The 246108-nt window shown below is 33.1% G+C and overlaps 2 protein-coding genes and 1 long non-coding RNA gene across 11 annotated transcripts; 1 reads left to right on the top strand and 2 right to left on the bottom strand.

Annotated features, from left to right (window-relative positions):
• Positions 1-3577: 3577 nt before the first annotated feature.
• LOC114344168 (zinc finger protein 664-like) lies at positions 3578-74373 on the bottom strand. Of its 4 annotated transcripts, XM_050655393.1 has the most exons (5): positions 74097-74373; positions 49063-49315; positions 48382-48498; positions 40368-41005; positions 39782-40283 (listed from the first exon to the last, which is right to left on the bottom strand). In XM_050655393.1, the coding sequence occupies exons 2-5, from the start codon at positions 49190-49192 to the stop codon at positions 39888-39890; spliced, it is 1281 nt and encodes a 426-aa protein (XP_050511350.1). In that variant the 5' UTR covers positions 49193-49315; positions 74097-74373; the 3' UTR covers positions 39782-39887. The 4 variants fall into 4 exon arrangements, with proteins under 4 accessions (XP_050511348.1, XP_050511351.1, XP_050511350.1 ...); XM_050655391.1 differs by lacking the exons at positions 39782-40283; positions 40368-41005 and adding an exon at positions 3578-5735; XM_050655394.1 differs by lacking the exons at positions 39782-40283; positions 40368-41005 and adding an exon at positions 14504-16123.
• Positions 74374-75982: 1609 nt separating this feature from the next.
• Positions 75983-241507, bottom strand: LOC114344106 (glutamine--fructose-6-phosphate aminotransferase [isomerizing] 2). Of its 6 annotated transcripts, XR_007699160.1 has the most exons (15): positions 186223-186391; positions 164090-164197; positions 160030-160119; positions 152641-152954; positions 140396-140537; positions 123078-123104; positions 118346-118363; positions 106779-106933; positions 103456-103671; positions 97190-97460; positions 95775-95971; positions 92813-92968; positions 90078-90230; positions 83317-85402; positions 75983-82965 (listed from the first exon to the last, which is right to left on the bottom strand). XR_007699160.1 is itself a non-coding variant. In XM_050655390.1 (14 exons), exons 1-14 carry the CDS (start codon positions 241369-241371, stop codon positions 85181-85183), a joined length of 2076 nt encoding a protein of 691 aa, XP_050511347.1. In that variant the 5' UTR covers positions 241372-241507; the 3' UTR covers positions 75983-85180. The 6 variants fall into 6 exon arrangements, 5 of the variants coding, with proteins under 5 accessions (XP_050511347.1, XP_050511343.1, XP_050511345.1 ...); XM_050655390.1 differs by lacking the exon at positions 186223-186391 and adding an exon at positions 241365-241507 and having other exon boundaries at positions 75983-85402; XM_050655386.1 differs by having other exon boundaries at positions 75983-85402.
• On the top strand, positions 211807-239307 carry LOC114344148 (uncharacterized). Its single transcript, XR_003654649.2, has 2 exons — positions 211807-212952; positions 239018-239307. It is a non-coding gene; the product is annotated as an uncharacterized LOC114344148 (long non-coding RNA).
• Positions 241508-246108: the final 4601 nt, after the last annotated feature.

A 246108-nucleotide genomic window follows, 5' to 3' on the forward strand; every position in this document is an offset into this window, starting at 1 on the left:
ATGAATCGTACCGCATGGGAAAAGTTATAGCGGACGGACTATACATACATATCCACAAACATTTTCCCTTTTTTAAATAGAAATTGAGTCATATTTCTGATCTCGGTAACTTTTGAATGGTAAAACCGATTTTCAAAATTAGACATACATTGGAAAGGTAATGATCAGTACTATTAGAAGCCGCAAAGGCTGGTCTTAAATTTTCGAAGTTTTTGGGAGTTTTGGGGACGAGAACGAAAAACAGACCCTAAATGGGAATGGCCGTAAAATCCATACCCTTGGACCAAAATTGATGGTTGGCATATGAGTGGGTGAGTCTTATCCTCAGCTTTAAGATGGGAGCTGGCCCAATTTTCAATTCAGTCAGATTTAGAAAATTCAAAATTTCGTGTATATAGTGTCGCATGTAGGAGGGTGTTGGTGTGCGCCACTGGCGAGAACTGCCGTTCTCTGGTAATTTTAATTATAAAATAGGCACGCTGTTGACCTCTCAAAGCTAACTCGAAAGCTCCACAAAACCTTATACAATTTATATTTGATTCAAAACATATCGATTCTTATCCACTTGTTCCTTTTGTTCAATTATACTATCATGATAAGCCGAATTTAACTGGATTTTTAATTATATCAAAATACAATAATTTATAATAAAAAGTTTAATAATTAAAAATTTAATAATTACAATTACAAAAAGGAGTGAGCGAGAGCGTAAAGAAAAGAAATAAATAGATAATATATATCTCATATCTTACCATCCACTATAGTTTATTTTTTAACCAAGAGGAGTAAACTAAAAAGACAAATTCACACTCAAGATAGTCACTAGAAATATCACCAAATACATCTTCTTTTTTGGTTGATCATGTCGTCGGCCCTCAACGGTAATTCATAAATATTATATTATATTAATACGTCGCTAAAGAGTTCTAAAAACAACTGCTTTTTATATTTTTTTTGGCTTAGACTTACCGTCATACTGCCAGACACATAAGGAATACAAGTTACAAAACAGGTTTAAAACAAAGATAACAACTAAAAGGTATTAAGTAACACTAAGCTTAACAGCTAAAACAACTAACTCCCAAAGGTATTAATTAAAAATGTTTAAGGGAATTATAATGATAATTTGCTGTCTTTTAAAAAGTTAATTAAAGAGTTGTATACATCTACAGAACCAAGTGATAATAAATATAGTATATTCCAAGGAGTTGCTACTTTACATTTTAATAAATCAAACTGCTTTTTATATAAAAGCATACTAAAAATCTAAAAATTAACCTATGAAATGCCAATGTGTCAAAATTTTATAAATGTCACTAGTGTCAAAATTTTATAACAGCGGAGTAAACTTGCCTGCGGTTGGACCAATTACAAACAAGCATCACAGCTAGGTAAATTTGAATCACTCCTCTTGGTTTAAAAACAATATTATAGTAAATAGTAGATCCTCCTTCTTGAGCAGGGCACAAATAGTCTCATTTAAACGTATATTAAAAGTGCAATAAGCTCTATCTGTGCCACCTACATAAAATGTCCGTAAAATCTTTCTCTTTTCAGATGAGCCAGTACGATTTTGGCACAAGATTATCCTGTCCGTTGAGGGTGGCGAAGGTTGTATTAGGCTCACAGTTGCCTGATTTTATATAATATATAAATAAAAAAGAAATATACTCAAAAAAGTTAAGTGTATTAAGACGTTTTAAAGATAAAAAAGTACGTTTCTGCATAAAAAACAGAGTGTTTGTAGTTTGCACGCACGTAAGAAATTATACTTCTATTTTTATGATTTCAACGAAACATATTTTTTAAACATTTTAATTGTACCTATTTTTATTTAAATATTAAACTAATTTTAATACTTAAAATAATACCAAAAGTTAAAAATAACGTTAATAATACGTCATATTTTATGAACTGAAGCGTCGTCCCCGCAATTGCTTTTCTCGTGGGGAATCCTATAAACTCTAAAAAACGTCGTTTTTCGACAAAAAATGTATACTATAATTTTGTCATGAGCATAGCCTTTTGACTTACTGCTGTATTTTCGTCAAATTTTAAAATCATTAAAAATGGTAAACTTTCGATAAATAATGTTAATCCGTCATTTTTTGACGAATTGGAGCGTTTCAGTAATTGCTTTTCCCTTGAGAAATCGTAGGAAATCTAAAAAACGTCAGATTTTATACACAATTTTAATAGAAGTATAAGTTCTAACGTGCGTACAAAGTAGACACATTCTTTTTTTTTATACACTGCGCGTCATAGAAAACAGGCACCCTAAAAAATGGGTCATTTTTGATGTCGCATATCTCCTAAACCTCTTGTCCGATTTAAGTGATTTTGTGAATATGTTATAGCCCTATTCTTTGTCAATATCCCTATAATATTATTTTTGCTAAACAGGTAAATTTTCATTGTATACCGGGTGTACGAATTAAACTGTGTTTTTTTCTCAAAGTTCGCAACACCCTGTGGAATATTCTAGCATTTATAAAATACTGAAATTAAAACCCAACTATAGCATCAGGTTTTTTTAACATTCTGTTTTTTGATTTATTCGCTTATCTTGGATAATACAAAAGTTATGTACTTTAACAACTAGGCATGCTCTTTATCAGTACAGGGTGTTTCTAAAGAAGTACGACACACTTTAAGGGGTAATTCTGCATGAAAACATAATGACCGTTTGCTTTATAAACATATGTACGCAAATGCTTTGTTTCCGACATACAGGATGTTGAAGTTTTTCTTACAAACTGACGATTTATTTATTGCCGTAAAACCGGTTGAGATATGCAAATGAAATTTGGTGGTTTTTAAAACGTAGTTATTGAACATTTTTTGACATACAATTAAGAATTTTTTATTCATTATTGGCGTGCATACGAATAATATGATCGGTCATATTACCCGTATCCGCTCCAATGGTGAATATAAATTTTTTAGTTGCATGTCAAAAATGCGCAATAACCATCTGTTAAAACCTACCAAATTTCATTTGCATATCTCAACCGGTTTTACAGAAATAAATAAATCATCAGTTTGTAAGAAAAAATTTAACATCCCGTATCTTGGAAACGAATCATTTGCGGATATATGATTATAAAGCAAACTGTCATTATTTTTTCATGCATAATTACCATATAAAGTTTGTCGAACTCATTTAGTCCTTAACACCCATTAGACTTATAACACCCTGTACTGATGAAGAACATGGCTAGTTGTTAAAGTATCGAACTTTTGTATTATCCAACATAAGCGAATGAATAAAAAAACAGAATGTTAAGAAAACCTGAGGCTATAGTTGGGTTTTAATTTCAGTATTTTATAAATGCTAGAATATTTCACAGGGTGTTGCGAACTTTGAGAAAAAAACACAGTTTGATTCGTACACCCGGTATACAATTAAAATTTACCTGTTTGATGTTTAGCAAAAATATTATTACAGAGATATTGACAAAGAATAGGGCTATAACATATTCAAAAAACTACTTAAATCGGACAACAGGTTTAGGAGATACGCGACATCAAAAATGACCCATTTTTAGGGTGCCCGTTTCCTATGACGCGCAGTTTATTAATAAGTAATATAAACTCACTTTTGTCTCTGTTCTCGCAACTTTTAAAACATAACTTAACAACTATAACCATAATAATAAAAATTACAACACATTCTTTAACCGCAGCCGCCATATTGGATAATTTTTGACATGTCATTGGAATACCCAATCGGAGCTAACGTGTAATGTATCTGCGCGTGGCACCAACAATTTTAATCAATTCTCGCATATTTACCAACGAATATACGAATAGAAACGTACGGCACAGTACCGTTTTAGCATAGGATTTTGCGTTCCAACTGAGTAGATGCCATGGAGGTGCATAGACCTGACAACGACTACGACAGCTTAACCGATTTCATTACCGGCCGCACTGCGGCCGCAACATCCCTCGTCAACAAGCCTGCTTATAAACGTGACCATCTGTTTCATATAAAAGCTTCTTCTAGAAGCATTATATTCTTTGCATTTACATTCACCCCCAATCGCGCCTAAAGAAGTATAACTTCAATAAGGTACTCGTGCCATGGTCCTATGGCACTAACTCACCGGCCGCCACTGCTTGTCTCCAGTGTTAACTTTTATGTCTGTTCAAACTACTTGCTTGACTAAACAGTTTAAAACAAATTCCACACTAAAGTTTTTCTCCAGTGTGCACTCTCAAATGACTTTTCAAATTATGTGCATGACTAAACTGTTTAAAACAAATTCCACACTTATAAGGCTTTTCTCCAGTATGCACTCTCAAATGACGTTTCAACTCGTGTGCTCCAACAAATTGCTTTAAACAAATTTCACACTTGTGAAGTTCTTCTCCAGTGTGTACTCTCAAATGTGCTTTTAAACTACGTGCTTGTTTAAACTGCTTACAACAAATTTCACACTTGTAAGGCTTTTCTTTAGTGTGAAATCTTGTATGTACATTCAAAGAATTTTTACAAGTGTACTGTTTAAAGCAAACTTCACACTTATAAGGCGTTTCTCCAGTGTGCAATCGTAAATGATCGTTTAAATGATGTTTCTGAGTAAACTGTTTTAAACAGATTTCACACTTATAAGGTTTTTCTCCAGTATGCACTCTCAAATGACCTTGCAAACTATGTGCATGACTAAACTGCTTAAAACAAATTTCACACTTGTGAGGTTTTTCTCCAGTGTGCACTCTCAAATGACATTTTAATTGACCTTTTGTAACAACCCGCTTAAAACAAATTTCACACTTGTAAGGCTTTTCTCCAGTGTGAACTTTTATATGCCTGCTTAAATTATTTGATTGAGTAAACTGCTTAAAACAAATTTCACACTTATAAGGCGTATCCACTACTCCAGTGTGAAGTTTCGTATGGTTTTTCAAATGACTTCTTTGTTTAAATTGTTTAAAACACATTTCACACTTGTAAGGCTTTTCTCCAGTGTGAAATCTTAAATGCATTTTTAAATGTTCATTTTTGATAAATTGTTTAAAACAAATTTCACACTTATAAGGTTTTTCACCAGTGTGTCGTCTCAAATGATATTTCAAAGTACGTGAATCGCTAAATTGTTTAAAACAAGTTTCACACTTATAAGGTGTTTCTTCAGTGTGCAATCTTAAATGATCCTTTAAAAGATGTTTCTCAGAAAACTGCTTAGAACAAATTTCACACTTATGAGGCTTTTCTCCAGTGTGAACTTGTATATGTCTGTTCAAATGACTCGTTTGAGTAAACTGCTTAAAACAAATTTCACACTTATAAAGGTTTTCTCCAGTGTGCAATCTTATGTGCCGTTTCAAAGTAACTGCTTCACTAAACTGTTTCAAACAAATTTTGCACTTATAAGGCGTTTCCCCAGTGTGCACTCTCAAATGACTTTTCAAAACATCTGCTCGAGTGAATTGTTTAAAACAAATTTCACACTTATAGGGCGTTTCCCCAGTGTGCAATCTTAAATGAATCTTTAAATTTTGTTTTTGAGAAAACTGCTTTAAACAAATTTCACACTTGTAACGCTTTTCTGCATTGTGCGTTTTTATATGTTGTTTCAAAGAACCTGCCTGACTAAATTGCTTAAAACAAATTTTACATTCACAAATAGAATTTCTTGATGTTGTTTCTTCAGTGTTTGCACTTATTTGTTGTTCTGTAGTGCATGTAAGTTCAGTTTTCACGATTTCCATTCCGTTCTGAGAAAATCCTAAAATATAAATAATAACTATAAATTTTTTTATGCAAAAATTACAGGATTATACAAAATGTAATAAAATTTAAGAAGCATGAATATTATAATAAATTAACGATATGATTTTTTTTATCCAATGACTAGAATCAGAAATATAGATATATCAAGAATTATTACGCTAATTAAAGGGGGGAAAGGGATATTGCCATATATTGCTAATATAATGTGACGATAATTTACTTTTATCGTCTTAGAGTACGCCCTTGTATTAACCCCTTAATGCACAATTTTTTTGAAAAAACCAGCAAAAAAATCAATTTATTTTTAAGGAAAAAAGCGATCCTAGTGCGCAGGTCAGCCCGACTAGTACTTGCACTTATCCGATTACTTAAATAATCGTCACGAAACTGTCACTGGACGATTACAATTTTTGTTAGAATATTGGGAAGAACGATGCGATGAACGATCATTTTTTTGTTGGACCGTATTTTGTTTACTGCGCAGGAGCGTAATATATTTATATTGAAAAATGAGCGAATCAGAATACGCAAATTTGTCAGAAAGCAACTCACGAGGAAGAGATAAGTTGTAAGTAATAAGTAGAAAAAGAATTATATTTTATACTTGAATAAGTGTGTGTTATAGCTTACAATCCCATGTAAATGATTAATATCAATAAAACGATTGTTTTTTTGCTTTCACATTATTATTTTCAATTCTTGATTGCATTCAAGTGTGAAAAATTATAGTAATATAAAGTATAACGCCGCTCGAATTATCTCGAGTGTGAACAGTTTGGACAGTTTAGCGCACTTGAGTTAACTCGAGTGTGCACGTTAAGGGGTTAAACCAAACATGTTCTTATACCGCCTCTGACAGTATAAAAGATCGAACGTCGAACACAACTCCATTAGTTCATTCTCTTTGTGCTGAACGGAGGATAACTAACTATCCGAATAGGTGCGCAGAACCGATTCCGAAATCCACGAATCCCTATCCTTCCCAACGACTATGTGTCTTGAACGTAGTTATCTTTCTTTCCAGCTGGCGCGTTGAGCCTGACATCCCATTCCTTATACAGTTATTGTTATTATGTCATAGAAATAAGAGGTGTGGTAGAAAAGAGCCGTTTTTGGCATAGAATATATATACCTAATATTACAATTATGTTTGAGACATCCTTTAAAAAAAATTTAAACTTTTTGTTACATTGAGCAATTTAAGGGTAGATAATTACCTTCTTTGCTAGATTTTTGAAAATAAATCATTTTTGTGTTTATCTTCTGACTTAGATTTGATCAAATTTTCTAAATTGTAAAAAAAGCTCGTGTAGATTTTAAAAATATCCATTATGGATAACAAAAAAACGAATCTTGTTGCATTACCCCCCCCCCCCACGTATGGTTTGAAATCAATATATCAAGCACATTTTTGTGAATTTTTTCGAAGCTATGGTAGAATTATTTTATTTTTAACCAATGGTGACAAATTTTGACAGGCAGCTAAAAAAATGGATTTTGCGGTGGACATCAGAACTCGTCACTGGATCATACGAAACAAAAAATTCAAAAAGATTTAATTAATTTATGAGTTTCACGAGGTAACAACGTCGAGTTTTTTTTTATTTTTAATGATTTTTGGTATCACTCAGAAGTCAAAAATACGAAATTTTTGGTAAAACTTTTGTGAAAATCAACAGATTATTTATTATTGTTGAACAAAAAATAAGCACAAAACGAAAAATATCGCGACGTTGTTACCTCGTGGAATATCTAAAGAAAATCTATGCAAAATTTCAGGTAGATCGGTCAAGTAGTTTTTCAGTTACAATGTCCACCGCATTTGAAAAGGCAGTTTTGAAAAAAATGCGTATAAAGTTTTGACAACTGCATCGAGCGGCCGTGGAGTAGGGCTTCCAATCCCGCAATACCGAGATCTCGGTATTGCGGGATCCCGCGTCATTTTCCAATCCCGCGTGATGCGGGATCCGCGGTATTAGCGGGACTGAAAAAAGCGTACATTACTGCTGTAGCTACGCTCAAAATGATCAAAAAACTGTCTTTGCGCCGTATTTTACAACGACGTAGAAATGTGACTGCACTACTAATTTATCTCAAGCCTCGTAGTTACCAAGCGTCGTGTGACAATGAAACTTTTCATCTCCCACCGAAAAGTTTATTCAAAAATAAATTAATGATTTTGTAATGGGAATGAACTTCAGATTTTTAAATTCATCTGAGAGCAATGATGACGAAGAGGCTGATCAAGTAAGAAACACGTGAGAAACAATGTAGAGGTTCCATCATGGGGTCCGATCTTGATCTTACATTGCAACAGGAGTTAGAATTTCCTATATATCGTCAGCATGTAATGTAATTACTTTGCCCGACGCCATCTCGAGGTAATACACTTGAGTCCATTATTAAAAATAGAAATGACTCTATGAATCTGGAGAGTCAATGGGAAAATATCTTACATTTACATACATATAAAGCCTAAAAAGAATTTCTGCTGCTGGCTATATTGTGTCTAAAATATGCAGGAGTTTGGCAGATGACAGTTTAGATTTAGATATTGGCTCGTATGAATAAAAATGAGAATGTAGTTTATACTCCAAATTTTGGAGTACATACTCCACGCGGTAGTATCTACTCTTATGTACGTTGAGTAGAAACTCATCACATCAACATATTTTTATTCATATGAAATGTAGTATAAACTTACACTTTATGCTCATACTCATGAGAACGTACTCGGAGTTTATACTCCTTTTTTATTCATACCATCCAATATGTTGTGTTTCCTTTGCAAACATTTTCAATTGAAAGCTTTAGCTAATAATAGTAACTTATAGCTAACTAATATAGCAACTAAATTAATAAACTATATTAATTTTCAGTTAAAAATGGGTTTTTTTGGTTGATTTTTAAAATTTTGTTGGTGTATTTTTGAAGAAGATAGATTTTTTGTTTTTTCAGTATTTTTACTGTTTTTTGTGAAGAAAAAACAGTTTTGATCTCATACTAATAGTAATATGTACTTAAATAAATGTGGAGTTAGTTGATTAATTTATTGTTTTATTTGCCTTATATAAATATGACTATTTTCAATATGCGGGATCCCGCAAATACCGAGATCCCGCGGGATTGAAAATTCGTAGTCCCGCAAATACCGAGATTGAACTCAGACTGCGGGATTGGAAGCCCTACCGTGGAGTAACGGCATAATCGCTGGCCTCATACGCCAGTGCACGTGGGTTCGAGCCCTGCCAAAGACAAACCATTTTCATTTCCAATAGTGACACGAGCCGCCTCACCATGTAATGACGTTAAGCCGTCGGTCCCCATGGGCTAGTGTACATCGGCACTAGTTACTTAAAACAAGGTTAAAGATGTAAATGGCGCCGGAACTGTCCGAAAGGATCTCCCCGGCAATAATGCCATACGATATTATTATTATAACTGCATCTTCATCTTCTTATTCGTCTGCCAAATCGTAAAGTGATGCACATTGGAATATGTTTTTTGAATCGCGTAGTTATCTACAAAAGAGAAGGCGAACAGTTGTTTAACGTTTCTCACTACGCTCAAGCGTGCTGGCGTGAAGCCGCGGCAAAGCGAGTCGAAGGTAGGGATATTCAACACGCTGCCTGTACCTCTGGTAATTTTACTCCGATCAATCTGAAATTTTCAGAGAGTATTCTTGAAAGTATGCACTTTTATTTGAAATAATAACAAAAAATTAAATATTTCAAACCATACACCCCCCTTAAAGTTTATATGACTTTTCAAATAACCTGGTCAGGTAAACTGTTTAAAACAAATTTCACACTTGTAAGACCAGGGCCAGCTTAAGCATACTGTCATACACGGCGCCTGGGAGCAAGACTCATCTTTGCCCCCTCCCCCTTTGTCAGAAGATTATAAAGGTTATAGTTATAACAAGTTATAGGTACCCTAAAATTAAAACTAATTATCGTTACTTTCTTTATTTATACATAAAAAACATGGTTTCAGTTTTCAAAAAGGATCAATTTTATAACACTATAATATAGTTTTATAACACTATAATATTATCAAAGTTAACTTTTCTAGCTTTTAAGTTGGCAAAAGTTTTTATTACTTCGGCGATATTTATTTTTACTTGCTTTGCTATACTTATTAAAGCCAGGTTTGTTAATCTGTCTTGGCCCATTGTTGAGCGCACATAAGTTTTGATCAATTTAAATTTACAAAAAATCCTTTCTCATTCAGCTACCATTACTGGAAGTGTTAAATAACGAAATTAATATACTTAACAGGTTATTTGTATTTTATTTAAATATTAAACTAACTTTCTTACCTACAACTTTTTAAAAAATTTTTATTAAAACGATACCAAAAATAAAAAAAGAATATGAATCGTCCGGGATTTGAACCCGGGACCTCTCGATCTCCGGTCACACGCTCTACTATTGCGCTATGTCCACTTTGCTTTGACAGGTTACAATATTTCTCATACATACTGACAAATTTAATAGACCAAAAGTGAAGTATACAAAAATACTTTATATATACTTACTATTATTATAAAATATCTTATTCCCGAGGAAGACAAATCCAGAGACATAAAAATTATAATAAATAATACATTTACTAAAAACACTAATATATCCTTTTAATGACTTATTTGCCCTGACAGAGCTAATACATACATATTAGCAACGAACTACATACTGTCTGTGTGCGCATGCGCCCGGCATTATAAAATTTCACTCTCGATCGTAAAGAAGTATACCTTCAAAAATATTTTGTAACTCGTAGAATAGACCTTCACCATCTATATCAGATCTATTTCCATACGCTAGTTTTTTTTTTGTAAATTTAAACATTGTGATTTTTAAGTTTTCTTCGGAGTTTCTCCATCTCAATATAATTTCCAGGAAAGGAAAATTATAAATGCTATGTTCGCCCAACATTTCAAATCTTTCACTTAATTTTGCAAAGGCAATGTCCAATAAATAATAATAGAAGTTATCCTTAAAATTTTGTTTTAGGTCTAAAACAGGCTCGTCTGCATCGCAATTGAAATGTCTTTTTCGGGGACGTGGACGAACAATTTCAGAAAATTGAGTTTCGCAATCTAGTTCTTTAGCAATTGATACTGAGTGTCAGTGCGGTTGCAGGAATATAAAATGCACGTCCAAAATTTTTTTTGAATGCCAATATTTGTCCTCTCATATTTCCTCCATTATCATACCCTTGGCCTCGTAAATCATCTAAATTCTAAATCAATATTCAATAATTTCAAAAATTCTAACAAGTAAGTTGCTAATCCTTGTCCGGTAGTATTAGTAATCGGTAAAAACCTAGAATAACTTCGGCCATCATAAACAATTCAACCGCCACCTTTAAAAAATACCGATTTTATATACATAACGTCGCTTTTATATACATAGCTCCGCAAACGACCATTATACTTTTGTCAGCAGAATCGGAAGTTTGCTCCTAATCTAAATGGGTATCATATTTAATTTTCATATCGTAGGTTATTAATGCTTTTGTAAAAAATAGTGCACTTGTATATTTTCGTTATTTGTAGTTTTTGTAAGGACAAGAAGCCGAATACATAGCAAGTGTTCGGCTTGCGCTCCTTGGACTTGGCGCTCGGGTGCACTCACAAATGACTTTTCAAAACGTCTGCTCGAGTAAACTGTTTAAAACAAATTTCACACTTATAAGGGGTCATTCAAGCACATACGCAGATTCTAGAAAAGTCACTAGAATAGAACATAGATCCACATACGCACTATCTCTTCGTCAACTTCAAAGCAACCTATGACAATGTTAAATGAACTGCATTATATACTGCAACGATAGACTTTGGGATGTCACCTAAGTTAGTTAAGTTGACCCAACTAACCATGCAAAACGTAAGCTCGTGCGTTAGAATTGAAGGAGAAAACTCTACGTTCTTTGAGATTAATAAGGGTCTAAGACGGGGGGACGCGCTGGGGTGTCTCTTCTTTAATATTGCCTTGGAAAAGGCAATCAGAAAATTAAATATTAGAATGAATAGAACTATTTTTAATAGATCGACGCAAATTCTCGCATTCGCTGACGATATAGTTATAGTGGACAGAAGTATGAGAGAAATGGTGCAATGTTTTAAAGGCTTGCGGACGCAGCAAGTGAATTAGGACTTGTGGTAAACGAGGAAAAAACCAAATCGCACCCTCAGTAATATAAGGGATCAACTCAAAATTTGTGTTAATTGTGATTTTAAATGATAAGGGCACAAAATTGAATTCTCTACCGATTAGCGTTGATAGAGAGAAAAAGAACATTAATGGTCTGGTAACTATATTTGTGCCTCTCTCTCTCACTCTCCCCGCTCACCTCTCGGTTTTACGGTTACAAGGTAGCAGTCAGTAACATGTCTTTCTATGACGAAAATCCTGGTGAGTTTGTGTTTTAACATTTTGTATTATATAGCACAGTTATTAGTTGAGCGGTTATATTATGCAAAATATAATAAATAAAGGGGTCTGATTCATAATCGATCGCTATTTTGCATAAACAGCGACAGGGCATTAATAATATAAGGGATCAAACTTAAACAGTTCCGTATTTCTGTTATGTTTTTTTTTTGTAGTAATGGTACCAACTTGAAAGTATTTTCTTCCACTACATGTAATTAATGGAATTTATTTATATTATTTTTTTTTCTCCTTGCTATTTATAGTGCAATTATCAAATAACAAATTTGCCAAATTTAACATTTATCACTTAAATAATAAGCATGTTATTTGAAAAAATAGCTGTCAAGTATATTCAAATGGGAAATAAGCCACAATTTTACCTAAAAATGATTTTATTAACGTTTTGACGCCCAAGTCGGGTGTCGTTGTCAAAATACAAAATAATACTAAATAAATAAAAATGTTGCTTAGTAAAAAATTCTTCTAATAATTTATTTAATCTGACCCATTTATATCGGCAATTCAGACACGTATTATACATTTTAAAGTAGACGACTTTAAAATGATATTGCCAATATTGATGAGTTGCGTTCCTGGGACGACTTTACTAAAAGATAGTTCATTCGATTACATGAAATCAATCCCAACTCAAGAATATCCGCCACAAAAAATCATAGCATGTGATCTGTCTTTAAAAAGACAACCAAATGCAACGGTGGCACTGAAATTCTCGCGTTAGAGATTCCATAGTAAATCACGAGGGAAAACCAGGAAAAACCTCGTGATACTATCCCGACATCGTAAGTATTTGGGTTTACATTTAGTTTACTCTCAAAACTAATACCAAATTCTGACTTGATATTTTAAATTTTAAATAATACTAAAATACTAAATATGTACTAACTCGATGTTACTGATTTACTAATTGTGGTATTTTCTTTCTATTGACTTCCTCCTTTAATATGGGTAACCACATCCTACTGCATTCTACCGAGGAATTTGCGACACAATTGGTTTCATTTAGCGTAATTAGAGCCGCTTCTTTGATTTTTCTCTTTTTACTATCTGCTTCTTTTAGGACTATACTTGAATCTCTCCACTGAACTCTATGTTCATTATCCCATGCGTGTTGACATATTTGAGATCTATCAAATTCTCTATTTTTTATATAAGACTGATGTTCATTTACTCTAACGTCTATTGGTCTTGATGTTTCACCTATATAAAATTGTTCGCATTCACAAGGTATTTTATAAATACAATTCTTTGTTCTTTCTTGTTCACTGTTAGATTTAGTTTTAGATAGAATAGATCTCAAAGTGTTTGTTGTTTTGAATGTTGTTGATATGTTGAATTTATTTCCTATTGTTTTAAGTTTCTCGGATAGTCCTTTTATATATGGTGTTGATATTTTCCTCGTATTATTTCTTGTGAATGTTGTAGGATCCCGTTATAAGTTGTTCTGTTCCATTCGATCCAATCTTGACAATTCCTTATTTATAAACGATATGGGATAATCATTTTTTAATAAAACAGATGTTAACAATTGTTTTTCTTCTAAAAATGAATTTTCGTTAGAACAAGTAATTTTGGCTCTATCATATAAGGATTTAATGATTCCCTTTTTAACGTTGATGTTATGATTTGATTTGTAATTGAGATATCTGTTGGTGTGTGTTGGTTTTCTATACACTTGAGTCTCATATCCAGTATCCTTCTTTGAGACCAAAACATCGAGGAAAGGTGGAGTGTTATTGTATTCCTTTTCCATTGTAAACTTTATTGTCTCTTCTTGATCGTTTATAATATTCAGGAACGTATCCAACAATTCCGATCTATGAGGCCATATGGAAAACACATCATCTACATATCTCCACCATACTGTGGGTTTTAAATTTTGTTTAGAAATGATATTAGTTTCGAAATCCTCCATAAATATATTAGCCAATAATGGAGATAAAGAAGAGCCCATTGCGAGACCAAAATTTTGTTTATAGAATTCATTATTTAGTTGAAAATAGGTATTATTAGTACATAATGTCAATAACTCCATTATAGCTGATACATTTAGTCTTGTCCTAGTTGTTAATGTATTATCATTTTCTAATTTCGTTTTGATTAAGTTTAAAGTTTTATCTAATGGCACATTTGTAAATAAACTGTTTATGTCAAAACTTACTAAAATATTATTTGGATTAAATTCAATATTTGATAATTTGTTTAAAAAATGTTGTGTATTTTTTATAAATGTGTCATTATTATTTGCAAATGGTTTTATAATATTTAATAAAAATTTTGATAGTTCACTACAAGGAGAATTGATGGTACTACAAATAGGTCTAAGTGGAATATTTGCTTTGTGAATTTTCGGAACTCCATAAAAATGTGGTGTCTTACTGTAATGAGGTGTCATTAATTTTCTTTGATAGTACGTTAGGTCATTTTTAAATTTGAATAAAGTTCTATAGATTTTGTTTTCCAGTGTCTTCGTTGGATCCTTCGTTAATTTGGTATAAGGTCCATTTGTAATTAGATCTGTAATTTTGTCCTCATATTGTACTTTATCCATTATTACAGTTGCATTTCCTTTATCCGCTGGTAGGATTATTATGGAGTCATCATTTTTTAAAATTTTTAAAGCTTTCATTTCCTCTTTGCTGATGTTCTGTTCAATTTTATTATATATAGCTGTCATGTTGGAAACCAGAATCTTTAAACGAGATTTCCCAAAAATTTACTTTTTTGAATTGTGCCTCTATATTACTAAGCGTGCGAAATATATGTTGGCCCGAAATATCCAACAGAGAATTCAAATCAACAACCATACCTTTGACTAAGTCAAAGAATTCACATATCTTGGATCGCAACAAGCACGACAAGCGATGAAATAAAAAGACGCACAGCAATAGCAAACACAGCTGTTCACGATCTACAGAAACATTTAAACAATAAAAAACGTGCAGTAAAGCTCAATATAAATATAAGACCTTAATAAGACCGGTTTTGATATACGGGGTTGAAACGTGGACCTTATCTCAAAATGATGAAAGACTTCTTGGTACATATTTTTGATAGAAAAATTATTGGAAAGATTTTTGGGGCCGTAAATGAAAATGGGCTATGGCGTCGAAGAGACAACTTTGAACTATATCAGTTACACACCGGTCCAGATATTGTGAAATTCGTTAAAGTGCAGGGACTGGACACATTGCTAGAATGTCAGATCACGAATACACGAAGAGATTAACATTTTCAAAATCAGAGGGCACAAGTAGAGGACGATCACGAAGGTCAAGATCCACAACGGATTGTCGAGTGACTTATGATGATGATGAAGGGGTTTCTCCAGTGTGCAATTTTAAATGATCATTTAAATGATGTTTCTGAGAAAATTGCTTGAAACAAAGTTCGCACTTGTAAGGCTTTTCTCCAGTGTGCACTCGCAAATGTCTTTTCAAATGACCTGATGCCCTAAACTGCTTACAACAAATTTCACATTCATAGGGCTTTTCTCCTGTGTGCACTCTCATATGACCTTTCAAATTATGTGCATGACTAAACTGCTTAAAACAAATTTCACACTTGTAAGGCTTTTCTCCAGTGTGCAGTCTCAAATGTCTTTTCAAATCATTTGCTTTGTTAAACCGCCTACAGCAAATTTCACACTTGTAAGGTTTTTCTCCAGTGTGAACTATCAAATGACTTTTCAAACTATGTGCATGACTAAACTGCTTAAAACAAATTTCACACTTGTAAGGCTTTTCTCCACTATGCGTTTTTATATGTCGTTTCAAAGAACGTGCCTCTTTAAATTGCTTAAAACAAATTTTACATTCACAAATAGAATTTTTTGATGTTGCTTCTTCAGTGTTTGCATTTATTTGTTGTTCTGTAGAGCTTTCAAGTTCAGTTTTCATGATTTCCATTCCGTTCTGAGAAAATCCTAAAATAAAAATTAATAATAACTATAAATTTTTTTTACGCAGAAACTACAGGATTAAACAAAAAGTAATAAAATTTAAGAACAATGAATATAATGGATAACACTAAAACGCTATTAACCCCTTCGGTACGGTGATACACCCGTGTGCATCATGCTTGACTGTCCGGTCAGTACGGTGATGCACACGGGTGCATCATGAGTTTTCGTTCGCCATAAGGCGGTGACACCATCTTCATCATATTTCAGGTATTTTTGTTCCGTCCGAATTACCTTATTCAAATCTAAAAGTGGGGAAACCACGCCCAAAAGTGGGTGATGTCCAAAAGGAGATTAGATTTAGTTAATTTGATTGGTGATAAGGTTGTTTGGATATTTGACTGATGGGATTGTGTGGGAGGTTAAGGTACTGTGCTGCTGTTTACAACTTACCTTGCTATCCCTTGCAAGATAATTCGGATGAAATTTACCAGATTAGGAGACTGGGACGATAGCAAGCACAAAATAATTTAGGGAATTACATCCGAATTATCTTGTTTATCTTTTTTACTAATTTTTGTTTAAAATGGTATTTTATGGATAAAATTTAATTTAACTCACATACTATGTAGAATAATAAATTTAATAAAAATAGTTTTATTTCTAAAATTAGTGTTATTACATTAACTTTAACTTTATAAAAGACGATCGTCTTTTATGAAGACTTTGAAATTTACATTTTCGCGTCCGCTACGGAAAAGATTTCTTCTGTATACCAGAGAAATCTTTTCGTTTAATTCATATAATCGTTTAATTATATATATATATATATATATATATATATATATATATATATATATATATATAAAACAGATGAAATAGAGAATGTGGAAAAATCCCCTTACGAACAATTCACACATCCACCATTTCGGGTTGGGAAAAATTTTTTGAATAGAATCAAAGATCCAAACACCAGTTCTTAGAAATGTGTTTCGCCCTCTTCAACCTCTCTGGGCTTATCAATAAAGATGAGAGGTTGAATATCTTTAGACACATTCCAATCAAAAAACAACATTCGAGACCTAGACATAGAAGGTGCGTAAATCTACGGCAAGTCCGACAATGACAGTCTCAAGTTTTAATTCCCTAATTACTTAAAGTAAGTAAAATATATGTTTAAAAACATGAGATGTAGATCCTTGAAACACACTCAGTGATCAAAAGATCCAAGGTTAATGGTTTGACGACCACTCGTACGAAATCAAACAGATGAAATAGAGAATGTGGAAAAATCCCCTTACGAACAATTCACACATCCACCATTTCGGGTTGGGAAAAATTTTTTGAATAGAATCAAAGATCCAAACACCAGTTCTTAGAAATGTGTTTCGCCCTCTTCAACCTCTCTGGGCTTATCAATAAAGATGAGAGGTTGAATATCTTTAGACACATTCCAATCAAAAAACAACATTCGAGACCTAGACATAGAAGGTGCGTAAATCTACGGCAAGTCCGACAATGACAGTCTCAAGTTTTAATTCCCTAATTACTTAAAGTAAGTAAAATATATGTTTAAAAACATGAGATGTAGATCCTTGAAACACACTCAGTGATCAAAAGATCCAAGGTTAATGGTTTGACGACCACTCGTACGAAATCAAACAGATGAAATAGAGAATGTGGAAAAATCCCCTTACGAACAATTCACACATCCACCATTTCGGGTTGGGAAAAATTTTTTGAATAGAATCAAAGATCCAAACACCAGTTCTTAGAAATGTGTTTCGCCCTCTTCAACCTCTCTGGGCTTATCAATAAAGATGAGAGGTTGAATATCTTTAGACACATTCCAATCAAAAAACAACATTCGAGACCTAGACATAGAAGGTGCGTAAATCTACGGCAAGTCCGACAATGACAGTCTCAAGTTTTAATTCCCTAATTACTTAAAGTAAGTAAAATATATGTTTAAAAACATGAGATGTAGATCCTTGAAACACACTCAGTGATCAAAAGATCCAAGGTTAATGGTTTGACGACCACTCGTACGAAATCAAACAGATGAAATAGAGAATGTGGAAAAATCCCCTTACGAACAATTCACACATCCACCATTTCGGGTTGGGAAAAATTTTTTGAATAGAATCAAAGATCCAAACACCAGTTCTTAGAAATGTGTTTCGCCCTCTTCAACCTCTCTGGGCTTATCAATAAAGATGAGAGGTTGAATATCTTTAGACACATTCCAATCAAAAAACAACATTCGAGACCTAGACATAGAAGGTGCGTAAATCTACGGCAAGTCCCACAATGCAATTTACGCACCTTCTATGTCTAGGTCTCGAATGTTGTTTTTTGATTGGAATGTGTCTAAAGATATTCAACCTCTCATCTTTATTGATAAGCCCAGAGAGGTTGAAGAGGGCGAAACACATTTCTAAGAACTGGTGTTTGGATCTTTGATTCTATTCAAAAAATTTTTCCCAACCCGAAATGGTGGATGTGTGAATTGTTCGTAAGGGGATTTTTCCACATTCTCTATTTCATCTGTTTGATTTCGTACGAGTGGTCGTCAAACCATTAACCTTGGATCTTTTGATCACTGAGTGTGTTTCAAGGATCTACATCTCATGTTTTTAAACATATATATATATATATATATATATATATATATATATATATATATATATATATATCCACAGAGAACGGCAGTTCTCACCAGTGGCGCACAACACCCCTACAAGCGACACTATATATACACGAAATTTTCGATTTTCTAAACCTGACTGAATTGAAAATTGGGCCACATCCCATCTTAAAGAATAGGAAAAGACTCGTCCATCCATATGTCACATCTCCATTTTGGTCCAAGGGTGTGGATTTTACGACCCTTCCCATTTAGAGACTGTTTTTCGTTCTCGTCCCCAAAACTCCCAAAAATTTCAAAAACTTAAGCCCGACCTTTGCGGCTTCTGATAGCAGAGATCATTACCTTTCCAACGCATGTTTAATTTTGAAAATCGGTTATACCATTCAAAAGTTATCGAGCTCAGAAGTATGACTCAATTTTTATTTAAAAAAGGGAAAATGTTTGTGGATATGTATGTATGTATGTATGTATGTGTGTGGAAAAGTTACACCGATCTGAATTTTTTTTTCTGTGTTTCAAGAGGGTGTGAGGGCCGATTCAGAACCGGTCTAATTTTTGACTTCTGACTACCGGTAAGCCAGCTAGAGGACTAGATAGACACAAAATAGCATATTTTTTGGGCGTATATATCTTGGGTTCAAGGAGAGACATCAAAACCGCAAATACACCAAATTAATAGGGATGAGTTAAGCTTTCAAACGATGCTTAAGCGATCAACCTGAGACATACACACTGCTCACCATAGCCGAAAAACTGAAAAATTAAACATTGAAAATTTTGGTTTTTCGACAATTACTCAAAATTTCAACCTACGAATTGCGCCAATAACTGAGCGTTTGTAGGAGGACTCAGGACGCGTCTAACGGTGTATATCTCATATCTGGGAAAATTCGAATTTTTTAGTTATAGGCTTCATAAGTATGATCAAATCTATTTCTTATGGGAAAAACCGTTTTTAAAGCTCAATAATTCCTGTAATACGTTCAGTTATCATACTTGATCTTGGATGCATCAGATACTACTTGTCAATACGTTTTAAACTCATGTTTAGTGATCAACATCAGTTCAGCTGTTCAGAAGTTATAGAGCTTCAAAAGTATAATTAGTCCAGGAACTGAAACTTTTCACTTCGCAATTTTTACAGAATGGATCGATTTGCTTGAAAATTTGAGAATAAGTAGTGGAGAGTCTAAGGATCAAAATCTGTATGATTCCGAAAGACGCTTTTACCATGGGGTGGTTGCCACCCCGTCTCGAGGGTGGAAATTTTTTATTATATTTTGACCGCAAATGTTGGTAAAAACATTAATTTTAAGCAAAAAATGTTTTATATTTTTTTGATAAAATTAATAGTTTTCGATTTATTGGTTATCGAAATTTAGTTTATATCGAAAAAATCAATGTTATTAATCAATCATGGTTTATGTACTTGTAGTGGTTACGATGCTAGTTTGATTGGGCAATCCGAGTTCATTTGCCGGCCATAATTACATAATTATTAGGATGGCTGGGATATGAACTCGGATTGTCTTATCACTGGTGTCGTAAGTACTAGATCATTTGGGAGAGATTGCGACCAAGGTTCTCGTTCTCAAAACTACCAAAAATTTCAAAAATATTAGTTCGACCTTTGCTGCTTCTGCTGGTACTGATCATTACCTTTCCAACGCACATCTAATTTTGAAAATTACCAGAGAACGGCAGTTCTCGCCAGTGGCGCACAACCCCTACATGCGACACTATATATTATATACACGAAATTTTCGATTTTCTAAACCTGACTGAATTGAAAATTGAGCCAAATCCCATCTTAAAGTTTGGGAAAAGACTCGTCCATCCATATATTACTTCTTCATTTTGGTCCAAGGCTGTGAATTTTACGGCTTTTCCTATTTAGGGTCTGTTTTTCGTTCTCGTCCCCAAAACTCCCAAAAATTTCAAAAACTTAAGTTCGGCCTTTGCGGCTTCTGATAGCACAGATCATGACCTTTCGAACGCATGTTTAATTTTGAAAATCGGTTATACCGTTTAAAAGTTAGCGAGCTCAGAATTAGAACTCAATTTTTATTTAAAAAGGGGAAAATGTTTGTGGATATGTACATATGTATGTATGTATGTATGTATGTATGTATGTGGAAAAGTTACACCGATCTGAATTTTTTTCTGTGTTTCAAGAGGGTGTGAGGGCCGATTCAGAACCGGTGTAATTTTTGACTTCTGACTACCCGTAAGCCAGCTATAGGGCTAGGTAGATACAAAATGGCAAATTTTTTGGGCGTATATATCTTAGGTTCAAGGAGAGACAGGAAAATCGCAAATACACCACATCAATAGGGTTGAGTTAGGTTTTCAAACGTTGCCTAAGCGATCAAGCTCAGACGTACACACGGCTCAGTATAGCCAAAAAATTGAAAAACTAAACTTTGAAAATTTTGGTTTTTCGACAATTACTCAAAATTTCAACCTACGAATTGCGCCAATAACTGAGCGTATGTAGAAGGACTCTAGGCTAATCTAACGTTGTTTACCTCATATCCGGGAAAATTAGAAATTTTAAGTTATACGCTTCATAAGTATGATCAAATCTATTTCCTATGGGGAAAAACAGTTCAAGCTCAATAATTTCTGTAACAACTTTAGTTTTCATACTTGAACTCAGATGCATCAGATACTACTTGTCAATAAGTTTCAAACTCACGTTTAGTGATCAAAATCGGTTAAGCCGTTTAGAAGTTATTAAGCTAGAAAAGTATAATCCAATTAACTATTATTCCCGAAATGGTTTATGTAGTTGTAGTGGTTACGACGCTAAATTTTATCTGTAACGGGTAATCTGAGTTCATTTACCGGCCATCCCAATATTTTTATTTATTCTATTTCGACTAGAAAAAAAAATATAGTATACATTCGATGGTCACTATATCATTTGGGAGATAATGCGACAAAGGTGACCATTTATATTGACGTGTAATCGAGAAAAATTGCATTCAACTTCATACATTTATGTGTATATAACTTGAAAAACTCCTGATACAAGAATAAAAAACCGCTAAACGCCGTAAAAATGAGTGGCGCATACAATATTCCAGCTACAAAAGATCTGATATGAAAATTACGTGGAGCGAAAATGTATTTTCATTTTGATGCAAAACAAAATTCTAGTTTTATTTTAAAAGATTTTTCCATAATATTTGCTAAATTTGAAGTAAACGCGCCACAAAAGAGTAAATTTGATACAGTTTGAATTTTGAAACTCTATTATATATATATATATATATATATTGTTATATTTCTATTTGATATAAAAATTAAAATTTGATAATTATAAACAAAATTCACTTTAATATAAAATATTTTCAATTTTCTCAACCACGGGCATATAAATTTAGAACAACCTGTATACAACAAATTGTTATATTTAATTTTAAGAAGTGATTAGAATAAGCGTACGAGACTCGGGACAATGTGCTTAGAATAAACAAAGTGAATGACGCGTACCATTATCGTTCTTCGCGGAAGGTCGATCATTAGCCTATGCTAAATAAAACTCAGTGAAATAGATGATAGTTCATTATCGTTTTTCGCGAAAGGTTTCGATCATTAGCCTATGCTAAATAAGACTCAGTTGAAAGAGATAATAGGTAATTAAATTTTGTAAATAGTAGAAAGTAATTTTAGAATGGGAATTAAATATTTTCTTTTGAAATCCATTAAGCATATTTAGAAAGATTAAAAATTGGTTTTGAGGAATACTGCGAATGAGAGTTGGTGGTGGAAGATTGATTTGTGAATCTGGAAGGGATATTTAGAAAGTAGGTGAATGAATGACAAAAGGAGATCAGAATGTTTTGAGCTGTCGAGAAGTGAAGTCGAGTAGTAGACGGTAGTGTACGGAGAGTGAGAAAGCCGGTGTAGTTCCGTGAGTGTGGAGTATCTAGCGTGGAACGAGAGGTAGGCCAGGTCGAGAGTAAAAGAACCTCCTTGAGCCAAGAGTGTCCCGGTAGCTGATAGCAGTTTCGAAAAAGGTAGAACACAGCATCACGACAGAAGCAGGAACGAGAGCTATTCGAGCTAGTTTTTCAAAGGAGAACATTACTGGAAGCCAGGACGAGGTTTGATCGCAGCCAAGGGTAGCAGGAAACGGGTCTTGTGTGAGGACATTCTCAGTTCACCAGGAAAAGGTCAGTCTCATTTGTTTGGACATGAATGTATGGGTTTTTCGTATTAAATTCCACATAAAAAATTGAATAACATAATCAATAATATCAGAAAAGCTTCATCAAACTTAAATAGAGTTGTTGCTAATAACTCCTAATAGTTAAATGTTAATAAAAACTTTCAATTGAAAACCAAAAGGAAATAAGATTCCCATTTGTAAATGTTATGTTTAAGAATAATAAGAAATAGCCAATATTAAGCATTGATTGCCTTTTAAATAAAATAAAAAAATATTTTGATTATAATTGTAACCCATATGTGTGTATTGTTTTACTCTTTTCTTTTCTATCCCGATTAGGAACCATTAAGAAATATTTAGAAGCCACGAAAGTAAGTAATTAATTTATAATTCGCCCTGAGATTGAAAACATATTGATATGTAATCTGGTTAATTAATTAGATTAGTATTAATACATTGATTAAATTAAGTGACATATAAGAATATTATCTCATATCAATAATCAAGATCACATCAACTGTCGTCCAACGTGGAAAGCATTGAAAAGTATTTCTAGTGGCAAATTTGAAGGATAGAAAGAGTAAAGCCGGTATTTGAAAATTTATATGCCTGTGGTAAAAAGTGAGATACTTACATTTGATAACATAAAATTTTAGATCTCTTTAGGTACAAATTTTACATAACTGATTTAATATTTTATTTTTACGATTTTTAAATTTGATATATTTATTGACAATTTATAATATTTGGGTAAAAAAAAGTCGTCTTGGTAACATACTAGTAAAATTTCATATTTGACGGGGATAATACTTCTTGAAAACAAATGTCTGTGACAAGAAGCCAAAGCAAGGACAACAAAAAACAAAAAGAACATTCAGACCAAGAAGATATTTTAGACACGACAATCATGGCATCAGAACAGCAAGAATTATCAGGAATAGATAAACTATTACAACTGATGCAACTCCAGTCACAAAAACTGGATGACAATCAAAGAGAAACAAAACAAGCAATGGATGAAGCAAAAAGGACAATGGATAAAAATCAGGAAGAAACATCAAAGAAAATGGATCAAGTGGATCAAAAAATGGATGAAACACAACAAAAAATGGATCTCTCTCCTGTCGTTTCCCCATTACTGAGGATCGTGATTTCTTCCAATATTCCTAACAATGTTTCTCCATTGGTCTCTATCTTCAGCTGCTCTAAGAGCTGCGCAGAATGAGTTTCCAGCTGAATGCTTTATTTGGTCAGACCATCTAGTTGGTGATCGTCCTCTTGATCTTCTCCCCGGAACGTTTCCAGAAACAATTAATCTCTCCAAACTGTCGTCACCTCTGCGAACTACGTGACCAAAGAATTGCAGAATTCGTTGCAGACATATTGTGGACAGCCTTTTTTTAATATTGAGTTGGTTTAGAATGGAAACGTTTGTCCTATGAGCTGTCCAAGGTATGCGCAGCATTCTTCTCCAGCACCACATCTCAAAGGCATCAATTTTTTGGCGCTCGCATGCGCGAAGAGTCCAAGTCTCTGCTCCGTATAGAAATATTGAGAATACAAGGGCATTCACCAGTCTCATCTTGATATTTTGAGAGATAGATCTGTCTTTCCAAACTTTAGTTAGGCGACTCATCGCACTTTTTGCCATACCAATACGTCTCCGAACTTCTGCTTCACAGTTACCATCGTTAGTTATACTAGACCCGAGATAGACAAAGGTGTTTACTATCTGGTATTCCTGTAATATGTTAGTCAGTTGAATAGTGTCAAATCTGTCGACCACCATTATTTTTGTCTTAGCTTTATTGATTTTCAGACCAACTCTATTGCTTTCGTACTCAACTCTTCGCAGAAGATCAAACATTTCTTGCTCATTTGCTGCTATAAGTGTAGTGTCATCAGCAAATCTTAAATTGGAGATTTTCTTACCAGCTACTGTTACTCCACCGGCCCATCCTTCTAAAACCATCCTCATGACATGTTCACCATAAATGTTAAATAAGTCAGGTGACAACACGCATCCTTGTCTAACACCTCTCTCGGTCTTGAATTGGTTTGAGAACTTCTGATCTAGTCGTACTGTCGCTATATTAGACTGGTATAGATTTTTAATAAGTGTCACCAGGTGCATTGGTGCGCCCATTTCTATTAAAATTGACCACAGATTTATCCAGCTTACACAATCAAATGCCTTTTGGTAGTCAACGAAGCATATAATCATAGGTACTTGAAATTCTCTAGACTTTTCAATGAGTTGTCTCAGGTTCAGGATTTGTTCCCTTGTACCTTTACCCTTTACAAACCCCGCTTGTTCCTGAGGTATTTGGTAATGTAGATAGGTTTTTAATCTGTTTTTGATGATATGCAACAAGATTTTACTAGCATGTGTTATTAGTGACAGTGTGCGGTAGTTTTCACATCTGGTAGTAGTTCCTTTTTTGTGTAGTGGGATATAAATTGAGGTACACCAATCAGATGGCCATTTTCCTGAATTCCAAACAGCGACACAGATAGAATGGATGATATGTAATCCTTTGTCACCTAGTAACTGTAGTATTTCACATGGTATTGAATCAATGCCTGGGGATTTATTTCCCTTCAGTGATTTAATTGCATCTTTGACTTCAGCGAGTAAGACAGTAGGTTCTCTAGGGTAGTCAGAAGGCCACTGATTTTCTGCTGATACCTCGTTATTTTTATATAGCTCTCCACAGTAGTTTCGCCATGTTTCCAATATTTCATCAGTATCGGTCTTTAAATTACCTTCCTTATCTATTACAGACCACGTTTGAGGTTTAAACTCTCTGGTAAGGAGTTTGATCTTCTGGAATAAGTCACTCGGTTCATTTCGACAGCCATGTTCCTCTATCTCTCTGCATATTTGAGAGATGTAATCAGCTTTATCTTTGCGGCACTGTTTTCTGATTTCTCTCGATAACGCTCTGTATTCATCGTTTGTTCCGTATCTAGTTTTATGTGCTTTTCTGCGTTGAATCACAGTCCACGTATTATCGGATATCCATGGCTTACGGCCAGTGGAAACCGCTGCCTCACAGTCTTTTGCAGCCTCGATTACCTTATCTTTGAGATAGATCCAAGTGCTCTCAGGGTCATTATCTACTTGGTCTAAAGAAAGAGCATCTTCTAGGTTTTGTCGGAAGTCATTGATTTTTGATGGACTTAGAAACATGACTTTTCTCTGGGGTCTTCTTTTGGGGACTTTAAAACGAAGTCGAACGTTCAATACCAAGAGTTGATGATCGCTTCCACAGTCTGCGCCAGGATATGTTTTACAGTTGATGGACGACGATTTCCATCTTGATCTTATTAGGATGTAGTCTATTTGATTCCTTGTTCGTCCATCTGGGCTGCGCCATGTGTATAATCTCCGTGGATGATGTTGGTATAATGTGTTTGTAATTGTAAGATGTTGTTCTACACAGAACTCCACTAGACGGTCACCATTCTCATTTCTCTGTCCTAGTCCATTTTTGCCCAGCACTCCTTCAATATTTTCATTAGATGACCCCACTTTGGCGTTAAAATCTCCTAAAATTATGACGAGTTCACGATTCGGAATAGCGCGAACAGTTTCTTCTAAACAACCATAGAACCTGTTGATGTCTTCTTCTTGTGCAGCTGTTGTAGGAGCGTATACCTGGACAAGGTGTAGGGTATTGGTGGATATTCTCATTTTAACGGATATTATCCTGTCATCAATAGTATTATATCCAATTACGCAGTCAAAAAATGGATGAAACACAACAAAAAATGGATGAAACACAACAAAAAATGGATGAAACACAACAAAAATTGGATCAAAAAATGGATGAAACAAAAAGAATAATGCAAGAAAATCAGAAGGAAACAAAACAAGCCATAGAAGAGAACAACAAGAAAATGGAGGAACGCATAGAAAAGTATGAAATGAAAATTCAAGATAAAATAAAGGAGTTAACGAATGGCCAGAAAAAGGAACTAGAAAATTTGGAAAATAAGTTGGAAAATGCTATTCAAGTAGACAGAGAAGAAGTGGAAAAAAGAATCACAGAAATAGAAAAACAAGTCACCGAAAACCGGACGCAACAAAATGTCGGAGAAAGAAGAGAAATGGTTATACATAGCACAGATGACGTGAAGATAAGGTTTGGCGGGGATGTAAGAAGATTACACCCAGTGCCGTTCATAAATAGCCTGAAAAAGAAAATACAACACATCGGAAATTTCGATACAGCAAAAGAAACTATCAGAAACCATCTCAAATATGAAGCAAGCCTATGGTTCGATAGTAAAGAAGAAGAATTCGGCAATTGGCAACAATTTGAACAAAAATTTTTGAATTATTTCTGGGGAAAGGTCCAACAATTGGAAATTAACAAGGAATTGCAAAATGGGAAATACAATGATAGGATGGGTGTATCAGAAAGGACATATGCTTTGCAAATTTACAATAATGCAAAACATTTACAATATAATAATTACTCATCGGAACAATTAGTCGAACTGATTGCAAGACATTTCGAGGAAACGCTGGAAGACCATATCACATTGCAAAATTACAAAGACATAGATAGTTTATGCCAATTCCTACAAATAAGAGAATCACGTCTAAGAGAAAGAAAATCAAGAAGGTCGCGAGAAGATTACAGGCCCCGAGAAACACAAGATTACAGAGGTAGAAATCAAAATAGGAGGGACTATACAAGACGAGATTTTAATCCCAGAAGGGAAACGAAAATAGAGACAACGGAAGAGGAAATTATGAACAAAGAAATAGGCAATGGAATGAGGACAGAAATCGAGAATACCAGAATAGAAACACCACACGCTCAAATCAAGAAAACAGAAATAATGGTAGACAAAATGAACAGGGATATCGAGAAAACCGAAACAGATCCGACAGACCAAGAGAAAATAGAAGGGAAGTAAATAATACCCAGACAGATGAATATGACGGAGAGAGACATTATGACGAAAATATAAACAACGATGAGCAACCGGCGTCTTTTCACGACGGCGCTCACTAAAAACCAAAAATCAAACAGGAATCTTTTGTCACCCCAAGGAGTTTATTAAATTGGCAGGAAACAACGAAAAGAAAAATGGAGTTAATTTAAAATTTGTGGATGGATTTATCAACGAGAAACCAATTAAAATTATGATAGACACTGGATCTGAAATAACATTGGTCAACAGAAAACTAATAGAAGAAGTTAACTTAACAAATTTAATTTATAAAATACCTAGGGTAAATTTAGTGGGCGCAAACAAACGGACATTGGCAACTATAAATGAAGGCATACGAGTAATGGTACGACTGGGCAAGAATATGTATGCACTACAATGTGTAATAATGCCAAACATGTCACATGACATGATAGTAGGAGTGGACGAATTGGCAGAAAAACATGTAGTGATAGATTTTAAAAATAATACGATGAAACTAACAGAAGAAAAAGAACAGGACAAGGAACATGAGAAACAAAATACGGACGAATCAGGTAAAGAACAAACAGTGGAAATGAATTTGGCAGCGAAGCAAGGACAAAGAAAAAAAAGGAGAAAAGGTCAGAAAAAGATAAAAGAAAATGAAACCTGTGGCTCCTCAAAAGAAGAGTTGAGCCCAGAAGAAGAAAATTTGAGAGTATCAGAAACAAAGGAAACCTGGGATTCCTCAAAAGAAGAGACGGGCTCAGGAGAAGAAGAAATAAAGCTAAAAAATGAAAGTGAAAAGAATATGATTGAAACAGTGGTATTTGAAGAGGAGGTATATGCAAACGAGGATGCAGAATGCACGGTAAACATGTGTGAAGAATCTGAGAAAAAAGACAGAAAATTGATATGTGGAGAAGGGAAAGAAAAAGAATTGCGGTTGATGTTAAGAAACTACGAAAATTTGATCAATGAGGAAAACAGAGTGGCTAAAAAGTACGAACATTCATTTGAGGTGAAAAACTTGGGAAATTTTCGATCAAAGACTTACCCGATTCCATACAAGTATCGACAAGAGGTGAAAGAAGAAATAAATAAAATGTTGGAAGATCAAATCATCGAAAGATGTGATTCACCGTATGTTAACCCGATTGTGATAGTAAAGAAAAGCAGTGGAGAATTGAGATTATGTTTAGATGCCAGGAATATCAACCAGCACACTGTATCACAATATGAATCACCTCTAAACATCGAGGCCATTTTTGGAAGAATCACGGGGTCACACATATTTTCGAAAATTGACTTAAAACACAGTTTTTGGTTGATACCGTTAGCTGAAAAGTGTAGAAACTACACCGCTTTTTCTATTGATGGTATTGTCTACCGGTTTAAGGTAGTGCCGTTTGGATTGCAGAGTGCTTGTGCTGCACTCGTCCGAGATCTACATACCATTTTGAATCGCCACGAAGATTTCATAGTTCATTATATCGATGATTTATTAATTTTTTCACAAGATACTCAGAGTCATCTGAAACACATAGAAATAATTCTGGAAGAATTGGACACAGCGGGATTGAAATTAAACATTGAAAAATGTCAATTTTTTCAAAAAGAAGTCATTTATTTGGGTTTTCAATTGGACACCAAAACAGTAAGATTAGCCGAAGACAGAGTCAAGCTCATAGATGAATACCCAAGACCAACGAATTTGAAAACATTGAGAGGTTTTCTTGGCACGATTAATTATTTTAAAAAACTGATTCCCGATTTGAGCCAAAAGGAAATCCCTCTGATAAAGTTGCTTAAAAAAGGAATAAAATGGAATTGGAAAGAAGAACAGGAGGAAGCTTTCGAAACATTAAAACGAGAATTCGCAAAAGGAACGAAAATATACCACCCCATTTACAATTTACCTTTTATACTCCGAACTGATGCGTCCATACAAAAATTTGCAGGAGTTCTGTCTCAAATACAAAACGACCAAGAAGTGCCGATATGTTTTATATCGCGAGTGACTAAAACACATGAGAGAAAATATAGTGTTACAGAATTGGAGTTTGCCAGTGTACTATATTGCGTAAACAAATTGAGGTTTTACTTATTGGGAGCAAAATTCACAATCGAAACAGACCATGCAGCTTTAGTACATATCATGAAGAATAGATTAGTAAATAATAGAATACATAGAGGCATTCTATTATTACAGGAGTATGATTTTGAGTTCCGATATATAAAAGGAAAAGACAACATAATAGCCGACGTTCTAACACGGGATGAGGACACGGGAAAAAAGGAAACAATTACTCTACAGGTGGGACTAAATAGATTAATACAAGAAGAAGGGATATATTCGTTAAATGAGATAAGGACAAACCAAGAAGACCTAGAGGAAAGAGAGAAAAGAAGAGCGGAAGTAGAAAATTACATATATTTTAAGAGAATAGACGGAAAGGAACTATATTTAGTGACACAGACATTGGCCGAAAAGATAATAAAGAAATTACATGAGGACAATGGGCATATCGGTAGCAGAAAAGTTTGGCTCGTTTTTAGGGAAAATTACATCAGCCGACAGGATTACCGCATTGCAAAGGAAATTACCCAGAAGTGCGATGTATGTCAAAAATATAAGAGTCGGAATTTCAAAAACGAAAATGTTGCCAAAAATATTGAAGCCCGAAACAAACTAGACATTGTAGCAATCGATATGTTAAGCGATCTAATTATGACCACTAAAAGGAACAAACATATTCTGGTAATGGTGGATGTGTTTTCAAAATACGTAAAATTATATAGTTGCCGCACCACAAAGGGGGAGGAAATATTAAGAAAAATCGACAATTTTATAGCCATAGTAGGAACACCAAAAAAGATCCTACTGGACAATGCAACGTATTTCCGAAATGATCGTTTCAAAGGACAACTTCGAGAACGAGGAATAGAGACAAATTTTGTCAGCATCAGGCATCCACAGAGTAATCCTTCGGAACGATTCATACAGGAAGTGACGAAATTTCTTCGCATTGCAACAGATGGTCAACATCGCCACTGGGACAGGAAAATGGCGGAAATAGAAAGGTATCTAAATACAATTCCGAGCACAGTAACAAAAGAGACCCCAGAATACATCATGAAGGGTGTACTGCCGATAAGGCCATGGGAAGACCAAGAGCCAAAAGAATATCAACAGGTGATTGAAACCGTACAGAGAAGATTACGGCGAAGCAACGAAAAATATATCCAAAGACAGGAACAAAATAGAAAAAGAAGACCAGTGACTTTCCAAAAGGGTGAAAAAGTACTCGTGAGGGCATTAAGAGTATCAAATCTTCCTGGTGGCATTTGCGCAAAGTTGATGCCTGTTTTCGAAGGCCCGTACATCGTGAATAATGAAAATGGGATAAATAGTTATGAGTTGAGGCACAGGAACTCGGAAAAGATCCGAGGAATTTATAATATTCACGATGTATACAAATATCACGAATAAAAGACAGAATTACATGAAGTAGATAGTAAGTTAGGGTATAAGACATAGATTAAAGTAAGGAAATATACAGGGAGTTGGTTTTGCCTCGAGAAAATTTATTTAAAAATGCAGATAAATTTTATCGAATACAAGGCGGGGATTTGTTATATTTCTATTTGATATAAAAATTAAAATTTGATAATTATAAACAAAATTCACTTTAATATAAAATATTTTCAATTTTCTCAACCACGGGCATATAAATTTAGAACAACCTGTATACAACAAATTGTTATATTTAATTTTAAGAAGTGATTAGAATAAGCGTACGAGACTCGGGACAATGTGCTTAGAATAAACAAAGTGAATGACGCGTACCATTATCGTTCTTCGCGGAAGGTCGATCATTATCCTATGCTAAATAAAACTCAGTGAAATAGATGATAGTTCATTATCGTTTTTCGCGGAAGGTTTCGATCATTAATAATAATAATAATAATAATAAAATTTATTACACTTAAATACATAAACTTTACAAGAAAGAAATGTAAAAAGCCAGTCGAAGATACAAGTTTCAAATTATGACATACATAAAAGTAAAAAACAATAATTAGCAAGTGCACTACTTACATAAGTTTATATAGGTACATTTAGATATGTTAGTTCCATGTACTATTCATAAAATCGTTTATTGTATACGGTTCTAATTTGCACAAAAAGCTTACAATTTCCCTTTTTATCATGGAGATGTCATCAGATATCTTCAAGTGTAGAGGCAGGTGGTTGTAGAATTGTATACCTGCATATAAAGCTCCTTTTTCCAGTAATGTGAGCCTATGGTAAGGAATATTGTAGTTGAACTTGTTTCTGGTATCAAAGTTGTGAGATATGTTAAATGGCTGAAAGTACTGCTTGTTGGTATATACAAGTTTGAGACACTCGTATATATATAGAGCTGGTATAGTTAGTAACTTTAGCGATTTGAAATGGCTCCTACATGATTCAGAGTATTTTAACTGCTTCATGACGCGTACTGCTTTTTTTTGTATTATAAAAACTTCGTTAAAAGAACTACTACCTCCCCATACTATGATATTATATCGAGCTCTCGAATAAAAATTAGAAAAATAAAATGACTTTACTACATTGATGTTAACATTTTTTACAAGAATTCTCAAACCATAGCAAGCTCGGCTTAGTTCTTTGCATAGATTCTCGATATGATATGTGAAATCTAAGTTTTGGTCAATCCAAACCCCTAAGCATTTGACATACTCAGAAAAGGGTATCAAATGTTGATTTAGGTTAATATTGTCAGGTGTGTCTGGACCTCGGTTTGTTTTAAAGAATACAGCTTTAGTCTTATCAGGATTTAAAACTAGTCTTGAATTCAAAAACCAGTTTTCTACTTCTGACATCAAATAGTTACCTGCCAGAACTAGTTCAGGTAAATTTCGGGCAGAAACCAACAGTGTACTGTCATCTGCATAGTTAATAATTAATTCCTTAGTTTTAGCAACTGATGCCAAATCATTTAAGTAGATAATAAATATTAGCGGTCCCAAAACACTTCCCTGTGGAACACCCCTAGACACTGCCAGAGGCTCTGACCGCACATATTGCATTGTTTTGTCCTTAATTTTTAGTGCATGTGCACGTCCAGTAATGTAGCTCTTTAACCAATTTAACTCCACACCTCTAACCCCGTAGTGTTCAAGCTTCACAAATAAAACATCAAAATCAACGCAGTCAAAGGCCCTGCTTAAATCCAGAAAAATCCCACATGAGACATTCCCAGCATCCAAACAATTATATATCTCATTAGTTAATTCAAATAGAGCAGTCTCGGTGCACCTACCTTTAAAGAAACCGTGCTGGCTATGGCTGAATAATTCTTCTTTAAGGAAAAACTGAAACAGTTGATCATGGACAACCAATTCAAAAAATTTTGAAAATGAGCTAAGCAGACTAATTGGTCTATAATTATCAAAATAATCGATATCACCCTTTTTTAGGCAGGGTTTAATAATCGCAAATTTCAGGTTGGTAGGAAAGCTCCCAGTTTGAAGCGAAAAATTTATTATATGTCTAAGAGGTTTACAAATATGAGGAAAACATTTTTTTAGCAAGTACATGGATACTTCATCATATCCTGAACTCTTTTTCGATTCAATTTTTTGCATTATTTCTGAAAGTAATTCATAAGTTATTTGCTTAAAAATAAAGGTGTTTTTATTGTGCGGAATGTCGCATTTATACGTATCTTGATGTGGAAGTTCATTAGCTATTAATGTACAAGCTTTTTCATTAAAGTAACGATTAAATAAATTTGCACCTATAAGAGTATTCTCAAAATATGGCTGATCATTTTTTGTTTTTTTATGTTGTGTAAGTTCATTTATGATTTGCCAAGAAGTTTTACTTTTATTTTTTACATTAGCCTATGCTAAATAAGACTCAGTTGAAAGAGATAATAGGTAATTAAATTTTGTAAATAGTAGAAAGTAATTTTAGAATGGGAATTAAATATTTTCTTTTGAAATCCATTAAGCATATTTAGAAAGATTAAAAATTGGTTTTGAGGAATACTGCGAATGAGAGTTGGTGGTGGAAGATTGATTTGTGAATCTGGAAGGGATATTTAGAAAGTAGGTGAATGAATGACAAAAGGAGATCAGAATGTTTTGAGCTGTCGAGAAGTGAAGTCGAGTAGTAGACGGTAGTGTACGGAGAGTGAGAAAGCCGGTGTAGTTCCGTGAGTGTGGAGTATCTAGCGTGGAACGAGAGGTAGGCCAGGTCGAGAGTAAAAGAACCTCCTTGAGCCAAGAGTGTCCCGGTAGCTGATAGCAGTTTCGAAAAAGGTAGAACACAGCATCACGACAGAAGCAGGAACGAGAGCTATTTTTTCAAAGGAGAACATTACTGGAAGCCAGGACGAGGTTTGATCGCAGCCAAGGATAGCAGGAAACGGGTCTTGTGTGAGGACATTCTCAGTTCACCAGGAAAAGGTCAGTCTCATTTGTTTGGACATGAATGTATGGGTTTTTCGTATTAAATTCCACATAAAAAATTGAATAACATAATCAATAATATCAGAAAAGCTTCATCAAACTTAAATAGAGTTGTTGCTAATAACTCCTAATAGTTAAATGTTAATAAAAACTTTAAATTGAAAACCAAAAGGAAATAAGATTCCCATTTGTAAATGTTATGTTTAAGAATAATAAGAAATAGCAAATATTAAGCATTGATTGCCTTTTAAATAAAATAAAAAAATATTTTGATTATAATTGTAACCCATATGTGTGTATTGTTTTACTCTTTTCTTTTCTATCCCGATTAGGAACCATTAAGAAATATTTAGAAGCCACGAAAGTAAGTAATTAATTTATAATTCGCCCTGAGATTGAAAACATATTGATATGTGATCTGGTTAATTAATTAGATTAGTATTAATACATTGATTAAATTAAGTGACATATAAGAATATTATCTCATATCAATAATCAAGATCACATCAATATATATATATATATATATATATATATATATATATATATATATATATATATATATATATAAATAGAAACTTTTTAATTCCTGGGTTTTCGGTCTGATAAAAATAAAACACTTTGTTATGGCTTAAACGTTTCGGCTAATTGCCATTTTCAATAAGCACTTTAATGAATAATTATAAACATTACATAAAACAAAACAAAAGACTAAAATTTACATTGCACTTGTTGGCTTGGCGTTTTGTTGTGGAATGCGAGCTTGACTCTTGAAACCATATGACAGAATTGACGTCCGTTAAGGGCCGTATTTAAAATATTTGCCAAATTGCACATTTATAAAAATTAAATCGATTTATTAAATTATGATATACATTGGAGAGATCCTTGATGTCAGTTTTATTATTTATGCAATTTTGGTCTTTCTTTACATGAATCATCTCCAATATACATCTTTTGTTGTAGTTTTGTTCTTTTTCTAAAATTTGTACATTTTCAAAATCAAAAGCATGGTTATTTTCTATGGAATGCTTGGCTAATGCTGTAGTGTTTACTTTGTTGGTTTGTACACTATGTTTGTGTGCAACCATCCTTCTATGTATATATTGATGTGTTTGCCCAATGTATGTTTTGCTACCTCTTTATCTTGGAGTCGCTCTAATTGACATTTTTTCCGTTGTGTTCCTTTTCTTGGTAGCTTGGGAATTTCTTGCTTAAGTTTGACTATTGTCAATATATGATCGCTATCCGCGTCTGCTCCTCTGTAACTTCTACAATCAGTCACAGATCTGTTGAGTTTTCTTTCAATGAGGATATGGTCTATTTGGTTTCTCGTTTTCCCATCAGGAGAGATCCAGGTTATTTTGTGTATATCTTTATGATCAAATTGTGTACTTACTATCTTAAGGTTATGTTCCATTGAAAGTTCTATTAGTTTTTTGCCATTGTCATTACTTTCTTTATGTAGGCTTTTACCTCCTGTTATATTCATATAAATTTCTTCTCTTCCTACTTTCGCATTCATATTTCCCACAATCATTTTTATATCATAATTTGGTATTTTCCCAATTAGCTCTCCGAGTTGTTCATAGAACTCATTTTTTGTTTCCATGTCTTTCTCTTCTGTAGGAACATGTGCATTTATTATGCTAATTTTTCTATACTTCTCGCGAAATCTTAAATAGCACAGTCTTTCTGATATTGCTTGGAAGTCAGTTACTACTTGTCTTAGTAGTATAATATTGTGAAGATATAACATCAGTAGGAGCCTTACTTTTATTTCCAGATTAAGGTTATGCCTTGTAAAGAGTGTGGCTATGTTGTTGAATGCACTCTTAGCCTTGTCTATTCTACATTTTACTTCTTGTGAGTGAACCCATCGTTCATTTACTATTGGTCAAAGATAGGTATACTATTTTACTCGGTCCACTGGTGTATTTTTGATAAGCAGTTGGACATCTCTAATATACAGTATGTATGTATATTAGTTGTATCCATAAGGAAAACTTCTTTATTATTAATTTTACGAAAAAATGTTATTCTTCATAAAAAGCTCTGCATGGTCCAAAACCTACGATTCAACAATCAGATATTAAATTTTATGAATATTATACGAGGAGTGTCAAAAAATATGAATTTTGCTCAATAGTAAAGTAGCTTTATTTTTCACAATATTGAAAATTGCTATTATGAAAAGTTGTTTGGAATTAAGGACTATATTCTAATATGCAATTACACCCTTTTAATTGAAAATTTTTTTTTTGAAAAATTATGGAAAATCAACATTTTCAGTTATTTCAATTCTGATAACTCTTTTATTTTTAATTTTACGAAAAAAGTGATTCTTATTATTAAGTTATTATTATCCAGATTTAGCCATACGGCTCACACTCCCTCTAAGGGGAAAATTGACTCATCCCAGATACCTACGGTATCAAAAGGATTGAGCTCTGGTGGGACTATTTCCGTGTTATCGAGCCCTAGGTAACTTGGTATGCAGGTGTATCTCCCAAAAATGTTCGTACACATCTGGCCGTTGCGAGTAGTACTGCTTTCTGCATGGTCTTATAAAGATGTTCATTAAGACCCAGCTTTTTTATGCTTTCGAGGAGGGTCTTCGGAATGACTCCAGTAGTAGACATAATAATCGGTATCGTCTGGGTACTTTGCATTCTCCATTGTCTCCGTATGTGAATTTCCAGATCTCTGTACTTGGCGATCTTTTCAGTAAATTTAGTACGTAGATTATTGTTGTTAGGAATCGCCATATCAATGAGGGTTGTTTGTCTCGTTAATTTATTGACTAATACGAGGTCTGGTCTATTATGCGCCACTGTTTGGTCTGTGAGCACAGTGCGGTCCCAGTATAGCTTATAGGTGCCATCCTCAAGCATACTCTCAGGGACGTATTGATAAAATGGGAGATGGTCGGTTTGGAGAAGTCCCAGCTTGACAGCTATCTCCTGATGAAGGATTTTTCCCACTGCGTCATGCCGTTCCTTGTACTCAGTTGCAGCAAATGCCTGGCAGCCCCCTGTAAGATGTTGGATGGTTTCTTGGGCTTGACATCCATATCGGCATCTGTCGTTTTGAACATGAGGGTCTTTGATGATATATTTCAGGTAATTTCTGGTTGGTATAACCTGATCCTGAATGGGCAGTAATGAACCCTCCGTTTCAGAGAACATCTTTCCTGATGTCAACCAGTAGTTCGACGCTATATTGTCGACATAATCTTGGCTGACCTCATTGGGATGTCGCCCGTGCAGAGGTTTACCCATCCAGGCGCGCACTTTTTCGTCCTTAGTAAGGTGGTTTATGCGCATTTCTGGTTCCCTCAGTTTGATCGGTGTTGTGTCATCTACTGCGCAGATAGCGCGATGTAGAGTAGATGTCTCAGCCTGCATCTGAAAATAAGTTCTTAAATTAGCAATTTGTTTATCTAATTGCTCACCTATATCCATAAGTCCTCTTCCTCCTAGATTCCGTGGTAATTTTGTTCTTTCTACTGCACTTTTAGGATGGTGTTTTTGTGCCTTTGTGAGGTGTGTTCGTACTTTTCGCTGTAGAGTTTCTATATCTGTTTTTGTCCACTTAACAATACCAAATGAGTAGCTAAGCGCGGAACATGCGTAGGTGTTTAGTGCCTTAAACAAATTTCTACTGTTAAGGTGTGAGCGAAGCAGCTGTTTTACCCTTCGTATAAACTCAGTAGTTATCTCTGTTTTCATTTGTTTATGGTCAATTTTCCGCGCTTGCTTTACTCCAAGATATTTATACATATCGTTTTCACCCATGGCCTCGATGTTCTGGCCATTTTGCATATCGAATCCTCCAGTCTGTACTTTTCCTCTGACTATATTTAAAATATATACTATACTATGACTATATTTTCCTCTGACTATATTTATTATTATCCAGATTTAGCCATACGGCCCACACTCCCTCTAACGGGGAAAATTCACTCATCCCAGATACCTAGGGTATCAAAAGGATTGAGCTCTGGTGGGACTCTTTCCGTGTTATCGAGCCCTAGGTGACTTGGTATGCCGGAGTATCTCCCAAAAATTTTCGTACGCATCTGGAAGTCGAGAGTAGCACAGCTTTCTGCATAGTCTTGTAAAGATGTTCATTTAGACCCAGCTTTTTGATATTTTCTATGAGGTTCTTCGGAATGACTCCAGTAGTAGAAAGAATAATAGGTATTGTCTGGGTACTTTCCATTCTCCATTGTCTCCTTATTTGTATTTCGAGATCTCTATACTTGGCGATCTTTTCGTTGTGCTTAACACGCAGATTATTGTTGTTAGGTATCGCCACCTCTATTAATGTTGTTTGCCTAGTAAGTTTATTAACTAGTATGAGATCCGGTCTATTGTGTGCCACTGTTTGGTCTGTGAGCACAGTGCGATCCCAGTATAGCTTGTAGTTGTCATTTTCAAGCATTCTATCAGGGACGTATTGATAATAAGGGAGATGGTCGGTTTGGAGAAATCCAAGTTTGCTAGCTAGTTCTTGGTGAAGAATCTTTCCTACTGAGTCGTGGCGTTCTTTATAATCAGTTCCGACAAACGCCTGGCAGCCCCCGGTAAGATGTTGGATGGATTCCTGGGCTTGACATCCATATCGGCATTTGTCGTTTTGGACTTGAGGATCTTTCACAATGTACTTCAGGTAATTTCTAGTTGGAATAACCTGATCCTGAATGGCAAGTAGGAAACCTTCTGTCTCGGGAAACATCTTTCCTGATACCAACCAATAGTTCGACGCTCTACTGTCGACATATTCTTGATTGACCTCATTGAGATGCCGTCCATGCAGTGGTTTACCCATCCAGGTGCGCATTTTTTCGTCCTTAGATAGGTGGTTTATGCGCATTTCTTGTTCCCTCAGTTTAAGCGGCGTTGAGTCATCTACTGCGCAGATTGCACGATGTAAAGTACATGAATCAGCCTGTGCCTGAAAATAAGTTCTTAAGTTAGCCAATTGTTTATCCAATTGCTCACCTATGTCCATGAGTCCTCTTCCTCCTAGATACCGCGGTAATGTTGTTCTCTCTACTGCACTGCGAGGATGATGGTTGTGTGCCTTTGTGAGAAGTGTTCTTACTTTCCGCTGAAGACTTTCTATATCGGTTTTTGACCATTTGATAATACCAAATGAGTAGCTAAGCGCGGAAAAGGCGTACGTATTTAATGCCTTAAACAAATTTTTACTATTGAGATATGACCGATTAAGCTGTCTTACCCTTCGTACAAATTCAGAAGTTAGTTCGGTTTTCATTTGTTTATGGTCAATTTTCCGCGCTTGCTTTACACCGAGATATTTATACATATCATTTTCACCCATGGCCTCGATGTTCTGGCCATTTTGCATATCGAAACCACCGGGCTGAACCTGTCCTCTGACTATATTTAAGATACGGCACTTGTCTAGACCGAAGTGCATACTAATATCATTAGAGAAGGTTTCTATTATTATTATTATTAACTTATTATTAAGTTCTGCATAGTCTAAAACCCAAAATACAACCATCAAAAAATTCCACACTAAGGCGTTTCTGCAGTGTGCACTTTTAAATGATCATTTAAATGATGTTTCTGAGAAAACTGCTTAGAACAAATTACGCACTTGTAAGGCTTTTCTCCAGTGTGCACTCTCAAATGACGTTTCAATTCGTCTGCTCGAGCAAAGTGCTTTAAACAAATTTCACACTTGAAAGGCTTTTCTCCAGTGTGCACTCTCAAATGACTTTTCAAACTTTGTGCGTGACTAAACTGCTTAAAACAAATTTCACACTTGTGACGTTTTTCTTCAGTATGCACCCTCAAATGACCTTTCAAATTATGTGCATGTCTAAACTGCTTAAAACAAATTTCACACTTGTAAGGCTTCTCTCCAGTGTGCACCATCAAATGACATTTTAATTGACCTTTTGTAGCAACCTGCTTAAAACAAATTTCACACTTGTGAGGTTTTTCTTCAGTATGCACCCTCAAATGACATTCCAATTGATCTTTTGTAGTAACCTGCTTAAAACAAATTTCACACTTGTAAGGCTTTTCTCCAGTGTGTACTCTCAAATGTATTTTCAAATTACTTGTTTGAGTAAACTGTTTAAAACAGATTTCACACTTATAAGGCTTTTCTCCAGTATGCACTCTCAAATGTATTTTCAAACTACGTGAATCACTAAATTGTTTAAAACAAATTTCACACTTATAAGGCGTTTCTCCAGTGTGCACTTTCGAATGGCGTTTCAAATCTTGTGCCCAAGTAAACTTCTTAAAACAAATTTCACACTTATAAGGCGTTTCTCCAGTGTGCACTCTCAAATGGCGTTCCAAATCTTGTGGCCGAGTGAAGTGCTTCAAACAAATTTCACACTTGTAAGGCGTTTCACCACTGTGCAATTTCAAATGACGTTTCAAATCGTGTGCCCGTGTAAACTGCTTCAAACAAATTTCACACTTGTAGTAATGCTTTTCTGCACTGTGCATCTTTATATGTCGTTTCAAAGAACCTGCCTGGTTAAATTGTTCAAAACAAAATTTACATTTATAAATAAAATTTTGTAACGTTGTTTTTTCAGTGTTTACACCTATTTGTTGTTTGGTAGTGCACGGAAGTTCAGTTTTCATGATGTTCATTCCGGTCTGGGGAAACCCTAAAATAAAATAACAACTTATTGGGATTTATTTGTCAACGGTCAACTGAGCTAAATCTATTGACATTCACTGATTTTATTTTGGAATCTTTGGAGGAAAGTACTGAGTTCATTCTGTATATACGGACTTTACAAAGGCGTTTGATCGTGTAAACCATCAAGTTTTAAGGCCGGCGCCCACTTATACCGAACAGCCCGCTACGGAACGGACCACGACGATCGGAATTTTAATATTTTCGTGTATTCAAATGACTCAGCGCGTACTTTACGAGCACGTCGCACGTCGCTTCACACCGCAACGCGCCGATATCTCGGAAGAGAATTCTTTTGCCGTTCGTCGTAGTGCAGTGTAGCGATTCGATACCCAGTGTAATAGTTAGTGCTTCCACAATGGACGGAACAAACTGAAAAATATTGACGTGGGCCGTCCAAAAAGGTTGTCTTTATTTTAATGTAAGCAGATGTTAGTAGATGCTGAATTCAATGTGTTGCTGTCAGAAATCATAATAAATAATGGTATTAGTTTTCAAAGAAAGCATAGCATGTTGTACTTTGTGTTGTTAGATCAGTTTTTATAATAGATAAGAGTTCTTGATATTTTTCGTAACTCATTCTGAAATATCGGTAAAATTTGTTTTGATGATCGATTAACCTTTAACTACCCGCGCATCAAGTTAGAACATCACTACACGCGTGGCGTACTTTATACGCCACAAGAAAATACCGAAATAATAAAATAATAAAATCGAAACGTTAATAAAATCATTTTTAGGTAAAATTGTGGCTTATTTCCCATTTGAATATACTTGATTAAGAAAATACCCTTTAAAAAAACGGATTTGTTTATTTTTCTTTTGAAAAAATACACTTAGTTGTTTGTTATAAACCTTATTCGGCATCAGTGAATACTTGGAGTTCCTTCTCAATAAGCCAATTGGGATTTATAACTGGAATCATGGAATGACTGGAATCCATGATAAATAAAATTAATAATAATTTTTTTTTGAAATGTGATTTTTTACAGGAGAAAAAGTATTGTTTATAAAGAAAAATATATTTTGTGCCATAATGACTAAAAAAACAATTGAAATATGCATTTATATTACTACTTATATTAATAAAATCGTGGGGTATATTGTCCACCACCGGAAACAACTGTAAATTACGATCTTCCCAGAACGCCGATTATAACGAAACTAAAACCAAATTGTAAAGCACATTCCAGTGATAGGTTAGAGAGATAAACAAGGTCAAAAATTAAATTTTTAAATATATTTTTTGCAGTAGAATTCTTATATCTGGCGTACAAAATACGCCAGCGCGTGTAGTGAAAGGTTAAATCGAAATTCGTTTTGAATATTGGCGATCATTCTGGCTATAGTTATTTTATTAACTGGTGCTTTAAATAGATTAGTTGTTTTGGAGAACCATTTCCTCAGGTTGTTTAACCATATTTTTCTTCTCCCAATTCCTCTCTTTTCGAATACTTTGCCTTGATAGATCCTTTGCCGTCAGTAATCTGTATTTAATGCCGTTTCTCAGTATGTGTCCGAGATATTCTAACTCTCCTTTTAATTGTATACATCACCTCTCTTTTTTTCCCCATTCTTCATAGTACTGTTTCATTGGTTATCTTGTCCGTCCATGATATCGTTAGGATTCGCCTGTATAGTCACATCTCGAAGGCTTTAAGTTTTGTATCCATCGCTTCAGTGAGTGTCCAGGATTCAAATCTGTAGTATAATATTGTGAAGATATAACATCGGTGGGAGCCTTACTTTTATTTCCAGATTAAGGTTGTGCCTTGCAAAGAGTGTGGCTATGTTGTTGAATGCACTCTTAGTCTTGTCTATTCTACATTTTACTTCTTGTGAGTGATCCCATTGTTCATTTACTATTGTTCCAAGATAGGTATACTATTTTACTCGGTCCACTGGTGTATTTTTGATAAGCAGTTGGACATCTCTAATATACAGTATGTATATTAGTTGTATCCATAAGGAAAACTTTATTATTAATTTTACGAAAAAAAATTATTCTTCATAAAAAGCTCTGCATGGTCCAAAACCATCAAATTCACAAGATTCAACCATCAGATATTAAATTTTATGAATATTATACGAGGAGTGTCAAAAAATATGAATTTTGCTCAAGAGTAAAGTAGCTTTATTTTTCACAATATTGAAAATTGCTATTATGAAAAATTGTTTGGAATTAAGGACTATATTATAATATGCAATTACACCCTTCTAATTGAAAAAAAATGTTTTTGAAAAATTATGGAAAACCAACATTATTTTCAGTTATTTCAATTCTGATAACTCTTTTATTATTAATTTTACGAAAAAAAAAAGGATTCTTAATAATAAGTTCTGCATAGGCTAAAACCTAAAATACAACCATCTTATATCAAATTTTATCAACTTTATACGAGGTATGTCAAAAAAGATAAATAAGATCAAAGGTAAAGTACCTTTATAGTTCAGAATATTTCGATTAGAAGGATGTAATTACATATTAAAACATAATTTTTAATTCTAAACAGCTTATCATAATAACGATTTTCGATATTGTGAAAAATAAATTATTTTACTCTTGAGCGAAATTCATATTTTTTGACATACCTCCTATAAAATTGATAAAATTTGATATAAGGTGGGTATTTCTTAGGTTTTCGACAATGAAGAACACTTTATAAAGAATAACTTTTTTCGTAAAATTAGTAATAAAAGATTTATTTTAATTGAAATAACTGAATATACAGTTGAGTCCGCGAGTCTTTACCCGTGCGTCATTAATACCTGGCGAGATAGAACACAAACTTTTTATCTAGCATCATTCTCTTCCACGCATGAAACTCATGACAAACCAGCTGCCGTTTGTTATTAAGTAAAAACACATGTTATTTTTATGAACCATCTAGACTCAGTGCATTGAAAAGAGATAGGTACAAAAAAAAGACGATTCGGTATGTTTTCATATTTTAAGCAAAATTTGTTTGACGTTTCTGCTTTGTTTATTTTTGTGGCTGTCAGTCAGTTGAATTTTTTGCGGTTTTTGTCTAATTTTTGCGTTTTGAAGTTTCTTTATATTACACAAACAGTTGTTTTCACAACTAATTTTATATTGGGCTCTGAAATTTTAAGGTAAATGATTATATATTGGCAATTAATATTTAAAACATACAAAGCTAACGTCATTCACACAGTAAAGAAATGATTGTGTTTAGATTTCCGTCAAAGTGAATAAAATAAGAAAAATAAAATATGTTATTAAATTTTTTTATAAATTGTTTATATATCTATTAATCAATAATAATAAAAGAATTTATTAAGCTACTTCAAATGTAGCTGTAATTCTGCACAAAAATTTTGAAGCAAAACTAACATTTGACATTCTATATATTTGATAACGTCAAATTTTAAAATAAAACCCGTAATCGGAACAGTAGCCACTTTCTGTCAGTTGTTGTTACGTGAAATAGATTTCCGACTTATTTCGTATGCTTTAAATTATGACGCACGGGTAAAGACTCGCGGACTCAACTGTAATGTTGGTTATCCATAGTGTGACTCCAATTCAGTCGAATTCGGGACAAGGTTGAAAAAATACCTGAAATCCGGGACTTCTCAATGAAAATCGGGTAATTTTTTTTAATATAGAACCGTTGATTGATGTATATTAATATTTCAATCAACGATAGAACTTTAATAAATATCATCATTTTATTGATTATGTATTTAACATTTTTATGTTGCCCATGATATTTTTGATGGAATTAAGCCACAATTGGTTTTTTTCGTCCCACCAATTCAAATCATGTGAGTTCCTAGACGAATAACATATTCAAAATTTCAAAATAGAATTTTAGCAAAACGTTGAAAATTCGGATGGCCCGGAAGCCTTATCCGGGACGCCTAGACACGACTTCGGAATTCGGGCCATGTCCCGGATTTTTCGGACTAGTTGGTCACACTAGTTATCCATAATAATTTTAAAAAAAATTTCAATACTTTTTTTTTATTTGAAAAATGTAGTTGCATACTAGAATATAGATCTTGACTCCAAACAACTTTTCTTAATAACAATTTTCAATATTGTGAAAAATAAAGCTACTTTACTCTTGAGCAAAATTCATATTTTTTGACACACCTCGTATAATATTTATAAAGTTTTCCATATGGATACAACTTACAGGGACATACTGTATATCATTATTTGCGGTGATACACAAAACGCAAAAACAACCAAAATCAGCACCACTATTCCAGTTAATTTGATTACATAGCTATAGTCCGCCCGCTATAACTTTTCCCATGCGGTACGATTCATTTTCAATCAAATTAAGTCAAAACATAAATTGAAACGAACGTCGATGTGTATATACATTTTGTATACTGTATACTACACACATCGGCGTACGTTTCACTTTCTGTTTTGACTTAATTTGATTGAAAATGAATCGTACCGCATGGGAACAGTTATAGCGGATGGACTATAAGTATTTCAGCTAGGTGGTACCAAAAATAATAAAAAGAATTTTGAGGTACATGGATCAATGAGATTGAGTAGGTACTACTGATCTAGAGTCTTATTTTAGTCAATTCAGTTTTTCTATTAAAATGTTTTTCAAAATATCTTATAAATATATAAATATCACATTTTGGATATATATTGGATATATTTCATATACAGTGAGCACGTAAAAGTTGGAATAAATTCATTTTCTCATGAATGGACGATTTTGGAAAAAAATCCCGAAACAGGTAAATTTTTATTTTTAAATTACGACTTTTTGGCATATTTGTTGTACTAGTGACGTCACCCATCTGAGCGTGATGACGTCATCGATGATTTTTTTAAATGAGAATAGGGGTCGTGTGGTAGGTCATTTGAAAGCTAATTCAATTGTCTATTCAGTAGTATAAACATTAACATAATTATTTATACAGGGTGTCCAAAAACAAATTTTTTTAATTAATTTTATTGACATAAATAGAAGAATGTATGTAATTTATTTAATTCAAAATCCATTATACTGCTATCAGAAAACAGGAAAAAAATGTTTATTTGACAAATAAATATTGTTTTTTGCTTTTAAATTCAATATTAAGGCAGCCACCCATCTGCCTCTTGACAATTTGAACATTTAATTTAAGCGAAATGCAATGATTATTTTTCAAATAAACATTTTTTTTTGTTTTCTGAGAGGAGTAAAATGTATTTTGAATTAAATAAATTACACACATTCTTCTTTTAAAGTCAATAAATTTAATTCAAAAATTTTTTTTAGACACCCTGTATAAATTATTATGTTAATGTTTATATTGCTGAATAGAGAATTGAATTACCTTTCAAATAAGCTATCACACGACCCCTATTCTCGTTTAAAAATATCATCGATGACGTCATCACGCCCAGATGGATGACGTCTCTCATATGATATATATGTCAAAAAGTCGTAATTTAAAAATTTACATGTTTCGGGATTTTTTTCCAAAATCGTCCATTCTTGAGAAAATGAATTTATTCCAACCTTTACGTGCTCACTGTATTGGGACCGTGCAAGTTCGGCAAAGCGACCTCTATTTCTACGCTCTGTACTTTTATTCGCACTTTTAATTATATTGGCCAATTATATTAGTCCTGGTTGCTGGATAATTGTCAAGCCCATAGTCCAAAAAAATAATAAGAAGAAAAAATAAGATGCAGGTTATGCTATGCAAACGTAAACAATTGTATGTAGTAAATAAAATTAGTTATTAAAATGCAGTACTGCAAGCAAAATACAATTAATTAAATTTACCTTTATATAATAATTGCATATCATATCAATATTGTGGAGCAATATATAATTTTTCTGCCTCAATGACAGAAGGTATGAAATATACGTCAATTTGACAATTTCAATTGTCAATATGAATTATTTAAGATAGTTGCAATATTCTCCACGACTCGCGCACGGTCGTTTCTCGTTTCCCTTCCAAGTACTTGCACACCGCGAATACAGTATGTCCCTGTAAGTTGTATCCATATGGAAAACTTTTTTTATTGTTAATTTTACGAAAAAAAGTTATTCTTTATAAAAAGTTCTGCATGGTCCAAAACCCGAGATTCAACCATCAGATATCAAATTTTATGAATGTTATACGAGGTATGTCAAAAACTTTGAATTTCACTCAAGAGTAAAGTAGCTTTATTTTTCACAATATTGAAAATTGCCAATATGAAAAGTTGTTTGGAATTAAAAACTATATTCTAGTATGCAATTACATACTTCTAATTGAAAATTTTTTTTTCCAAAAATTATGGATAACTAACATTTTCAGTTATTTCAATTCTGATAACTCTTTTATTTTTAATTTTACGAAAAAATGATTCTGAATAAAAAGTTCTGGATGGTCTAAAACCTAAAATTACAACGATCTTATCAAATTTTATCAATTTTATACGAGGTATGTCAAAAAAGATAAATTTAGATCAAAATTAAAGTACCTTTATAGTTCAGATTATTTCAATTAGAAGGATGTAATTAGATACTGAAACATAGTTTTTAATTCTAAATAACTTTTCACAATAACAATTTTCGATATTGTGAAAAATAAACGTATTTTACTCTTCAGCGAAATTCATATTTTTTGACATCTCGTATAAAATTGATAAAATTTGACATAAGATGGTTGTATTTTCGGTTTTAGACCATGCAGAACTTTTTATTAAGAATTACTTTTTTTCGTAAAATTAATAATAAAAGAGTTATCTGAATTGAAATAACTGAAAATAATGTTAGTTATCAATAATTTTTCAAAAAAAAATTTCAATTAGAAGGATGTAATTGCATACTAGAATATAGTTTTTAATTCCAAACAACTTTTCATAATAGCAATTTTCAATATTGTGAAAAATAAAGCTACTTTACCCTTGAGTGAAATTCAAACTTTTTGACATATCTCGTATAATATTCCAAAAATGATATTTGATGGTTAAATCTTAGGTCTTGAACCATGCAGAGTTTTTTATAAAGAATAATTTTTTTTCGTAAAATTAATAATACAACAAGTTTTCCATATGGATACAACTTACAGGGACATATTACAGGGTATATATTTGATATTTTGATATTTATAAAAATATCACGGATATTTTGTGCCCTGATTATGGAAATGAAATCTATAAAAATAAGTTCTCCCTACATATTTAAATTAAAGGGAAAGTCCCAGTAATTGGCTGTATACCATATGGCATATACCATAGGTAAAAAACTTACATAGAAGTAAAAACTTCGGCTTTTATATATTCTTTGTATGGTATATACTATACCATTATACAAACCGAAGTTTTTACTTCTATGTAAATATTTTTATTAATTCTCTCACCTGAGTTATTTTCATCGGCTTTAACCAAGTCTTTAAGATCTGGGGATGTAAATAGCTGATCATCTATCTGATAACCGTCTGAAAACTCTTCCTTGATTTCAGCTTTTAGTCCCATTTCTAATAAATATAAATACATTACATTATTTATAAATAACGATTATACTGCAGAAATAAGAGTGAGAATTGAAAAAGCATGTGCCAACTTCATGAAAATGAAGAAGATTTTATGCAGCAAAAATTTGACATTGGTCCTCAGAATAAGACTAATTAAATGTAATGTACACAGCGTGCTTTACTATGGAGCTGAATCATGGACATTCAATCGAAACGCAATAAATCAACTTAACACATTTGAAATGTGGACATTTAGAAGTCAAGACAGGGAATTCGAAAACACAATAAAAGAAAGAAAGTTGCAATATCTCGAATATGTGATGAGAGGTGCAAGATATATAATCTTCACACTTATAATTCAAGGAAAAATAGAGGGTAGGAAAAGCGTAGAAAGGAGACATGATTCCTGGTTGAAGAACCTAAGAGAATGGCTTGGTTGCTGCTCAAGGCAACTGTTCAGAGCAGCTGCCTTGAAGGTCAAAATAGCCATGATGATTGCCAACCTTAGTAGCGGAGATGGAAAAGAAGAAGATTTAACACTAAGTTTTACTTTACTTCTTGTCTCACCTGATTTATCTTCTTTTTCATTTTTGAAGTTTTCCAGATCTATGGATGTGGATAGCTGGCTCTCTGTATCCTTTTGGATATATTCGACAGGCTCATCCTTAATTTCAACTTTAAAATCCATAGCTGACATATAAACTGAATGAATATATTGGAAATTTACAAAATCATTTAGTACATTGATTCAATGGTAATAAAACATGTGGTAGTGGTCCCAGTACAATACAGTGTTTATTTGAAATCCAAGATGATGATCCTACAATTAATAATAATTAGGTATTATTACATGCCTACATGCAGTGGTGGATCCAAACATTTGCCTTGGGCAATGTGTTTTATTTCCAATAAAACACCAACCAAAAGACAAAAAAAAGGTAAACCCAAACTACATAAAAGACATAAATAATAGGTACATTCCATGGCAAATCACTCAGGCAAAAAATTTTGGATCTCCGATTTGTCTGGGACGTAAAAATAAGATATTTAAGGTCAAAAAATCTTCTTTTTTTCTCAAAATGTTATTTTATGCGATTTTACAGTGATTTGGTGTTTATTTAAACAAATATGTATTTTCTGTCGTAAAGTATCAATGAAAAACATAATATTTTAATAGAAAGGACTCAAAAATGTCATTATATGGAATTATAACAAGTTATTTTAAATCAAAACAAGTTTTTGATCAAATTTTATAGTGTAAAAACGTTAAAATACCGTTTTTTACATTTTCCTCCATTCCCAAAATACATCATCATCAATTTGACTGAAAATTTGCCCACAGATAACCAAAATAGAAGGATTTCAATTATATTATAATACCAAAAAAGTTACATGCAGTAATATCAGACTCAAAAGTATATATTAGTCCAGTCGGGATAGCATTTGACCTTGAATGCCGAGCTGCCCAAAATTTTATTTTTCTGATCTTTAGGGGAGTCAACAGTAGCCTAAAGTTAAAATCACGAATGAATTCCTCCGTTACGTTAGCCGCCATCTTGATTTTAAAGGAGAACCTGTTTTGCTCAATATCTCCGCCATTTTTAACTTTTCGACAAAAATGGTAGGAACTGAAATTGTTCCAGATAAATCGTATTTACAATTATTACCACAAACCATACATACTCATAGACGTTTCACGACCATGTTAATCTTTCGGATCGAATTAACGCCATCTCTTGATTGGAATGGGAACTAAATTGACAAATTTTAGTTACGTGGGAATTTCAAATTATAAATTTTGGGGGATTTTTGATGAAATTTCGAAGGAAATTAAAACAACAGAAAGACCATTCAATGTTTTATTCAATATTTTCCTGAAAACTTCAAATATTCCAATTTGTTTTCAAAATGCTAAACACTACTGCCATGTGTCACGTGAAAGCACTGATGTGTAATATTGAGTTGAATGAAAATTTTTGAAAGAATATTGTAGGATGATTGTTTAGATAAATATTACCTTAATAAATATTATCTTTTACAAACTTCCAAAAATATATAGGCCCGAAATGTTGATGACACACTTGTCTATTAAAATAAACTGTTTCAGGATCTATTATATTGTTTTTTTAAATGTGGAGAAACACAACACGGGATGATCAATGTAAACTAAAAATTCTACTCATTAAAACGGAGAGGAGGTTAATACAATTGATTATTGATTAAAATTGTTATTAAATATAATTAAAAACGTAACACCACTATAATAAAATAATTAAGCCACAAACTGTAAAATTAAAAGTAAATACCAAATTAATTTAATTGTCAACTGTCAGTTGTTAAATATGACAAGAGAATTGACTGACAGCGACATCTATTGATTGGAATGATAACTAATTTGCTGTCTTGACCTTGACAATTTACGTGAAACGTCTATGAGTATGTATGGTTTGTGATTATTACAATTTCTTTTTAACAATTTTTGTCGTGAGGTCGATATTTTCGAGTTAATTGTACTTACAGTAGACGCCTATATTTTTGACTATAATATTGCATGTAACTTTTTTGGTATTGTAATATAATTCAAATCCTTCTCACCACTTAAAGTCCTATGTTTTGTCTATCTGTGGGTAAATTTTCAGCCAAATCGATTACGATGTATTTTGAGAATGGAGAAAAATGTAAAAAACAGTATTTTAACGTTTTCTACACTATAAAATTTGATCAAAAGCTTGTTTTGAATCAAAGTAACTTGTTATAATGCCATATAATGACATTTTTGAGTCCCTTCTATTAAAATATTATGTTTTCTATTGATACTTTACGATAGAAAATGCAAATTTTTATAAATAAACACCAAATCACTGTAAAATCGCATAAAATAACATTTTGAGAAAAAAAAAGAAGATTTTTTGACCTTAAATATCTTATTTTTACGTCCCGCAGAAGCTATATACCAAAATTTTCAGACAAATCGGAGGTCCAAAATTTTTTTTGCTCCCAAATTGGAGTGATTTGAAATGGAATGACCCAATAACTTATATGGATTGTGACTTGCGATATTTACACCTGCTTTATGGAGTACTAAAAAGTATTTAACAACTTCACTGTCCAATGGATCATATATGATTCAAACAGCGTGTTTATAACCCTAATCCGTATATCCATGAATCAAATGTGATTCAAGAGGACGTCGTATTTTGTAGGCATTTTTAAAATATAATGTAATGATAATCATCACACACTTAGCGTGTTGTAATAATCATCAACTTTGAAGTGTGAAAAAAAATTGGTAAAATATTACATAGTACTCTTAGTTTTATATTATATTGTACCAGTAGGGTACAATAACAATACAAAAATGTTACATAATTAAGTATATTACAAAATAATTGCCTTTTACATGGAAATAAAAATACAAAACAATTTATTACGCATAATATGAAATAATTCTTCTTCTTCTTTTTGGCATACACCTTTACCCCTCAGTATCCTTCTTTCCATCTCATTATAATTTTTTGTTTCTCTGTTAGTAGTTCTCCGTCCTTGTCTTTGCATATCGTCAATTTTGGTCTAAATGACTGTCTGCTTTCTTTTATAGAATTTCCTGCTTTAGTGTCGTTCTTCTGCATACTATAGTCGCTTGTATCCTCTTTTCCTTATAAATTTTCCTACTATTTCTTGTTTTCTTTGAAGCTGGTTAAACTCAGCATGTCTTTTTTACTCTAGTGCAGTTCTGCATTCATCATACCATTCCACATTTCTTTGCCTTTTGGTTTTTCTGACAGTTTCCTCTTCAAATTCAAAGCACATTCAATGTATGACAATAATTTGCTTTTATATGATCCAATGAATGTGGGAGTATGTGTTTAATTATGAAACGCTGATCTGACTTTTGGATATATTTATTAGTGATAATAAAAATCAATATTTACTGCAGGTACATGATATTTAATATTAAACTAGCATTGGACATGGGAGACTTTTTGTATGTATTCTAACACATAAAGTAAATAAATGGATGGTAAAGACGGCGTCTAAAACAAAAATTTAACCTGGAACCAATCCGCCACAATAAGAACAACTCTTGGAGATGAACTGACGGAAGCTATCCAGATTCTGCGAGGCGTTAGACAAGGATGTATACTTTCACCTATATTATTTAATCTATATTCATAGGAAATATTTAGTAAAACCTTGGAAAACTGCAAACATGGAACACTCCTAAATGGAGAACATCTAAACAACATCTGCTATGCAGACAGTTTGAACAGTTTACAGCTACTAACAAAGTAAATGAAAGATTTGGACTACAAGTAAACATATCAAAAGCTTAATTTGTGGTCATCAGCAAAAATAAAATTAATGTCCAACTGCTTATCAAGAATACACCAGTGGACCAAATAAAATAGTATAGTATCCTATCTTGAAACAATATTAAACGAACAATGGGATCACTCACAAGAAGTAAAATGTAGAATAGAGAAGGTTAGGAGTGCATTCAACAACATAGCCAAACTCTTTACAAGGCTCAACCTTAATCTGGAAATAAAAGTAAGGCTCCTACGATACTAGATCTTCTCAATATTATACTACAGATTTGAATCCTGGAGACTCACTGAAGTGATGGAGAAAAAACTTGAAGCTTTCGAGATGTGACTACACAGGTGAATCCCAACGATATCATGGACGGACAAGATAACCAATGAGACAGTACTATGAAGAATGGGGAAAGAAAGAGAGGTGATGTGTACAATTAAAAGGAGAAAGTTAGAATATCTTACGACACATAATGAAAAACGGCACTAAATACAGATTACTGAAGGCAAAGGATCCTTCAAGGCAAAGTATTCGAAAAGAGAGGAATTGGGAGAGGAAAAATATCATGGTTAAAAAACCTGAGGAAATGGTTCTCCAAAACAGCAACTAATCTATTTAAAGCACCAGTTAATAAAATAATTATAGCCAGAATGATCGCCAATATTCAAAACAAATAGGCACCAAAAGAAGACATCCATTAATTACTAAAATTTTAGTATTCAGTATTACTAAAAAATTTTCGTTTATCATTAAGTACTGGAACTTTTACAGAAGAGTGGAAAAAAGTTATATTTCTCCTATTTTTAAGAATGGTAGTAAAACATGTATAGAAAATTACAGACCCATTTCAAAAATTTCTATTTTTGCAAAGATTTTTGAGTCAATTATTGCTTCAAAAATATTTTTTCAATTAAAAGTTTAATTATTCCTGAACAACATGGCTTTATACCAGGTAGGTCTACAACCACAAATCTAGTAATCCTAGAAGAATTCATTTTGGATGCCTTTGGGAAGGGGGCTCAGGTCTATGTGATCTATACCGACTTCTTAAAGGCATTCGATCAGGTTAATATCAAGATTCTTATAAAAAAACTAGAAGCACTAGGAATTCATGGATCCCTACTTGAGTGGTTGGAGAGCTACCTGACAGACAGGCTTTAGGTTGTCAAAGTCAAGAACTGTCTTTCTGAAGAGATTTTGGTTAGGTCTGGCGTCCCACAGGGTGGTCATTTATCGACTATTCTTTTTATTTGTTTCATAAATGACATTTTAGAAATCTTTGAAAATTGTGTTATTTTGTTGTATGCTGATGATTTGAAAATTTTTAGAATTATTAAGGATGTTAGAGACTGTGTAAAAATGCAAAAAGATGTAAACAATTTCTCACAATGGTGTACAAAGAATGACCTTTCACTTAATACCGATAAATGTAAAATAATGTGCTTTTTTAGAAACTCGCAACCTATCTGTTTTAATTACTCTATAAATAATATATTTCTGGAACCAACAAACACTTTCAAAGATTTAGGTGTATTTTTTGATCCCACTTTATGTTTCAAAAATCACTATAATTTTATTTGTAATAAAGCTTTTAAATTACTTCGATTTTTGAAAAGAACCTTGTCAGAATTCAATAATGTGGATTGTTTTAAAAGTGTGTATTGTTCTATGGTTAGATCAGTTCTGGAATATTCCAGCACTATTTGGTCTCCTTTATATAAATGTCATATTGAAAGCATTGAGAAAGTTCAGAAAAAATTTCTACGCTTTGTAGGCTATAAATTAGGGATTTCTTCAGAAGATTATAGTGTATTTTGACATTTTAAAATTATTTAATATACCAACATTAGAAAATCGTCGTTTAATGCTAGATTTGGTTTTTCTTTTCAAGATTGTAAACGGAATGATAGATTCGCCTCAAATTTTGCAGAGAATAGGTCTTAGCGTTCCTCAAAGGTGCACAAGATCTAAGGACGTTTTTCACATAGAATTCCAATAAACAAACTATTGTCTAAATAGACCTATAAGACGAATGTGTCAATCTGGAAATGGTTTAGATGTAGATTTTTTTTCTAGCCCTCTAAATAGTTTTCGAAAAAAGCTGGAAAAATCTTTTTAAAATACAATGTAGGCTGTCACTGTAAACTGTCATTTAGGTATTTATTCTATTTATTTGTCTTGTGTAAATTGTACAGTCCATCTAATTTACTTACCATTGCATGTCATTATCTACGCCAGAGATCTAAGTTGACATAGTTGCCAAAGTATAAAAAAAAATCCTGAATCCATTTTAAATCAAATGGATCATATATAGTGTGACCAATTCCAATTCAGCCGAATTCGGGACAAGGCTACAAAAAATACCTAAAATCCGGGACTTTTGGACGAAAATCGGGCTATTTTTATTAATATAGAATTTTAATATAATTTTATTGATTAGTTAACATTTTTATGTTAATAATTTTTTTTTGATGGATGGATTGTAATATTAATTACATTTTTGTTAGTTTTTGACGTTCTGACATTCATTCCGGAAATCGTTCTCAAAAAACGAAAAATTAGAAAATCAACGATGTCGATTTCCATGTAAAGTGAAAGGTTAATATAAAAATATACGTATCATTGCTATCATTATTTAATATCCATGCTTTTGAATTGTCTTTTCAGAAGACGATAATTAAAATATAGAAACGGGAAAAGTTCAGAGTTTGAGTTCTCGTAGAATTATAATACAACTATATAAAATGCATGCGTTTTGGATGTAGTATTAGTACTAACACTCTAGAAATTGTCGACTTTTTTTCGTCCAGCCAATTCAATTTGGTGTGAATTTTTAGAACAACGTATTTAAAATAGAATTTTATCAAAACATTGAAAATTCGGATGGAGCCTTATCTGGGACGCCGGGACACGACTTCGTAATTCGGACCATGTCCCGTATTTTTCGGGCTAGTTGGTCACACTAAATATATAATTATTGTAAACGTTGATTATACAACAAAACAAATTAATATTCAATGTAAATAAGTAAAAACTTAAGAAATGGAGAACAAGAATTAAGTTATAATCTTTTAAGATTTGCAGTGCAAGCGTTTTTGCACTGCATTGTTAATAATTAAAAAACGGCTCCGAACTCTTGGCAGAAACCGGCAGGTTTCTTTGTATATGTCTACAATAACAACTAAAAAAGTTATCAGATACCTCGATTATTATTCCAAGTCGTGATAAAATTAGGTGAAATTTATATTTTACAGTAGAGGATCTTTTTATAGTAAAGTAAATAATAAAAACAGTAGATAGATATAATAAAACAGATACTTATAGTAAAGAATATAAACAAATATGAAGTGTCATCACCGCAACTGTCAAATAAATGTTACCAATTAGGCATTCCAATGAAACATCAAACATGGCCGGGTGTGGGCAAAATCCATGGACGTATAAATAAAGAGGAACGTCCATGGCAAAATCTAACCTTACATCGACATTAATTTGTAAAGAAAATCCTAGATTGCGCCCTGCGATCTTAAAATGGGTGACCGTTGCGACAGAGATAAATGAGCCTATTTGGTCGGTAGTCTCTTTTTAATTTAAGGGGAATATCGACGACGTGACTATCCCACTTTATCGAGTAATATGTGTTGACAGTTGGACCGGGTGGTGACGAGAAATGGTCTTAGGTCTTCGGACGTGGATAATCGTGGTTCGAATCCGGTACCAACTTTACCTTTTTTATTTTTATTTAATCAATATTGCGTTTATTAGATATTTTTACATCTGAAAAATGGACCTAAGTAAATCTAGCAGATAATAAATGTACCTAAGTATAGTAAGTTAATATTGGAATACATAATTTGTGAACTGCATAGTAAAATAAAAGTCATTCGTTATTAAGAGGATCGGTACGTATTTTCGGCTGCAATGCTATTCAAATGGGGATTCATTTTTTTCGAATCCTGAGAAAACTAATGAGTATTTTTGAAAAATTTAAACGCGGAATGAAAGATTACGTTATTAGCGAGGGCCGAAAGTCCCTGAGAACTTCTATAATGTTTATTTTAATAAGTTACAGGGGTGAAAAAACTAAGAGAAAATTTAGTGTGATTTTTAATTTCAAATATCTCATTCAAAATAAACTTTTTATTTATTCTAAGGGACTTTCGGCCCTCGGTAATAATTTAGTCTTTCATTCTGCGTTTAAATTTTTCAAAAATATTTATTGGTTTTTTCAGGATTTGAAAAAAATGAACACAATGCCGTGGTAATATTTTCCAAATCTGTCTTTGTCTTACAACGCACTCAACCGAATATAATATTGTCAGCATATATTGTCAGTCAGACACTGACAATCAGTGACAATTTTAAATATTTGACATTGCATCGGGAATATTTTGAGAAATTGATTAAATATTATTGATATATAGTGTATTTGATAAATAATTGATTTAAGACGTGAACTTAATAAAAAGTTATTTATTGTGTATTATTTGTGGAAGATCCAAGCAGAGAACACATCAGATCACAAACCATACATACTCATAGACGTTTCACGTAAATTGTCAAGGTCAAGACAGCAAATTAGTTACCATTCCAATCCAGAGATGTCGCTGTCAGTCAATTCTCTTGTCATATTTAACAACTGACAGTTGACAATTAAATTAATTTATTTACTTTTTATTTTACAGATTGTGGCTTAATTATTTTATTATAGTGGTGTTACGTTTTTAATTAGATTTAATCACAATTTTAATCAAGTGTATTAACCTCTTCTCCGTTTTTATGAGTAGAATTTTTAGTTTACATTGATTATCCCATGTTGTGTTTCTCCACATTAAAAAACAATATAATGGATCCTGAAACAGTTTATTCCAATAGACAAGTATGTCGTCAACATTTCGGACCTATATATTTTTGGAAGTTTGTAAAAGATTATAAGGTAATATTTATCTAAACAATCATCCTACAAGATTCTTTCAAAAATTTTCATTCAACTCGATACACATCAGTGCTTTCACGTGACACATAGCAGTAGTGTTTAGCATTTTGAAAACAAATTGGAATATTTAAAGTTTTCAGTAAAATATGGAATAAAACATTGAATTGTCTTTCTGTTGTTTTAATTTCCTGCGAAATTTCATCAAAAATCCAGCAAAATTTATAATTTGAAATTCTCACGTAACTAAAATTTGTCAATTTAGTTCCCATTCCAATCAAGAGATGGCGTTAATTCGATCCGAAAGATTAACATGGTCGTGAAACGTCTATGAGTATGTATGGTTTGTGCATCAGATATGTCCAGTGATCCAAGTATTTTGTTGTTAGAGATGTTCAAAATTGTAAGCGTTCCAAAATAACAACATATTATTAAAAAACCACTTTAACACTTTTCCTCTTTTCTCGATTGATTATTAGTTTTTGTTGTACAAATAAATTATTACAATCACTGAAAACATAGTTAGTGAAAAAATTATCACATTTATTAACTGAATTAATAATTTGCAATTATAAAAATAACAGTTATCCAAGAACATTCAAAAGCCATCTCTTTAAATTAATTATGACATTATCAAGTAGAATGACATTCTAGTAATGTTTACATATCCACACCAGTGTGAATTTTACTACACGTAATTTGCCGTGTAAAAGACAGAAAAAATAGGGATACACGTAAAATATTTGCGAATTATGTACCCATAGCCTTAATATAAATTCGTCCTTATTCGAATGATGTGAATAATATTTGTTTTGCTTCTACTTTTTTAAAAAATTGTAACAATAGTTTCATAAATAAAAATAATGTCTAATTACTTATAATTGAATCGGTCATTTCAAAAACAGCAAAGTCCACAATTTTGAGAAACTAACTTTTTGAGAGGAATAGACTCCTTTAAGATAAACGTTGTGTGCAAAAACGACACCAGTCCAGTAAAAACATTAGGAACAAAACTACAATATAACTCTGAATTTTGATGTCATCCATTTCATCCATCTTTCGACTATAGTTAAGTTTTCTTTGCTCTTCTGTAAAATTAGGAATAGGTATGTGACTCGTGTTGTTTTTGAAATGACCGATTCAATTAATAAATCGATGGTACATTATGTTGATATTCATTATTGGTAATTTTTTACGAATATTTTTAATTACTTTATACTATTCTACCATTAACTTATTAAAAAAAATAACATTGGCTTTTATATTTTTAAAAATCTATAGGTACCTACACAGTTTTTCTTATTTGTTATATATTTCTTTGCATAGATTTATTTTAGAGATGTAATAATATCTAATAAACGCAATATTGATTAAATAAAAAATAAAAAAAGTAAAGATTGGTATGGGATTCGAACCAGGATTATCCACGTCCGAAGACAAACGACCAGTTCTCGTCGCCATGCGCTCGAACTGTCAAACCATCTAAAATACTCGACGACAGAGTAGGATAGTGACGTCGTCGATACTCCCCTTGAATTAGAAAGAGACTACCGACCAACCAAATAGGCTCATTTATCTCTGTCGCAACCTTCACCCATTTTAAGATCGTAAGGCGCAATCTAGAGTATTATAAATCTATGAGAAAATCCTGTTTGGTTGTTTTTTTATGTTAATTGTGTAGGGAAATCTGCGAAATTGTGATAACAAATTAAATATGAAGTGGTTTATCGCCTACAGAACTGAATTATCCCATATTAGTTACCAGTTTGTGTCAATAACTACTATGGGATAATTCAGTTATGTAGGCGATCAACTAGTTTATATTTATTTGCTATCACAATTTCGGTGCACAATTAACAATAAAAACAAAACCAAACAGGATATTCTTTACAAAAACTGATATAAACCCTATATTATTAAATTTTTGCCCACTGCCGGCCATATTATATCACGTGATTTGGAATGGTCAATTTATTCTAAAATGTCACCTTCGTTCAATTACAGGTACAGTGCGTGCCGAACAAATGTGCTTCATAAAAACGCTTTATAATCCATTTATACAAATGAAATGCAACATATTATTGTGTATTTCTTTAGGTTAACATTAACAGGTCGACTGCCCATTTACAGGGTGTTTCATTAATAATTGTCCATATTCGCAAGCGCTCAAAATTTCAAAGATGGACGACAAATCTAGGAAAACAATTCATTTTGTCATTTGAATTCACAGTTCTAAAACGTTAAATTAAAATCATTTACAGGAGTGTTTTGCCAAAGTAACCACTAAGTTTTGCAACTAAGACATCTTATAAGTTAAAGACGACTCAAAATTATGTTTAATCTGCATGCATTCATTAAAATTTGATGGTAACTACTGATTTGTTTTTACCTTTTTTTCATAAAAAAATCTGCCCCCCCCCCCATAATCACACAGCGTTCTAAAAATTATTAATCTATCTTAGGATTTTTAGTTTTGTTTTTAATTTAATTAATAGGTTCACTACAGTTTATTTTACACCAACATATAACAATTTTTAATTAAATAAAAACTGGAAACTTGGAAACTAAGTAGGTGAATTTATTTTATAATAATTGTGTTCTGGAAATTACGAGGTGGTCGGGATATTTTCCAAAACAATGTACATTCTATGTACAGAATATAATATACTATATTTTATTTATTTATTTAATTTTGCAGTCGCTTAAACATTAAAAAATACTACGTTTAATCCAAACGTTAAATTGACAAAATGTGTGATTTGGCATTGGTTAATTTAGGTCATTACGTAGAGTATAATAAGGATGAATACTGAGGAACACTGCAATAGTTTTTTTAAGTCGAAATTATTGTTAATTACAACATAAACTGATCGCAAATATGTACACAAATTAATGGCAAAGTCAATGTTTTCCTTGAGTTGATGCTTTTCAAATTAGCCACCAGGCGTCGCCCACTTTGCGGTTCCTCGCCAATTAGGCAATCCATCGACCTGTCAAAGATAAACCATGTGATCTTTGGTTGGCACACAAAACTGTTCTTAACCTAAACTCAATGTAATTATTGATTTTTCTTATTTGTTTTTTTGTCGTGATTTTGAGGTAGTATAGTATTTAAAGACATTCATTAGATTAATTATTTTATAAACTTTACGTTTTTGGTGATTTTGAGTGCTGACAACATGCCTGTGACTTGTATAGTAGTGAACTGTGGAAGTCCAACTGATTAGAATGTTAATTTTAATTTGTTTTTTGTCGTGATTTTGAGCTTAATATAGTATTTAAAGACATTCATTAGATTGATTATTTTATAAACTTTTCGTTTTTGGTGATTTTAAGTGCTGAAAACATGCCTGTAACTTGTATAGTAGTGAACTGTGGAAGTCGAGCTGATCAGATAATGTAAATTTTTTTCGTGTTCCCTCTATAGGGCTTTTCATTTAGTCATTTGTTCTAAGCTTCTGTCATATGTCGTATAATCCGTGTATAGTAATATTATACACGGATTATACAACATCTAACAGAAGCTCGAAACAAATGACAATCGATGAAAAGCCCTATCAGAAACTCATTTGTTTCCTCGCCTAACTAAATTATCAAAAAACAGGACGCACTCATGCTAGGAATTATAGTTTTTATTAATATTATTACAATTATTTATATGTGACACTAACGTAACTAGTGACATTAATTTTTAGGCCAATGTGACGAACTTTATTAATACTAAATTTTAACATGTATCCCCTATTTTGTTAAAACAATATTGTTTTGTTTTTCATTCCATTCAAAATAAATGCAGTTTTGACAGGGAATTTGTTTTGTTATTTATTTATTCCATATAGACCTGGATCCCGCGTACCAAAAAAAAGTTGATTAATAGCAAGCTGAAAATTTATTAATAACTTAACGGTGTCTAGTCCGACAAACTTTGATGTACGGGAACACTGGAAGTTTTAACTGTGGAACAGGTTAAAAATTTGGAACGTCAAACTACGAAAATGCTTATGTAATTTGTCAGATAAAACTTCCAATTGATTTGCTACCAATTCATTAAACTCTCATGCAAAAACCAGACTGGTGAAAAAATCACCATCTGGGCATTTTAATGAGCAGAACACGAAGACCATGTCAAACTACAGGAATCATGTTGGTTAGTAATAGCAGTCTGATTTTTGCATGAGAATTTAATGAAAGGATAACAGATCAATTGGATGTTCTGTCCGACAAAATATATGGGATGTTTTTGTAATCTGATGTTCCAAATTGATTTTCCAAACTGTTTCACAATTAAAACTACCCCTGTTCCAGTGTCACAATACATCAAAGTTTGTCCAACTGGACAAACAAAATAAGCTATTAACAAATTTTCAGCTTGCTATTAATCAATTTTTTTGGTACACGGGATCCAGACCTAATAGGTTTGTTCATAGTACGACACAAACAATTAGCAACTGCTGCCAACCATCAGATGCATGAGCAGTTAACAGTTAGCGTTGTGCAGTTAATAGTTAGCATTCATAGACTACGAATGCGCATGTGTCTGATGGTTGGCAAGAGTTGCTGATCGTTCTACGAAAAAACCTATCAGTAAGCACAATTTGTGATATCCATGGGTAGTTACTAACAGAAAGAGGCAGGATTCGATTTTTAAAACATTTATTTTAGAGTCAAAACATAGTCATACCTTAAACGATAAATGTATATTATCATTACAAGTTGATACTAATTACAAAAATAAATACACATTTAAAAGACCAATACATAATTACTCATGATGAAGAAGTACATTATAATTAAAAACGAATAAACATTTTCATATCGCTGCAACACAATGCCAAAGCGATCTTATATTTCAGTTCGTTTAGTGAGCGCAACAAGCACTCTGACCGAACAGTTTCAAAACTCATTAGTTTTTCATCAGAGAATGCATATGTTGCTATCTCCAAACCATGTAGCTGTAACATATGTACAGGCATTGGGTTCTTCTTCGTCTGTCTTGCCCTGGGCATACTCAGCTAAAAATAGGATTGCTGCAATATGGCTGCAGACTTCACTATTACCTGCCATACGCATACAATGTGCATTTGCTATGTCATCAGAACTGGCTATCACCCCACCCAAGCATTTAGTCGTTTAGCATTAGATTTTTGGAAATGCTTCACCTAAAAAAAATATTTTATTTTTTTGGAAATTCTTCAACTACAAAAATTTATTTTTATTAGAGTATTTGCGTTCTTTACAATGATTGAGAATATTTTATTTAAAACCAGACATTCATATAATATAATTTTAGAACAATCATGACAGTAATTCAAATAGATGGCAGTAATAAATCATTTTCAGAGAATTATGGAGTTCGCAGTTTACAGATTAGGATGACGATATGTCTGGTTTCATACAGATATATAAACGTAAATAAAATCTAATATTTAGAACCAATTTATCCAAAAGACACTAATACTGTTATCCATATATTTCTTAATGGTGAATAAATAAAATAAAGGCATACCTTTCCAACAATAATATGGAAATCAGGAAATCATTAACAATTTTTACTCCATTCAAAACAAATCCAGCTGTAAAATATTTATGTGCCTGAAGGCTTTTGTATGCTTTCATCTGCTGCTTAGAGTAGCAACTGTGAGACTCCACGATATGTATAAATATCTATAATAGTAACTTGATGGACTGCACTTTACTGTAAAATCCAATTCTGACTGAATTGCGTATGGATCTAAATCTCCAATTATTTTCAGCTTCAATAAATATCTAAAACAATAAAAGAAATAATGTTATTGCTTGCAAAATTCATCATTATTGAAAAATATCGGGGCAAAATGAACAGTAAATCAAAATTGTTTCGCCTACCTTTCTCGCAACATCTGGAGTTTCCAATAATAATTTCCTTAAATAATCAGTTTGCATTGTGGTAAAGTTTATAAAGTTCACAAAAACAGGAAACGAAATCCAAATGAATCCAAAATAGACAAAATACGACGATAAACAATGAAAAATCATTGAAAAATAGATACAAATATAACCTCTTTGTTAGTTTGTGTGCCAACCAGAGGTCACGTGGTTTGGATTGCCTAATAGTAACTGGAGAAACCTTAGCACAAAATACGAAGATTTAACCTAAAACACTTAAATAAAATGTGGTTTCTTACTGAGTTTTTATCTAAAAATTTAAAAATTATTTTTGCTCAGCATTTTAAAACTATTTGACGTATCCTTTTCGTATTTGGCAGGAAGTATAGGTACTGTACAAAATACTAAATTATGTTAAAAAAACGTTTCTGTCTATTACCAGAGGCGTACTACGGGGGAAAGTGAATGGTTGACCCTTTCCAAATTCTACGCCACTGGCGAAATTGCTATTTTAGTTCAATTTTTGGATTCTCCAATACTTCATATGAAAATAATATACTCTTCGTTTGTAACGATAAAGTTATTAGTTTTCGAGATCTTTGAAGTTAAAAATGAAACGACACAGTTATTTTGATTAATGTATTGTGTCGCTTCATTTTTAGTTTCAAATATCTCAAAAACTAATCATTTTATCGTTACTAATGAAGAGTATATTATTTACATAAAAAGTATCGAGAAATCAAAAAATTACACTAAAATAGCAATTTCGTCAGTGGCGTAGGATTTGGGAAGGGTCAACCAGCCACTATCCCCCGTCGTACGCCTCTGGTAGTAGCTAGAAACGTTTATTTATCTTAATTTAGTAGGGTGTACAGTACCTACACTTTCTGCCAAGTATGATAAGGATACGCCAAATAGTTTTAAAGTACTGGGTACAAATAATTTTTAAATTTTAATCATATGAATCATATCATAAATTAATCAAAATAACTGTGCCGTTTCATATTTAACTTCAAATATCTCGAAAACTAATGACTTATCGTTACCAATGAGGAGTATATTATTTACGTAGAAAGTATTGGAGAATCTAAAAATGGCACTAAAATAGTAATTGCACCAGTGGCGTAGAATTTGAGAAGGGTCAACCATTCACTATCCCCTGTCGTACGCCTCTGGTAGTAGCTAGAAACGTTTATTTATCATAATTTAGTAGGGTGTATACTAGTCGCACTTTCTGCCAAGTATGAAAAGGATAAGTCGAATAGTTTTAAAATGCGGAGCAAAAATAGTTTTTAAATTTTTAGATAAAACATCCTGTAATTCAGTAAGGAACCACATTTTATTTAAGTGTTTTGGGTTAAATCTTCGTATTTTATTTATTTATTTATTTTACTAAGTATTATATATATTTTATTAAGTAAAAGAACATTGGCTCATTGAAAGCTGTTAGCAGCGAGTTATCGTCAGCAATGATTCCAGTGGCGTATCAACCGAGCAGGTAACATGAACAACTTTTCAACAGGCTTTTATTCCCAACCAAATTATGAACAAAATGTAAAAACCATGGCTCCAATGATCCAAAATCCTATACAAATTCCCACTTGTTCCCAACAACCTAATGATTCACTACAAATAAACCAAACAAATGAACAAACAGCCAGTATTGAAGAACAGCAATGGAATGAGGTTACCGGAAAAAGATTAAGAAGCAGTCCAGAAATGCCTAGAAGTAACAAAAGACAAACAAAACTTGGTGAGTACTGGTTAAGTAAACCTATAACAACACAAAATCAATTTGAAGCACTAAGTTCAATAGATGAAAGTGACAATTTGGAAGACACAGTTAAAAATACAGATGCAAAACCAAAACTACCTCCAATATTTGTATCAGGCGTGCAGATCTGCAAGCCTCTTATCGATCTATTGCAACAAGTAGCAGAAAATGATTTTATCACTAAAGCTATCAACAGCGAACAAATAAAAATTCAACCAAAATCAGACAAAGCATACACCGCCATAATAAATGCTCTAAAAACAAAAAACACGGACTTCCACACTTATAAACCTAAAAGTGAAAGACACTACCGAGTGGTTCTTAAAGGCATGCACCCCACGACAAATTTAGAAGAGATAAAAGAAGATCTTAAAACCAAAAACCATAATGTTATAAATATATGGAATATACTACACAACCAAACTAAAAAATCGCTGCCTATGTTCTACATTGATCTAGAAACAAAAGATAATAACAAGGACATCTATAACATTAAACAAGTAATGCATTCCATAGTAGAATTCGAAGCACCGCATGTCAAGAGAATAATTCCGCAATGTAGTAGATGTCAAAAATACAACCACACAAAAAACTTCTGCAATAAACAACCGTGCTGTGTCAAATGCGCAGAACCTCATTACACTAAAGAATGTCCAAGGAAAACCAGAGACAGTAATGTTACATGTGCTAACTGTGGTGAAAATCACCCCGCAAATTATAGAGGGTGTGAAGTTCACAAACAATTACAAAAACTTAAATTCCCTAACTTGAGACGACACAACGCGAGGACAAACCAAGATAGAACTACAACAGTCAACTATGTGCAACCTGGAATAACATACGCACAAGCAACGCAAGCAGTTAACCAGCAAGCCTCCAACCAAACTACTACACAACATATACCAAATCAAACTAATAACCACACAGACATGTCAGAACTGAAAGACATGTTAAAAAAACTGACGGAACAAATGAGCACTATGCTCAACCTCCTGACCATGATTCTCAACCAGAAATGACTCAGTTACTAAAGCTAGTATTATGGAACGCCAATGGCTTAAGTCAACATGTAGAAGAATTAAAACTATTTATTAACACACAAAAAATTGACATAATGCTGATTACAGAAACTCATTTTACATCCAAAAACCACATCAATATTCCACGATTTACAACTTATCATACGCAACATCCCAACGAAAAAGCACATGGAGGCACTGCAATAATAGTTAGTAATAAACTAAAGCACTACGAAATACAAAAACATGAATGCGACTATCTACAGGCCACCAGCATTGTTGTGGAAGATCAACTAGGCCCACTAACAGTATCAGCTATATACTGTCCGCCAAAGCACAATAACAAAACGGAACAGTTTGAAAATTTCTTTAAAACATTAGGAAATAGATTTATAGCAGGAGGAGATTTTAATTCTAAGCATACTACCTGGGGATCCAGAATTATTACCACAAAAGGCAGAGAACTTCTTAAAGCTATAAATGCGACCAATGCAAATTACCTCACCACAAGGGAACCAACTTACTGGCCTACCGACAATGCAAAAATACCTGATCTACTCGACTTTTACATTGTTAAAGGAATTAATGTTAAATTGGCAAAAGTAGAATCTTGTTACGATCTACCCTCTGACCACTCTAGCGTAATCGCGACATGGTATGCACAAATAACAAACAGTACTAAACAACCATCACTATACAGTAACAAAACAGACTGGAGCATTTTCAAGACTAAACTAGATGAACTAATTGACATAAACATCCCATTGAAAACAGAAAGTGACATCTACGCAGCAGTAGAAAATCTTCAGAAATCTATACAAGAAGCTGCTTGGTATGCTACCCCTGACTGCTACCAAACAGAATTGAAAGAGAATTGCCCAACTGTAATAAAGGAAATGATTGCTAGAAAGAGAAAAATAAAGGAAGAGTGGCGAAGAAAAAGAACACATGAGAACAAGGCGAAATTAAATAAAATCACCAAGGAAATTAAACTACAATTGCATAATATCAAAAATAACAAAATACAAGAATATCTTACAGGTTTATCAGCAAACGCAGATAGTGAATATACCCTTTGGAAGGCCACGAGAAAAATCAAACACCCGAAACAACAAATACCACCAATACGAAACCAAGAGGGAAACTGGTGTAGAAATAATAAAGAAAAAGCCGAAGCATTTGCAAATCACCTCACTAATGTATTCCAGCCACATCCCATGGAAGATGGTGACACAGAGGAAGAAATAAATGACTTCCTGGAATCGCCCTACCAGATGGATTTACCTATACAAAAAATCACCACTAAAGAAGTTAGAAATATGATCCAGCATGAAATCAGTCCAAAAAAAGCTCCAGGGTATGACCTGATCAACGGGAAAGTACTGCAGCAATTGACAGGCAAAGGTCTGAAAATGATAACGCAAGTATTTAATGCAATATTTAGGCTAGGTTACTACCCAGAACAATGGAAAGTTGCTCAAATTATTCTCATACCTAAGCCAGGGAAAAATAAAACTCAGGTGACTTCATACAGACCAATAAGCCTGCTACCTGTTCTATCAAAAATTTTGGAAAAACTTCTCCTTAAACAATTATCCCCAGTTATAGAAGAAAGGAAACTAATTCCCCAACACCAATTTGGGTTCAGAACACAACACGGAACGATAGAACAGGTACATAGACTGGTAAAACACATCAGAAGTGATCTAGAAAATAAAAGGTATTGTTCTGCTGCATTCCTGGACATTGGTCAGGCCTTCGACAAGGTATGGCATGCTGGTATGCTCTTTAAACTAAAGAAAAACCTTCCTCATCCTTTTTATCAAATCCTAAAAAGCTATATTTCCAACCGACATTTCCTAGTCAAGCAGGATAATGAATACACAAGCCTAAGACCAATAAAAGCCGGAGTGCCACAAGGAAGTGTCTTGGGACCGATATTGTACTTGCTCTACACTGCTGACCTACCCACAAGTAACAAAACAACGTGTGCAACTTTTGCTGATGACACTGCTGTACTAGCCTCTCACCATGATCCAAATACAGCATCCAGAACCCTTCAGAAAGACCTTAATAATATACAAATATGGCTTAAAAAATGGAAGATAAAGGCGAATGAGAGTAAATCCATCCACGTAACCTTCACCATGAGAAGACAAACATGTCCATCTGTAACACTAAATGAAACTCAACTCCCACAAACCGATACTGTCAAGTACCTAGGAATCCATCTTGATAGGAGATTAACTTGGCAAAAACACATTTTTACAAAAAGAAAACAACTAGGAATAAAATTTCGAGAAATGTACTGGATCATCGGTCGTAAATCTCAACTATCACTTGAAAACAAACTGCTGATATATAAAACTATATTAAAACCAGTGTGGACCTATGGTATCCAACTTTGGGGGACAGCCAGTCAAACTAACCTAGAAATATTGGAGAGATTCCAGAACAAAGTCCTTAGAACAATGCTGAATGCCCCTTGGTACGTGCCAAACTATGTGATAGAGCAAGACCTCAATGTGCCATCCATAAAAACAGTAATAACGGAATATTACAAAAAATATTCCAAGAGACTAGAATCTCATCCAAATGAGTTAGCCAGCAACCTTACTGATGACCACAATGATGTACGACGCCTGAAGAGATTCAAAGTAGTGGATCTAGCAAGAAGATTCGAATAATCTGTGATAACTAAACTTATTTTAATTTGTTTTAATTTAATTTATGTAAAGAGGGTGATCACTGGATCTCCCTCTACAGGTCAAAATTTTCAATTTTTGTCAAATAATTTACCTATTGTTCTCAGATGAGGACAGATTGTAAATATTACAACATTAAATAAAAAAAAAAAAAAAAAAAAATTTACGGGCAAGCCCAATTCTACAAAAATGCATAGTGTACAGAAAAAAAACAATAACATAATATAATATAAAAAACAGACATACAGAAATATAAATATAATATTAGAAGTAAATATGTACTATGAAATAATATCATAAAACCAAGTTAACAAATTACAAAACCAAGTTAACAAATTACAGACGCTTCACTCAAATATTGATCCCATCTAAATTTCTTTTAAAACGACTGATGGAGTTGTCGAACAGTTGTAAATTGCAAAGGGAGTTTGCTAAATTCAAGACTCTGGGTACGAATGAAAAAAGTGAATAATTAAACCTGTGGAATGGTACATAAAATGTTCGCACTTGTCTAGTGGTGCGAGGTGGTACAAACAGTGCGATCTTATTAAGTAGTTGAGAACAACTGCATATACCATTTAAGATCTTGAATAATAGCAAAAGGTCCCTTTGTTTTCTCCTGCTTGCAAGAGAAGGGACCTGCAGTTGATGCTGCCATACAGCGTAATCTTGATAGGTATGAAGCTTAAAAGCAATGTAACGGAAGAAACTATTTTGGACTTGTTCAAGTTTCCTAATGTAGACCAAGTAGTGTGGGGACCACACTGAAGAGCAATACTCAAGGTGAGACCTGACCAAAGAGAAGTAAAGAACTCTAATACTGGATATGTTTGTAAAATCACGAGTTGTTCTTTTTACAAAACCCAGCATTTTCATAGATGTTTGAATGACATTGATGATGTGAGAATTGAAACAAAGAGAGTTTTCCAGTGTAATCCCCAAGTCCTTGATTCTATTAACAGTGTTGAGCAATTGGCCATCAATGTAATAGTTTGATAATATTGGGTGGTGAGTACGGTTAAAGTTAATTACATGACATTTGATTGAATTAAGGTTCATACCGTTAAGTGAACACCATGCAGAGAGGTTATTCAGTTCTGATTGCAATATGGCAGCATCATAATGATTTTTTATAACTTTAAAGCACTTCAAGTCATCAGCAAATAGCAAGGCGTTACAATCGTGAAAACAGTTGGTAATATCATTAATAAATATATTAAAGAGTAATGGACCCAAATGGGACCCCTGTGGTACACCTGACTTAACTGGAAAGGTTTGTGAGTAAAAGTGGTTTACTCGAACTTGTTGAAATCTTTCGGTTAAATAACTCTGTAACCACTGCAACAAAGGTCCACTTATGCCGTAGGAGCTAAGCTTTTGAATCAGGAGTTCATGATTTACTCTGTCAAAGGCCTTGGAAAAGTCAGTATAAATTGAATCAACTTGAAGTCCCTCCTCCAAGGCTTCAGACAGAAAATCAACATAGGTCAAAAAACTCAGTTCAGCAGACTTACCTGTAGTAAAACCAAATTGCTGAGAGTTTAGGATCCCGGAGCTATCGAAGGTGAGGAAATCAGTTATAATACTCTCAAACACCTTTGGTATAACACTAAGAATAGATATAGGGCGGTAATTACTAATATTAGATTTATTACCAGATTTATATATTGGTGTGACATAAGAAAGTTTCCAAAAGTCTGGAAACTGACCTACATCCAAAGATTTATTAAATATATGAAACAAAGGTCGCGATAGTACAAAACTGAATTCCTTAAGAAAATTAGGTGGTATACCATCAGGCCCAGGACCCTTGTTGACACTTAATGATGAAAGCTTTTCGTAAATTTTGGAAATCTGGATACGATATGATGAGATATTGAGTTGAGACTGAATATGGTCAACATTGCAATTTAAAGTAATATCACTATAAACTGATGAAAAGTGATCTACAAATAAGTTGGCAATATCATTGCCACATGAAGCTACAGAGTCATTCAGGGTCATTGAGTCAGGTATACAATTGTTTTCACGCTTGCTACCTACAAATTTCCAAAAATGCCTTGCGTTATTTTGTATAGAAAATTCGGTGAAACGTATGTAATTGTCATAACAGCATTTAGATAGATTTTTACAATTTGTTCTCAGATGACAAAAATCAGCATAGCTTTCAGGAGTCTTTAAGGTTTTATAAATTTTATGAGCTTTTATTTTATCCTTTAACAATTGCTTAAGCTCAGAAGAATACCAACAAGGAAATTTCTTAGTACTAAAATATTTAACTGGAGTGAAATGTTCAATGAGAGAATAAATAATGTCATAAAACATAGCGATCATGTCGGAAAGATCTCTACCACGAAACAGGTTATCCCATTCTATATATTCTAGACATTGGTGAATTGCTGGAAAGTTTGCATTACGGAAATCATAATAATATTCGTTACCAGAAATTGACCTATCAAAAACATTAAGCTGCAATGATGTTAACAGAGGAGGATGATGAGAGTCAGGTGAAACCAGAGCATCGTCAGCTTCAGAAATGACAAGCTCTTCTGGGGCCAGGATAAGATCCAGAATAACACCCCTGCTATTAAATATAAAGTTACATTGAAAAAGATTATGATAAGCACACATATTTGAAACAACCTCAATGGCATCAACTACAGCTAGAGGTGATGAAGTTTGTGAGGTTGCAGAAGAGCAATAATCTTCAACTCTCCACCTAGCTGAGGGGAGATTATAGTCACCAAATAAGTGAAATTTCAGGGATGAAAACTGTTCACTTAGAAGCATCAGTTGGTCAGCATGAACTTGATAGGTGTAGGCTGGAGATTGAGGTGGAATGTATAGAGCTCCCAGAATAAGTTTGCCGTGGAACCGTACAAACAGCTGTTCAATAGAAGGATCAGATTGGATTCGTAATGATGAATATTTCTTTAAAATAGCTATTAATACTCCACCCCCTCTAAGAGATGAACTAGAGGTAGGTGTACGATCCTGTCTATAGATATTGTAATTGACAAGACCAATTTCAGCATCAGCAATGTCACTATTGAGCCAAGTTTCTGTAAGAATGATAATATCATAGGTACAATTTAAAACATTGAGGCTTAATTCAGTAAGTTTTGTTCTGAGACCCCGGACATTTTGGTAATAGACTGTAAACTTGCCCAAGTCAGTAGAGTTTAAAGGTTTTTTTGAATGATTTTAGGTATGTTATTGAAATACTTAATCGTGAGATTAACCTCTCCAGCATTTTGTCTCTCTGAAAGCTCGGACCTAAGACTATCTAAAAGCTTTCTTTGGTTAGGGGTTTGATCTAAAATAAAATATATCTTTTTTTCACGACTAACTGTTTGTTTGTTTTTAATAACATGAAGAGCATCACTTGCTGAAGAAAAAATTACTTTAATGGGACGATGTCCATTCTTGTTCACATTTCCAAAGCGTAAGATTTTGACTTCATTTGTGTTGATGGAGGCATGGGCCTTTGATAAAATAGATTTTACTTGAGAAGCATCTTCAGAAGTGTTACTTAATTCAGGAAGATTAAAAATGAGGATGTTTTTAGATCTTTTTTCCCGTTCATGAAGCTCGTTTACCACATCATCAACAGAAAATGAATTAGCACCTTTTTCAGCCTTAAGTTTTAACATGTCCTGTTTCAAAGCACTAAGTTCATTTTTAAAATTGTCAATTTCCCTAATAAGTTTGGGTACACTTTTAAAAGATAAACGACAATCAGCACAAAAATACATTAAGGTTCTTTTTTGGATAACAACAGCGCGTAGTTCAGAGGCGCATAAACCAGTACAGTGTTCAGACTGGTGCACAGTAACATGGCAGCTATCACATGCGACAAACTTGTCAAGAAGATCATCATTACAACTGGAACATTTCGATGGCATTTTAAAGTTGAATTGGAGATATTAAGTTCACTAATGAAGCAAAATCAAATTAACACCTGGCCTATAATGAGTAAAGGTTCTGCTTGCTTAAATTAAATCCATATACAAGCCAAACTCATTAACTGGCCTATCTTCAAATTACCTTATCAGAACTAGTTTTTTGTAGAATTAAAATTTTTAGTATTTTATTTTTAGCAGTATATTGCAAATTACACAAATACCTCAAAAATAGGACAAAAACGGATACAGCCACTGTATAACTCACAACTTTGTCCACAAAATGATATTATTTTCAAAATAAAAGACTCACTTTAAACTATGAAATTCAAAGAATTTTTAGGAGCAGATGTTTTGTGTCTGTTGTTGACAATTAGTTTTTTGTGACTTTCATTTTGTGCTAAGGTTTCTCCAGTTACTATATGGACAATAAATTATTAATGAAACACCCTGTATAAATAAAAAAAATTGGCCCATATGCCAAGCACACAATTAGTCAAGGGCATAGCGGGCGTATACGCCTGCCGGGGCATATTGGAAGAATTAGGTAGCGGGTGCCAGGGCAGTCAACCTGTTAATGGAAATCTTCAAATATTATTTCTATGCGTATATAATAAAATATATCTAGTGGCTGTAATTCCAGTGGACTCAGCAAAGTGATTCTAAAAAAGAACACACCTACCGCCTAAATATTTCGTGTTAGTATCATGTGAGGTCACAGGCTATGACGCGGATGACGTGCAACAGTTAGTAAATTAGAAAACTGTTAATATGATATGAATTATTTAATGATTGTAATTATTGTCATTGGTATAAGCGTCAATAGACTATTTATTTATTTATTAACTTCTTTTAATTTTCCTAACTAGCCTGTTTATTGGGTTAAATTTGTCTCTGTGGTTTAAGTGGCATGTCAGCTAATAATATATCAATAATATTTTTCCTTAATTTGACATTCGTAGGGGGGAAGTTTTCCTATTTTCCCTCCCAGCAGATCCGCCACTGCTTACATATTTTTAAATAATATAGAGAATGTTTTCTTGAGAGTCATAATGGCTATAAGAAAATAATTTTTTCAAAACTCACCGTTTTACATAATATTGTGTATTGTGTAAAATATAAACAATAATTATTATTTTAACTGCTTTGAATGTTCTTCACTTTTCCACCTTAACATTCCCAATTCCTACAGTAATTACAATCACAGATAAATAATTAATCTGGGGGAATGTGCACGAACGTGCATGTGCTGTGTTTACAATGTTGTAGGTATAAAAAATACAAAATATGAACAATAAACTAATAAATTAATGATTATGATTAATGAACAAGAATGCCGGCAAAAAAACTACAAAACAATGAAACTAGTTTCAAAATGGCGGCTGCGCAGTGCGCGTGCGCTAAATTAAATTAGCGCTCAATAAATTTATTCGAATGAATTCATTCGATGGTTTAGTTTAAATTATTCGATAGTTCCCTGCCTATGTATAGGGGAGACCGGGGATAGCTTTGACACTTTTTAGTTTTTATTTTTTGTTTATTTATCTAAATAGGTTACTTTTGGTTGTTAGGTTCAAGTTAAGAGCAGCCCTTTAGGTTTATTTATTCATAATATGTATAAACTTTTAGGAGTCATATTTTTCAAAAAATACCCGGAAAATAGAGACACTCAATCTGTCCGCTCCTATCTATACCGCTCCAAGCTATCTGCTAAGTGCGTTATTGGAGCATTGTCTAGCGACTCGATCTTCGATACTTTCATCCATGATCGCTGTGTCATCTGCATTATCTGATGTTAATATAGCTTCTCCCCAATTCGAACTCCACATTGCCCTTACAAGGCTTCGTTAAATATTATTTCTGAGTAAACGTTCAACAAAGTTGGGGATAACACACAACCCTGTCGGACACCTCTTTGAATTCAAATTTTGCCTGTTTCCTTGTCGTCTACCAGAATAGAAGCTCTTGATTCCAATATAGATGTTCTAAAAGTCTCAGATATTTATCATCTATTCAAATCATTTCTAGATATCCAAACAGCCTATTATGTTGAACCCTATCAAACGCCTTCTCAAAATCTATAAAGCAGACGTAAATTGGTTTCTGTACTTCCCATGATCGTTGAAGTAATGTTAGCATTGAGAACAAAGCTTCCCTTGTTCCTGATTCTTCCCTGAAACCGAATTGTTTGTTTCCCATTGTTTCTTCACATTTCTGCTTAATTTTATTAAGAATTCTCTTAAGTAGTTTGAGAGAGTGACTCATGAGACTAATTAGTCTAAAGTCTTTACTTGATGATGTATTATTTAGGTATTTTTTAAAGTGAGATAAATGTAAACTCCACCACATCTGTGGCATTATTCCAGTTTCGTAGGTGTGGTTATAAATTTTGGTAGTTCTGAGACATTGTCGTCATCTAGAAATTTGAGACAGTCATGGTATTTGGTGAGGGTCTGGAGATTTCCCATTTTTTGCTTTGTTTGATGGCTTTCTTTACTTTCGCTTTTAAAATACTAGAACCAGTATTCGTATACTTTGTGGTGTTAAGTGGTGGCCTCGTATCCAGGAAGAGCTCTTTCATGTACTTAGTCCATTCTTCCTTTTTTCATTGAAGTTGAGTATTATTGCAAGTTAGGAGTTTCTCATAAAATGATGAGTTAATTTTCTCTAAGTGTAGGTAATTTCTTTAAGTTTATTGTGTATATTAAACTCGTTATGTTTTCTTTGTAGTTGTTCCTTTTCACCACATCTTTGTTTCATCCAAGCCTTTTTTGCTCTTATTTGTCTTTATCGAGTCTCGTTTTTATTTTTCCTGGATCAGGATTGTTTACATCGTATTCAGTACTCCCATCATCGTTTTAAGCAGGATGATTATTTTACATTTCTTGATTTTGGAGTGTCAGATCTTGAGGCTTATATATTGCTTTAGGTACTTTGTTTTATGACATATAAAAATAAATAAAGCCATAATATAAGAATAGAATATTTTATTAAAGTCATGAGTATCAAATATACCCGCAATTTACAAACACATTTTTTTATAGAAGATAATAAATAACAACACATAATAAAAAATATAACAATTTGCGTAAATAAGTACCATATTTCCTTTATAATTCTTATAATGTATAAGCAGAGTTTATTATATAAGTAGCCTGTAGGTTTATATACGGTTTATATACAGAGCGTTTACTTTTTAATTAGATAGACCACATTGAAGGAAGCGCTAGAAAAAGGCAACATTGCTTTACTTTAAGTTCTGAAATTACTAATTTACAATGAGTAGGTAACATAATACGATTGTTAAATTACCGGCAAGTGGTTATCTATAAAGCGGCTTCTCAAATTCCTTACAACATTTATTACCAAACATTTAAAATTGTATGTTAACTGTTAAAGATGTTCAAATATTATCAATAACAGTATGTTATTAAAATCACTTCATCAATTTTTCTCTTTTCTCGATTATTAGTTTTTATTGCATAGTATATAAATTATTGTAATGACTGAATAGATAGTTAGTTCAAAATAATCCTATTAATTTAATAAATGAATATTTAAAGCAATTAACAAGTAAGGATTTTTAAAAGAATATTAAAAAACTAAAGAAATAGTCACCTCTATTTTGAAGATGAAATTGAGACTCTATGACTTGATGCCGTCTACTCTCTTAATGTTTATAAAGACATGTCTATAAATTATAATAATATTACATACCTTATTGAATGTGGGAAGCCGGCAGTGTTGCCATTCTAAGTGCGTATATCTAATTGAAAACTAAACGCAGTGTATTTTAATCAACATTTCTACCGTAAAAAAGATTTGAATCATCTTAAAATCATCTGAAACAATTAAGTGTCCTAGCTAGATGATGCAGTTTACTACGATTTTCCCAAAATAAATAAAGTTTTCGTCATTTAATATCTATTTTAACGGTTTTCTGTGAAAAAGACTGACAACTACCATTTGACGTTTGCTTTATAGACATAGGTCCACACATGCTTCGTTTCCGAGATACGGGATGTTGAATTTTTTCTTACAAACTGGCGATTTATTTATTGCTCTAAAACCTGTCGAGATGTGCAAATGAAATTTGATAGGTTTTAAGAGATAGTTATCGTGCATTTTTTGACAGGCAATTAAGAATTTTATATGCTCCATTGGCGCGTATACGGGTAATAGTTTAATCAACAATATTAATCTAGATACTAAATGATGATTGTTTGAGTATGTCGAACGTTAAAAAATATTATTCTCGTTAAATTAGTTATTATCATAACCATAAAAACAACTAAAATTGTTGTGTCTGGTTAGCCCTAAGTTTTTACATAACCAACCCCTTTTTCATTTCACAATAAATTAACTGAAATGTCTCCAAACGCATTCCGAAATAAGTTTTCTCTCTTGTTTTCTTTTTATCTCACGGTTAATGTCCACTTTGCAACTGAAAATATAAAACTGCGCTAATGTCCACACTGGATGAAATATTTACCAGATTTCACAAGAAATTATCAATAAGCATAATGCGAAACATTGCAACATGATTTATACAAGCCAGTATTATTGCACATCAATTATTGTGCTATATATTAATTAACATTAACTATGTATTGTGAAATATATTGATGATAATATTGATTCAGTTGAGGTTCCATTAAATCAAACCAGTACAAAGACGTAGAATAGAATATTATCTTTAGTTTTACTCTATATATTTGCGATCTAACTATTAAAGGAATTATTACCAGTAAGTCATCATTATTGCACAATATATCGGTGAGAACATTGATCCTTAATATTCCTTTCCCTCCGTGCCTCGGAGAGCACGTTAAGCCGTCGGTCCCCCTGGGCTAGTGTACATCGATACCAGTTACTTCAAACAGGGTTAAAGATGTAAATGGCGCCGGAACAATCCGAAAGGATCTCCCCGGCAAAAATGCCATAAGATATTATGATTATTATTATTCTTTTCCCTATAATTGATTCCTGCTGATGATAGGGCAAATGTCCGTGGTATTTTTGATATGATCGTTAGCGTCTAAAGCACTAAGTAATAAATTAATAATGGAAAGTAGAAAAATAAGCAAACATTCTTTAGTTTATACACAGAATTTAGAGCTTGACGCAATTTTTGTGCTTCATGGATACACTATAACGTTTCAATCGACCGATTGATCGTTACATCTGCCTGTTACTTTGGCTCCATATTATGATATTAACCACTAAATTTCCTTCTTGAGCCACTAGACTAACATCGGTGTAATTGTTTCCGATCTTATATACTTTTTAGTACCCTGGTCATACTACGACTGTCTTACAAAGTGGCGCCCAACCTGGAGCATTTCTGTTGAACATCCTTCCAAAGAATTCCTTGCCTCATTCCCCTCAGGAGCATGATATTGCTTAACAACCATAGTCGTACCACGACTTGAACGTTACAATACCAGACAATAAAAATTTCGGTACGGTATATGAAAGAGAAGAATCTAAGTACTGTGATAATATATCAACATAAATTTAATCACATTTAACCCTTAGTAGGCCAATGTTAACTACCAATTATACTATATTGGCAGCAAATACAGTAACCGCCACCCTACTAGATACATAGGAACATTGAGCTATTACAGTCCTGAACCTTTCACTTGTTGCAATGTTATTTTTATGGCTAGTGACGTTTAGAACGTCAAAAAATGTATAGCAACTGAATATTAACAAACAATAGATCAGCTGTATTTGACGTTTAAAGTTGCCATTTTGTTAAAATTGTAAAAGTTTTAAAGTATTGTAATATTCTTGGTGTTTAAATAGAGTTATTTTAAAGCAGAGTAACAATACTATTCATTAATGTATTTCTTGTATGCAAAAACAATTTTGAATAGTTTCTTGACAGTAACATGACAAGGATGAAAGTCACATCTGAGAACGGATCGGATTAGCCCATAAGCATATCAATTAGGTACCTACCCATGTATCTAGTAGTGTTGCGCTTACTGTATATGAAAAATTCCAATATTTTAAAGTTTAGTGAACAAAAAATAATTGGTTATGGGAATATAAAACAGTTGTATTAATTACACTATTATGTATTAATAAAAAATTTAAACAGTAGCAAATTGAACATCAATAAATTAAAATAAATTTTAAAAGTGTAAATTAATGAATAAATATTGATGAATATGAATATGAATAAAATAAATTTTAAAAGTGATTTTCCGTCACATACTTAAAATGAATTTGTCGAACGGAAAACAGATTGTATAAAGATAATTGAAAAAACGTTTAACACAGTTGCTGTAAGTTTATGCCGATCTAATCTTTACAAATATAACATCCAACATTTATAACTAATCTCATTTTGGGAACTATTATTATAGACCTGGATCCCGCGTACCAAAAAAATGTTGATTAATAGCAAGCTGAAAATTTGTTAATAGCTTAACGGTGTCTAGTCGGACAAACTTTGATGTATGGGAACACTGGAAGTTTTAATTGTGGAACGGGTTAGAAATTTGGAACGTCAGACTACGAAAACGTCCCATTTATTTTGTCGGACAGAACTACCAATTGATTTGTTACGCTTTCATTAAACTCTCATGCAAAAATCAGACCGCTATTTATCACCTGTCATAATTGCTGTCATTTGACATGTTCTACGTGTCGGACTTATTAAAATGCCCGGTTGGTGATAAATACCAGTCTAATTTTTGCATGAGAGTTTAATGAAAGGGTAACATATCAATTGGAAGTTCTGTCTGACAAAATACACAGGACGTTTTCGTAGTCTGAAAACTTCCCCTGTTCAAGTGTTCCCATACATCAAACTTGTCCGACTAGACACCGTTAAGCTATTAACAAATTTTCAGCTTGGTACTAATCAACTTTTTTTTGTACGCGGGTTGCAGGCCTATTATAAAAATGTATTGTTTAAATCTAAATTTACAATATACTTTTTAGATTAGTTGGGGTAACTGTTATTAACATGGTTTTCTAATTATTTGGAACGATTGTAAATATACTGATGGCCAAAAAAATGCAACACTTTGTATAAAGTTATTTATTTGGATCAAAAGTATTTCTTTGTAAGTCTTATCTAAAAATATATATGTGATAAAGTTTTTACTTCGCTATCTTTTCTTTAACTGATTATTTTTTTTCTTTTTGTTTTTCGTGAAAACAAAAAAGATTATTTCTGTGTATTTAATTTTAGTTTATTTGCAATTTTTAGTCATTTGCAATCATGTAATATTACTCGCGTAATATTTACAACATTCATGTTACTTATAATAATTTTATTCAATGTTTCCATGACTATAACTGTAAAGGGTTTTTACCCAAATATTTTCAATTTTGGTGGCTTAGCATGTGAGCATCCTGTTCAGCACTGATGATGATATGTAATTAAACAAAAACGTTCTGCATAATATGTGATGTAGCACTTTTTAGGGAATTTTAATAAAACATATAGCTTTTTATAAAGGATTTTACTTAAATTTTTTGTTTTTGATTTATCCAAAAAAATTGAAATGCCTAAAGGCTGTATAAAACTATGCATTTTCTTGTATCATTTCTAATATCGTTTCTGATATCGTTTCTTGTATACATTTTCTTGTATCATTTATTGTACGTACATTTGTGCCCTGTGTGACACTATGCAAGTTCTTGTATCGAAAACTGTATGAAATTCGGCACGTGATTGGTCGAAACTTTGTTTGTCACCCTGTCACGTTACATTGGTATGGTAGTACTGCGTCTACAGCTGATTTTAAGGATTTTATAAAATTTATAAACTTTTAAAAACAAATATTTTAATGTTATAATAACTAGAATTTTTACGTTGACTGTTGATTATTTGTGTTTTTTATTTTGTTTTGATATTTGTGCTAAAATATCTGCATTATAATTATCTTCAGTTTGATCCAAATTGGAACTATTGTATTTTCCTCTATTAAAAAATTATGCAATATGAAACCCAAAGTTATTATACTTGGTTATACATAGTTTAAACTTTATTAGGAGCTAAATATATGGTTATTAGTAGAACAGTAGTCCATACCAAACGGTATATTAAGTATCAATAAAAGATTTATAAATAATACCTACAAAACACAAATAAATTCATCAAGACATAAATCATATGATCTCATTTTCAGCCGCCATTATGACATTAGAAGTTTTACCAGCAGGTTTTACGTTTTTGCTCTTTGGGCAGAAATTGGCGCAGTTCTTGTACAAGAATCTGTGCCTGACACAAATTCTTGTATCGTTTCTGATATCGTTTCTTGTATCTGTGTATGACACTATACATTTTTTTGACATATCAGAAACGATATTAGAAATGATACAAGAAAATGCATAGTGTCATACAGCCTTAAGTCCGCGGTTTTTGGCAATTTCGTCATTTAAACGACTTCGAAAATGGACGAATTGTAGGCATGAAAGATGCAGGTTTTGGTTTACGGGAAATTTAACAAAAAGTTTAAGCTAATCCATCAACGATGTTAAGAGTTTGGAGGAGGTGATCCAATAACGAGACTTATCGGCGTCATGGAGGGTCTGGACATTCTAGAATATAGCAAAGCCGTGCTTTCAGAAATAGATGGGACAGTGTACATCAAGTAAGAGATGATTTAGTTAAAGCTACAGGAAGGTTAGTCTCAAGAAGAAAATTTAATCAAAGACCACTTGGAATGGGGCCGAGAGCTTACCGTCAGCTTTTGGTGTTACCTTTGACACTGTTAGATTTTCTAACATAAAGCTAATTATCATTTCTACTTATATAAGAATCTTAATCAAATTCGTCGAATCCTTGATTATTTGAAAACGAACATATCTGCCCTTTGTAGCTTCCTAATTAACTAATTCCGAGAAAACACTGCTTCTCGAGGGTGGCTTCCCGTTTAGTCGGCGATACAAGCACCCTTGTTTGCACTATGAAAACACTCGATTTTAAGATACATCCTGTTTCCCAGGGTTTCGGTCGAAATTAAGAACAATTTCTATATCTTTAACTCAACCATGTGTGATTTAAACTGTCTCGCTGTTCAGATTTATGTTTCCTAAAATCAATAAGGAGCTTTGTCCCTGTCGGACAAAATTAAAGCTTCTGTTTCTTTCTGAAACGTAAATTAGACACGCATAGGACTTTGATAAATGAGTTCCCCTTCTTTTTGCTTTTTGAACCCGAAGGAAAAAGGAATCCTTATGCTTCGGTCGGTTTTTAGTCTCCCCCCAGTAACTTGTGAGCCATCCTGATGACTAGACGCTCGTGTTTATAACTCTACTCAGAATTTCTTTCGAATGATGACTTCTCACTTCACGGCTCGCATTTTCTCATTATCATTACTCGGTTTTTCACGCGAATTAATTCTCTCACTCTTTATTAATCACATACTCGGCTCTTAAATCGCGGTTTACTTTACTATCAATTCTAAGTACATAGCAAATGTATGTATGTTGTATGTTTTTTGTTGTAGTAAACCCAATAATAATTATATTGGATAGAACTTGTAAATAATAGTGATTGTATTAAATCAAATAATTATCCCACACGTTTTTGAATCATTTCAACACCGATTTACACCTTGCTTCGACTCGACAAAGAATATCAGAGTTTAATTATTATATCAACCACTATAGAAGCTGGTTCCCCTCTTGTGTGAAGGACAAGAGATATTCACCAGGTCCTTTTACCATTGGTGAAGCGTCGTCCTGCACAGACATCACAGCATAATATTCGGCGCTTAGAATGGTACAGAGCTCGGCAAAACTGGAATGGTCAATGGAATCTTGTCTGCTTCAGTGATTGATCTAGTGTCGTTTGGGTGGCTCTGATGGGCGCATAAGGTTAAGACGTTTTAGAGGTGAGAAACGAAATATAGACTTGGCTGTTAAACAATATACAGCAAAACAACCAAACATGGTATGGGGTGCTATATGTTTGGAAGCAGATCACCTCTAGTTCCTACTAACGGCACTCTGACAGCTCGATGAGATATTGAAGAAAATTTAATCAAAGACCACTTGGAATGGGGCCGAGAGCTTACCATCAGCTTTTGGTGTTACCTTTGACACCATAGCATAAGGGTCGGCGTTTAGAATGGTGCAGAGCTCGGCAAAACTGGAATGGTCAATGGAATCTTGTCTGCTTCAGTGATTGATCTGGTGTCGTTTGGGTGGCTCTGATGGGCGCATAAGGTTAAGACGTTTTAGAGGTGAGAAACGAAATATAGACTTGGCTGTTAAACGACATACAGCAAAACAACCAAACATGGTATGGGGTGCTATATGTTTGGAAGCAGATCACCTCTAGTTCCTACTAACGGCACTCTGACAGCTCGATGAGATATTGGTAAGTACTGCAACCGGTTTTACATTCCAAAGGCGATTTTTCGACAGGATAACGCAAAATCTCATATTGCTCGTGAAATCATGGAGTTCATACAAGAATCTGGTACAGAGACTGGAGTGACCACCCTTCGAACATGTGTGGGATATGATATGGTAGGTCTAAACCTAAATCGACTGCCACGTCAGCCAACAAACTTAGAAGACCTGTGGCAGGCCATATTAAGAATATAGATTAGTATTTCGCAATATGATATAATAGACCGCTTAATTCGACCAATGCCCAATACAGTAACTGACTGTATTGGGACCGTGCAAGTTCGGAAAAGCGACACCTGGTTTCATACGTCTGCATTCGTCTGCAACTTTTTTTGCACTTTTAATTATATTGGCCAATTATATTAGTCCTGGTTGCTGGACAATTGTCAGGCCGTAGCCCAAAAAAAATTATATGAAGAAAAAGTAAGATGAGGTTATGTTATTAAAACGTAAACAATTGTATATAGTAAATAAAATTAGTTATTAAAATGTAGTACCTACTGCAAGCAAAATACAATTAATTAAATTTACCTTTATATAATAATTACATATCATATCAATATTGTGGAGCAACATATAATTTTTCTTCTTCAATTTAGACAGTAGGTATGAAATATACGTCAATTTGACATTTTCAATTGACAATATGAATTATTTAAGAAAGTTGCAATATTTCTCCGCTATTCACGCACGATCGTTTCTCGCATCCCCTCCAAGTACTTGCACACCGCGAATAGAAAATCAAGGAAAAGCCACTCATTGAAAATGACGTTGCAAATTTGTTTATAATGTTATCAAATAATAAGAATATTATAATGTATACTTCCGTACATGAATATTAAAAAAAATTTGTCCTTTTAGGTGGTTGCGTTTTCTTTTGGCCATCAGTACAAAATTTCAACTACAAAACGCTGCATTTACACACAAAAAATCAACATTTGCGTTTGACGCCTAAATTTTTGTAAAAAGGTAAAAAATAGTGATGTTGAAAAAGTAACTATTCCTTACAAAGTACTCGTTACTTACGAATACCTAAAGTAATGATTACTATACAGAGAGGAAAATCGTTACTTTGATTACTCTGATTACTTCATACTTCATGAAGGTCGTTATTATATCGGTATACCTATACAAAATACCTACCTACTGAGAAATACGATTCTCGATATGATTACCGGTACTCAAATACAAAAGTAATCATAGTAATCAAATCATTTTTATCTCTTAAACAGGTTGGTGAAGGTCTTTGTTACATCGGAATACCTATACAAAATACCTACCTACTGAGAAATACGATTCTCGATATGATTGTTGGTACTCAAATAAAAAAGTAACAAAAGTAATCATATTAATCAAATCATTTTTATCCCTTAAACAGATCTGTGAAGGTCGTTGTTATATCGAATACTTATACAAAATATCTACCTACTGAGAAATACGATTCTCGATATGATTACCGGTACTCAAATACAAAAGTAATCATAGTAATCAAAGTAACGAATACTGTAAATGATTACTTTATACAAAATACCTACCTACTGCGAAATACGATTTTCGATATGATTACCGGTACTCAATACAAAAGTAACAAAAGTAATCATAGTAATGAAAGTAACGAATACTATAAATGATTACTTTATACAAAAGTAACGATTTGTAACGAATACTCGAAAGTAACTATAATCAACATCACTAGTAAAAAATGCCGAACCTAAATGTACAATACTTTTAATTCTGGTCCCATCAGAACTATATGATTTGATCTTAAAAATAATATAAAAGCACTATTCAACAGTAACACTCTTGGCTAAATTTCGGGGGCAGTCTACGTTGCATCCTTTAAGTACGGCGATGTGGAAAGAAAGAAGTTGCATTGGAATAACGGTGAGGATTCCTTGGAGGCAGTCCACTGTTTTCGGAATTTCGAGGTATTTTTGGCTGAAGGCCATTGTTTCCTTGTCTCCTTCTTGGCAGATTAAAATTGGTTTACCCTCGCGAGCAGTAACCTGTAAAAAATTGAATTTAGTGAGCAGAAGTCTGGATTTGTGAGAAATTTATACAAGTGTTGCTACGCCACCAGTGGCGGCTCGTGGCTTTAGGGACATGGTCGGCAAGGTTTTGTCTCCTCAGATAGGTATGCCATCTAATTAAAAGGCTTCAATTTCATAGGAGATTTTTGGTTTTTGTTTTTTTTTATTTTTTTGTTGTTTTTTCCTGTAAATTTGGAACCTAAACCTGTTTATAAATTAAGTCTATGTTGTTTCGAAGTAGCAAAATGGGTTATAACGTCATTGTAAAATTTATTATTGCTTTGGGGAGATTTTAAAAGTTTTTTTCTATTGACATTTGAAATTTGAGACAAGTTTGACATTCTCTCTTGTTTCATGGTGTTTCGACAATACGTTTTGACTCTTTTGAGACAAGAGAAATCCCGTTCATTTGAGGCAGAATTTGCCCACATTTGAGTACAATAATTTATTAATTTCGGGAACAGTTTGTTGTACCTATTGAATAGCAGTATATAAAATTATACATATTTTGTAACTTATCCCACCTTCCGAAAATATTTGGATCAGCATATAAACCTGTTAATCCATTTTTTTACTTTATTTGATTAAATAATGATGGATAATTTTTAATGAACTTGTCTAATAGATATTTTGAAAATTCTTTGGAGTAACTTTTAAATTTTGAATCGTCAAAGAGGTCAATAACTTATAACAGTGAGCAAATAATAGTTTTGCCTGGTGCAATAGTTTTAGCTTTTGCCTGGAGACCATACAATTCACCGGACATCAAGGAAGCGCCGTCATAAATTTGCCTTACCAACAAAAAATTTTAATATGTCCTTTAAAACACCAAAATATATTCTGTCTTATGGCTTCTACTCACGTCTGAAAACCTAAAAACCTCTCATAAATATTAGACGTAACGCGTATCGAAGAACAATTGATACTTGTGAATGACATGTTACCTCTATCAGTAGTTTCGTCTACTTCTACCGAAAAGCATCAAAATGTAACTACTAATTGATTCTTTCATTCTGTGCTGCTTTAGGTACGCCGCTAAATGTCTTCGAGTCAGAAAGTAAATTAGAAAATTTGTTAAACAATTTTATTTGTTTTCTATAATTAACTTGATGTAACGAATCCTCCGATTCATCCTGTCACCTAAATGGTAATTCCTAACAACTTAAAAAAATTACAATATCAATCATTAAACGACGTAAAACTACTTACTTACCTATTTCATAATTTTATCCCGGACGCGATAGCAAGGTACGTGGCTGTACGTGCTTTGCTACCGTTTGCAGATCACCGCTCGGCAGATTGGTTTCTGTCGTACTTGCCATTCAAATAGTAAGGGAAATGTATAATTGGTTGCCTATCGGCTAATATTCCATAGCTTCTCATTACAAGCAAATCTTCAATCTGGGGACGGCTTGCCGAGCCGGGCTTCATAATAAGAATTCACACAATCGCAATCGGGTGCATGGCTATAGGATCATTTTTGAAAAGTCTCTTATGCACAGCGCACAGGGATCACTTAACGTATGGGATCGATCGAATTCTTTTAAAAACAATGAATAAAATTTAGTCTGTATTACCTCACCGATATTTTTTTTATTTCACAGAAACGAATATCATCAATTCTGATTAAATTAAATATTTAAAAAAATCTATAATGTGTCCATAAATGTGTGGGTCGGCACTGCCGACCCTGACCGGCCGCCACTGTATGCCACTGGTAGCAAAATAATTTCTACCTTCATAAAACCTTTGATTTAAAACTAAAATAATTTAATAACTAATATCTAATTACCTAAAATAATTTAATAAATAATACCTAATTTTAACTTTAATCTGACGATTTAAAACTAAAATAATATACGGGCCACCCATAAAATGGGTCATTTTTAATGTCTCGAATTTCCTAAACCTGTTGTCCGATTTAAGTGATTTTTTAATATGTTATAGCTTGATTCTTTAACAATATCGCTGTAATAATATTGTTGCTAGACAGGTAAATTGTCATTGTATACCGGGTTAACCAATAAAACTGTGTTTTTTTTCTCAAAGTTCACCACACCCTGTGAAATATTGTAGCATTTATAAAATACTGAAATTAAAACCCAACTATAGCCTTCTTCTTCTTCTTTGAGTGCCTCTCCTATCGGAGATTGGATATCATTAGGGCGATTCTAATTTTATTTACTGCTGTTTTGAACAATTCGTTAGTGGTACAGCCAAACCACTCTCTCAAATTTCTCATCCAGGACATTCTTCTACGGCCTGGATTTCTTTGTCCTTGGATTTTTCCTTGCATTATATTTTGTAGGAATGTGTACTTTTGTCCCCTCATCAGGTGGCCTAAGTATTCAAGTTTTCTCTTTTTTATATTCAGTAGAACTTCTGGCTCGTTATTTATTCTGCGTATTACTTCTTCATTTGTAATTTTATCCACCCAACTTATTCTTAGTATACGGCGGTAGCACCACATCTCAAAGCTTTCAAGATTTTTAATATTCCTCTGTTTAAGAGTCCATGACTCAACACCGTAGAGCAAAGTACTGAATACATAGCATTTTAACATTCTAGTTCGTAGATGAATACTAATATCACGATTACAAAATAATTTTTTCATTTTTATAAAAGTAGACCTGGCAATTTCAATACGTCTTTTTATCTCGTGATTTTGGTCACCTGTTTCACTGATAAGGGTTCCCAAGTATTTGTATTCGTTTACTTTTTCAAGCCTATAGCCTAAGGTTTTCTTAATATTCTGTTTTTTATGTTGGATAATAAAAAAGTTAGGTACTTTAACAACCAGCCATGTTCTTCAACAATACAGGGTGTTTCAAAATAAGTGCAACAAACTTTAAGGACTAATTCTGCATGAAAAAATAATGATTGTTTGCTTGGTAAACATATGTCCGCAAATGCTTCGTTTTCGTGATACGGGATGTTGATTTTTTTCTTACGAACTAACGATTTATTTATTCCTGTAAACCGGTTGAGATATGCAAATGAAATTTGGTGGGTTTTAAGAGGTTGCAGTATAATATGAACACTCTGTATAAAACATATTTTAAGTTTAATTCTAATAAGATGTTATTAACCCTTAAGGCATTGAACAGAAAATCCAACGATATAAAAACAAAATCAGTTTATAGTTTTGTATCACATGTTTAATATGCGTTAAACTTGAACTCTAGTTGTTATTATTTAGATTGGTATAAAATATGCCGAGGAATCAGTATTGTGATAGATAGATAGGATAGTAACTACGTATGTGTAAGCCGATGCGTTATGAATCATTGTTGTTAATAGGTTTGTTCTAGCAAACAGTCAAACTATGTAGTCAGAAACCGTCAGCAAACAGTTGGTCAGTAAGAGAACATAATACAGTGACCAGTGCTATCCCCTCTACTCGCTATGGTCCGCTATTCGCTGATGGTTTCAAACCGTGTGAAACTAATGCTAGAACAAACGTATTATTTACATTTGTCCGTTACTCGTTGAATAAAGTATAATGTATTGAAGACGTATTTATTCTATTTAATTAATTTGGACCAGAAAAGCGATACAACACAGTTATTTATCTCAAAGTAGTTATTCAGCATTTTTGACATACAATTGAATCAAATGAATCAAAAACAGAATGTTAAGAAAACTTGAGGCTATAGTTGGGTTTTAATTTCAGTATTTTGTAAATGCTAAAATTTTATTGAAAAAATCCTTTGTCATAGGTATAAAAACTTTTATTAAAATCCCTTTAAGGGCTACATCACAACAGAACGTTTTCGATTTACTTACAAAATCATCATCAGTGTTATAATAAACCTAAAGATAAGTATAACCGTTTTAATGAATACAAAGTTAAAATTTAAATTTTGACTAGGGTTAAAGCAAGATGACTAAACTTACAGGTTGAATGCTAGCTAAACCACCAAAGAAATACCAAGGTGTGAACTCTTTAAATGGTATGTAGTTATATTACAAATGCATATTTGTTTAAAATTTCATAGGGTGGATATAATTAATAAAGAATTATGCCCTTAGTTAAAGTATGAACCTTCTCATCACGTGGGATGTAAATTGAGTTGTTGTCTTTACATTACGATAATTTGATGGAAACTGAATGAAAGTTAAGTGCTGTCTCTGAAAGGTGTCAAAAACAAACTGACAATGTGACATTCAGGTTTTGTATAATTTACCTAGTATTACTGCAGCCAACCCATTGTAATAAAGATTTATTAAAATTTTAAACAGTAATAACAAACATCAACAAAGTTGTGGATTTAATTACATTTACCTTAAATGCTAAAATATTCCACAGCGTGTGGTGAATTTTTAAGAAAAAAACACGGTTTGAGTGGTGCACCCGGTATACAATGGAAATTTATGTGCTTAGCAACAATATTATTACAGCGATATTGTTAAAGAATAAGGATAATAACAAGAATAATATTACATATTAAAAAATCACTTAAATCGGACAAAAGATTTGTAATTCGAGACATCAAAAATGAACAATTTTGTGGGTGGCCTGACTCGCAATGTAGTTAGGCCAAGAGAATATAAATAGGCCAAGAGAATACAACTAGGCCAAACAACGAGATGAAGAGTTTTCCGCAAAATAATTTATTATACATATACCGTAAGTACACATTGTTCTTACCTGTTGCAGAGCATTCATGCATTTAGTATAAACATGATCTCTCATCATGATCATCATTACGGGCATGGTTTCATCGACAAGAGCCAGAGGTCCATGCTTCAATTCGCCGGCCATAATACCCTCACTGTGCATGTAAGTTAATTCTTTTACTTTCTAAAATAAAAACATTTGGTGTAATTATATCGTAAAGAGTTAGTCTATTTTTAAAAACAACATAAAATTAGCAATACATATAAAGGACTAAATCGGAGAAGACCAGGGGCTAGATTCCGTGCACTGTAGATATCTACACGTCGCTTTCTAGAGATGTCAATTGTCGTGAAAATATTTGAATTTTTAGCTTTAATTGAATTATTTTTCTAGTTTTGCTAGGTTATACTTTAATTGATTCTGAAGTGACACTTAGTAAAATAAGAAAATATTTGAATTAAAACTAAAAATTCAAATATATTGACATTGATAGAAAGCGATCGGTGTTAGCGATTGTACACAGAATCCTACCCCAGGCAGGGTTCACAGAGGGAAAAGCATGCTTATAGACGGAGAGCTAGAGCCGAAAAATCATCGTCATAAGTAATATGGAGTTTTTCCTGTGAAATGTGTCAATTGTATATTGACAATTATGATCCCTTTCAGACTGACACCTCAGTGGATACAGGAAGTAGCAATAATTGATGAAAGGAGAAAGTTCGTGCAGTCATTAAAGGTTTTCACCTCCTAATTTGTTAAACCTTCATCGATTTGAATGAAAATTGGTGACTAGTTAGAGCATACCTCAAGAAACAAAAGGGATTTGGTGCCAACTTGCACTATTACCCTGGTGGTGGATACCACCCCTTCCCGGGGGTGAAAACTATTTTATTAAAGATAAAGAGGGACAAATTTTAAGTAAAATTTGTTATATCATGTTATTAAAATACATCAATACTTTTTGAGTTATTAAAGATCAAAGATTTGTCTATTTAAGATCATAATGCGTGAAGTTACGGATGATAAAAAGAACATACATATTAATTAATTGTATGTTAGTAAAATATTATTTTTATATTATTTCGATATTTAATTGAATTCTTTCTATCAATATAAACTGAATATGTCCAGAAACTGGGGGTGTCCAATAATAGGTACATTTGACATATTCGAATACATTTTTGCTAAATTTATAATATCGAAATAATATAAAAATAATATTTTACTGACATATAATTAATTAATATGTTATTTTTATCGTCCGTAACTTCACGCATGTGCTCTTAAATAGAGAAATCTTTGATCTTTAATAACTCAAAAAGTATTGATTTATTTTAATAAAATAGTTTTCACTCCCGAGAAGGGGTGGTATCCGCCCCAGGGTAAAGTGCAAATTTGCATCAAATCAGTTTTATTTCTTGAGATATGCTCTAACTAGTCACCAATTTTCATGCAAATCGATGGAGGCTTAACAAAATAGGAGGTGAAAACCTTTAATGACTACACTGACTTTTCCCTTTCATCCCTTATTGCTACTTCCTGTATCCATTGAGGTGTCAGCCTGAAAGGGGTCATAATTATCAATATACAATAGACACACTTCACATGCCAAACTCCATATTACTTATGACGATGATTTTTCGGCTCCAGACTATTAGATCACATTTACACAGTCTAACAACCAATAGAAAAAAGAATGGCCAAAAATAGATCCGTCCATCTGGCTTTTGCAGATTTTAATAAGAGCTATGACTCGATACCCAGAAACAAGCCATGAGAAGCAATGGAAGCTATCCAAGATCGACGTTCCACGAATATTAATAGAAGCAGTAAAAGTACTCTACAAAAATAACAAAGTAGATATCAAAACGGGCAAAAGAATATGCAGTCCATTTAAGAGGATAAAGGACTGCTGCAGGGCTGCTCCACACCCGCTAACCTGTTCAAAATATTCCTGGAAAAAAACCTGAAACCATGAAAAAGAAAGTGCGAAGGAATGGGTATACCATTTAGAAACGAATACCTATATAACCTAAGTTTTGCTGACGACCAAATAGTGATCGCAAAAGACCAGGAAAACCTTAGTTTTATGATGAGAAAACTGGAACAGGATACTATACTATGCAAAGAATGGGATGGAAATATGTAAATCTAAAAAAAACTGAATACTTAACAAGGGAGAATACAGAAATAAAACAGTTGGAAATAGACGAAAACAGACAAGTACAAGTACTTGGTTTTTATGATATCAAACAACAAATAGACTAGGACCAAACAAGAGACTGCATACAAAAATTAAACCCGGTACGATGGGATAAGAACATCAGTGTAAAACAAATAGAGGAATATAATATAACACCATGACAAGAAGTATCCTCACTTATGGGTGTGAAAATTGGATAATAAATAAGACAACCAAAAACAAAATAAGAACAACAGAGATGGAATACCTAAGGAGAAGCTGCAGAGTAACAGGAAGAGACAAAATAAATAACACAGAGATTAAGAAAAGAATGGGAATGAACTGAGACATAATAGACTACATGGAACAGAAGAGACTTATCTGGTACGGGCATGTCAGAAGAACGAACCAAAAACTTTGGATAAACAGAATAACAGAGTGGAGCCAGATAGGGAGAAGGCAGACCCCGAAGATCTTACAGAGATGAAGTGGACGAAGCAATGGAAAGAAGAAATTTGCAGAAGTGAAGGAATACACAGCGAATACTGTGGAAATCCTTAGTATTTATAAACAATATACTTACCAAAGCTCCCTCCAGACAAGTAGCGAAGTTAAATCCACGACCCATAATAAGCAGAGATTTCTTTTTGTACAAGTCTTCAGCGAGTCTTTTCACTTTGTCGTCCAATTTAAGTACTTCACGGATTTGACTCTGCAAATTTCTTAAGCCATCGATTATCTGAAACAGTAAAATCTTTATAAGTGCCTTCCCAAATGACGGGACCTCTAACTTGTGGCAAGTAATCTGCCCGATTTAGGCTACACCTACATTGGATCTGTATTTCTTCGATCCGACGTCGGATGAAAGAACAAACTCATGGTATTAAATGGCTGCACCTACATTGGATCCGTATTTCTCCGATCCGATATCGACCGACGTCGAACTGCTTCTCTACTATAGCTTCTCCTATAAATCGTCCGATATCGGATCGGTGAAACACGGATCCAATGTATAGCCCTAACAACACAAAACATTCCAGGAATGTACTATCAAAGTTCTATTAATGTTTGAATGTCCTGGACATTCAAGAAACATTCGGTGAACATCTGATTAAATTATTGGTGGAATGTTACCACAAGACATTCTATGAACATACTACCAATGTCCTATATTTTAAGAGAGGCCATTTACTATTCAATTTGCGTGTACCTATGTATCAGGCAATTCAAACCACGTGACTTCTGGTTGGTATGCATTGGCAGGCATACAAAAAGTTACAGAGGTTATGTTATGTTTGTAATATATATTTTTCATTGTTTATCGCATGTTTATCGTCGTATTTTGTCTATTTTGGATTCATTTGGATTTCGTTTGCTGTATTTTGTGAACTTTATAAACTTTACCACAATGCAAAGTGATTATTTAAGGAAATTATTATTGGAAACTCCAGATGTTGGACATTGTTGGAGAAACGTAGGGGAAACAATTTTTATCTACTGTTAATTTTTCCCTGATATTTATCAATATTGATGCATTTTGCAAGCAATAACATTATTTATTTTATTGTTTTAGATATTTATTGAAGCTGAAAATAATTGGGGATTTAGATCCATATACAATTCAGTCAGAATTGGATTTTACAGTAAAGTACATTCCACCAAATTAGTACCTACAAGAACATTGAGGAAATCCAGCTCCTCGATACTACTGGGTAAACTAGAAGATTGAAGAGGACAAAGCCTTTTGAACTAGTTTGAGTGATAGATGATAGTGAAAAGCAGAGCATAGTGCTTGTGTGCCTGCGTATGTTAGATTAGATAAGAGACGCTATGGGGTAAGCTCTTCATTTTAAGGAACAGTAGTAATTTAGGTTAAATTAAAATTGCTCATTGGTCAGTTATGACCAGATTGTAATTGTAATGTACAATTCAATACAATGAATCATCATCGTAGTGATGATTATGGAAAAAAATATATGATAAGATTTTGTGCAATAAAAATGTTTAAATTTATCAAGGATGTATTATTTGGTATGGCCACATATACTTCTGGTATACCGTCGGTGATGTGACAATACGTTCTATCTGCTTTTTCATGAATTTTGTAGGAGACGAAAAACCATTTTTAGGGTCATCTCCTGTTTTCACATATAAATTTTGACATGTTTTGTAGTAAATAGATAGTTGAATTTACTACAAATCATGTGAAAAAATATCATATGAAAATAGGAGGTGACTGTAAAAAAAAGTTTTTAGTCCCTCTTACAAAACTCATGAAAAAACAAATCGGAGGTATTATGTCACATCAGCGACTAGATCCAGGGAATGTATAAAAAATATACTGTGAATGTCCAAAGAACATTCGTAGACATTCATGGAATGTTCCAACAAGACATTCAAGGAATGTTTAAAATGCTGAAGAGGACTTTCCTGGGACATTTAGGGGACATTCTTGTGCTTTTGAGGACAATCCAGGAATGTTTTCAATATCCTGTGTGTACATTCTAGGAACATACATGGAATGTTTGGTGTTATTAGGGAGGGTGGCCAGAAAGTCCCTTAACATTAATGAATTGCTGTTGTACTACAGATGGAAAAGATAATAACACAATCTTGTTTGTAAGTTATTTGTTACTTATTTATTTATCTAAAACATCGATGTGCATACCTTCATTATCGCAACACAACTTAATACGACGCCATGTTCGTATGCTTATCCGTCTCAGCATGTCCGGAGTTACTGACATAAAAGCTTGGCGAACTCCGGTTCACAAGTCCTTATTTTGAAATATATCTGCGTTTTCTAATCTCCTCTTTAATGAAACCCCAAAGTGTATTGTCCGACGTTGTCAAATCTGGACTTTTTAGAGGCAGTGGAATTGGAGAACCTCGCCCAATTCATCGGTCTGAGAAGATTTCATTCAGGTGATTGCGAACACGTGCCATCTTGTTGAAAATAAACAAGGTCTTCACTTGTAAATCCTCTCGCACGTGGTCTTGCATTGTTGACCGTGCAATACCAAACTCTGCAGAGCATTTCCGCGTTGACTTCATCGGTAAACGTTCAATGCAATCCTTAATACCGGCACAAGTTTTAGCTCGAGCGCTTGGTCTTCCACTTCTTGGTGCGTCAAGAACGGTTCCCAATGAAAAAGTCTTCTTTTCCCACGACATCAAAGTTTGTCTGGATGGTGATTGTTATTCAAAACGAAACACAAGCTCATTCATAACGTCGGCCATTGTTTTATTGTTATGACGACGTTTGTGTATCCACACTGCAGCCACCAACCCTCTTCAATTCTATATTCACTTGTGTCCGCCATTACGTTTTAATAGCAACTATTGTTGTCTGCCTGCGTGACCAGACAGGTGTCCTTGACGATGCGCATGCGCCGGAACGCCAACAAACATTGGTGCGGTGTTGAAACATTATTATTTTTTTTTATTGTAAAGGGACTTTCCAGCCAACCTATAGGTGCAGCCTTACTTGGTTTCTTACTGGCTTCATGTGTATACCTACCGGCCTTTAATAACGTAACACTTACCTCTTCTCTTCTTTGTCTAAGAGATAATCTATCTTCGCTCATGACTAGTGCGAACATAACCAATGAAATAAACTGACTTGTGTATGCTTTAGTGGAAGCCACACCGATTTCGGGTCCTGCATTAATGTGGACACCGCAGTGTGATTCTCTGCAAATGGAACTACCGACAGTGTTGGTAATACCGACAATTAAGGCACCTGCAATAATAAACTACATCAGTTTTGTTGTTTGTAAGTGTAAACATTTTAAAGGGGCTTTTAATTTCTAAATTAAAAACAAATATATTTTACTACTTGAGCCTACCTGGGCTAAAACTCATTTTTGTATACAACAACGCGCGCGACTCCTCTCCTGTGCAGCTGCATGTTATGGAAATTTATCAAAAATTGTTCGAGAAAAGCCGAGAACAAACAAAAATCTTACATACCCTTCTATAGGACAATGTCCGGTCGTCACTTATAGTACAGATAGTTATCTTTGTTTCACACTCTTAAAGACAAAGAGAAACAGTGTAGCCGGTAGCTGACAGCGCTTTGCTGTTAAACTTGACGGTAGCGAAAAAACTAATATATGAGGAAATTTTTGTTAAATTTGTTTGCTGTCAAGTCTGTACCAGTGGGTTATGATGTCATTAAATCTATGACGTGCATTCCTAATAGGGCTTTTCATCGATTGTCATTTGTTTCGAGCTTCTGTCAGGTGTCACATAATATTAATATATCTACGTCATACGTCTTTGGTTTATATCATTGGCAATACCAATAACGTATGACGTAGATATATTAATATTAAATGACACATGACAGAAGCTCGAAACAAATGACTGTGAATGAAAAGCCCTATTGTTTGACTTTTAGTTTATAACTATATAATAGATTTTTATTTAAATATATTAAAAAAAAATCTTTTTTTTTTTCAATTTAGAAAGTAAAAATCCCCTTAATAGAAAATCACTCAATTAAAAACAATTTGAATTCAAAGTTCATTAAATGAAGCTATTGTCCTTTTCATGCGCATTTTTCAGTGCGTAACAAATGGTATAAAAAAAGGGTAAGTCCGTGATAATACACATTTATGACATTTATTCTAACATGACATTTTAGTTAAATCTGACAGTTGTCACATTTTATTTGCAATTTGGAATAAAAACAAATCAAATGTGTTTCTTGCATTTATATAATGGTATTTTCTTTGATTTGTATAGTCATAAATTATACAGATTATATTTGTAATATTATTACCTAATTAAAAAAAATTATTTTTTTTATTATGGCGCCATCTATCGACAACTAGAATAACTAGAATAAATGTTGTAAATGTCTGTAATCACGGACGTGCCTTTTTTTCTGTCACGCACTGTCACGCAAACTGTGACGCACTGAAAGACGATCACGAGAAAAAGAATACCTACATACCTCTTTGTTTACAGTATCTCAAGGCCATGAGTGTATCTGCCGTTTCCCCAGATTGTGAAATAAAGAAGCAAACGTCATCTCTGAACACAGGTGTGGTACGATCTAAAAAGTCACTCGCCAATTCCACCATGACGGGTAATTCAGTCAATTCTTCCAGCAACTGCCTTGTGGCGATGGCACTGTGGTAACTGGTTCCGCAACCGATCAACATTAGTCTTCTACATCTTTTTACTTCTGGAATGTAGTCTTTTATTCCACCCAGAGTTACAGTCTAAAAAAATTGGGTTAGATAGTTCAAATGCATGGAGTCAAGGTGAATGGCGTAAATATCGACAGCATCAGATACGCCGATAATACGGTGTTGAGTGCGGATTCCGACTTGGGTCTACAACGACTCATCGACAAGACCAACTCGACCTGTGAGCAATTTGGTATGAAAATAAACATTAACATTAAAAAAACAAAATTGATATCAAACCGAAAAACCCAAGACATACCTACCTCAACCTTGCACAATAAATGGGCACATTTTAGAACAGGTCAATTCATTTAAGTACCTGGGACACAGGCGTAGCCAGGTTTTAGTTTCGGAGGGGGTTCAAAAAAGTAAAACGACTAAAACTACATAAAATAACCTTTATATTCATAATAAAAATTTGAAATATGTTAATATCTTAACTTTTCGGGGAGGGTTTGAACCCCCAAAACCCCCCCCCCTGGCTACGCCCGTGACCTGGGATGTTGGATCGATAGCATAGCAGCCTATATCATAATCTAGAAATAAGATTGAAAATAGAACAGGCCAGAAAATCTTTCGAAAAATCAAAAAACTGGTTTATATTCTCGAATAAAACTCGAAATTCGACTATATTTATCAAAATGCTCCGTCTTATCGACTCTTCTCTATACAGGGTGAGGCAAATAAAGGGCCTATTAGATATATCTCGAGAACTAAAGGCAACAGAATCATGAAAATTGGAATAAAGGGGTTTTGAAGGATGATCTATTAAATGAAAATATTTTCATCTCTTTGCAACTTCCGGTTATACCGGAAGTTGCTTATAACTTCGTTTTTTTTAAATGGGACACCCTGTATATTTTTACATTTTTGGATTCTCTTTGATGTCTTCTTTCTTAAAATATCAGGTTTTGTAATATTATACAGGGTATTTTAAAAGATAATTACGTTTTTTTATTAAATTCGTAGCAAAATGAACACCCTGTAGAAATGTAGTAGTTTGACATCTAAAACTCTACTTACGTTCAAATGATTTTTAATATACTCTACTATTGTTAAGAATCATTAGTATAGCTAAATTTTTAATTTTAGTATACAGGGTTGGTCGAAACTCGGAATGAGTATTTTCTGAGTTTTCTTAAATGAGTATTTTAGTATTGTAATGAAATGATATTTTATGGTACTCTTTTATTTCTAGCATTCCCTATACCTAACTGCTTTAATTTGTGCTTAATTGTTAATCGCACCAACAATCTTAACTACGTAGGTATTTTGATAGCTAAACCATTATTGGCAATTTTAAGGACCAGTCTGGATTAATATGTATTTATTTCTGAAAAATTATTTGGGATTGAGTATTTTCACGGCCAACCTAATAAAATTTTACGTATTTTTTGTTGCAATTAATGTTTAGCTTGAATCACCAATAACTCACAAATTAAAGCAGTTAGCTATAGGGAATGGTTAAGAAATAAAAAAGTACTATAAAATATCATTTCACTACAATACAAAAATACAGGGTGTTCTATTTAAGAAAACTCAGAAAATACTCGAAAAAACTTCCGAGTTTCGACCAACCCTGTATACTAAAATTAAAAATTTAGCTATACTAATGATTCTTAACAATAGTAGAGTATATTAAAAATCATTTGAACCTAAGTAGAGTTTTAGATGTCAAACTACTACAATTCTACAGGGTGTGAATATTGCTACGATATTAATAAAAAAAACGTAATTATCTTTTAAAATACCCTGTATAATATTACAAAACCTTATATTTTAAGAAAGAAGACATCGAGGAGAATCCAAAAATGAAAAAATATACAGGGTGTCCCATTTAAAAAAACGAAGTTATAAGCAACTTCCGGTTAAGAGATGAAAATATTTTCATTTAATAGATCATCTTTCAAAACCCCTTTATTCCAATTTTCATGATTCTGTTGCCTTTAGTTCTCGAGATATTTCTAATAGGCCAGTTATCTGCCTCACCCTATACAGACGAGACATGGACCCTTAAAACATCAACCGTAAATAAATTGGAGGCCTTTGAAATGTGAATCTAACGGAGAATCCTCAAAATTTCATGGACATACAGTCGGAAAAATGAAAGAATAGCCATTAACGATCACATCAATCACATATTTTGTATTTGCTGTTCTTTTTTCATAAATAACAAACGAGAGAGATAGATTATTAATAATCTGAATAATATGTGATTGATGTGATCGTTCATGGGTATTCTTTCATTTTTCCGACTGTAGCATACCTCAAAGGAAGAAGTGCAGCATAGCTGCAGCTTTAGAATAATAGTTCTTCAAACCTAGGTCCGATGGACCTTTTTAATCTACACACTGAGAACTATCATTGACCGACCTTTCGTTAAATTTGACCGGGGCCACTTTTCCCTAAGGAGTGTTGCAGGGTCCTTTTTGTTGTTCAGAAACGCCGGATATACGCCAGCCAATGGGAGCAAGAATAGGATATTACCTCCGAATTCTATCCTACTGCATGGATTTTAATGAAATTTTGGGACTAGCCTCTACTTATCTCCTAATTCAAATTCTACCCTATGCCGATGTGTGCTTTTATCTTGGGGGTGGTTCCCGTCCCTTCTTAGGGGTGGAAAAAAATTTTTTGGTTAAAATTACCACGGAATTCGCTAGAGAACCTAATTCTAAGCAAAACTGTTCAATTTTTTTTTGAAAATTCAATACTTTTTGAGATATTCGTGGTTGAAAATTGGTCATTTTCATTGAATCATAATACCTTTTCGAACGGTTTTTTGCGAATACCTTAAAAACTATGCACCTAACTAAAAAAACTACATTAAACATTTTTGTAGATTATAAAAAAACAAAGAGACACTAGCCTTCATAAATCTTCTAGTTATAATACAAAAAGAGATATGGTAGGTAAAAATAATTTCTTTTTTGGTACATTCTCAAATTAATGTATTCAACTTGAAATAACAGAGAAACGGTCGATTTTAGGTGTATAATGGTACTAATACCGTTTGTAGTGCTTGAAAAGACCTTTAAAATGAGCTGTATGAAAAGTCTATTACATTAAAACTAAGCGAGATATGTTGCAAACAAAATTGATAACTAATGTATTTTAAGAAAAAATGAGAAGTAATTTTAACCCCCACCCACCAAAATGTAAATGCATCGTTTTCCTTCTACAATACCTTTTATTATAGTGTTATTTCTATGTTCAAAAAGTTGGACGGGTTTAAAATGAATGGTTTTAAAAAAAAAAGATCAAATTATAGAGCGCATTTTTAAATTTTCTTAAAAATCTTCCTTTTTCTCCATGTAACTTGAAAATGATAAGAGATGGAGTAATGAAAAATAAGAAGAAAATTTTTGTCTAAAAAAACCCTTCATTTTTGTGTGGTATCTTTTTTTCGTATCTGTTATCTTTTTCGAGTTACATGGAGGAAAAGGAAGATTTTTAAGAAAATTTAAAAATGCGCTCTATAATTTGATCTTATTTTTTCCAAACCCATTCATTTTAATCCAGTCAACTTTTTGAACATAGAAATAACACTATAATAAAAAGTATTGTAGAAGAAAAACGATGTATTTAAATTCTGATGGATGAGGGGTTAAATACATTTCTCATTTCTTCTTAAAATACATTAGTCATCAACTTTTTTGCAGAATATCTCGCTTAGTTTGAATGTAATCGAATTTAATATTGCTAATTTTAAAGGTCTGTTCAAGCGCTACAAAAGTTATTAGTATCATTATACACCTAAAATCGACAGTTTCTCTGTTATTTCAAGTTAAATACACCGATTTGAGCATGCAGCAAAAAAACAAACTCTTCTTACCTACCATATCCCTCTTTGTATTTTAACTAGACGATTTATGAAGGAACGAATCTCTTTGTATTTTTATAACCTACAGAAATATTTTATAGTTTTTTTGTTAGATGCATAGTTTTTAAGGTATTCGCAAAAATCCGTCCGAAAAGGTGTCATTTTTCAATGAAAATGGCCAATTTTCAACCACGAATAACTCAAAAAGTATTGAGTTTTAAAAAAATAATTATAGAACAGTTTTTGCTTAAAATTAGGTTCTCTAGCCTCTTCCGTGGCTATTTTAACCAAACATTTTTCACTCCCGAGAAGGGGTGGGAACCACCCCCAAGATAAAAGCGCACATCGGCATAGGGTAGACTTTGTTTCTGGAACTACTCCCTACTTACTGTGAAAATATTAAGTAAATCGATGTAGTAGGATGGAATTCGGAGCCAAATACCCTCATTGACTGCCCTAATAATAGTATTTTTGAACTTTTGTTTGTTGTTTTATGAGTGTCCCAAAGTATAAATAACTAAAACTATGGGAGAAGTTAAAAACGATTGGAGAAAGAGTATGGGAGAAAGAGAGAAATAACGGTCTTTTAAAGACAAGAGACATGACTCCACACTTGCTACAGCACGTTATAGTAAGTTAATGGAGAACACTAAAGTGTTATGTGTGGTCTCTATTACTATATGGCTGTGAGACCTGGACATTAAAACAGTATGACGTCAACAAACTGAATTCATTCTAAATGTGGATGTACCGCCGAATGCTAAGAACATGCTGGACCAGCAGAACTTCGAATGAAGAAGTACTGGAAATAATTAACACACATCCTCATCTGGTCAATAAAATCAAAATTAGAAAGAGGCCATATCTAGGACACAATGCGCCATAAAGAATTTGAACAGTTCCAGGTAATATTAGGGTAAGAACAGAACAAGTGGGTCGAGGTGGAGGTGTAGGTCGCGGTGGATGCTACTAGTTAAGTCGCGGTCGATGTCGATAGCACATAGCAAGGAGGTCACCTGCGCTGTCAGTCGAGCTAGAACCACTATCAAGTGAAGAGTACAGGGGAAAAACAAGGAATGTCACTTTTTCATGAATTTTGGCTTTTCTCGCCATGTGGTAGCAAAAACTGAGTACTATCGACTAGACTATCGATTTAGAACAATATCCAAAAAGATCAGTCTATATAAATTTTTTAAGAATTTGTATCCAGGCGATGGACCAGGATTGTCCGCACGCCAATGGACAAAAATAAGGAATGTTAGTAGTTTTTTGGTGCATTATTAAATTAATAAGTTAATATAGATTAATGTTACATTAAGATTATAGACTAATAATTGCTAGAATTCTGCTAAGAATCTCCTAAGTAGCTTTTAGATATCATAAGAATTAAACTTTTATTGGTGTTTATCTCAATATGTATAAAATGTGACATTCCTTGTTTTTCCACTGTACTCTTCAAGTGAAGTAGTTTAATGAAATTTGAATGACAAAAAGACTGTGCTTTTGCGATGTTGTGTCAGTCAAGTGATAATAGTGATGAAATGTCAGCTGTAAATAATCAGATCCTCCTTCATATTTCAAAAATTTACTGAATTTAATTAGTTTAGAAATTCAAAAATAAACTGAATACAAAAAAGGGATTATATAAAAAGTATCAACTCAGATAGCGCAGGTAATGACAACTTGGCTTCGAACGGATCAATCACAGGGAAGCATCCTTGTAGGCCGCGCAGTAGACATCCATGTAAAACAAACTCATTTTATTTTCAAAAGCATCGATGTAAACCTCCTGGATAGCATCGCGCTAAACCTCCATCGCTACTTACCTGCTCTGTTCGCTTCCATTCATTACAATGTGTTTGTTTTACATAGATGTCGACACCGACCGCGACCGACACCCCCACCTCCACCGCGACCCACTTGTTCTGTTCTTACCCTTAGAAGGCAAAATCGAAGGTAAAAGGGGTATAGGAAGAAAGAAAAAATCCTGGCTCCGTAACATCAGAGATTGGACCCCCACAACAGGAAATGATTTAATTAATCATCAAGCCCAGAACAGAGAGAAATTTGCCATATTGATCGCCAACCTCAATAGAGAAGGCACTTAGTAGAAGGAGGAATGGTGTCTTAATTAATTTTAATCCTGTCATTAGCTTATTGAAATTGATTTTTATTTACACTATATTTTATTTTTTAGAGACTTACCCCGTTTTCAAAGTTTACACGTCCTCTCATAGTGTTGATGACAGATTCGGGTTGTTCAAAAATTTCTTTCTGCATGAAGAAATCATAATTTCCTTTCATTATCTGTTGCAACTCCATCTTTAAAGTGGTAATTTCTCGTTTTTGTGGATCATCTCCCGCTCTTCGGATTCTGTGGATGCTAAGGGAACCGTTTTTAACAGCTGCCACATCGTCATCCTAAAAATATTTGAACATGATTAGATTTTAGCACTGTAATGAGATGAGTAGATGGATTTTTTTTGGAAGAATAGTACTAATATTAGCCTTAGACGTGGTTTCCTGCATTGCTATGCGTGGTCAATACTTTTGTATGGAACGGAGGCCTGGACACTCAACATAAAACTGATGAATAAGTTAGAAGCCTGTGAATTCTGGTTTTATAGAAAAATCTTGAAAATACCTTGGACAACCCACACCACCAACGAAAATGTTCTGTGGAGAATAGCTAACAGATAGGGAGCTGCTGAAAATCATAAAAGTCAGAAAAGTTAGCTACCTGGGACACATAATGAGAAACGAAAAATACCGCCTTGCGCAACTGATCATCCAGGGTGGGATTGAAGGAAAACGGGGTCCCGGTAGGCGCCAGATTTCATGGTTTAGAAATATCCGAGACTGGACCGGCCTTGATTCAACATCCTTGTTTACTGCCGCATTGGGCAGAGACAGATTTGCCAGTGTAGTCGCTATCCTCCACTAAAGGAGAAAGCACCACAAGAAGAAGAAGAATGAGATGAGTTTCGGGACAAAAAGACAAAATATACCTTATGGCAGTCATCAGAAAATACAAGACAACTATAAGAATAGGATTTATAGAGAGACGAAAATTTGACGAATGTTCAAACCAACAGACACATAGAAATCCGTACAAAATCAACAAAAAGATAATTTTATACAGAACTATATAGAGAAAAAGATAAGAAAGACAAAAGACAATAATCGAACAGGTAATGGATGGTAGATACCTGGGTGTGGAAATATCTAGCGACAGGCATCTGTGGCAAGAAACAAAACAGAAGGCAACGAAAGCAACGAGAATATCTGGTTTCCGGAGGGATATCGTCTGGCGGAATAAATATAAGAGCACGGAAAACAAAGTCCGCATTTATAAGACCGCATATGTGTCCATCTACTTCTGTCCCTACTGACATACGCAGATGAGGCAAGGGCCGAGTCAACAAAGACCAAACAAATAATGAGAACAGCAGAGATGAAAACTTTAAGATCCATAAGAGGTATCACACTCAAAGATAGGATACGAAACGAAGACACATTTCAAGACGTAGTGAGATGGACAAGAGCACGACGACGCATGTGGAGAGACCACGTAGATCGGATGGACCATGAACGTATAGCGAAATGGGCGAAGACACACAAGCCCAACACCAAGAGACCCATAGGAAGACCCAAAAAACGATGGTATTAGAGCTGGAGCTCCGGATCGCAGCCGAGACTGTAACAGAAGAAACAGAACATAGCCGTATTAAAAGAAGAAGAAGAAGAAGAAGAAGAAGAAAAGAAAGTTGAGAAAAGTCCAGATTGTGGGTTCAGAGGACATCCTAGAAATCACAAATGAAGAAGTCTCAAAGTCATTAAATCAAATGAAAAACAATAAACAGGTGATGACCAAATCGTTATTGAGGCAGTTAAACCAGGAGGAAAGACAGTATTAAAAGCATTGACACAATTATATAACTCATGTCTTACAAAAGAAGTTACACCGTCTTAATGGAATAAAGTTTTTATAGTAGTCATGCACAAAAAGGAAGATATAACTAGAATTTAGAACCATAGACCTATTAGCTCGTTACCTCACATTTATAAATTGTTTAAAAAGATAATAACTAATAGGTTGACATCAAAACTAGATTTCTATCAATCTTGTGAGCAAGCATGATTTAGAGCGGGATACGGAACAAATGATCATTTGCAAACCATCAAGTGGTTCTTTCAGTCATGTTGGGTACAATTGTACCCATTAATTTGAATGCATATATAATTCTACAGGAATCTGTAACTTAAACCAATTTAAAGAAATTTATATTCTATAAGCACTATACTTCTGCGTTTTGTACCCAGATAGCGCATGGATCGTTCTATTCTAAAAGAAAATTAATGTTTAAAAGCAAGATGGCGGCAATTGCATTGTTGGTAAGAGGTAAGTGCACTTGTTTCTTGAAATATAAGTTTGGATAAAAGTCAATCGCGGTTTATATTTCAGTGCAATGTTGAAAGTAATGTTACTTCTTACTAATTGTGAATGTATTTTATTGAAATTTTACTTTTTCAAATAGAGAAGTGTACCTCAAATTCGATGGGCACAATTTTACCCAAAATGACTAAGTGTTATTTTTATTTTCAGAGCTCCCAAAAAAATATTTAACGGAGAAGGACATGCTAGAAGAGCTAGAAAAACTGTCCGACAGAAGGATGTGTTAGTGATGACAGTGCTTGCGAAGAAGACATACAAGAAGACAGAGAATTGGACAAATGATAGATGATGTCTCAGAAAATCAAAATGAAGGGGAGGATGACGAAGAGGATAATGAGGAAGAAATGGAGAATGATAATGAACAGGGCGACAACGATTATAACTATGATAACTTCATTATTCTGAAAAAGATTTTTTTACTGAGGTGCAATTTGATAATATGGAACATTTTCCAGAGTACCCACACTGAACCTTCAAGGTGCAAAACCCTGATTGTACAGGAAAATCAAGATGGAAATGCCAGAGGGGCAATGTCCATTTGTGCCTTCAAAAGGAAAGAAATTGCCTTCTTATGTTTCATATGCGCTAGGTTTTTAGATTTGTTAGGGACTTTTGGGTAAAAATGAACCCATAATAATTTTTTTATCTATACATGCTATATTTTTACAAATGGCAAAAAAGTGTTATAGGAACTGTTTTACGTACATTTTAGGCAAAAAATATTTTTTCGTTTGCTAAAAAAATGGCACTGAGAGGGTTAATAATTGAAAAAAACCACTGAATTTAATAGACCTCTGTTACAGTGGGAAAAATGAAAGAATACCCATGAACGAATATATAAAACACGCTGTATTTTCCTGTCACCGTGTCATACACAAAATTGGCCAGCGCAAGTACATGTAATAATTATTATTACATGTACTTGCGCTGGGCAATTTTTTTTGTGACACGGTGACAGGAAAATACAGCGTGTTTTATATGTTCGTTCATGGGTATTCTTTCATTTTTCCGACTGTACTTGTCTTTGTCGACTTTGAAAACGAAAAATATTGTGATAGTTTTGTATACTCACTTCAAAATAAATCACCCTGTTGGTATGCTCAATAATTGCGGAAGCATCTGAAGCAAAGAAATATTCGACTTGTTTGTCTTCAAGAGGTTCGAATTCGGATGTTGACCCTGTTCTTGGTAACGTAGGGTATTCTCCTCGTCCATGAGGCCTGAATTCTAAAAATCAAGTCAACAAAGTGGTTATAATCTCAGTAGAAAATGATTGACAGCTGATACCCTCCATTTGTAAGCACATCTTAGAATTTAAACAAGAATTTGGTGTAAATTGTTACAACGTGTATGTATATATAATATGTTTGTTTGCAGAGTAATCTCTATATAATTGACGTCAAAGTAAAAAGTACTGAATAAATAAAAAAATTTAAAAACTCTTTTTAGTTTGTCTGCAATGTAATAACTGTCAATTATTTATGTAAGGATTTATTTATATTTTATCCAAGCAGCCAGCAAATATTTTGTCAAGAGTTTTTTGAAAAAATCAAAAAACTGCTTTTTTATTCTCGAATAAAATTCGAAATTCGACTACGTTTATCAAAATGCTTGGGTTGACTCTTCTCTATTCAGTTGAGACATGGACCATTAAAACATAAACCGTAAATAAACTGGGGGCATTTGAAATGTGAATCGACCGGAGAATCCTCAAAATTGCATGGACATCACATACAGGACCCCCGTAAGGGGTACTGGCGCCTGTGTACAAAAAAGGATTTTGGTGCCCCTTAAGGCATTTTGGATCATGTTTTTTATTTATTTTTTGAAGGTATGTAGGTGCTTGAAATAAACCAGAAAATTGTACTTTAGAATATGAGTTTTACCCCTTCTCGGGGGTGAAAAAACATACGTTCAAAAAAGACCGGAATTGGATAAAATGAATAATTTTAAATAACTTTTCTTCTATAAAGATTTTTCTCTGTCAATACTTTTCAATAGTCTTCGTTAGTTTCGTTCTCAATAGTTATTTGCGAGTAAATTTATGTTCATTTTTCAACAAAAAAAAAAAACAAGTTTTTAGACGGATTTTCGCAAAGTAAGTATTTTATCAAAAAAATATAGCTTATAAAAAAGTGAAAATAAATGGTGTAAGTACCTATATGAAGTCTGCAGACCCAATAGAAGCAGAGTTGTAGCTGATGAAAAGGAGGTTCTTATTCGTCAAATTACAAATCAAATATTTCATAAAATAACCAAAAAATCAAGCACTTATCCGGGAAAACTCATTACAACTTTTTTAAAGTGTTTAAAAGAAGCTATATTTTTTAACATCAAAAATAAGTAAGTTAAAAATAATGTTGGTCCCTTTTTTTGGTAAAAAAAATCATGAAAACCACCACCTAATTAGCATCCCAAATGAAATTAATCGTTACAGCTTCACCACAAGTTACTTTACTTATGTATTGTTTATATGATCTGAAGTTTCATCGGTTCAAAGTGCTTATTTTTGAAAAGGCTGTATTTAAAAGGGAGAAAGGGCTGAACGAGTCACTAATCATGAGTGTATGCAAAATTTGAACAGCCATATCTTCCATTTTTTGTCTTACAGGAAAGAAACCTCCAAAATATTCAGAAAAGCAAAATCAACGTTTTTTTACTGCTTGAGATTTTTGGTATCACTAATTAATTTTAAAGTTATTTGGAAAAAGAAATTTTTTCAAGATTGAAAAAAAATACTTTAAAACCAAATTATTTCAAAAATGAGCACTTTAAACCGATGAAACTTACAGATCATAATATAAATAAAGCTTTTCTTAAACATTTTAAAGAAGTTGTAATGAGTTTGACAAATAAGAACCTACTTTTCATTAGCTACAACTCTGCTTTCTACTGGGTTTTGCAGACTTCATATATAAATTATTTTTTTCACTTTCTTCTAAGCTATATTTTTGCTAAGAGTATTTTTTCGATAAAATAATTAGTTGTTAATTACGAAAAACCGTCTAAAAACGGTTTTTTTTTTGTTGAAAAATGAACGTACTCACTCGCAAATAACTCGAAAAGAATTGACTTAGTGAAAATCTCTATATAACAAAAGTTGCTTAGAATTAGTCAGTTTATCCAATTCCGGACTTATTTTGAACGAATGTTTTCTCACCTCGAGAATACCCCCAGGTATTCTCGGGCGTATACCCCTGAGAATACCCCTTTTACCCCCAGAGTAAAAGCACACATCGGCACAGTAGGTATCACTTCTTTTCTTGTTAGCTATGTGTATGACAAATTTTTATGTCAATATAATGGTAGGGGAGCAAAGTATGCTAAATGTGCAGTCACTCGAGCGCTTTGGGGACCTATTGGGTTGTGATTATTAGGTCCTAAAACCAAAAAAAGTTAAGTAAAATTTTCCATTTTAGCGGGCGCTTGCCATTTTTTAATTTAATTTTCCATTTCCATTAATGGTTTTTTCCGAATATAGCGCCATCTATCCATAATTCGAAAAAATGTTTCGAATAAAAGTTGCTTATTTTTATGCAGAGAATTCAAATCTGCAATAAAAAATGGGGGCTCCTATTTAAGATTTTAAAGTAACCCCCCACCCCACCTCCGTGGGGGGTCGCGTTTGATACCATTCGATATATTTTTCAAAAATATTAAATAAGTGTATTTTGCAGTTTTTCGATCTGATGTTTATTTTACTAAATATCGCGGGATTTGTATTTAAAATTTAAAATTTACCCCCCACCCCTCTCTGCCAGGGGTCGTGTTTGGTATCTATCGACAGATTTTTGAAAAATATTGAACGTGTAGTTTTTAGTTTTTCGATCTGACTTTCATTTCGCGAAATATTCGCCTTTTTCTTGTGAAACTTTGTGACTCACCAATTCCCTTACGCCCCGCTCAAATCGTCAGATTTTTTAAATATACACTGTTTTGCATGTACTTAACTTACCTTATCTTAATCTGACAATTTCGAGTATTTTTAAGGATAGATTTTTTTTTCGGTCCCCCCTAAACGAACTCCCCTGTGTTAAGAGCCAATATATGGCAGAGGTACATCTGCAGGGTACCACGTTTCTCCCCATATGATAATCTGACGCGCTCGAGTAACTGCAAAAATCCCCGCTTGGGCTCCCCTACCATAAGCGGTTCTTTAAAATTTACAACAAAAACTGTGAGTAAATGGACTATTATTAGTAGGCTAAAATATCAAAATGAAACAAACAGAATAAAAGCACAGCAAAATAAATTAAAATGCCTGACTTCTGACATGTTCTCGCAAATGAGAATCGGCAGTAACTGGATGATATACTAATCAAATTTAGTGTGTGTTTAAACTGAATCCTAAACAGGGCTAAAGAACAGCTGAAGACAGGTATTTTGCAATTGTAGTAGCCAACCTCCATTGAGGAGGGCACTTTAAGAAGAATATTAAGAAGATAAAAGGATCAGCAAGTTGAGCCTCGAATCGTCGCAGGGGCAGGTTGGACTTCTATGTGTAAGTATAAAAGCATCAGTGCTTAATCCTTACTTATTCTAATTAGTGTTGGATCACATACCAAGGGAAACTACAGGGTAATATTCGCTGGTCTTAATGTATGCTGATGATATAGTGATAGTAGAATATACTAAAAGCGATTTAGAGCAAAAACTGGAACAGTGGAGAAAAGCTCTGGAGGAAAAAAAGTTTAAAAATTAGTAGAACAAAAAACAGATAAAGACAAAGAGAATAATAAGAATGATATAGTTTTTTACTGCTAAAGTGGTAAAGGGACACATAAGTAGAGATGCTAAAGTTAATAGAGTAGAAAGGAATAAAAAATATGGGAAAGTCCATCAAATGTTGAAAAGACAGAAAAAAAAAGACACTTGTTTTTCTTCGGTTATTTTACGATCCTTAACAAACTTAAGTAGCCTATAGACATAACATAATAGCAAAATTCTTCTTCCTCTTTATAAAAAATTATGCGTGTTCATTGGCGCATTGATACCTCTATGGAAGGTTGTCACTGAATCTTTTGCTCGGTCTGCCGATACTTCTTCTACCGATTGGTGATTTATCTCTTGTTATTTTGACCACACGTGTCTCCCCCATTCCGCTTATGTGGTTATTCCATTATTTTTCTATTTAGTGTCCATTCGCTTATACACTGCACGTTACATTGTCTTCTGATATCTTCACTTCTCTTTCGAACTCTCAGTATATTTCCTGTAATTCTTCTCAGTACTCTCATCTCTGCCGTTTCCAGTAGTCTTTGTGTTGTAGCTGTATTGGGTCTTGTTTCTGATGTATATGTCATTATTGATCTTACACTGGCTTTATAAATTCTTGACTTCATCTCAGTTAATATGTCGGTTTCGCCATATAGTTTAAGACAGTCTGCCAGTCTATTTGCTTTTTGTACTTGATTTCTCACTTCTCTGACCAGGTCTCCGTAGCTTGACAATGTAATTACAAGGTATTTTATTTTCATTACTTGTTTAATACTGATACCATCAATTTCTACTTTACATATGATTGGATCTTTCTATCTATCTATCTATCAGCCTTGCGACATCCATGGCTCTATCCTGAGCCATGTGCATCCATTTTGAGCCGGCTTGGTGTTTTAGGTCATCTACCCATCTCATCTGTGGTCTCCCTCTCTTTCGCTTGTATGTCCATGGCCTCCACTCTGTAATAATTTTATTCCATATTTCGTCTTTTTGTCTAATAGTATGGCCAGCGAATTTCCATTTTAGTTTAGCTGTTTGACGAGTAGCATCCTTATCTTTTGTGACATTTCTTACCCAGGAATTCCTTTTTCTATCTGACAGTCTTATGTTTGATCATTAATTTGTCTTTCCATTGCTCTTCGTGTTTTCGCAATTCTGTCAATATTCGCTTTTGTGAACGTCCATGTTTGACATCCATATGTAAGGACCGGAAGAATACATTGGTCGTAGAGTTTCGTTTTTAGATATTGAGGGTATTTTTAATTCTTCAATATGAAGCTGAGCTTACCAAAAGAGACCCACGCTAACTTAGTTCGTCTCTTTATTTCTCCTGTTTGGTTGTCTCTATTTAATTTTATTATTTGTCCCAAGTATATGTATTCATTCACTTCTTCTATTTGGTTTTGTTTAACTACGATTCTTAACTCATCTTCTTGATTTTTTCACTTTTGTTTTGCTGTAATTCATATTTAATCCAACTTTACTGGCTTCTTGGTCTAGTTGTTGTATCATTATTTGTAGTTGTTCCTTGCCTGTAGTGATAAGGAAGATATCGTCAGCGTATCTTAGGTGATTTAAGTAACGGCCGTTAATGATTGGATCTTTACTGATTACTACTGTTTTAGTTTTCTGAGATAAAATTATCATATTGAATTCTTTTGCTCTTATGTTAAATCTGTGGACCAATCTTTGCACGACTATCTTCATCTATCTTCAGCAAAGCAAAATTAATAGCTGAAATCCTTGTGAAATGCAAATAATTTATTATCGTAATTTTAAAGCAATAAAAATATAGTTTCTACATTTTATTTGCCGCAAACCTTTGCAAGTTGATTAATAGCAAGCTGAAAATTTGTTAATAGATTAAGGGTGTCTAGTCGGATAAACTTTGATATATGGGAACACTGGAACAGGGGCAGTTTTAATTATGGAACAGGTTAAAAATTTGGAACGGTCAGACCACGAAAACGGCACATTTATTTTGTCCGACAGAATAGACTTAAACTCTCCGAACAGAGATTAAACTCTCATGCAAAAATCAGACTGCTATTTATCACCTGTCATAATTCCTGTCATTTGACATATTCTACATGTTCCACTCATTAAAACGCCCATTTGGTGATAAATAGCAGTCTGATTTTTGCATGAGAGTTTAATCTCTGTTCGGAGAGTTTAAGTCTGTTCTGTCGGACAAAATACATGTGCCGTTTTCGTGGTCTGACCGTTCCAAATTTTTAACCTGTTCCACAATTAAAACTTCCCCTGTTCCAGTGTTCCCATATATCAAAGTCTGTCCGACTAGACACCCTTAAGCTATTAAAAAATTTTCAGCTTGCTATTGATCAACTTTTTTTTCATAGGCGGGATCCAGACTTAGTATAAAAATTAGCAGTAATAGTTATTTATGATATAAGTGTTAAAAGTACAATTTTAAGGCACGCATGTGCAAGTTTTCAGAATGAGCGAAGCGAATTCTGCAATTCACATGAGTGATTTAAAAATGTACTTTTTAACACGTATATCATACAATATTTTTTCTACAAACGTCTTATATATCAACAATTATAATTTATTCATTCTGAATTACAGGACAATATCTACAAAAACTTTTACTTGAACTTGAATGGACTGACATTCCATTTTTATATTTTTGTTAACATTACATCAAAACTGCCTATACTCTCAATACGTAATAGGTCTGGATCCCGCGTATGAAAAAAAAGTTGATTAATAGCAAACTGAAAATTTGTTAATAGCTTAAGGGTGTGTAGTCGGACAACTTTGATATATGGGAACACTGTAACAGGGGAAGTTTTAATTGTGGAACAGGTTAAAAATTTGGAACGGTTTGACCACGAAAACGGCACATGTATTTTGTCCGACAGAACAGACTTAAACTCTCCGAACGTAGATTAAACTCTCATGCAAAAATCAGACTGCTATTTATCACCAAATGGGCGTCTTAATGAGTGGAACATGTAGAATATATCAAATGACAGGAATTATGACAGCTGATAAATAGCAGTCTGATTTTTGCATGAGAGTTTAATCTCTGTTCGGAGAGTTTAAGTCTGTTCTGTCGGACAAAATAAATGTGCCGTTTTCGTGGTCTGACCGTTCCAAATTTTTAACCTGTTTCACAATTAAAACTGCCCCTGTTCCAGTGTTCCCATATATCAAAGTTTATCCGACTAGACACCCTTAAGCTATTAACGAATTTTCAGCTTGCTATTAATCAACTTTTTTTCATACGCGGGATCCAGACATATAAATCATAACAACTATAGAATAACATCTTACTTTTATTGTTGTATATTCTAACAAATTTTAATAGTTTTTTTCTACAAACATGTTAAAAATGCAATAATACAGTTTAAATTACATTTTAAAAAATCTTTTAAACCACCTTTTTCAAATTGCGCAAGTTGTACTATTAATATTAATGTTAGTAAATGAAATATAAATATTTTGACGTTTCACAATTTGACAATTCACTTTTAACTGCAGTGCTTTAAATTAAAGCACTAGTGCTTTAAAGTAGCATTTTTAACGCTCCTATGGAGTGCTAAAAATTGCATTTTTAACACGGTTGTAGAAAAAATCTTTTTATTGTTCGTTCATATCTTTATTCCATAGTAAATGATGCAATTTCAAGTTTAATTTACAGTTATTTTTAATATACTTTCGCTTTCATTGACGACGTAAAGTTCAACGGCAGAGATAAAAGTAAAAAATAATAAATTGTTTAACAATAAAAATGAACTTCCATCAAGTAACGGTCGAATCCATCAATTATTTAATAAATTGTTTTATGAATCTGGATGATCAGAGATTACAAATCAACATTTTTGTTATTACATGTAAATAGGCCTGGATCCCACGTACCAAAAAAAGTTTATTCATAATAAGCTGAAAATTTGTTTGAACGGTGTCTAGTTGGACACACTTTGATGTATGGGAACACTGGAACATAGGAAGTTTTAATTGTGGAACGTGATTTTAATTGTGGAACGTGTCATCTTCACAAGTTTATGATTGTGAAAATCAGCAGCTTGTTTATTCAATAGAAACTTTATATAATACATATATGAAAAAATGTTTGTCCGACAAATATGTTGGACATTTTAATAAGTCCGACAAATAGAACATGTCAAATGACAGGAATTATGTTGGTGGTAAATAGCAGTCTGATTTTTGCATGAGAGTTTAATGAAAGGGTAACAAATCAATTGAAAGTGCTGTCCGACAAAATACATGGGACGTTTTCGTAGTCTGACGTTCGAAACCTGTAACCTGTTCCACAATTAAAATTTCCCCTGTTCCCGTACGCCAAAGTTTGTCCGAGTAGACACCGTTAAGCTATTAACAAATTTTTAGCTTGCTAAGAGACGATACTGCAAGGAGAAGAATGTATTGCCGCAGACAACAAACTGCACTGAAGGCTGTGAAGTCCACAACTTAAGAATCAGTAAAGCTTGGAACTGCCAACAGTCTCTTAAGCAACTGACAGACAGGGCACAACAAAGTCACTCTGCTGTGGGTGCCAGGACAACCATAAATATGCATATTAAACATACAGGTTATCAGGTGGGAAAACATACGCAAAAATACTTTTAAAACTTCAAAAGACTGTTCTCACAATAATCACACAGTAATCATTGTTCATACTGAAAAATTGTGACTCTGTGTGGTACTGAAAACATCGTCAGACATACAAAAACTAACAGGATCAGATGTGCAGATCATATGGTAAGATCAGAGGAAGGCAGAGTGTTGTTAAAGACAGTGTTCTTTGAGAGACCAGACGCTTTAAGATAAGTAGGCTGTCCCAGAAAAAAATGGAAGGATGATGGATGAAGGGAAATGGAAGCGCAATATCGTATAAGATGTAGAGCTATAGTGGATATGACAAAGAATCACCCCGAGATGTAAAGCCAGTCAAGAAGAAGGACATTGTTTCTATAAGTTGTGTGATGTCCACGAGTAAAGCGAAAATTCTTAAAAATAGATATATTATGAAACTTTTAATAAAGTTTTAAGAAATTTTGGATTAGTCACTACGTACTCCTACCGAATAATATTTTTCTTAACTTGTCTATGAAAAGTATCATTGACTTCGACTTACTTTGTTTTGGTGAAGACCAATCCTTACATAAAATACTTAAGTATTTTGTAGAAGCCGTCAAACATACCATCTTATCTTACATAAAAAGGTAAATGGTATATTCTGCTACTTAAATTGCACATATTTACACCAATCTTGTTTAAAACTGTTAGAGAATATTGTTGAATATGAATTAATATTTTCAAAATGGGATGATAACAAAATTTTACATGTATTTCCACAAACCACCCTTAAGCGAAAAAATATAAAAAATTTAACAATTCACGGCAAATAACAGGTATTCACGTGTTACATGATTTCAAACCGGCTACATGGGAGAATTGTGGAAAAAATTGTGAAGCAGTTATCATCAGGTGTTACGATTTATTATTATACCGTAAGCACCATGCTAGTAGACACACGAATACCTAATTGCTAGGCTTGGGCTAATCCAACCCGTTCTCACCTGTGACTTTCATCTCCGTCATGTCATGTGACTGTCATGAAACTATTCAAAATAATTGTTTTTCCATACAAAAAATTACATTAATTAATAGTATTCTTACTCTGCTTTAAAAAAACTTTATTCAAACACCAACAATATTCCAGTACTTTATAACTTTTACAACTTAAACACAATGACAACTACAACCTTCAACTACAACTGTTATATAAACTGTCAACCTTCTATGTTTACATTATATTTCTATACATTTTCTGACGTTCTTCATAGTGACTAGACGTCACTAGACATAAAGTAAACAGTGCAACAAGTGAAGGGCCCAGGACTGTATTATCCCAATGCTAATTAGTGTCTAGTAGCGTGGCGGTTACTTAGCATGGAAGTAGTACAGGGAACGCTCGTGGTCGGTATAAGATATCTTCAAAATTCGACGATAAAGCAATATTTTGAAAGCCTCCATTTTCTTGTAGGTGGCATCTGTGAGAGTCCACGACTCAACTCCGTACAACAGTATAGGAAAGATATAACATCCGAGTAATATGATGTTTATTTATGGGTATTGATAAATCCTGACATTTGAATAGCTTAGCCATTTTTTTTATTTCTAGGGAATGGTCACAATTTTTATTGACGTTCGTACCAAGGTAGGTGCATGTTTTTACACTTTCTATTTGTTGATAGTTCACACGGATTCGTCAAAATTTCTGTTCCTTCTTAGAGATCATCATACATTTTGTTTTAGATATTTCTGCTAAAGAAAATTACAAGAGCTAAAATTTTCTTAATATGCCCTTTTAAAATATACATTGATTAGTGAAGTGTTTAGATATTTTCATTCAAAGATAAAACTTCCTTTTTTTTTTGGTTAATTTTTACGTTACCCAAAAAAGCGCCCAACTTTTGGGCCTATTCATAACCTAATCTGGATAAAATTTTATTAATTTTCACAAGTTTTTCCACATCTCTAAAATGACTCAAACAGAATAAAAATAAATAAATGCAATGTCTGCCGCAATATGGATCAAAACGAAAATGAAATCAAAAGTTGATTCCAGAATACCATATTATGTTTTCTTACCTCTATTGCGGAAGTTTAATTTTATGTTTTGAAGTAAAAAACAAACTAAATTTTGTTATAATCACCTGTCACAACATGTAGTGGATGAAATATATTTATGATATAAGTGTTAAAAGTACAAGTTTAAGGCACGCATGTGAAAGTTTGCAGAATGAGCGATAGCGAGTTTATGAGCTTGAGTGCCTTAAAAATGTACTTTTTAACACGCATATCATACAATATTTTTTCTACAAACGTAATTACAGAACAATATCTACAAAAATTTTTACTTGAACTTGACTGACATTCCATTTTTATATTTTTTTGACATTACATCGAAATTGTCTATACGGTCAATACGAACTGCAGTGCCTTAAAAATATTTTAAAGCACTAGTGCCTTAAAGTAGCATTTTTAACGCTCATATGGAGTGCTAAAAATTGCATTTTTAACACGGTTGTAGAAAAAAATATTTTTTAGATTAGGTATACATAATGATTATAACATAAATTTGTTTCGATTTATAAATAATCTATAAAGGGACAAAACACTGTACAGCTATTTAAAACTAGTATTAGAAATATTAGAAAAAAAGTCATACTTACTGAAAGAGCCAACACCAGTAACCAGATCCCACAAAAAATAATGCAGTTAGATGTTTAGGTTAAAGCACAATGTCAAATACAGGCTTTCTTTTTTAAGTCTTATTTCAAATAAACAAATTAAACTAATTAATATTATAATAATGATTTTAAACATTCTGATTCTCTTTAGAAGGGGGTTTCGTGTTTCGAGAGACAACAGATGGCACTAGCATTACTCTTCAACTTTGTTAAATATTAATAAATTGTGTAGTTTCTAGACTATTTCATAATTTTTTACACTGATACTGAGGCCATCTTCATTGATTAAAAAGCGTAATGTCCATTTATTTCAATCATTTGCCCTCCTCCTGATCTCTATTCTTTATTTTGTTTTCTACTCTTACTGGCTAGATTTATTCAATACTAGCTATACTAATAGCTAATACTAAACTACCCTATTTTCTTATTTTAGCCTCTTTCGCATACTTAATTTATACTTGTGTATAAATAACAGTGTATAGTTATTTATTTTCCACTTTTGGCAATTTGATTCTTTTGCATTTCTTTACTTAGTACAGTAAAATTTGTTGCCCTATTTTCTGTTTACTAAATTTTTTTTTCATTTACCATCGATTAATTTAGAAACTTTACAGAAAAAAAAATGAAAACCTGTATTAGAGAACATAAAGAGAAAAACAACAAAAGGTACTACCTGGATTGGAATCCGCCTCTGTAGGAGAAGCCCATAAATAAAACAAAGGACAAAACAAACAACATTAAAAACAGAACATAAATTAAAAACAAAAATTGATAGCAAAATAAGAACTTCAACAGGTATATAATATCATAATATTGTATTGTGTACTAGATTATGTACCTATGTATAATTATTTTATTTATTATTATGTGCCTATGTATATTATAATTTACTTATATTAGTTGTTTGAAATTTTTTCTGTAAAACTTTATTTCTTTCGGTTCAAATTAGATTGCGCCAAAAAAAAAACAAAAAATATGGATAAAGTTTTTCTAGTATGAGCGACAAGCACTATAAGTTCTTTTATTATACTAGCGACAACTTGTTTTTTAAAAATATCCTGTTGAAGTCTTGCTAAAAGCAGTGCTGCTGGGCGCTTGCGTATGGGTGCTTGATATGATATATAAGCGGTAAAAGATAAAAGAATATTTGACTATAATGTAATACATATAATGTCTTACGTATATAATGTATATGGTCAAATATACACCGATGGTCGCGCCAATAACCGGCAAAATAACACAAAATATGGAAAGCATAATGCATTGTGAAATAAAAAAGATGAAACTAATAGAGGTGGAAATTATCGATATAAACGTATCAAGTAACATTACATTACACGGTTTCCCACCTTTAGACGTCTGTGACACGAGTATTTTATATTTTATAAAATTCTCCTGTCATAAAGACAGCTCTCATACTCCTCCGATAGGTCTAAAGGTGGGAAACTATGTAATGCAATGTCAATTTATAGGTTCATATCGATAATTTCCACCTCTACAAGTTTCATCTCTTTTTACTTCACAATGTATTATGTTTTCCATCTTTTGCGTTATTTTGCCGGGTATTAGCGCGGTCATCACTGTATAATGGTGGTAAATCGTCAAACAGGCCATAGAAAACTCAATAGAAAATTCGAAATTGTTGAATTCTGCAACTACCTTAAGTTACGATTCCGACAACGACTGCAGACGTCAGTTGCAGTTCAGTTGTCGCCGTGACAGACGTCACTACTTTGAATTATTAATTTGTATGAGACTGATTCCGACATCTGACTGCAACTGCTGTCCGGCAGAACGTCAATTGCTAATAATTATAGGTACAAATTAATAGTGCAAAGTAACGACGTCTATAGCAAAGTCTATAGTAGCAACTGTAACTGCCGTCTGCAGTCGTTGTCGGGCTCTCTCGCGGTTTGAAACTTTTCTTCTAAAAGTGGTGTATGTCATATACTTATTACAAAACGAGAAAAATAGATATTTATCTAGACAGTCACAAATTATTAACTGAAATATTATTGTAAACTGATTACTGAACGAATACACAGAATTAATAGTAAAAATAATTATGCTTTTTTTATTTTATTCATTACACTAATTACAATATTAGACCAGGGCTCATCTGTAAAAATATTCCTACATTTGGACGTTGAGAGGTGACTCAAATTTTTTTGCAGAAATTGCTTGAAAATAACTCAAATAATAATATTTGAGTTATCCTCCATCTCAAAAAGGTCCGGAACATTGTTTAAATAATCAAAATGTCAAAAAATGAAGGGAAAATTCGATTTTTTTCTTCGTTTTTTGATTATAACTTTAACAGTATTCATTTCCGAGAAAAGTTGTACTGATATAAAAGTTGCGTAATTAAATTTGCTACAATATAGAATTGGTTAAAAATTTGAAAAATAGTCACCCTTGTTGCAAAATAGCAATAATTGCGAAAAAACCATACAAAAACAAGTATTTGCATTTTACGTTTTTCAACAATTTGTGCTACACTTAGGACCTTCATATTTCACCCAGAAAAACTTTATGATACAGTAAAACAACACTGTAAATTTTATTAAGATCGGTTTAATAGATTTTGCAAAATAAATTTTGCAATCCAGCTTTCGCAAAAAAAAATTAATTTTTTCAAAATGTTACAGGACTGAAAATAAAGCAGATAGTAAGATGAAATTTTTTTTACATATAGAAGTGTACTGTACCTTTCATTTTCAATTGTCACAATTAAAATCGATTAACTATCACGGTGTCAGGAATTTTTTTAAATAAACATTAATTATTGGTGCTACGCGCAGGACAGCGGATAGTTTGCTCTGATTGGGCATTCCAATGACCATTGATAATGATTGATACATTTTAATTTTTATTAAATTTCGATATAAATAAATAAATTTGTTTATTGCAAAATAAAATCACATACTCTATCCTTTGAAATAACACTTTTTTTAGCAAAAACTTTCTTTGTTCATATATTTTAACTTAGAGAATAAAAGTTTATTATTTTTAAACATAAGCAGTTGTTTAAACAATATTTCACGAACAATAATAAAATTAGTTTGATTTTTGTGGAATTAAAATATTAAAATACAACAAAATATAGAGTAAGAAAATAATATATTAGATAACGATTGGAAGAAATTTTGGTGGAAATCAATTTGTGTGAATCGAACACCGCTGTCCTGCGCGTAGAACCAAAAATTAATGTTTATTTAAAAAATTTCCTGACGCTATGGTAATTAATCGATTTTAATTTTGCAAATTGCAAATGAAAGGTACAGTACACTTCTATAAGCAAAAAAAATTCAACTTGCTATCTGCTTTATTTTCAGTCCTGCAACATTTTAAAAAAATGATTTTTCTTGCGAAAGCTGGATTGCAAAATTTATTTTGCAAAATCTATTAAACCGATCTTAATTAAATTTACAGTGTTATTTTAATATATTATAAAGTTTTTCTGGGTAAAATATGAAGGTCCTAAGTTTAGCATAAATGGTTGAAAAACGTAAAATGCGAATACTTGTTGTTGTATGGTTTTTTTCGCAATTATTGCTATTTTGCAACAAGGGTGACTGTTTCTTAAATTTTTAGCCAATTCTATATTGTAGGAAATTTAATTACGCAACTTTTATGTTGGTACAACTTTTCTCAGAAATGAACAGTTTTAAAGTTATAATCAAAAAACCAATAAAAAAATCGAATTTTTCCTTCATATTTTGACATTTTGATTATCTAAACAATGTTCCGGACCATTTTGAGTGGGAGGATAACTCAAATATTATTATTTGAGTTATTTTCAAGCAATTTCTGCAAAAACATTTGAGTCACCTCTCAACGTCCATCTCAAAACAGATGCGCCCTGGACTATATATATAAATTGAACTGCCACTAACAGAGCTGGTGAAAACAATTTAATCCCCTCTACTCATCGGCTCACAGCGAATAGACCAATTTTATGTTTTACTACCCGTTATACACATTCTGTACTACGCGTGGCCTAACTTTTATAACAATACTCTGGCAAATGTATATTTTTGCAAAAGTTTTGCAACAATTTACGTTTATTATATTTTCGCAACAATTTTTAAATTTGTTTTCGATACAGATTGCAGTCCTTTACCAATAGTATCTCATGACTTTTCATGTAAAATAATCAGATATGGAGGAATTCGACAGTTTAAAATTTCCCATTGAGTTTCCTAGGGTCTGTTTGACGATTCACCACACCTGGTATAACTTATCCAAAGGAAATAAATATGTGTATAGAAGAAAAGCACTTTATATATTAAAATGATCAATATTTAGTAGCATTTTTTTTTATGAAATATAAGAATAAATCTGTAAATCAATAAATAATTATATTGTTTATTCCAATTATTTTATTTTCGGTATATGGTAGAAAAATTTAGAAAATATTTGTATATACATTTAATGGTGCACAAAAACCATGGTGATAAGGAATGAAGTAACTGACTATATCTTTACTTCATACATAATGTCTTAATACCAAATTATTTCCATTGCCTAATAGAGAAGGCAATGAAGCAATAAACCTACCAATTTTTTGAAGTTGGATGGATCACAATGACAATGACCATCCGGTCATATGCCTTCGATTCGTAAGAGCGTTAGGCAATTTTGTGAACTAAAGTAATGATGTCAAAATGATAATAATTGCATTATTGAACAAGAAAAATGCATTTTTCGAAGTGTATTTCGAGGTGACGAACATAATGGATTTGTAATTTGGAAATAATTGACGGAAATGAGTTCAATATTACCATTTGGGGTTTTTGGGGTCGCTGAATACGAATATCATGACGGGGATGAGGGGGATGACATCTCCAAGGTACCTGATGCCGAGGACGGGCCTGTTCTGAGGTTTTATGGAATTCCATACAAAATCAGTGCAAACTTATTTTTCGGGGGGTTTTTGGGGTCCTTGATCACAAATATCATAACGGCAATAGTCTACAAGGCACTTGGTGCTCAGGACATATCTCGTCTCCTGGAATTTTGTGGAAATTTGATACAAAATCACTGCAAACTCGTTCCTTGGAGGTTTTTGGATCGCTGAACACTAATATCATGTAGGCAATGGTCTCCGGGGCACCTGGCCAAGTGGCCTAAAATGCCAAGATGGCGCGTTAAATATTTGTTTAAATGTGACATTCGTTTGATATCTAGGCACTATATAAAAATAGAGAATAGTCTGATACATATCTATGAAATATATAAAGCAAGAACACTGCAAAGAATTTATGTAGAGTATTATTATTACTACATAGGTTTTCTTTTAAAACATATAAATTCTTTGCAAATGATAAAAATGAGAAATGCGTTAACGACAAGCCATGTGTACAAAAAGACATTTGTTAGACTAAAGGATGTGTATTATCTACCTTTCTGAGTTGGTGACGATGGATCTTCTACAGTGTACCAAATCCATAGAGTAACAAGGAAAACGACATAAAATAAACAATTGTTAATAAAAAACGGTGCATGATATTATCATTCGTTTTGTTACGTGTCAAAAACTTTCTCCGATTATTTTTGTGTTAGCATAAAGATTAAAATATTAGTAAAGCTGTAGATTTATGTATTGGATTTCACAATGTTTTATTACGTGGTAATAAAGAATGGGTGTAGTTATTGTAAAATTACTTAAAAACAACTTGATATTTTCGCTAATGTTTTTGGTTATACATACGCAACCCTCAAACCAATATAATCTATGATAAAATCTTAATACCGGATTGCCTCATTTCCTCTTCCATTTTCTCAAACATAAACTAATTCATATAAATGGTAATAAATATTATAATAAGTATTTTTAAGATAACGTGAATTTGTTTGTAATGGTAACTATTAACTCTGTACATTTTATGGCGATATTGGTAGATTAGCTAAAAGAGTATTGCTCAATCAAATGTTTAAATTAATAATAATAAGATTTAGAAAGAGTTCAGTATGTATAGTTTAATGATTCGATTTCTATCAAAGAATAGCTGAAACAAATATTGAATGACTGAATGACCCAGAAAACATCTTGGAAATAAACAAGAAGACGCCAACACATACATAGATGGGTTTGACATTCACATGAAGTGGTGTGAGAACCATAGACATAATAATGATAGACAAGACATACTAAGCAAAATTACGTAACGCGCGGGCAGTCGATCGGTGGTCTATCTATCTCTTTTAACCAAGCGATCCCGCGCATGTCACAAAGATGGCTAGACCACTCAAAGCGAATACTGACATGACCAATGACGTCCTTCATATTGGCGTTACACCTCGATGCACAGAGCGGCCCATGCCTTACCTTATCTATTCGTATTATATCTATAAAAGTACATCAGTACAATCCAAAGAGCGATGGAGAGGGCCATGCTAGGGATTAGTTTGAGAGACAGGATTTTAAATATCGACATTCGTGACAGAACAAAGATTACTAATGTCGCAGAACGTAGGTACCTATCTATAGCTAGGCTCAAGTGGCAAAGAGTCGGACATGTTGCCCGAGATAATCCCGAAAAATGGACACAGAGATTAACAAACTGGAGACGACCAAGAGAGAACATGTGAGAAGTAGGCGGACCGCAGAAAAGGTGGACAGATGATATCAAACAAGTCGCGGGAAAGCAGTAGATCAGAATTGCCAAGAGTAGAAATTGATGAAAGCGAATGGAAGAGGCCCATGTCCAGCAGTGGATGAACACAGGCTGAAGAAGAAGATTATATCTATGGTGAGAATTGGCCGTGGGTCATATGTCATACAACGCTTGACGTCTGTCAAAATTTCAATCAAAACAATAAACATTCGGTTAAGAATCGTGAAAAGTCGTGGAAGATTGTTCAGTTATTACATACTTTTACTGAAAGGAAAAAGCTAAAAGAAGAAGAAGAAAGAAGACCACCAGTTTTGATTTGGTGGATGGGTTCTCAACAACGAACTGTCAACACTGATGGAATCGCCATGAAGCAAATTTAATGGCGCCAGGATGAGATAGAAGATAATCAGGTAAAGGAGGGAAGATAATCGCCATCTTTCGTAAACAAACACTAGTCAGGTACGTTGTAGTTGTAGCAAATTTTACCTGACAAATTCTCTGTCTCTCTCATGTCTCTCTAGAAGTGCTAGAACCTATCTCTTGTATGTTGGCGCCTATCTCGCTTCACTGTTGGAATGGGACGAGGCCATTCCATCAGTGCTGACAGTTCGTTGGTTCTCAACTGCCACAATAGCTGCTTGGATATAAAGTATAAATGTCTCTTTTCTTTGAGGCCTTCTTTTGTTGGTAAAACCAGACAAGCATTATTATTATTTAATCATAATCAAAATATTTATCAAACGAATGATCAAGCACTTATTTTTTAAATGTTACTAATGGAAGATAAAGTATTTACAAAATATCTTAGACTCATCAATCACAGCAACAGGAAAGATGATTTAAATTAAAATATTATGAAGGATTTCCAAATAGACTATAGACCCTCTTCAGTTGTTTTTATTTAGTTAAGATTGTTACGATAACGTGATAACGATGTTTCGATGATAATTCTGCTTGTTCATTGGCGGATTAATACCTCCATGGCAGGTTATCACTCCACCTTTTGCGCGGTCGGCCGATATTTCTACCGATTTCTTGCTATTTTGACTGCACGGGTCCTCCACATTCAAAATTTTCATATACAGGGTGTAACAAAAATACAGGTCATAAATTAAATCACCTATTCTGGGACCAAAAATAGTTCGAATGAACCTAACTTACCTTAGTACAAATATGCACATAAAAAAAGTTACAGCTCTTTAAAGTTACAAAATGAAAATCGATCTTTTCCAATATATCGAAAACTATTAGAGATTTTTTATTGAAAATGGACATGTGGCATTTTTATGGCAGGAATATCTTAAAGAAAAATTATAGTGAAATTTGTGCACCCCATAAAAATGTTATGGGGGTTTTGTTCCCTTAAACCCAACCAAACTTTTGTGTACGTTCCAATTAAATTATTATTGTGATACTATTAGTTAAATTCAATATTTTTAAAACTTTTTTGGTTCTTAGTATTTTTTCGACAAGGCAGTTTTTATCGAGTTGCGGCTTCTTTTCTAATATGTTTACATAGAGATTTTATGGGGGTTTTGTTCCTTTAAACCGCCCAAATGGTTGTGTACGTTCCAATTAAACTATTACTGCGATACCATTAGTTAAACACAGTGTTTTTAAAACTTTTTTGCTTCTTTGTATTTTTTGTTTAAGGCACCTTTTATCGAAATGTGGCGTCTTTTTTAATATGGTTCAAAATATACCTAAAAATGTAAATCATGAATAAATTTTCCTATTATTATCAAGTCTCCACAATCGTACTTAGCCATATATAAAATATGTGGTGGACTTGACAAATATGCAAAATATCTCGATAAATACTGACTTTTCGAAAAAGTACTAAGAGGCAAAGAAGTTTTTAAAGCATTGTGTTTAACCAATGGTACTACAATAATAATTAAATTGGAGCGTACAGAAAAGTTTGGGGGGGTTAAAGGAACAAAACCCCCATATAATTTTTATGGGGTGTCTAAATTTCACTATAATTTTTTCTTAAGATACTACTGCCATAAGAATGCCACATGTTCATTTTCAATAAAAAATCTCCAATAGTTTCCGATATACATATTGGAAAAAATCGATTTTCATTTTGTAACTTCAAAGGGCTGTAACTTTTTTTATGTGCACATTTGTACTAAGGTAAGTTAGGTTCAATCGAGCTATTTTTGGTCCCAGAATATGTGATTAAATTTATGACCTGTATTTTTGTTACACCCTGTATTATAGTGTGTCTGCGTAACTTGGAACCATATGGGAAACTTTTTTAATATCAATTTTACGAAAAAAAGTTTTTCTTCATAAAGTGCTCTGCATAGTCTAAAACCTAAGCTGCAATCATCAGATATCAAATTTTATCAAAATATACGAGGTATGTCAAAAAATATGAATTTCGCTCAAGAGTAAACTACCTTTATAGTTCACAATATTTCAACTAGAAGGATGCAATTGCATATTGAAACATAGTTTTTAATTCTGAACAACTTTTTATAATAACAAATTTCAATATTGTGAAAAATAAAGGTACTTTACTCTTCAGCGAAATTCATATTTTTTGACATACCTCGTATAGAATTAACAAAATTTAATTTAAAGGTGAGCGGTCGTGGAGTAACGGCAATTCCGCTGGCCTCATACGCCAGTGCACGTGGGTTCGAGCCCTGTCAAAGACAAACCATTTTCATTTCCAATAATGACACGAGCCGTCTCACTGTGCCTCGGAGAGCACATTAAGCCATCGGTCTTCTTGGGCTAGTGTACATCGGCACTAGTTACTTGAAACAGGGTTAAAGATGTAAATGGTGCCGGAACTGTCCGAAAGGATATCCCCGGCAAAAATGCCATACGATATTATTATTATTAACAAAATTTAATATCTTATAATTGTATCTTGGTTGTTAGACTATGCAGAACGTTTTATAAAGGCGATAATTTTCGATATTGTGAAATGTAAAGGCACTTACTCTTGAGCGAAATTCACATTTTTTGACATACCTCGTATACTGTTGATAAAATTTGATATCTGATGATTGCGTCTTAGGTTTTAGACTATGCAGAGCACTTTATAAAGAATGACTTTTTTTCGTAAAATTGATATTAAAAGAGTATCCCATATGATTCCAAGTTATGCAGACACACTGTAGAACAGAAAAGCAAAAATGTAGCTAAAGCATAAGTAATCAAAAAAATACAAAGAATAAGACATTGACATGGTATCCCTCCCGTGGAAGCTGTAGAGGTTTTCTGAAAATTATGTTTATTCAAGTAATCAGCTCATTTCTGGTCTGCTCTCTGTCACTCTGTCATTTTTTTCCACGTTTCTAATCTCAATATTTCTTGTCTTCTCCACTTGTTCTCTATTGACCTTGAAGCTTTTGGCTTTATTGCTATAAGTCACAATCTTCTTTTGATTAACTCGACCTTTCTTCTTCATGCTCTAACATCGTTTATTTTTATGTGTTTTACAAATATGTCAGATCTGTTCGGTCGAAGCTCGTTGTGATAGTAGTATCTTTGTGTAGTCTTATTAAAAACCACACTCATCTATACCGAGTCACTTTAATAAGTCTTCCAGCGCTATAATGCTCTTCTTCTTCTTAAGGTGCCTATCCGTTCCGGATGTTGGCGATCAGCATGGCTATCCTAACTTTGCTTGCTGCTATTCTGAATAGTCCGGTTGTCGATGTATTAAACCACTTTCTCAGGTTTTGAAGCCAAGATATTCTTCTTCTCCCTGGCTCACTATTTCCAAATACCTTGCCTTGAAGAATGAGTTGCAACAAGCCATATCTCTGTTCATTCCTCATAACATGGCCAAGATATTCTAGTTTGCGCTCTTTGATTGTGTTAATAATCTCGCATTCCTTGCCTATTCTACGTAGAACCTCAACATTAGTCACACGATCCACCCACGAAATTCTCAAAATGCGCCTGTAACACCACATCTCGCATGCCTCGAATTTTCTCAAAGAAGCCTCGGAAAGTGTCCAGGCCTCTACTCCGTATAATAACATAGAAAATACATAGCATCTGATGATAGAGATTTTGGTAGCAAGAGGTAAATCGTGGCTTCCGAAAAGAGACTTTATCATTATGAACGCTGATCTTGCTTTTCCTATGCGTTGTTTTATTTCACTTGAGTGGTCCCACTGGCTGCTTATGTTGGTACCAAGGTATGTGTAGCTGTCGACCCTGTCAATTAGCTGTTGGTTAACCACAAGGTGTGTATTTAATGTTTCGCGCTTACTGACTACCATGTACTTTGTTTTTTTTCGTATTGAGAGTCCGTATTCTCTACTTATATCTGATATGCGCGACATTATTCTTTGCAAACCATCTAGACTGTCTGCAAAAACTACAGCGTCATCGGCATATCTAATGTTGTTCAGATGCACTCCGTTGACTAATACGCCTTCCTGTAGTTCTCCCAGCGCTTGCTCGAAGATACATTCAGAGTATATATTAAACAGCACCGGGGACAGGATGCATCCTTGCCTCACTCCTCTATCTATGGAGACTGCCTCTGTCAATTGGTCATCCACTTTAATATTGGCAGTTTGGTTGTAATACAAATTATATATGATTCTCAAGTCTCATCAACTCCCGCTTCTTTCAAGATGTTTATGAGTTTATCATGTTTTACTCTATCAAACTCCTTTTTGTAGTCGATAAAACAAATATACACGTCACAGTCAACATCCCTGAATCTTTGCATAAGCACTTGGACAGCGAATAGAGCCTCTCGGGTGCCTAAGACATCGCGGAATCCAAACTGCGTCCATGATATCTGTTTTTCGCATTTTTTATATATTCTGCCGTGTACCACTTTCAGAAACGTTTTGAGTAAGTGGCTCATTAGGCTAATTGTTCTGTAGTCTTCACATGTTTATAATGCTCAAAAACTTTAATACGACTAATATGACCACTGACGAATTAAAAGCCGTGAGATAATGAGCTGATTCATCCTTCCAAAATGTGAAGATTATATATATTCCGGTATATTAGGCATCAACGCCTCAGTATTACCAATCCGCAAGAACTTATCCTTTGGCATACTGCTCCCCACAGACCGACCAGACACCGGCGTATTCCAGTCTAAGCCATATATTCGTTTTAGAATTTTAAACTACTGCGTTAGCCTTTTAATTTTTCTGTGAATGTGAAGATTAAAAAAAATCTAAACATATAGAAGCAGATTTGGAATGCTATAATAGTTTTTATCTTAGTTATATACACGGTTCGCATAATAACGACAATATCAAGTTATTTTTATACAATATACGACACACTGGCTTTAAGAGTTGGCATTTGGTAGCAAAAATGAGATTTTTAGTTGATTAAATCACAGCCAATAAGGGGTTATAACTATTTTTTAGGTACATATCTACTAAAAGCAATAAAATGGACATACTAAATAATAAATATATTTTCTTTAAAATGTATTAACCTATAGGGCTTTTCATCGACTGCCATTTGTTTCGAGCTTCTGTCATATGTTGTATAGTCTGTGTATAATATTGATACACACGGATTATACGACATTTGACAGAAGCTCGAAACAAATGACTGTGAATGAAAAGCCCTATTAATGTAGTACAAATACAAACTGTATTATCACAACAAATTCGAATGAAATGTTACAAAATGTATCCAGAACTCTATTAATTTTGGTTTCTAATAAAATTTTCGAACGATCATCAAGTGTAAAGATTCTTTTTGATATTTTTGTAGTTTGTACTCATGAATTTTCCCTACACTTGCTATACGTAAGAAGCTTTTAACTGCTATTAAATCAATATAAATACTAAGATTATACATAACTGGAGTACAGTAAGTCTAGTTTCATAAAAAGTATTTTCATTAAGAATTAAATTCATATTTTTCATATTTTATTTCATTCAATATATTAGTGATAAGAAAGATTATAGGATTTGTTAAACAGTGTATTTACAGTGTATGAATCGCTGTTCCTATTTGGTTACTATTTACATAAACGCTTGTAAGTTTTCCTTGTATGATTTCCACACCTTTAATCATACTTTTTATGCTTTTATAAACTTCTTAGTTTAATTTTTTCCTTCTTACTTTAATTCTTAGTTTAATTTCCATTTTTCAGCTTTCCTGCCTGGTTTCACTTTCTTCATGGTTTTCTCTTTCGCTCTTTACCATCTTTGATCAGATTTAATTCCTCTTGCGGGTGTTAACAGATAGGTAAAACATGCTAAAGTAATTTTCCCTGCCATGTATAGCAAAAAATTAGTCAAACTTATATAAGTGACCTTGGAAACTTCCAACCATAGATATAATAAGCATAGACAAGGCATATTGAGCAAAATAGGGTAACGCGCGGACGCCATGGTCTATCTATCTCTTTTTACTAAGCGATCCCGCTCATATGACAGACAAAGATGACTAGACCACTCAAAGTGAATATTGACCAATCACATCTTTGATATGGGTAGACAATGATACCCATTGACATATTAAGGGTAGACAAGGCACAAGGCATACTCACCAAAAAAGCGTAACGCGGAAACAGCATGGAAACAGTCGATCCTATCTATTTCTGTTAACCAAGCGATCCCGCGCATGTGACAGACAAAGATGGCTAGACCACTCAATCCTATGTCGGCGTTACACCTCGATGCATTGAGTGGCATATGACTAGCCCGGTCTATCCTTAATATGTCTCTGGTTACACCTCGATGCACAGAGCGGCCGATACCTTACCTTGTCTATTCTTATTATGTCTATGGTTCCAAGTCAGTGGTTCGCAGTAGGCCTCAGTAGGCAAGGTGATGCCTTGTTAATAGTAGTTTTTAATCTAGCTTTGGGAGTTATTATTAGAAAATAAGACATCAATAGCTATATGACTACAAGATCGAGGCCAAAGTAATCCGTCAAATTTGAAATAACATAACCTTAAACAACTTTCGGTTATAAAAAACCACATTTCACTATTTTTGAAATAATATTTTTGAGAAAGATTTCTGGAGTGGAAATCGAAACGTCAAACATTATTTAAAAATGTAATTTTTATTACAATCAACTGTGGTTTATTAACATATAAAGATATCTAATATTTAACTTTCATTTTCTAATACCTCTTTCCCGATATCCTTTCTAGTTTTTTTTTATTTAGATATGATTTTCTTTTTATGTCTATCTAATTTCACACCCTTGATCACCTAAACTTTCAATCTAAAAACAAGACTAAGTTTTCAATCTAATAGAACATAAAATCACATTAAAAATATTACTCTACATCCCACCAGATTGAAAACAATGGGAACCTTCTCTGGTTACACCTCCGAGGCTTCTAAAATTTGCAAGCCATAACGGATGTTGAGACTAAAGATGAGGGAATTTTACAATTTATAATTTACGTCCCATCTGCTCAGCGCAGTAAAGTTCCAACGAGAATGGATATTATTTTGTGATTAAATTGATCTTTTTATTAATTTCAAAAAATATGTGTCCCATAAATAACAATTTCATTCGAATTTTTTAACATTTCTATTTGAGAAAAAAGCAAAACATATTTGATTATTAATAAATATTAAGGAATTAAAACTAGAACATCTGGTGATAGAAATACTTGCTTTCTATTTTTGTATAATATATTTTATATAACTAGAGATGAATATAAATTGTATTTAAAATATACAAAAATAGAAAGAATATTAATTCAAGGTTTCAATGGTATAAATGTCAAAGCTGCATTATAGAGGGATTAAACAAAAAGTATGTCTTGTAAACTACCAAATATTAAAATTTTAAAACAAAAATTAGATCGAAGTTATCAAGTTTTGGGAACTGAAAATAAATTAGAAATTTTTAACACGTTCTTAGAAATTTGGGAAGAAAAAATCTGATATATCTGAAAGTAGTACTGAGATAGCAGAAAGAATCGATGAAATTGTAACATGAATTTATATTGTTGGCCCACATGCCCTTTTTTCATACTTATGGAACACTCATACTTATGGAATACTTATGGAACTTATGGTTTCATACACTTTTTCTATGGAAACTATAAAGTATCGTGTACTTCAAAACGGTGGTGATAATTGGTTAAGCATTTTATGCCTCAATAATTCTTAGAGTCCTCCTGTAATAATCATCTAACAATTGACTGGAACTTGCTAAATTCTATTGAGACTTAGTAGAGAGTGGAAGAACTAAGAATAAGAACGTATGATGAAGGGAGATGTGTGGTAAAGTTCGATTGAAGAGGTTTTCCACTATGCTCTCCTCAAAAGATGGAGGTTTATGGCGGATAGAAATATCACACTATCATCCGACACTACATAGTCCGTTGATGTCTTCTAAAGATTTCTTAGATCAGCCATAAAAAAATATGAAAGTGCTGCTTCTTTATAAAAAAAACATTCCTCTTCTTCTTCTTCTACGGCACTACAGCCCAAATTGAGAATTTTTTGCCTCCACCCATGTTTGCCTGTGGCTGCTTTTCTCCATACACGGACTCCTAAAAGGGCTTCTGCGTCGCTGTTTACTGTGTCTTCCCAGCGCTTTCTTGGGTTTCCAACCGGTCTCTTTCCCTGCATTCTACCATTCAGTGCTCTTTTTGGTAGCCTATCCTCTCCCATTCTTATCACATGTTCGGCCCATTGCATTCTTTGTATTCTAATGAAGTCTGACAGGGGTGTTAAGTTATAAAGTTGATAAAGCTCGCTGTTGTATCGACTTCTGAAGATTCCGTTTTCCCTCACAGGTCCTAGTACTCTCCTCAGTACTTTCTTTTAGAATGTGTCGAGTTTGTTTTTGGATGTTTCTTGCAGGACACATGATTCACTGCCATAGCATGCTATTGATCGAATGAAGGTTGTATAGATTCTCGTCTTTGTATTTCGGTGGACACTTGTTATACCGACATATATGGAAGAGGGCAAAATAAGCTCTGTTTGCCACGTTATTTTCTTCCGTGTTTCTCCATCTTCTGATGCGTCGGCATATATTTCTACTCCCAGGTATGTAAACTTTCCAACCGTTTTAATGTCACCTTCATGACAAAAAAACATTGGGGAGTGGTAGTACGTAAATATCAACAAATAGAAGGAAAACCGAGTAATGAAAGAAAGAAAATATGAGAATTTAAATATGGAGAAAGCTAAACTAGGGGAGGAAAATAGTGTTTTCCTTTAAATCTTATAACCTATACATCGTAATCTTTAATTTTACTATTCATTTGTATTTGGTTTTCAGTTTTAAGAAGAATACATATGTTACAAATAAAATATCTAGTATATCCATTTTAAGTTTGTTAATGTTATTATTAGGTTTAAAACTACATCACTAACTCAACTCAATAATTAGTAAATAAAGCCATTCAAAGTTATGTACAATTCTACAGCATTAAATTATAGCATGCAGATAAACCTACCACCATTTCAGAATTTGGAAAATGTACAGGGTTCCGACTGAGATTTCTGTCTAGATTTAGGCTGTGCTAGTATCAATAGGTTGAAAAATGCTGTACCACAAAAATGATCTATACGCTCTAATTCAAAGATCATGAAATAATTTTTTTTTAGAGTACGTTATATTTGAAAAGAAAAGCGTTAAACAAACAAATGAAGAACAGGGAGCACAAGCGTACCGATAGTTAAGAGGTTTTTACGAGAAAAAGCGGCAAATAAAATAAAAAAAACAAAAAAAAAAACATACGGCAAAACATGGCGGATACGGTTCGTATCGAGTGTTCGTTATCTCACTGCAGGTGTCGCTTTTCCGAACTTGCACGGTCCCAATCATAGATATAATAACAAGTAGATGAGGCCAGTTCCGAAAAATAGCGTAACGCGGAGCAGTTCGGGTCAGTGGTCTATCTATCTCTACCGGCGCTTAGATTTCTCTCTCTAGCATATGATGGCCGCCGCCTCTGTGTTTGTGTCGTTCCATTACTTCCACCTCTTGGTAGATACACTCACACTCGCACGACAAAGATAACTAAACCACCGTACTTGATATTAGCGTTACACCCCGATGCATTGAGTGGCATATAACTAGCCCGGTCTATTGTTAACATGTCTCTGGTCCCAAATACGCTCTAATTCAAAGATCATGAAATACATTTTTTTAGAGTACGTTATATTTGAAAAGAAAACCGTTAAACAAACCAATGAAGAATAGAGAGCAGAAGTGTACCGATATTTAAAAGATTTTTACGAGAAAAAGCGGCAAATAAAATAACAAAAGAAGAAAAACATACAGGAAAGACTATAAGAAGTTTACATCGTAATTGAATAAATCTAGAAGTAGTGTGAATCAGAATCTTATCTAGAAATTTACTTTTATTTATTTTTTTATTTAGCGTATGGCAATTTGATACACAACATTATCGCACATATGTTATAGTCTAACATCTAATGCATTAATATATTCAATCGACGCTGGTGTTGCAGAGGCGAAGTCCAGAGGATCTCCATCATACTTTCTCCGAGGGCATTCGGCAATCATATGCTGGATGGTCTGTTTCTCGGCGCCGCAGTCGCACTCAGCAGAGGTTCTCATTTTCCATTTATAAAGGGAATCTGCGCAGACTCCATGACCCGTTCTTATCCTGTTAAGAGTTGACCATGATTTTTGGGGGAGGTCAAAACCTGGTGGAGTTTCTGTGATGCATGGTGTGTTTCTCATTATTAGGTTCGGTCTGTCGCTCTGCATGTTCATCCACTGGGAGTTCATTTGGAAATTGTTGGAACTCAAGTTTATTGCATCTCTAGTCGGAGGTTTTCTGGAGCGCAATCGATGTGAGTTAGCGTCGGCGACATATGAGTGTATAGGTAACTGCGGGTTGTTAAGCAGCTTTTGGAATTCTCTAAGCAGAGCATGCTGACGACGAAGGTTAGGTGGAGGTATGTGGCTCAGTAGTGGAAGCCACTCCACAGGTGTAGACTTGATCGTTCCAGATATGAGACGCATGGCGACATTGAGCTGAGTATCTATAATTTTTGTGTGAACGCTGTTCAGCCAAACAGGGGAGCAGTATTCAGCTGCGGAGTATACGAGTCCAAGGGCTGAATACCGAAGTGTACTTGCTGTTGAGCCCCATGTAGTCCCGCAAAGCTTCTGTATGATGTTGTTACGGGTTCTCAGCTTTGCTGCGGTGTTCTCAAGATGTTTCTTAAAGGAGAGTGTTCTGTCCAGGGTGACGCCGAGGTACTTGGGATTATAGTTGTGCGTGAGCAGTTGGTTAGCAATGTACACTTTAAGTTTTGTGTGGGCCATATTGTTGTTCAGGTGAAAACAGCTAACCTCGGTTTTTTTGGGGTTAGGTTTAAGTCTCCATTGTTTAAAGTACTTAACCAGGCGTTCCAGATCTTCCGTTAGGATTGCCTCGGAGTTTTGTATTAAGGAGTTTTGAGTTGCAAGTGCCCAGTCGTCTGCATATCCAAATTTTTTAGATCTGGTAGGGGGCATATCAGCTATATACATACTAAATAGCAGCGGTGCAAGTACGGAGCCCTGGGGGAGGCCGTTGTTAAGCGTGCTCTGTTTGCTCACTGTAGTTCCCATGGTTACACGAAAGTTTCTACTGCTCAACATAGTATTTATGAGTCGGGCGGTTGCTTTGCAGGGGATTATTTTCAGGAGCTTATAGATGAGGCCATCTTTCCAAACCGTGTCATTTGCAGCCGATAAATCGATGAATGCCACAGACGTCTTCAGTTTTCTTTGGTAACCTGCCTCTATGTAGGTAGTTATAGAGAGCACTTGGTCAGTGGTGCTTCGTTGAGGCCTGAATCCTGCTTGTTCAATTGGTATTTTTTGAAGTAGCTTTGGGCCGATTCTGTTCAGGACCAGTCTTTCGAGGAGCTTGTAAGCTGAACTGAGTAAAGCGATGGGGCGGTAACTCGCTGGGTTGTCTGTTGGTTTTCCAGGTTTTAGAATGGCTATGATTTTTGTTTGTTTAAAGATGTTTGGTAGGTTACCTGTTTTGAGTATATCTGTATAGAATTTAGACAACCAGGTTTTTGCAAATTTCCCACAATGGATCAGGAATTCGGGAGGTATACCATCTGTACCAGGAGCTTTGTTAGGTTTAATATCTTTGATGGCGTTTGAGACTTCTTCTGGAGTGAACGGTGCGGAGTACTCTGTATCTGATGGACAGGCAGCTTTTAGATGTTTAAGCTCCCTTTTTATAGTAGTGGTAAACTTTTTATCACATGCTCCTCTGGAGGTGGCAACTATATGTGATGCAATTTTATTAGGGTTGAAGTCGTGGATTTGTCGTGTTGCCAGTTTGTCACTTCCGAGTTTTCTTAGGAGCGACCACGCTTTACGGCTAGACTTTTTGAAATCTAACGATTCGACTTCATTTGTCCATTTCTTCCTTCTTGCTACATCAAGGCTCAGGAGAAGTTCGTCCGCAATGTCACTTTCACCGGTTTCAAGATATTCTTCGTAGAGGTTTTGGCTTTCCTCACTCCATCCTGGTATGTATTGCTTACGATGGCCCCTGGGAATGTGTTTGTAGAAATTTACTAAAGACCTGACACCAAAGACAAAATTGGATGTAAGATTTATTTTGAAAAAACTTGAGCACTCCTATGTTTGAACGTATGTTTAAAAATAAAAAAAGTTTAAATGAAAAAGATCGCACTCTAATTATACATTAGAATAATAACATCATCACCAACGAAGTATTTTAATGAAAAATTGAAAGAAAGAAATATCCTTTTAGTAGAAAGTAGTTTAACCTTTTTTCTTAGTGTGCAACATCCTTTAAGAACACTGGCGATCATCATGGCCCATTTTATTCTGAAGAGTTCTATTGTTGTTTTTCCACTCCACTGGTTTAAATTTTCAATTAGGGTGTGCTTAGTCTCCCAGTCCTCCTTTTCCTTTCACCTTTCCTTCCATTTCTTTGCATTTCTTTTTCTGTTTTTCATCTTTCTTAAGGTTTCCGTGTTTGTTGCGTATTGTATCCACGCTATTTTCCATATCCTTCTGGCAATTCTATAGGGCTTTTCATTCACAGTCATTTGTTTCGAGCTTCTGTCATGTGTCACATAATATCAATATATCTACGACATATGTTATTGGTATATACAATAATACAAACCAAAGACGTACGACGTAGACATATTAATATTATGTGACACATGACAGAAGATCGAAACAAATAACAATCGATGAAAAGCTCTATTGAAAGCGCTTCTGATGATCTCAATGCGTCACGTTATTTCAAGGTTACGACCCCATTGTTCATTTAGATCACATTCCAATTAATTCTATCTGGGATCTTCTCTAAAGTTTTTCCATTAACGTAAATTCTTTCGTCTTCAACATTGTTCCAAATGACAAACATGATTTTTGTTTTTTTTTTGTTTTCAGAGCCATTACACACCTCTCGCAGTGTTTAGTAATACGTCAACCAAAATTTGCAGTCTTTATCTGCTGGTCACAATGAGTATTGTATCGTCTGCATATATGAGATTACTAATCACTAGTGATGTTGATTATAGTTACTTTCGAGTATTCGATACAAATTGTTACTTTTGTATAAAGTAATCATTTACAGTATTCGTTACTTCGATTACTATGATTACTTTTGTATTTGAGTACCGGTAATCATATCGAGAATCGAGAGTCGTATTTTTCAGTAGGTAGGTATTTTGTATAGGTATAGATATAGATCTAGATAAAAATATTGGGTTCTCGCATTCGATTTTTGTTAATGATATACATTATATATTTTACCTCCATTATACCCCCCTCTGTTTCATCTTCTATCTTCTCCTCACCCTCACAGTGTGAGGCTCTGAGGCTCACACCCTTAAAACGATAACGATATTCGATAACACTCGTAAAATACCGGTCCCGACCGTTACTCGATGGGTTACGATTGGTAGAAAGTAATCAAGTGTACTGGTTGTAGATACAATAGCCGTTACTCGCTCTGATACGATTGGTAAGAATTAACAAAGTAATCAGAGTAATCAAAGCAATCAAAGTAATCAAAGTAGATACAATAGTCGTTACTCGCTCTGATACGATTGGTACGAAGTAATCAGAGTAATCAAAGTAACGATTTGCCTCTCTGTATAGTAATCGTTACTTTCGGTATTCGTAAATAACGAGTACTTTGTAACGAATAGATACTTTTTCAACATCTCTACTAATCACTAGTACTCCGTTAATTGACATGCTTTTATTCACGCCTTCTAGTGCTTCTTTATAGTGTAAGAGCTAGAGCCGAAACATCATCGTCATAAGTAATATGGAGTTTGGCATGTGAAACGTGTCTATTGTATATTGATAATTATGACTCCTTTCAGACTGACACCTCAGTGGATACAGGAAGTAGCAATAAGGGATGAAAGGGGAAAGTTAGTGTAGTCTTTAAAGGTTTTCACCTCCTATTTTGTTAAACCTCCATCGATTTGCATGAAAATTGGTGACTAGTTAGAGCATTAGAGCATACTCCAAGAAATAAAAATGATTTGGTGCCAATTTGCACTTTTACCCTGGGGAGTGGATACCACCCCTTCTCGGAGGTGAAAACTATTTTATTAAAAATAACCCCACAAATCGATAGAGGGAAAAATTATAAGTAAAATTTGTATATCATGTTATTAATATAAATCCATACTTTTTGAGTTATTAAAGATCAAAGATTTGTCCGTTTAAGAGCACATGCGTGAAGTTACGGACGATAAAAAGAGCATATTAATTAATTGAATGTTACTAAAATATTATTTTTATATCATTTCGATATTATAAATTTAGCAAAAGTGTATTCGAATATGTCAAATGTACCCATTATTGGACACCCCCATTTTCTGGACAGATTCAGTTTATATTGATAGAAAAATTTCAATTAAATATCGAAATAATATAAAAATATTTTACTAACATACCTACAATTAATTAATATATTCTTTTTATCATCCGTAACTTCACGCATATGCTCTTAAATAGACAAATCTTTGATCTTTAATAACTCAAAAAGTATTGATTTATTTTAATAACATGATATAACAAATTTTACTTAAAATTTGTCCCTCTATCGATTTGTGGGGTTATTTTTAATAAAGTTGTTTTCACCCGCGGGAAGGGGTGGTATTCACAACCAGGGTAAAAGTGCAAGTTGGCACCAAATCAGTTTTATTTCTTGAGGTATGCTCTAACTAATCACCAATTTTCATGCAAATCGATGGAGGTTTAGCAAAATAGGAGGTGAAAACCTTTAATGACTGCACGAATTTTCTGCTTTCATCCCTTATTGCTACTTCCTGTATCCACTGATGTGTCAGCATGAAAGGGGTCATAATTGTCAATATACAATGGACACATTTCACAGGAAAAACTCCATATTACTTATGACGATGATTTTTCGGCTCTAGCTCTCCGTCTATTAAACATCTCTTCTGGGCACATATTAAAAAGTAAAGGGGACAGTACACATCATTGTCGTACTCCTTGTCTTAATCTCTTTATATTTTTATTGGTCTACTCGTATTATGGCTTTCTGATATCGGTATAGAATGGCAATGATTCTCACATCCTGATGCTATTGCTGTATTCCATAATCAAAGTCAACTAGACATATGATTACGTTATAAATGACGTTTCCACACAGTTCAATGCGTGTTTGTATAGTAAACAATGATTCTTTAGTGCCAAAGCCGAATTTCCAGTTGATTTTCTGTCATTTTATCATCTAGTTTTTGGTAGACACGTTCATGTACCTATCACTCGCAAGATGAATTTTAAAACATGATTCATCAAGGTGATCGTTCTATGTTCTTCACATTTCATTGCAATGTATTTTTGGGATAGAGGATGTATGTAATATAATGAAAAATATAGGATAAAACACAAATAAAAAAATTAAGAGTAATCAAGCAAAGAAAACGTGTAATATAATAAATTGTAATGAATGAATGAAAGTAGAATAAGTGCGTAAAAATTGAGTAAAAAAAGTAACATGTTTTCAGTTTTCAAAAACTAATGAAAACCCATAATACAAAATTATTAGTGAAACTTGACACCTTTGTGATACAGCATTTTCAGGACTCTTTACCTTACTATTGGCTTTCTTATACCGGCAGTTATACAAAAGCAAAACATCTTACCTTTTCCGTATAAAATAGGTACATGGTCGGTGGCTAAACGAGTGGCGGTTTTGATGCCAACTAGAAGAGGAGAACCTCTTCTTGTAGCCACGCATTCTCCGGGAAAGAACTTTGATTTGAAACAAAGAGCGAAAGCGCCTTCCTGAAAGTACCAAATAAAGCTGATTAAATTTAAGATTCTACAATAAGAGGTTTATATTCTAATCTTATAAAAGCCTAGGAAGACATGTCAAGCTTAAATGCTGTTTGTCCGGGACACTAACTCCCGGATAATTTTATTATTTATAGTTTAATAGTATATTACGCAACGAGCACTTAATGATGGCCATTATGAAGCGAGTATGAGGTTTACGAAACGAGCCGCCTAGCGGCGAGTAGAGTACGAGCGTATAGAGTACGAGCTTCATAATGACAATTAAATGCAAGTTGTATACACGATTTGTTCTATGATCATTTACAACAAAAAATATATTCAAATTTATTAATTTTGTACCGCAAACAAATTAAAAGCGTGGTGGACAGATTGAGTAACATTCAAACAGTCAAACACATAAACCACATTGAATTGAATATTCTTAAAACTCTGTTTGAAATTATACAATTAGGAGTAAATGTAACAATTGCTTGGATTAAGGGTCATTCGGGAATAAAAGGCAATGAAATAGTTGACAATTTTGCTAAATCAGCTTATGTGATCGGAGAAAAAATAAACAAAAATTTAATTCCAGCTTCAGATATTGATACTTTTAGCAGACAAAAACTTAAAAATAATTGGCAATTGCATTACAGAGAATGTAATACTGGCTCAAATTTTGCTCATTGTAACCCTAGGATATTCTCAAAAAGATGGTTTTACACAGAATATAACAGACATTTTATAAAGACCATTAATCGGTTGAGAGCCAATCATGCTCTTACGCCATCTTACATGCATAGAATCGGCTTGGCAGATACTCCCAATTGTACTTGTGGCAAAATCGGAGATCTAACACATGTCATATTAGAATGTCATTTAAACATAAATAACATAAACGACCTTTATAAGGAATTAAAAGATTTAAAATGTTTTCTCCCAATAAACCTAAATACTTTAATATTTACAAATGATATGGAAATTCTTCATCTCATTTATAAACATGTTAAATTATGTAAATACAAGTTGTAAACGTAATATGTAATAAATAGGCATAATTTGTTAATGTGGTTTGAAAAAATTAAAAAAAAATAATATTAAAAAAAAACAAAATAAAATAATAACAAAAAAAATAATAAACAAAAAAAAAAAAAGAAAAAAAAGGAACAAAAATAAAAAAGAATAGAAAAAAAAAGAAGTAAAAAAAAGTGTTTCGCACAAATTAAAATATATATTATGCTAATATAAAATATATATTAGCGCCAGATGGCGCTAGCCACCTATTATCATCCATTTGGTTGCGATGTGTGGGAGAACCTCTCGATGCAATTTAGTTGGATTATGGAGAACAGTGCCTACGTTTCTTCTGATGAAGCTCCAATAAGAGCAGAAAATCGCGGTTAAAGGAACTGGACTGCACTCCGTATTCTAATTAAAGAGTAAGATTGGTTTGCCTTCGCATCGCAACCGAATAAAAATGGTACACATTTTTATTTTATTTTCGTATTACTCCGTAGAGTAACCAGGTGCATCTTTCAGTTGGAATTTTGCCGGCTGCAGACGGGGGATGTGAATTGCAAAGTGTAGAATTCCTTCCCTCTCGTCTTCACTGCAGCATCCATATGACTTGCAAATTATAGAAGTCTTGGAGGTGTTACCATGAAAATGTACCAATAAGTTTTCAATTTAAAAATCTTTTAGTGATTTTTAATATTTTTCAATATTATTAATTTACTATTAGGATTGAAAACTTGCTTCGTCTTTCAATTGCCAGATGGCGCTAGCCACCTATTATCATCCATTTGGTTGCGATGTGTGGGAGAACCTCTCGATGCAATTTAGTTGGATTATGGAGAACAGTGCCTACGTTTCTTCTGATGAAGCTCCAATAAGAGCAGAAAATCGCGGTTAAAGGAACTGGACTGCACTCCGTATTCTAATTAAAGAGTAAGATTGGTTTGCCTTCGCATCGCAACCGAATAAAAATGGTACACATTTTTATTTTATTTTAAAATATATATATAAAAAAAAACACAGTAAAATAATAAAAAAAAACAAAATAAAAAAAAGCTACACAATGTACCAATGTGTCTATAAAAATAAAATTGTAGAATGTACTTATGTTATAAGAAATTTATGACTATGAATCTGCAATCAATCAGAAACAAGTCTGGCTAATTGGCTCTGCCAAAGCCATTTTTCAAAAAAAAAAGTAGTTTGTCAGTTTGACAGTTTGTTTACATATTGAGAACTGTCAAAGCGTATGTATTTGACTCGCCATTGGTCACTGCGCGTGCGCCACCTTTATCGCGAATGGCATATCGCTATTCTATTGGTTAAAAATCTGTATCATAATGAAGTTCATTATGATACAGGTAGTGAAATCATAATTGATATATAGGACTTTTCATCGATTGTCATTTGTTTCGAGCTTCTGTCATGTGCATGTGTCACATAATATTAATATATCTACGTCATACGTCTCTAGTTTGTATCAATGGTATATACCAATAACGTATGACGTACATATATTAATATTATGTGACACATGACAGCTCGAAACAAATGACTGTGAATGAAAAGCTCTATTATAGTGGGAGAATAGAAAAACAAATTATATACGTACGTTATATTAAAATTATATTTATCGCCAACCGTCACTAAAGTCATTCATTATTGTACTCATTTGACGCCATTTGCGGCAGTAAAGTAGCACTTTATTGTACTGAAAGATGAATTTTACTTTACCTGCCGCGATTAATCAAATTAACCGAGATTGAATATAAGTGGTCGATTGCAGTAATCCAATGGGGAGTATTTGAGTGAACTTAAAATTTATTTACTTTAATTATTAAAAATATTGTACACAATTTGCGATATTATCAATTAAAATGTCAAAAAGTGAAATTCTGTAGTATTTTGTAATTATATTCATATAAAATAAATTAAAACTTTACCGATTTAGTAATTATTCAATACTGATAACTAGGGAGCGGATTTTATGCTAAATGCATATTGCATGCATATTTCGCATATTTGGGAACTTTACTAAATTTTGCATATTTCTAAAGAACTATGCATATTTTGTGCCTATTTAAAATCATTTAAGTCCAAAAAATTTTTTTTTTGGACACAAAATTTTAAATTTTTTAATTCGACACAAAATATTTCCCTGCACAGGCTGTCGTATCTATTAATTCGAGATCTACCTGAAGAGAGACGGCTCATTCACTGCCTTTTCATTTTTTTCTTAAGAAAATACCCGATCTTTACACAAAGTACTTATAATGCTGATTGTAGGATGTTAAAATGATGAAGGACGGTTTACCGGGAAATCCGAATTTTATTTACTTTTATTATATTTAGTACAATTTGTATCCCAATTTACTAGGTAGGTACCTATAATTCTGGTGATTCTTTTAAATCCCCTATTGTTAAGAGAATTTACACCTTTAACCATAGGTTTACGATTTTCTAACGAAAATTGAAATATTCATGCTTTAGATCAGATCCCGTCTTTAAAACTTTGGAGGAAATATGCGAAATTTTTAAAGGAAATTTTGAAATTGATTTTGGTGCAGAATTTTCGGCTTTAATAAGTTATTTTAAATACGCCCGAATTACTTCTGTTGATGTTAAAAGGAGTTTTTCAAGTTATAAAAATATTTTATCTGATCAAAGAAAATGTTTGCTCGTAAAAAATTTGGAAAAACACATTGTAGTGAATTATAATCGAAGATAATATATATTGTTTTATTTTAAATAGGTAACTATTGGTATCAGTTTTTGTAAAAAATGTGAATAAATTGCTTATATAAAAAATAATGATTTTATTTGAAGGATAATAAATAAGATTGCCGCCCACCTCCTATAAAGGAACCCCCCAGGAATAGAATAGAACAGAAAATTTGTGGTTTCTCCAAATGCGCATTTTTTGAATTTTTGTGCATATCTTGCGCATATTTCTTAATTTTTTACTGCATATATATGCGCATATTTCATCAAAATTGATCGCATATAAATCCGCTCCCTACTGATAACTATCGATTAAAAATCAAAAGCAGCCATCTTGCAAAAGTTATCTGTCATCACTGTCATGAAATTATTATGACGTCTAAAATTTAAAAAGTTCTTAAATTATAAATTGCAAGTAAGTGTTAAAACCAATATCCAATTATTGCAGAAAGTAAAATTGTAGATATTATATTTTGGCATTGTCATACTGTCAAACTTTCAGTACATACTTCATTCTTCAGTTTTTCATTCGGGGATTATTAAAATTAAATATGATTAATTTTATGAAATAATGAATATAAACAAATTAAAAAAAGTTTGCAGTGTTATAATGAGATTTTAAAGAAGTTAAATGAACGACAGATTTTTATTCAATTTTTTTTATAAATTTTATATTATTTTTAAATAATTACACAGCCCAAACTCTTACGTAGTCAACTTTAAGGTGCGAATCATCGGAATTCAAATTCCAAGTTGGATTCCAATCAAATTATGTCGGCGATAAAATTTTGTATGCACCACGTCAGTAAAGAACTCGTCTGTTACTCGGCTCGCTCGCTACGCTCGCTCTTCTCGTAATATCAGACTCGTTCGATAAAGAGTCACTTTACTGACTTGGTACATAAATAACTATTTTAAAAATGTATAAACATTCTCAATTTCTTTGCAACACGAAAATGAAAATGCAGCAGCTGCATAATACTCTGGTTAACGATCTGGTTAACTTCGATTGATAACTTACGTTATTTAACTATTTTAAAATTGAATAAAGGAATTTTTATTTATAATTTAGATTTTAAACAAATTATGTTATATTAATATTTAGTTTGACTTTGACGGTTCTGTCAAAAGTAAACAACGTATGCTTTGTTGATACGTTAGCAGGTGGCGCTAGGAGCAAACATAATAATTTATTGAATTATTTTAAATTATTAATAAAATATTAATAAAATATAAATATCATATGATGATAAATTGAAATATTATGTAGAATAAATAAGACGTTTAAAATAGAATTTGAGAATAGTTTGAAAGGAATTTATTAAGGACTAACGTTAAAAGGTTAGTAGAAATATATTGATTTTATAATTACAAATGAAATGTTTACATTTGTATAACGGACTCACCTTGAACGGGAGTAAATTGACTCTTCCGTCTATTTTACGTGTCTTTTTACGTTGACGATTAAAATATCCTTATTCGAAATATTTACTACTTCATTAGTAATTAAATTTTTGATTACCTACATATATCATTATATATAAGTGAAACATGGACGACGAGCAAATCCGAGTAAGTCATGCTGAAAGTGTGGGAAAGGAAAGTCCTCAGGAAAATATTTGAAGGAAAGATATGAAATGGAATGTGCATAAAAAGACCAAATGTAGAACTGGAGAAGATGTATTGAGAACCGAATATAGTAGGAATCATAAAATTACAACGACTGAGATGGTTGGGACATATACAAAGGATGCAAAACACGAGACTTCCTAAAAGAATACTAACGGGAGGAATAGAAGGAAAAAAGAAGACAGGTAGACCGAAAACCAGATGGAAGAAAGATGTTTGAAAGAGACATAGAAGAACTTAATATCACAAATTGAAAAAATAAAGCAGCAAGCAGAAAAGAATAGTAAACCAAGCCATGGTTAATATTTACTTGGTTCACATGCAAGATGATTATTATTTTAATAATTTAATTTTTAATTCTTTTGAAAGTTTCTTGATTCTAAAATTGTGTCAGTTGTGTTGAATGGAGTGACTGTAGATGGCAATTGATTGGATCCTCCGTCGATAACAGGAAAGTGGAGACGAAGGCATAACCAGGAACTCCAAGCACTCTATACAGATGAAAACATAGTACGATAATCAAGGCAAATGGTATAAGATGGCCAGAATATATACCGAGAGCGAATGATCAAAGACTACTAATAGGCTATTGATTATGTATTTTAGAAAGGTAAATTGCCTTTACAATGGTCTATTGCAGAAGGCTGTACGACTATTTTTAAGCCAGATGTGGTTGTTCAAAGTTTTATACTTTAATGATTTTTGATATATTTTAAGATTATTTTTAATTTTTCATAATAACTTTTTTTATTGTATATTTTAGGTATATGCATTGTACAATAAAAAAAGCTTATAATGTTTACTTTAAAATGGTGTATTGTAAAAAATTCTAGGACTATTTAAAACAAAATATGCTTTTTCAAAATGTGATATACACATGCGATAGGTCCCACTAAGTTGGAACCATATGGAAAACTTTTTTATTATTAACTTTATGAAAAAAAAAATTCTTTACAAAATGCTCTGCATAGTCTAAAACCTAAGATGCAATCATCAGATATAAAATTTTATCAATAGTGTACGAGGTATGTTAAAAAATACGAATTTCTCTCAAGAGTAAAGTACCTTTATATTCCACAATATCGAAAAGTGTTATTAAGGCTATGGGTACAAAATTCGCAAATATTTTACGGCTATCCCTACCTTTTCTGTCTTTATATGGCAAATTACGTGTAGTAAAATTCACACTGGTATGGATATGTACAAATTACTAGAATGTCATTCTACTTGACAATGTCATAACTAGCTTAAAGAGATGGCTTTTGAATGTTCTTGGATAATTGTTATTTTTTGTATAATTGGAAATTATTAATTCAGTTAATAAATGTGATAATTTTTTCACTAGCTATGTATTCAGTGATTGTAATAATTTATATGTACCTACAACAAAAACTAATACTCAATCAAGAAAAGAGGAAAAGTGTTAAAGTGACTTTTTAATAATATATTGTTACCTACTATGGAACGCTTACAATTTTGAATATCTTTAACAACAAAATACTTGGATCACAGACTATATCTTGATTTATTCTCTGCTTCTATCTTCCATAAATAATACACGATAAATAACTTTTTATAAAGTTCACCTCTTAAATCAATTATTTATCAAATCAATTATTTATCAATATTATTTAATCAACAACTAAAAATATTTCCGATTCATGTCAAATAATTATTTAAAATTGTCACTGATTGTCAGTGTCTGACTGACAATATTCTATTCGACTAAGATAGATTTGGAAAATAATAAGTGCGTTGTATGACAAAGATAGATTTGGAAAATATTACCACGGACATTGTGTTCATTTTTTTCAAATCCTGAAAAAACCACTAAATATTTTTGAAAAATCTAAACGCAGAATGAAAGACTAAATTATTACCGAGGGCCGAAAGTCCCTCACAATAAATAAAAAGTTTATTTTGAATGAGATATTTGAAATTAAAAATAACACTAAATTTTCTCTTAGTTTTTCACCCCTGTAACTTATTAAAATAAACATTATAGCTAAATTATTACCGAGGGCCGAAAGTCCCTTACAATAAATAAAAAGTTTATTTTGAATGAGATATTTGAAATTAAAAATAACACTAAATTTTCTCTAGTTTTTCACCCCTGTAACTTATTAAAATAAACATTATAGAAGTTCTCAGGGACTTTCGACCCTCGCTAATAACGTAATCTTTCATTCTGCGTTTAAATTTTTTCAAAATACTTATTAGTTTTCTCAAGATTCGAATAGCATTGCAGCCGAAAAAACGTACCGATCCTCTTAAGAAAAGTTATTTGGAATTAAAAAGTATGTTATAATATGTACCTAATTATTATATTCTTCTAATTGAAAAAAAAAAAATTTCAAAATTTTTCTCAAATTACGGATACCCTTGGATAATCCTACGGATATCGTGTTTAAAAATAGTCCTAGACTTTTTTGCAATACACCATTTTAAAGTAAAGAAAATAAGCTTTTTTTTATTCCACAATGTAAATGTACAAGAAAAAAAGTCATCATGAGAAATTTCAAAAATAATCATGAAACTCTTCATGAGAATCATGAGAAATCATTTCGGAAACTCTACATCCTAGAGACTTTTGCCAAACTTCATTTTAAAGAGGAAGGATGGAAGTTATTTTCCACTGAAGCAATGCCTATACCTATATCCCTGTGGAAAAAAGTTATGGGGCAAAAAACAAAATTGCTTTCTTTCGTGTTTCTTTCTTGCTTTTCTTTTGAATATATTTTTGTAACAAAAAAATATTTTTGACTTTACAATGTAATATTTCGATAGTAAATTTAACCTGGAACAATTTTTCTGTAGACTTGTTTGTACGAAAAGTGCATAGAACTCACCCCAATGCACCCTGTGTCTAGGGACTAATTCACCCCTTTCCCAAAAACGCACCCATTTAAATGGTAGCACTCCGCGGTTTTTTTCAAATTTAGATGTCCATTGACCATATGAGACAATAAAATTCTGTTAATGTTGTAGTTCCTTTTATCTCTCTTATTTTGAACATAATCAATAGCCTATAAATACAACCTTCTGGGAAATGCCCGTTGGCAGAAGGTCAGTTGATTGCCCAAGAAAAAGATGGAAGAATGCAGACAACGAGTCATCCATGTAAGATCAACATTGGGGGGTGCAACAATTGGAGATTACTAGTGGAGAATAATAGTAAAAGCGGTCAAGAGACTCTTCTAGAGTTCTAGATCCAAGAGAGAACAAGAAGTATATCTGATGTGGCGATTTAATAACCACCTCAATAGGGAACTTACATATATTTTTAAATATTAAAATAATATTAAAAAATATAAGGTAACATGATCTTAAAACGCATGTATGCAAAAAAATCAAATATTTTTAACTTATACGCTTATTACGCAGGTTTGAAAATGCTATAAAATTCAAATTTCTTCAGAGACGCGTAAACGGGTCTGACGTCACGACCCACTGTCTACCTGCCATCGACAACAAAACCGCTAGGATATTTCGAAAATATTATTTACAAAAATTCATTCACATTCACTTAAAACTTTTACGTAGAAGTCGATTGTATAAATAAAAGTTCAAAAGAAATAAAGGTTGTTTTGGGGGTTGTATTAACTCCATTTAATCGTATTTAATTGGAAATTCCAAGGTATTATTTGTGTTCTTGTAGGTATAGTTCATAATCAGTTTATTAATTTCAAACTGAAATTGATCAGGTGTTGAAATAGATATTGTAAATAGGTGTTGAAATAGATATTGTATTGTTTATTTTTAAGCTTTTTTTTTCTTCTTTGTTATGAATCTAAAATATTTATAAATGATAGGTTTTAGTTTTGTTTATTACAAAATATTACGACTGAAATATATGTATTCGGAAATTTAATTATAATAAGGGACAAACGTTTTGGATTGAAAAAGTTGTGTTGGTAGAAAATCGAGACCGAGAGCCAAAATCTAATCTATCAACCAAATAACCAATGCAAAAGTACAGTAGTTGCAAATGTTTCTATTTAAAAAAATAAGTGTTTTTTTGCGTAGCAGATACATACTTTGAAAGTAATTTAAAATTTACTTATAAATATTTGGATAGAATATGACGCATGTCTTATTGACAGTTTGATTAGTATAGCACAAGACTTTTGAACTGTAAATATTTTCCCCCATCTATTTGGTTCTGCTAATTATTAAAAATAAATGGAATAAAACTTTGATAAAATAAAGTTTTATCCATAAAATATTTTTATTTCTTTATGTGAGAATGAAATTCAAATTTGAAACTAAATTTATGCCTATTCATATACTTTATTAAAACATCCTTTCTTGTTATACGTAATTTTTTAGTAGTATCTACAGTTGAGTCCGCGAGTCTTTACCCGTGCGTCATTAATACCTGGCGAGATAAAACACATACTTTTTATCTAGCATCATTCTCTTCCACGCATGAAACTCATGACAAACCAGCTGCCGTTTGTTATTAATTAAAAACACATGTTATTTTTATGAACCATCTAGACTAAGTGCATTGAAAAGAGATAGGTACAAAAAAAGACGATTCGGTATGTTTTCATATTTTAAGCACAATTTGTTGGACGTTTCTGCTTTGTTTACATTTGTGGCTGTCAGTCAGTTGAATTTTTTGCGGTTTTTGTCGAATTTTTGCGTTTTGAAGTTTCTTTATATTACACCAACAGTTGTTTTCACAACTAATTTTATATTGGGCTCTGAAATTTTAAGGTAAATAATTATATTTTGGCAATTAATATTTAAAAGATACAAAGCTAACGTCATTCACACAGTAAAGAAATGATTGTGTTTAAATTTCCGTCAAAGTGAATAAAATAACAAAAATATAATATGTTATTGAATTTTTTTATAAATTGTTTATTTATTTATTAATCAATAATAATAAAATAATTTATTAAGCTACTTCAAATGTAGCTGTAATTCTGCACAAAAATTTTGAAGCAAAACTTACATTTGACATTCTATATATTTGATAACGTCAAATTTTATAATAAAACCCGTAATCGGAACAGTAGCCACTTTCTGTCAGTTGTTGTTGCGTGAAATAGATTTCCGACTTATTTCGTATGCTTTAAATGATGACGCACGGGTAAAGACTCGCGGACTCAACTGTATGTATGTACTTACATAACTTTATAATGTAATTTGGCATTTGAGATACATAAATTGTAAAATAAAAATGTATTTCCGTAAACTAAAAACAATATTATAAATAAATGATCTTTAAAATTTCAAATATTGTCTTCAGAGTGCACGTCTAGCACTAGCCAAACGAGAGCAATAGCAAACATCATGGTTGGTGACGTCAGACTCCAGCCCGCGCTTTTGAAGTTGTTTGAAATGGTAAATTTGGGAGCGCAACTATTTTATCTAGCATCATTCTCTTCCACGCATGAAACTCATGACAAACCAGCTGCCGTTTGTTATTAATTAAAAACACATGTTATTTTTATGAACCATCTAGACTAAGTGCATTGAAAAGAGATAGGTACAAGAAAAGCCGATTCGGTATGTTTTCATATTTTAAGCACAATTTGTTGGACGTTTCTGCTTTGTTTAAGGGTCGTTTAAACACAGCGATAAATCAAACAACTTATCAAGGTCAATCTAGTTGTTGCAACTTATCATTGTGTGTAAACGGTGCATCGCACAACTTATCAAAGTTGGAGTTGGGTTGAAGGTGGTATCGCATTGAATCTCAGCGTCTAAACAGCGTTTCAACTTGTCATCACAACTAGTTGCTGTGACTTATCGTTGTGTTTAAACGACGCTTTACATTTGTGGCTGTCAGTCAGTTGAATTTTTTGCGGTTTTTGTCGAATTTTTGCGTTTTTAAGTTTCTTTATATTACACCAACAGTTGTTTTCACAACTAATTTTATATTGGGCTCTGAAATTTTAAGGTAAATAATTATATTTTGGCAATTAATATTTAAAAGATACAAAGCTAACGTCATTCACACAGTAAAGAAATGATTGTGTTTAAATTTCCGTCAAAGTGAATAAAATAACAAAAATATAATATGTTATTGAATTTTTTTATAAATTGTTTATTTATTTATTAATCAATAATAATAAAATAATTTATTAAGCTACTTCAAATGTAGCTGTAATTCTGCACAAAAATTTTGAAGCAAAACTTACATTTGACATTCTATATATTTGATAACGTCAAATTTTATAATAAAACCCGTAATCGGAACAGTAGCCACTTTATGTCAGTTGTTGTTGCGTGAAATAGATTTCCGACTTATTTCGTATGCTTTAAATGATGACGCACGGGTAAAGACTCGCGGACTCAACTGTATGTATGTACTCACATAACTTTATAATGTAATTTGGCATTTGAGATACATAAATTGTAAAATAAAAATGTATTTCCGTAAACTAAAAACAATATTATAAATAAATGATCTTTAAAATTTCAAATATTGTCTTCAGAGTGCACGTCTAGCACTAGCCAAACGAGAGCAATAGCAAACATCATGGTTGGTGACGTCAGACCCCAGCCCGCGCTTTTGAAGTTGTTTGAAATGGTAAATTTGGGAGCGCAACTATTATCAGCTATTGTATAGTATATAAACTATTAATTATTAAGACGTAATATTTTAAACATAATATTTTTAAACATAAATTAACAATTTTATGCAAAAATATTTTTATGTGCAAGTTCCCTATTCTGACATTGTTTGTTTTGGCAAATATTCTAATAAATAAAAAACAAAAATTATACCTACCAACTGCTGCACAACGTTCTCCACGAGTTCTCTAAACGAATAAGTAGGATGCAGCTTGTAAAAATGATAAATCAATTTTGCGATTATCTCGGTATCAGTGTCACTCTCGAATTTGTGTCCTTTCTTCTCAAGGAAAACCTTGACTTCTTTGTAGTTCGTGATGATACCATTGTGGACGACTACGAACCCATTTTCGACATCTGATCTTTGTGGATGGCTGTTTACCTCACTGGGGACACCATGAGTGGCCCAACGGGTGTGAGCAATACCGCAATGGATGTCCATCGACTTTTGCATGTCTAAGACATCACTTTCTGAAAGAATAAGTATATATTTAGTAAGAATTTTTACAAAAGTCAACAGTAATATGCATCAAATGAGCATTAAGTATAGTATAATTAAATAGCTAATTGATCACAGTACATTTACCTAATTCAAAGAAATGCGTTAACGTTGTTAATGTTGTTCTTAATGGTTTGTAAATATTTCCGGCTTTCGTTTTTCTTTAAAACTGACACATCCAGCTACATGCTGTACTACAGAAACAAAGTTTTTCTTGAGGTACATATTTCTTTAAAATTTTTATCTACATTTTCACAAACGGCTCAATGTCTCTTTCATCATTATTTTTTTTATGTAGAGTCCCGCTAATCCCAACTTCGGTAATCCGAAAATCCGCTTAATCCGAAACAAAACTTGGCAATAGATTTGGGAAAATAAATATGCAGTTACTCTAAGAACCACTACTTTATACAGGGTGTCCAGAAACTCTACCGACAAACGAAAACAGGAGATTCGTCATTCCATTAACCCAATTCATCTAGTCCGAAAATGCTTCCTTAGGGAACTAGAGCTCCTTGAAGATGGCGTCTTGTAATTAGTTTTTCTTAAACAGCTCCAAAACGCTTCTATTTAGAAAAACGAAAATTGGTATGCTTACCGGTAGTACCGGTCATAGGCGTCCCTTTGGGTAGGGCAACGGTTATTTTATCGCATAACTTTTTTGTCTTTAATTTATAAGCATTTTTGACTCCGGATTATTAAATTGTGAGGTATTCTAGTACTAAAACGTACTCTTGATTTAAGTCGATAGGATACACCGTTTTCTAGAAAAATAGATATAAAAATTTGTCATTTATTTAATTAAAAAAAAAAAATCAAGTTTAATTATATTCTAGAGATGAATCGATTTCATCAATTATTGCGAATTTCTAGTACCGGTCATATGCGCCCGTTTTGGGTATGTCAACGGTTATTTCACCGCATAACATTTTTGTCTTTATTTTTTAAGCATTTTTTATTCTAGATTATTAAATTATGAGGTATTCTAGTACTAAAAGTTACTCTTGCTTTAAGGCCATCGATACATAATTCGCAAATATTTTACGGGTATCCCTACTTTTTCTGTCTTTACACGGCAAATTACGTGTAGTAAAATTCACACTGGTATGGATATGTTAACATTATTAGAATGTCATTCTACTTGAAAATGTCATCATTAATTTAAAGAGATGGCTTTTGAGGTTTCACCCCTATTCAGCGGTCCCCATAAGCGCGGTCCCCGATTGAGCGGTCTCAATACAGCGGTCCCCGTTTAAGCGGTACCCCGATTCAGCGGTGCCCGATTCAGCGGTCCCCATAAACTAACTCTAACTATAAACGGTCACTCTAACTATAAACAGCCGTTTTAAGTGCAACAAACCGGTGTAATATTAGGAACTTTAACAATGGGGCGTAAAAAAAGCTCTTTTTGAGTAGTGGTTGTAAAAGAATGGATTTTACTCACTGTTTTTTTGGTGCGGAAAATGTGATTTTCCGCATGCTAGTAGAAAAATTTTTTTTTTTACTTCTAACAAATTGATTTGATAAACTCTCCCTCTTTCGATAGGTACCCGCAGAATCATCCTAAGTAAATTGGTTTATGTAGAATAATGTTATAAATATTTAGCCTCTAGGATAAACTTTTACAATTTTACAAAAACTATTGCATGAATTAATCTAAAAATTTTTTTGCAAATTATTTACTATATTACCCTACTTTTTATGCAATTGCAAAGCTATATATAGGGTGATTTTGGGACAATTTATTGTTTATTTTATAAAATTCATTTTTTATTGTTAAAACTACTGTCCCCAAGAGGGTCCTGTTTTTACTCATTTTCCTGAACGATGCCTCTTAAACGGCATGCTGCAGAACCAAACGCCGCTGAAACGGGTATCGGTGGAATCGAGAACCGCCGAAACGGGGACTGCTGAAATGGGTACCGCTGAACCGGGGACTGCTGAAAAGGGTCGGTGGAATCGAGAACCGCTGAAACGGGGACTGTTAAAATGGGGTCTTACCGGCTTTTGAATGTTCTTGGATAAGTGTTATTTTTATAATTGAAAATTATTAATTCAGTTAATAAATGTGATTATTTCATTCATAGGAGATTCTGACCAATAGAAAGCTACAGAAATCTGAATTAAATCGATAATTTTTGATAATCTCCCGTCGTTAAGTATATTACGTCAGATGCCCTTCGTTACTACGAAAAAATACATTCAGTGACATTAATGACAATTAATGTTTTAAAAATTATAAAAGTAATGACTTTCAATCGTCAAATATTTATAAAAACTGTGTGTCTAATGGTACTTACATAAATAAATTACAATAAAATTTCGGTTGTGAACAGTTTTATTCATGAAATAATCGCAACAAATTGCACTCGACCTCTGAAATTAATATAGAATTTTTGCTCTCGTGACACTTTGACATAATTTCACTCGCCTTCGGCTCGTGAAATTAAAACTGTCAAAGTGTCACTCGGGAAAAATTCAATAATTTCAGAGCTCTTACTTTCAGTGCAATTACTACTGATAATTTTTTCACTAAACTATGTATTCAGTGATTGTAATAATTTATATGTACAACAAAAACTAATACTCATTCGAGGAAAGAGGAAAAGTGGTTAAGTGATTTTTTAATAATATATTGTTACTATGGAACACTTACAATTTTGAACATCTTTAACAACAAAATACTTGGATCACAGAATATATTATCCTGATGTATTCTCTGCTTGGATCTTCAAAAAATAATACACAATAAATAACTGTTTATTAAATTCACGTCTTAAATCAAATATTTATCAAATACACTATTATTATATCAATATTATTTAATCAACAACTCAAAATATTCCCGATGCCATGTCAAATATTTAAAATTGTCACTGATTGTCACTGGCTGACTGACAGTATGCTGACAATATTCTATTCGACTGATTGCGTTGTATGACAAAGATAGATTTGGAAATATTACCACTGACATTGTGTTTATTTTTTTCGAATCCTGAAAAAACCAATAAACATTTTTGAAAAATTTAAACGCAGAATGAAAGACTATATTATTGCCGAGGGCCGAAAGTCCCTTAGAATAAATAAAAAGTTTCTTTTGACTGAGATATTTGAAATTCAAAATCACACCACATTTTCTCTTAGTTTTTCACTCCTGTAACTTATTAAAATAAACATTACAGAAGTTCTCAGGGACTTTCGGCCCTAGCTAATAACGTAATCTTTCATTCTGCGTTTAAATTTTTCAAAAATATTTATTAGTTTTCTCAGGATTCGAAAAAAATAAATCCCCGTTTGAATAGCATTGCAGCCGAAAATACGTACCCATCCTCTTAAGTTGGTAAAATACGTTTTTTTGAAAATTCTTTTTTTCAAATTCAAGAAACGAAAAATTTTCAAATCGATTTTTCTCGACAACGGTGTGTCCTACCGACTTAAAGCAAGAGTACCTTTTAGTACTATAATACCTCACAATTTAATAATCCAGAGTCAAAAATGCTTAAAATTTAAGATAAAAAAGTTTTGTGATAAAATAACCGTTGCCCTACCCAAAACGGATACCTATGACCAATACTAGAAATTCGTAATGGATGGAATCGATTTAGCTCTGAAAGATAAATATGCATACAAATTTTCGTTTTTCTAACTAAAAGCATCCTGGAGGTATTTAAGAAAAACTAATTACAAGACGCCATCTTCAAAGAGCTCTAGCTCCCTTAGGAAGCATTTTCGGATTAGGTAAATTTAGTTAAATTGTCTTAAAATTATCTGAGGAATCTCCTGTCTTCGTCTGTCGGTAGAGTTTCTGGACACCCTGTATATCTAAAAATTACAATAAAATATTATTTCAAGTACTTAAACTGTAGTAAACCTTTCAAATTTTACTTATTTTTTTGAAAAATTCAGTTGAATTTCTTAGCTTGAATGAAGAATTCCTCTCCCTCGAAGCTAAATTACGCCAGCAGCGTCTCAAAAACATGTATCCACTGGCGTGGAGGCGGGGTGTAGCTCCACGTAGCGTAGCGTCAAATCAAACGCAGCCACAGCGTCTGTGTGGGTTACCCGCTGTTCGTTGTTTGATATCTTCTTTCCCATCACTCTCATCAGATGGTTTTGAAAGATCTTCTGTAACCATTTCAATGATTTGCTGATCATCCATATATCTCGTGACCGTGACCATCATCATCAGCTTGCACCCATTCTTCTACAGCACTGTTCTTTGCCTCTTCACAGCCAGGAATATTTTGCACAAGGTCCCTTAACAAATTGGCTCCTTCAGCCTGTAGATCTGGCATTTCTTCATAAGTAAGACTTACCTAATTTTTTTCCAGGAGTTCTTAGGAGTCCAGAAGTTCCAGGAGTCTTGTAACTTTCTCATTCACAGATTCCCAAGCCTCCGCTACCCAGTAAATGATGTCTTTTGTATTTATTTCTTGCGATTTTCTAATAGTGACAGTAATTTATCTTCATCATTGATTATTAGTAACCTCAACAGCTGTTTCAAATGCTGCAAAACGTGCTGTCCCATTGTCTGCATAATCGGGGTAACGTTTGGTGGTAGGAAAATAGCTTTTATATATCCACAAATTAATTTAACACTAGAAACACCAACATTTTTACATACCTAGAAACACCGGAGCGGTCAAGATGACGGGTATTAGAATTTTCTATCGCCAGTCGTTTTCGTATCCTTTTTACTCGAAAAAAAACTATATTGAATTAATACCAACTAATAAACGACATATTTAGTTAATTTAAATAAATTATTTAATTATTTAAGCACAATTTATGTAGTAGCAAAATTTTTTAATTTTGCTTGTACAAGACCTACACACAAATTTTTTACATAGGTATATGACAAATTTCACATGTTTTATTTTTGATGCCGTTCCCTGTTTGCCACTTCTTCTTCTTCTTCAGGTGCTATCTCCGCTACGGATGTTGGCTATCATCATAGCTATTTTAATTTTTGGGTCAGTAACTCTAAATAGTTGTTTTGAGCTGCATCCAAACCATTCTCTCAGGTTCCTCAGCCATGAAATTTGTCTTCTTCAGATGCTTCTTCTGCCATCTACTTCTCCTTGCATTATGAGTCGCAGGATGCCATACTTCTCGCTCCGCATCACATGTACGAGATATTGTAGCTTTTGTCACTGCCTACGTTTATTTTGTGATTGAGGTGTTGTATCTCTGATTTTTATCCGTTGGTGTTGTCCTGCCCTTAGTCCTATGATCTTGTCGCAATTCTTGTGCTAACTGAAGTAGGAAAGTTTGCCTAGATATTTGACAACCAGTAACTTCCTTATATAGAATCCAAGCATTTATTCTTACCATATTATCTAAGATATTAAAAAAAAGTCTGCAACGGCCATCTTCTTGAAGCTGACTTGGTTGAACACTGTATGGCCATCTGATCTACAACGTCTATTCCGTATTTTGTGTGGTTGTAGTAGGTAATGGCTTCAGGTTTTTCTTTTTATATATGCCCATTTCAATATTGTTTGAGTATAGAGAACTCAGCGCTAGAAAATTTTTGATCATTTTTCTCTGGTACACCTGGTTTCCCTTGTTAGCTCAAGTCTTCGTGTATGAAAATTTTTGATTTGTACAATTCCATCTTTTCTTTTTTTTTGACGGAGAAATGTCCTTTCTTGCTCGGTTTATTGTTCCAGTACTGCTGGTAGCCTTCTTTCGTAATTCTTTTTATGTGTCGTGACATTTCTTCCTTTATTCATAAATGGGCCCATTAGCCGTCTAATTACATGTTCCCCTAGAAGTTGATTGTCTGGTAAATCTTTCCGTAGGTAAGGAAATCCGCGCAATAAATATTTGGACCACTCATTAGCTGTAAGCCATAATTTGATTCTAAACTTATCGGGTTTATACGCCATGTACCTACTGGGTGAAGTGACATCTTGCCTTTGTGGGAAAAACTGTTCGTCGATAGATATATTTTAGTTAGTTGTAGGTATAGCAAAATATACAATTACGCAAGTGCAAATTTATCTGTTGATCATCGCTCTGATCTGGTACTTCTCCTCCGTAAGAAGGACCGCATTTTTTCTAGGTAGACATCAACATATTCAAAAAGTAATTAGGTACACTAAGTACCTACCTGTAAATGTAATCCTTAAATAGATGTAGCAAAGTCCTAAATTATTAAGTTTCTACAATAACCATGAATAAGTAGTAATACAGAGGGTCAAAAATAGAAAGCAGTCAAAATGACCGCCCTGGTGCTTCTAGGTATATACTAATACATACATCTCAAAAAATAATTACTACACTAAAAGTACCTGTAAAGGAGGAATTATAATCCTCAAATAGCTCTAGGAAAAGTCCTAAATTATCAACTTCCTAAAACAACTAGGAATAAGTAATACAGAGGGTCAAAAATAGAAAGCAGTCAAAATGGCCGCTCTGGTGCTTCTAGTGTTAAAGGCTTCATTACTTCTATCTTAGGCTCTTATTGCGTTCAAAGCGAAAGTACTATACTTAATGATAGGTATATTATTTATGTTATTTTTTATTAAATGTGTTTTAAGAAAATCTGTTTAATCCGAAGAATTTGGTAATATGAAATGGGTTCGGTCCCAATTCTTTCAGAGTACCGGGACTTCACTGATTTTGAAATGATCCAAACGAGAAATGTTTAATATTTGACGGTACTTGCAGAATGTACATTGAAGAGGCCCTTTACCTGGAGTATCGGTTATTTTTACATAAGATAAACTATTTCTTATGTAAAAATGTCCACCCCTAAACATATCCCATCTGGACTTAATAGTTCCTTGAGTGTACTCAAATACTTAATTTGTGTAGTATTGTTCAGATAGTTTTTAGTTCAGATAGTATTGTTCAATAGATAATTCAAAAAACGAAGCATATTATTCTTGGTAACATTGTATCAATATTGTATAATTTCTAAGAAATATGCATGTACTGCAATTATTCCGAATGTGCTAAAACGATAATCGACCGGAAATTATAACATAAATCTACTTAATGAATAAATTAATCTAATCTCAAGAAAGTAAAACTACTTACTATTTTTTATTTCTTCGGCGAGCAGAGCGACCTTGCCGGTTTTTTTAATTATGAAGATATCCTTGGTTTCGGGGGAGTCGACAGCTACACCTATTTCAACAAAAAAAAAAAACGGTTCATGCAAGTATTTCACTAACCAACTCCAAATGTTCACCAAAAATAAAGCGATTTATTATTATATTTTGCATTGTTTATCGTTAAACCATAAAAATTTTATTTACTTCTAAGCAATGATACGTGTAATCATCGTAAGTGTCAAGGGCGAGTGATTATACAAAATGAAAAAAAAAAAGATAAAAAAGTTAGACAAACTATTTGTTTTCAATTAAGAATAACTGTTTATATAGACATAAGCAAATTAATAACAAATGAAATGAAGTTAGACTTGTTCAGTAACGTTTTTGACGATGCTTATGGAGAAAATTCTACACATACACATACTCCCTGTGACAACCAGTTAGACAGAAGTCCCAGTATACTAGAATTATAAGTGAGAAAAGCAATGCAGCAAGCCAAAAATAATAAAACACCTGGGCAAGATCAAATCCCTGCTGAATCTGAAGTACTTAAACTTTTGGACGAAGAAAACATTACCACTTAACTAACCACTTTCTTTAACAAAATTTACAACCAAAGAAAATACCAAATGATTGGTTGGAGTCACTGTTTATAACATTACCAAATAAAAGCAGGCCCACCACCTGCAGCGATTTTAGACTAAGCAGTTTGATGAGCCACACACTATGATATAAAACTGACACACACTATGATATAAGACTGCTACAATACTTATATTACAATCAAGTAGTCTCTATCCAAATTGGAGATAGTCGTATTGAAAAACTACCCATCAGACTTACGAGTACGATAGGGTTGTGTCTTGTCACTCAGTTTTTTTAATCTATACTCTGAAAAAATCATTAGGGGGGCTTTGGATAACAGGCAAGAGGGAGTAAGACTGGGCGGAGAAATCAAAAATATCAAATACGCTGACGATACAGCCATTCTTGCAGAAAATTTACAAGATCTCCAAACTCCAGATATTAGTAAATCTAGTCACTGGAGTACGTTATCGGAGAGACCTTAAAATCAACATTTCAAAATCAACAAAGGACAAAGTGCTTTCTCCTAATAGGCTATTGATTATATTCAAAATAAGATAGCTAAAAGGAACTACAAACGTTAACGGGGTTTTATTATTTCATATGGTCAATGGACATCTATATATGAAAAAACCGCGGAGTGCTACCATTTAAAGGGGTGCGTTTTAGAGAAATGGGTGAATTAGTCCCTGGGCACAGGTTACATTAGGGTGAGTTCTATGCTATGGTACAAACATACCAACATAAAAATTGTTCCTGGCTAAATTTCCTATCTAAATATCACTTTTTAAAGTCAATGATACTTTTTTTTACAAAAAAATATTCAAAAGAAAAAGCACAAAGAAACCCAAAAGAAAGAAATTTTGTTTTTTGTCCCATAACTTTTGTCCACGAGGATATAGGTATTAGGTATAGACATTGCTTTAAAAAAAAACCTAGATATTTCTTCTTTAAAATGTTGTTTAGTAGAGGTAATTAGGATTTATAGTTTTCGAAATATGATTTTTCAAAAGTTCGCCACTCACAGCAATTTTGGGCAATTTTCCTTGTTATTTCGCAAATATTGTTCTGTAACTTTTTTCTACGTAACTTTAGGTATATGCAATGGTACACGTAATAGGAATAGAAATCAATTATCTTTAAAATGGTCTACTGTATAACGTTGTACGACTTTTTTTAAATGGATTATGGTTGTTCAAGGTTTTATACTTTTAACGATTTTTTATAATATAATATAAAAATAAAATAATATTATTATATAATATATTATATATTATATAATATTATATTATATATTATATAATACCTAATATAAAAAAAATATTATTTTTTACATTTTTTACGATTATTTTTGAAATTTCTCATTATAAATTTTTTTTTTCTTCTACTACATGAATATACTATATATTGCTCAATAAAGAGGGCTTACTTTCTGTTCTTTAAAATGGTGTATCATCTATATTTAAATATGTAATGGAAACCGAGTGATTCTTTGATATTTTTTACCTGTATTATTTAAAATTATTTCTTTTACAAAAATTACATAAACATTAGTCTTATAAAACATCACTTTAGTTAAAATTATTTAAACGTTGACATTTAAAAATTTTTTAAAATCAAAATTTATCTCTTCGTTAGCATTAGCTTCAATATCTTCCTCTGATATCTCAGTTATCTTAGAGTTCCCACAATTAGTACCCATGCACATACAACCGCAGTTTTTTGTACATCCTTTGGTACATTTACATGCTATTTTTTCAAGCAAAGCTTGTGGTGCAGGAGCTTTCACAGTAAATATTGGAATTAATCCATATTTTGAAGTTTGCCCAGCCGAGTCAAGTAGATCCAAAGTATTACCTATAAAAAATAAGATTCAATCATAACACACAATCACATAAAAAAGTTATAATGAGGAATTATAATCCTACAATCAAATATCGTTGCAAGTACTTATTACATTTTGAAAAAGCATATCTTATTCAAAAATAATCCTAGAATTTTTTATAATACACCATTTTAAAATAAACAGAAAAAGCTTTCTTTTTTATTATATAATATATACATAATATATATAATATATACATTATGTACATATATACATAATATATACATATAATATTTATATTATATAATATAATATATAAAGTTATAATGGGAAATTAAAAAAATAATCGTAAAAAATATAAAAACTCGTTAAAAGTATAAAGTCTTGAAAAAGATAACCTCTTTAAAAGAAGTCGTACAACAAACATTATACAGTAGAACATTTTAGAGTTAATTGATTTCTATTCCTCTTACATGTACCATTGCATATGCCTAAAGTTACGTAGAAAAAAGTTACAGAACAATATTTGAGAAATAACAAGGAAAATTACCCAAAATTGCTGTGAGTGGCGAACTTTGAAAAATCATATTTCGAAAACTGTAAATCCTAATGACCTCTACCAAACATCATTTTAAAGACAAAATATGTATGTTTTTTTTCTGTGAAGCAATGTCTATACCTATATCCCCGTGGACAAAAGTTATGGGACAAAAACAAAATTTCTTTTTTTGGGTTTCTTTGTGCTTTTTCTTTTGAATATATTTTTGTAAAAAAAGTATCTTTGACTTTAAAAAGTTATATTTAGATAGGAAATTTAACCAGGAACAATTTTTATGTAGACGTGTTTTTACCAAAAGTGCATAGAACTCACCCTAATGTAACCTGTGCCCAGGGACTAATTCACCCATTTCTCAAAAACGCACTCCTTTAAATGGTAGCACTCCGCGGTTGTTTCATATATAGATATTCATTGACCATATGAAATAATAAAACCCCGTTAACGTTGTAGTTCCTTTCTATAGTTATAGTACATAATCAATAGCCTATAATGGAGAGTAATTACGTGCATATCATTTTAAATACATTGGCAGCTGGTTAAATGTAAATTGTGACTTGAATGAAGAGATCATCGCCATGATCGAAATATCACGTAAGGTTTTTATGACCTGGAAACCAGTTTTAGGTAACAGAAACCTGTCAATGCATATTCGCAAGAAGGTACTGAAATGTTATGTGTGGTCTATCCCATTGTATGGTTGTGAGATATGGACGTTAAAAACCAAAATGCTAAACACACCAGAAGCGCTCCAATTGTGGTGCTATTGACGGATTATAAAAATATTGTGGGTTTCGCACACTTCCAATGAAGACGTTCTTAAAATGATGAATTTAGAGCGTCTGTTCATAAACATCGTAAAGAGGAGAAAAACAGAATACTTCGGTCATGTAATATAATTAGAGAACCTATACTAAAGTCACAATAAAGATGCAGTAGAAATAAAAAAATCAAGACACGTTGAATGTTACAAGGAACACTCCCAAATCATGATTTACAATGTATAAACTTTGTAAATTATGATTTGGGATTTACAATGTATTATAAATTGTAGTGAGTTGTATGAAAAATACATACCAGCTGAGTCATATCCCCGGTATTCCATTCGTTTGATACCATTTACCAATAATTCTAAAATTTCTTCCCTCTTCTTGGGGGTCAAGTAGTTTAAATAACCGAAAATTCCTGCAAAAATAAAAAAAATATATAATACATGTAGTATCACGGTATGTAGTATGTAGTAATAGTACTAAATAGTAGTAGGTAATCATAATCATAATGAGTGCATATTTATGTGTTAGATTTTTTTCTGAGGTATACTAATTAATTACATAATATATTTTTTAACAATTTTGAAATAAAATTAGTAATAAAAGGTAATTAATGTAATACTAATTCTTTGCCTTAAACTTAGCGGTTCTAAAATCGTTTTTTAATCTGTATCAAAACAAATAAATTCTTTGAACCGGTTATAGTCGGAACATTAAAATATTTTTAACATAATTATTATCGGTTAGTTTTCTATTTTTAAACCTAGTTTTTATCGTAACTATCGGCCGTATCTCTTATTTAACAGGAAATGTTTTGTTATTTTGTTACGATGAAGATTTAAAGCCTTTTTTGATATACTTCATATTTCTAACAAACATAATAAAGATCTTTATACAAGGTGGAACAAAAAGGTAAGTAATAATTTAAATCACAAATTCTGGGATCAAAAATAGTTGGATTGAACCTAACTTACCTTAGTACAAAGGTGCACATCGAAAAAGTTATACTCGTGCCCCCTTGAAGTTACGAAATGAAAACTGATTTTCCCCAATATATCGAAAAGGATTAGAGATTTTTTATTTAAAAGGGACATGTGGCATTCTTATAGCAGGAACATCTTAAATAAAAATGAAATTATTTCGACCCATACAAAATTTATGGGCGTTTTGTTTTTTGTTCCCTTAAACACCCCAAATATTTGTGGACGTTCCAATTATTAAATTATTGTTGTGGTACCATTAGTTAAACAGTTAAACGTTTTACACAGAATTTTAAAGACGTTGTGTTTAGCTAATGGTAAATACCACAATAATAGTTTAATTGGAACGTACACAAATACTTACTTAGGGGATTTAAGGGAACAAAACTCCCCTAAAATTTCATGGGGGCACAAATTTCACTGTTATTTTTTTTAAGATGTTCCTGTCACAAGAATGCCACCTGTCCATTTTCAATAAAAATCTCATAATAGTTTTCGATATATGTATTGTATAATTTTTATGGGAAAATTTAGAAAATAAATTTATATCAGAGACCACGAGATCATAGATTTTCATCGTCCTGTATATGACCAAAAATTGTAAATATTATAATTTAGTTAGTAAACAGTGTTTTCGCGGAAAGTGAAATCGTTAAGTGATTTGTTAATGATTCTTTGAACGGACATACAATTATGCGGTAAATTAGAAAGTACATTTATTTCGCTTTGGAATTAACAATGACGTTTTATAAATGTTTCTTAGAAGGATAGGCAGTAAACAATTTTATTGAGTTTAGAATATAAGGCTTTTTGTTTAGCATTTTGAAACAACGAAAGTAATTTGGTGTCTCCTAGTATTTAACAAAATGGAAAAGTTGTATACAAAATAGATTGGTTCTTAAGAAATGAAAATATGCATGTAGTGGGTAGAGAGGATGTTTGTGATTGGCGGAGAAAGATAGATGGTGGGGATAAGAGTGTTGAGTCTGATTTTGAGGAGAGAAAAAATGGTCACTGTGTAATGAATATCTGGAGAGTACAGTCCATGTATAAAAACGAATATAAAGAAGAAATAAATATAACGAAAGCGAGAAGTTGGGAAGCTTTTGTTTCAAGACATTTAGAATTAGATATGTGGGGTATCCCATACAAAATTGTATCTAAAAAACTTAAATGTCCAACAATGCTTTCTACTTTACAAAAAGCAGATGGTTCATATACAAAAAGTTGGGAGGATTCAGCTGATATACTACTAGATGTATTACTACCTCCTGACGACTTAGAAAATGAAACAATAGAACAAAAAAATATTAGAACACTGATGATACAAGAGTATGAGATACCAAAAGAAAGACAGTTAGAAGAATTTACTGAAGAAGAAATATATGAATGTATGAAATACATGAAAAGAAAAAAGGCTCCTGGGCCAGATAATATTCATGTAGAAATTCTTCAGGCACTTTCAGAGTACTTAATACCTATACTCACTTCTTTATATAATGAATGTCTAAGACAACAAAAGTTTCCCAACAACTTTAAACAAGCTGAAGTTATAATTATAAGTAAAGGAGAAGATAAAGATCCAACTTTACCTAAATCTTATAGACCAATATGCTTACTAAACACAATGGGGAAATTACATGAAAAATTACTTTGTAAAAGACTAAATCAAATAAGACACGAAACTGGACTTCATCCAAATCAATATGGCTTTAGGGAAGGAAAATCAACAGAAGATGCTATTAATAAAGTTTTTAATATAATTGGGGGGAGCACAAAGAAGTATGTTTTGATGATCTTTATAGATGTTTCTGGAGCTTTTGACAATTTATGGTGGCCGGCATTATTCGAAAGACTTCGACAGATGCATTGCCCCAGAAAATTGTACGGAAATTTCAGAAACTATTGTCAAGACCGATATGCCAGCTTAAGTTGTCCAATGGATAAAAAGATGAGACATATAACTAAAGGTTGTCCACAAGGTTCAGTGTGTGGACCTATTTTTTGGGACATAATGTTAGAAGAACTTCTGGAACGGTTAGCTGTGGATCCTGAAGTTCTAGGGAGCATAGCGTATGCGGATGATTTGCTGCTTATCATAGATGCTAATTCAAGAAGAGAACTAGAAATAAAATCAAATGGAGTACTTGAAAATATAAATGAATGGATGAAAAAAGTTAAACTAACTATATCAGAAACAAAAACAACATATAGCCTTATAAAAGGAAGACTTGAAAGAAATCCAAGTATACAAATAAGGGGGAAAGCAATAAAAAGAACAAAAATAACTAGATATCTTGGTATCATAATCGATGAACCAAGACTCTTTACAAACCATATAAATAGCGTCTGTGAGAAGGCAGCGAAACTCATACATTGCATTGCAAGCCTAGCACAAAGGGAGTATAGAATTCCGTTCCAGCATATGCGCGTATACCTGAGTACGATACTTGCCTCAATTGTAGGGTACGGTGCAAGTGTATGGGCACACAGACTAACAAATAATACAAATATTGAAAAACTGAATAAAGCACAAAGAGGTTTCCTTGTTAGAATGACAGGAGCCTTCAGTACTACAGCAACATCAGCTTTAACAGTATTGACTGGTGTAATGCCCATGCACTTGGAAGCACAAAAACGTGCATGTAGATATTGGCAAAGAAAAGAAAATTATGAAAAAATAATACAATTAATGGGAATAGAAATCAGAACAAAAAGAGAATTAGAAGAAATATTAAATAGAAAATGGCAAAACGAATGGGATAATTCCCCTAAAGCAAGACGTCTCTATAATTTTATTCCAAATTTAAATAATATACCAAATTATTTTAACCCAAAAAAAGGATTAATCCATTTTCTTACAGGGCACGGTCCGTACCCTACATACCTACATAGATTTAACTTAAAAGACAATGAATATTGTGAATGTGGAGAAATAGGCACACCAGAACACATAGTATCTATTTGCGAAAGGCAAACAAATACACAAGAACTACAAAGAATGAGAAGAGACCTTGTTGGCATAAATATAGAAAATATAATACAAAATGAAGAATTATTTAATACACTAAATAATTTAGCGGACATAATATCAAAGAAACAATTAGAATTATATAATATTAGACGAAGAAGAAATCAAGTAAATAATATCCAACCTCTATGAATTTGAATAAGAAATTATACAGAAAAAAAATTAAAATTACATATAAAAATATAAAATAAAATATTGGAATAATTAAATAAATATTTATATAATAAAAAATTAAAAATTAATATCAAATATAAAATAAAATAAAATAAATCAAAAATCAAAAAATTATTAATCAAACAAAAAAAAATTAAACTAAAAACCTGAAATTTTAAAACTCAATGGTCTGAGGCTCACCGAAATACCATTGAGAATATCATAAAGTCGATTAGACCTGCACTTAAAATCATTCGTGACTATTTTTAGATGAATAGTGCTGGCATTTCTCATCTGAGAATGAGAAATGGGAGCACTTTTATAAAAATTATATGTTCAAAAAAAAAGTAATAATTTATCTTTTGTTTATTAGTTTTTGTTTATTTGTTCATTAGAATTGTTTACAATTTGTAGTTTTCATAATTAGTAGTAGATTAGGGCTATTCTTAATTAGTCAAATAGAAAAAATTCTTAAAGTAATAATATTGTAATAAACTACTGTAATCCCATCAGGAAACGACCTGGATTAGTCACAAGAGGCCAGGTCATTTGTATAGTACTATAAATAAATAAATAAAAATAAATAGTACAGTTCAGTTTTTAGAAAGTGAGAAGTCGGTGTAAAGTGGTGAAATTGGCCTTTGCGAGCAGAATCGTGGTGAAACGAAATCGTTGACCGAGTTAAGAAGTTAATTTTCCTTGTGTCCGAGGAGATTCCTTTGTTCTGTCTAGAACGAGTAGCCGGTTGGTATCAATTTGCACAAGATATCGAGCAGAGAGAAAACTGAATAGAGATTTTGAGCGAGTCCCGTTGTTTGTTTGTTGGTGAAGCAGTTTGGACGAGAAGGACCTTTCGCTACGTCCTAGGAGCACGTGTGGGAGAATCTAGGACTACGCAATTCAGGAAGACGAAGTAAAGAAGAAACAAAAGGTTAGTCAGAATTTTTGTGAAACGGAGAGAGTTGTCTTATAGCCACACCATATTTGTTTATTTTTGTATTGAGCAGTTCTATAGCATAATTTAGTCATTCCAAAATTTAAAGAAGAATTAAGTAATCAATTTCAAAGGAGAAAAGTAAATTTTAGTATTTTTTGTAAGAATACTCTAACAAATTATTTAAATAAAAATTTTGTTAAAACAAAGGAGATATCAGAATTAAAACTTAATTTATTAGATGAGAAAGAGTTGCAACAGAATTGAATTTTAGTATAATTTTTAAATCTTATTTTTATGGTATATTGGATAAATAAAAAATATTTATAACATTTATATGACATCGAATATGTTTAATTTCCCTGTTTTGTCCCTGGATGAAGTAAGCAACTAGAGATACTAGAAGCCACAAACCGAAGATACCATTAATAGCCCAATAAATGACCGTTTTGGAGTGTAATTTCCAGGGGCAACTCCGAATTGCATGAAAATTTGGATTTAGATAAAGCGTAGAGTAACAACACAAAATATCTGGTTTCTAAACATGTGCGTGAAAAACAACGTGTTCCCGAAATACATAAAGTTAAAAACCACCAACCGCAGTGCCGCTGCCATAGCAGGTATCCACCAGGGTCAAACCAGATGGCTGAAATGGGATAGGAGCACCCAATACAGAAAACGAGATATTATAGCTGTTTATCTTAAGGTATGTCATTCAGAATTACATTATAGATTAGATAATATAGAATTTGACATCCTAGATTCTAAAGTAAGAACTGAAGTAGATAATTTAATAGACAAAAAATTTAATACACAATGTAAAAAACTAAATAATCTAATTTGCAATAGCAAAAAACTCAATACTCATACAACAAATTTTTCAAATCATAGTTTTTTCAATAGATTTATAAACTTAACAGATACTAAATTCAATAATAGTGAAATAGAACTTTTAGAGAAAGGATTCAAACACAACTTGCCTCAACATAATAATCAAAAAAATTTAGAGTATTTAGGTGTAGAGTGTGAAGTAGCGTTAAACAAAACTGCCAAAAACATAGAAAAAAGCATCATTGCAAAATATATTACTGATGTATGTAGTGAAACTAATAATTCCTGTTTCAAAGAAAACCAAATAGCCGTTTCAATTAAAAATAAATCAATAAAACATGACATAATATTTACAAAAGCAGACAAAGGTAACACTACTATTGCTATCGACAAACGAGACTATAATAACAAAACAATAGAATTTTTAACTAACCAAAACAGTATAAAACTAAACAAAGACCCCACAGAAAAATACCGAAAACAAATTAAACTAGCCATTGAAAATTCAAAATCAATACTAAATCCAACAGAACAGAAATACCTTAATATTATGAACCCACAACCTCCTAAATTATACTCTTTTATTAAACTACACAAACCTGACCACCCAATAAGACCTGTAGTTTCTTTTTATACAGCTCCGTCATATAAAATTTCAAAAAAACTGTCAGATATTATTACAGAATACACTAAATTTTCACCTAAATTCACCGTAAAAAATACACTAGAACTAGTTAATAAAATACAACATTTTCAATTGCCCAAAAACTCCAGACTAATTTCATTTGACGTAAAAAATCTTTTTCCTAGTGTTCCTCCTACAGAAACTTTTGTTTTAGTTAAGAATCTTTTAGACCATAATAGTACAAATCCGATCATTGCATCTGAAATCTTACACCTTCTTGAAATTTGCATAAATCAAGACTATTTTGAATTCAATAATCAAATATACACAAACAACAGTGCAGGACTTATTATGGGTAATCCTCTAAGCCCATTGCTATCAGATATATTTATGAACCAACTTGAAACAACAATTTCTAAACATCCCGTATTTAAACAGTTCTTATATTGGTGGATGACGTGGATGATAAACTAGTATGCTTTACAGGAACTAACAGACAACTTGACCAATTTCTATCATATATTAATTCACTTCATAATAATATTGAGTTTACAGTAGAAACAGAACAGAATAACTCTATAAACTTTCTAGATGTAACGATTTCCAGACTACACAACAAACATGAGTTCTCCATATATCATAAACCTACCCATACTGACACAACTATACACAATTCATCATCCCATCCTACACAACACAAATTAGCAGCCTACCATAGCATGATACATAGACTGACAGAAATTCCCATGACAAAAAATAACTTCGAAATAGAACTAAACATCATTAAACAAATAGCAGTAAACAACGGCTATAACGAACAAACAGTTAACAAAATTTTAAACCAAAAACTCCATAAGAAAGCCCTGAAATTAGTGTATCCACCACCACAGAAAGAACCCAGTACCTTCTGCTCTCTCACATATACTGGCAAGATAACAACAACAATAGCCAGATACATAAAAAAGAAAGGAATAACACCAGCTTTCAGAACTAACAACAACTTAAGCAAATATATTAAGAACAATAAAAGCCGAAAGAGAAAGCAACTACAGAGTGGTGTGTACAAACTAACTTGTGGTGATAATTGATGGATTCGACCGTTACTTGATGGAAGTTCATTTTATCTAACAATAAAAAACTGAAAACGTTTGTTTTCTATACTTCCACAAAATTTATTATATCTAAGTGACTACAGCTGTTTCGGCGGAGTGCCTTTCTCAAGTAATATAGTTACTTGCGGCTAGAGAAAACCAAATACTTTGCTTCGGAGCTTCTAGACAATTGAGAGTTCTCTGGATTTGGCGGGCAATTTGAAAAGCATATATATATTGTATACTTATACATATCATTGAGTTTAAGACATTAAATGAAAGACCTCACTTCGCTTGGTTGATTATCTATATTTCTATATAAATGAAATTCAAAATATATTTTTATTAATCTAATTATATAGTATTGGCAATATTTTAAATAAAAAAACATCGTTATGTATATACCTACCTATTATATAGTATACCTACCTATTATATAGGATACCTATGTTATAGGTTATAGTTATTGGGGACTTGCCATTTTACACCAATATTTTGAATTTCTCTAATAGAAGGTTTGTTTAAACATTAATTGCCCCTTTTAGGTTTTTTATTATTAACTGAAAACATATCACTTTTGTTTAAGACAGTTTTTATTTCTTTATATCTTGTGGAATATTTCTATTTTCATTTGTTAGTAGGTGGTAATAATACAACTTTACATAATTTTATCTTCTTTAATGTGAAAATTATAACTTTCCTATGGTGAATTATTGTACAGAGAAATTAAAAATACTGGTTTAAAATTGTTGTAAAATTCAAAATATACTTATTAACCTAATTATACAGTACATATTAGCAATATTTGAAATAAAAAAATTTTGTCATGTACCTTATAATAATATGTAGGTACCTATATGTATAGGATATGTTAGGTACTACTTATAGTTCGGTACCTATTGGGGACTTAGCAATTTTACCAGTATTTTGAATGTCTATAAAATAATTAACCATAGGAAAGTTATAAATTACAGTCAAATAATTAACCATATAAAAGTTATATTATTACCACATCAAAAAAGAGTAGGTACCTTCTACTACCACAGAATAACATAAATATTTCACATAATATAAATATTCTTAAACAAAAATGATTGTTTTCAATTAATAAGAAAAAACCTTAAAAGAAAATTTAGGGTTTAAACAAACCATCTATTAGAGAAATTCAAAATACGGGTGTAAAATTTCTAAGTCCCAATAACTATAACTGTCAATTGTCTAGAAGCTCCGAAGCCAAAGTATTTGGTTTTCGCTAACCGCAAGTAATATAGTTTACAATGTGTTTGCCTTTTTAATCTTCAACTGAAGAGGTTGAGGAGTGGGGAGCTGTTTGTCTCGAGTTGGTCATTCAGAATTATATCTGTATTTTTCAGTTTATTAATTTCCATAGATTCCAAAAAAGATAGCTTAAGGCCTTTATTTTGAATATGCAGAATTTGAAACTCTTCATTGAAAGAATGATTATGATCTAGAAGGTGAAGTGCGTATGTAGAAGTGTCTGTTTTTCTATTGTTGAATGCCCTTTTGTGTTCTGCTATCCGTTTGTCAAAAGTTCTGCCAGTTTGACCGATGTACGTTTTCGGACAGTCACCACAAGTTAGTTTGTACACACCACTCTGTAGTTGCTTTCTCTTTCGGCTTTTATTGTTCTTAATATATTTGCTTAAGTTAGTTGTTAGGAATAACACCAGCTTTCAGAACTAACAACAACTTAAGCAAATATATTAAGAACAATAAAAGCCGAAAGAGAAAGCAACTACAGAGTGGTGTGTACAAACTAACTTGTGGTGACTGTCCGAAAACGTACATCGGTCAAACTGGCAGAACTTTTGACAAACGGATAGCAGAACACAAAAGGGCATTCAACAATAGAAAAACAGACACTTCTACATACGCACTTCACCTTCTAGATCATAATCATTCTTTCAATGAAGAGTTTAAAATTCTACATATTCAAAATAAAGGCCTTAAGCTATCTTTTTTAGAATCTATGGAAATTAATAAACTGAAAAATACAGATATAATTCTGAATGACCAACTCGAGACAAACAGCTCCCCACTCCTCAACCTCTTCAGTTGAAGATTAAAAAGGCAAACACATTGTAAACTATATTACTTGAGAAAGGCACTCCGCCGAAACAGCTGTAGTCACTTAGATATAATAAATTTTGTGGAAGTATAGAAAACAAACGTTTTCAGTTTTTTATTGTTAGATAACTTGTGGTGACTGTCCGAAAACGTACATCGGTCAAACTGGCAGAACTTTTGACAAACGGATAGCAGAACACAAAAGGGCATTCAACAATAGAAAAACAGACACTTCTACATACGCACTTCACCTTCTAGATCATAATCATTCTTTCAATGAAGAGTTTAAAATTCTACATATTCAAAATAAAGGCCTTAAGCTATCTTTTTTAGAATCTATGGAAATTAATAAACTGAAAAATACAGATATAATTCTGAATGACCAACTCGAGACAAACAGCTCCCCACTCCTCAACCTCTTCAGTTGAAGATTAAAAAGGCAAACACATTGTAAACTATATTACTTGAGAAAGGCACTCCGCCGAAACAGCTGTAGTCACTTAGATATAATAAATTTTGTGGAAGTATAGAAAACAAACGTTTTCAGTTTTTTATTGTTAGATTTAGATTCTACTTACCCTCCACTTCAAAGTTGAATTTGTGCCGTTGGTTGCTTTTACTTGGGGGTGACATTTACCCCTTCTCGGGGGTGAAAAACGCGTGTTTAAAATAAGGCCGGAAATGGATAGATTTACTTATTTTAAGCACCTTTTGTTCTATAAAGTTTTTTACGTAAGTCAATACTTTTCGAGTTATTCGTGATTTAAAATGTTGATTTTTCGACAAAAAAACTACGTTTTCAGACAGTTTTTCCCAAATAACTCAAAAAGTAGATATTTTATCGAAATAAATATATTTAGCAAAAGTGTAGCCTATAAAAAAGTGAAAAAAATGATGTACCAGTAAAGTCTACAAATTGAGCAGGAGCAAAGTTGTAGCTCATGAAAAATACGTTATTATTCGTCTAATTCCAAATCAAATAATTCAACGTGAAATCACCGAAGAAAGAAGCGTTTTTCAGGAAAACCTTATTAACATTTTTAAAGGATCGAAAAAAAGCTTATTATTTGTTTTTTACAAAAGTATTCAGCAGAGTTTCCCAAACTTATTTTTCCGTGGCCCGGTTATTTTTGTGCTTGTCCTTCGTGACCCACTAATTTTTTGCATACCCTGGTGTGTGTGTGTACAAGGGAACATATTTAAATACTTATTATAGTTTTATTTTAATAAAGAATCGTTAGCTCAAACAAAAATGTAATAACATACATATTACATACATACATAATCGATTGCCTCTTTTACCATTAGGTGTCTTTATTATTGAGAAGTGTGCAGTTGTTTCTGGTTAACTAAAAATTTCACGTATGGAGGAAAATATGTTAATTTTATTCTCAGGTCCGGTTCGACTTCCAAACAGTTCCAAAATTTATTTTTGAAGAAAACCAGTGTTGAAAACCCTGCCTCACACTTATAGGTCGTAACAAAAGCAATTAGAAACTTTATTTATCGTTTCTAAAAATATATATGTTTTATAAAGACAGCCAAAAATCTATCAGTGGTATTTTGTCAAATATGTATTTAAGTGCCCTATCACACGATAGTTCAATTACTGACTCAATATCTAAATCCGGAAGTCCTGTCTCGGATTCTACGTCCATTGTAAATGGATTCCTTATCTATACTTTGTTGCTGTGGATGGGGGAAAATATTGTTCAAGAAGTCAAAAATGTCACAAAGATAGGCTACCTTGATTAACCAATAGACATCATGAAATCTGTCTTTAAATTGGAACATTGCATCCCTAGCCGTTGGTGGATGTTGTTCTAAGAACATTGAAATTCCTTCCTTCAATTCAATATGTCTTTTTAAAATATTCCCTTTTGATAGCCAACGCACTTCGCAGTGTAAAAGGAGATGTTCATGTTCACTCCCCATTTCTTTGCACAAAGCAGAGAATACTCTTGAGTTCAGTGGGCGAGATTTTATGAAGTTTATAAATTTTACACACTCTTTCATAGATTCGGTTAAAACAGTGGCATTTTTTGACAGCTAATGCCTTTCTGTGGATTCTACAATGCACCCAAACACATTCTGGTGCTACAGCTTTGATCGGCGGAAAAGCCTGGCGTCAGTCAGAGCGCGGCCTTAAATAGCAAAACGGCGAGGCGACCCGGCATTTTGCTTTCGTGGCCCGGTACCGGGTCGCGACCCACCATTTGGGAAACGCTGGTATACAGCATCAAAAATAAGCGAGTTACACTGAAAAAAAAGTTGGCCCTTTTTTTGGTAAAAAAATCGTGAAAACCTCCCTCTATTTAGCACCCTAAATGAAATTAATCGTTTGGCTTTACCATCTATTTTAACTGTATGTGTATTGTTTATATGATCTGTAAGTTTGATTGGTTTGAAGTGCTTATTTTTAAAAACATTTTGTTTTATAGTAAAAAAAAATTTTTCTAAAAATTTTTAAAAAATTTCATTTTTTCAAAATAACTTAAAAAGTATTAGTGATAAGAAAAATCTTAAAGAGTAAAAAATGTAGGTTTTGCTATTATAAATATGCTAGTTTCATTTTGTTTCTCTGTAAGACAAAAATTGGTTAAGATATGGCTGTTCAAAATTTGCATACACTCGTGATTAGTAACCCATTCAAGCTTTCTCAATTATGACCCTTTCAAAAATAAACACTTTAAACCGGTGAGACTGACAGATCATATAAAAAATAGATAGGTAAGTAAATTGTTTGTAAAGCGGTAGCGATTAATTTCATTTGGGGAGCTAAACACGGCGAGCTTTTCATGATTTTTTGCAAAAAAAAGAGGGCCAACTTTATTTTGAGCGTAACTCGCTTATTTTTAATGCTAAAACTTTTGTTAACAATTAAAATAAAGATTTTTATAAACACTTTAAAAAAGTTTAAATGGGTTTTTCCCGAAAAGTGCTTAATTTTTCGGTGATTTCACCTTAAAATATTCGATTTGGAATTAGACGAATATGAACGTATTTTTCATGAGCTAAAACTTTGTTTTTATTTGATTAATAGACTTTACTGATACACCATTTTTTTGGGTTTTTTATAAGCTACACTTTTGCTAAGGATATTTTTTTCGATAAAATGTTTACCTTTTGAGTTATTTGCGAAAAACCGTCTGAAAACGTAGTTTTTTTTGTCGAAAAATCAACATTTTCAATGGCAAATAACTCGAAAAGTATTGACTTACTTAAAAAACTCTATAGAACAAAAGTTGCTTAAAATCAGTCAATTTATCCATTTACGGTCTTATCTTGAACGTATGTTTTTTCACCCCCCGAGAAGGGGTGACTGTCACCCCCCAAGTAAAAGCAACCAACGGCACAATTTCAACTTTGAAGTGGAGGGTAAGTAGAACCTAAATTCAAATTTACATGCAATTCGGAGTTGCCCCTGAAAATTACACGGTATTGCCGAATTTCCCTTTCATTTACTGGGCTATAAAATAGCCCTGAGAATAAAATTTATTAGAAAATTTAAATTAATTTTGGTTTTGTTTTACATAAGTAATAATTAAAATAATTAAGTAATTAATCAAAGTAAGAATTTGCTGATCAATCTCATAAAAGAGAAAAATACAGAGCATAACATGTATGTATTGGAAAAAATCGATTTTCATTTTGTAATTTCAAAGGGCTGTAACTTTTTATGTGCACATTTGCACTCGTTTTCCTTGTCAAACATTTAGTAAACTAGACAACTATAGACATTTTTTATATATGTATTTCCATTTCGAGAACAGTTATGTTTACTTTGTGGGGTCAGTAACCAAGTGTCTGTCTATGTACATGATTGAAATGTAAATAGTTATTTGGTGAATGAATATTTGTTTATATTTGAAGTGTGCATTTGTGCACAACCGATCTACTCAATCACACAATATAGTGCAAATATTAGAACGTTAAAAAACGCATACATTTTAAGAACATATTTGCGTAAATAAGCATAAATAAATATTTGAATTTTATCTATAAATTTCCCTTTCGGTATCTAAATAAAATATTATTTTTCGTATAAGGTGGCCCAGATAGACTATCGGATTCAATCCAAAGATGAAAATTTAATTTTTACACAGATTTTCCTAGGAAACCTCACGTTTTTCACATATTTTACTCTTCTTGATTTCATCTTTCAGTATTCTCAAAGACATAATAAGGGATTCAAATGGGGTAGTGAAGCGCAATACAAGATGCTGTTTCCAGTTAGCATCTCTAGCCTCTCCTACTCAATTCCTATCCTCACCTCCACGAAGTGCGGCTTGGGCTGCACGGGTGAACCCTGGAGAACCTGAGCAATCTTACCGGAGATTGGGTAACCAACCCCAGTGGAAAGTAGGGTCAGGGCTGACGAGGAAGGGAGAAATGGTCCTCCGAAAAGGGGGTTGGGCGATAGGCCAGTAACCTATTCTTGTAAAAAAGTACTACTACGAAACCTTCAATAGGCCTCGGAATGGACGGATATCAAGACGACGACTTTGGCAACGGAATATGGAATTTATGCTGGTAACATGGAATGTCAGAACGCTAAATAGACCAGGAGCACAGAGGATCCTTCTACACGAACTGAAAAGATATAAAATAGGAATCACTGCAGTACAAGAAACTAAATGGTCGGGAAAAGGTATCCGGGACACTAAAACACACACTATACTGTATAGCGGTAAAGATAAAGGAAATAAAGAATTTGGAGTAGCCTTTATCGTAGATAATAAAATGAAGCACCTGATAACAGATTTTCAAGCCATCAATGAAAGAATCTGCAAGCTTAGGATAAAAACGCATTTCTTTAACATAACCCTTATAAATGTACACTGCCCCACAAATGAACAGGAAGAAGACACTAAGGTAGCCTTTTATCAAGATCTAGAACGAATCTATGACTCAATACCAAGAAACGACATTAAAATGGTGATAGGCGACACAAACGCCAAGATCGGAAAAGAAGAAGAGTACATAGGGGTAATAGGGAAACATAGTTTGCATAGAGACACAAATGAGAATGGTCAGTTTCTAATAGATTTCGCAGCTGGAAAGAATATGATTATCAGTTCGACATGCTTCCCACATCGGGACATACATAAGGGCACTTGGATATCACCTGACGGAAACACAATAAATCAAATAGACCATATACTGACTGAAAAAAGAATGGCGACGAGTATATTAGATGTAAAAAGCAGACGTGGCGCAAGCTGTGACTCAGACCATCTACTAGTGCAGACACGGTTTAGATGCAAAATCAGTCGACAGGTAAAGGAAAAATATCCAAAACAAGAAAAACTAAACTTAGATAACCTAAAAGTCCCTGAGATACAAGAAAGATTTGAGAGAACAGTGGATGAAAAATTAGTAGAAGAAAACAGAGCAGACTCCACAATAGAAAATCAATGGAACACCATAAGCAGTATCATACTAAACACAGCGAAAGAAGTCCTAGGAACAAAGACACAACGAAGAGAAGAAACATGGTTCGATGAAGAATGCAAACAAGCTATACAGGAAAGAAATGAAGCACATAAGAATTACATACTCAGACGTACTAGAGAGAGAAAAACAGAATTTGAGAACAAAAGACGAAGAGCAGATAAACTGTGCAGGCAGAAAAAGAGAAAGTACGAAAACCAACGGATACTAAACATAGAGAGGGAGTTTAAGGAAAACGAAACACGTAGTGCATACCAACTTATTAAACATTTAAGACAGGGATACAAATCGAAGACTAGCCTCTGCAAAAATAAGAAGGGTGAAATCATTAGCGATATGGACGAAATTAAGATAACCTGGATGACATATTTTAAGGAAGTATTAAACAAAGGGGCACAACCACCATTACAACAGCAGAGGCAGCAGCAGGCACGGCAGGAGATACAACAACAAGAGCTGGGGGAAGATGGAGAAGAAAATGAATTAACTAGACCCCCAGCGCTAGAGGAGGTCCAAACGGCAATCCACATACAAAAAAGCCATAAATCACCGGGAACAGATAAAATACCGGCAGAACTACTCAAGCAAGGAGGAAGGAATTTGACACAACAGATGTACCAGCTAATACGAGAGATATGGATAGAAGAAGAAATCCCCCAACAATGGAAGAAAAGTATAATCTGCCCTATTCATAAAAAAAGAGACACACTGTTGTGTCAGAATTATAGAGCCATCTCTTTACTTTGTTCGGGATACAAAATATTCACAAACATCCTTAATCGAAGACTTCAATTAACCTCTCACGGAAAAAATCATCGGGGAATATCAAGCAGGGTTTAGGCAAAATAGATCTACCATTGACCAACTATTTACAGTTAAACAAATACTAGCCAAAGCATGGGAATATGACATGGACGTTTACAATCTCTTAGTAGATTTTAAACAAGCCTATGATTCAACAGATAGAACAATTCTACCTAATATATTGGAAGAATTTGGCATACCATCAAAATTAATACGACTAGTGCAAATGACAATGACAGAAACAGAAGCACAGGTATGTATTCAAGGACAGATCACTGATGCGTTTACGTTAACGCAAGGACTGAAACAAGGCGACGGACTGGCTCCAACGCTTTTTAATCTTGTTCTTGAATATGTAATTAGACGGTTGACGGTGAGCGGAAATAACATACTTACAAACAAATCTACCCAATTAGCAGCATACGCAGATGATATAAACATAATGAGCAGAACAATGAATGCAGCGGAAGAAACCTACGTTGAGTTGAAACAGAGTGCAGAAGCAGTAGGGCTAGCAATAAATACAAATAAAACAAAACTACTCATACAAACCAGATCAAATAGACCGGCGCAACAACACTTTATTGACGATATACAACATGTGAATAGATTCACGTACCTAGGAATGGATCTGGTTGCAAGCAATGAAGAAGAACCGGAAATAAATAGAAGGCTTGTGCTGGCAAATAAAGCCTATTTCGCGATGGGCCACATATTCAAATCGCGAGACGTACACCGGAAAACAAAACTCCGGGTATATAAAACAATAATCAGGCCCATAGTAAGTTATGGCTGCGAAACATGGGTGGTGACACAGAAATCTGCCAATGCATTAGATGTGTTTGAAAGAAAAGTGTTACGTAGGAAACTGGGCCCAATAAGTGAAAATAACAACTGGCGAATTAGGTATAATAGAGAAATATACGAGCAATATAGCGAACCAACTCTAGCACAATACACTAAACTGCAGAGATTACGGTGGGCAGGGCACGTGGTCCGCATGCATGAGAATAGAATTCCCAGAAAATTGCTGAATGCAAGAATGCAGGGAAGAAGACTGTTGGAAGACCTAAAAAGAGATGGGAAGACGAAGTCGATGAGGATGCCAGGAACTTCCTGGGAACGCGTTCATGGAAAAGAACAGCGGTAAATCGAAATGATTGGAGAAGCTTGTTGAAGGAGGCCAAGGCTCGATTTGGGCTGTAGTGCCATTGGATGGATGGATGGATAATAAGGGATAAAATCGTGGCTATTAAAATACGATAACCAACCTTCGAAGGAAGACGGTACCTTAAGAAGAAGAAGATATTTGGGATATTGTATTAAATGTTATTGGATATTATGGAATATTTTTTGAATATTTAAGAATAGAGGTTAAGGATATGATTATATACAATACCTAAACTGCGCGCTGCAATCTAAAACTGTTCCCCCAGTGCGACAGAGAAAAGTGTTTGTATATGCATCTCTTTCTATTCGGCGGAGTTTATTTTCTGCACATATCTTCGTTCAAGGTCCATGACTTAACGCCACAAAAAAGGAGAGAGAAGACGTAGCATCTCAGCATGTCGAGAGAAAGGTTGAAGCTCTGGAAGAAGGCCCCATCCGGTTGAAGCGGCATCTAGCTTTCCGATGCGCACTCTTATCTCTTAGTCTAGTCGCAACATAGGGGATCCCGTGGGCACTTTTAGCTCGCCGCGATTTGATGGTGGTATTATAGGTTTTTTTGGGTCGCTGAATCTAATGGAAGTGGTCTGGAAGCCCAGATGTGGTGCGTTTAATTGTTATTAACAAAATATGGTAAAATTAGGTGTTTTTCAGGAATTATTAGAAGCCCTGTAAATAAATTGATAGTACTAAGGTCTTCTCTGGTGTATTTTTGGTCGATGAATCGAATGCGACTAGTCGCGATTACTCAAAATATGTTCTTATTTTGTTAATAACAAAATAATTGTTTATTCGCCGAAAAGCTCGAAATGCGCTATCTACAGCAAGTTTGTAGTCTTTTTCATAGTATTTTTATACGATAAATCGATTTCCACTAGTCGTGATAGCTTAAACCACGTTCCGACTTTGTTATTAATAAATTATTGCAAAAATAACCGTTTATAGTACGTTCACTCACGGTTTTTGCTCTAAATTTTAAAAAACCACTTGGATTGACATGAAATTTGGCATGCACGTAGCTAACATGTCAAACAAAACAAGTGATATTGTGCCGATGTCTGCTTTTACCCTGGGGGTGAGTTTCCCCTCTTTTCGGTGGTGAAAAAAGAAACCTTTAAAATAAGTCCGGAAGTGGATAAACCGATTAATTCTAAGCAACTTTTGTTCTATACAGTTTTTTCACTATGTCAATACTTTTCGAGTTATGTATTTGGTTTTTTTGTTGAAAAATGAACATATTCACTCGCAAATAACTCGAAAAGTATTGACTTAGTGAAAAAACTGTATAGAACAAAAGTTGCTTAGAATTAATCAGTTTATCCACTTCCGGACTTATTTTAAAGGTTACTTTTTTCACCCTCGAAAAGGGGTGAAACTCACCCCAGGGTAAAATCAGACATCGTCACAATATCACTTGTTTTGTTTGACATGTTAGCTACGTGTATGCCAAATTTCATGTCAATCCAAGTGGTTTTTTTAAATTTAGAGCCAAAATGAGTAAACGTATTATAAACAATTATTTTTGCAATAATTTATTAATAACAAAGTCGGAACGTGGTTTAAGCTATCACGACTAGTGACAATCGATTTAGCGTATAAAGATACTATGAAAAAAGACTACAAACTTGCTGTAAATAGCGCATTATTTCGATCTTTTTGGAGAATAAACAATTATTTTGTTATTAATAAAATAAGAACATATTTTGAGTAATCGCGACTAGTCGCATTCGATTCAGCGACCAAAAATACACCAGGGAAGACCTTAACACTATCAATTTATTTACAGGGCTTTGAATAATTCCTGAAAAACACCTAATTTTACCATAATTTGTTAATGCCAATTAAACGCACCACATTTGGGCTTCCAGACCACTTCCATTGGATTCAGCGACCCAAAAAACCTATAATACCACCATCAAATCGCGGCGAGCTAAAAGTGCCCACGAGACCCCCTACGTTGCGACTAGACTAACTTGGTTGTTGGTCCATTCTTCACTTATTATGGTGCCGAGGTAGTTGTAAGTAAGAATTGAGGTAGTTGTAAGTAAGTAGTTGATGTAAGAATTGATCTCCTATTATCTTTTTGTAACCAATCATAAGCTTTGTCTCTTTTACATTTAAATTGAGTCCATATTGTTAACTGTACATAATACGTGATTTTATTCATAAGAATTTATAGGTTTTCTAGATTGTCCGCAAATACTATGGTGTCATCTGCATACCTGATGTTCAGTCGTTACCCGTTTAGTAGAATACCTTTTTCAGTTTCGTGCAAAGCTTCTATAAATCTTCTTTCAAAGTAGAGGTTGAATATTAGAGGAGACAAAATACAGCCTTGACTCATTCCACGCATGATTTTTACATATTCGGTGTGTTCACCTTCACCTCTGAAGTTTGCGATCTGATTCCAGTAAAGTTTTCTAATTATTTTTAGATCCTGGTTGTTAATTCCTAGTTATATTAATATTTACATCATCTTTCAGTGGTATACTATACTCGATCAAACACTTTCTCGTAATCAAGCAGACATGCGTATACGTCACAATTAACAGTAGACCAGGGCGCATCTGTAAAAATATTAGTACATTTGGACGTTGAGAGGTGACTCAAATTTTTTTGGAGAAATTGTTTGAAAATAACTCAAATAATAATATTTGAGTTATCCTCCCTCTCAAAAAGGTCCGGAACATTGTTTAAATAATCAAAATGTCAAAAAATTAACGAAAAATTCGATTTTTTTCTTCGTTTTTTGATTATAACTTTAAAAGTATTCATTTTCGAGAAAACTTGTACTGAAATAAAAGTTGCGTAATAAAATTTCCTACAATATAGAATTGGTTAATAATTTAAAAAATAGTCACCCTTGTTGCAAAATAGCAATAATTGCGAAACAACCATACAAAAACAAGTATTCGCATTTTACGTTTTTCGACCATTTATGCTACACTGAGGACCTTTATATTTCACCCAGAAAAACATTATGATACAGTAAAACAATACTGTAAATTTTATTAAGATCGGTTCAATAGATTTTGCAAAATAAATTTTGCAATCCAGCTTTCGCAAAAAAAATTCATTTTTTCAAAATGTTACAGGACTGAAAATAAAGCAGATAGCAAGTTGAAATGTTTTTGCTTATAGAAGTGTAGTGTACCTTTTATTTGCAATTTGCAAAACTAAAATGGATTAACTACCACGGCGTCAGGAATTTTTTTAAATAAACATTAATTATTGGTGCTACGCGCAGGACAGCGGATAGTTTGCTCTGATTGGGCATTCCAATGACCTTTGATAATGATTGATACATTTTAATTTTTATTACATTTCGATATAAATAAATAAATTTGTTTATTGCAAAATAAAAACACATACTCTATCCTTTGAAATAACACTTTTTTAGCAAAAACTTTCTTTGTTTTTATGTTTTAACTTAGAGAATAAAAGTTTATTATTTTTAAACATATGCAATTGTTTAAACAATATTTCACAAACAATAATAAAATTAGTTTGATTTTTGTGGAATTAAAATATTAAAATACAACAAAATATAGAGTAAGAAAATAATATATTAGATAAAGATTGGAAGGAATTTTGGTGGAAATCAACTTGTGTGAATCGAATACCGCTGTCCTGCGCGTAGCACCAAAAATTAATGTTTATTTAAAAAATTTACTGATGCCGTGGTAATTAATCGATTTTAATTTTGCAAATTGCAAATGAAAGGTAAAGTACACTTCTATAAGCAAAAAAAATTCAACTTGCTATCTGCTTTATTTTCAGTCCTGCAACATTTTAAAAAAATGAATTTTTTTTGCGAAAGCTAGATTGCAAAATCTATTAAACCGATCTTAATGAAATTTACCAGAGTTGTTTTACTATATCGTAAAATTTTTCTGGGTAAAATATGAAGGTCCTAAGTGTAGCATAAATGGTTGAAAAACGTAAAATGCAAATACTTGTTTTTGTATGGTTTTTTTCGCAATTATTGCTATTTTGCAACAAGGGTGACTATTTTTTAGATTTTTAACTAATTCTATATTGTAGGAAATTTAATTACGCAACTTTTATGTCAGTACCACTTTTCTCAGAAATGAATAGTTTTAAAGTTATAATCAAAAAACCAATAAAAAAATCGAATTTTTCCTTCATATTTTGACATTTTGATTATTTAAACAATGTTCCGGACCATTTTGAGTGGGAGGATAACTCAAATATTATTATTTAAGATATTTTCAAGCAATTTCTGCAAAAAAATTTGAGTCACCTCTCAACGTCCATCTCAAAACAGATGCGCCCTGGACTACAGGTCTGCATCTCTGGAATAAGACTTGTATTGAGAACAAAACATCTCTCGTACCATCAGCATTTATGAACCCAAACAGAGGGGGAACAGTTTTAGATTGCAGTGCGCAGATAATATGTCTATACTCTATACCAATGATATTCAACCTGCAGCCCGCGGGCCGCATGCGGCCCTTTTACGTTTTTTATGTGGCCCGAAGGCTAACTAAAAGGCCCTGTAAACGGTCAAATTATTTTGAACTTGAGTAAGATAGTTGGTGATGGCTTTTAGCATTTATTTGAGACATAACAGGAAGACTTGGCGAACTAAACAGTTATTTGCTTTCGAGGACAAGCTAAAGATTTACATCGAGGAAATTAGTATAAAAAATCTGCATAACTTTTCGACATTGGTAAAAGGTCAACAAGATGGAATTGATGTATCTCCAGAAAACTGTGCTATTTCCAATTACTTAGTTTCCTTGAGCTATGAATTTCAGCAAATATTTAATGATTTGCGAAAAAGTAGGAAATGTCTTCTGTTAGTGGAAAATCCCTGGCACTTAGAAGTAGCCGTAGCCGTTACTACACAACTTGTGGCATTGGGATTTAACAGCGCAAAGTTGTCAGATCATCTAATTTATTTTAAAGATAATACAAATCTGGGTGCAATTTTTAAAGAGAAAAGAGAGGCAAATCAATATGAAGAATTCTGGAAATTAGTACCGAATAACTACAAAACTCTCAAAAGTTGCGCTTACTTGCTCCTCACGTTATTGTTTGCTTCATCATACCTGTGCGAATCCTCATATTCAAAAATAAAATATGCAAAAAATGTTTATATTACTGAATAGAGCATTGAATGTCCTGTCAAATGAGCTAGCACATGAACCCTATTCTCATTTTAAAAAATAATCTATTTACGTCATCACACTCAATAGATGACGTCACTAGTATAACATAAGTATAATATGTCAAAAAATCATAATATAAAAATCTACCTATTTCAGGATTTTTCCTTAAAGTCGCCGGTTTACAAAATAACGAATTTATTCCTTTCATTTGCACCATCCTGTATATTACTTCAACTAGATTGTGGCCCGCAAGCTGTGGCAATAGCTACTATGTGGCCCAGGGACAAAAAAGGTTGAGTATCGCTGCTCTATACTATAATTACTTTGATATGACAATGTAATTTGTGCACACATCGTGTATACGTATGTATACAGCATGTGCTTTCTCATGATTATTTTACTTTTAACTGTCTTTTTCTAAGAACCCTTATATGGAATTGCCTTCAATGTCATTATTTATAAATTTCTCTAATCTTATCGATTGTGTTGAGAAACATTGCTAAACATTTAATTATAGTATTTGTGAAATCTAGTAAATTTATCATTTTAGTCAGATTTGATTTCGAGATCAATTACAATTATCTTGGTCTGTATTGTGTTATCTTAAAAGGTTTACACGCTAAATTTAGGTGCGAATTAAAAAAATTATATTTTGCAATACGTTGTAAATAATAATAGTAATCGATCTTTGTCTTTTGCAAAGTTCAAAAACTATGTTTTGGTTATCTTTTAAGGGCATAGACGCAAAATGTCGTTCCAATGTATTTTAAATGCATTAATTTTTTTCGAATCCTGAGAAAACTAATAAGTATTTTTGAAAAATTTAAACGCAGAATGAAAGATTGCATTATTACCGAGAGCCGAAAGTCCCTGAAAACTTCTATGGTATATTCCACGAATATACGACTGTTTTCGATTATCGCGACAAAGAAATATTTTTGTGTGCAACATAAGAAGTACGAAAGTATTTTGCTCTAATAATTACTCCAATAAACAACGATATAATTTGCAATTTACTCTCGTTCTTCATATTGTAATAAAACGAGCGATTTCGTATTTATATACGACTTTATTTATATAACTGTACAGACGAATTTATATTATACACTGAACTCATTTACAAAAACAGTTCCAATTTATAGCCCATCGTTATTTCTCGAAAATTCTGCCTATCTCTAGTTATCGTCCAGACGTTCTTAGAATTGCTCGTCTTTCCGTCCCGCTACATCGCGTCATATCTAGAAACATCGTCGTGGAATGCCTGCGTGGAGATGGGACCTGTTATACGACGGTCGGTCAAAAGTAATATTTTGTTACACTGCTCCCCTCTTAAGATCTGAGCGTCCCGATCAGCAACTCTAGATGGCCCAGGATGGCGGAACCTACAGGATTCTCTAGCTCTGCATACACCCCTAGAAAAGAAGTAACAGTCTACTGTCTTTGAAGGGTATGACATCTTCGGGTTCATGCAACACACAGTAATTCGTACGCCAGTTTCTCTGAAGATCACTTCAAGCATGCTTCTCACAATCTTCCAATCCAGATTTTCTACTGCATGGCCTATTTTTGGTAAAGCCAAATCTTTGATGTCATAATTACACACGATTTTCTTCAAATTAGTTAGAGCACGCCATATGTTCTCGTAGCTTGGCGTGTCCGTATAAGACTTCCTGGTCACTATATACAGCAAAGATCGAGGACCATCTTCCAATCGCAATACTCTTCCAATTTTAGGTTGTTGATTCCTTAACTCGTCCAGGCGGCCGAACTTTCTATTGAATACGGACGAGATTCCTTTAGTCATCTCGAGGTCTTGGGCAACACAGTGGGCTAGAGAGACGTTTTCTGGAACACCAAACAGATCTTGCTGAACTTCTGTGGTCACGCCGAATCTAGCACTCTTTCTTTCTGCGTAATTTGACATAAATTCCTTAAAACTTGGCTGTGGTGCATCTTTCATCTCCTGTTGGAGGACTCGGGCTTCCTCTGTTTCATTTGAGCCAGCATATGGTGCAAGACGATTTATGTGAATAACTTTTGGTTTACCGTTTGGTAACTTCTTAATTCTGTATATTACGTCATTTATTTTCTTCTTAACTTCATACCGACCTTCCCATTGTCTTTGCAGTTTAGGACACAGGCCTCGACGACGTTGTGGATTATAAAGCCAGACAAGATCACCTACTTCGAAGCTTTCATTCTTGCAGCGAGAATCATATTGATCTTTCATTCTGTCACTGGCTATCTGGATGTGTTGTCGGGCAAGTTCATGAATGTTGTTCATTCGTAACTTCAGGCGGTCTACGTATTCTTCGCCTGCAACATATTCCTCGGAAGGTCTGCAGCCAAACTCTAGGTCGCAGGGCAAACGAACTTCACGACCCAACATCAGGCAGGTTGGTGTTTGACCTGTAGTTTCATTCACGGCCGAGCGGTAGGCCATCAGGAATAAATGAATGTGTTGGTCCCAATCTCGCTGATGTTCAGATACAACTTTGGACAAGTGTTTACCCATGGTTCGGTTCATCCTCTCGACCATTCCATCTGATTGAGGATGCAGGGGTGTTGTTCTGGTCTTATTGGCACCAATCAATTTACAAACGTTTTGGAAAAGAGCTGACTCAAAGTTTCGCCCTTGGTCGGAGTGGATCTCCAAGGGAACACCAAATCGGCTGAAGAATTCTTTAACAAGTACCTCTGCAACGGTAGCAGCTTCTTGATTCGGTAATGCATAGGCCTCGGTCCATTTCGTAAAATAGTCCATGGCTACCAGAATGTATTTATTTCCAGCATCGGTTTCTGGAAATGGACCTGCAATGTCGATTGCTACTCTTTCCATAAGACTTCCAACATTGTACTGTCTCATGGGTGCTCTCTTTTTACCAACTGGACCATTACCGGATGCACACAGTTCACATTTCCGGCACCATCTTCTTACATCATCTTTACAGTTCACCCAATAGAACCGTTCTCGAACCTTTTGCAGAGTCTTCGTAATACCAAAGTGTCCACCTGATGTACCGTCATGCAACTGACGCAATACTTCTGACACTTTACTTTTAGGTACAATCAACTGCAGCTTAGATTCTGTACCATCATCGTTCTCAAAGGTTCTGTACAGAAGATCATCTTTTAGTACCAGGCAATTCCATTGGCTCCAGTAGGCCTTGACTTCTGGACTACATGCACTAATGTTCTGCCAACTAGGTCTCTCACCTTGCTGCATCCAATCCAATACTCTTTTTATACATGGATCATCTTCTTGGGCGTGTTGTAGCTGTTGGGGCTGCCATTGTTCATTAACTACGGTAGTTCGTCTCACAGGGCAACGCTGTTCCTCTACTTTAAGCCGGTGATTACAACTTTCACCGCATGGCCGTATCGAGGAAGCATCTGTATTTGAACGAACTCTTCCAGTCCTCTTCACGCGTCTCTTCGGCATCGTGTCACGAATCACCCTCCGTACCATTTCCACCAAACGTTCATCTTTTCTCTTATCGCCTTTTTCCACGGCTATTACTCGATTGTTTCGTGAAGCTTGGCTAGCTGCTTCGTGTTCCAAGGCAATACCAAGTGCTTCATCTAAAACTTTCGGTCTTGCTAGTCGTAAAGCTTTCTGTAGTTCACTATCTTTCAGCCCATTGACGAAGGTATCTACTGCAATTTCTTCTAAAACGCTGTCTGGAACCTCTGGATAAGCCAACCGCACCACACGAGCCACATCTGCTTCAAATTCTTGCAGATTCTCACTTGCTCGTTGACTTCTACTTCGCAGTTGTGCTTTGTATACTTGTTGTAGATGGGCATCCCCATAGCGTTTTTCTAGACGAGTGAACAAGGTCTGGTAACAATTTTCTTGACCCTTAGGAATTGATCTTAATATATCTGCAGCATCACCTCGCAAAGCAGCAGTCAAGGAAACAGCCTTTTCCTGTTCGGTCCAATGATTGGCGGTCGCAACAGCTTCGAATTGTCTAAGGTATATGGACCAAGAGGACTTACCATCAAATGGTGGTAATTTGAATCTCATATTATGCGACATTTCGTCTCTCGGTAGTTCATCTTTCACTACAGGATCTAAAGCTACTGCATTAACTGACGGTTGCACTTTTGTATCGGTTATCATGCTTTCTAATTCTTTGATCTTCTCTTCTACGGCCAAAACTACTGCATTAACTGAAGGTAGAACTTTCGTATTGGTTACCATAGTCTCTAGTTGTTTGATCTTCTCTTCTAACATTTCTTTATTGTCGTCTACACTTTTCTGTATCTTATCGAATGTTCTAGAAACTTCTTCAAATTTCTCATTGTTCTGTTTACAAACTTCTTCAAGTTTTTCGTTGTTTTGTCTACAAACCTCTTTAAAAGTTTCATCAATCTTTTGAGAAGTCTCGTCGAATCTTTTAGCAACGTTTTCGAATTTCTCGTCGCTTTTTCTACTAACTTCTTCAAGTTTCTCGTCGCTTTTTCTAGAAGTTTCGTCGATCTTTTGAGAAACACTTTCAAATTTCTCGTCGCTTTTTCTAGAAGTTTCATCGATCGTTTCAGAAACAGTTTTTAATTTCGATAAGATTACTTGTTCTGCTGACTGGAAGTGGAACGTCTCTGGGTCATCTCCGTTCTTCGTGAGGACATCCTTGAGTCGTGCTTGTAGGACTATCTTGCACCCACTGCTGTCTAATTCGTACTCTTCTAATTGTTCACGGAGCTGTTTTATGGTCAGTTCTTGTAGCAACATCTTTGGTCGGCACACACGTACTTTTCAAAATGTCTTAAGTCTTTCCGAATACCGAACAATCAACGCACTTCAATTATTCCCGACGAATAAAGTTCAAAAGTCTTTTAAAGTCTTTCCGAATTCACTTATTTATATCGCACTAAGTTTACTGTATTTTACCGAACACCGGACACCATTGTAATAAAACGAGCGATTTCGTATTTATATACGACTTTATTTATATAACTGTACAGACGAATTTATATTATACACTGAACTCATTTACAAAAACAGTTCCAATTTATAGCCCATCGTTATTTCTCGAAAATTCTGCCTATCTCTAGTTATCGTCCAGACGTTCTTAGAATTGCTCGTCTTTCCGTCCCGCTACATCGCGTCATATCTAGAAACATCGTCGTGGAATGCCTGCGTGGAGATGGGACCTGTTATACGACGGTCGGTCAAAAGTAATATTTTGTTACAATATTTTGCACAGTAAAATATTCGTTGTCGTGATAATCCAAGAGGGTCGTATATTCGTGGAATGGGGTATATGTTTATTTTAATAAAAAAAGGGGTGAAAAAAAAAAGAGAAAATTAAGTGTGATTTTTAATTTCAAATATATCTCATTCAAAACAAACTTTTTGATTATACTAAGGAACATTCGGCCCTCGGTAATAATGTAATCTTTCATTCTGCGTCTAAATTTTTCAAAAATACATATTAGTTTTTTTCAGGATTCGAAAAAGAAATGAATGCATTTAAAACACACGGGAGCGACATTTTGCGCCTATGCCCTTAAGCAGATTTTTTCTAAATACGAACTGATCATTGCCAAAATAATGCTTTTCGAATTTAGGATATCGAATATAATAATTGATACCTAGTTTTTATTTTTGTTGACTTCCACAAAGTTTTTGACAAAGTGGAAACAGTCGCTATCTTAAAAGCACTATCAGAATGCAGAATAATAGACCGCAGGTATGCGAATATTATTCGAAATATATACGAAAATGCAAAAACAGCTGTAAACCTTCATTGTGAAGGTAAAAATTGCCAGAGGGGTGCGGCAGGGAGGTAATTTGTTGCTAAAACTATTCATAACAGTCATGGAGTTCGTATTTAAACGATTAGAGTGAGACTCAAAGGGTATTAACATCGATGGAAAGAAACTATATATCATTTCCGGGGCGGAGGTAAATTCCTCACCAACCAGTAAAAACATATAATCCAAGAGGTATTTTCCTCACCAAATTTAAAGGTTCCTATTAATCCGGTAGGTATTTTCCTCACCAACACACTCAGGTAATAAAATAAGGTTTAATTTAAGAATGTCTATTATGAAAGCATCCGAAATCCGAATACAAGACATTAATTTCCTTACATTATAATAATAGTTTATAATATAGATAATATGCAAGACGTATAAATTATTATTTAATATTTACTATAATAAGACAGACACTTTACAAAATCCATTCTAGTCATTTGATTAGACTGATATTAATAAATTTACTACATTTTTCAATTTCAGTTAAACTTGTTTATCTTTGATAGGTTTTGCAATATGCAAACTTTAAATTTTAACATACGTAACTACCTGAAATTCTTTAATTTTTTCAAAGAAAATATATATGGATGGATGCGTATTACAAAACGATAAATTAAAATGCGAATGAAAAGATTCGCAAGCATTCGTAATACGAATAACAGAAGAATTTGCCTCTGTCCACAAATATGGGGAGAATATGGCATTTTCGTCTATATAAGTTTCAACTAAATAATCAACATATCTATCTTAAATTTCATTTCCTGGTTTGCATGACATTAAATCAAACACAAAACAATCTGATACGTCTTCTGGTTTTATATGTAAGGTCAAAAGTATGTTTGAGCCACTTGCCTCTTTCAGAATCATTTTTATATTCTGATATTAAATCAAGAGACCAAGATATTTCTATAAGTGTCAAGCTTAGTGTAGGTGAAATTTACAACCATGTATTTTAGTGTTCGGACACATTTCAATGATTGCATTCCTTTTCAAAATCTTCAAAAATTTTACTAACATTAAACTCAATTTTGAGAGCTTTAAAAATTTCTGATTTTAACAAATAAAAAATATTGTTGTAAATTTCTGTTTTTTTGTTTGGCAGTAAACAGTACAATAAAGAAATATAATGCCCATTAATTAGCCCATGAATAATGAATAATTGCAATGTGCCATCCATATAATAAAATTCAGTGTGGCTAAAAGTCTTGACACAGTTTATAAAGAGAAAATTTTCCCTCTTGGTTGTTTTTTGAGCACACCCCGTCACAAATTCTTGAACCTCATCAATATTGGAAGGAAGTCGACCAGGCATCATTTTTTGTCGATAATTATATATTTTTTCTTATGTAATTGACAACAATCGTAGTAATTGTTTCAGACAAATTAGCTGCAAGTACTTGGCGTATAATTTTTGCTGGTTTTTCAATTCTCTTCTGCTTTACGTTTACAATAGCTAGAAACAATTTTTCGATCTAACTTCTGACAATCTGGTTCATGATTATGTTGTCGGCTACTTCTAGATATTGTAAAAGTTGCACCAATAGTAAAAAATTTCGCACTACAAGTTGTTTTATCCTCCAGAACACTTCTTCACTTTTTAAAACTTTCACTTTATAAAAAATAAAATTTTCAAATACCAATACCGCGTAAGGTTTACCGCGATCACTTTTTATTAAACATGCCATTTTTGTCAAAATTCCAATTGTGACTAAAAATAAAATACTATAATTAATTAATTAATTATTATAATTATAGGTACCTACTGTAATTTAATAATAGATAAATAATTCAATTGAATGCCTTTTAGTAAAATCTACCTGAAATAACTGAAATAACCATTTTGGTCTTGGTGAGGAAAATACCTGTGGGATCATGACATACCCTTATAAACGCAGGCAAAAGATTATTTTGGTGAGGAAATTACACCCGCCGCATTTCCGATATGCCGATGACATTGGGTGGAATGCAGAAAACGTAGTACCTGCTAATGCTTCAAGTATGTACTACATTTTTGAAGATTTTACTACACTTACAAAGCATTACTACACTTACCAATGCTTTATATGTGTTTTACTAGACTTACAAACATTTAATGCTTTGTAAGCGTAGTAAAATCTTCAAAAATGTAGTACATACTTGAAGCATTAGCAGGTTCTACGTTTTATGCATTCCACCCATTGTCTCATAACATGTGACTGCAACAATAACTACAGCAAGTAACACAGAGAGTCATTTTAAAGAAAACTATCTTTTTTTCTTGATGTGCCTATCTGAGGCCTGTTCTGAGGTTCTCTAACCAGGAGGTTTTTCTTCTTCTTGGACCTCGCTTTCCAAATATTTTCCTTGCAGGATGGCCTGTAGGAAGGCATATCTGGATTCATTTCGTATACTATGTGTCCAAAGTATTCCAACTTTTGAGATTTGATGGTGGTTAGTACCTCTCGGTTCTTCCCCATTCTTCTAAGGACCTCCTCATTTATGACCTGACCAGTCCATGGGATTTTAAGAATTCTCCGATATATCCACATCTCAAATGCTTCAAAGAAAATTATGGGAAAACTAAAATGATCTTGTCCCCAATGAACTAATAGAAATCGAGAAATCACCCATAGAAGTTCTGGAAAGATGTGTAAGATAGTGTCGCCAAATAAGGCCAGTGTCTTAATTAGGCCAATTGCAAATATTTTCTTAAATATAGATATTATATATTAGAGGTCACCGTAAATGTCTTTCTCAGTCAAAATCGTCTACGCCATTCAGTCGGTAGTATCACATAGCAGCGCCAAGTAGACTAGACACGTGTTTGTTACGGTGCGGAAGTTCGTTTATAAATTTTAGGTAAGTTATAAAATTACTAAAATGGTACTTAATGAATATAAGTCAATTATTTTTTCTTTGTAAAGCGATAGTAAATTAATACATTTTAAGGAATTGGAACTGTCTTTTCTCTATATTGCTTTTTATTATTTTTTTTTATGTTAAACAAAAAAAGTAGACAGTGTCCTAATAAAGCCAATTGTCCTAGACGTGTGTAAATGTGCGATATGTATAATATGTGTGCTTAATGTATTGACAAATTTTTGTTTTTAATATGAATAAAAGTTTCTTTCACTAAATTTTGTATTTGTTCTTTAATTCTTAGGTTTAAAATTTATTATCCACCTCAATTTGCGAAAAAAATGAAACTGGCCTTATTAAGCTACCAGTTCTTAATAAGGCCAAATATTCCAGATTTATTCAATGTTAAAATTTTATATATTTCTTTATTTATTTAGTAAGTATTTTATCCTGAAATTCGATAGCTAAAATGTTAGGCAATACGTATACAAGAGTTTTCCCCCATATTGTTCCTGAATAAAATATTACAGATATTTAAACCTTAAGGTGGCCTTAATTGGTGACCTTACCTTATTTGGGCCACGAAATAAGATTAACCCGAGATAACCAAACAGTTGAACTACTAAGTAGAGTAGGTTTAGGTTGGACTGCATTCGGAAAAATGAAAGACTTCTTTAAAACAAATGTCCAAATCCATTTCATAGGGAAAGCTTTCAACCAGTGCGTTCTACCAGTCCTCACACATGGAGCAGAAACCAACTCTCTACAGATAACGTGAAATGGAGAGATCAATTAATCGAGGAAATGAAGCATTTTGGCTCGCAATTTTTTCGTCCAGCATGGATTTACTTGATATTATATTATATAGATTTACTTGATTTACTTTATCTACAGACGGCATTGGATACAATAGAAGAATGGAGTATCCAATGGAAAATAGCAATAAATCCAGATAAGACCCAAGCGGTTATCTTCAAAAAGAGAAGAGATAACCCAGAAGAACAGCTAACATTGCAAGACAGACCCATCGAATGGCAAAACGAAGTTAAATATTTAGGAGTCACAATGGACCAAGGTCTTACATTCACATCACATGTCAACGCAACAGTCCAGAAAACAGCAGCGGCCAGATCGGCAATAAGAGGACTCACAGGAAGAAGAAGCAAATTAGCTATGAAAACAAAATTAAGACTGATAAATAGCATTATACTGCCAATAATTACATACGCATCTCTTGCATGGGGTCACATAAATCAAAGTAACAAAAAGAAGATACAAGCGGCACACAACAACTGCCTCAGAGAAGCTGCAAACGTGCCCAGATACGTCGCCGAACGGTTCTTATTTAGAGACCTAAAACAAATAAGAGTACTGGATATTATGGAGGAAAAAGCCAGAACAAAATTTGCTGAGCTAGAAGACCACCCAAACCGGATATTGCAAGAGATATTAAGGTATGATGTGTACCATAGATGGAAACATAGGAGACCCAAACAACAAATATTAGTAAATATATAATAAAGGCTAGATAATCGTAGCTCTATCAAAAGAAGACAACCTGCTCACCTTTGGCATCTCATTATATTTATTAATGTTGATTTTTATAATTTTCAGACATCCCTCAAAAAAAAATATACAAAAAACTTCAAAACGGCTTCAGCCACTAAACAAATCAATAAAATATTAACAATAGGCGAAAGCCACAAAAAAAAATATTAGTAACAAAACCCAAAAAAGGGCATGAGAGGCCCACATCCTCGAGCGCCGAGTCGCCGAACTGGACATAGCCCAGAGCGGGGACTCGGCGCCCGAGCAAGCAAAACAGATCGAAGATAAGTCACTAGAGATAGCGGGAATAGAGCGCCTCACGCTGGCCTGCATTGATCGGGGTAGGATTTCATATGGGAGTCCGTGTACCCAAGACTCCCATATAATAAGCACTTTGCTGATTGAGAGCCCCTATAGCGCATCAGAGTGCTATCGGGGGGTAAGTGGATGGTCTGGAGCATTGAAGCGGGGTGGAGTGATTCCTGCTTACGGGAGTTAATCCTCCTCGCCCCAATGAATTGTATCACCCGAATGTCATTCTTTAGGGGTGAGCAAGTCTCTCAGGCTGGGTTAAATCACTATGCTTGCTTGCTTATGGATTTACTTGAAACTTTCACAGAAGGTAGGGAATAGTCCAAGGATCATTTTCTATATCATGCCGCTGTACGCTAAAACCTTGGGGTTGGTTGCCACCCCATCTCGGGGGCGGGAATTTTTTATTACATTTTAACCAAGTAAATCGATGTAAAAAGTAATTCTAAAAAAAATGTTTTTTACATTTTCCTCGTAAAACTAATATTTTTCAAGTGATTCGCGCTTGAAAGTAACAGTTTTTCGACGAAAAAATATACTTTTTAGATGGTTTTTTGAGAATACCTCGAAAAATATGCATTTAATCAAAAAAACTGTAGATATCAAAATTGTATCTTTTAGTAACATAAACCAAATTCTTTTTCTGTAATATCTTTAAGACTAATACAAACCGAGATACGGCATGTTAAAAGTTAGCTTTTTTCGTCAAATGTATTATTTGAAATATTCAAAGCCAAATAACGGAAAATTTTTGCATTTTTCGAGGAAAACTTAAATAATCTTTTTTTAAGTATACAGTTAGATCTTTCAAAAAATAATAATAATATAAATCTTGTAGCATGAAAATTAATCGACTTATGATCAAAAAAAGGTCGGTACCTGCTTTTCTTTATGAAAAAATCAGTAAAAACAACCCCCTAACTACCCTCCTAATTAAAAATTGGTCTTCACCTTTCTGTAATTCCTTTTATATGTGTATTATCACACCCAAGAATTTTGACCTATTTAAAAGGTCTAATTTTAGAAAAATTGGAGTTTAAAGAAAAACTGATTTTTTGCAATTTCCTATTTTCACCTTTTACTTCAAAATATCTCCGAAAATACTGGAGATACGAAAAAATCTTGGACTACTAAATTGTAGCTTTTTTTAATAAGTCAAATTCCCTTGTGCATAGATTTTCATTAGAGTGAACAGTTAGCGAGACATAGCTGTTTAAAACCTCTAATTACGAGCAAACACCCCCTTATTCGAGCCTTTTAAACCCAGCCCATTGAGGGATCTAAAGGAATTTAGTTTACACAGTCTTATAACTCTTCAAAAATCCTACAAAATCATTTTTGAAAAAACTTTTTATCGGCAGAAATGAAGGATCTATGTTCATAAAACGATTTTTTTTCGAAAAATTCGAATAGTCCGCTTGTGGATCATTTTCAATGTATGTATAATACCACAGAACCGCTTCGTATACTGGAAGATGACTAAAAAACTATTTGTATTTATATTTGTACATATTTGTAAATTCGTATTTTTGAGTAAATAAATGTTTTTGTAATTCTATAATTCTATGATTAATTATTTATATGGGAAATAAGCCACAATTAAAATGAAAAAAATAATTTTATTAACTGAGTCAGATTAAATAAATTATTAGAAGAATTTTTTTGCTTAGCAACAACATTTTTGTTTATTTAGTAATATTTTGTATTTTGACAACGGCACCCGATTTGGGCGTCGAAACGTTAATAAAATTATTTTTTTCATTTTAATTGTGGCTTATTTCCCATATAAATAATTAATCATAAAAATGCCACAAGGAAATAGCGTCAGAACAACATCTATAATTCTACTTTTTTTTCTGTATAGATCTATTAAATTATCTTCTTATAAAAATTGTAATGTTATAAGGGTGGTTTTTAAGGGTTGAAATATTATGATATTATATCCTAAAGTATAAAACAATCATTTTTTAACCAATGAAAACCAAATTTTACCAATATTAAAGTTTACAATGTTTTTGTAAAATTTTTGACAATAAGAGGTAGGTTACACCCCTAAAAATAATCAACGCCCTTAAGCATGATATAGAATATGAAGTACAGGGTGAGATGATCCTAATCCCAAATTTTTATGTAAATCGATGCAAGGCGAAATTATTCTTTTAGGATAAGTAAATTTTTTATATATAGCTCCAACAAGGGTGGTTTTAAGGGTTGAAATATTATAATAGTATATTTTAAAGCATAAAACAATCATTATGTACAGTCGGAAAAATGAAAGAATACCCATGGACGAACATATAAAACACGCTGTATTTTCCTGTTACCGTGTCACAAAGAAAATTGTCCAGTGCAAGTACATGTAACAATAATTATTACATGTACTTGCGCTGGCCAATTTTTTGTGTGACACGGTGACAGGAAAATACAGCGTGTTTTATATGTTCGTTCATGGGTATTCTTTCATTTTTCCTACTGTACCTAATAAGGACCAATTGACAATATTAAAGTTTAAAATGTTATTTCATAATTTTTTACAATTAGGGGTAGTGCTCACCCTTAAAAAAAAGCGTACAATTTTTGTACAAATCGATGCTGGACGAAAAAACTGCGAGGTTTTGCCATTTTTGTCAGTTTTATTTCCTCGACTAAATACTTGGAAGAAGCTTGAGAAATAGAACAAGAAACGAGGAAATTCGAAGACGAACCGAATGGAAGACATTATCGAACGTATTACAAAAAATTTGTAAGGCAAAAACGGAGATAGGCGGGACATTTTGCAAGAATGAATGATGATAGGTGGACAAAAAAATTGCTTGAGTAGAGACCACGGGCAGACAAGCGAAGCCGAGGAAGAATCTTTAACGTTACAATGTTTCATCTCCTTTCTATAGTTTCTCCTACTGTCTTCCTTTGTGTTTTACTTCTCATATATAGATTTTCTCTTCATTTTGTTTCTTTGACATCTGAGTTAATTTTCGTTCCCAGCCTTTTCGTTTTAGTTTACATTTCATTCTGTAGTCTTTCCTTTCAAATTAAGACCCCATTCGCTATTCAAAAACTAAATTCAGCACTTCAATTGTTCTAGCTTCCTGTCCTATTCCTCTAAAGTACTTCAAATAATAATTTTCTAAAACCCGAACTATTTATTGTAATTAGCGACCATCAAATAAATTCGTTAGTACTAGTTTTTCTCCAATATGTTAACCACTTAAAAATGAGTGCCTTCATATAATTTGTTTTTCTTCCGAATAAAACTTGAAACAAGTAAAACATATGAAATAATATCTACAACAAGAAGTTTTCCCAACTTATTTGGGTCGCTGGGGAGAGCCTATTCCCATGCTGTATGCATAAAGTACAATCTAGCCGCCGTTCTGCACCGGTGCCGACGCAATGCAGGCCCTTATTGTAGTTGCGTCGGCACCGGTGCAGAACGACGGCTAGATTGTACTTTATGCATACAGCATGGGAATAGGCTCTCCCCAGCGACCCAAATAAGTTGGGAAAAACTTCTTGTTGTAGATATTATGCCTGCATCCGAACACTTCCAGTCAACAGAGGCTACGTGGAGCCGAAGTCCCTCCAAGACCTGAAGACGGCAACGGAGATCCCTCGACGGACGCAAAAGATAAGTAGCCCTCTCGCAGTCAGGCGTAACAAAGTGCTACTGAACAAATTAGTTTCCTTGACAATAAATTTATTTTGTTAATAATCTTCAATTTCCTTTCTTTAGTATATTAAATAGCAATAATGTGTATCTGATTGATTTACCAGGGTCAATAAATGAATATGTGAAGTTACTTTTGAATTTTGATTTAATTGATTCATTGTTGCACAGCACAGGGGCGCATACGAAATGCCTCCCGAAGAAGGGTTTCTTACCTGTCGCAAAAAAGGTCACATACGAATTGCCTCCCAAGCTCAAAATAACTTACATGCGTCTAATCGTTATGTGAAGGTGAGACGTTGCCACATCTTCGTCCTTTTATACATTTTTGGTAAAATTGGTATTTTGTTATTTAATTTATTTTATTTTCAACATTTATGTATTAAACATTATTGACACTAGGCAGTATTTATAAATTTCAACTAACTTATACATATATAATTAGTTTTATAACCATTATAATATAATAGCCATTATTTTTTGTTATTAATAATTTGATAAAAAATATAAAAACATAAAAAGTATTTTATAAATTTATTAAAAATAACATCACAAAAAACTTATTTGGAAAATATTACAAAATGTGTATAGAAATATAAAGTTACAAAATATTTTTCCTAAATTTATATGATAGGTACTATTTTGACAAATTCTAATCTATTTATTTTACATTCTCTTAATTCTAAAATTTTTTCATTTGGAAAATTTATTTTTGCTGTACTTTCTGCAACAATTTTTGTTGGTGTCGAAACAGAATTCATTTTAATGTAGGTATTTATTTGAAATTGTAAAATTATATCAATAAAATTATTAATGTTAGGATGAGGGCACCAGAAAGAAGAATTATACTTGCAATGAAAACTTTCGCATGGGTTTGTGGTTCTTTGTAAGGATGAAGAGTGCTCAGCCCAAAGATGTGGAGGAAATGTCGAATTTTCAGATATGTAATTATCAACAAGCTAATCACAAAACTGGGTGACTCTTCCATCGACTGGTTTAATTTCTGCCAAATCTATAGCAAAAAAATCGCTCACAACTTCATGATGTAAGAATGAAACACAAATTTCAGTTAAGTCAACACCTTTTTTCTGGTATTATGGAGGTAAGCCCAGTGCTTGAACCTTTCTATACCATGCCTGACCCAAATGAAAACGACATGCACGAAGATCTGCTGCTTCAGGAAATGCCATACGGATACTATTATGAATGGAAATTTCAAAGTCTGAAGATATTACTTTAGGGGATACAGGACAATTAATTTTAAAACATTCGTCTATATATTTAAAAGCAAGATAATAATATATTATGAAAATGACTTTTTATCTTGAAGTAAAAAAATATTTAGATAGGTAGTACCTATTTAAATTATGATCTGGCAACATTTTCTCATTATACAGAGATTAAATAGACAAAATATCAGCCTAAATGATTAACGAAACTGAGGCATTTCGATTGTACCTGGGAGGCATTTCATGTATGAAAATATTTACCTGAAAAAGTGGGAGGCATTTCGATAATGCCGCAGCACAGGACCTACGCCAGGCTGAGCTAGCCAATAACCTTTGTAAGGGTTACAACTACTACACGATGGAGACTAAACATCTCAAAAAAAAATGATTAAATTTCTTGGCTATAATTTTTTCCTCCCTAACTTCTTGCAGATTCAAACCATAGTGATTAGAGTGTATTTCGAATAACATATTTTAATCGTTCTCAAAGGCATTTTTATCATTTAATATGTACATTCTTTTACAGCATTTTTTTTATCTTAGAATCTCAATTTAAAAATGTACCGAAAGACGGGATATGTAGGTATACTCTATGTGTACAATGTACACTCTACGGAAATATAAAAGTTCAAGTACAATTCTAGAGAAATCTGAGAAGTAATTTGATATACATGATAAATTGTTTCAATAAATTCAATTTCCTGTAATCCTAGAATTGAAAATATTATCTTTATTAATTAGACAAATCAATCATCAAGTCACAGATCTATAACCGTTTTTTATAAAATAACAACTAGGTAATCTAATTTTATAATCAAAGGTACAAGATTGCATACCTACTCTTTAGTATAGCATTCTGTTGTTTTTTTAGAAATATTTATTCTCGGAAATGTTTAAGTACTTTAGGACGAGATTACTACTCCAAACAGGATATGAGTAGATGATGAAATTAATGATCTCCAAAGATTAGGTAAACAGTAACGGAGAAATATGAAGGTGAACATGAGATGTGGGCAGTAGAGTCAAAGTAGAATGGACGAAATGAAACTAAGCAAGTGGGGTATTATGACAAAAAATGACAATAAAACTAAGAAATAAATTCGGTAAGACTATTGTAAGACCAGCAATGAGTATGTCACTGTAGCTAATGAATTATTTAATATGTAGAAAGAAAAAACAGCATTCTATCATAAAAAATGAGAATAAGTGGTAGATTCGACGGTTACTTGCTGGAAGTTCATTTTTAGCCATTTTATGTTCTGCTATACTTTTGTTAAAGGTTCTACCAGTTTGAGCGATATAAGTTTTTTGTGTATTCACCACATAGAAGTTACACTCCTGTGCAAGTGCTTTTTCTTTTGGCTGTTCCAATGTTTGGCTAAGATCCAAGAAATCAATACATCAAGAAATCGATTTTCCACAACTGACCACAAAAAGGAAAAAGATACTATGGAATCTGAAGTTGGCCAGAAAACTTGCTCGAGCCTAGCTCGAAAGAATGCAAAAACTGCACAGTGCGATCTCGAATAGAATTCCGAGAAATTGCTAAAGGGGAACATTGTGGTAAATGAACATTAAAAGAATTCCAAGATGCTCTGAACGAATTACAGCCTCATGTCAGCTATAAATTCAGGTCATGTCAGCTAAAGAGATATTGAGGGGAAATAACTGGAAGAGACTAGCCAAGGAATGGCATGCTAGCAGGCGGATGCTAGGGAAGACCAGGGACCGACTTGGGCTGTAGCGCCATAGAGTAGAGAGGGAGGGAGAGAGAGAAAGAGAGACAGCGAAGGAGAGCCAGTGTTAGCTTGAAGAACGTAACCGAAAAAATAAGTCATAAATAAAGAGTCAAAAGAAGGATAATAGACCAGGGCCCATCTGTAAAAATATTAGTACATTTGGACGTTGAGAGGGGACTCAAATTTTTTTGCAGAAATTGCTTGAAAATAACTCAAATAATAATATTTGAGTTAAACTCCCACTCAAAATGGTCCGGAACATTGTTTAAATAATCAAAATGTCAAAATATGAAGTAAAAATTCGATTATTTTCTTCGTTTTTTGATTATAACTTTAAAAAGTATACATTTCTGAGAAAAGTTGTAGTGACATAAAAGTTGCGTAATTAAATTTCCTGCAATACAGAATTGGTTAAGAATTTAAAAAATAGTCACGCTTGTTGCAAAATAGCAATCATTCCAAAAAAACCATACAAAAACAAGTATTTGCATTTTACGTTTTTCAACCATTTATGGTACTCTTAGGACCTTTATATTTCACCCAGGAAAACCTTATGATACAGCAAAACAACACTGTAAATTTCGTTAAGATCAGTTCAATAGATGTTGCAAAATAAATTTTGCATTCCAGCTTTCGCAAATAAAATTCATTTTTTCAAAATGTTACAGGACTGAAAATAAAGCAGATAGCAAGTTGAAATGTTTTTTGCGTCTAGAAGTGTACTGTACCTTTCATTTGCAATTTGCAAAATTAAAATCGATTAACTACCACCGCGTCAGGAATTTTTTTAAATAAACATTAATTATTGGTGCTTCGCGCAGGACAGCGGATAGTTTGCTCTGATTGGGCATTCCAATGACCTTTGATAATGATTGATACATTTTAATTTTTATTACATTTCGATATAAATAAATAAATTTTTTTATTGCAAAATAAAAACACATACTCTTCTATCCTTTGAAATAACACTTTTTTAGCAAAAACTTTCTTTGTTCATATATTTTAACTTAGAGAATAAAAGTTTATTATTTTTAAACATATGCAATTATTTAAACAATATTTCACAAACAATAATAAAATTAGTTTGATGTTTGTGGAATTAAAATATTAAAATACAACAAAATATAGAGTAAGAAAATAATATATTAGATAAAGATTGGAAGAAATTTTGGTGGAAATCAACTTGTGTGAATCGAACACCGCTGTCCTGCGCGTAGCACCAAAAATTAATGTTTATTTAAAAAATTTCCTGACGCCGTGGTAATTAATCGATTTTAATTTTGCAAATTGCAAATGAAAGGTACGGTACACTTCTATAAGCAAAAAAAATTCAACTTGCTATCTGCTTTATTTTCAGTCCTGCAACATTAAAAAAAATGAATTTTTGTTGCGAAAGCTGGATTGCAAAATATATTTTGCAAAATCTATTAAACCGATCTTAATGAAATTTACAGTGTTGTTTTAATATATCATAAAGTTTTTCTGGGTAAAATATGAAGGTCCTAAGTATAGCATAAATGGTTGAAAAACGTAAAATGCGAATACTTGTTTTTGTATGGTTTTTTTTCGCAATTATTGCTATTTTGCAACAAGGGTGACTATTTTTTAAATTTTTAACCAATTCTATATTGTAGGAAATTTAATTACGCAACTTTTATGTTAGTACAACTTTTCTTAGAAATGAATAGTTTTAAAGTTATAATCAAAAAGCCAATAAAAAATCGAATTTTTCCTTCATATTTTGACATTTTGATTATTTAAACAATGTTCCGGACCATTTTGAGTGGGAGGATAACCCAAATATTATTATTTGAGTTATTTTCAAGCAATTTCTGCAAAAAAAATTGAGTCACCTCTCAACGTCCATCTCAAAACAGATCCGCCCTGGACTATAATGTCTTAACAGTCAGAGAATGACTTAAAAATGGAGTAAGACCTATTTGGCAGGAAATAACCAAATACAGTGGAACTATGTATAAAAGGGTACTGGGCTCAATATGAATCTCTGTATCTTTCCAATGGTCTATTATATCGGAAGTGAGAAAGTCTTTTGAACGACTTGCATTGGATATACCTTCAAACAATATATTGCTTTTCTTGGTGTCTTTGCACTAAAAATACAAAGTAGAATACAAATATTCTGATCCATATAGTAAAGCAAGAAACCCATTATGAACAGCCAGCACGGCACAGCCCGGCACAGCCCGGCACGGCACAGGACAGTCCAAATTCATTTGTATAGTTTTAAATGCAACGTAACCCATTATGAACAGCCAGCCCGGCCCGGCACAGGCCAGCACGCAAACGGAACGGCCGAAATTCTCCGAGTAGAATAAAATCCGTTGGAGTCGAACGGCCAGGAACGGCCAGTCGGCGCCAGTGTGTCATAATTGTTATAAAATATTATATTGTTGATTTTTTAATTGAAAGCGCGTTGTTTCTTTTGAAATAATACGGACGAACTTTTAATTGAGAGTGTCAGAGAATACCCATTTTTGTATGATGCATCGGACCCAGGTTATCACGATAGCAAGAAAAAGGACAATGCATAGGTACAAATATCCGAACATTCTGATCAATGGACAGGTACGTACATTATCTTTTAACCATGAATTCGTTTTTTTAACATGATATATTCATTAAAATTGTGTAGTTTATGTCTTTTAAAAACTTTTATTTTACGATAGTTTTTAAAATATATCATAGATGACATGATGCGTTTCTAAAATAAAATTAAAACAATACATAACATTTTTCTCCTACATATTATAGAGATGGGCTAAATTATGGAATAAATTCATTTTCTCTAAAATGGACGGCTTTGGAGAAAAATCCCGAAACACGTCGATTTTTATTTTTAAATTACAATTTTTTGGCATATATTTCATACTAGTGACGTTATCCATCTGAGCGTGATGACGTAATCTATGATTATTTTAAATGGGAATATGGGTCGTGTGGCATCTCATTTGTGGCCAAAAAATACTTTTTTAATTAAATTAATTGACGAAAAAAGAAGAATGTATGCAATTTATTTAACTCAAAATACTTTCTAATGATGTCAGAAAATAGAAAAAAATGTTTATTTGGCAAAAAACATTGCTTTTCGCTTAAATTAAATGTTCAAACTGTCAAGAGGTAGGTGGGAGGCTGTTTGTGATTTAATTTAAGTGAAACGAAATGTTTATTTGTGAAATAAACATTTTTTTCTATTTACTGACAGCAGTACAATGTATTTTGAGTTAAATAAATTACATACATTCTTCTTTTTGCGTCAATTAATGTAATTTAAAAATTATTGTTTTGGCCACCCTGTATAAATAATGATATTATTGTTTATATTACTGAATAGAGGATTGAACACCCTTTCAAATGAGATGCCACACAACCCCTATTCCCATTTAAAAAAATCATCGATTACATCATTAAGCTCAGATGAATGACGTCTCTAGTATGAAATACAGTGGAACCTCGATTATCCGTCAGGGCACCGGACCAAGGGTATGACGGATAATCGAGAAGACGGTTAACAGAACATTAAAAAAATAAAAATCATACTGTTATGGTGACACACAGATATTAACTAATAATTTGTGTGATGTACATTTTTATTTTCGGCTTGCGATTCTAAAAATAGAACTCTAAAAGTATGGTATCATTTATCATTACCTATTTAAATTGAAATTTAATCCAGAGCCCTGAATAAGAACAAAAATTATTTACATAAAAAAATGCGGTGTTGGCATAACTGCACGTGTACATTTCAATGAATTTCGTTTGGCTTATCGCAATGCTCAAACAAAATGAATTGATGACTCAATTTTTACTTGTGTATACAATATAACTTAATGGACCCTGACGGTTAACAGAGGTGACGGATAATCGAGGTTCCACTGTATATGCCAAAAAATTGTAATTTAAAAGTAAAAATAGACCTGTTTTGGTATTTTCTTCCAAAGCCGTCCATTTTAGAGAAAATGAATTTATTCGATAATTTAGCCCCTCTCTGTATATATTTTATTAATAAAAATACATTATCATTTATGGCAAATGATCATTTTTCCGGTGCCGTGCCGCGCTGGCCGTTACAAATGGGTTTTTGGACGGGCCGGCCTGTGCTGTGCCGTGCCGGGCTGTGCCGTGCTGGCCGTTCATAATGGGTTTCTTGCTTAATAATGAACTTATGAGACATAACAGAAAAACTAGAAACTGGATCAATTTCCTCTAACTTCAACTTGGATGAATTCTTTGGATCCCACGACCAGATTCCTCGAAATCAGTATGTCGACATTCAAATTTGTAAAAAATATCTAAGTGTTGTTAATCAGATCAATGATTTTTCAATTCGAAGAGGTCAGGTATAAAACCAGATGATTGTACCGATAACAAGTAGACACATAACCATAAAATATTTACATTATATTGTTGACTTTTGAATCAACTTCCAATTACTTTTTTACCGGTTTTTTTTGTATAAATTTTTTTTGTACAAATAATTGTCTAATTTTTTATCTTTAGATAAAAATTAATCTTGGAAATTCAGAAGCTAAATTAAGAACGTCTTTTATTTTACGTGTAATAGCAAATTGATTATAAATAATTTCTATATAAATTTTTTGTGATAAAATGTGATGCTCATTAAACAATTGTGGTTTCGTTTCATGTAAATATGTACTATATTCAGTTTGTTTTAGCCTTTGTCGATTCAACAAAATGTATGTTTTTAAGACATGAGTTTTAAATGCCAATGGCCTTAGTTGTCGAGGCATTTAAGCTAAATTTAAAAAAAGATATGAGTTGGGAGCTTTTTTCTAATTTTATAAATGGTTGATACTACTTATTTGACCTGACATCCTTCGGGTTTTTTTAATGTACAAAAAGTTCGAGATGCGTGATCAACTTAAGAAACAAAAATAAACTAAGATAAAGACCCCAAACTCGTTTGCAATATTTAATGCTATCATTTTTAAAATGCAGTAAACTTGGGAAATCGAAACAGGGTTACTCATACCTGCTGCAGGTTTATTTTTTCTTATTTCAAACAAATTGCAAAACAAAATTCAGGGTGTGAAAGACCTCTGTCTAACTTATCTAAATAGTTAACAAGGAAGTTAAGACTATTTGGAGGTCTAACTCAAGAATGTTTTGATTTTAAATGATCAGATTTAGTGCATTTATTTATACTAAAAGAATAATAGACGGAGAGGCAGCGCTGAAAAATCTATTTGAATTTACTAAAGCTAGATTTTTCACAGTTGATTACTGTGAGTGTATAGAGAAACATACTGCAGTCGGTCAAGCTAAACGTAGAACAGGGGTTACTGAGAGGGTATCAAAGTTGCTTTCCTACGAAGGTAATTATTTCCATTTACTAAGGCTGAAAATCAGTACACACATTCTAAATTAAATATAAATAAAAGTTATTGTAGTCGGTCAACTGTATGACGGGACAGAGCCGGTCGGTCGGCTCCAATAGTCGATTGAGGAAATGAAGCATTTTGGCTCGCAATTTTTTCGTCCAGCATGGATTTACTTGAAATTTTCACAGAAGGTAGGGAATAGTCCAAGGATCATTTTCTATATCATGCCGCTATTATACGCTAAAACCTTGGGAGTGGTTGCCACCCCATCTTGGGGGTGGGAATTTTTTATTACATTTTAACCATGTAATTCGATGGAAAAAGTGATTCTAAGAAAATAATGTTTTTTACATTTTCTTCGTAAAACTAAGATTTTTCGAGTTATTCGCGCTTGAAAATAACAGTTTTTCGACGAAAAAATCGACTTTTTTAGAGGGTTTTTAAGAATACCTCGAAAAATATGCATTTAATCAAAAAAACTGATATCAAAATTGTATCTTTTAGTAACACAAACCAAATTCTTTTCCAATAATATCTTTAAGTCCAATACAAACCGAGATAGGGCATGTTAAAGGTTAGCTTTTTTCGTCAAATGCATAATTTGAAATATTCAAAGCCAAATAGTAGGAAAAATTTGCATTTTTCGAGGAAAACTTAAATAATCTTTTTTCAAGTATACAATTAGACCTTAAAAATCAAAATAATAAAAAGTTTCTAGCATGAAAATTAAGCGACTTATAATCAAAAAAATTTCGGTACCTGCTTTTCTCTACGAAAAAATCAGTGAAAACAACCCCCTAACTACCTTCCTAATTTAAAATTGGTCTTCACCTTTCTGTAGTTCCTTTTATATTTATATTATTAATATACTTAAGGAGTTTGACCTATTTAAAATGCCTAATTGTGGAAAAATATTATATCTCACTGTGTACTGATTTTCAGCCTTAGTAAATGGATTTAATTACCTTCGTAGGAAAGCAACTTTGATACCCTCTCAGTAATGAGACCCCTCAAAAATGATTTTGTAGGATTTTTAAAGAGCTATAAGACTGTGTAAATAAAATTCCGTAAGATGCCTTAGTTTTTAATTGGGGCGGGTTTAAAGGGTTCGAATAAGGAGGTGTTTGTAATGAAAATATATGCACAGGGTAATTTTATTCATTAAAAAGCTACAATTTAGTAGTTTATAATTTTGTTCATATCTTCAGTATTTTCGGAGATATTTTGAAGTAAAAGGTGAAAAATACCAAATTGCAAAAAATCAATTTTTCTTTAAACTCCAATTTTTCCAAAATTAGGCATTTTGAATAGGTCAAACTCCTTGAGTGTATTGATAATATAAATATAAAATGAACTACAGAAAGGTGAAGACCAATTTTGAATTAGGAAGGTAGTTAGGGGGTTGTTTTCACTGATTTTTTCGTAGAGAAAAGCAGGTGACTACATTTTTTTGTAAGTCGCTTAATTTTCATGCTAGAAAGTTTTTATTACTTTTTTTTTGAAAGGTCTAATTGTACCTATACTTGAAAAAAGATTATTTAAGTTTTCCTCGAAAAATGCAAATTTTTCCCATTATGTATTTGGCTTTGAATATTTCAAATTATGCATTTGACGAAAAAAGTTAACCTTTAACATGCCGTATCTCGGTTTGTATTGGTTTTAATGATATAGGAAAAGAATTTGGTTTGTGTTACTAAAAGATACAATTTTGATATCTACAGTTTTTTTGATTAAATGCATATTTTTCGAGGTATTCTCAAAAAACCCTCTAAAAAAGTCGATTTTTTCGTCGAAAAACTGAAAAATATTAGTTTTACGAAGAAAATGTAAAAAACATTTCTTTCTTAGAATCACTTTTTCCATCGAATTACATGGTTAAAATGTAATAAAAAATTCCCACGCCCGAGATGGGGTTGCAACCACCCCAAGGTTTTAGCGTATGATAGCGGCATGATATAGAAAATGATCCTTGGACTATTCCCTACCTTCTATGAAAATTTCAAGTAAATCCATGCTGGACGAAAAAATTGCGAGCCAAAATGCTTCATTTCCTCAATCGACTATTGAGGCCGACCGACCGGCTCTGTCCCGTCATACAGCTGACCGACTATATTAAATTTTATTTATATTTAATTTAGAATGTGTGTACTGATTTTCATGCTTAGTAAATGGAAATAATTACCTTCGTAGGAAAGCAACTTTGATACCCTCTCAGTAACCCCTGCTCTACGTTTCGCTTGACCGACCATAGTATGTTTCTCTACACACTCACAGTAATCAACTGTGAAAAATCTAGCTTTAGTAAATTCAAAGAGATTTTTCAGCGCTGCCTCTTGGTCTATAATTAGTAATCCTACAGAACAAGTACGCTACCACTACACGGAGAAAAAAACCAAAGCGATGAAAAACTACCATTAACTCACACTTCCTGAGAAGTCAACAGAATAATTAAATAAGTACCTAAAAGCAAAAAAGCATCAGGACTAGATAGGGTCACGAACAGGGCACTCAAACCATAAATGCGATACTCAGACTAAGAAGATTTCCTAAGAAATGGAAAGAAGCACAAGTGACAGTGTTCGGAAAGCAGGAAAAATCAACATCAATAAGCAAGGTTGCAGAGAGGAGTAATACTAGCTAGGTTAAAAGAAGAGTCTGAAGCAATAGATAGGCATGATACCGAAAGCACAATTTTATTTCAGAACTGAACACTCCGACGAGCTATAAGTGTTAAGGTTTACCGAATACATCACAGAAGGAATCAACCAGAAGAAATACACTACTACTGCATTCCTAGACGTTAGTAAGGTATTTGACAATGAGCCAACATGGATACAGCAAGGCAATGACATGCATTCTCTCGTTCTACCTAATTAATAGAAAGTTCAGGATTAAGACGGGGCACATCCTGTCTGAAGTATCCAGGAATTACGGTGAAACAGTCTCAAAGTCACCGTCTAAATGTTGCCGGGTCCGACCCTGTCGTGATGGGTGAAAGTGAAACGTATTTTGCACACGAAATGTTTTTCAATAAGTCTCACGCTAAGGAGGACTTATCTCTCACCATGCGTCGAAATTCAAGTACCTAGAACAGGACACATGCTGTCGCTGTCGGCTGCAGTATAAAGAGTTTTTATGGCATTTTCAGACAGAGGTCTGGAGAATGTTTATTTTGGAACAGGAAATGCCAACATAAATAAGTCAATGGTACTGATAAATCGCTCAAATATTGAATTCTCAAAACTGGCCTGAGATTACGACGCAGCAGGTTTCGTGGGAACTCATGGATTTGTTATTGCAAAGATAGCGAGTTCGTATTGGTCGAAAGAAAAAATCATGGTTTTTGTAGGATGTCCTGAGTATGATTTTCTAGCTAACCCGATTGGTAGAGAAATGTTTCGAATGATCATTATTGGACAAAGTAGGTGATGGCTGTTAGAATGGGAGGTAACTTCTTTTTTTTTTAAAGGGGGAACCCAAGTTTGAGGAGATCGAGTAGGCAGTTCCATCTGGGCCATCATCAAGTTAAGTTCTGTTGAATCCGTCACCAAGTACAGTTCCATTTGAGAGTTCTGTCAGGTCTTTCATCAAGAAGTTTATTTTTAAGTTGAGTTAGCCTGGGAGGGTCCGTTGCTTGCAGCGGTACCTGAAGGGTTGAGTTAAAAGTTTAGTTTGAAGTTGCAGACAGTTTAAAGTGACGTTAAAATTCAGTTACCAGTTCTTCGCGGCTAAGAAATCAGCGCGGCAATGCAGTGTGGTGGATAAATGGAACTCCGGCAATTTTCGTTGCTGTCAAACGAATTGTCGATAATTTATAAATAGCATTTTTGGTATTCTTTTTTTTATGCAGTCAGATCCAGGAATTATGCAGAATAAGTTTTCTTTTTTCTGTTAGTAGTTTCAACCCCCTAGGATTCCTAAGGTTGCTAGTAAATTTTGATCCCATTTAATGAACTTTTAATATTTTTGTTCGAGTAGTAGTAAATTTTGATCCCGTTTAATGAACTTTAAAATATTTTTGTTCGAGTACAAAGCTGAATTTTTCTATGATAATTTTTTTTATAAACTACGGATACTCTTATGTACCTGTAAATATTGTGAAGTGACTTTCGCGTAGTGAAATAGCGTCTGGGACTTACAAACCAACCAACAACCAGAAGAAACCAGGACAATGATTGTAAAGGTATCATTTTTATGTTTGTAGAACCTTTTGTTTCATTTTTTTTTTTATTTGGTAATCTGGATCTCAATCTGTAACACCGAGAGATCAGAAATTCATTTTCTTTGCTATTTTTTAATAAATAATGTTTTGATTTGCAAAATACAAATCTTATTATTTCCTTTCCTTTTCTCTTGCATCATAAGAACAATAAAGAATTGGCTGAGTATAGAATATTGAGTATAGAGTAAATAAGGTAAGTTACGTTATAGTATTTTGTATTTTACTTATATTTGCTGAGTGACTTTTTATTTTATTTTTTTATTTAGCGAACTATCTATTTTTCTTTTTATATTTCCATTTTCTGAAATTTTGGTTCCCTTTAAAGGTAACCAGTGGCGCCCAATATTTTATTTTTGTATTTTTTTATTTTTTATTTTACATCCTTATTTCGATTTTTCTATCTTTTTAATTTTTCTAAGCTAATAAGAGTATATCATAACACCTTTTAAGAATCCACCCCTTTTTAAAGCTCTGAGACAGTAGCGACCGTGGCCATGTTCTTCATTATGTAACATCCCCCTATATGACATATCAACATCTTGTCAAATTTCAAAAATGACACCCTTTCGTGGGACGGTTACAAAGTGCCGCCCACCGTTTAGGCTTTTGTTTTCATTTAATGTTACAACGGTGACCAGCTATGGAGACGTAGTAAAAGAAATAGGAGATCAAGTAAAAAGAGCAAATAGATTAGCAGGATGCCTTAACAATATTTGGTGTAACCGACACATTAACTGTGAGATGAAATCAAGAATCTGTATGGCCAGTATAAGGCAAAACACAGAGAATGTAGGAAACTGCAAAAATGAGAATACTCAGAAGAATTACAGGAAACACACGAGAGATCGAATAAGGAGTGACGAGATCAGAACAAAATGTCATGTACAAAATATAAACGAGTGAAGACTAATACAGTATCTAAAAGCGAAAAAGATGGAGTGACAATGTTCCATAAAGGCAACAACTCGCCAATGAACAAGCAAAATTGCTTAGATAAAGGAAGGAGAAGAAGAAACAGTAACTGACTCACGTATAATGTTTTTTAAGTGGCAAAATTGTAATCTTAAAAAAATTTAATTTCGTGACGAAAATTTTTAAAATGTTTTACACACTTCAAAATAAATACATTATTTTCTTTACCTTCCTTAAGCTCTCATAAGTGTATATGTTACAGTTCAAGTTGATTCTCAGTTAGAGTTGACTCCAACTAGTTGGAGTCAACTCCAACTGAAACGAGCAGTCCAAGTTGATTTTAAAAATTTAAATCAACTTTTACTAGTTGGAGTTGACTCTTCCTGGATCGTTTCAGTAAATGTTGATTATACGAGAATCTCAAGTGCATTTTGATGAGTGTGTTTTCTTTATTTTGACCGTTTCAACTATTTATTAGTATAGTCTGTAACGTTGCCCCCGTTAGGTAAATTATTCTGATTCGATTTTTTGCACAAACTTACTCAAAGAAATATATCCGTATAACAATCCTTATAACAAATACACAGGGTGTCACGAGGTACCGCTGTCGAAAAATTGTTTAACCAATTTTTGTTAACCAAATTCACAAAAATATTTTTTATCTACTCTATCTCATATTATGTAAAGCAGCGGTTCTCAATCTGTGGTACATGTACCACTGGTGGTACATATCATTATTTGCGGTGGCACACAAAACACACAAAACTTAAAATAGTAGTACATAGTAAGTCTTGATTATACAATCTAAAAATATAGATGGTAAAACTTTAGATGGTACATGACTCAAAAAGATTGAGAACCGCTGATGTAAAGGTTTTATTGTGTGAAAATTGTAAATATAGATAGCAGTACATGAAGGGTTTAAAGTGTGTCTGAAGTAACAATGTATTTTAAATCGGTTTTACTTTTTTGCACTGTTTTTTAGCACACTTTCATATAATTAAACATCCTTAACTTTCGCCTTCGGGAGGAAATCAGACACGCCCTTGCAACGGCAACTGAAATGCTCACAAAACAGCGACCACGGAAGCAAAGATGGATGACAGAGGAAATATTGGATTTAATGGACGTCAACTAAAAACAACAAATCTGTAGGAAAAGATGAAATACCAGCTGAGCTATTGAAGTTAATCAACGAGGAAAACTTAGACCTTCTTCTTGGACTATTTAATAATGTTTACAATATAGGGACTATCTCTAAAATATGGCTTGAATCAGTCTTCATACCACTGCCTAAAAAGAAGAACGCCAAATTATGCCAGGACTTCCGCCTTATAAGTCTATTAAATAACATTCTGAAGCTTTTCTTGCGTATCATACAGAACAGAATATATTATAAAAAATGTGATGAGGTCACCGGTCAAGAACAATTTGGCTTCAGGAAAGGTATGAGGACACGAGAAGCAATATTCTGTCTTCAAACTCTGGCACAAAGATACAAAGATCAGCAAGCAGACCTTTTTATCTGTTTCACAGATTTTGAGGAAGCGTTCGATAGGGTGAAGCACAAGACCTTGATAGAAAGATTGAACGACATCGGAGTCGACAAAAGAGATTCTAAAATTATAGAGGCTATTTATTGGAATCAGACAGCAATCATAAAGACCAATGGTAATACGTCAAGGCCAATTGAAATACAACGAGGTATTAGACAGGGTTGTGTGCTATCACCCATACTTTTAACGTCTACTCTGAGGTAATATTTGCGAACTCTTTATCGCACTCTTCAGAAGGAATCAGGTTAAACGGGCAGAGTAAATAACATCCGGTATGCAGATGACACAGTATTAATGACTGATTCGGACCATAGTCTGCAGATACTGTTGGATAGGGTTACTGAGAGTTGTGAAAAAATGGGGATGAAGATCAATACTGCGAAAACCAAAGTTATAAAAATATCAAGGAACAAAAATTTACCTCTTCCAATAAATATGTGAAACACCAACAGCTTGAATACGTAAACCAGTACAAATATCTTTGTTGCTGGTTCAACAATCAACTTGATTATAAACAAGAAGTCAAGAGCGAGAATAGAGGTAGCCCGACAGGGGTTTATCAAAATGAAAAGCTTATTTTGTAACAGTAGCATTAATATCAGCCTTAGATGTCGTTTTCTGCATTGCTATGTGTGGTCAATACTTTTGTATGGAACGGAGGCCTGGACACAACACAACACTGATGAACAAGTTGGACGCCTTTGAACTCTGGCTTTATAGAAGGGACTTGAAAATACCTTGGACAACCCACACCACCAACGAATATGTTCTGAGGAGAATAGGTACAGATAGGGAACTGCTAAAAATCATTAGTCAGAAAAGTTAGCTACCTGGGACACATAATGAGAAAAAAAAGTACCGTCTCACGCAACTGATCATCCAGGGTAAGATTGAAGGAAAACGGGGTCCCGGTAGGCGCCAGATTTCATGGCTTAGAAATATCAGAGACTGGACCGGCCTTGATTCAACATCTTTGTTTAGAGCCGCATTGGACAGAGACAGATTTGCCAGTGTAGTCGCTAACCTCCACTAAAGGAGAAAGCACCACAAGAAGAAGAACTTTCGCCTTGTCATGGTGATGACGTGAGCAATAAATTACAAAAAAATTTTGACAGTTTTGTGGTTTGACAGAAGTTTGAATTTGTAAATGTCAAAATGGTGCAATGTGCATCTCACTCGCACTCACATTGATAGCTGCGTCAATACGCTCCTAGCGCTCATTGTTAATAATTAAAAATAACCGCTTAGTAATAAAATAATAACAAAAATTTCTTCAGTATCTTGTAGGGGGGTCGTTAAAATTCGTATGACAGTAATGACAGATGACTTTTGCATATTGTATACCTACCTAATTACTAAATCTGTAAAGTTTTGATTTATTTTGTATAAATATAATTATATACTACAGAATTTTACTTTTTGACATAAATTTTATTAATAATAAAATAAATTTTGTACAATATTTTTAATAATTAAAGTAAATAAATTTTAATTTCACTCAAATAAATAATCGATTGCTGCTATTGACCACTTACATCACAAACCATACATACTCATAGACGTTTCACGTAAATTGTCAAGGTCAAGACAGCAAGTTAGTTACCATTCCAATCCAGAGATGTCGCTGTCAGTCAATTCTCTTGTCATATTTAACAACTGACAGTTGACAATTAAATTAATTTGTTATTTACTTTTAATTTTACAGTTTGTGGCTTAATTATTTTATTATAGTGGTGTTACGTTTTTAATTAGGTTTAATCAAAATTTTAATCAATTGTATTAATCTCCTCTCTGTTTTAATGAGTAGAATTTTTAGTTTACATTGATCATCCCGTGTTGTGTTTCTCCATATTTAAAAAAACAATATAATAGATCCTGAAACAGTTTATTTTAATAGACAAGTGTGTCATCGACATTTGGGGCCTATATATTTTTGGAGGTTTGTAAAAGATTATAAGGTAATATTCATCTAAACAATCATCCTACAAGATTCTTTCAAAAATTTTCATTCAACTCAATATTACACATCAGTGCTTTCACGTGACACATGGCAGTAGTGTTTAGCATTTTGAAAACAAATTGGAATATTTGAAGTTTTCAGTAAAATATTGAATAAAACATTGAATTGTCTTTCTGTTGTTTTAATTTTCTGCGAAATTTCATAAAAAATCCCGCAAAATTTATAATTTGAAATTCCTACGTAACTAAAATTTGTCAATTTAGTTCCCATTCCAATCAAGAGATGGCGTTAATTCGATCCGAAAGATTAACATGGTCGTGAAACGTCTATGAGTATGTATGGTTTGTGACTTACATTCAATCTCGGTTAATTTGATTAATAATCGCGGCAGGTAAAGTAACATTCTTCTTTCAATACAACAAAGTGTTACTTTACTGCCGAAAATGCGGGCAAATGAGTACAATAATGGATGATTTTAGTGACGTTTGGCGATAAACAATGATTTTAAACAAATTCGCAAAAATAATTTTTTCACTTCGTACAAATTTTTTTTAGATCCTTTGGGCCTTTTTTCTCTAAAATTGACTGTTGTCGAGTTATTAGCGACTTAAATTTTGAAAAACGCCAAAATAACCATTTTTAAGGTTTAATAACTCGGTTAAAGATAATTATTGTGAAAGTCGAGCGAGCGGCCGTAGAGTAACGCCATAATCGCTGGCCTCATACGCCAGTGTACGTGGGTTCGAGCCCTGCCAAAGACAAACCATTTTCATTTCCAATAATGACACGAGCCATCTCACCGTGCCTCGGAGAGCACGTTAAGCCGTCGGTCCCCCTGGGCTAGTGTACATCGACACTAGTTACTTGAAACAGGGTTAAAGATGTAATTGGCGCCAGAACTGTCCGAAAGGCAAAAATGCCATACGATATTATAATATTATCAAAGTCAGAAACTAAAAAAATCAAAGATTAAAGCTACCTCTATAAGATCCTGAAGAAATTTTTGTCATTATTTCATTAATAAGATATTATTTTTAATTATCAACAATGAGCGCTAAGCGTGTATTGAGGCGGCCGTCAATGTGAGTGCGAGTGAGATTCACCATTGGACGGCCGGAATGGTGCATCTCTTTAGCACTCACCATTGACGGCCGCTTAATACGCACTTAGCGCTCATTGTTAATAATTAAAGATAAAGCTTAGTAATAAAATAGATACAAAAATTTCTGCTGGATCTTATAGAGGGGGCTATAAACTTTGATTTGGTCACTTTCTGACTTTCATAATAATGGATTTTAACCGAGTTATTAAGCCTTGAAAATGGCTATTTTCGCATTTTTCAAATTTTAAATCGCGTATAACTTGACAACAATCAATTTTAGAGAAAAATCACAAAATACCTTTTTCTGCTCAGAATAACCCAAATGATCTAAAAAAAATTGTTCGAAGTGAAAAAATTATTTTTGTGAATTTGTCTAAAAAAAATTGTTTAAACAATTTATCGATCAAGGTACTGCCCGACACCCAGTAGATTTGTTATAAGGACCTCTTTTTGAATAAGTTTGTAATAACGCGGGCGACGATACAGGCTAGACTAATTTGAACATATTCAGTAACATTTAATTTCTAGAATCGGCTGTTTATGTGAATCAGAATCAACTTTTACTAAATGGCATTGGGAAGAGTATACTTTTCCTATTTGGAGTCTACTTTTACTAGTAAATGTTGAATATAAATCTTCATTTTATATTTATAATCAACTTTTACTGAAACCAGCCGTTAGAGTTGACTCCAACTAGTTGGAGTCAACTCCAACTGGATAATCAACTTGAACTGTAACATATACAACATAAATCAGTGTTTTTCAGTTATTTTTATCGGTTACTGCAGAGATTATTATATCAAAAAATCGTCAAACCACTATCAAGATCACCTTATGTTAAATAATGTGAAATTAAAAAAAATACTTATGATTTAATAATTATTATCTATTATCTTTGTACTTTCGGTTAAGGGTGCAGACGCAAAATTTCGCGCCAATGTGTTTTAAATACATTAATTTTTTTCGAATCCTGAGAAAGCTAATAGGCATTTTTGAAAAATTTAAACGCAGAATGAAAGATTACATTACCAAGGGCGAAAGTCCCTTAGAATAACCAAAAAGTTTCTTTTGAATGAAATATATAAAATTAAAAATCACACTAAATTTTCTTTTTGAAGTTATACTTTTTTACGCGCGATATGAGGGTGAATTTTAATAGGATTAAAACCTTTGATCCCGGCGCAGTCGCATTACAACTTTGTTCTGATTGGATGTTCAAATGACATGACAAAAATTATCCAACACGGCAGCTGTGGGACTGTGGTTTGGTTATGTAGTCGTTATACCGGCTCTGATTGGGTGTTGAAATGATCTGTCAATAATAAATAATTGTTCCATATGAAGGTAAACAAATGTATAATATATTAGTTTTATTGTTGTGAGGACAGAAACAAAAAAGTTTATAATTGTAGTGATTTTTAAATAGTTTTTAAAGCAGCAGGTACGTAATAATTGTAAATGTATCATAGGTACCTATTTGAACCTACCAAAATACATAGTATGTAATACTTTTATTTACATAATTTGATTACCATCAAAATTTCTATCAATATTCACCTAATATATTGTTTTCTTACTCTATGTTTTGTTGTATTTTTTCAATTCTAAATCATTTCAATTCAAAATCAAAATAATTTGATTTACATAATTCAAAAATGTCAAAAGTTTAATCCGTTTAGTTAGTCGATATTCGCACATAATGACACACCTTCTCCGTGGCGAAGCGTTTAATGCGAGTGAACCCCAATACAACGCCAATACCAGCCGCGCTGGTAAGTCGGTTCGAATCCCAATAGAAACTTTTATTTTTTTATTTTTTTTATACATTTTATGATTGTAAGTATATTTATTATATCATTTTATTTTCAGAAAATACGTATTTAGTTAAAAAAATTTCCGACAATTAATGTTCAAAAATCATTTGTGGCATTTTTAATGTGTTTGTGTGTAACTGTATGGCCAGTATAAGGTAAGTATATATATTATTCTTTTATTATTTTAATTTTTGCCACTGTTTTAATAAAAATGTTTGAGACGTAGTAAGTATAAATTAGTTTAATATTTAAATAAAATATAAATAAAAAGTATATTAATTTCGTTTATAATCATATAATCATATAATAGAAGTATAACTTCTTACGTGCGTACAAAGTACACACACATTCTTTTTTTTTTCTTCACCCCTGTAACTTATTAAAATGAATATTATAGGGACCTCCGGTCCTCGGTAATAATTCAATATTTCATTCTGCGTTAACATTTTTTAAAAATACTTCGTTTTCTCAGAATTCGAAAAAAATTAAGGCATTTATAGCTACGCCCTTAATAGAAAAAAAAACAAGGAAAAGTTTGTTAGCAGATATTAGTGATGTAACGAATGTCATTTTTTTAACATTCGCGAATACGAATGCGAATATCTGCTACTGACATTCGCGAATGCGGATGCGAATGTCCAGTTTTTTTTTTAATTTGTTTCTATTTTTGTAATGTTTCCTAAATTTTTAATGAAAAGTTAATTGATATTTAGTGTAAATCAATCTGAATCTTAAGCTTTATTACATAATACCAAATAATAAAAAAAGTGAAGGCTGATAATGTGATTATACAAGGTGCTATTTTATTTATTAACAAATTAGCGCTCCGAAATCTTGTTTTTTTTTAATTATTGCTCTGTAACTCCGAAGATTTTAACTTAAAACCAAAACACTCGACTTAAAATTCACCTTAATTTAATTCTACACAAAGATATTTTTTCCGATTTCCTTCGACGAAAATTTTCCTCGGAAAATCCGGGTTTTCTAAACAAAATCTTTTATCAAATACGAATAACCATTTTCAATTTCGTTGCAACACGAAACTACAGCCGCACCATTATTCCAGTTCAATCAGAGAGTGCAGCAAGCACCTCTACCGGTTTCGAAACTTATTAGTCTCTCATCAGGAGGCACATATGCAGCTCTCTCTGACCCAATCAGGACAAACCTCGGCGTGCAGTCAAGGATTGCAACGAACGAAATGGCAGGGATGCCCTAGCGGCAACTGCTAGCAAAAGACTAAGTTTTCAATCTAATAGCACATAAAACAACACCAAAAATATCACTCTACATCCCACCAGAATGAAAACAATGGGAACCTTCTCTGGTTAGAAGCCTCGGAGGTGTAGAATTATTTTTTCATGCAGAATTACCCCTTAAGGTGATACAGTAGCGATCAACAGGTAGCAAAAACGCGTTTCAAGATTGCGGCTGTAATTTTGAATATTTTTTCGAGATCTTTGGCACACGTATTCGTAATATAATAAAGAATGGCGGTACAGAGCCCAATTTGAAAAATATATTAATATGTGGAAATTACTCTGTAATTAAATACAATATTAAAAAAACGGGCCTGTACCGCCATTAAGAACAAAAAAATACACTTTCTTCAAATAAACTTTTTTATCCGATGCCTAGATTTTGTGTCATTTTGGAACTACTAAAATTTTTTATTTCATTAGTAGTTCCAAAATGACACAAAATCTAGACATCGGATAAAAAAGTTTATTTGAAGAAAGTGTATTTTTTGTTCTTCTTAATGGCGGTACAGGCTCGTTTTTTTAATATAGTATTTAATTACACAGTAATTTCCACATACTAACATATTTCTCAAATTGGGCTCTGTACCGCCATTCTTTATTATATTAGGAATATGTGTGCCAAATATCTCGAAAAAATATTCAAAATTACAGCCGCAATCTTGGAACGCGTTTTCGCTACTTGTTGATCGCTACTGTTTCCTCTTAAAGTTTGTCTCGCTTATTTAGAAAAACCCTGTATTGATGAAGAACATGGGTAGTTGTTAAAGTACCTAACATTTTTATTATCCAACATAAGCAAATGAACCAAAACAGAAAATGTTAAGAAAGCCTAAGGCTACAATTGAATTTTAATTTCAATATTTTATCTATGCAATAATATTCCACAGAGTGTTTCGAACTTTAAGGAAAAAACACAGTATGATTGTTACACCCGGTGTAAAATGACATTTACCTGTCTAGCAACAATAACAATATTGTTACATTTATATTCTTAAATAATAAGGCTATAACACACTAAAAAAATCACTCAAATCGAACAACAGGTTTAGGAAATTCGAGACATCAAACGTGTATAATTCATCGAGTGACCCAATTTTTTTGCTCGCGAGTATACAAATAAAAACGATCGGTATTAAGCATTAAAAATATCAAAATTACCAAAAAAACTAGGTTGAAGAACAATTTTCTTCATTTTATTAGTTTTTGTAGCTTTATTTTGTAATAAACAAATTTATTTATTATACCAGAACTAAAGCATCTTTATATTAATCTTTGTAATATTATTTATTCTAGCGCTGTCGCCGATTAGACATTTAAATGATGCAGGATACCGTTGGCAGCATTGAAAAGGCCAAGTTGCATTTCTTGGAGTGGCAACGTTTTTGCAAGAATTCCAAATCAAAGGGGTCTCCTTTAGAATGCCAAGGTTAACTTCTTTCGTTGCTTGACAAAGCGAAAGTAATATTTAATCGGATATGGATATTAGACGACAATAATCGTAAATATTTCGCTGCAAAGGTGAATATCTAAAAAAAAAAAACGAAATGGTTTCGGTGTTTAATAATGCGACGAAAAAGAAATGTTCGCGATAATTTTGAAAGTCGGGTTTTGGTTTTTCAAAATTTAAATCAAAACTAGGTCTGGATCCCGCGTATGAAAAAAAAATTGATTAATAGCCAGCTGAAAATTTGTTAATAGCTTAAGGGTGTCTAGTCGGATAAACTTTGATATATGGGAACACTGGAACAGAAACAGGGGCAGTTTTAATTGTGGAACAGGTTAAAAATTTGGAACGGTCAGGCCACGAAAACGGCACATTTATTTTGTCCGACAGAACAGACTTAAACTCTCCGAACAGAGATTAAACTCTCATGCAAAAATCAGACTGCTATTTATCACCTGTCATAATTCCTGTTATTTGACATATTCTACATGTTCCACTCATTAAAACGCCCATTTGGTGATAAATAGCAGTCTGATTTTTGCATGAGAGATTAATCTCTGTTCGAAGAGTTTAAGTCTGTTCTGTCGGACAAAATACATGTGCCGCTTTCGTGGTCTGACCGTTCCAAATTTTTAACCTGTTCCACAATTGAAACTTCCCCTGTTCCAGTGTTACCATATATCAAAGTTTGTCCGACTAGACACCCTTAAGCTATTAACAAATTTTCAGCTTGCTATTAATCAACTTTTTTTTCATACGCGGGATCCAGACCTAAACGGCAAGGAAACGAAGCAATATTTCTACCAAATTTTTGCACTTAAAAGCAGAGCTTTGAAAAACTTTGTGAACAAAAATGATGATGATGATGAAATGAAAATTTAATAAATATTTTAATTCAGAATTAATTGAGGGAAATGAGTTTAATTTTGCTAAGACGGGAATTTTGGCTCGCTGAACATGAATATCACATAGGCCAGGCCTGTCCAACATACGGCCCCCGGGCCACAATGCGGCCCGCGTAGGCCCTTCATCCGGCCCGCGAGTCCCTTCTCACCGAACCCACACCCACGCAGAGCCACAGAGCTCACGCACATCCAGTGATGCCACTGCTACCGATTTTTCGGTAGATCTACCTGAAATGTCCGAAAACCTGTAAAATCTACCGTTCTACCGAAATCTCCTTTTTTCTACCGCAAAAACAAAATTATTACAAAAATTCTTTAGCGGATAGATTTGGCAACAGAGTTTGGTTAATTTTCAAGAATTTTTGAATCACTTTACTTAAATAGCTTGTAACACGTGCGAGCCAGGCAGCAGATATCAGATACGGATTTACTAATACTTTTATGACCACTGACCAGTCCTTTTTGCTTTTATAAATACGATTTTGGGGGTAAAATGTATCTACCTGAATGAGTGAACAGTGAAGGATTGTGGCTTATTTTGATATAGAAGATAATTCCAAACTAAAAATAGTATTTACTATTAAAACCTTAAACAGGAAAAACTTCTGTACCTGTACCTTTTAACTTTATTATTTATACTCGCGTATAAATACGGCTAACGGTAAACGTGCAGATAGAGTTCCAGTTCGGAAACAAAGCGAAGATTAGCGAATACTTAAGGGCGATACAAGCAATTATAACGGACTTAGTGAAGATTCTTTTGGCGATTTGGTTCATTTCTGTTGCAGAGTTGATTTGTGTTTGTTGCAGAACATGATGTCATCAGAAAAAAACGTAAAGTTGACAAAGAATGTCGAATATTTAAAAACAGTTGGACTGGCACCTTTTTTGTCATAGAACAAAATGGTAACATACTGTGCCTCATATGTCATGAAAAAATATCAGTTTGCAAGGAGTACAATATAAAGCGGCATTATTTCACAAAACACGCTTCTAAATACGATGAATACCAAGGTCAAATTGGAATCGATCGAGTAAATTCGTTGAAAAAAAATATGATCGGTCAACAGGCGATGTTCAGAATACCAACAGAAAACTCCGAGACAGCCACAAAAATTAGCTTCATGATAGCAGAAGCCATTGCCAAGCGAAGCAAACCCCTATCAGACGGAGAATTTGTCAAGGAATGCTTGGAGATGTTTGCATCGGTAGCGTGTCCGGAGCAAGAAGCATTAGTTAAAAATATAAGCTTGTCACATCAAACCATAGCAAGAAGAATTGATGACATGACCAAAGATATTGAATCGTCTTTAAAAACGCAATTGAAGAAATGTGTTTTTTACAGTTTCGCACTCGACGAAAGTACTGATGTATCAGATACCGCACAGTTGGCAGTTTTTGTAAGAGGGGTAACAGAAGACTATACCGTGATCGAGGAATTGCTTGATTTGCGTTCAATGAAAGATACAACCACCGGAAAAGATATCTACGAAGAAGTAAAGAGTTGCATAGAAAAATATTAACTATGAATCGAAAATCTTTGCGGATTGACTACAGACGGTGCGCCAGCAATGACAGGAAGAACAAGTGGTTTTGCAGCTTTAATGCGCAAGAACGTCACACATACAATCATACAGCATCATTGTATTATTCATCAAGAACAGCTGTGTGCAAAAGTACTTGAATTGAAACACGTGATGGATAAAGTAGTGCAGACAGTTAATTTTATACGTGCAAGAGGACTGAATCACAGACAGTTCCAGGCTTTTCTGTCTGATGTCGGTTCAGATCACGAAGACATCGTGTACTTCAGTAGCGTTCGCTGGCTCAGTAGAGCATCCACACTTAAACGATTATATTCGTTGCTCGACGAAGTAAAGATTTTTCTTGAAAACAAAGGTCAAGAAATTGATTTCCTAACTGATGAGCAGTGGTTGGCTGATCTGGCCTTCCTGGTTGACATTACTAAGTACCTCTCTGATCTTAACTTAAAACTGCAAGGAAAAGATCAATTATGCACGCAGTTATATGAACACATTCAAGCTTTCACAAAGAAGCTCATATTGTTAGAAAAACAACTGGAACAAAAACAGTTGGTTCATTGGGAGACTCTATCTGCCAGAAATCAAGAAATGTTGGACTTAGCCAAGTACGTGTCATTGTTGCAAAGATTGAGGAATGAGTTTGAAGAGAGATTCGTAGACTTCAAATTACAAATTCCTAACATGAAAGTGTTCCAAAATCAGTTTGAAATTGAAATTGATGGTGCTGTGCTGAACTTACAGATGGAATTGATTGAACTGCAAAGTGACTCTCTTCTAAAAACGGCATATCAAAGTTGCTTTCCGAACGGATTAATTGAGTTTTATAAAAAATATATTAATCGGAACCAATACCCAAACTTTACCAAATTAGCTCTTCAGCAAATATCTTTATTTGGTAGTACATATATTTGCGAGCAGCTTTTTTCTCGCATGAAATATAATAAATCGAAAACGAGATCATCTTTATCAGACAATCATCTGACAGGCATTCTGCGCATAGCTACTTCTAAAATACCAGCTGACATAGATACACTGTGCAAACAGAAAAAATGTCAAACATCTCATTAGTAATAAGGTTTTTAGAGTGATAAGTAAAACTAAGGTTTTCTTCCTTAATAACGTATGGACGTAGAAAATATTCTTGTATATTTTTATTAACTGTTGTTTTTTTGTTAAATATTTCATTGATTTCAATTTGTTATTGATTGATTTTCTTTTGTTTGTATATAAAAAATACCTAGGTATTTGAAATAAAGATATCCAACTTATTTACTATTTTTTTCTAGGTACTTATATTATAAGTACCTACTTCCTATTTAACCTACTTATCTACTTAAGTTACTGTTTTTTACTAAAAAAAGGTAGTTTATCTTTCAATACTTGCTGCCCATACTTAAAGTATCACTTTTTTGCAATGTAATAGCAAAAAAAGCAAAAAATAAAGACTACCGAAATTTGACGATTTCTACCTAAAAAAATCTACCGCAATTTGATGGATTCTACCTGAAAATTAGCAGCAGCCTACCGAAATTTTGTCCAAGACCTGTGGCAACACTGCGCACATCCATCCATCCAATAGTCAGTCGGCCCGCTACAGTTACAAAATTACAAATCCGGCCCTCCACAAAATTATGTTGGACAGGCCTGACATAGGCGATGGTCTCTGACGCACCTGGGGCCTGATTCTAATTCATTTCGATGTCGCAATTTAATTTCGACTCCACCATGGCACGCATGCAATTTATAGCGATTCCTATTCATTTCGATATTAGTTCCAACTGGGGATATTAACGTTATCATTTTGACACTGCTCAGAATTTGGGTTGGTCCTCCTGTTTATTGGATTTATTGGCTATGCAACCACCGCAACGTTTGTTGATAGTTTGGGCAAATTATAGAAAAAATGTCATTTTGGGAAAAGTTATTTACCAGCTATTTTATTGCTAAAATCGAATCTTCAGTTTGAATATATCATATATTAGTAATATGGGGTACCTATGACAAGTCCGCAGAAAGTGTGTTATTTTATTTATAATCAAATTAGCACTCCTAAATCTCTTTTTTTTTCAATTAGTGTTCTGTAACTCCTAAGATTCTTCCTTTACACCAAAAACACTCAAATAAAAATTCCCCGCAGTGTGGAATATTCTAGCACTAGCATCTATAGAATACTGAAATTGAAACCCAACTATAAACCCATGTTTTCTTAACATTCTGTTTTTTTATTCATTCGCTTATGTTGGATAATAAAAAAGTTAGGTACTTTAACACCTAGCCACGTTCTTCATCAATACAGGGTGTTTCTAAATAAGTGCGGCAAACTTTAAGGGGTAATTCTGCATGAAAAAATAATGACAGTTTTCTTTATAACAGCTGTCCGCAAATGTTCGTTTCTGAGATACGACATAATGAATTTTTTCTTAACAACTGATGATTTATTTATTGCTCTAAAATCGGTTGAGATATGCAATTGAAATTTGGTAGGTTTTAAGAGGTAGTTATTTCGCATTGTTTGACATACAATTAAGAATTTTATATTCTCCATTGGCGCGCATACGGGTAATATTACCCGTATGAGTGTAATTACATTACATGAAAAATAATCAGTATTTCTCAGGGACGTCAAAACGCAAAAAATATACAGGGTGTTCCATTTGAAATAAGAAACTTCATTAGATTTACACAAAAACGGAAGATCTGACAACAATGGAAATACCAATATACATATCGGTCGCAATAAAAAACCCTTACCCACCAAAATCTATAAAAATCGTGCAAGCCGTTTCCGAGCTAACTGAGGCGTTTCATACATAAAACTCACTCTGTATATTTATATACATAATCATAATATATAAATAAACAGGAGAGATTTTTGCGAAGTGTATATTTGTATATTCTTGTTCTAAGGTATTATTAGGTGACGTTTTTCACCATATTTACTTATCTTAAGTAGTTACCTACATGGTAGTTTTACGTTGTGTTTATTACAATGTCAATGTCTGTTATCTTTATAGTAGATATCCACCATTTTAATTAATGATAAATATGCATAACTGATAATGGTGATATTTGTAGATTAGTTTAAAATGTGGGTGTTTAGTATACCTAAATGTACCTATTAAAAGTCCATGTTAATGCATTTGTTAACGCTATTGTTTATGGGAGTTTTATTGTATTTTTTATGTTGTTTTTATTAAATTAAAAATGAATCGATGTGTCAATATTGGACTACACTTTATTTGGTATTGAGACAGTAATAAATCAAGCACAAAATAAAAAAGATTTTATGCAGCAAAGATTTGACATTGGCCCTCATAATAAGACTAATTAAATGTTATGTACACAGTGTGCTTTACTAAGGAGCTGAATCATGGACATTAAATCGAAATGCAATAAATCGACTTAACGCGTTTGAAATCTGGACATTTAGAAGAATATTAAGGATTTCATGGGTAGATAGAGTTACGTTGTTAAGGAGAAGATAATCCTGAGAAAATTAATAACTATTTTTGAAAAATTTAAACGCAGAATGAAAGATTTCGTTATTTCCGAGGGCCGAAAGTACCTGAAAACTTCTATAATGTTTATTTTAATAAGTTACAGGGGTGAAAAAACAAGAGATAATTTAGTGTGATTCTTAATTTCAAATATTTCATTCAAAAGAGACTTTTTGTTTATTTTAAGGGACTTTCGGCCATCGATAATAATGTAATCTTTCATTCTGCTTTTAAATTTTTTAAAAATACTTATTAGTTTTCTCAGGATTCAAAAAAAATGAATGCATTTAAAAATCATTGGGGCCAAAATTTTGTACATATGTTATGGCGAGCACGCCACTGTGTGTGTTTATATTTCAATATTTAGACTACGTGACATGATAAACACCAACGCTTGTAATTTCGCGGTGTCAGCGAAATGTTCATGGACTATGAAAGGTTTTAAGAAATATGTAGTTTGTATTCATTAATTTAGGCAGTATCGTTTTGTATCTCTAACTGTTAACATCTCAATAAATTTGTGCATTTCCTTCAGTAGTTACGTTACTCAATTCTCCAACGAACACACCACATTTTATAAAGAATAAGACTGGCGCAGTTAGTAGAAATTTCCAATTAGAAAAAGTAAAGCCTTTTTTCTAATCGATTTTAATCGTTAATTGGGAAATTGGAGAATTAGTGACTTAGTAGTTGAGTTCCGAGTGTAAGGCCACGAGGAAGGAAAACTGAAGGAACTCGTAAGCAACTTGAAGAATTCCAAGTGTAAGGCCACTTGTTGTGTAAAGCCACAAAGCAATTCGGAAGTTCTGGAGAGGCGCAACTAGTAACTTCGTGAAATCTTCTCAACCACCAGCTTCAGTGAAAAGCCACTCGACCCTGGAAACGGTGAAGCATTTCCACAGAAGAAGCAACTACATACAGTTTAGAATTTCGACCAGTTCCAGTGTACAGCCACTTGATCCAGAAGGTACAACGTTCTCCACCCGTTCTCTTCCCGTTCCAGTGTAAATCCACCTGATCTGAGACGCTACAACGTTCTCGACCCGTTCCGGTGTAAGGCCACGTTCTCACGGAAGTACTTGAGGTTAGTCGAATTATATTAATTTTGTATTTGTTTTCATTTTTTTATTTACTCTGTTTCGCTATTTTCAAACTTTCAAGATATCATATCTAGTATTTGCATTTTTTTTATTTTTTTATTTGTTTAACTTATTTTTTGTTAATATAATGGCAACTAACGACGTAACAGCAAATACGTCCATAATTTCCGCCAACACTTCTAATAATTATATTAATAGTGACAAAGCTATCAAGCTTAAAAATGTTTTTGATGGGTCTTCTTCAAAATTACACTATTTTATAGATTCTGTTGATTTCATTTTTGCAAAATTTGACCCAGCGGATTTACAAATTTTTCCTTTTATTGTAAAAAGCAGGTTAGAGGGAAAGGCTCTTGATTTCATTGGCTCGAAAGAATTTTCGACATGGCAAGAGATAAAAAATGCTCTCCTTTCTCAGTTTGGTGAAAATTTGGATTTGCAGTGTCTAAATTTTGAGTTATGCCATTTTAAGCAACGTTCTAATGAAAAACCGGTAAATTTCGTTGATAGAATTGAAAAACAATTGATAAGAATCAGTAAAGTTATCAAATACGATTCAAGTTTGAACAATGTTGAAAAAAAATGTTTAAATAATTTTCACAGTAAGACTGCAATTCTGACCGCTATTACGGGCATAAAAGAACCTTTGTGTCAAATGCTTCGTTCTTTAAATCCCAGTTCGTTGATTCAAATTAAGCAAATTTTAAACGATTATGAAAACCAACAATATTTCAAACAAACAAATGACAATTTTTCTAAATTAAATATAAATAATGACAATACAATTTCTTCAAGTAATGCAGGTACGCAAAAAACATTTTCTGCGCCCGGTTCAACAAATCAATCGATAAATCCAAATCCACCAATTAAATTAACCATTCCAAAGTGCACTTTTTGCCATAAATATGGACATAAAGCAGAAAAATGTTATCGTAAACCACAATCTCACAATGTTGTTCATAATACCTATTGCGACAACGACAGTTCAGAAAACGAAAAAGACATAGAAATCGAAGTTGATCAGGATTTTTTAGAGCAAATTCCGCTGACAACTTTACAATTTACCAAGTAGCAAATAAACCGCTTCTTTACGCGCATATTAAAAATTTAAATTTAAAGTTATTAATCGATTCAGGGGCAGCTATATCAATATTGAAACCAAGTAAAATTTTAGACTCTTATCAGTTTAATCATGAAAATTTTAAAATATTTGGTATTAGTAACGAACCAATTCAAGTTACAAAGAGCGTAAACTTTAAATTATTTTCGAGTGTTGAAAAATTCTATATAGTAGACATAAATTCACCTTTTGATGGAATACTTGGTTATGATTTTTTAGAAAAGAATAAATGTGTTATTGACTTTGGTTTGAATACTTTATTTGCTAATCATGAGGAAATCCCATTGTTTTCGTCTGATCGGGAACATAATATATTTAGTCTAAATAATATACACGAAAATCAAGTCCGAAGTAATGTTATCGACTCAACTGAAAAAATTGATACTATTATAAGTAAACTAAAATTAGACCATCTTGATGAAAGATTACAAACTAAGATAAAAGATATTAATGTGAAGTTCCAAAATATATTCTCGTTACCTAACGAACATCTAACTTTTAGCAGTCGAATAAAACATAATATCCGTACTAACCCTGAAAATGCCAGTCCGATTTATACTAGAAATTATCGGCACCCTCACGTTCATAAAAAAGAGGTCAATAAACAAATAACAAAATTATTAGAGCAGGGAATAATTCGCGATTCTGTCAGTCCTTGGAATTCGCCATTTTTTATTGTCCCCAAAAAACCTGACGAAAATAATGTTCAAAAATGGAGGATAGTAATTGATTTTAGAAAATTAAATCTTATCACGGTTGACGATAGATTTCCTATCCCGAATATTAGCGATATTTTCGACCTTCTCCATACCTCTAAATTTTTTTCTACAATCGATCTGGCGTCGGGTTTTCACCAAATTCCCATGAATCCCGAAGATATCGAAAAAACAGCTTTTTCCACAGAAAACGGGCACTTTGAATTTACTAGAATGCCGTTTGGGCTTAAAAACGCTCCTAGTACCTTTGCTAGAGTGATGAATGACATATTTCGAGAGCACATAGGCAAAACATGTTTCATTTATATGGACGATATTTTAATTTTTAGTAATACAGTCGAAGATCATCTTAAAAATATCGAAATAATTTTTGAATTAATACAAAAAAATAATTTAAAGATCGAACCTGATAAATGTAAGTTTTTAACGGATGAAATAACTTTCTTAGGTCATTTATTGACACCGGAAGGTATTAAACCAGACCCGAAAAAGATTCAAGCTACATATTTTAGATTTTCCAGTCCCGCAAAATCAAACTGAATGTAAATCATTTCTCGGCTTATTTGGCTATTATAGGAAATTTGTAAATAATTTTGCTGATTTAACTAAACCTCTAACGGGTTTGTTGAAAAAAAAATATAAAGTTTCATGTTACACCCGAAGTAGTGGAATGCTTTGACAAATGTAAACAATTTTTGACCTCGGAAAAAATTCTGGTTTATCCTAATTTCTTTAAGGAATTTATTTTGACGACCGATGCATCGAATGTCGCTGTCGGTGCGGTTTTGTCACAGATGTCCGATAACGGTGAGGATCGACCTATCGCTTTTGCATCGAGAACATTAAATGAAACTGAAATGAAATATTCCACTACAGAAAAGGAATTACTGTCTGTTGTACACTTTACAAATTACTTCCGTCCATATCTATTTGGAGTTAAATTTCGATTAGTCACAGACCATAGACCACTTATATGGCTTTTAAATTTAAAAGATCCTAATTCTAAATTATCACGATGGAGACTGAAATTAAGTGAATATAATTTTGATATTCAGCATATTTCGGGCAAAGCAAACAGAGTTGCAGACGCTCTGTCAAGAATTCGATTAAACCATGTGCATCAAAAACAAAATGAATATACCGAATTTGAGAATGTTAAAACTAACTTAGTTTTAAATAATTTTTCCTACTCTAATGAGCAAATCTTAGACGTTAACAATAAGAGTATTTTATATCTATACGATGAGAATGACAGAAATATAAATCATTTCGAAACTATCAATGATAATTTTCCCACAGTTGGTGACTCGGATTTTGAAAAAATTTTAAAGTTATATATCGAAAATCGTAGTAGAGCGATTAATATAGTTAAAATTAAGCCACACCATTGCCTTGAGAATTTTAATACTTTGAAAAAACTAGTATTAGTCCGAAATAAAACTTATAGCATACCTTATTTTGAAAGCAATATTTATTATAAAATGCTCAGTTTCCTTTATCCAGACGTTAACTTTGTAATTTGTAAAAATATCGTTACTATGCCGCCTGTAGAAGATAGGCAAAGGATAATTTTCGAATATCACAACGACCCGAGTAATTATCACAAAGGAATTAATGAAACTGCAGACAAAATTCGACAACTTTATAAATGGAAAAATATGTATAGAGAAATAACCGAATTTATTACTTTATGCCCTACTTGTCAACTCTCAAAATTTGATCGTAGGAATCGTACGGTTTAAATGTAAGGCATTCTCCGGAGAAACCATTTGAGGCTTTATCTGTAGACCTGTTCTTTTTTGATAAACAGAAAATGCTCACCGTTATAGATAATCTAACAAAATTTGCGCAAGCGTATATTTTAACTGATAAAAAACCAGAAACGATAATTAGTAAGTTAAAAAATTATTTTTCGCTTTTTGGCCTTCCTAAGATGATTATGTCAGATCACGGGGGCGAATTTAATAATAAAAAGATACAAAGTTTTGTTAATTCGTTGAATATCGAATGGCACCTTACTTCGTCTGAGTACCATGCCTCTAACGGTATAATTGAGCGTTTCCATGCTACCATAACAGATACTTTGCGAAGCTATCTTTTAGAACATAACCAGTGCGACTTAGAAGATGCACTTTTAGTCGCTATATACTCATATAATTCTAGTAAACATCATTCAACATCCACTACCCCCTACAGTTTAGTATTTCCATATAAAAATGATAGGGAATTTGATGAAATTTCGTATAATAATCAGTTAGAAAATATAAGGGAAAAACAATGCGATCAAAGGAAAAAGCAAAAGAACCGTTTTGATAACTTAAGAACGAGTAACTTGGAAGTAAAGTATAAAGTTGGAGATAATATTCTCTTAAAAAGACCAAGAAATCCAAATACACCAAAATCGATATTAAATACAGGACCATATGTTGTTCTGGAAGTCAATGAAACCAATAAAACTCTAAAAATTAAGTTAGATAACGAGGTTATTCGAAAATTTCATTTCAATGTAAAACCATTTTATGAGGTTATTAACTAAACGAAGTTGAAGTGTAACACGGCAAGTAGTAGATATGAACTTTCATTTTCCATATTATAAATGAATTTAATCAGTAATAATTGCAACATATAATTCGATTACCTTGTGGTACACTTCATCTACGGCCTTCTCACAACAACAAAAATAGAATGAGTTATTGCCGGTGGGTTTCTTTGTTTCATGTGGCCCTACCTGCCCTGTTCGGAGCATATCCAGAGAGGCTCTACACTACAAGCCCAAAACTTCGAAGCTGCAAAGAGGCCCTTCTTGGACACCCCAGCTTCGGTTTTCAGGAGGGAGGTGTTATGGCGAGCACGCCACTGTGTGTGTTTATATTTCAATATTTAGACTACGTGACATGATAAACACCAACGCTTGTAATTTCGCGGTGTCAGCGAAATGTTCATGGACTATGAAAGGTTTTAAGAAATATGTAGTTTGTATTCATTAATTTAGGCAGTATCGTTTTGTATCTCTAACTGTTAACATCTCAATAAATTTGTGCATTTCCTTCAGTAGTTACGTTACTCAATTCTCCAACGAACACACCACATTTTATAAAGAATAAGACTCATATGTCTTTAAGTTGTAGAAAACAAGAAAGAGCAGAAATCTTATTTTAAGAAAATAAGATTGCTGATAGTGGCATATTCCATATTCCACTACATAAGTATATTTAATCAATAAAAAATAGTTGATTTTCTCTTAAACGATATTAAGTATACTGTAAATTGGTAAAATTAAAGTTAAAAAAGTAGTATTTATTGATTGTCTAGATTTACCACCAAATTTGGCAATGATCTAGATCTAGATAATTTGTCTAATGCTCTGGAAAAAATGAAATGCATCAGCACTCTTCATTTCTATTGCGCAATATTAGTAGGTAGGTACATAATTGCAAAATATGCATACAAGTAAAAATGTTAAACACAAAATCAAACAAACACAATCAAAAGTCCAGGAATGAGGCAAGGGTAATAAATTTTTTCAAATCCTTCCAAAATACTGCTTGTAAAATGGTTCATAGCAAGTGTTGTCTTCTTTTTTCTGAGACCAAATTGAGTTATAGCAAAAATACTATTAGATTCAAAATAGTCATTAATTTGGTTCTTTAAAATTCTCTCAAATACTTTGGAAATAATTGGTAAAAGAGAAATTGGACGGAAGTTATTGTGATTTCAGCGAACTCTTACCTTTAAATAGAAGTATGACTTTTGCGGTTTTGAACACTGAAGGAAAAATGCAAGATGAAATTGAGTAGTTTTTGTTAAAGGCAAAGGTAATACGATAATGTTGTGATTATTTGCTTAGATTATTTTTGTGTTTATTCTATCAGGGTCCTTACTGTGGCTATTTTTTTAATTCCTTAATTGCTTGTGCAACTTCATTCACATTTGTTGGTTTAAACCTGAAAGAAGGTTTAGACCAGGGCGCATCTGTAAAAATATTAGTACATTTGGACGTTGAGAGGTGACTCAATTTTTTTTGCAGAAATTGCTTGAAAATAACTCAAATAATAATATTTGAGTTATCCTCTCTCTCAAAAAGGTCAGGAACATTGTTTAAATAATCAAAATGTCAAAAAATTAAGGAAAAATTCGATTTTTTTCTTCGTTTTTTGATTATAATTTTAAAAGTATTCATTTCCGAGAAAAGTTGTACCTACTGATATAAAAGTTGCGTAATTAAATTTTCTACAATATAGCATTAGTTAGAAATTTAAAAAATAGTCACCCTTGTTGCAAAATAGCAATAATTGCGAAAAAAAAACCATACCAAAACAAGTATTCGCATTTTACGTTTTTCAACCATTTATGCTACACATAGGACCTTCATATTTCAATTAAAAAAACTTTATGATACAGTAAAACAATACTATATATTTCATTAAGATCGGTTAAATATATTTTGCAAAATAAATTTTGCAATCCAGCTTTCGCAAAAAAAATTCATTTTTTCAAAATAAAGCAGATAGCAAGTTGAATTTTTTTTTTGCTTATACGCTCAGCTTCGCTGGTGTCGCTCCTAGCGGTTACTAATTCAACTTTCACCGGTAATTTTTAAATTTATTATTTAATTTTTGTCGCTTAATATTTACAACGCTAAAAAGTAATTAAATTGTAATAGATTTTTTTAAGATTTTGCTAATCATTTTGACGTTCTATTGATGAAATATTAATTTCTTACTTCGGATACTTTCACAATTATCATGTAGATGGCGCCAAGATTAATTTATAATTACATATTACAGAACATCAAAAAACGCAAATTCAGTATTTAAAACGTAAGTATATTTAAGGTAAAAATATATACCACAGCTTTGATCAACTAATATTTTTTATAATTAATGTTTTTAATTTTAATTTAAAATTAATCACTTTGACATTTATGTCAAATTTCCGGTAAACGTTTACAGACTTGTCACTACTGGCGCTCACGAATTTATAAATATCCCCTCTACGTACGAGCTCACAGCGTATAGAAGTGTACTGTACCTTTCATTTGCAATTTGCAAAACTAAAATCGATTTAACTACCACGGCGTCAGGAATTTTTGTAAATAACCATTAATTATTGGTGATACGCGCAGGACAGCGGATAGTTTGCTCTGATTGGGCATTCCAGTGATCTTTGATAATGATTGATACATATCAATTTTTATTAAATTTCGATATAAATAAATAAATTTGTTTATTGCAAAATAAAAACACATACTTTATCCTTTGAAACAACACCTTTTTATCAAAAACTTTCTTTTTTCATATATTTTAACTTAGAGAATAAAAGTTTATTATTTTTAAACATATGCAATTGTTTAAACAATATTTCACAAACAATAATAAAATTAGTTTGATTTTTGTGGAATTAAAATATTAAAATACAACAAAATATAGAGTAAGAAAATAATATATTAGATAAAGATTGGAAAAAATTTTGGTGGAAATCAACTTCTGTGAATCGACCACCGCTGCCCTGCGCGTAGCACCAAAAATTAATGTTTATTTTAAAAAAATTCCTGACGCCGTGGTACTTAATCGATTTTAATTTTGCAAATTGCAAATGAAAGGTACAGTACACTTCTATAAGCAAAAAAAATTCAACTTGCTACCTGCTTTCTTTTTAGTCCTGCAACATTTTAAAAAAATGAATTTTTTTGCGAAAGCTGGATTGTAAAATTTATTTTGCAAAATCTATTAAACCGATCTTAATGAAATTTACAGTGTAGTTTTACTATATCATAAAGTTTTTCTGGGTAAAATATGAAGGTCCTAAGTGTAGCATAAATGGTTGAAAAACGTAAAATGCGAATACTTGCTTTTGTCTGGTTTTTTTTTTTCGCAATTATTGCTATTTTGCAACAAGGGTGACTATTTTTAAATTTTTAACCAATTCTTTATTGTAGGAAATTTATTTACGCAACTTTTATGCCAGTAAAACTTTTCTCAAAAATAAATAGTTTTAAAGTTATAATCAAAACACCAATAAAAAAATCGAATTTTTCCTTCATATTTTGACATTTTGATTATTTAAACAATGTTCCGGACCATTTTCAGTGGGAGGATAGCTCAGATATTATTATTTGAGTTATTTTCAAGCAATTTCTGCAAAAAAAAATTGAGCCACCTCTCAACGTCCATCTCAAAACAGATGCGCCCTGGACTAGTTAATAGAGGCAGAAATATCTGGTATTAAGTGTTTTTGAGAGAGGGATTACTTGTTAAAGATTATTTAGCATAAACTTTTTAGGCTTTAGATGTTGTGAATGTCAATAAAATTTATGTATATAATGTTGTCTTTTCTTTCATTTGTTTAAATGTCCATAAAAACTTATTACATTTAAAGTTTTGATCTTTGTCATCATCTTTGATAATAGTAGTGTCAGGATGATTTTTTTACGAAAATGTTGAGAAGAGATGAAGCTGTCTTTAATATTAATAATATGTATCATTTTTTATAATAAATTCCACAGGGTGTTGCAGAATAATATGAAAAACCACAATTTTATTTTTGCACCCCATAGATATATAGATAAATGTTGACATGTCTCAGAAAACATTGGTACAGTAACTCCTTAGAAACATGCCTATAATGTGAAAAAAAATCATTGAAATCCAATCAATGATTCAGAAGAAAAATATATTCTGACATATGGTTTTTAAAATTTGGAAATTATAACAGTTGTATGGATCACTCATAATCAAATCAGAATTATTACTTAATAAGATTAAAATAAGAGATGTTTCAATGCAAGTCACGCTTAAAGCAGAACAAATTTTCCAAACTCGAAGACCATCACTAAATGGTGAAACGGTCTTGAACACAAGACAACTGCGAAATGTATGCATACTCCTAAAGTTAGAGAAATAGAAAAACAAATCTACATTCAAAAGACTACAGTTTATGCATCAATAAAAAAACATTAATAACTAAGGTTCAAACTATTTTGTATGTAATAACTAACTATCAGTAAACAACGTACTTCTTCTTTTTCTTGTAGTGCCTATCCGATTCGGATGTTGGCGACCATCATGGCAATCTGTACTTTGCACACTGCTGCTCTAAAAAGACTTGTGGTTGTTGTGTTGAACCATGTATGTAGATTCTTCAGCCAGGAAATCCTTCGCCTTCCTGGTCCTCGTTTTCCTTCTATTTTTCCCTGCAAGATTAGTTGCAGCAGTCCATATATTTCACTGTTCCTCATGATGTGACTGAGGTATTCAATTTTGGCTGTTTTTATTTTGATTAACAGCTCTTTTTCTTTTTGCATCCTCAGCAAACAACAAAAGTAAGTTACAGAAAACAAGAGACATCCTTGCCAGAAATCAAATGTAGAGGATGTACAGAGGTAGACACAAAGTGATCAACCATCTGAACAGGTAATAGCCAGGTGGCTGGAAAAACCGGTAAGGAAAATATGTACAAAACCAAAACAAGTATCTACAGAAAAATATGTCCAGAAGTCCACTACATGATGAATCAAGTATCCAACAAGAAAGAAGTCCTTCCTTTGAATAAGAAAAGAAATATGGTAAAAAATAAAATGTACATATGATTTAATGCAATAAATGTTTTCATTTTTATTTTATATTGCAGAAAACTAGAAGGAGCAAAAATCTTATTTTAAGAAAATAACATTGCTGATAGTGGCCTATTCTACTACATAAGTATATTTAGTTAATAAAAGAATAGTTAATTTTCTCTTGTCTTCTCTAATCAGCTACCTGGGAAAGTTATGGAGATACAGAAGTGGAAGTTGCCCAACAAATAAACAAAGCCAACAAAATAGCAGGCTGTATTAAACACACTATCTGGCACAACACACATTTACGGACAGAACCAAAGGCCAAGATTTATTGGGACCGTGCAAGTTCGGCAGAGCGACCTCTATTTCTACGCTCTGTACTTTTATTCGCACTTTTAATTATATTGGCCAATTATATTAGTCCTGGTTACTGGATAATTGTCAAGGCCATAGCCCAAAAAAATAATAAGAAGAAAAAATAAGATGCAGGTTATGTTATGCAAACGTAAAGAATTATATGTAGTAAATAAAATTAGTTATTAAAATGCAGTACTGCAAGCAAAATACAATTAATTAAATTTACCTTTATATAATAATTGCATATCATATCAATATTGTGGAGCAATATATAATTTTTCTGCTTCAATGACAGAAGGTATGAAATATACGTCAATTTGACAATTTCAATTGACAATATGAATTATTTAAGATAGTTGCAATATTTCTCCGTGACTCGCGCACGGTCGTTTCTCGTTTCCCTTCCAAGTACTTGCACACCGCGAATAGGATAGTAGTTAGGCCAATAAGACTTACACTGCGGAAACAAGACCCGACACCACAAAGACAAAAAGACTGATGGAAACTTGTGAAATGAAAATAGTCAGAGATACACAGGAAAATCATTATGGGACAGACAACATAGCATAGACCTCAGGCAAAGCTGTAATATAGAGAACATAAATGACTGGACAGTGAAAAGAAAAAAAATAATGGTATATAGCCATATCGATACATTTTTGGCAAAGTAACGTAAGTGACATTTTTGGCGAAAATCATGTTTTTCCATTAAACTAACACTACTATTGTTTAGAAGGTACTGCCAAAGTGTAGTAAGCCTAGAATTACTTTAAACATAATATATGTATAGGCTTACTACACTTTGGCAGTACCTTCTGAACAATAATAGCGTTAATTTAATTGAAAAACTTGATTTTCAAAAATGTCACTTACGTTACTTTGCCAAAAATGTATCGATATAAGCAGAATCTGAGAAGGAAGACTGGTAAAGATAGCACGAGACAGATTAACGAACGGCCGAAGGAGTATAGGAAGGCCAAGGAAGAGATGGAGTGACAACCTGGATATTTGATGAGAAGGCATCCGAAGATGGAACAGGCGCGAGCCTATTAAGGAAGCAGGAAGAAGAAGAATTTTCTCTTGAATACTGTTAACTCTAAATCACTAAAATTAAAGTAAAAAAGCTATTGTTTATTGATTGTCTAGATTTATTAGGCTAAATTAGGCAATGATCTAGATAATTGTCTATTGCTCTGGAAAAAATTGAATTGCATCAGCACCCTTCATTTCTATTGCGCGATATTAGTAGGTAGGTAATTGCAAAATATGCATACAAGTAAATGTTAAATAACAAAGGATAGGTGAGGTAATGTACCTCACAGATATTTATGTTGAACTTAATATACAACTTTCACTTTGATTATATACTGAAACCAGTCAACTAATAAGTAGGTATGCTTTATTAGCAAATAAATCAAGTTTATTATATAATATTGGCGCATTTTAAATGACTCAATAAAAAATTTGGTACACGAAAAAAATCTTCAACATAACAGGAAACTAGATGAATGATGAATGATACCGAAAATAAAACATAATGTCAACGACTAATTATTATATCAGTAGTAAACATATGGGACTTAATTTACGAAAAACAAATTAATAAGATAAAACTTTGCCATGTCAACACGTTAATTCAAATAAAATGTATGACAATTATTGTAAAAACATGCATGTTAACCCAATTGTTTGACAGAATTGTAAGTGCATTAAATTATCATTCATTGTATTTCATAGAAATAGTTTATGTAAACTTACCGCACATTGTTAACACGCTTTACACCTTAGTTACAATATCAAAGAAACCTCCTCAACCTATTTAAAAGTCAAACTAAACAAGATTTTCGCTGTTTACGTTTTTATAACCAATAAACGTCATTGTCAAGATAAGCTGTCAAAAAAACAGTTATGCCAATTTATGCAAATCAGATTCTTAAGTGGAAGTGTATATGCAACTGAATTTAAGTAATTTAAAGTTTCTCATTTTATTTTTGTAACCTTTTACACAAAACGGTTACATCTCAATAAAGCTTTTATTTTATTAGTGATTGATTGAATTATGAAAAAAAAATACAAAATAATAAATCCTGATTTCATTGGCAAATATTAAAACATAGATACATTCTTTATTATTGTGTAGGACTAACTGTGCTATATACAGCGTGTCCCGAAAAGATTGGTCATAAATTATACCACACATTCTGGAGTCAAAAAGAATTCGATTGAACCTTACTTACTTCAGTACAAATATGCTCATAAAAAAAGTTATAGCCCATTGAAGTTACAAAATGAAAATCGATTTTTTTCAATATCTCAAAAACTATTAGAGATTTTTTATTGAAAATGGGCATGTATCATTCTTATGGCAAGAACATTTTAAAACAAAATTATAGTAAAATTTGTCCACACCATAAAAATTTTATGGGGGTTTTGTTCCCTTATACCCCCCAAACTTTTGTCTACGTTCCAATTAATTCATGATTGTGGTACCATTATTTAAACACAACATTTTTAAAACTTTTTTGCCTCTATAATTTTTTCGATAAGCGAGTTGTTATCGAGATGCGGCTTCTTTTTTAATATATTTACATAAACATTGTATAAGGGTTTTGTTCCTTGAAACCCCCCAAATGTTTGTGTACGTTCCAATTAAACTATTGTTGTGGTACCATTAGTTAAACACAGTGTTTTTAAAACTTTTTTGCCTTTTAGTCTTTTTTTGATAAGTCACCTTTTATCGAGATGTGGCTTCTTTTACAAAATATACCTAAAAATGTAAATTATAAATAAATTTTCATATTATCAACAGGTCTCTAATCGTTCTTAACCATATACAAATATGTGGTGGATTCGAAAAATATTCAAAATATCTCGATAAAAACTGGCTTATGGAAAAAGTACTGAGAGGCAAAAAAGTTTTAAAAACATTGTGTTTAACTAATAATGCCACAATAATAATTTAATTGGAACGTACACAAAAGTTTGGGGGGTTTAAGGGAACAAAACCCCCATAAAATTTTTATGGGGTGCTCAAATTTCGCTTTAATTTTTTTTAAGATACTGCTGCCATAAGAATGCCGCATGTCCATTTTCAATAAAAACTCTTTAAGAGTTTTCGATATATGAAAAAAATCGATTTTCATTTTGTAACTTCAAAGGGCTGTAACTTTTTTTGTGTACAGGTAAGTGAGGTTCAATCAACCTATTTTTGACCCCAGAATTTGTGGTATAATTTATGACCAATCTTTTCGGGACATCCTGTATATCATGCTATATTAATATACTCAGTGACATTAGAAGTGTTACACCCAGAAGAAATAATTTCTGGAACTTAATTTTTTGGCAACATGGTACATTTTCATCAAAAATGAAACGATAACATATAACATTGCCTGTCATTGCCAAAACTTTTTATTGACTGACATGTAATAAAAAAAAAATAATAATTAATAATGTGTTTGGCGACCTCCTAGCTGAATACACTCCTGTACACGTCTAGGCATTGACAAAATGAGATGTTCGATGTCTGCTTGTGACACCTCGTTCCAAGCAACTTAAATTTCATTGTGATAGATTAACTTGCCAGAGTCTGTGAAGGATGGTGCAAAATGGACAGTCTCCTCCCCCCATGCTCCTCTCCATCATATTCCACAAACGTTCGATAGGATTTAAAACCCAGTGAACAGGGTAGCCACGGCAAAAAATTAACGTCAGCTTCTTGGAGAAAATTCATAGTTCGACGAGCAATATGGGAACGCGCGTTGTCTTTCTGGAAAAGGGCGTTTCGACGGGCGTCTAGAAAAGGCAGTAAAGTGGTTTGTAAGATGTCATCAACATAACGCGCATCTGTCATACTGCCTTGAATAAACAAAAGTGGTGATCGGCGACCGTAGGAAATGACCACTCAAACCATTACTTCAACTGTCCTGTGTAGATGCCTCTCAACAGCAAATCCAATATCTCGTCGCTCTGCACGGCGGTGTTTTATCATCTTACGACTTATATTTTTTATATTCACCCCTACCCCCACCTCTTTGTCGGCCACGCAGCGTTCCACCCCTAGAGATTTTATTTAGTTACGTCATGACCTACTTATTCCCAAATTTTGTTGCACTATCTCGATTATGAGCGTTACAAAAAAAAATAATATAAAAACCGCGACTTTGACCCCTTATAACTACCCTCGTCCTCCACTCTGGTTTCCGGCCGTTGGGGAAAGTCATGTACACAGCTAATTCAACATATCCCCGTAGATATAGTTTTTCCATATTATGTACTCATCACGCACAAAATCCACTCCCAGCTTTTTAGACTACTACCACCGCAGCCTGTTTATTTTGAAGGATTTATCAATACTGATAGGTTCACTATAAAGCCGGTAAAGCTCATAATTATCACGCCTACCCCACAATCCATTTTCCTTCACGCCTTTATAAATATAAATCTGAGGCGTTTTACCTTCAAAACAGTCTAAAATAAATAAATTAATAAATAAACGTTCTTCATCACTTTTTGTTATTGTCCACGAGTTTTGTATATCAATATTCTCGTTCTTTTTGTGACTATGTTTGATGTTAAAAGTTTCTTTAATGTATAGTATGCTCTATATTATATATGTCTTTTAATTGCTGTAGTTACTTTGGTCACAGTCTTTGGTTGATTTGTGAGCCTAGATATAGAAAATCTCTTACTCGTATTCGTTACATTTGTCGTCCATGATATTATTCTATGCATTCTCCTATAGCAGTGGAGGTTCTAGCCCGGGGCAAGGGGCAGCCGCCCTCCAGTTTTTACAGGACTTTTGTACTGTATCTTCGTTAAAAAGTACGTCATCTTGTTTATTCGCCGCGGTTTTCTTCAATTTTCATTTCACAACACATTTGACAACACTGGCAACAACGCTTAGTACTTTCAATTAAAAATAATATCTCCTCTTCTTACTGTTTCCTCGAAATTATTACCGTTAATCGACCCCTATCATAATCTATTCATAATAATTTTTTGAATGTTTACATCCCCTCTCAATAATCGGTGTTTTTGAGAACCAAACGAAAGCACCGGTCACACAAAATCTATTGTAACTTGCCCAGTGGCGACGCGTGACTTTTTCGAAAGTGTTAGCCAAACCAGATGTAAAAAAATCTTATTTAAAAAATTATTTTGAACCTCCAAATATAAGTTTTTGTTTGTTTTTAATCCTGTGTGATAAAATTAAACAAATCACTATTCCCAAATTATATGTATGTAATTATGCATATATAATAGGTATAACAATAAATAATAAACAAACTAAACAGATTATTCTACCTAAAATTAACATAAAAACTATTGTTTATATTTTAAGTCTTCCATTTTCAATAATCCCATTTTTTTCTTCAAAATTACACATAAAAAAATATACAAGGATAATGACTTTTCAAGTAGTTGATCGATTACGCAATACGCAGTAACACTCTTCCATACCAAAATATGGTTACAATGCTGATATACACAGCGTGCCAAAGCGCCATCTCTATAGCCGTTGCTCCTTCAAAATTTTCAGAAACGAGCTAGTCTCTAGCGACAGCGAGTATTCTCCTGCGTTACCATACCTAAATGTGGTAACAGCATATAATAACATGCAACGAATTCACATAATCTTGCCAATATTTTCGTGCGTCTAGTTGGCTATTTACTGAATTAGGTACTATTAATAAATATTTCTGTTAGTAAAAAATATAAACGGAATTATTTCATAGTAGTCATAAAATATTTATTTGCATTATTTTTAACTGTTACCAATGGTAACAGTTTTTACATGGACGGTTCGCCAGTGAACTTGTCCCAGTTGTTTTGGTCTAGAACCTATAGCACATCTCAAATGAGTTTTATTAGATTATTTTAGTTCTGTTTCCAATTCCAAGCCATATAGCAATTTAAGAAATATGTATATGTAGGTATATAATATAAATATATACAGTATGTCCCTGTAAGTTGTATCCATATGGAAAACTTTTTTATTATTAATTTTACGGAAAAAAGTTATTCTTCATAAAAAGCTCTGCATGGTCCAAAACCTAAGATTTAACCATCAAATATCAATTTTTTTGAATATTATACGAGGTATGTCAAAAAGTTTGATTTTCACTCAAGAGTAAAGTAGCTTTATTTTTCACAATATTGAAAATTGCTATTATGAAAAGTTGTTTGGAATTAAAAACTATATTCTAATATGCAATGACATCCTTCTAATTGAAAAATTTTTGATTTCAATTCTGATAACTCTTTTATTATTAATTTTACGAAAAAAATAGATTCTTAATAAAAAGTTCGGGATGGTTTAAAACCTAAAATACAACTATCTTATATCAAATTTTATCAATTTTATACGAGGTATGTCAAAAAAGATAAATTTAGATCAAAAGTAAAGTACCTTTATAGTTCAGAATATTTCAATTCTTCTTCTTCTTCATGTACCATCTCCTCTAAGAAGGTTGGCAACCATCACGGCAATTCGCACTTT

Source organism: Diabrotica virgifera, chromosome 7 (assembly GCF_917563875.1).
Source record: "Diabrotica virgifera virgifera chromosome 7, PGI_DIABVI_V3a".
In the NCBI taxonomy this organism is placed as follows: Eukaryota; Metazoa; Arthropoda; class Insecta; order Coleoptera; family Chrysomelidae; genus Diabrotica; species Diabrotica virgifera.

Excerpts from the sequence above, each read along its gene's own strand:
- LOC114344168 (XM_050655391.1), bottom strand. The coding sequence starts at position 49,192 with ATGTCAGCTATGGATTTTAAAGTTGAAATTAAGGATGAGCCTGTCGAA. Across the intron at positions 48,499-49,062 it reads TGAAAAAGAAGATAAATCAG|AAATGGGACTAAAAGCTGAA; the intron begins GTGAGACAAGAA and ends TATATTTATTAG. Across the intron at positions 5,736-48,381 it reads AGCCGATGAAAATAACTCAG|GATTTTCTCAGAACGGAATG; the intron begins GTGAGAGAATTA and ends TTTATATTTTAG.
- LOC114344106 (XM_050655386.1), bottom strand. The coding sequence starts at position 186,292 with ATGGTGCAAATGAAAGGAATAAATTCGTTATTTTGTAAACCGGCGACT. Across the intron at positions 123,105-140,395 it reads ACCTATTTTATACGGAAAAG|AAGATCCATCGTCACCAACT; the intron begins GTAAGATGTTTT and ends GGTACACTGTAG. Across the intron at positions 103,672-106,778 it reads ACAGGGTGATTTATTTTGAA|GATGACGATGTGGCAGCTGT; the intron begins GTGAGTATACAA and ends AAATATTTTTAG.